The following is a 288,358-nucleotide window of genomic DNA, read 5'->3' on the forward strand; positions in this document are numbered from 1 at the left end:
CACAGTTGACTGTTTAGGCTACTGGTTAGTGACATCAATACTGTAACACATTTGCAAACACACAGGTTGGACAACTACATCAGCTTGTTCTTGTATGGTTTTCTTCTTAAATCGTTGGAAGGCTTCATTCACAAGTCAGGCTTGTTGAAGGCTTTACAACCCACAGTATCTTGCAGGGTTGGGGCAATTCCATTTCAATTCAATCAACTCCGGAAGTAAACAAACGCCAATTCCACATTTTTCTCAGTAAGAAGCATTTAGGGAAATTGGAATTTTAGTTTACTGAATTGTAATGGAATTGAGCCCTTATCTTGATGCTAAGGTCACATTTGAATGAACAAATATTAGTAATACCAGTGCAGTCTCCAATGGAATGTACTTGAAGTTTGGCACACTCCTATAGTTTAGCCCTTGAAGTTGTAGAGGTGAAGGTTGATGTGTATGGTGAAGAAATTAAACACAATGGAAATACTGTATTTGTTAGACCCCTGTGCTAAGACAACACTTGTCTTATATTCCTTTTAGAAGTTAAAGTGATACTACAGAGGTTTGTATAATTTCAGAAAGTAGTTTTGAAAGTAGTGCTCACTATCGAAAACAGGTCCCCCAAAATTTTCACAATGACATTTTCACATCCTGCAATTTGTTTTCCTCTCCTGCCGTTAATATGATATTGTACGAATTCCAATTCGTACAATATGTTTGTACAAATTTGTAGGTGCTTAAGATCCCGTTCAATCTAACTTTGTGAACACAAAAACAGTACACAACACAGTTTAATATCACACCAATGAGGCCCTTCTAATAGCAGAGGAAAACCACCTTCATTTTAGCACAGATTGTGTGCCGTCACATCCAAACTGGGTCTCGTTAAACTGGATTTATTTTGTGGAGGTCTGGTTTCCTGTTTTCGATAGAAAACCACATCTAATTTCAGCCAGTTGAAAGGAAAATAGACTGTCACAGCTTCTTAGAAAAGAGGCCATTGTCCACAATGCCAACCAACACAACAAAGGCAAGCGCATCAATTGGTGGTCAAGTGCAGGGAGAGACATCTTCAAACCGAGAACGATGCACCGTCTATTTAACAACACTGTCAGACTCACTGGTACAAAAATACAATTACACCAATGAAGCATATTTTTGTCTTTCACAGAACACAGACTTCTCAACCCTACAATCTCGTCAGGCCTAGCGTTCCCTGCAGGGTTTGTGTCAATTCAACATTAATGAATTTAATTTGAATAGGCCACACCCCAAAATAACCAGGATTTTAATTGAAGGAAGCAGAATATAATTCAAAGCAATTCAAAATAAATACCATTTTCATAGAATTGAATTCTACTTTCTTTAATGCAAATTAAATTCAAATGCTGCTTCCTGTCAGGTGTGGCCAATTCAAATTCAAGAACTGAATTGGAATTAAAGAGCAACCCCAACCCTGGAAACTTGTTTCGTTTAACAAAGAGGGACCTCCTCAGCATTGCATTGACTGATTTGGCTTGGTGTAGTGAAGTGGTGTATTTAGGAGTTCTTACTGAGTGAGGGGGATGGAGCCACGTGGCTCTTAGCTGCTATGCTAGGACTAGGACAGACCGTACGCCGTGGAAGTGGTTGATCCTACAGCTTGACAATATTGAGTATTAAAAGCCGCCTGGTTTGTTCCAGGACACTTAAATCCCAGTGTCCTTGTGGAGATGCCATGTTCTCTCTCTTTTTTATTACAGAGACACAGTTAGTCAGAATTGACACTACGACAATGGTGGCCTGTGGTGGAATGGAATTTGCCAGGTGGGCAAACGATCACAGCTGTGTCCATGTGAGGGTTGTATTATGGGCCTTCTAGGGATGCCAAGGGAAGAGGGTGACATTCAGATGTGTAATATGCAGTTGAAGTCGGAAGTTTACATACACGTATGTTGGAGTCATTAAAACTCGTTTTTCAACCACTCCACAAATTTCTTGTTAACAAACTCTAGTTTTGGCAAGTCGGTTAGGACATTTACTTTGTACATGACACAAGTAATTTTCCCAACAATTGTTTACAGACAGATTATTTCACTTATAATTCACTGTATCACAATACCAGTGGGTAAGAAGTTTACATGCACTACGTTGACTGTGCCTTTTAAACAGCTTGGAAAATTCCAGAAAATTATGTCATGGCTTTAGAAGCTTCTGATAGGCTAGTTGACATGATTTGAGTCAATTGGAGGTGTACTTGTGGGTGTATTTCATGGCCTACCTTCAAACTCAGTGCCTCTTTGCTTGACATGGGAAAATCAAAAGAAATCAACAAGACCTCAGATTTTTTGGGGGGGACCTCCACAAGTCTGGTTCATCCTTGGGAGCAATTTCCAAATGCCTGAATGTACCACATTCATCTGTACAAACAATAGTACGCAAGTATAAACAGCATGGGACCACGCAGCCGTCATACCGGTCAGGAAGGACACGCGTTGTGTCTCCTAGAGATTAACGTACTTGGTGTGAAAAGTGCGAATCAATCCCAGAACAACAGAAAAGGACCTTGTGAAGATGCTGGAGGAAACAGGTACAAAAGTATCTATATCCACAGTAAAACGAGTCCAATATCGACATAACCTGAAAGGTTGCTCAGCAAGGAAGAAGCCACTGCTCCAAAAACTGCCATAAAAAGCCCGACTACGGGGGTGGCAGCATCATATTATGGGGGTGCTTTGCTGCAGGAGGGACTGGTGCACTTCACAAAATAGATGGTATCATGAGGCAGGAAAATGATGTGGATATATTGAAGCAACATCTTAAGACATCAGTCAGGACGTTAAAGCTTGGTCGCAAATGGGTCTTCCAAATGGACAACGACCCCAAGCATACTTCCAAAGTTGTGGCAAAATGGCTTAAGGACAACAAAGTCAAGGTATTGGACTGGCCATCACAAAGCCCTGACCTCAATTCTATAGAAAATTTGTGGGCAGAACTGAAAAAGGGTGTGTGAGCAAGGAGGCCTACAAACCTGACTCAGTTACACCAGGTAAATGGGCCAAAATTCACCCAATTTATTGTGAAGCTTGTGGAAGGCTACCTGAGACATTTGACCCAAGTTACACTCAAATTTGGTAGCATTGCCTTTAAATTGTTTATGTACATTTCTGACCCACTGGGAATGTGATGAAAGAAATAAAAGCAGAAATAAATCATTCTGACATTTCACATTCTTAAAATAAAGTGGTGATCCTAACTGACCTAAGACAGGTTATTTTTACTAGAATTAAATGTCAGGAATTGTGAAAAACTGAGTTAAAATGTATTTGGCTAAGTTGTATGTAAACTTCCGACTTCAACTGTACAACAATAAGTAACACAGATTTGTTTTAGGCTGTTGAACAAGACCCCCCAAAAATGTCAGCATTTTGTTGGGAATAATAATGTAAATCGATCATTTTAAAGGGAGATTACATAACTAAGTAATCAAGAATTTCAAATAATGAGGCATGTATTTGTAAGTAAAGGTTGACATGATTTTCTTGCGAACCTCTAAATATCCTGTTATGAATTTTAGATGTATTTTTTTTCACATTACTCAGTCTGCCCACCACATACTGTATATTCCTGAGCTTTCTCCATGAAACTAAAGAAGCCATGACATTTGCAAAATTCAAGCAGAGCACAATAACACTCCACAAGTTTATATTATGTGTAAAAATACTTTCCCATCCGAGCTGTGTTGTGTGTGTCTTCTCACTTGAGATGTTGCTGTTTAGTCGAAAATGGTTCCACTGGGCAGAGTTTCCTATGTATGTTTTTATGCAACACCAGTACTGAAGAAGTCCGATATAGCCCATGACGAACAATACAATACACACCTTAGCCAGGTTTCTCAAATTTTAGCTACATGACTAATCAAATACCAAACCGTAAACATTGAACACTTGATCCTTCAACAGTTAAAGCTGGAATCCGCATTAGGTATAACAGTGCCACTGTTGGCCCCAGAGCATGTGTCATTGTTTTGTTGATGAAACGGAGGAGAGGAGCATCCAGCATCATAGTAAAAACAATTGTAGTAGGCATACATACTCTGTTGTTCTATCGTGCATGCAATGATGTCGGGGGGGTGTATTCGTTGTTTGAAGTAACTTCTTTGTTATTGTAATATTGCAAACGGACTTGGCAGTATTACCAAGTACAGATTCCAACTTTAAAGTAAATAAGACCCAGATTTTCACTAGCCTAGTCCCAGGTGTTTGTGTGGTCTTGCTAACTCCTATGGCCATGACAACGACCATAGGAGTTAGTAAGACGGCACAAACAGATCTGGGACCATGCTAGCTTTTCCTCACCTGGCCTGATACTCTTAACTCATAAATAACGCTCCACATTCAAGGCATATTTGACAGATTAATCTATTCAGCTTCATACAGTGGCTTGCTAAAGTATTCACCCCCCATGGCATTTTTCCTATTTTGTTGCCTTACAACCTGGAATTAAAATGGATTTTGGGGGGGGGTTGTATCATTTGATTTACACAACATGCCTACCACTTTGAAGATGCAAAATATGTTTTGTGAAACAAACAAGAAATAAGACAAAACTGAAAACTTGAGCGTGCATAACTGTTCACCCCCCCAAAGTCAATACTTTGTAGAGCCACCTTTTGTAGCAATTACAGCTGCAAGTCTCTTGGGGTATGTCTCTTTAAGCTTGGCATATCTAGCCACTGAGATTTTTGCCCATTCTTCAAGGCAAAACTGCTCCAGCTAGTTCAAGTTGGATGGGTTCCGCTGGTGTACAGCAATCTTTAAGTCATACCACAGTTTCTCAATTGGATTGAGGTCTGGGCTTTGACTAGGCCATTCCAAGACATCTAAATGTGTCCCCTTAAACCACTCAAGTGTTGCTTTAGCAATATGCTTAGGGTCATTGTCCTGCTGGAAGGTGAACCTCCGTCCCAGTCTCAAATCTCTGGAAGACTGAAACAGGTTTCCCTCAAGAATTTCCCTGTATTTAGCGCCATCCATCATTCCTTCAATTCTGACCAGTTTCCCAGTCCCTGTCGATGAAAAACATCCCCACAGCATGATGCTGCCACCACCATGCTTCACTGTGGGGATAGGGTTCTCGGGGTGATGAGAGGTGTTGGGTTTGCGCCAGACATAGCGTTTTCCTTGATGGCCAAAAAGCTACATTTTTGTCTCATCTGACCAGAGTACCTTCTTCCATATGTTTAGAGTCTCCCACATGCCTTTTCGTGAACACCAAACGTGTTGGCTTATTTTTTTCTTTAAGCAATGGCTTTTTTCTGGCCACTCTTCCGTAAAGCCCAGCTCTGTGGAGTGTACAGCTTAAAGTGGTCCTATGGACAGATACTCCAATCTCCGCTGTGGAGCTTCGCAGCTCCTTCAAGGTTCTCTCTTTGTTGCCTCTCTGATTAATACCCTCCTTGCCTGGTCCATGAGTTTTGGTGGGTGGCCCTCTCTTGGCAGGTTTGTTGTGGTGCCATATTCTTTCCATTTTTTAATAATGGATTTAATGGTGCTCCGTGGGATGTTCAAAGTTTCTGATATTTTTTTATAACCCAACCCTGATCTGTACTTCTCCACAACTTTGTCCCTGACCTGTTTGGAGAGCTCCTTGGTCTTCATGGTGGCGCTTGCTTGGTGGTGCCCCTTGCTTAGTGGTATTGCAGACAATGGGGCCTTTCAAAACAGGTGTATATATACTGAGATCATGTGAGAGATCATGTGGCACTTAGTTAAATAAAGTCCACCTGTGTGCAATGTAATTATGTGACTTCTGACAGTAATTGATTACACCAGATCTTATTTAGGGGCTTCATAGCAAAGGGGGTGAATACATATGCACGCACGACATTTCCGGGGGGGGTTATAATTTTTTGAAACAAGTTATTTTTTGGACTAATTTGTGTATGTCCATTACATGAAATCCAAATAAAAATCTATTTCAATTACAGGTTGTAATGCAACAAAACAGGAAAAACACCAAGGGGGATGAATACTTTTGCAAGGCACTGTATATCATTATACCCCCACGCTTTGTTCTGTAAACATTTCTAATCTCACTTAAAATGGCATTCAAAAATAAAATACAACAAAAACATGAACACAGGTAGTGTTTTGAGCTACACGGCTGGCCTGTGGCCCCACCTATGAAGTAAAGGGTCAATGGTCGGCAGGACATGTAGGCAGGACTAGTAGCCTCATGCCCCCTGCAACTCCACCCCTCAGAGTAATGGGTCAATGGTCATGTGGATCTGGTCTCTGTTCCGCCTGCTTCCATTGGAGGAGTGGAGGTAGAGCTCCTCCCTCTGACACAGGACTTGACGCGTCAGGATCTTGCGGAAGGTGTTCCTGAAGTCCTGGATGCGGTAGGCGTAGATAATGGGATTGACAGCGGAGTTGGCGTGCGACAGCATGATGGCTATGTACATGACTGGGGCCGGCTTGTACAGGTCCTTGTAGAACAGAGTCAGGCAGTTGAGGATGTGCACGGGCAGCCAGCATAGGGCGAACAGCCCCACGATGATGGACAGAGACTTGGCGGCACGGATCTCACGCTGAAGCAGCCCGTGATGGTGGCTGCCCCTATTGCTGCTCACCGAGCACTTGAGCTCAATTTGGTGCATCTGCTTGCGGGCCACAGTGAAGATCTTCACATAGATGCCCAGCATGATAAGCAGAGGAGGCAGGACGCAGCCAAAGAAGTTGAAGTAGACCATGTAGTGCATGTCCACCACAGTCTCAAACTGGCAGGCGAGCTTGATGCTGCTCAGATCGTCCACCAGAGGGGCGATAGTGGTACTGGTTTCCCCCACAGAGCTGCCATTTGTCAGGCTGCTGGAGACATTCTGACGGCAGGAAGTAACCTTCAGGTTCCAACCCAGGAACGGGATGAGGCCGATGACAAAGGACAGGATCCATAAAATAGCAATGATTCTTCTGGCCCTCGTGCCTGTCACCAGCTCCTTGTACCTGGATATGGGGACATGCAGAGACCAAAAAGACAGTGTTAACATCTGTGGGGGTTATACATGGGTCTTATTTTCTGTTCCCTAATAGTTGTGACCGAGTGCCCTTAAAGGCCACAGTGGCCTTCTATCAAGCATTCTGGCACTAATGCTGCACATTCATTCATGAATAAAATAACATAAGGAGTAACAGAAAGACAATAGAGAACAAAAACATGCGGTCCTAAAAGTTCTTCCAACTGAACATTATATTAGGTAGGGCCTGTGACAGGAATAATCTATCATTTCCATGATATTTCCTAAAGCAGGATACCAACAGATAACGAGATGTCATTCCAGCAGACTTCTATCGATCGAGGTCTGGGTGAGAATGCCATTGGGCTCCATGTGTTGGAAGACATATGGAAAACATATTGATATCAGCATCACACTGCTGTATGTGTCTCACAGTGTAGACTATCTACATCCTGTCTGCTTTACACAGACACCAGGTATCCTGCTGTACATGTAGCCTCTCTTTGCCTTGTCATGTGCTCTGTTCCAGTATCTATAGCATACAACTTATGAAGCAATGTGTTGTATTGAGCATGCATTCAAAGTGGTATGCTAGTATGGATATTGGAATGTTATGTAATCCATGGTTGAATCAATGTAAGGGTCTGGATAATTTGTTTGTGACACTCTCAGAGCAAACAAGCTGTCTCTGCTGCAGTGAACTGAATATTGCAGAGAGAATAAGAATTTGGCAATTTGAGCAAGTAAGATGTTGCATTTCACTGAGCACATTTGCACATTAACTTAAGAGACAGGGATGTGATAGGAAAAATCCCAGAGTCCAACTCATCTCCTCTCTAAGCATGATGTCTGCAGGACCTAGCCCAGTCACACTGAGGTTAGCCTTAATAGCTAGCATATGAAGAAGGATGAGATACAAATAGAACAACAGTACATCTATACAGTGTTGAACACATAGACAAATAAGGGGTGCTTATATTTGTCCTGTTTCACACGTGTGTAACCTGTGTGGTATGACTGAATGACTGTCAAATGGAAACGGCTACTGCCTCCAGCTAGGTATATTTAGAACCACTGTTTTGCATTGAGCCACAGATTTCTCAGGCTAAATCATGAGACAATACAGCAGATATACAGCAGCTAAAAGGATAATCATGAGACAATACAGCAGATATACAGTAGATAAAAGGATAATCATGAGACAATACAGCAGATATACAGCAGCTAAAAGGATAATCATGAACTTATTGTCAGTGCTCATGTGATTTCACTTGCTTTGATTATAGCATGTAATAATGGCATGTACTGTATAAGCATGTCAATTATATTTCCACATGATATTTCCTATAGTACAACAAATATCAACTACTATTAAAATAGACAGACTAAGAATTTAGTACAATGGGGAAAATAACTTTTTGGTTTTATTCAAGAAGAGGAAGTGGTCATTGTCTGCTGGAAAAGTTTTTTCCCTCCTCGTCATGAAACAGATGCTTTTTCACGTGGTCAATTTGCCAGTAAAATGACTGTCAGCCATGTGCCATTTCACGGAAGTTTAGTTTCACAGGTAGCAGCAGCTCAGTTGACTGATAACCCTGTAGCCCCTCAGACGTCAAAGCCTCAAAACAGACTGGGAGTTTTGGGATGCAGCAGTAAATTATTAAATCATGGGTCCTACCTCTGTCCCTATTTCTCAATTTCCCATCCCTCTGTCCCTCACTGAAGGATGATGTGGCCCCAGTGACATCAATAATCTACAGACAGCCATGGCCATGCTTAGGGACCTGAAGTGATGGGCCCTAAGGCTATAGGGTGGACCCACACATCACACTTCCTCTCTTTTCTTACCATCCATCCATCTCTGTCTCTCTCCTCTTATGTCCCTCAGTCCGCAGCCATGCTTAAGTTCTTGGAGGGATGGGCCCTAAGGCTATTCATGGGTTGCATGTTTCGTCACAATATTGTTTTGAACATTTGTTTTAGACTGATGCCCAACTGAGCATTCTACTCAATGCTTCGTCAATGAGCACTGATGAACATTTCATCAAAAGTGAATTACAGTGGCTTGGAAATACAATTCCATTCAAATGGAGGCAAATAATTAGTAGTAAAACCTTTTGATGTCACCAGATTGCCTTTAGATGCAGTATAACAATAGCTAGTTAGCTAAAATTGAGGGGAGGACACCGGATTTTAGCTGCTAACATTAGCATTCCTCGCTATTTTTTATGAATTTTGCTAGCTAATGACAACATTGCCATCTGTCTAAAGTACATTTGACGACATGATAATGAAGGAAAAGTTGTTTCCTACTAAACAATTGACTACTTTAGCAATGTAATCGTATTTCCTGCCACTATAATGTAATTTAGACTAAACAGTCATTAGCCTTCGTCCAGAATGATTGGGCTTATCACGATTTTAGGCCACCACTATTGGAGAGAGGCTTGAGAACGTACATAACAATGACATGACGCGACCCGAGTGATGGAGGTGGGTGGGTCCACAGCACGCATCTCTCCATCTTTCTTCTCTAACCATCCATCTCTCTGTCTCTCTCCTCCTCTTAGTCCTATAACCTTTCAGCTAAGAGAGGTATGAGTTCGAGGCAGGGACTATTATCTGGGGGGTAGACAGCCCTCTCTCAGTCGCTCTCACACGCTCTCTCTAGTGCTCCCTCTCACACACAGTCTCTCTGCTTCTCTCCCCTACTTTCTCTGTCCCTCTCTCTTTCTCCCACTCTCCCTCTGTCCCCCTCTCTCTGTCTCTGATGGGTTTGGTGGCATTCCTCTGCAAGGGCCAGTGAATTGTCGGCTGAGCGGATTAGTTCTGGCATGACGACAGCATGCTGGCATCGTCTCTCTCGGTCTCCCTTTCTTCTGTTCCTTTCTCCCCACACCTCTCTTTTCTAACCCCACTGTTCATGTGGTTCCGCCTGGGGCACATTGCAGCCCACAAACTTCTGCCAGACTAGTACAGTGTCAACAATCACTTCACAGCACATCCGCTTAAAAAAAAAAGTATAACCTCAAAGGGAAGAGGTGTTTCTCTTTGCTCCACTGGCAACCCCATCAAATTTTGCCTACACTTAAGATTTGCATGCAAAATACACAAATATCCTGCCCTCACATGGCATATGGCACCAGCACTAATTAGAGATCCACCCAAGAGATGTGCGATATCTCTACGTGAGATAGGCCTATTATCTGTCGTTACAGGCCAAACTAGTACAGATTCATAACAGGAGTTAGAGGCTTGGATTCATGGCGATGAAGTGCCACATGTTGTGAGCACAGCCCATCTCACTCTAGGCTGTATCACAACCAGCCATGATTGGGAGTCCCACAGGGCGGCACACAATTGGCCCAGCGTCTCCGGGTTTGGCCGGGGTAGGCCGTCATTGTAAATAAGAATTTGTTCTTAACTGACTTGCCTAGTTAAATAAAAGGTTAAATAAAATAAAAAAAGTTAAATAAAGAATAAATAAGAATTTGTTCTTAACTGACTTGCCTAGTTAAATAAAAGGTTAAATAATATATATATATTTTTTTAAATAGATGAGAGTAGGCCTGACAGCAATACTCTCACATAACCCCGGATCTATGCTAATATGAGTGAGGTCACTCAGTATGGGTACGCCTTCGTTGAGCGTAGTCACAAGGATCTCCTATCACACAACGTCTGTGGTAGACAGACAGGAGCAACAGCCAATAGGGGGGACCCCCACTCCTTTATAAAGCACTGTTGCTCCATCTCGCCTCACTTTCCATTCTTCCTTATGAGGTTGTAATACTCCTAAATATTCTCCTCAGCATGAATTTGGACTAATGCTTTCTTGCTAAACTGTTCACAGGCAAAAGGTAAGGATTCGTTACAGAGCTTAGGAATTAGGTTTCTCGTCAAGCTGATTGAGAACTTTTGCCGAAAGGAACATTTACTTCTCAGTCTCTGGCCAGTTAGCTGCACACAGCTAGCTCTGCCCCAACAGCCCACCTAACTACAATTTTGTGCTGCTTATTCCCACCGAGGAGGAAGAAAGGATAGAGATGAGAGTCGAAGCTAGCTCACGAAGAACGCACATTCTCTTCAGCTAGCAGTGTGCTAGTGTGAGCCAGACTACTAAACCTCCGGCGAACGCTAGCTTGCTATGCCAGGACTAGCTAGCTACACAGATGAGCATTGGCGAACACACGACTAGATATAGCTCCATCTCTCTCTACCTACATGGTAGCATCCCTAATTTATTTAACGTATTTTTTTATTTCACCTTTATTTAACCAGGTAGGCCAGTTGAGAACAAGTTCTCATTTACAACTGCGACCTGGCCAAGATAAGGCAAAGCAGTGCGACACAAACAACAACAGAGTTACACATGGAGTAAACAAACGTACAGTCAACACAATAGAAAATAATCTATATACAGTGTGTGCAAATGAGGTAAGATTAGAGAGGTAAGGCAATAAATAGTAATTACAATTACAATTTAGCAATTAAGTGATAGATGTGCAAAAGATGAATGTGCAAGTAGAGATACTGGGGTGCAAAGAAGCAACAAACAAAAAAATAACAATATGGGGATGAGGTAGTTGGATGGGCTATTTACAGGTGCAATGATCTGTAAGCTGCTCTGACAGCTGATGCTTAAAGTTAGTGAGGGAGATATGAGTCTCCAGCTTCAGTGATTTTGCAATTCGTTCCAGTCATTGGCAGCAGAGAACTGGAAGGAAAGGCGGCCAAAGGAGGAATTGGCTTTAGGGGTGACCAGTGAAATATACCTGCTGGAGCGCGTGCTACGGGTGGGTGCTGCTATGGTGACTAGTGAGCTGAGATAAGGCGGGGCTTTACCTAGCAAAGACTTATAGATGAACTGGAGCCAGTGGGTTTTGCGACGAATATGAAGCAAGGGCCAGCCAACAGATCGCAGTGGTGGGTAGTACAGTGCCTTGCGAAAGTATTCGGCCCCCTTGAACTTTTTGACCTTTTGCCACATTTCAGGCTTCAAACATAAAGATATAAAACTGTAATTTTTTGTGAAGAATCAACAACAAGTGGGACACAATTATGAAGTGGAACGAAATTTATTGGATATTTCAAACTTTTTTAACAAATAAAAAAACTGAAAAATTGGGCGTGCAAAATTATTCAGCCCCTTTACTTTCAGTGCAGCAAACTCTCTCCAGAAGTTCAGTGAGGATCTCTGAATGATCCAATGTTGACCTAAATGACTAATGATGATAAATAGAATCCACTTGTGTGTAATCAAGTCTCCGTATAAATGCACCTGCTCTGTGATAGTCTCAGAGGTCCGTTTAAAGCGCAGAGAGCATCATGAAGAACAAGGAACACACCAGGCAGGTCCGAGATACTGTTGTGGAGAAGTTTAAAGCCGGATTTGGATACAAAAAGATTTCCCAAGCTTTAAACATCCCAAGGAGCACTGTGCAAGCGATAATATTGAAATGGAAGGAGTATCAGACCACTGCAAATCTACGAAGACCCGGCCGTCCCTCTAAACTTTCAGCTCATACAAGGAGAAGACTGATCAGAGATGCAGCCAAGAGGCCCATGATCACTCTGGATGAACTGCAGAGATCTACAGCTGAGGTGGGAGACTCTGTCCATAGGACAACAATCAGTCGTGTACTGCACAAATCTGGCCTTTATGGAAGAGTGGCAAGAAGAAAGCCATTTCTTAAAGATATCCATAAAAAGTGTTGTTTAAAGTTTGCCACTAGCCACCTGGGAGACACACCAAACATGTGGAAGAAGGTGCTCTGGTCAGATGAAACCAAAATCGAACTTTTTGGCAACAATGCAAAACGTTATGTTTGGCGTAAAAGCAACACAGCTCATCACCCTGAACACACCATCCCCACTGTCAAACATGGTGGTGGCAGCATCATGGTTTGGGCCTGCTTTTCTTCAGCAGGGCCTGGGAAGATGGTTAAAATTGATGGGAAGATGGATGGAGCCAAATACAGGACCATTCTGGAAGAAAACCTGATGGAGTCTGCAAAAGACCTGAGACTGGGACGGAGATTTGTCTTCCAACAAGACAATGATCCAAAACATAAAGCAAAATCTACAATGGAATGGTTCACAAATAAACATATCCAGGTGTTAGAATGGCCAAGTCAAAGTCCAGACCTGAATCCAATCGAGAATCTGTGGAAAGAACTGAAAACTGCTGTTCACAAACGCTCTCCATCCAACCTCACTGAGCTCGAGCTGTTTTGCAAGGAGGAATGGGCAAAAATGTCAGTCTCTCGATGTGCAAAACTGATAGAGACATACCCCAAGCGACTTACAGCTGTAATCGCAGCAAAAGGTGGCGCTACAAAGTATTAACTTAAGGGGGCTGAATAATTTTGCACGCCCAATTTCAGTTTTTTATTTGTTAAAAAAAGTTTGAAATATCCAATAAATTTCGTTCCACTTCATGATTGTGTCCCACTTGTTGTTGATTCTTCACAAAAAAATTACAGTTTTATATCTTTATGTTTGAAGCCTGAAATGTGGCAAAAGGTCGAAAAGTTCAAGGGGGCCGAATACTTTCGCAAGGCACTGTATATGGGGCTTTGGTGACAAAACGGAAGGCAATGTGATAGACTGCACACAATTTGCTGAGTAAAGTGTTGGAGGCTATTTTGTAAATGACATCGCCTAAGTCAAAGATCTGTAGGATAGTCAGTTTTACGAGGGTATGTTTGGCAGCATGAGTGAAGGATGCTTTGTTGCGAAATAGGAAGCCGATTCTAGATTTCATTTACAGAGCTTAATAGCACCTTCGCTGGCCGGTCTTGCCTATAGGTACTGCGGTCGTGGGAGATGATCTAGCCTGTAGAGCAATGCACCGCGTGGTGCTCTACAGTTACTGTGTGCCACCTACAACCAGACTTTTAGCCCCAGGCTTGTAGCTCACTCCAACAGAGTTATGGCTACCTCTTCCCAGTGTGCTTGCAATAGCTAGACTGCTAACCTACGAGGTGAAAGCTAGCTAGCTACCGACAGGACTACGAGCAACACAGCTATGCGTCGGCAGCACACGCATAGGCCAGGTTTTTCCATACCAGGGCTATGGCTAAGCAATGAGGCTATTAACCTACGGGGTGAACGCTAGTTACCAAATGCCAGGACTAGCTCCACGGCAGTGAATCCTCATGGGTTCACCTGTGAACAGTTTAGCTGGAAAGCATTAGACCAGGTCGGTGCTGAGGAGAGTAATTACGAATATAACGACCTTCTAAGGAAGAACGAAAAGTGAGGCAAGCGGGAGCGACGGCGCCTTATAAAGGAGTGAGGGTCCCCCCTATTGGCTGTTGCTTCTGTCTGTCTACCACAGACATTGTGTGATATGAGTTCCTTGTGACCACGCCCAACGAAGGTGTACCCATACTGAGTGACTGAACGATTATTTGAAATGGAACTGGTCTGGGGAATGGAATTATCATCGAACCTTTAATGCAACCTAGAGCCATAGAGTCAATGTATTGCTTGGATGCAAACTTTGAATAATGCTGGTGTGGGAGGCTACACTTTTGGGTTTTGTACAAACAAAATGAATTTGAATTTCCTTCAGTAGTGTTGCAGAAGTGTGATAGTAAACCACTCCTCACCATCTTTATCTTATTCACGCTCATTGTTGCTGTATTTACATCACATCTGTTGTGTGTGTAGTAAGGAAAACCTGTTGCCACATCTACTTCCTCTCATGCCATTAAACAACTGGAAAAGCCAAATGACAAACTTTATTGAAACAGCCTCACAGTGTTTGGGGCTCAATAGTGGCAAGTCATTATGATGTAAGTCCACACACTTAGTTGCAATGCCATCCTTTAAAAAAAAAAAAAAGCCTCTGAAAACATTTTAGTCTCAGTAGCAGCATAGAGGAACCCAGCTTTTCAAGGACGCAACACTGGTTCTTTCGAAGCATAGAGAAAGACGTGGGGCCTGAGAACAGAACTGAAGAGAGACAGCTAGGTGAAGAGGCCTGGCAGGTTTGTTAGCTGGGAACATAGTAGCCAGAGGTTATGCCATTGGATCTTTTCCTCTAGACTGGTGTGTGTGACAAATACAGAAATAGCTTGAGAAACATGAAAAGAAAATAAAGGCCCTAAAATGTTTGAGTATGTGCGCATGTGTGTAGTCAGTGGGTGCCGAACAGAGCGCCATCTCGCAGGGTTTGAAGTATCTCGTCTGCCCTTTCACATCCACCAGAGTCAGCTGTGAAAACAGTCTGATCTAAGGGAACTACAGTCCCACAAGACTAAGTCCCTGCCGACCGAACACACACAAACACTAAAGAAATGTCTAGAGAACAGTAAATTGAGCTGACTGCACACTCTTCTCATTACCACGCCACGTGTGTGTGATGTGGGTCTGGGTCTTGGTTAAAGGGGCAAACCGTAAAATAGAAAATCATGTTTCAATCTGGCTTGCTTTCTGAAAGGAATGTTCTTGTTGACTATAATGCATTTGCTGGCATAGATGGGTTAGCTGACAACGTCACGAAAACGATGGGCGCTTCAAAGGGGCAGAAGGTTGTGTGTTATGGTATGTAGTGAATCGTAAGTGGCTCGTTTGATATTTTTATTGATACCAGGTCTTGTTTTGACTGATGTTACGTCTATGCTAATATGGCTAACATTCGCTAGCTAGCTAACCAACAAATGTAACGGTGTATTTGAGAGACAAGTGCTCATTCAATAGACATCGGAGACGAAAATATAGTTGACATATTATCAACAATCTAAGCCAACCCCGTCTGTTTTGCATGCATCAGTTTTGTTGCTAAACAACTAACCCGTCTATTGTACAAAAAAAAAAAGTAAGAAATGTATGCATTCACTACTGTAAGTCGCTCTGGATAAATGACTAAAATACTAAATGACTAAAATGTAAATGTATTGAGCAGCAACATTTATGTATGTGATATATTCTTTTAATAACATCCCCCTGAAGAATAGTCCATCTGATTTCTCACCCATCCTGGGAAGAACATATTGGGAAGGGGATGGTAAAGAATGCTGTTGCTTTCCTGATTAAGTTAATTCTTGGAAAACCACTGTAAATGGAAAAGCAACCGTTTGCCTTGTCATTTCACACACACACACACACACACACACACACACACACAGCACTGAAATCTGATGTGGTAGCAAGTAAGAGGGCTTCTTACATAATGTGATAAGAAGTCCTGTGAGCAGGAAAAACTCCTGGCCTTAGTTACAGTGGGGTCAGAAATTATTGCCACCCTTGTTAAAGATGATCAAAAATGAATGTCTAAAATAAATAATTCAAATACTGAGCTATATTGTATGCAAAACAAATGGGAAATTACATTATTTTATACTAATACAATTGCTCAGAGAAAGAGATTGTTAAAAACAATTCTCAAAAAAGGTAGGAGTCCAAATTATTGACACCCTTGTTTTCAATACCTTTCAATACCTCAATTTGCGAGGATAACAAGCACTGAGCTTTCCCCAAAAATGTTTGGGAGGGAACTTAGACCATTCCTCCATGCAGAATCCTTCCAGATCCTTGATATGCTTTGTCTATCAATTCAAACCACAGGTTTTCAATGGGTTTCAAGTCCGGAAACTGAGATGGCCATTGCAAATGTTGATTTTTGTGGCCAATTAACTATTTATTTGTGAATGTGTGCGCGCTTGTGATTATTGTCTTGCTGGAAGATCCCCTTGCGGCTGAGTTTCAGCCTCCTGAATCCTGGCAGAGGCAACCAGGTTTTTGGCTAAAATATCCTTGTACTGGGTAAAGTTCATGATTCCGTTTGACCTCAACAAGAACCCCAGGACCAGTGGAAGAAAAATAGCCCGTAACATCAAAGATCCACCACCATATTTTGCAGTAGGTATGGGATTATTTTCTGCTCATTCATTCTCATTTTGATGCCAAACCCACTACTGGTGTGCGTGGCCAAAGAGCACTATTTTCATGTCATCTGACCAAAGCACCAGTTCCAATCCAAGTGCCAATGCTTTTTAGCAAACTCCAGGAGTTTACATTTGTTGGGTGACATGAAAATAAAGCTCTTAGGCCATGCTGAGACTTGTCTGTAAGTGGATCTTCCAGCAAGACAATAACCCCAAGCACACATCAAATCCACAAAGAAATGGTTTAGCCACAAAAATCAACATTTTGCAATGGCCATCTCAGTCTCTGGACTTGAAACCCATTGAAAACCTGTGGTTTGAACTGAAGAATGTAGTTCATAAGCACAGACGAAGGATTTCAAGAATCTGGAAGAATTCTGTATGGAGGAATTGTCTAAGATCCCTCCCAATGTGTTCTCCAACTCATAAAACATTTTAGAAAAAGGCTCAGTGCTGTTATCTTTGCAAGGTGAGGTATTGAAAGGTAATGAAAACAGGGATGTCAATCATTTTTACCCCTACTTTTTGAGAAAAAAATATTTCTTGTTAAACAAAATACTTCTGTGCAATTGTATTAGTATAAAATAATATAATTTCAAAATGTTTTTAGCATACAATATAGCTTAGTAATTGAATTATTTATTTTATACAGTAATTTTTGCTCATCTTAATCAAGGGTGTCAATAATTTCAGACCGCAATGTCTACTGAAAGGCGGTGTAACCTTTTATACTGCAATAAAAAATGTAAAAAAAACAGCTCTGCTACCACCACTGTGCTCCTCTGCCATCTCCAGCTCTATATCAAAGATGACACAAAGGCCAGCAGTCTAGGTATCGATCAAGTGGGCCCATTGTCTCAGAGTCTGAGGGAGAGAGGTGTGATGATCTATTATAGCGCCTTTTAAAGTGTACCAGGGGTGGTGCCTCACAATCTACATCAATATACCATGGGAAAATGATCTACCTTGCAAAATGTATCTACTCTAAAGCTGCTTTTCCAATGATCTACTGCTGCTTCTCCAATCTCTTCAGACACCCATGTCCTTTGAAAAACAAGCCAGAGGCCAGTGCCCCCCAAACCATAACCCTATGAAACCTATGTTATCTACACAATCAAGATTTACAGTCATGAGTGAGACCTCAAGAATGCTTTGGTTCAGCTGTGTGTTGTAGCCTGTATGCGTAAATGACTAGTCTCAAGCTACTTCGACTGCAGGTTTTTGAAGTTGACTTGTCTTTGGAATTCTCAGGGTAGAGCAAGGAGGTGCATTCTGGGCTCCATTTTCGGCCGGCGCCAAGGAGGATAGTTTGCAATTTTGTCATGTAAAAACTGCCGCACTGGCATTTTCCAGCCCTAACGCCAGGTTTGGCAGTTTACCTGTCTTACATCAGCTCACTTGCGCAGAGGTGTGGCAATATTTGAGGCGTTTCCTTAAAAACAAGAGCAAATGTGACAATTTTATGCGGCGCTAATGGGAAGTTAAGATACCGTTAAGACCTTTTTGTATAACACAGTTGATGATGGCATGGATTTTGAGAGCTGAAGCGCAGCCTATCCAGCCATGACGCACAGTGCCCATGGAAGGAAGATGTGCCTTTTGTGCTGGTTTATCTCGTATTTTGAAACAAAACAAAGTGATTGGTTTCCCCCCCAATTCGTTTAATTTGATTAAAACCAATCATTGTCCACCCTCCCCTTAATCAAGGCTGGTTTAGCAGCATTGCATATGTGTCTTTTTATTCTGGCCATTTGCTAAAAGTACACAGAACAGCGCAAACTGGCGCTAACCAGAATAGAAAGGAGTGGGAGGCCCCTGGTGCACAACTGAGTAAGAGGACAAGTACATTAGAGTGTCTAGTTTGAGAAACAGACGCCTCACAAGTCCTCAACTGAGAGATTCATTAAATAGTACCCGCAAAACACCAGTCTCAACGTCAACAGTGAAGAGGCGACTCCGGGATGCTGGCCTTCTAGGCAGAGTTCCTCTGTCCAGTGTCTGTGTTCTTTTGCCCATCTTAATCTTTTCTTTTTATTGGCCAGTCTGAGATATGGCTTTTTCTTTGCAACTGCCTAGAAAGCCAGCATCCCGGAGTCACCTCTTCACTGTTGACGTTGAGACTGGTGTTTTGCGGGTACTATTTAATGAAGCTGCCAGTTGAGGACTTGTGAGGTGTCTGTTTCTCAAACTAGACACTCTAATGTACTTGTCCTCTTGCTCAGTTGTTCACCGGGGCCTCCCACTCCTCTTTCTATTCTGCTTAGAGACAGTTCGCGCTGTTCTGTGAAGGGAGTAGTACACAGCGTTGTACAAGATCTTCAGTTTCTTGGCAATTTCTTGCATGGAGTAGCCTTCATTTCTCAGAACAAGAATAGACTGACAAGTTTCAGAAGAAAGTCTTTGTTTCTGGACATTTTGAGCCTGTAATCGAACAAATGCTGATGCTCCAGAAACTCAACTAGTCTAAAGGCCAGTTTTATTGCTTCTTTAAATCAGCACAACAGTTTTCAGCTGAGCTAACATAATTGCAAAAGGGTTTTCTAATGATCAATTAGCCTTTTAAAATGATAAACTTGATTAGCTAACACAATGTGCCATTGGAACACAGGAGTGACGGTTGCTGATAATGGGCTGTAAGCCTATGTAGATATTCCATTAAAAAAAATGTTTTTAAATCAGCTGTTTCCAGCTGCGCCTGGCACCTACTACCACACCCAGTTCAAAGGCACTTAAATATTGTGTCTTGCACATTGACCCTCTGAATGTTACACATACACAATCCATGGCTCAATTATCTCAAGGCTTAAAAATCCTTCTTTAACCTGTCTCCTCCCCTTCATCTACACTGATTGAAGTGGATTTAACAGGTGACATCAATAAGGGATCATCAAATCTAGGTGAAAGCTATCTCATGGAAAGAGCAGGTGTTCCTAATGTTTTGTTCTTTTTTAAGATATGTTATGTGTACAAGAAAAATACAGTAGACAACAAATTCTCAATAAAATGCACAAGATATCAGTGGTGTAAAGTACTTAAGTAAAAATACTTTAAAGTACTGATTAAGTATTTTTTTGTGTATCTGTACTTTTTTTACTTCACCACATTCCTAAATAAAATAATGTACTTTTTACTCCATACATTTTCAATGACACTTAAAAGTACTTGTTACATTTTGAATGCTTTGCATGACAGGAAAATGGTGCAATTGACACACAAGAATACATCCCTGGTCCTCCCTACTGCCTCTGATCTGGCGGACTCACTAAACACAAATGCTTAATTTGTGTGTTGTAGTGTGCCCCAGGCTATCCTTATAAGCTATTTTAAATGATTTATACTTTTACTACTTATGTATATTTCAAACCAAATACTTTTAGACTTTTACTCAAGTAGTATTTTACTGGGTGACTTTTACTTGAGTCATTTTCTATTAAATGATGTTTACTTTTACTCAAGTATGACAATTGGGTACTTTTTCCACCACTTTAAGATTCATATATATCCCATAAGATAAATATATATCCCAAAACACAAAGGTTTTTGTGAATTTGTTGTCTACTGTATTATTCTTGTTCTTTTTTAACGCCATTTTAATCGTGTACATGATAGGCTACTGCAACACATTTTCCCCGTCAGTAAAGTATTCCTAGTTGACCTGTCTTGAAAAACATGTCTATTTGTCTGGGCTTTTCCTTAATTACTTGTAAGTATACGCTATTAATTTTAAATCACAAAACACAGACGCTCAATGTCTGTCTAGCAATGAAAATCCCAAATAAAAAGGTACTCACCTGAGGGGTATAGTGATGGCCAAATATCTATCAATTGCAACTGCAAGGAGGCTGAAAATTGAGCTTTGAGTCAGTACCAAAACAAAACAGGCAAGAAAAAGACACCCATAGAAGTCCAAAAGGATACCGATGCTTATGGTTATGGCAAAGGGGATGGCAAGGCAACCCACCAAAATATCTGCCACAGCCAAAGACACCAAAAAGTAGTTAGTTGCTGTTTTCAGAGTGGTGTTGATGGCGACAGACCAGCAAACCAATACATTGCCAGATATGGACAAAATTGCTATTAATATCTCAAATACTATGTAGTACGAATTCATCTCCGCAAATATTTCAGAACATTAGGTCGGTCTTCGAAAATAAGTGTCATGAGGGACACTGTTCTAGTGGGTCCAAAAGAGAAATAAAGTATTTTTGCAATAATCCAAGAACATTCCAAAAGTATGGTTTGCGTAAACAGCCATCTGTAAAAAGGAAAAAGAACATAGGATACTTTACTTTTCTCCAAAGCAAACCCTGTAATTACAATTGTTTGAAATGTGAATTATTTGCGACTTCGTATCGGTTATCATGAATCTAACAAAAATGCGATAGTATGCTACTACAATCACTCTAACCAAGCCACATGTTATCAAATATACATTCAAAACATAACTTATATCTGCAAATAATTTCTTAAATAGCTTTGTTGCTTACCCCTCTTGAAACAGTGCATTATTTGCTAGTCCTTTACTTGTGCGCCCGGTCCCTTCAAACCAAGCATCTGTTGCGCGGCGGTTGTGAACAGTAGTATTGTGTAGATTCTCTACGTCACATGGTTTTTCAAGTAACGAAAGAAATGTCATTACACAAAGTAGGCTAGCCACGCCTCAAATTCAGCGATTTCTACAGATGCTGTAAACAACAGCTCCACTTTAATGAAGCTCAGACAAGAGTTATCACTTTTTAAAGCGTATACACACCTATTAAAGTTGGTGTAAACAATGAACCAGCATGCTTTCAGGTTGATGTAGTCGTTTTTTCGTTTTTTATTGTGCTGGCAATAACCCACACAAGACATCTACATCTTTTCATTTCAAGGCCATGCCTCCACCGATGTCTAAAATGTGTGAATTGATTCATACACGAACTCCCACCCAGTTGTTCTCCCTCAGCAGCCTGGTCTCATAGACTAGACGTAAAATAGTAAACGTAGGCCCGGGACACTGATATTAGAATGATTATGTTACATTTGAAAGAAGGTTATTAAGGCAATGAAAGGAGGGTGGTTGGTCGGGGTGGATTGTTAGGCGTGTAACGCAAACGTCTAGTAACCCAAAGGTTGAGTGTTCAAATCTCATCACAGACAATTTTAGCTAATTAGCAACTTTTCAACTCTAACCCTTCCCCTAACCTTAACCCTTTAACCTAACTTCTAACCTTAACCCTAACCCCTAGCCTAGTTCATGTTAGCCAGTTAGCAATGAAGATATGTTCAGTCTAGGATCATTTCCTTCTTTTACACTGAACAAAAATATAAATGTAAAATGCAACAATTTCAAAGATTTTACAATTCATATAAGGAAATAAAATAATTAGGCCTTAATCTATGGATTTCACATGACTGGGAATACAGATATGCATCTGTTGGTCACAGATGCCTTAAAAAAAGGTAGGGGCATGGATCTGAAAACCAGTCATCTGTTGTGACCACCATTTGCATCATGCAGAACTTCACAACTCCTTCACATTGTGTTGATCAGGCTGTTGATTGTGGCCTGTGGATTGTTGTCCCACTCTTCTTCAATGGTTGTGTGAAATTGATGGATATTGGCGGGAATTGGAACACGCTGTCGTACACGCCCAGAGCATCCCAAACATGCTCAATGGGTGACATGTCTGGTGAGTATGAAGGCCATGGAAGAACTGGGACATTTTCAACTTCCAGGAATTGTGTAGAGATCCTTGTGACATGGGGCCGTGCATTATCATGCTGAAATATGAGGTGATGGCGGCGGATGAACAGCACGACAATGGGCCTCAAGATCTCGTCACGGTATCGCAGTGCATTCAAATTGCCATCAATAAAATGCAATTGTGTTTATTGTCCTTAACTTATGCCTGCCCATATCATAGCCCCATCGCCACCATGGGGTACTCTGTTCACAACGTTGACATCAGCAAACCACTCACCCACACGACGCCATACACTCTGTCTGCTATTTGCCCGTTACAGTTAAAACCGTGATTCATCTGTGAAGAGCACACTTCTCCAGCGTGCCAATGGCCATCAAAGGTGAGCACTGAAGTCGTTTACGACGCCGAACTGCAGTAAGGTCAAGACCCTGGTGAGGACGATGAGCACGCAGATGAGCTTCCCTGAGACAGTTTCTGACAGTTTGTGCAGCAATTCTTCAGTTGTGCAAAACCACAGTTTCATCAGCTGTCTGGGTGGCTGTTCTTAGATAATCCCACAGGTGAAGAAGCCGGATGTGGAGGTCCTGGGCTGGCGTGGTTACACTTGGTCTGTGGTTGTGAGGCCGGTTGGACATTTTGACAAATCCTCTAAAACGATGTTGGAGGCGGCTTATGGCAGAGAAATGAACATTCAATTCTCTGGCAACAGCTCTGGTGAACATTTCTGCAGTCAGCATGCCAATTGCACACTCCCTCAAAACTTGAGGCATCTGTGGCATTATATTGTGTGACAAAACTGGCCTTATTGTCCTCAGCACAAGGTGCACCTGTGTAATGATCATGCCGTTTAATCAGCTTCTTGATATGCCACACCTGTCAGGTGGATGTATTATCTAGGCAAAGGAGAAATTATTACTAACAGGGATGTAAATACATTTGTGCACAACATTTTTGTGCATATGGATAATTTCTGGGATCTTTTATTTCAGCTCATGAAACATGGGACCAACACTTTACATGTTGCGTTTATATTTTTGTTCAGTGTAAGTGTTATTCATAAAGGATTGTATGCAGGATATGGAAAATGCACTCACCTGTTTGTAAGGCACGCACCAGCCTGTCTGCACTATGAAGTAACTTTAGAAATCTATTAGGATATAACAATGGCCCTGACGGCATTGTGTTTGACCAAATACAATGCTATTTGTCTGTAAACAAGTTAACAAAAGACTTTCAGCATGCTTATAGAGAAGGGCACTCACCATGTACTGCACTGACTCAAATAACTGATGATTGGTTTCAAAGAAATTGATAACAAGAAGATTGTGGGAGTTATACTGTTAGATTTCAGTGCAGCCGTATTATTGACCATAAACTGTTGTTGAAAAAAACGTATGTGTTATGGCTTTTCAACCTCTGCCATATCGTGGATTCAGACCTATCTATCTCATAGAACTATAAGGGTTTTCTTTAATGGAAGCGTCTCTAATGTCAAACATGTAAAGTGTGGTGTACCGCAGGGCATCTCTCTCAAAGCTAATTAAGTCTCTGAAACCCTTAACAAAGAGTTGCAGTCTGTTTTGGAATGGGTGGCCAGTAATAAACTGTTCCTGAACATCTATAACACTAAGAGCATTGTATTTGGTACAAATCATTCCTTAAGTTCTAGACCTCAGCTGAATTTGGTAATGAATGGTGTGGCTGACAAGTTGAGGAGACTAAATTACTTGGCGTTACCATAGATTGTAAACTGTCATGGTCAAAACATATAGATTCAATGGTTGTAAAGATGTGGAGAGGTCTGTCTTTAACACCACACTCCACAAAGCAAGTCTTGCAGGCTCTAGTTTTATCTTATCTTGATTATTGTCCAGTCGTGCGGTCCGGTGTTGCAAGGAAAGACCAAGTTAAGCTGCAACTGGCCCAGAACAGATAATCACGTCTTGCTCTTCATTGTAATCAGAGGGTTGATATAAATACTATACATGCCATTCTCTCTTGGCTAAGAGTTGAGGAGAGACTGACTGCATCACTTCTTCTTTTTATAAGAAACATTCATGTGTTGAAAATCCCAAATGGTTTGTATAGTCAACTTACACACAGCTCTGACACATACACTTACCCCACCAAACATGCAACCAGGGGTCTTTTCACAGTCCCCAAATCCAGAACAAATTCAAGAAAGCTTACATTATTATATAGAGCAATTATTGCATGGAACTCCGTTCCATCTCATATTGCTCAAATAAACATAAAACCTGGTTTAAAAAAACAGGTGAAGCAACACCTCATGGCATAACGCCTCTCCCCTATTTGACTTAGATAGTTTGTGTGTATGCATTGATATGTAGGCTACGTGTGCCTTTAAAAAAAATGTATGTAGTTTTGTCCTTGAGCTGTTCTTGTCTATTAATGTTCTGTATTATGTCATGTTTCATGTTTTGTGTGGACCCCAGGAAGATTAGCTGCTGATTTTGCAACAGCTAATGGGGATCCTAATAAAATACCAAAATACCAATACCAAACCATTTAAATCATCATTATACTGCCATCTAAATCAGTGGTAATTAAACTTTTCCAGTGGGAACACCATTTTTTTTTCTACAGAATTCATTGGAGCCCATCCCCAAATCTAATGACACCCTTAAAATTGGTAAATTAAAATTTGTACATCAACAAATTTCCTTCAATTCATTACATTTTAATCTCAAAACTAACAGAACCAATACATACATTTACTCAACAACAAAAAAAATTCTCTCCAAATTTCTCAAAAAAGTTTATATATTTATATATATTGTCCCATACAATAATCTGTACCCCCATACAATAATCTGTAGGCTAAGTCACTCTCTGGTCTGAATTTTCTTGTAGGGGAGACAGAATCAGGAGTGCACTGCACTCTAAACAGAAGGTAGTTAGTCGATCCAAGCAATCCACAGATGGTGTTTAGCTAAAAGGAAGCCTTTACAACATCTATTTCACCAGTCACTTGTATTTCAAATACTTTGGTTTGTTGCTGAAAGTTGGATGTCGAGGAAACCTAGGGGTTCTATTCAATCATCGCGGAAGTTCAGCTTTACAGCGTGATTGTAATTTAAAGGCAATGTTCCCGCTTTAGCGGAGCCTGCATTCATGGTAAACGCTGCATATGTCGGCTCAATTGGAAATTACGCTTACATTTCTAGCGCATAATCTGTAAAACTTCAGCGTTACAGATTGAATACAGCCCTAGTTAGCTGTTGACTGATGTAGGTAGCAGCTAGGTAGCTAGCTAACAAGAAAACAAATCAGGAATAGGGACAAAGCAATGGACAGAAACAACTCATGTTTGTGAAATAATCAATCTGCATTTATTGCTGTTATAATAAAGAGCCATAGTAGTTCCATAATGCTTTTCCAAATCCTGAATCCATCCAAACTATTTGCCTTGGTTAAATTGCCGCCTGGGTAAAATAAAGCAAGTCTGCTAGCCAGTAGGTGGGATGTAGAGTTGGTAGCTCATTTGAATATCCAAGTGCAGCTTGGATATAACAGCTTTTTAACATCCTTAATTATACTTTTTGGGAACGAAATCTATTTAATTCACATTGGAATTAATTCTAGGTTATACTTCATAGAAACCTGCAACACTGGACAGCTACTTTAATGATTGAAAATGTGAATGTGGAGAAGATCAAGACACAGGACACCTGTTACATGTTATAAACAAGGCTTTAGATGACAAGCGATCTCATCTAACACACATGCAGGCACATACACACACACACACACACACACACACACACACATAATAGAGAGTGTGAGAATGACCAGTGATGATTGACAAAATACTTTATTTAACAATATCCATCTGTCACTTCCACCTCTGAGCAAATCTCAGAAATCTCTCTCTCTGTAATAGAAAACGCTCACATACAGTTGAAGTCGGAGGTTTACATACACCTTAGCCAAATACATTTAAACTTAGTTTTTCACAATTCCTGACATTTAATCCTAGTAAACATTCCCTGTCTTAGGTCAGTTAGGATCACCACTTTATTTTAAGAATGTGAAATGTCAGAATAATAGTAAAGAGAATGATTTATTTCAGCTTTTATTTATTTTATCACATTCCCAGTGGGTCGTCAGTTTACATACACTAAATTAGTATTTGGTAGCATTGCCTTTAAATTGTTTAACTTGGGTCAAATGTTTCGGGTAGCCTTCCACAAGCTTCCCACAATAAGTTGGGTGAATTTTGGCCCATTCCTCCTGACAGAGCTGGTGTAACTGAGTCAGGTTTGTAGGACTCCTTGCTCGCACACGCTTTTCAGTTCTGCCCACAAATTGTCTATAGGATCGAGGTCAGGGCTTTGTGATGGCCACTCCAATACCTTGACTTTGTTGTCCTTAAGCCATTTTGCCACAACTTTGGAAGTATGCTTGGGGTCATTGTCCATTTGGAAGACCCATTTGCAACCAAGCTTTAACTTCATGACTGGTGTCTTGAGTTGTTGCTTCAATATATCCACATAATTTTCCTGACTCATTATGCCATCTATTTTGTGAAGTGCACCAGTCCCTCCTGCACCAAAGCACCCCCACAACATGATGCTGCCACCCCTGTGCTTCATGGTTGGGATGGTGTTCTTCGGCTTGCAAGCCTCACCCTTTTTCCTCCAAACATAACGATGGTCATTATGGCCAAACAGTTCTACTTTTGTTTCATCAGACCAGAGGACATTTCTCCAAAAAGTACGATCTTTGGGCCCCATGTGCAGTTGCAAACCGTAGTCTGGATTTTTTATGGCGGTTTTGGAGCAGTGGCTTCTTTCTTGCTGAGCAGCCTTTCAGGTTATGTCAATATAGGACTTGTTTTACTGTGGATATAGATACTTTTGTACCGGTTTCCTCCAGCATCTTCACAAGGTCCTTTGCTGTTGTTCTGGGATTGATTTGCACTTTTCGCACCAAAGTACGTTCATCTCTAGGAGACAGAATGCATCTCCTTCCTGAGCGGTATGACGGCTGCATGGTCCAATGGTGTTTATACATGCATACTATTGTTTGTACAGATGAACGTGGTACCTTCAGGCGTTTGGCAATTGCTCCCAAGGATGAACCAGACTTGTGGTAGTCTACCATTTTTTTCTGAGGTCTTGGCTGATTTCTTTTGATTTTCTCATGATGTCAAGCAAAGAGGCACTAAGTTTGAAGGTAGGCCTTGAAATACATCCACAGGTACACCTCCAATTGACTCAAATTATGTCAATTAGCCTATAAGAAGCTTCTAAAGCCATGACATCATTTTCTGGAATTTTCCAAGCTGTTCAAAGCCACAGTCAACTTAGTGTATGTAAAATTCTGACCCACTGGAATTGTGATACAGTGATACAGTGATACAATTATAAGTTAAATAATCTGTCTGTAAACAATTGTTGGAAAAATTACTTGTGTCATGCACAAAGTAGATGTCCTAACCGACTTGCCAAAACTATAGTTTGTTAACAAGAAATTTGTGGAGTGGTTGAAAAACAAGTTTACATGACTCCAACATAAGTGTATGTGAACATCTGACTTCAACCGTACATTTCCTGCATCATTCTCACATTTCTGAGCACATATATAAATAAATACTGTACTGCAGTACTTCCTTTATCAGAAGCGAACTATGACGGAAGCTAAACGTTCAGGGTTGTTGGTTCATTACGGATTGTCTCTCATGGTACATTTGGATGACATCTTCGTAATTGTCCTAGTTTCAACACCTTTTGCAGTGATGTTCCCTCGACCATCCCCAGTATGATAGCTACAGCTGAAAGAGGCTTGCTGGAGACAAAATCATATTGCTGTGCAAAACCCCAAAACAACAGTTGCTAAAGGACACCATATAATGGTTTAATTGAGTCAGTCAGTCAGGCCCACAGTGCTTAAACAGCGAAGACATTCCTTATTAATAATAACACATTTTCATTAAATAGTGTGACTGTAAAATATTATTCAGAGCTACATGTAGTGTTGTCAATTCATTGTAGTGCCAATAGATGGCAACTTGGGTCTGTCTCGTAAACAAAAACAAAGGCAATGGTTTCTTTTGGACAAACGGAAAGCAGTCAATTTGATTTGATAGGCTTCTCATGTAAAACCAAACTCTTCCTTTAAAGGGATATTTCACCAAATTACAATATGATGTATTCGTTTCTTTACGCTGTAAGCCAGTGGTATTCAAATTCGGGGTCGCAAGTCCTAGAGGCGTCGCGGGGGATGTATTTATTGGTTCAAAACATTTGATGAGCGAGATGAAAATGTAATGAATTGAAGGTTATTTGTTGATGTAAAAATATACATTTTCAGATTTTACGGTTGTGTTGTTAGATTTGGGGAGGGGTGGGTCAGCAGAAATTCTAGTTGTTTGAAAACCCCCCAAAGGATTGAAAATCCATAACATTTTTGTTGTGATGGTTTCATTCAATGTTTCATTCAATGTGTTTTATTTTATTTTAGTTAGTTTTACGGAGTCAAAGATAATAGTTTCAGTATAGTTTTAGTTTTTCAAACGGGTTGTTCATTATTTTATTTCAGTTTACTCAATCATTTATAATGATTTGTTTTTGTTTTAATTTCTGTTTTAATTTACCACAATAACCTTAGTAAGTAGTCTATGGAGACGGTATGACAGGAATCCATGCTTTGGTTTAGTTTCCCTGTTTCCAAATGATAATGTTTTAGCATGTGTGGCACAAATCCCATTCAAGTCATGGTATTAGCATTTTTTCGCCAATCATGTTTAAATCATCTATAAGTGACTTTGTTGAGCTCATAATCCCTTTTTAGATACTTTCGGATAATTTGGACATGTGCGAACAATGCTAATATCGGTACCATGACTTGAATGGGATTTGTGCCACAAATGCTGAAACATAAGCATTTGGAAACAGTATCAAGAAAACTAAACCAATGCATGGATTGCTGTCATACCTTGTCCATAGACTGCTTACAGGATAAGGAAACCAATATGTAATTTTGTAATTTGGGTGAACTATCCCTTTAAAGTATAATTTCTAAATAATCATTGGACTTCAACATAAACAATAAAACATAATTGCATCATGTCTTTCCATGTAAGGGCTAACAACAAGGTTTTATACTTCTTATTTGCAGTCACAGATCTCAGCATTCTAACACAAAGTGCCGATTGTACCATTATGTACGTAGGAGTTAGAAAGACAGTAACTCCAAGCAAGTTCAAAGTTTTAGTGTTGAGGAGCATGTGTGGGTCAGTTGAGGGTGTTCAGTCAGTGTGTTTGAGGAATAAGGGTTCTAGGGTTCCATGTTGAGAGAAGGGGACATGGACTGTACAGAAAGTGCTGTGGTGCATCCTTTCTTCCTCCTCCTCCGCCCCCTGTTCTCTGGTCAAGTCTCAAAGTACTTGTAGATCTGAGAAACGTACTGCATGACACTCTGCCAGTCCGGTCTGTCCGTGTGCATCAACTCATCAATGTCCTGAAAGGACACACAGACATATAGACAGAAAAAAATAGTTCACTCAACTGTTTGATGTAGGAGCATAATACAACATTTCACACATGGATGCTATACACTGAGTGAACAAAACTTTTGGAACACCTTCCTACTGTAATATTGAGTTGCACCCCCTTTTACCCTCAGAACAGCCTCAATTCGTAGGGGCATGGACTCTACAAGGTGTTGAAAGCGTTCCACAGGGATGCCGGCCCATGTTGACTCCAATGCTTCCCAAAGTTGTGTCAAATTGGCTGGATGTCCTTTGGGTAGTGGACCATTCTTGATACACACAGGAAACTGTTGAGCAACCCAGCAGCATTGCAGTTCTTGACCTACTCAAACCAGTTTCCCTGGCACCTATTACCATACCCCATTCAAAGGCACCTAAATCTTTTGTCTTGCCTATTCACCCTCTGAATGGCACACATACACAATCCTTGTCTCTATTGTCTCAAGGCTTAAAAATCCTTCTTTAAACTGTCTCCTCCCCTTCATCTACACTGACTGAAGAGGATTTAACAAGTGACATCAATAAGGGATCATAGTTTTCACCTGGATTCAGTCTATGTCATGGAAAGAGCAGGTGTTCTTAATGTTTTGTACACTCAGCGTATATAAACATGAACAAATTCTACATACATTATATAATATACAAGATAGATTTTCATCATTATCGATTATACAGATCAATTCAAACTCAGTCTGGACAGAAAAAGTAATGTGTGTGTGTGTGTGTGTTTTTGTGTGCGTGCATGCCTGCGTGTGTTTGTGTTGGTACACAGATTTGGATCTCAATCCTTGGCCACTGATCGTGGCTCAGACACAAATCAGGTTCGAGATAATAATGGTGATAATGGTTTCTCTCACCATTATTATCTCGAACCTGATTAGAGACACAGACAGGCCAGCATTTACAGGGTTAGGATACCTGTCTTGTCCGGTGACACTGCCGTCAGAGCAGCCCTAGCCAGGGTTGGGTCAGCTTTACATAACAGCCTTAGATTTAGTAGTGTTTAGTAGTGAGTCACCACCACTATACTGTTTACTGTCAAATGTCTGATGTAAACAATCAGTCTGCTGGGATGAAACTGTATGTTTGATTTCCAAGGCAATGGCATAGACCTGGGGAACCCATAAACAATCACTATATCTGTCTCTAACATGGTGATGTGTTTTTCTCACTCCACCTCATGAAGCTTGAGGGATGATTATTCTAAGACTGGGTTGGTTGGCAAATGTCTTGGCTCAGACATCCAGTGGGGTTGGACTTCGTAATGTCATGGCAATCCTGACGTTCCATTGTAACCTCAACTATGACTTCCCCTGCACTAATAGCAGAGTGAAGTGAACCCTAGTTTCACATTAAGCACTTAAGCCTGACTTAATTCCTTATTTAGGTCCCTCGGGTCTGTGAGTGCTTTGGATTTGAACTTTCCTTGAGATTTGTGTATTTGGAAAGTTCTCTCTCAGGGAGCAATTTTAACATTTGCATGGGTTTAAGAAAGACGCAAGGACCCAACTGGGATCCTGACTGTAACAAACTTGGGTTCAAATACTATCTGAAATCTTTCAAATACTTTGAGTGTTTGCCTTAGCTTGTCTAGAGGGCCAGCTGGGGAGGGTTTGCACTTTTTAAACTATTCTATTTGGTCCATAGTGTCAGGCATGCTCAATCAAGCCCGTGTAAAGTATTTGCAGTGATTTCAAAAAGCATTTGAACCCAGGTCTATGATCCTGACTATCCCAAGCACCCAGCTACCATTGCGTGCCTTGCTCTTCGCATGCAATGAGGGCAAAACGCCACTAAAGAATGTAGGACATGGAAAATACCATTGTCAATCATGTTAAGTTAATGTCCAGAGAGCCAACATACACTGTCATAAAGCACACATAGTGTACCAATGCCTACAAAAGGGTTCCAAAAGGGTTCTTCGGTTGTCCCCATAGGATAACCTTTTTTCGGTTCCAAGTAGAACCCTTTTTGGTTCTAGGTATAACCCTTTTGGGATCCATGTAGAAACCTCTGTGAAAAGTGTTCAACATGGAACCCAAAGGGATTCTACCTGGAACCCAAAGGGTTCTTCAAAGGGTTCTCCTATGGGGACAGCCAAAGAACCCTTTTAGGTTCTAGATAGCTCCTTTTTTTTATAAGAGTGTAATCCTGCTACGTCCACACAGATATGCCCTCCACTGTCCTCTCAACACCCACACATTCACTATACAAAACTGGGCAGGTTTAAAATAATCTCTCATTCCTTATCACGCCTTAGCCTATCCATTATTGGCATGACAATGAACATGACAGGGGAGCTGGCAAAGGCACAGAATGAGCTAGGTTTACAAGAAATAACAGTAAAAATATTCATTTTAAAGCAGCAATCAGCAGTAGAAATAATAACAAAGCGTACTCCCTGCCCGTTTCTGTAAAAAGCTGAGGGATGGGGCTGAAGAAATATAAACACTCTCAAATTCATAGACAGATCTATGGATGCAAGGACTGACCATCCATGATATCAAAATTATAGTTTTAACCATCTTTTGAGGCTATATAGTGTTTGTTTACATTTAATTTAACACTGGAGTAAAACAACCCTATATTTTGTATTCTGATGAGGCGTGACAGTTGAACTAAGTTCATGAGGCATTTATAAGTTATATTCTTCAAGAATCAATGGGAACATATCATTCATTTATAAGTCCAAAAGTTTATGCAACAACTGCTATTTGCACCTTTTAAAATAACTATTACTTATGGTGATACATACCCATCCATACCCACTCGTTGTATAATCAGTAGAATTCACAACATGCACGTGATACTTTATAAGCAAGCCTTACTTGACATAAAGTATTGCTGATATCAGAAGGAATGCTGACAGAATGTAGGAAATAAATGGAGCCTATTCCCCATTTAATGGAACTGAAGGGAGGAGGGAACACAGTAAGGCTAGCTACGTAGACAGTTACCATCACTGCTGCTTTCTTATCAGGCTCTGAGACCTTACTGTTACTATTTCAAAATGGCTGCTGGTTTGGAGTCAGACCAAATCAAAACTGTGATCTATGATTTTCCTGACACGTATGCACATGCACACACTCAAGCATGCACGCTTGCACAGAAACACAGACACACACTGCTAAATGAAGCTGTTTGCTCTACACCAGGGATCATCAACTAAATTTAGCCGCGGGCTGATTTTTTTCTTGAGCAGATGGTCTTGGGTTGGAACATAATTTAAAATAATTGGCAGACTACAAGCCCAAACAGATATAATATTTGACTAACATGTAATAATTTGTATACAATCACGTGTCTCTCTATTATGCGTGGGAATACTTGTCAACAGATTTCCAAAATTAAAATCACTTTGAGCTGATTTCCTGGTGTTTTTACAGTCTTTTATGTCCAACAACAACAACAAAAAAATATTATAATTTGCTCAGAAAACTTTGGGGGCCTACGGACCGCCAGTTGGGGAACCCTGCTCCACACAGTGGCCGTGTCCGAATACCCATACTTGTGTCCTAAATAGTAAGCCATTTGAATATGTGGAAAAATAAATGTTTAATAGTATGCAACATTTTGAAAATTGAGTATACTTTAAATGTCTAGATGTCATAGTAATCACTTAGATATGGGGATGTGCTACTGAAATCAACGAATACTGGGAAACAGCGTAATCGCTCATTACACCTTCTCAGTACGCAAAAAAGGAATGTGTTATAGTAGGCCTATGTGAACTTTTGAAAATCGAGTATGGTTTAAATGCCAGGATGTTATACTTTCCGGTCTTCATCTAGCAGAATTTGATGCACACTTTTCCACAATGCATTGGAAGAGGTGGGCTGCGAGTGATAGGCCCTAGTTCTGTTCAAGTAGCCAAACCATTAATTAGGGAAGATGCCAAATAGCGAAACTATGTCGTTTTTGTTCTCCTTAAAATGATCACGAGTAGGCTATTGCATCTTTAACTACAACTGAAGACAGACTTATTTTGTATTTTTTAAGTGGATTTCTGTTTTGTCATTGAAAAGTGTTTCTTGTTCTCTTGTCCTTTGCCAGTACTAAACCATATTTTGATTTGTGAATGTGTCTTTTGATTTCTGAATGTGTCAGCACCGGGGACTCAGGATGTGGCTGAGTTATTGATGTCAAGTTAATCAGGCCTTTTAATTTAAATATATTGATTGTAGGCTAGGTAGGCTATCTATTTCATTATTTAATGTATGGATCAAGCCTTAGCAGTCACTCTGATCTTGTTCCCAATGATCAGTGCTTTAGTTTACTATGTTGCTGTCCAACGGTTCTGAATTTGCGATGCATCCGCCTGTCCATGTTGTTTTGTGCATTAGCCTTTTGATTTGAACATTTAAAAAGTTTTGGTGTGTGCATTAGGCTATTTAATTGAATTTATATATGTTTCAACACTTTGGTTTCACTAATAAATATGTTGAAATGGAACCAAATGTTTCTGTCTTTAGTCCTTTTTAAATAGGATAGATGGGCTATATGGGCTATGGTTTAGGTTGAATGTGATATTCTGCCTATAACCAGCCTGAGTAGGCCTATAACTCCATTCCTATTCTATACAGAGTTTAGAGAAATTAATCGAATTGGAAATGAGCTACAGAATTATCAGGATGGTTAATGTGATGCATGTCCGTTGAATTTGGAAAACTCTACCAGCACTTGGCCCCGCCCGCCCACCTACACAGCCAGTCAGGAGATTCTACTGAACTACTGAATTTCGGCCATGCCATGCTGCAAATTTATTATCTAAACGGTATGTGCTAAATAGTATGTTACGATGAGTAGCCTATGTATGTAGTACGCTAGTATGGGTATTCGGACACAGCCACTATATTGACTTCTTAAACGGTGTTGCACTGAAGCAAATCCAATGGCAGATGACAATGCCAAGTTAAAAAACAAGTCTATATGGTTTCACATCATAAAACATATAAATCTGACATCTGAATAAATGTAAAGTAGTCAATCTACGGACAGTCCTACGCCTTCTATTGATTGATCAAAGACAGATTTATAAAAGACGCAGCACGTCTGTTCAGGTTTTCTACATCACTGGTTTGTGTGTGTGTGCCTCTGTGTCTGCCTGCGTAGGCCTGTGTTGACAGTGGTAAATGCCTCGAAAAGTTCTGTCTGCAGGGGGGGTTTGTGCGTGTCATGATAACAGTCCGCTCCAGAGGGAGAGAGCGAGGACTGCTGGAGTCAATGATGGGTTTGAGGGGCTCTGAATACGGGTCTCTGGAACAAGTTGGACCTGCCGTGGTAAGGTGGGGTGTGTGTGAGGGGAGGTGGGGATCCTAAGACGAGCAAGGATCCTGACGCCCATATGTGCACGAACAGGCCAATAACATGCTCCGATTTGTTTGTTCATTAAATATTGTTTGTTCATGCTCCAAATTTGTTTGTTCATGAGAGAGGATCCCTGCCACCCATGTATGCAGATGTCAATCAAGGACGAATGGCACCAGTGGCATGACACCTATTTCATCTGCATCTAAAACATTTATATACATTTGTTTTATGTAATATGGATGAAAAATAGTAATAGTAAAACAAAACATTGCAGATTTTATAGACACAGTGTGGGAACAGATGCTTGATGCATTTCAACCAACTCTATCAGAAATATCAAATCAGTGTTAATTTGTTGCTTGCACAGGATACAACAGGTGTAAACAGTACTTACTTACAAGCTCTTCCTCAACAATGCAGTGTTCAATATCAAAGATAAGAAATAGAAGATCCTGAATAGGATCCTTAAAAGAGCACGGAAACAATACTAGGTCAGATAAATACAAATAAAAACACACAAGTAATAAAACGCACAAGAATGTACACTATTTACAAGGTCAGTACCAGTACCAGATGTGCAGGGATACAGTGGTAGTTGAGGTTGATACTGTACAGTACCAGATGTGCAGGGATACAGCGGTAGTTGAGGTTGATACTGTACAGTACCAGATGTGCAGGGATACAGCGGTAGTTGAGGTTGATACTGTACAGTACCAGATGTGCAGGGATACAGCGGTAGTTGAGGTTGATACTGTACAGTACCAGATGTGCAGGGATACAGCGGTAGTTGAGGTTGATACTGTACAGTACCAGATGTGCAGGGATACTGTGGTAGTTGAGGTTGATACTGTACAGTACCAGATGTGCAGGGATACAGTGGTAGTTGAGGTTGATACTGTACAGTACCAGATGTGCAGGGATACAGTGGTAGTTGAGGTTGATACTGTACAGTACCAGATGTGCAGAGATACAGTGGTAGTTGAGGTTGATACTGTACAGTACTAGATGTGCAGGGATACAGTGGTAGTTGAGGTTGATACTGTACAGTACCAGCCAAAAGTTTGGACACATACTCATTCAAGGGTTTTTCTTTTTTTAAACAATTTTCTACATTCTAGAATAATAGTGAACACATCAAAACTATGAAATAACACACAACCAAAAAAGTGTTAAACAAATCAAAATATATTTTATATTTGAGATTGATCTTGGCATTGTGCCAAGAGTGCACAAAGCTGTCATCAAGGCAAAGGGTGGCTACTTTGAAAAATGTCAAAAACACTTTTTTGCTTCCTACATGATTCCATGTGTTATTTCACAGTTTTGATGTCTTCACTATTATTCTACAATGTAGAAAATAGTAAAAAATAAAGAAAAACCCTGGAATGAGTAGGTGTGTCCAAACTTTTGACTGATGTAGGCAGGGGTAAAAGTGACAGGCAGCAGGATAAAAACATAATAGTAGTAGCAGTGTAAAAAGGTACGTGTGTGTGTGCATGTGTGATGGTGTGTGTGTGTGTAGTAGGGTTTAATATTTTCCAGAAAATCGACACATTTTCCTTCCCGAGAAAATTGCAACCATGACAGTAATATCCCGATATTCCTGTTCAAACCAGAAATTCTATTTATAAGCATATAATACCAGCGAAAAAAATCTGACATGATTATATCACTTTAAATGGAGAAATATGGACAGGAATCTAACAATGTCTTATTTTACAGTCGTGGCCAAAAGTTTTGAGAATGACACAAATATTAATTTTCACAAAGTCTGCTGCCTCAGTGTCTTTAGATATTTTTGTCAGATGTTACTATGGAATACTGAAGTATAATTACAAGCATTTCATAAGTGTCAAAAGCTTTTATTGACAATTACATTAAGTTTATGCAAAGAGTCAATATTTGCAGTGCTGACCCTTCTTTTTCAAGACCTCTGCAATCCGCCCTGGCATGCTGTCAATTAACATCTGGGCCACATCCTGACTGATGGCAGCCCATTCTTGCATAATCAATGCTTGGAGTTTGTCAGAATTTGTGGGTTTTTGTTTGTCTACCCGCCTCTTGAGGATTGACCACAAGTTCTCAATGGGATTAAGGTCTGTGGAGTTTCCTGGCCATGGACCCAAAATATCAATGTTTTCTTCCCCGAGCCACTTAGTTATCACTTTTGCCTTATAGCAAGGTGCTCCATCATGCTGGAAAAGGCATTGTTCGTCACCAAATTGTTCCTGGATGGTTGGGAGAAGTTGCTCTCGAAGGATGTGTTGGTACCATTCTTTATTCATGGCTGTGTTCTTAGGCAATATTGTGAGTGAGCCCACTCCCTTGGCTGAGAAGCAACCCCAAACATGAATGGTCTCAGGATGCTTTATTGTTGGCATGACACAGGACTGATGGTAGCGCTCACCTTGTCTTCTCCGGACAAGCTTTTTTCCGGATTCCCCAAACAATCGGAAAGGGGATTCATCAGAGAAAATGACTTTACCCCAGTCCTCAGCAGCCCAATCCCTGTACCTTTTGCAGAATATCAGTCCGTCCCTGATGTTTTTCCTGGAGAGAAGTGGCTTCTTTGCTGCCCTTCTTGACACCAGGCCATCCTCCAAAAGTCTTCGCCTCACTGTGCGTGCAGATGCACTCACACCTGCCTGCTGCCATTCCTGAGCAAGCTCTGTACTGGTGGTGCCCCGATCCCGCAGCTGAATCAACTTTAGGATACAGTCCTGGCGCTTGCTGGACTTTCTTGGGCGCCCTGAAGCCTTCTTCACAACAATTGAACCACTCTCCTTGAAGTTCTTGATGATCCGACAAATGGTTGATTTAGGTGCAATCTTACTGGCAGCAATATTCTTGCCTGTGAAGCCCTTTTTGTGCAAAGCAATGATGACGGCACGTGTTTCCCTACAGGTAACCATGGTTGACAGAGGAAGAACAATGATTCCAAGCACCACCCTCCTTTTGAAGCTTCCAGTCTGTTATTTGAACTCAATCAGCATGACAGAGTGATCTCCAGCCTTGTCCTCGTCAACACTCACACCTGTGTTAACGAGAGAATCACTGACATGATGTCAGCTGGTCCTTTTGTGGCAGGGCTGAAATGCAGTGGAAATGTTTTTGGGGGGGATTAGGTTCATTTGCATGGCAAAGAGAGACTTTGCAATTAATCTGATCACTCTTCATAACATTCTGGAGTATACGCAAATTGCCATCATACAAACTGAGGCAGCAGACTTTGAAAATTAATGTTTGTGTCATTCTCAACTTTTGGCCACGACTGTACATATGACTTGACATGGAACAAGAGCACACACATCTTGGCCTGCACCTCTCCAACTTGGAAAAGAGGAAATATATCATTTAAAGCAGTCCGGTAAATGTTGTCTGCGGATAACACCAGGTTTCCAGTAATTATTTTCAATAACTTACCCTACAAGAGGGACTTTGCAATTAATTGCAATTCTTCTGATCACTCTTCATAACATTCTGGAGTATATGCAAATTGCCATCATACAAACTGAGGCAGCAGACTTTGTGAAAATGTATATTTGTGTCATTCTCAAAACCTTTGGCCACGACTGTATTTGTCACAAAATAATCAACTCAAAGTTCTGTCAAAGTCACCACGCTATTTCGTTGATGTAAATTAGTTAAAATGTAGGCCTAAAATATTATGTGATTATTGGACTACAGTCTAGTGAAAATTACATTTGTTTTAGCTTATCTTTGACTGAGCTTGTTGGTCCTTTTCTCTCCCCTTGCACCTAGCTATCAGGGGAATTTTGGAAGGTTTTGGCTGTTAATACTTTATGATAACCAACTTATTGTGGTGATTTTGTCACAGGGAACATATCCGATTCTCCACTTAACAACCAGACAAGCAAATAGGCCTAGTAGCGGTGACTCAGCACCAGTAGCAGAGATAGTGCCCGGTACAACACATCCCTGCGAATCTAGTGAAGCCGGTGCACTTGCTTTTGTTATTGTAACATCATGGAACAAAATGTCTATTTCCTCGAGCGTGTTTGTGGACACAATGTACCAGACATTTTGTTAACAGTGAGTAGTCCTAGCTGCATTTTATATGTTGATCGTCTGCCATTGGCACAAAGCTAGATTGGAGATTTCGTGAATGTTAGATGGAGATTACCTTCAGTAAACTGCGTTGAGAGGTCGCGTGTAGGCTACATACACTATATATACAAAAGTATGTGGACACCCCTTCAAATTAGTGGATTTCAGCCACACCCGTTGCTGACAGGTGTATAAAATCGAGCACACAGCCATGCAATCTCCATGGACAAACATTGGCAGTAGAATGGCCTTACTGAAGAGCTCAGTGACTTTCAAAGTACCACCGTCATACGATGCCACCTTTCCAACAACTCAGTTCGTCAAATTTATGCCCTGCTAGAGCTGCCCCTGTCAACTGTAAGTGCTGTTATTGTGAAGTGGAAACGTCTAGGAGCAACAATGGCTCAGCTGCAAAGTGGTAGGCCACACAAGCTCACAGAGTGCTGAAGTGCGTGGCGTGTAAAAATCACCTGTCCTCGATTGCAACACTCACTACTGAGTTCCAAACTGCCTCTGGAAGCAAAGTCAGCACAATAACTGTTCATCAAGAGTTTCATGAAATGGGTTTCCATGGCTGAGCAGCCGCACTCAAGCCTAAGATCACCATGCGCAATGCCAGAGCAGGTACAGTTAATGCCGATAGTCTGTGGGTGAGGGTGGGCAGCCATTGGTTAGCTGTTCAACAGACTTATTGCTTAGGGATAGAAGCTGTCTTGGAGCCTGAGAACAGTCCATGGCTGGGATGGTTGAAGTCTTTGGCAATTTTCTGGGCCTTCCACAGACACGCCTGGTATAAATGTCCTGGATGGCTGGTAGCTTTGGCTCAATGATGTACATGGGCCGTCCGCACCACCCTCTGTAGAGCCTTGCGGTGAAGGGTGGTACAGTTGCCATACCAGGCAGTGATGCAGCTAGTCAAGATGCTCACGATGGTGCAGCTGTAAAACCTCTTGAGGATCTGAGGGCCCATGACAAATCTCTTCAGTCTCCTGAGGGAGAAGAGGCGCCGTTACAACCATGTTATCTGGACACCGAGGAACTTGTAGCTCTTGACCCTCTCCACTTCAGCACTATTGATGTATCACCTATTGATGCTCCCCCCACTGTTTCCTTCTTGGTCTTGCTAACACTGAGGGAGAGATTGTTGTCCAGGCACCACACTGCCAAGTCTCATCGCTGTCAGTGATCAGGCCTACCACCGTCGTCAGAAAATTTGATGATGGTGTTGGAGTCTTGCGTGGCCACACAGTTGTGGGAGAACAGGGAGTACACGAGGGGGCTAAACACACACCCCCGTGTTGAAGGTCAGCTTGGCGAAGATGTTGTTGCTTACCCTCACCACCTGGGGTCTGCCCATCAGGAAGTCCAGGATCCAGTTGCAGAGGGAGGAGTTCAGTCCCGAGCTTGCTGACGAGCTTGGAGGGCACTACGGTATTGAACGCTGATTACTCTATCACTTGATAAAATTCAATCATCTAATCAAATGTTGCTTCTGTAGATGACCAAATCAAAGCATGCTATTCATTCTGTAGTTAATCAAATCAGGTAATTTGTTTAGTAATAAACCAGATCAAAGCGTCTATGCTTCTTTGGTGCATTGTCTGGTCTCTGGTTGTTCAGTTCAACTCACCAGGGAGGGTTTGATGCCAATGCTCTCTGCAGCACTCTGTAGTTAATCAAATTAGGTCATTTGTTTAGCAATAAACCAGATCAAAGCGTCTTTGCTTCTTTGGTGCATTGTCTGGTCTCTGGTTGTTCAGTTCAACTCACCAGGGAGGGTTTGATGCCGATGCTCTCTGCAGCCTGAAACGCCAGGGACAGATTCCGGCCCTGTAGGAAAAACATACAGGGTTGATCATTACAAGGTCTTCCTCCTCTTATTCCTACTCTTCCTCATTCATTACACACTACAGAGTGTCCCTCCTCCTCCTATACCTCCTCTTCCTTACTCATAACACACTGCAGGGCCCTCTTCCTCCTCTCCTCCCGCCTTCTCTTCTTCCCCCTCCTATTCCCCCTCTTCTTCCATACTTATTACCACACAGAGCGCTACAAACAGCAACAAACATCTCCACAAATAAACCCTTTTAAACACCCAGGCCATATTCCCTCTGGGACCAGGCCAAAACGTCTGCCTGAGGTGGAGGGAGAGGGAGAGGACAGTCAAAGAGTCACTGACCTGCCGAACTGCTAAAACAGAGGGTGACCTACAACGAGGTGAGTTCCAAGCTACGCAAGCTAAATCTGTGCAAGCTAGATGAGGCTTCATCCACCCGGCAAAACTCATCTTGACCTTCCAGAACACAACACACATGTTTTCCACTGTCAAGACTTCTTTAAGAATCACATCAAACCCAACACAAAAGGGTCCAAGTCGACAGATGGAACCCCATCATGACTGGCTCAATATTCAGGTATGTTATCCATGCATGATCACTCAGCCTAGCCAATGGCTATGATTCTGCCCTCAGAATAAGACAATGACAAGGACCCAGCCCCCCCCCCCCCACTCCCCAATTGGGTACAAGGAACATTAATACTAATTTTGCTGAGCATTGGATTTTGTTATTATATTGCCTATGGTCCAGGACATTAAAACAGTGATCACACCACACCAATTACTGGACAATGGACAATATACTGAGGTGTCCCATATGGGCTACTACACAATTGCTTTTGTTGTTTCTTCCTGTTGATTGCTGTCCCCCTCCATTTACACTCTTGCATTTATCTCCAAGGGAGGACTTGACCTACTGGCCATGATGTATTATTGTCTAGAGTATCTAGAACAGATGTGTCAATCAAATGTTGCTCTGGAGGGCCGCACAGAAAATGTGTTATATTTCCTTGCCAACAGAATTTGCAAAACATTGTCCTCTATTCATCGTTTTAGGAATTTTCGATACTCCCTGACTGTCTAGCTTTAATTTCGGTTATTGTTAGCAAGCTGGACACAGTCAAGAAACCATTATGATTTCTACACTGTTTCGATTTGGTTTTAGTCATTTAAAAGTATATTGAGTTTGTTTTACTACACACAAAAAAAGAAGACAAAAAATGTAATAACAATAATAATAAATACATGTTTTACTCAGACCACCTGCGGGCCGGACTGGATGCCCTTGCGGGGTGTCCAATCTGATTTGGAATATATGATTTAGAATATAGACTTCACTTCTTGTACATACTCTCTTATCTCTTTATTTGTACATAATATAGAGCACTTAAATGCTTATGAATGCCATTGTCGACATGTAGGACAAATCTAATGAGACCAGTCCTCAACTGGCAATTTCATTAAACAGTACCTGCAAAACACCAGTCTCAACGTCAACAGTGAAGAGGCGACTCCAGGATGCTGGCCTTTAAGGCAGAATTGCAAAGAAAAAGCCATATCTCAGAGTGGCCAATAAAAACAAAAGATTAAGATGGGCAAAATAACAGACACTGGACAGAGGAACTATGCCTAGAAGGCCAGCATCCCGGAGTCGCCTCGTCACTGTTGACGTTGAGACTGGTGTTTTGCGGGTACTATTTAATGAAGCTGCCAGTTGAGGACTTGTGAGGCGTCTGTTTCTCAAACTAGACACTCTAATGTACTTGTCCTCTTGCTCAGTTGTGCACCAGGGCAACCCACTCCTCTTTCTATTCTGGTTAGAGACAGTTTGCGCTGTTCTGTGAAGGGAGTAGTACACAGCATTGTACGAGATCTTCAGTTTCTTTGCAATTTCTTGCATGGAATAGCCTTCATTTCTCAGAACAAGAATAGACTGACGAGTTTCAGAATAAAGTTATTTGTTTCTGGTCATTTTGAGCCTGTAATCGAACCCACAAATGCTGATGCTCCAGATACTCAACTAGTCTAAAGGCCAGTTTTATTGCTTCTTTAATCAGGACAACAGTTTTCAGCTGTGCTAACATAATTGCAAAAGGGTTTTCTAATAATCAATTAGCCTTTTAAAATGATAAACTTGAATTAGCTACCACAAAGTGCCATTGGAACACAGGAGTGATGGTTGTTGATAATGGGCCTCTGTACAGCTATGTAGATATTCCATAAAAGAATCATCCATTTCCAGATACAATAGTCATTTACAACATTAACAATGTCTACACGGTATTTCTGATCAATTTGATGTTATTTTAATGGACAAAAAATGTGCATTTCTTTCAAAAACAAGGACATTTCTAAGTGACCCCAAACTTTTGAATGGTAGTGTATATACAGTACCAGTCAAAAGTTTGGACACACCTACTCATTCAAGGGTTTTTCTTTATTTTTACTAGAAGACATCAAAACTATGAAATAACACATATGGAGTCATGTAAGAAGCAAAAAAGTGTTTTGACATTCTTCAAAGTAGCCACCCTTTGACCTTTGCCTTGATGACAGCTTTGCATTCTCTCAACCAGCTTCATGAGGTAGTCACCTGGAATGCATTTCAATTAACAGGTGTGCCTTGTTAAAAGTTAATTTGTGGAATGCACTTCCTTCTTAATGCGTTTAAACCAATCAGTTGTGTTGTGACAAGGTAGGGGTGGTATACTGAAGATATCTCTATTTGGTAAAAGACCAAGTCCATACTATGGCAAGATCAGCTCAAATAAGCAAAGAGAAACCACAGTCCATCATTACTTTAAGACATGAAGGCCAGTCAATATGGAAGATTTCAAGAACTTTGAAAGTTTCTTCACAGTCGCGAAAACAATCAACTGCTATGATGAAACTGGCTCTCATGAGGACCGCCAAAGGAAAGGAAGAACCAGAGCTACCTCTGCTGCAGAGGATAAGTTCATTAGAGTTACCAGCCTCAGAAATTGTAGCCCAAATAAATGCTTCACAGAGTTCAAATAACAGACACATCTCAACATCAACTGTTCAGGGAAGATTGCGTGAATCAGGCCTTCATGGTCAAATCACTGCAAAGAAACCACTACCAAAGGACACCAATACAAAGAAGAGACTTGTTTGGGCCAAGAAACACGAGCAATGGACTTTAGACCAGTGGAAATCTGTCCGTTGGTCTGATGAGTTCAAATTTGAGATTTTTTGTTCCAACCTCTGTGTCTTTGTGAGACGCAGAGTAGGTGAACGGATGATCTCTGCATGTGTGGTTCCCACCATGGAGGAGGAGGTGTGATGGTGCTTTGCTGGTGACACTGTCAGTGATTTATTTAGAATTCAAGGCACACTTAACCAGAATGGCTACCTCAGCATTCTGCAGCGATACCCCATCCCATCTGGTTTGTGCTCAGTGGAACTATAATTTGTTTTTCAACAGGACAATGACCCAACACACCTCCAGGCTGTGTAAGGGCTATTTGACCAAGAACGAGAGTGATGGAGTGCTGCATCAGATGACCTGGCCTCCACAATCACATGACCTCAACCAAATTGAGATGGTTTGGGATGAGTTGGACCGCAGAGTGAAGGAAAAGCAGCCAACAAGTGCTCAGCATATGTGGGAACTCCTTCAAGACTGTTGGAAAATGATTCCAGGTGAAGATGGCTGAGAGAATGCCAAGAGTGTGAAAAGCTGTCATCAAGGTAAAGGGTGGGTACTTTGATGAATCTAAAATCTAAAATATATTTTGATTTGATTAACTCTTTTTTGCTTACTACATGATTCCATATGTGTTATTTCATAGTTTTGATGTCTTCAATATTATTCTACAATGTAGAAAATAGTAAATTGAAGGAAATAACACCAATTTCCCTGAAATCTGCTGATCACTTCATCTGATTATGCACAGACAATATTTTACTATATCTAGACAATGTATTTCAATCACTCCCAAACGCATTGACGTTTCTAGATTAATTCAGCTTCATCTCAAGTTATAAAATGTATCTAACCAAATCAGCCCTACTGCCTCTCAAGACTTATGGAATCCCAATTGTTGGCCATTTTAAATATTTGTGAGTAGATATATTTCCTTCCTTAGATAAAACCATTGGCAGAAACTTTAACAGAATGCTCGAATCAACTCAATCTGATCTCAGTAGATGGACTAACATCCCAGTTCCTATAACTGGCAGAATATCTATTGCCGAAATTAATATATTGCCTCGGCTGAATTTCCGTAGTTCAATACGCCCCATGTGTCCCCATTGTGGCTTTTGGGATAAAATGCATTGTGCTGTTTCAAAATGTATATTTCAGTTAAGCGATCCGGGATAAAATTAACGAACTTACAAAGAGGGAAAGACGTAAGAGGACTATCCGTACCAAACTTTAAATTGTATTTCCAGGCACTAGCATTTTGCCCCATCTTAAATTGGTTTAGACATGATTCTTCTGGCTGAGTATAGTGAAAAATATGGTGTCTCCTTTTGCTCTGGAAGAGGTGGTCTTCACTGATATAACCCTTAAACAATTACTCACACAATTTATATTGAAAAACGATGTAACTGGGAATCAAAATGGCATGCCCATACTCCAATATTTAACAATAATGCCTCGTGATCTTTAGCATCCCCCCAATGGTACAAATGTGGAATCTGTATCCTTGCCAATATCATGGAAGTAATGGTTTGAGAACATTCCAAGATTTGAAAGACATTACCAGGCAACTCCTTTTTTCTATATTTACAACTTAGGTCAGCTACCCAACTACCGAACCATCCAATGATGGGATTTCTAAATACATTATCTAGGCTCCCAAAAGTACTGACCTCAATCTTCTTTTGGAAAACTCATATTCTGAGCTAGCCATTCAAAAAGTACGGTCCACAGATCTACAGTGCCTTCAGAAAGTATTCATACCCTTTGACATATTCCACATTTTGTTATGTTACAGCTTGAATTCAAAATGGATTAAATAAATATTTATTCTCTCACCCATCTACATTCAATACCCCATAATGACAAAGTGAAAACATGTTTTTATAATTTTTTGCTAATCTATTGAAAATGAAATACAGAAATATCCAATTTCAATAAGTATTCACATTCAAGAGTCAATACTTTGTAGAAGCACCTTTGGCTGCGATTACAGCTGTAAGTCTTTATGGGTAAGACTCTAAGTTTCCACACTTGGATTGTGAAAAAGTTGGCCATTATTATTTTCAAAATTCTTAATGCGCTGTCAAATTGGTTGTTAATCATTGCTAGGTCTTTTAGGTCTTACCGTAGATTTCCGAGCAGCTTTAAGTCAAAACTGTAACTCGGCCACTCAGGAACATTTACTGTCTTCTTGGTAAGCAACTTCAGTGTAGATTTGGCCTTGTGTTTTAGGTTATTCTCCTGCTGAAAGGTGAATTAATCTCCCAGTGTCTGGTGGAAAGCAGACTGAACCAGGTTTTCCTCTAGGATTTTACCTGTGCTTAGCTCTATTCCATTTATTTTTTATCCTGAAAAACTCTCCAGTCCTTAATGACTAAAAGCATACCCATAACATGATGCAGCCACCACTATGCTTGAAAATATGGAGCTTGGTACTCAGTAATGTGTTGTATTGGATTTTCCCCAAACATAACACTTTTGTATTCAGGACAAAAAATGAACTGCTTTGCCACTTTTTTTGCAGTATTACTTTAGTGCCTTGTTGCAAACAGGATGCATGTTTTGTAATATTTTTATTCTGTACAGGCTTCCTTCTTTTCACCCTGTCAATTAGGTTTCTATTGTGGAGTAACTACAATGTTTTTGCTCCATCCTCAGTTTTCTCTTATCACTGCCATTAAACTCTGTAACATGGCCTCATGTTGATATCCCTGAGCGGTTTCCTTCCTATTCGGCAACTAAGTTAGGAAGGACGCCTGTATCTTTGTAGTGACTGGGTGTATTGATAGACCATCAAAAGTGTAATTAATAACTTCACCATGCTCCAAGGGATATTCAATGTCTGCTATATTTATTTTTACCCATCTAGCAATAGGTGCCCTTCTTTGTGAGGCATTGGAAAACCTCCCTGGATCTGCTTGAAATTCACTGCTCGACTGAAGCTTGCCATAACAAAGGGTTGAATACTTATTTACTCAAGATATTTCAGCTTTTCATTTTTAATTGATTTGTAAAAATGTAAAAAAACATAATTCCACTTTGACATTAAGGGGTGTTGTGTGTAGGCCAGTGACCAATACATCTCAATTTAATCAAATTTAAATTCAGGCTGTAACACAATAAAATGTGGAAAAAGTCAAGGGCTGTTTCGGGAAAGTATTCGGGAATGTATTCAGACCCCTTGACTTTCTCCACATTTTTTTACGTTACAGCCTTATTCTAAAATTGATTAAATAGTTTTTTCCCCCTCATGAATCTAAACCCAATACCCCCATAATGTCAAAACAAAAACTGGTTTTTAGAAATGTTTGCAAATGTATAACCCCCCCGGAATATCACATTTACATAAGTATTCAGACCCTTTACTCAGTAGATTGTTGAAGCACCTTTGTCAGCGATTACAGCCTCGAGTCTTCCTGGGTATGATGCTACAAGCTTGGCACAACTGTATTTGGGGAGTTTCTCCCATTCTTCTCTGCAGATTCTCTCAAGCTCTGTCAGGTTGGAGGGGGAGCGTCGCTGCTCAACTATTTTCAGGTCTCTCCAGAGATGTTCGATCGAACTCAAGTCCGGGCTCTGGCTGGGCCACTCAAGGACATTCAGAGACTTGTCCCGAAGCCACTTCTGCGTTGTCTTGGCTGTGTGCTTAGGGTCGTTGTCCTGTTGGAAGGTGAACCTTCGCTCCAGTCAGAGGTCTTGAGCGCTCTGGAGCAGGTTTTTATTAAGGAACTCACTGTACTTTGCTCCGTTCATCTTTCCCTCGATCCTGACTAGTCTCCCAGTTCATGCCGCTGAAAAACATCCCCACAGCATGATGCTTCCACCCCCATGCTTCACCATAGGGATGGTGCCATGTTTCCTCCAGACGTGAAGCTTGGCATTCAGGCCAAAGGGTTCAATCTTGGTTTCATCGGACCAGAGAATATTGTTTCTCATTGTCTAAGAGTCCTTTAGATGGACTGTCATGTGCCTTTTACTGTGGAGTGGCTTCTGTCTGGCCACTCTACCACAAAGGCCTGATTGGTGAAGTGCTGCAGAGATGGTTGTCCTTCTGGAAGGTTCTCCCATCTACACAGAGGAAATCTAGAGCTCTGTCAGAGTGTCCTTCGGGTTCTTGGTCACCTCCCTGACCAAGGCCCTTCTCCCCCAATTGCTTAGTTTGGCTGGGCGGCCATCTCTAGGAAGAGTCTTGGTGATTCCAAACTTCTTCCATTTCAGAACGATGGAGGCCACTGTGTTCTTGGGGACCTTCAATGCTGCAGACATTTTTTGGTACCCTTCCCCAGATCTGTGCCTTGACACAATCCTGTCTCGGAGCTCTATGGACAATTCCTTCGACCTCATGGCTTGGTCTTTGCTCTGACATGCACTGTCAACTGTGGGACCTTATATAGACATATGTATGCCTTTCCAAATCATGTCCGATCAATTCAATTTACGACAGGTGGACTCCAATCAAGTTGTAGAAACATCTCAAGGATGATCAATGGAACCAGGATGCACCTGAGCTCAATTTTGAATCTCATAGCAAAGGGTCTGAATTCTTATGTAAATAAGGCTATCTGTTTTTTATTTATAATACATTTGCAAAAATTTCAATAAAATCTGTTTTCACTTTGTCATTATGGGGTCGTCGGGAGGGGGGCGGGAGAGTGGAGCGTGGACGGGTGGGGTTGGGGAAATGGGGTTGGGGTGGAGGGTCAATTATTTGTCTCTCCTTTTTCCTTTGCAAACTACATTGATTGAACTGACCTCTTGGAGACCTAGAACCACTCTGACCAAAGTGGTTGTCTTTGGCTGGGACTGGGAGACATGCACATTCAAGACTATTATTATTTCTATACTATTTTTGAACAGATAGCCTCTGTTGTTTGCTTTGGACAGGACCATGATGTCAGCTGCACGGCGTGAAAATTATTTATTAATAAAGGATGAGAGCTGAGATTGGGAAACCAAAGAGGCTGAACCTCATGGTGTTGGAGTCTAACAGTAAATAATGTTTGATAAATAACCTTATTTTGAGCCATGACAGAGAGCTTGGATAAATGGAATCAATGATAAAAGATCCAAAGAACATTCTAGGAAAGGAGCACTCTAACTTTTGCTTTCAAAAGGAGCCTGTAAGTCTAAAAACTAGGGAGTCACTCAACAAAACACATTAAAGCCAACACACAGCCCTCACTAAATAATTCACTGGGGATGGGTTAGCTTTGTGTCTGTCATCGGGAAGGCACAGAAAGGTTTTACCATAGTAATCAGCCTGGCTAATTTGTCACGTATAGCATGCAGCATCGGATGTGTGTTTGTGTGTGTGTGCCGAAGTATCGTCCTCTTTTGTTTATAGTGAGCTGGTCAAATAAACACAGGGGTGCTGAACCCAACACATGGCACGAAGCGGAGCCTGTTTGCAGTGTTTTTGTGCCCTTCTCTCTCCTCTCTCCTCTCTATATGCCACCTGCATATACATACAGCAGGACTGTCTGTCAACACTAATACATAGCCGCTTCTCTTTAACACCAAGTAATAGAGGGTGGCTTTAAAGGTACATGCTTGTCATACAAAAGCCCTTAGGGCTGGATTCATTCCGGACCCCAGAAGATGTATGCAGTGTTTACCGTGAATGCAGCCTTCGCGAACGCAGAAACATTGCATTTAAAATTAAATTGTGCTATAGCGCAGATCTTCCACTGTGCGGATTGAATGTAGGTCTTAGTCTAAGGCAGGTATTCCCAAACTGGGGTACGCAATGCCATCGGGGGTACGCCAAATAAAAATGTGATTCACATTTTTTTTCTCACATTTTCAAACAGTCCATTTATATTTTCCAACAGGGCTATACATTTGGGTGAGGTTTTCTCGCCTGAGTAGCCTCGTTTCACAGCCAAAAATATAATCTAGTGGTCAGCGAAATAACAACACAATGTCAAATATAGGTAGGCTAGTCAAATAATTAACATCCAATCACATTAACCGTTACTCTCTTGTGGAGAGTGGAGGACTTAATTCTTCCTGTTGCCGCGGATATGGCTGGGACAATGCTGGGGAAAAAACTATACAGACAATCCCTTCATCAAACAACACTGTTTCACGACGCATCAATGACATGGCAGGAGATGTTTTGAAACAATTACTGCTTCGCAGATAAGCCAGTGAATTCTATGCATTACAGCTGGATGAGTCAACAGACGTGTCGGGCCTGGCACAGCTCCTGGTATATGTCCGTAATGTTTATGGGGTTGTCAATTAAGGAAGACATCCTCTTCTGCAAACCACTGGAAACCAGGACAATAGGAGAGGATATTTGGACAGCTTTGTGACATCAAATGGACTTTGGTGGTCAAGATGTGTTGGTATCTGTACTGATGGCGCAAAAGCCATGACAGGGAGACATAGTGGAGTGGTAACACACGTGCAAGCAGTTGCTCCCGACGCCACTTGGGTACACTGCAGCATCCACCGAGAGGCTCTTGCTGTCAAGGGAATGCCTGACAGCTTGAAAGACGTTTTGGACACTACAGTGAAAATGGTTAACTTTGATAAAGCAAGGCCCCTGAACTCTCGTTTATTTTCTCCGCTATGCAATGATATGGGCAGCGACCATGTTACGCTTTTACAACATACAGAAGTGCGCTAGTTATCAAGGGGCAAAGTATTGACAAGTTTTCATTACTTACCATATTTTTCGCTTGTCTGACTGCTTGCATGATAACGAGTTTCTCACACGACTGGCCTATCTGGGTGATGTTTTTTCTTGCCTGAATGATCTGAATCTAGGATTACAGGGACTCTCTGCAACTACAGTATATTCAATGTGCAGAACAAAATTGAGGCTATGATTAAGAAGTTGGAGCTCTTCTCTGTCTGCATTAGGACAACACACAGGTCTTTCCATCATAGATTTTTTGTGTGCAAATGAACTCAAGCTTACGAACAGTGTTAAATGTGATATAGCGAAGCACCTGAGTGAGCCGGGTGCGGAATTACGCAGGTACTTTCCCAAAATGGACGACAAACAACTGGATTCGTTATTCCTTTCATGCCCTGCCTCCAGTCCACTTACCGATATCTGAACAAGAGAGCCCCATCGAAATTGCAACAAGCGGTTCTGTGAAAATGTAATTTAATCAGAAGCCACTGACAGATTTCTGGATAGGGCTGCGCTCAGAGTATCCTGCCTTGGCAAATCACTGCTGTTAAGACACTGGTGCCCTTTGCAAACACGTACCTATGTGAGAGTGGATTCTAGGATTCTTTCACTAGCATGAAAACGAAATACAGGCACAGACTGTGTGTGGAAAATACAACCCAACATTGCAGAGTTATGTGCATCCTTTCAAGCACACCCTTCTCATTAACCTGTGGTGAGTTATTCACAATTTTCTATGAACAAATTCGTTTTTTTATGCAAGATGGTTAAATAAAGAGCAAAATTATTGATTATTATTATATTATTATTTGTGCCCTGGTCCTATAAGAGCTCTTTGTCACTTGTGACAAAAACTCACACTCATTCTTATGTTTAATAAATGTATCGTATAGTGTGTGTGTGTGTGTGTGTGTGGCAGGCTCACAATGATGGCAAAAAACAACATTTGAGAGTGCGCTGACCCTGGTGCTAGAGGGGGTACGCAGCTGGAGGTTGAATGTTCAAAGGGGTATGGGATTCTAAAAGGTTTGGGAACCACTGCTCTAAGGGATTAAAATGTGTCTCTATCAATGGTGCTTTGGAGGATCTCCCAAATGTAAAGGAACATGCTCCACCACATTTAGTTGGTTTTACATGCTGTAATGCTTATGCACCCCTTTAGTAAAATGGTCACCACAGTAAAATGCTATTTAACACGCAAAACAGGTTGTGTGCCCCTGCATACCTTTAGTAAATCTCAGCCTATGTTTCTCATACAATAGACTTTAGTGTAAGGTATTAAAGTGTTGCGCAATGAATGATGCTTTGGAGGTACTCTAAAAGGTTCTTGAAGAAGAAATTAATTGAGAAAGTAGAAGGTCACATCAGTGTGGGTGTCCATGTTCATGAGCTCTTAATTGGAATTATAAATGAATGAGTGTGTGTGTGTTCGTGCAGTTGTCTGCATGTATGCATGCATGTATGTGTGTGAAATGGGTACCTTGTCTTGACTGATGAGTTCCTGGTAAGGGATGTGTGCGGGCAGGTAGGTGTGGAGGAGAGCACAGAATGCCAGGCCATCACTCCAGCTGCTGCTGAAGTTTGTCACATCAATGTTCTACAAGAGATAGATGGAGAGAGAAAGAGAGAGAGAGAGAGCGATTGAGAAAGAGAGATATATATATATATATATATATATAGAGAGAGAGAGAGAGAGAGAGAGGAAGATGTCATTCTTCTTCTAGTACCAGCAGTGGATGTGTCAATAATAAAGTCTAACAACAATAACAAGCTTAAATGAAGCATTTATTTACATACAGTACATTATGCATAAAGGAGAGAATGGAAACAACCTGGTCAACCTTCATTGTACCCTATTATAAACTGGCAATTATCTTTAGGTTGCATTTAGTTCTTGCTCATTCAGCCGGAAAGGAGGGAAAGTAACAATCTACATCCTGAGAACATGGTTAAGACATGCGGAAGCACATAAAAACACCCACTCAAGCACATTAACATATGAAGCAACACACAAATGAAAACGAATGGTGTAGTTTCATCTCCATACTTAGTCCATAGTTGATCAATAAGCTAGCTCATGTGCGATTGGAGAGCTACTTGTATTGCTGTGTGTTAAGTTTGATAGAATTTATTGGATAATTAAAATCAGTAGGCCGCTCCAGCCAGAGACAATATTACATAGATAAAAGATGATTGAGTATAAAAACACAATCAAGCCCGGAGGCTTATTTCCATTGTGGTCCTCATTTTGCAGCAAGATGACAGGTGGGCAAGATCGACACTTCACATGCACTCAATGCAATTAAATACAACAACAACAATAGCAATTTACAACAATCCATTTACAACAATTTATAACAATATCTACAGCACAGAGATGCCCATTTACGAGGCACCTCATGAGGAAATACCCCTCATCAAACTGTCATGTTATTTGTCAAATGTTTTGTAAGAGGGTCTTGTCTTATTCCTATAAACTCTTCATCCATATTCCAGTGTGTTTTACAACTTAAACTGTAACGAATGCTTCCAACTCACACTCTCAAACACGTCGATCCCCTGAACGCAGCTCACTTTCCAGCCCACTTTCCAGCTCACTTTCCAGCTCACACTCTCAAACAAATAGATCCCCTGAACGCAGCTCACTCTCCAGATCCAAATCACCTGAATTCTGATCACCTGTTCACACACCTGTATGTCATTACACACAATATTTAGTTCAGTTCTTTGCACCCCATCATTGTGCATTGTGAGGTATTGTTTGTTTTGATACACTTTTCTATTCGGAGCTCTGGTTTTCCCCGTATTAGTCTTCCTGTGTACCGTAGTTTTGGCCATCCTCACTAACGACGCCTTTTTGCCTATTACCTGCCTGTACTTTTGCCTAGCAGATTTCCTGTCTTCAACCTTGTGTCTGATCTCTCGGACTACGTCATTAGCCTTCTCCCTGCCTGTACTGTTGCCTTTTTGGACCCCCTGTATATGACCTTTTGCCTGCCCCTGGACCCAGCTACCTGCCTCCTCCTGTGGTCCTTTACAAATAAACACCTGCTGCACCCTGCGCTTGAAACCAGCACTGTCTCCCATCGTGTTCATTACAGAAACATCCAGCGCAGCATGTCCAGGGGTTTGTGTGTGTGTCTCTCTCCACACACAGCACCTCATCCATCATGTCCAACATACAATAAGAAAAGACAGAGGTCTAAGGAAAGACAAGGGCTTTCTTCAGCTTTCATCCCTAATCACTAGGCATAGATGTCAATTCAATGTCTATTCTGTTTTGGTTCAACATCATTTCATTGAAATTAAGTGGAAACAACGTTGATTCAACCAGTGTGTGCCAAGTGGGTATCCACTCTCCCAGTCACACTGTAAAAAAAAGTTGATTCAACATACAATTGTAAGGCAACCAGCTGCAATAGGATTGTGACTTTGCTCAACATTTGACAAATAGCTGAACGAACATACAATTCAACTTGATGTTCACCTTTTTTGCACATTTCCCAGTGTAAAACCCAAAATCTTTATGATAATACATTACATATATCATAAGGCTTTTCTTTGAGGGACTAATTACACCCTAACGCAGTGGTCTAAAACTCCTGCAAGTCATATTATACTGGCTTGCAAAGTGATGTGTAATTCCTATTGGAATCCAGCCAAAGTGAGGATATCCAACAATTTGAACTTTTAATCAACTACAACTTGCATTCACAATGACTACCAATGTAGGGAAGATAGTTTATTGAGACTACCTAAATTATATAAACTGAAACAGACATCTCAGTAATGGGTGCAAAAAATCCAACTACTAACAGATTGGATTAGTTTAGAATTTGTATTTATTTATGTTTGTGTAGCATAAGATGAAACAACCAATTAATGTACATGCAAAAACACAGGTATTGAAAAAAACAATTCTGAAAATCAACCTGCAATAGAGCATGCTGGGAAATATAATGTTGGCGTGGTTTTGAGCAAACATACGCTTGTAATTTTACTCAACATCCTGTTCAAATTCAGCTCACTTTGAGCAGAGTTTGTTAATTCAATTTACAATTGTAAGGTAACGGCAGGGTAGCCTAGTGGTTAGTGTTGGACTAGTAACCAAAAGGTTATAAGATCAAATCCCTGAGCTGACAAGGTAAAAAAATATATGTTGTTCTGCCCCTGAACAAGGCAGTTAACCCCTGTGCGGCCTCTGTCCCGTATGCGGGATGGACATCCAGCGAAAAATCATATCGCCATTAGCATAACAAAATGTAATAAAAAAATAATTAAAAAAAATCAAATTATATCGTTTTATAGATACACCTCTCCTGAATCGAACCACGTTGTCCGATTTCAAAAAGGCTTTACAGCAAAAGCAAAACATTAGATTATGCTAGAGGAGTATATCGTAAAAGTAGCCACATAGCCATTTTCCGACCAACCACATGCATCACAAATAACCAAAAAACAGCTAAATGCAGCACTAACCTTTGACAATCTTCATCAGATGATACACCTAGGACATCATGTTACACAATACATGCATTCTTTTGTTCGATAAAGTTCATATTTATATATAAAAACAGCATTTTACATCGGTGCGTAATGTTGACTAACTATTTTCCCTCAAATGCATCCGATGAAACAGAGCTACAATTTACTAAATTACTATTCGAAAACATTTTTAAAATGTAATATTGTCATTCTAAGATTTATAGATGAATATCTCTTGAAAGCACCTGTAATGCCAGATTTAAAATTAACTTTACTGGGTAATCATACTTTGCGATGAAAGGGGATGCGATACTCATGAAAAATAGGCTAACGTTACAGGTCAGCGCCATCTTGGAACAATCGCATATCACATCTAGTCTTGTATACTATTGTCAATAATCCCTTACCTTTGGTTGTCTTCATCAGAAAGCACTTCCAGGAATCCCAGGTCCACAACAAATGTATTTTCGTTCGAAAAAAAGACTCCTTTATGTTCCAAGAGCTTGTTCTTGTTAGCGCGTCTGAAGGCTGCTCCAAAACTTCCGTCGGCCACGGGACAGCCATTTCGAGAAAATGCATTTTTTCCCATTTAGGTTCGTTCAAACATGTCAAACGTTGTATAACATAAATCTTCAGGGCGTTTTTCAACAAGAGAGCCAATAAGATTCGAGGGGGACGATTGCATTGTGTTTCAAAACGTTTCGAAAGGGGAGGGTAACCAGGGGCGTCGGCGTCATAATGGTGATGGCCCTCTCCGTGTGACCACGTTCCACAGCGTCTCATTCATTCAGTTTTAACAGTAGGAGACTCAAACCACTTTGTAAAGACTGGGGACATCTAGTGGAAGCAATAGGAAGTGCTCAATGAACCATAGCTCACGGTGTGATTAATAGGCAACGTGATGAAGTTGAGTTCGCAATTCAGAATTCCACTTCCTGTTTCGATCTGTCTCGGGGTTTTGACTGCCATATGAGTTCTGTTATACTCACAGACACCATTCAAACAGTTTTAGAAACTTTAGGGTGTTTTCTATCCACAAGTATTAATTATATGCATATCCTAGCTTCTGAGTTTGAGTAGGAGGCCGTTTAAAATGGGCACGAATTTAAAAAAAAAATCGCTTTAGCGCCCCCTATCCTAGGGGAACGCCAAGAGGTTAACCCAGTGTTCCTAGGCCATCATTGAAAATAAGAATTTGTTTTTAACTGACTTGCCTAGTTAAATAAAGGTAAAATAAAAAACACAGACTGGAATATGTTCTGGGATTCTTCTGATGGCATTGAGGAGTACACCATATCATTCACTGGCTTCATCAATAAGTGCATTGATGATGTTGTCTCCACAGTGACTGCTAGTACATACCCCAAACAGAAGCTATGGATTACAAGCAACATCTGCACTGAGCTAAAGGGTAGAGCTGCTGCTTTCAAGGAGTGTGACTCTAACCCAGAAGCTTATAAGAAATTACACTATGCCCTCTGACGAACCATCAAACAGGCAAAGTGTCAATACAGGCCTAAGATCGAATCGTACGGATGTGGCAGGGCTTGCAAACTATTACAGACTACAAAGGGAAGCACAGCTGAGAGCTGCTCAGTGACACGACCAGACAAGCTAAATTACTTATATGCTCGCTTCGAGGCAAGTAACACTGAAACATGCACGAGAGCATCAGCTGTTCCGAACAACTGTGTGATCAAGCTCTCCACAGCTGATGTGAGTAAGACCTTTAAACAGGTCAACTTTCACAAGGCCGCAGGGCCAGACGGATTACCAGGACATGTACTCCGAGCATGCGCTGACCAACTGGCAAGTGTCTTTACTGACATGTTCAACCTCTCCCTGTCTGAGTCTGTAATACCAACAAGCAGACCCCATAGTTCCTGTGCCCAAGAACACTAAGGTAACCTGCCTAATTAACTACCGACCCGTGGCACTCATGTCAGTAGCCATGAAGTGCTTTGAAAGGATGGTCATGGCTAAAAATCAACACCATTGTCCTAGAAACCCTAGACGCACTCCAAATTGCATACCGCCCCAACAAATCCACAGATGATGCAATCTCTATTGCACTCCACACTGCACTTTCACACCTGGACAATAGGAACACCTATGTGAGAATGCTGTTCATTGACTACAACTCAGGATCCTGGACTTCCTGACGGGCCGCACCCAGGTGGTAAGGGTAGGTAACAACACCTCCGCCTCGCGGATCCTCAACACGGGGGCCCCTCAGGGGTGTGTGCTCTGTCCCCTCCTGTTCTCCCGGTTCACTCATGACTACAGGGCCAGGTACGACTATAACACCATCATTAAGTTTGAAGATGACACAACAGTGTTAGGCCTGATCACCGACAACGACGAGACAGCCTATAGGGAGGAAGTCAGAGACCTGACCGTGTGGTGCAAGGACAATAACCTCTCCCTCAATGTGATCAAGACAAAGGAGATGATTGTGGATTACAGGAAAAGGAGGACCCGAGAACGCCCCCATTCTCATTGACGGTGTTGTAGAGGAGCAGGTTGAGATCTTCAAGTTCCTTGGGGTCCACATCACCAACAAACTAACATGGTCCAAGCACACCAAAACAGTCGTGAAGAGGGCACAACAAAACGTATTCCCCCTCAGGAGACTGAAAAGATTTGGCATGGGTCCTCAGATCCTCAAAAAAGTTCTACAGCTGCACCATTGAGAGCATCCTGACGGGTTGCATCACTACTTGGTATGGCAACTGCTCTGTCTCCGACCGCAAGGCACTACAGAGGGTAGTGCCTTGGCCAAGCTTCCTGCCATCCAGGACCTCTATACCAGTTGGTGTCAGAGGAAGGCCCTAAAAATTGTCAAAGACTCCAGCCAGCCTAGTCATAGACTGTTCTCTCTGCTACCGCACGGCAAGAGGTACTGGAGTGCCAAGTCTAGGTCCAAGAGGCTTCTAAACAGCTTCTACCCCCAAGCCATAAGACTCCTGAACATCTAATCAAATGGCTACCAAGTCTATTTGCATTGCCCCCCCCCCCCTCCCCCCTTTACGCTGCTGCTACCCTCTGTTATTATCTATGCATAGTCACTTTAATAACTCTACCTACATGTAAATATTACCTCAATTACCTGGACTAACTTGTGCCCCCGCACATTGACCGGTACCCCCTGTATATAGCCTCGCAATAGTTTTTTTTACTTCTGCTCTTTAATTATTTGTTACTTTTATTCCTATTTTTTCTTTTTTTTTTTTTTTCTTAAAACTGCATTGTTGGTTAAGGGCTTGTAAGTAAGCATTTCATTGTAAGGTCCTGTTGTATTCGGCGCATGTGACAAATACAATTTGATTTTGGTTAACATTTGGGCATATACACTACCGGTCAAAAGTTTTAGGACACCTACTCATTCAAGCGTTTTTCTTTATTTTTACTATTTTCTACACTGTAGAATAATAGTGAAGACATCAAAACTATGAAATAACACACGTGTAAAACAAATCTAAATATATTTTATATTTGAGATTCTTCAAATAGCCAGCCTTTGTCTTGATGACAGCTTTGCACACTCTTAGCATTCTATCAATCAGTTCATGAGGTAGTCACCTGGAATGCATTTCAATTAACAGGTGTGCCTTATTAAAAGTTAATTTGTGGAATTTCTTTCCTTCTTAATGCGTCTGAGCCAATCAGTTGTGTTGTGACAATGTAGGGGGGTATACTGAAGATAGCCCTATTTGGTAAAACACCAAGTCCATATTATGGCAAGAACAGCTCAAATAAGCAAAGAGAAATGACAGTCCATCATTTCTTTTAGACATGAAGGTCAGTCAATAGGGAACATTTCAAGAACTTTGAAAGTGCAGTCGCAAAAACCATCAAGCATTATGATGAAACTGGCTCTCATGAGGACCGCCACTGGAATAGAAGACCCCGAGTTACATCTGCTGCAGAGGATAAGTTCATTAGTTACCAGCCTCAGAAATTGCAGCCCAAACACATGCTTCACAGAGTTCAAGTAACAGACACATCTCAATATCAACTGTTCATGGTCGAATTGCTGCTAAGAAAACACTACTAAAGGACATCAATAAGAAGAAGAGACTTGCTTGGACCAAGAAACACGATTCCAATTTTGAGATTTTTGGTTCCAACTGCTGTGTCTTTGTGAGACGCTGTGTGGGTGAACGGAATGTCTCTGCATGTGTATTTCCCACTGTAAAGCATGGAGAAGGTGTTATGGTGTGGAGGTGCTTTGCTCGTGACACTGTCAGTGATTTATTTAGAATTTAAGGCACACTTAACCAGCATGGCTACCACAGCATTCTGCAGCGATATGCCATCCCATCTGGTTTGGGCTTAGTGGGACTATCATTTACTTTTCAACAGGACAATGACTCAACACACCTTCAGAATGTGTAAGGGCTATTTCACCAAGAAAGAGAGTGATGGAGTGCTGCATCAGATGACTTGGGCTCCACAATCCCCCGAACTCAACCAAATTAAGAAGGTTTGGGATGAGTCGGACCACAGAGTGAAGGGAAAGCAGCCAACAAGTGCTCAGCATATGTGGGAACTCCTTCAAGACTGTTGGAAAAGCATTTCAGGTGAAGCTGGTTGAGAGAATGCCAAGAGTGCGCAAAGCTGTCATCAAGGCAAATGGTGGCTGTTTGAAGCATCTCAAATATAAAATATATGTTATATTATATTTATATATAGATTCCATATGTGTTATTTCATAGTTTTGATGTCTTCACTATTATTCTACAATGTAGAAATTAGTAAAAATAAAGAAAAACCCTTGAATGAGTAGGCGTTCTAAAACTTTTGACCGGTAGTGTAGCTGAACCAACATACAGTGTTGCCTTCAAACGGCAAACACGAATTTGTAATTCGACTCAACAAGTTTTTATACATTCAACTCCCTGTGAGTAAAGTTTGTTGAGTGAACAAACGTTCATAGACTAGCAGAATGGCTTGTCCTTCTGAAGTCCACCCAACTCACAGAATAATGCTGATTAAGCAATTGGTTAAGTTGACTTTTTTTTTACAGTGCAGATCCTTGTTGGATTGAGAGTCCTTTTTTGTGTCCCCTTCTTCCCTTCCATGTGCTGCCAGATCCAGATGGAATGTTGGGAACAGGACACCCAGCCAGAGAGCTGTCTCCCCTGGGTGCAATCCCTGTAGTTCCCCTGACCCTGTCACTTAGTTGTCCTGCTGTCTGTCCCCGATGGGCTTCCTGTTACAGGGCTTCTGGGAGGATAGGGGAGGCTCAAATGCTGCACTGCATTCCTAAGGTTACAGAACGGTCACTTTGGCTGCATACCAAATTGTACCCTATTCCGTCTGTATACTGCACTGCCAAAAGTCTGGATTTAAAAGTAGTGCTCTAAATAGGGAATAGGGTGCTGTTTGGGATGTAGACTTTATTATTCTGCAGTTCTCAATAACAGGTGCTGCTGTTGGGTCCAATTTACAAGGAAGGAACCTTACAATCTATTCCTTGAATAACTAGAGACTGATTCCATTCAGTACAAATGCACCAAACTAAAAGCATGTAGATTAGAACAAGACATCCCATCACTGTAATATCACTCATTGCCTGTCTATTATTGTCTCCCACCCAGGCAGACCTGCACAGTCATGTAGGCTGGCGTTCCTTCCATACATCCCTCTACTCTCCTCTCTCCTGTCCTGCCAGTCTGTGGACTGGAGCAGCAGAAGCTCTGAACCCATTCTACTGTATGGGGATGAGAGAGCCAGACACACTGATATACACATACACACACACACACAGGGTCTGTCTGACTCAGACAATGACTCATGGGTTGGGCAGGGAGGTAGAGGAACGATGAGGGGTCCATAGTCTGTTTGTGTTTGTCTTGTTCTGAGGAGCACAGAGTTATATCCTGGTCTGGTCTGGCCATGTTTGGGTGGGGGGGTGGGGCAGGGGCAGAATAAAGGGGGATGGGGGATTGAGAGAGGGGGCACCATGAATGTTAAAACAACAGCAGACCCGATCATTACTCGGGGACCAGGCTCAGAAAAGCAAACACAGCATCAAGCGACAGGAAATGTCTCGCTCTACACAAAAGACTGAGCTGCCCAGTTACTAGAACCAAAAGGAGAGAGAAATCAAATGAAAGTATATTGGGGGAGAGAGAGAGAAGAGGGGGAGAGATAGAGACAGATAAGGGGCGTGAGGGAGATTGAGAAGGAGAGAAAGGGTGAGAGAGGAGAGGGGGAGAGAGAGGTGGAAGTGGGCAAGCTAGATATGGATAGAGTGGGGGAGAGATGAATCGAGAGAGCGAGTATACATTTGCTTTGCCGGTAAACCAGCTGTACCTCTTTCCTGCAGTCAAATGACCAAATCGTCCTCTAGTGGCCTCCTGGGTGGAATGTTATTCATATTTTTCATAATTTCACAATTAATAAACATTATTTTTAAAAACTCCCACCCTTAAATCCGGTGTTTCTATGTCAAACGGTTTTGTTATATTTCAGTCTTCTGTCATGTCATGTATATAAAGTGTAATATTGGAATGTAAACTCAAAATTGAATATATTTCAACTCTATATTTTACTCTATATTTTAAGCCCATAATCATGTGTGTGAGGTGTATTGCTGACCCCATTTAGTCAACTGGTCGATTGTTTGATCGATAGGCTGTTGGTCGACAGAGATTTCTTTAGTCGAGCAGTAGCAAAAAAACATTTGCATCTGTCTGAGTGGACTGATCCATTGTGGAGGCCGTGGGGATGGCACAGTCCATCAGTCTAAGACGTGCTACTGAAATTGAATATGTAAGATCAATGATGCAACACAAATAAAAATTATATTATTTAATAACAAATGCGCTTTCTCCCACGTTGGGAGAAAGCGCATTTGGTTCTGAATCGCATCAGTGTGCTGTTGAATTGGCGCCTTTTCCTAGACCATGTTGCTATGTGCATAATAGAAAAGTTAACCAGCATATTGGTGTTGAGAACAATGCGGTGGAGGCAGCAGTGGAGTTAGGAGAAGATAAAACAGCCCTTGCCTTAATGGTCTAAGAAAAGTGAGGAGAGAGGAAACCCCAACTTAATTATGTCTATAATCAATAGCCTAACTGTTAAAGGTGCCTGGCTTTATAAATCATCCATATATATCTCCAGAAAAGACAGATCCTGCTTCTGTTGCCTGTTTGAGTATTTGTTTAATAGTCTTCTGATTCCGTGAGCACCAAGCCACACGCAACCACATGTCGGGTAAACCATTTTTAAACTGTTTTTAATCTTTGCTATGCTGTAGTAAAGACTTTAAACTTTCTTTCCATTAGACCAGCCTCTCTGGTATTAATTATAATTTATTTAGTGTTGTTTAAACTGTTCCAAACTGTCTGGAAATGTGTATTTCTAACAATAATAATAACCCTCCTCTCCCTTGATCCCCTTCTTATTGTTATTATTACTATTATCATGATCATCATTATAATAATAAGTAATGTCATTATCATTAGTAGGCTAAGTATAGCAGCCTTGTATAACCACCATCGAGCTGTAGGCCGAAGAGAGCATCCTGTTTAGTCTTAATACTGTAACTTACTTAGGCCTATATTTCAGTTCTTATATAGGCTACTGTACCAATCATTCATTTATTCATTCATGTCATCACACAACATACGAGTCATTCATGATTTTAAATGCAATCAAGCAGTTTAGTTTTTAATGAAAATAACAAAGCGACCATTGAATAATTAGCGTAAACAATAAATAGGCCTAAACTGTTCCATTTCCCGAAATTGCATTCACAAATGAATGTGACTGTTTTTAGTCTTTGCTGAAATAAAGGCATTAAAAAAAAAACGTAAAAAAAACATTACAACAGACTCTCTGGTACACTGTGTTGTTTACATTGTTCCAAATGCTCATAAAAATGATATTGTAATCTACAGTAACAGCACCTGTTTGGCACACATAATATGCATGCAGCGCTAGCTCCTTACCTTCTTTTTCTTAATCCCCAGTATTTTCCACAACTAGTCAAATTTATTCCACACATCTGACTTCCCCTTTACCTCCTGAGCAACCAGTAAACATTCCCCCATTTTTAGTTTATTTGTCACGTCCTCTGCATTCATTTTGCTGAGTTTGTTATAACCAATTTATTGATGTGATTATGAATATGATAATTTTTTAATTACTTAATCTTTCTTTAACTAGGCAAGTCAATTAAGAACAAATTCTTATTTACAATGACGGCCGGGCCAATTGTGCGCCGTCCTATTGGACTCCAAATCATGTGATTCAGCCTGGATTCGAACCAGGGACTGTAGTACTGTAGCCTCTTGTACTGAGATGCAGTGCCGTAGACCGCTGTGCCACTCGGGAGCTATTGGTCAGGCCCTATTGGTCACGTGCATGCGATGCATACATGTGTCACGTAAAGAGAGCAAGGGTTGAGGGAATATGGAATGTTTTCCCTAAATAAATTGGGGATTTTGGTAGCATAACTTTTCAGTCAGACTCCCTCTAGTCATTTGTGAGTCTTAATTATTTCATCAAACAGTTCGGTTAAAGCATCAGACAAGCTCAGTGCATATAATTGATTTGATTAAAACACATAGGATGTGTCTATATATGGAAAAATACATGTTTTACAATTTTGACCAATCGATTGGTCGAAAGAAGATTTGTTTAAGACAAATGTTTAAGACTACCAATAAACACTCTGTGTGACCCTGATTTAGCCCACTGCAGTAAGAGATTATGTAGATAACATACAGTATGATTGCATTAGGAAGCCCAGCCTGTCAGCCAGTCAGTAAGCCAGCCAGCAAGTCTGCCAGCCAGTCAGCCATACAATATCACCATCAGCTACGACAACAAAGAAGTTCCAATACTATAAATAAAGCTCTCTACATACTGCAGCACAAACCAACAGTCATCTCTCACTTTTTTATTTTGTTTCTCACATCTACCACACTGGCCCAACACATTGTCATTGCAGTTACAATAAAACCTTACAGTCAATATGCATTCGCGAGCCAATGACAACTAGCTTAGTGTAAAGACTGGTCTTTGCATTAAGTTAGAGCTAATGCTATTTAGCTTGGCTTGCGAAACTACCTGTAACTTGCTTCATACTGGACGCAAGACATAACAATGGCATCCAGGAATTCATCTGGCTCTGGGGAAGTAGATAAACAGCCTGGCTGACGCAACTCATGTGACTCAAAGCGAAAGAGAGCTGTGACACACTGGTCTGGACAGGAAGCCGTTGTAAATGCAGAATTTGTTCCAAGTTGTGCTTATTTCTGGCTGAGCTTAGATTGGTTCTCTCAAACGGTTGTATTTTATTTCCTGGGTGGTTGAGACGTCACGTTGTATTTGAAAATACAACAGTTGTATTGGAAGGGGGGTTTGAGGGAGAAAGACACCAGAACCAATCAGTAAAAAAGCACATTCCCTTTGTTATTGACACATCATGCCGACAACATCAAAATAGCCTTTACAAACGATCAAGTCAGGAGGACTTCAAGTTAGGTTTTAGCCAGGTTAGTAGATAAAAGGCTTCATTTGCAAAATCCCGAACTATCCCTTTAAGCCCTGAGCCCCTCTCCCGGGTGAACAAAGAAAAGGGAAGCTGCCGTAATAGGCCATGCAATTAATCATGACAGCCTGACCAATGAAAGCCTGAAAGAAAAGCACGCACACACACACACACACACACACACACACACACACACACACACACACACACACACACACACACACACACACACACACACACACACACACACACACACAGGAGCGGCAGGTTAAGTCAAATATATATTTCTAGCGCTGACTTTTCTGAAAGCTACTTTATTGAGAAAAAATTTACTTACTATGACTGTGATATGTGGTTGTCCCACCTAGTGTATGCACTAACTGTAAGTTGCTCTGGATAAGAGCGTCTGCTAAATTACTAAAATGTAAATGTAATATGAGTGTGAGGCAGCTAAGCAGCCCGTCCATATATAATAATGGACTGTGTTCTCTATCTCTATCTCTATCTCTCTCTCTCTCTCTCTCTCTCTCTCTCTCTCTCTCAGGTGTTAGGAAGAGTGGCAGAAGTCAAATAGGATATAGGGATACCAAGGCCTTTGTGTCAGCTTGAATTGTGTTGAGTAAGTATTTATCTCCCATATACATGGTACTGAGGCAGGGAGAGTCATGATGCATTTTAACCAATGTATCTGCTGCCTCCCCCTAAGGCCCACCCCAGCAGTATCATGACACAGTTCGAATGTCCCAATTCTTCTCTCTAGATATACCCCCACCCCCCTATTCATTAGCTCTTTCCTTCTTCCTCACACCGCTGGGGGTCCTAGCTCGCCCCCTCTCTACCGCCAGGGGAGGTTGTGTTTGTTTCTCAGAGAGGGCCGGATGACAGAGGAAGGCCAATCTCCTCAGTTAGTCCCAGCTGAGGCTACGTTCTGTTGAGCCCAGACTGAGACTCCCTGCTAAGCCTGTCTGTTCGCCTTCTCCTCATTGTTCCCATCCTGAACAATGATCAAGGCTTATGTTTTGGTTAATTGAATAAGTCGCCGTCCGGGCTGCTGACCCAAATAACAACATCAAAGACCACCATGATAAAAATACAGTGGGAAACCAGCGCAGGTGGAATCAGAACAAAACCTTTTGTTTTTAAAGACTCTGTATTGATTGTGATTGAAGTGATTAACTGTCTGTGACGGGCAGTGGATTTAAGTACAACTGAGATACTGTAATCATCATTCAAACAGATCATTTGTCATGATGATAATGTCTTCTGCATGGCCTTTGGTCGAGGCATGTACAGTGAGGGAAAAAAGTATTTGATCCCCTGCTGATTTTGTACGCTTGCCCACTGACAAAGAAATGATCAGTCTTTAATTTTAATGGTAGGAGTACTTGAACAGTGAGAGACAGAATAACAACAAAAAAATCCAGAAAAACGCATGTCAAAAATGTCATAAATTGATTTGCATTTTAATGAGGGAAATAAGTATTTGACCCCCTCTCAATCAGAAAGATTTATGGCTCCCAGGTGTCTTTTATACAGGTAACGAGCTGAGATTAGGAGCACACTCTTAAAGGGAGTGCTCCTAAACTCAGTTTGTTACCTGTATAAAAGATACCTGTCCACAGAAGCAATCAATCAATCAGATTCCAAACTCTCCACCATGGCCAAGACCAAAGAGCTCTCCAAGGATGTCAGGGACAAGATTGTAGACCTACACAAGGCTGGAATGGGCTACAAGACCATCGCCAAGCAGCTTGGTGAGAAGGTGACAACAGTTGGTGCGATTATTCGCAAATGGAAGAAACACCAAAGAACTGTCAATCTCCCTCGGCCTGGGGCTCCATGCAAGATCTCACCTCGTGGAGTTGCAATAATCATGAGAACGGTGAGGAATACGCCCAGAACTACACGGGAGGATCTTGCCAATGATCTCAAGGCAGCTGAGAACATAGTCAGCAAGAAAACAATTGGTAACACACTACGCCGTGAAGAACTGCAATCCTGCAGCACCCGCAAGGTCCCCCTGCTCAAGAAAGCACATATACATGCCCGTCTGAAATTTGCCAATGAACATCTGAATGATTCAGAGGACAACTGGGTGAAAGTGTTGTGTTCAGATGAGACCAAAATGGAGCTCTTTGGCATCAACTCAACTCGCCGTGTTTGGAGGAGGAGGAATGCTGCCTATGACCCCAAGAACACCATCCCCACCGTCAAACATGGAGGTGGAAACATTATGCTTTGGTGGTGTTTTCTGCTAAGGGGACAGGACAACTTCACCGCATCAAAGGGACGATGGACGGGGCCATGTACCGTCAAATCTTGGGTGAGAACCTCCTTCCCTCAGCCAGGGCATTGAAAATGGGTCGTGGATGAGTATTCCAGCATGACAATGACCCAAAACACACGGCCAAGGCAACAAAGGAGTGGCTCAAGAAGAAGCACATTAAGGTCCTGGAGTGGCCTAGCCAGTTTCCAGACCTTAATCCCATAGAAAATCTGTGGAGGGAGCTGAAGGTTCAAGTTGCCAAACGTCAGCCTCGAAACCTTAATGACTTGGAGAAGATCTGCAAAGAGCAGTTGGACAAAATCCCTCCTGAGATGTGTGCAAACCTGGTGGCCAACTACAAGAATCATCTGACCTCTGTGATTGCCAACAAGGGTTTTGCCACCAAGTACTAAGTAATGTTTTGCAGAGGGGTCAAATACTTATTTCCCTCATTAAAATGCAAATAATTGTATAACATTTTTGACATGCGTTTTCTGGATTTTTTTGTTGTTATTCTGTCTCTCACTGTTCAAATAAACCTACCATTAAAATTATAGACTGATCATTTCTTTGTCAGTGGGAAAATGTACAAAATCAGCAGGGGATCAAATACTTTTTTCCCTCACTGTACATATGGTCAGCTCTGTTTGAAGTGTGTGTGTGTGTGTGTGGAGGTGCCTGTGTTTGTGTGTGAAATCTACAAACAGTGAATGTTGATTTCCTGTGAGAGCTCTCTCTCTCTCCTGTCATCCACTCTGAGAGCGGCTAGCTAGCTCCCACAGGTCCCAGTCAATCAGAACATCATTAAGGTCTTCCCTGTAGCTCAGTTGGTAGAGCATGGTGTTTGCAATGCCAGGGTTGTGGGTTTGATTCCCATGGGGGGCCAGCACAGGAAAAAAATAAAAAATGTATGAAATGTATGCATTCACTACTGTAAGTTGCTCTGGATAAGAGTGTCTGCTAAAATGTAAAAATGTCTTTGCTGATTGATTGTCTCTTTTGAGAAGCTGACATTTGAGGTGTTGTGAGAGCAGTCCCACCAAGCACGCGCCTCCCCTCCAGATGTTGACACACACCACTGGAGAACATCCTTCAGGTCCCTGTGTGTGTGTGTGTGTGTGTGTGTGTGTGTGTGTGTGTGTGTGTGTGTGTGTGTGTGTGTGTGTGTGTGTGTGTGTGTGTGTGTGTGTGTGTATCTACTAATCTTGGTCACATTACCGTGGTGTTGTGTTTACCCCTTCTTCCCTTCTACCCGGAGGGTATTGATCTCTTCCTCACCATGGCAACAGCACGGCCACCTCCAGCACTCACGTCACTGTGTGTGTTGTTTACCACGTTTAATGGTATCTCGTTGACCTTGTTAGTCGTTAGAGTATGGCCAGTGGCACGAGCCGTATTGGCAGGTTGACACACACACACGCAGACACACACACCGCCTGAGTGGGCACATACATAGAGGCCCATGGCCATCATCACTGCTCCATATAAAGGGAGAGGGCTCAGGTGGGATGTACGAGTATGTCCACACGTACACAGTGGCTTCACACTGTATCTTGTTTTCAACATCAAAAACTGCAAAAACCTGCCATCCTCTTTTAGTTTGATGTGACAGGAGGATGGTGTTCAAAATCAAACACATAATAGCCAAGTTAGCCCTTCATCGTGCTCAATAATGACCCTAGATTTATTATGCTAGTATTAACGTGATATAATAGCTACTAAATCAAATGAAAATCCTAGCATATAAAAAAAACAAGATGTTTTATTGTCACATACACTGGATAGGTGTTTAAAGGGTCAGCCATAGTAGTACGGCACCGCTGGAGCAAATTCGGGTTAAGTGCCTTGCTCATGGGTACATCGACAGATTTTTCACCTTGTCGGCTAGGGTATTTGAACCAGCGACCTTTCATTAACTGGCCCAACGCTCTAACAGCTAGGCTAACAGCCGTCTAAATCCATCCCAGTAATTATTATTGACCACAGGAAAAGTATTGTAATTAGGCTTTGCATCCCCAATAGGAATATAGCTTCAAAATATGCATCCCAAATGGCACTCTATTCCCTATATAGTGTACTATGGCTCTGGTCCAAAGTAGTGCACTATAAGGAAAAGGGTGCCATTTGGGACACAATGTGTCTTTAGTGGTTTTCATTTTAAACGGGATATAGCCCCCTCTTGATTACAGTAGTGCCTGTTTTTCCATCTTAATTTAACTTAGAGTCTTGTTTGACCACAGGCCTTGTAACAATATGTCTGTGGTATAATAACAACTGACCTCCAGCCAGGGGGAGGGGCTGTCTGAGAGAGAGGCCATTCTGGCTCCACACAGACAGATGAGAAAATATCCGAGGCCAGTTTCCTGACACCTACTTCAGCTGAGCCGTGCAACAGAGAGAACACACACAGACACGCACACCAGACACACGTACACACACCGCACACAGAAGAGTCAATATTCCTACAGGGCTGGTAAAATACTTCAAAGTGACAGTTAATTATGTCCCCATTACATGACCTCTTCAACCCGACAACATGATTTGGAGCTTTAAGAGTCCTGTTAGTAGGGAAATATCACCTCACGACCCACCTTACTAAATGGAGCAAAATAGGTATCCCACAGAACAATACACTAAAATCTGTTGAAACTGAAAGGTATAACCCCCACTAACCTTTATCAAACCAGAATGATGGTTAGGTAGAAAAGGGAAAGGGATCTCAACTGCCCAAACTCCCGTTCTGTGTAACGCTATCAACACTATGGCCTCAGCCTGGCTAGCCAACAGCCTTAAGAAGAGATGTTTGACGGTGACAGGCTGTCTGTCTCCACACATTAGCAGGTCATTAGTGGGCCTCTGTCGGGAACAGGGCATGACGGTGAACATAGTTGGTTGTCTGCTCTGACCTTTGCTGGCCTGATATTAAGCTCAATTTATGGCCCATATTGTGCTCTGGCAGTAACCTTTTCCTTTCCCAGGCAGCCGTGTGGTCAGAGAAGGCCTGTGGCCATATCTGTTCCTATTACTGGGATGTGCCATGAGATGGAATGTAATTTTAGAACTCAAAACTGATGCCCATGGCATCAAATACAGATTAATTAATTAATTCAATAATTAATAAATTATTTAGACATGGACGGCTGTTGTCCTGACACAAAAACACATGGATGTTTCTGCACTATTATGCAACACTCACAATCTGAGGAGGAATTCAAACACATGGATGCTCACATGGAAATTACGCATCATCATATACTGTAACAGTCACCTCAGAGCCTATTCATTCCATGTACTGAAATACATTTTCATCCAGCTATTAGCCAAAGCCTCTTATTGCATTCCAGAAACCAGAGAATGATTATTCTCCTCAGCAGAACCACTGAGTGTAAAAGTAGACCATAGAATACCAGTAGGTGCCAATGACTGAAACGAGAGGTAGCCGAGCGGTTAAGACCGTTGGGCCAGTAACCGAAAGGTTCGAATCCCTGAGTCGACTAGGTGAAAAGCTGTCGATGTGCCATTGAGCAAGTCATGTAAACCTAATTGCTCTGGATAAGAGCGTTGACCAAAATGAATACCCCACAGCTATATACCATTCAGTTTGTGTATGAAAGAAACAATCAGATAAGCAGTCTCCATCAAGATGGAGACCATGTCCATCTCCCAGTTAAAGGAGTGCATAGCTGCAAATACAGCCATTCTTCAGTAGAGTCCATTCAGTTGGTGTGCTAGAGAAATAAACGTATCTACTGTAACTATCAAGGTTGGCTGTTTTCATCGCAGTGGATTTGCAGTGTCTTAGGAACATCAGCAGTGAGTCAGAATTATGAACGAGGTACCATGGCAACAGAGGACAGGGTGGAGGGATGACTCATTTCACCACCCAACATGCCTAAAAACAGGAACTCTATTGATCTAACAACTCATTCAATGATTTAAAGCTTGTCTATTTTTAGTCACCTTTAACCTTGTCTTAATTAGGGATAGGCCCCTTTTTCTCCTCCTCCTGTCTGAATGACGTGCCCAAAGTAAACTGCCTACAGCTCAGGCCCTGAAGCCAGGATATGTATATAATTGGTACCATTGGAAAGAAAACACTTTGAAATTTGTAGAAATGTTCAAATAATGTAGGAGAATATAACACAATAGATATGGTAGGAGAAAACCAACCAGAATTTCTTTTTTTTGAGAGACCGTCCTCTTAGAAATGCAAGAGAAAGGTCATATTGAAAATTAGCTCCCTGGATGCAATTCCTATGGCTTCCACAGGGTGTCAGCAGTCTATGTTCAAGGTTTCAGGCATGTGACTTCAAAAACGAATAAGAAATATTAGTTTTAGAAGGACACAGTCTTGGAAATTCCTGTTTGTGCGCGCCATGAAGACATTACATTTCAGTCGCAGCCTTGGTGTTACTGTAAGCTAGCTAGCACACCCCATACTGCGATGGAATTTACCTAAGAAGGAGAACAGTGCAGAGACCAGGCAGACCCCGACCCTCCTTTCTTAGCCTTTGTTTACCAGTGTTAGTGGCATTAGCTGGCCCTCACACATGATGTACAATCAGTAATCCCAGTAATCCCACTGTGTTTAATGGACTCCTTAAACAGGCTATTAGTTGAGGGCTAAACCAGGTGAACGTGGGCCTAGAAAGGGAACACGCACACATAATAACATGCATGCAGACACAAATGCACTCACTCATGCACGCTCACTTATGTGTTTGCTCAGACACCCCCCCCCACACACACACATCCACACGTTCCACTGTATTCTTTGTACTGGATCCCTTTGCATTGAGGATGATTTGCGGACATTAATGATATCATTTTATGTCCACACAGTGAGGACAGGTGAGGTGAGGGTTTGTCTGTGTGTAAACACAGCAGACTATTATGTAAAAACAGCCTAAAACCGCAATATGCTCTATAAGCCAACATGTTCCAATGAGAAGCACAGTTTATAGTATAAAGCCTTGGGTAACACTTTATAAATAAGTGCACATGTAAATAAGTCACTAATTTGTTGTTTATAAGTGTGTATATTACTAGCTATAAGGCCTTTATTTGGTCTTGTTAGCTATATATAAGGTTTTTATTTGGTCTTATTAGTTATATATTAGGCCTTTATTACTTGTGTTTTTATTCTAACATTATAAGTCATGTGTTATTGGCCAATCTTTAATAACCTCATTGTTAGTCATAATAAAGACATATTTAATAAATGTAATAATTTATTTGTATTTAATAAAGAGCAAGTAAAACAAGAAAGAGATTCTTCGTAATCTGTCTCAATGTGCGACTAATAAGGACATAGTATCTTAAGATGGGTTTTCCTATACTAAAGTGTTCCCACCAAATCTTGGATTTTTAGGAACATTCACTGCACAGTATGGCCTGCATGACATATGCCTGATATCTAGCGAGAGAGAGAGATAGCAAAAGAGAAAAAGAGGGAGAAAGGAGAGAGAGAGAGGCAGAGAGAGAGGAGAGAGAGTGAGAGGGTCAGAGAGACGGGGAGAGAGAAAGCGAGAGAAAGAAAGAGGAATTTGATAGGGTTATGTATTGAGACAGGTCTCTGACCCAGGGCCCTTACCGGATAGCCTTCTGTTTTCTTCTGGCACCACTTCAGTAGAGCGTTCCTCTTAGATCCCCCATACTCCCGCGCCAGCGCAGCCAAGGGGTCCTTTCTTTCCACACTGACACCGCAGAAAGACACCGCAGCCATGGACAGAGAGGGAAACAAAAATTATGGCATCTGACCTGTATGTTGGGACATGTATGTCTCCATCAACCTCACATACAGTAATGACGCATGCATGCCCTCACGCAGGCACACACACACACACACACACACACACACACACACACACACACACACACACACACACACACACACACACACACACACACACACACACACACACACACACACACACACACACACACACACACACACACACACGTCCTGTCGCTGATGTGATCTCCTGGGCTGTCATAATGAAAGCTAGTAGTCTTTTTGGCCATGGGAACATAAAGAGTCCTTGGTTGCACTGAGCTACATGATCCCGTTTAAACACTAAAAGATGTTGTTTATTTCATCATCTTACGACATACTAGAGCTTGGGGAATCGGAAATTGTCATAACAAATGTTGCTTTTTAAAAGCCAGTGTATGAATTCACTGGTGACATACAGTTGCGAAAACAATACTAAATATAAACACATTTGAGGAGCAACAAATGTTCACATACTGTTGTTTGTGTCTGTGACAATGTAGAGATCTAGACAATCTAGTGTTTGTGTGTTGCGTGTGTGTTGATAGTTTAATAGTAGGACATTGGGTCACCCTCGATATCACATGAATTATGCATGTTTGTCATTAGCTCTAGATAAACAATGAAAAACTATGTGACCGTAAACATATGCGATGCATCTCCTGCATTGAAGTGATTTTTTTTGAGAGATTTTGATTTGATTTGAATTTAGTCCTCATTTGGACTAATCTTCCAAGATTCCATAAACATTCAAATACAATTTATAATACAATCCCATTTTCACATATAACACACTGTTATAAACAACAAACATAATACACTGACATATTGACCAGATACATACTCTAACAGTCTGAACAGATAGATTGGTTCCTATCTACCATAGTCCTGCACAACCTTCCAATTTATTATATTTAAATGGTTCTAAAGTATTGTTTGATGGCTGGGTTGAGAAAACAGAAAGAGGTCTGAAGGGAGACTTATTATGCTTAATAAAGCTTGAGTTCGGTAGTCACAACAAATGTAATCTGTTGTTTATTTAACATTTCTCTCTGACTCATCTCTTCCAAGTTTACTTCTACTGTGTCTAGCACACCAGAACAGAAGACTCTTGGGACTCCCAGTATCAAACCATAGGGTTCAGTCAATTTGTACGTCCCAAATGGCACCATATTCCCTATATAGTGCACTATTTTTTTTTACCAAAGCCCTATGGGCTCTGGTTAAAAGTAGTGCACAATATAGGGAATAGGGTGCCATTTAGGACGTAACAATCAGTACAAACTGGGGTAATTCGGTGATAGATACAGTATGATCAACACTCTGCCAGTTTGTCACTGTTCTAATAGTGAATCGAAGGTGTGAAAAACTGCATCACTGAGTATAACTAACACCAAGTGCATGACTGTTAAGATCTCTCAGTATGAATATGTATGAAAATTTGTGGATGTGTATCTGCATGTGTCATCTACTCAGTGTTTCCTATGGAAAAATGTGTAGCAGTGGTGGGGGGGAGGTTTGGGGGGGGCTTTTCAAAAGGATATTCTACTCCAAAATGAATTAAAATAAAATTACGCTGATAAGACCTCAAATGTACTTTCCACCTCCAGAAATGAGCCCAATAACATTATTTGGGGCTCCCGAGTGGCGCAACGATCTAAGGCACTGCATCTCAGTGCTAGAAGCGTCACTACAGACCCTGGTTCGATTCCAGGCTGTATCACAACCGGTTGTGATTGGGACTACCCTAGGGCCACGCACAATTGGCCCAGTGTCATCCGGTTAGGGTTTGGCCATTATTGTAAATAAGAATTTGTTCTTAACTGACTTGCCTAGTTAAATAAAAATATATATAATTTTTTTACATTGGACCATGCATATAGCCAATCAAATGTGATATTTTAACTAGTTAGGCTCCTATTGATTCATTTTATGTACCAAAAAACTTGCAGAAACTGAACATAATGTGATTTCCTGCAAGACACCCCCCCGACTGTACCTCTCACAGAAACCACTTTATGTCACCAGACTAGGTAAATAGATAAGCTATTCTACTATGGGGCGTCCGATTTTTCTATTCATTACTCGTTTTGTTTGCAGAGGATAAGTAAATGTGGACTGTTATAGCATCTTCGAAGTGCGCCGCGGCAGAAATATTTTTTCATGTTCCTTATTTTTGGGGCGTGGAGGCACCAATTTTCCCGTGGCGCGGCGCCACAGCAAAATGACTGCAACGGAAACACCGCATCTAGTGCAGGTGTTCCCAACATTTTATTCCCCAGGGCCCCCTTTTTCACATTTGTATGTCACACTTGATTTTGTTTAATTTAAGGGACCTAGGAAAATGTGTTGTTTTGAAGCTCATTTCCTGCCATTCTACGTAGTTTAACAAGACTCATGACATATTTTAGATAGGCTGTTTAATGATAATAATAATAATTATTATGGATAAGGAATACAAAGTCAAGACCGGATTTCCCCAAATGTTATTCCACTACCAAATATGTTTTAATATTAGAATGTATATGAACACTCAATCTTTTACAGAAAGTGAATAGATCAATTGATAGCGACAGTCACACATTGTATAACATTACTTCCCAAGCAAAGGAAAAAATGTAATATTCCTTGACTTGGTCATAGCTCAGCTTCTGAATGTCATAGAGACAAACCAAAGATCTCCACATGTGCAATCACGTCTACCTCAGGCAGTTTACCTCTTGTTTCTAGCCTAAAGCATCACAGGGTTATGTGTCGTTATTGATCGGTTTATACAAAGGCGATAAAAATAAAATAAAAAATACAAATAATAATAGTTTGTTTACCCCCCAGGAAACGTTGGGAACCCCTGATCTACTGTATGTGTATGAACCGGTGATGATGTGTGATGTTACAAGTGATACGTGTGTATGTTTCTGTGATCGCTGTAGTCGTGTGGTCTCTTTCTCTAAATCTGCAGTGAGGAGGGCCCACCTGAGCTTGCTGTTGTTCTTGTTGTAGCTCATGGAGTGGCTGCGGCTGCTGAAGGTTGCTGGGGATTTGATGACTGACTCCAGGGAAGGACTCTTCCTCATAAGGCTGCTGGGCTTCAGCTCATCCCCAGAGCCCCCATACTTATCTGGTAAACAGAGGAATCAGGAACCAGGGATGGGGGAGGTAGAGGGGGAAGGAGGATGTGCAAAGGATGTGACTGTTGTGACTGTTTGTAGTTAGTCAAATGTGCTGATGAAGGAAGATGCCAGAATGCGTTGGTTTCAATGATAAAGAAGCGTTTTTGATCTAATTGGTGTTTTACAAAGTTGTGTGTGTGTCTAGATACTTTGATACTTGCTCTATCTACAGAGTGTCACGTACCTGAATGAGAAAAATCTCCATGGTTAATCCTTTTCTCCAGTGTCTTTGAGAGCGGTTTGATAGACGAATGCCTCTACAGAAACAAAAACAAAAACTAATTTTAATATCATGTCCTATTCATGTCCTACACATGATGATAAACAAAAAGTGACAACCAAACTCCTAACACTTGACATTATTTGTAATGGTTATAATGTATTTAAAAGGCTTTACAAAAGCTTTATACATTTAAGTCGGTAATAAACAGATACAAAAATATAGATATATAACTAGGTAAGTCAGTGAAGAACAAATTCTTATTTTACAATGACGGCCTATCCCAGCCAAACCCTAACCAGGACGACACTGGCCCAATTGTGCGCCGCCCTATGAGACTCCCAATCACGGCCGGTTGTGATACCGCCTGGAATCGAACCAGGGTCTGTATTGACACCTCTAGCACTGAGATGCAGTGCCTTAGACCACTGCGCCACTCAGGAGCACTATAACAGATTGGTTGATATTTTAGTCCAGGGGTCCACAATTTGTGGGTTGGAACATAGTTATGAATAATTTGTTCACTGCAAATTGACAGAAAGAATCACAAACAGATATAGTATTTGACAAAAACAGAATCATTTCAAACCTTGATTACATTGGGATACGATCACATATGTTTCTCTATTTCCATTATAATTATTATTATTATATTATAATTTTCAATTTTTTTCTCTATTTAGAGGCGGCAGGTAGCTTAGCAGTTAGAGCATTGTGCCAATATCCGAAAGGTTGCTGTTTCGAATACCCGAGCCGACTATGTGAAAATCTATTGATGTGCCCTTGAGCAAGGCACTTAACCCTAATTTGCTCCAGGGGTGCCGCACTACTATGGCTGACCCTGTAAAACAACACATTTCACTGTACCTATCCGGTGTATGTGACAATTTCCCTAATTAAAATCACTTTGAGCTGATTTCATGGTGATTTTACAGTCTTTTATGTCCCCCCCTACTGGGTAACCCTGTTGTAGTCCATATTGAAGAGGGCCTGTACTGTACCTGGATGGGGGAGACAGCAACTGCGGGTGCTGTGCGGACAGGGATCCCACTCAAAGGGCTTCTAGGTGAGGAGTGCATCTGTACCGTGTGTCCAGGACCAGGTCCATCTGCAAGGCCCAACACATGAGTGTGCATTAGCCACGGGTAGCTATGTAAGTGGAAATTGAAAGTGATTCATTGTATACCGTATTCCATGGTGATGTTCCATGGAGTCCTATCAATGTATCTGCTTACCCTGTTAAGCAATTAGACCTCTAAGGTTAGGCTGTTTAAGCTATGATGTAAGAGGCAAGGGTTCCTTCTCTATCACTGCTTCTAAACCAGGAAAGATTCCCCTCAGCAGCCATCACCTCGGCCTGACATCCTGCGTAATTTACGGGCCACATTTTTCATTCATAAACTCAGCAAAAAAAGAAACGGCCCTTTTTCAGGACCCTGCCTTTCAAAGACAATTCGTAAAAATACAAATAACTTCACAGATCTTCATTGTAAAGGGTTTAAACACTGTTTCCCATGCTTGTTCAATGAACCATAAACAATTAATGAACATGCACCTGTGGAACAGTCGTTAGCACAGTAGGCAATTAAGGTCACAGTTATGAAAACTTAGGACACTAAAGAGGCCTTTCTACTGAAAAACACCAAAAGAAAGATGCCCAGGGTCCCTGCTCATCTGCGTGAACGTTCCTTAGGCATGCTGCAAGGAGGCATGAGGACTGCAGATGTGGCCAGGGCAATAAATTGCAATGTCTGTACTGTGAGACGCCTAAGACAGCGCTACAGGGAGACAGGACGGACAGCTGATCGTCCTCGCAATGGCAGACCATGTGTAACAACACCTGCACAGGATCGGTACATCTGAACATCACACCTGCGGGACAGGTACAGGATGCAAACAACAACTGCCCGAGTTACACCAGGAATGCACAATCCTTCCATCAGTGCTCAGACTGTCCGCAATAGGCTGAGAGAGGCTGGACTGAGGGCTTGTAGGCCTGTTGTAAGGCAGGTCCTCACCAGACATCACTGGCAACAACGTCGCCTATGGGCGCAAACCCACCGTCGCTGGACCAGACAGGACTGGCAAAAAGTGCTCTTCACTGACGAGTCACGGTTTTGTCTCACCAGGGGTGATGGTCGGATTCGCATTTATCGTCGAAGGAATGAGCGTTACACCGAGGCCTGTACTCTGGAGCGGGATCAATTTGGAGGGTCCGTCATGGTCTGGTGTGTCACAGCATCTTCGGACTAAGCTTGTTGTTATTGCAGGCAATCTCAATACTGTGCGTTACAGGGAAGACATCCTCCTCTCTCATGTGGTACTCTTCCTGCAGGCTCATTCTGACATGACCCTCCAGTATGACAATGCCACCAGCCATACTGCTCGTTCTGTGTGTGATTTCCTGCAAGACAGGAATGTCAGTGTTCTGCCACAGCCAGCGAAGTGCCCGGATCTCAATCCCATTGAGCACGTCTGGGACCTGTTGGATCGGGGGGTGAGGGCTAGGGCCATTCCCCCCAGAAATGTCCGGGAACTTGCAGGTGCCTTGGTGGAAGAGTGGGGTAACATCTCACAGCAAGAACTGGCAAATCTGGTGCAGTCCTTGAGGAGGAGATGCACTGCAGTACTTAACGCAGCAGGTGGCCACACCAGATACTGACTGTTACTTTTGATTTTGACCCCCCCCCTTTGTTCAGGGACACATTACTCCATTTCTGTTAGTCACATGTCTGTGGTTATGTCTCAGTTGTTGAATCTTGTTATGTTCATACAAATATTTACACATGTTAATTTTGCTGAAAATAAACGCAGTTGACAGTGAAAGGATGTTTCTTTTTTTGCTGAGTTTATCTCCTTGATGATACAAGAGACAGCAGATCGCTTCAAAACAAACATCTTTCTCAGGAATATCTGTGGCCAGTCTATAGAGTAATCACACCTCCTATTCCTTTCCCTTCAAATCAAATAAAATTGTATTGGTCACGTACACAGTTTAGTAGATGTTATAGCGGGTGCAGCTAAATGTTTGTGTTATTAGCACCTAACAGTGCAGTAAAATGTCGAACAAGTACACAAATAATAAAAAACGAAAACAAGAAATCAAGGAATGTCAAAACGAATTCAATGAACAACCCAAATAACACTGTATCAGTAATTCAAATGCAATCTATGCGTATACTGTATACATCTAAAATATATACAAAAAATGATATGTACAGCAGTAGATATATTAGAGTGAGCTACACAATCAATACAGTCACATGGACAGCAGAGCATACCATAGGTGACCATACATGCCTCTGCTGTATAGACATGATAGATCTATCTCAAGCAGACAGACAGGCTGCCAGCTGTTCTCCTATTGTGCAGACAAGTCTGGTATGATATACTGTAAAGAGGCCTGTGCTTGACTGAACTTGCCTGGCGCATTGGAACCAATGGAATAGTCCAATCACCCCACCCCCTACCTGGCACCCCAGGAAGGTGCAGTCAAATACTCAAATAACTTTGAAAGAAAACAAATAATATTTTAACCCAGGTCTGCCGGGCTTGTGTGGAGGAGTGAGAAGGAGGGTTGCTCTGTGCTTACTCTGTACAGCTGTGTCAAAGGACTTGATGAGGGATTTGACGGTGGCTCCGGGCTCCGAGGGGGAGGAGGCAGCGTTGCCGTTGGGGTTGATGGGCGAGGAGGTGGACTGGGTCTGGGTGGTCTGGGTCATGGAGATGCCACACCAGTGAGGACTACCATCTGCATCTGAGAAACTCTCAGAGTCATCACGCAACGACCTGAGAAAGACAAAGGGGAAGAGATGCTCATACTATACATTATGGCATTACACATAGCAGGTTGAAGTGCTTTTACAGTAAGAGGCTATATATACCTTACCAGGGATTTTTATCAGAACATTATTTTACTAAGTAGGTGTTATCAGAACAATGGTTGAGTATTTATTTACTCAATCAATGTTCTAAAGAAAGGTAATGATTGAAGATGATGTTTGCCCATCACATTGACTGTTCCATGCAATATTTGCTCAATTGATCAGAAGCATATTTTGTACGAGTATGTACAGTACATGTTTCAGATGATGGAAAAGTCAGTAGCTGGTTCTAATTTTAGATGACAACACTCAAAAGTACAAATAAAAAAAGGTACAAAGTTTACTCCATCCTTATCTTATGGACATTGGACAGCCTGAGTGAGTGAGTAAGTGATAGAGTATTGTCACAGACGGATGGATGGGGAAGGGGTGAGAATAGAACTGAAGTAAGGAATCTGGTGAGGAGGAAGCAGAACTCCCAAAGAGAGTGAACTCAAACAAACACACGCAGAAAAAGTCAGGACTAGAGTCATTTCATTTATTGACTTTCCAAAGATGAAATTAAAAAAAGTTTAAACAGATGGACAAACACCTTACATTGACTATTTCTCTAAATAAACAGCATTGTATATTTGATCTGTTTCAACAAGATTTCCCCTAAAAGTTAAATTAAACAGTTGCACATTCACTTGTTGAACTGTTGAGCAGTTTACAGACAGAAAAAAGGTATAATCACCACACAGTTACCACCATATATGTCTTATGATAAGGTGGTATTTTTTGGCAATATCGACAGTACTCAAAGTTAAACATTACTAGCACGTCTACTATGGCTTTTGTATGACTGCATCCACTGAATAGTCCTGTTACTCGGTAATAATAGTCATTCTAACCTGAGGTTTACAGGATGGCAGTTGGTCATTATACATTTCTAATGGGTGTCACAACACCAGCATCACTTCAGTGATCCAACGTTTACCCTGTAGCAGTACTCAGAAACTAGAGGCTTTTTATTTGACCTGATGGGGTTTGTTTTTTTAGGCTGGATCATGTTGTTGTATTGTATTGTTGTATGTTTTAATTCTGTAATGTATTGATTGCGGCTGCCTTCTTGGCCAGGTCTCCCTTGAAAAAGAGACTCTGGGTCTCAATGGGCTTTTCCTGGTTAAATAAAGGTTAAATAAATTATAATGACTTCAAAATGAGTGATAAAGTATTCAAAATATATTTTGTTGATATAGCCTGCTGAAGTTTAGAGTGAAATATAATGGTTAAGAGGTACTGTACAGGACATTTTGACATTGTGAGTTTTAGGCACGGCTGTAAGTCTGAGGCAGTAAGGACTGAATTGGGCAGTGATCAGCAGTTGATTACCGTTATGGCTTAAATGCACGGCGGCCTTCCTGTGTGGACATTATTAGTGATGATGTGATAATTATCAGTGATAATGTAATAATATACTGTCTGTGATTCAGTGTTGTTGTCTGGAGGCAGAACTCAAACTGGTGAGCTGAACTTAAACAGTAGCCAGCTGATTACACACACAACCTAGGACCACTGACCAGTGCAGGTTCGTGATACTTTAATGTTCTTGATATTCAGTTAAATATCGCCATCTAGTGGTCAATTATCACAACATATTATCAGATTCACATTATGAACACGAGAGCACATGACACATTTTTTGTAGCCATGAATAATCTCACACACTTAAAGTAAACTGATTGTTGGTTATTACCATCATTTAAAAAATATATATCATCCTTGCTTTTTTAAGTAATAGATATTCCAAACTGTCAGTTAGAAGAAACGGATCATAATAATAACCACAGATGCAGAACTGACAGGAAACTTGAACAAAATGAGTATTAGAACAGTAATCTACCAAAAGACCAATAAAACCACCTCTGAACAACAAAAATAACTTGAAAAGTTTGTCTGTTTGGCTTTTCAAAGTTGTACTTGGCCCATAATGTAGTAATGAAACCTAACTTACAACATGAATCTGACTCATAGTAACAGCTGGCAGTTTCCAGTGGATAAGCAGACTGTTTTGGTTTCAGTCAACCCTCAGAGAACTGAACAAAAAATGTGTCTCATTCTCATAATATTTAGCAACACATTGAGTAAGTGAATATTCACCACTGAGGCAATTTAAGTGTCCAAAAGGCACAAAAGCAAATCGGAATCAGTAACAGAAACTCCTCCTGCCATATCAGATAATCTCTTGACCGATAGAAAGGAGAGCTTCCCAAAAACAAATACCACTGAAAACATTGCAAACAATAGAGATAAAAATGTGTACAGAATTTTTGAAAGATCTCATGGAGAAAGATGCGTTCATTTGGAAGTTTAACAGTAAACTACAGTTTGACTCTGTCAGTCTGTCTGGGGCAAATATTGCATCTGTACTGGTCAATCAACCTTGCTAATAAACCCATCAGAATGACATACCAGATGATGGAAAAGTTTGAATGGTAATACCGATCAAAGCAACTGTGTACAATAATACTGTCAGTCTGTCTTCAGAGAGTCCTGATGTTATGTGGGTGGACTTTTTTACCGCCCCTCTACTGCAGTCTTGGTATCAAAACTGGCTCCAGCCCCGAGTCTGAAAAACAAGACCGAAACACAGAGACAACATGAATTGTAATAAATAGGAAATATACCCTCTTAAAAAGCTATGCACTTGCATTGGACATTTATACTGTATGTAGCACAACCGGAGTGGTGTCTTTTTCTAAAGACACTACAGTTAAGGCTCTGTCCTTTGTCTGTTCTTCTCTCTCTCACCATGCGTCTCTTAACTGGCTAATGAAATCAACATCTGATCTGAGTTCCTTCTACATGTCTGAGATCAGTATACAATGCTATACAGACCAAGTGTTGTTTATTTGATCAAGCAGAGATAGCATGAGTACAAATAAATAATTCCATGTCAGACTACAAGACAATTCTCCAGAGGAACCAAGAGGCTAGGTAAAGGATTGATTCAACAGAACAGCAGGTGGCGCAAAGTACCATAATAAAACTTTAGTATCAGGGTTTTTTTTACAGTGGAAATTAAGCAAAGCAAACCCCAGCCCACCCAAATGAAAGGACATAGACTACTAATAGTTTGTGCAGCTGTCAGTCAGCGAACCAGACAGCCAATCAGTGAGAAGCAGCGGAAGCAGTGCAGGAAGGAATGTCAGAAGCTATAGATCAGCAGTAGCATTCCCTCTAAAGGCAGCATTCATTGAGCTCGCAGTGCAGTGGACTCACCTGGGCTTTCTATAAGGAGCCATGTCTGAGAGAGGGACATCCTTGAGAGAACAAACGATCTCAGGGAGGAGGGAAGCTTCTGGTCTGGTACGTCGCAGGTACGTACGGGGAAAGTAAAGTACTGCATTCTTCTTTACGTTATAATTTACACTTTTACATGTTTTATGTCAGGCAAGCTATATTAGAAACTAACTGATGAGCTCTGTATGTATAGTATTAACAATACTGGCCTAATTTGCCTCTCATCATACTGTCACTGCCACTGTCACTGCACAGGAGACACAAGACCAATGGGCTGAGCTTTCATCAACACACCGACCAATCACGTCCCTGGCACAACAGGCCATGTTGTACAGCAGGGGTGGGCAATCATTTAGTCTTGAGGGCAACATCGGGATAATAAAATTCAAAAGCATTTTTTGGGCCAAAGAAAGGGTCGTCATTTGAAAACGTATAGGTCCATTATAATTTCAACATACTTTCTATATAGTTTAGACATTCAACAGTTGCCCCAAATTATATTTGTTTTACTCAAACCTACCCCGGGCCAGATTGAATGGGCTCGCGGGCCGGATCTGGCCTGCGGGCTATATGTCGCCCACCCGTGGTGTACAGGTAGCCACATGAAACACAACAGAGGATTTATGCTATGGCTCCTAAAGTGTCTGTCTCAATTTATATTTTGACGAGAACTGACTCAAAAAGTTTAGTGCTGCTGTCAATGCTATCTCGACAGCAGCCTTTCTAGGTAGAGCTTAGACCACTATATTAGTGCTACACTATTCAGATAGCACAGCTTGTCTCAGTGAAGTGTTAGGGTCCACTGCTAGCCCAGTGTGTTACAGTTGGTGGTGGTGAATGGTAGACAGACTGGTAGAGCAGTCAGAATATTGCAGCAGGAACCAGACGGACAGACAGAGATACTGCAGGAGGGGACTGCCTGCCAATCCTATTTTAGCAAAGATTGGCAGGCAATCCCAGGATTTGAGGCTTGAAAATCCAAGGATTTGGTTATTAAGATATTATTATTGGACTCATATCCTTATTGGTAGCTAGCATCATCTTGTTTCAATGCAAACCCCAAAATGTTGAGCATCATAAGGTACCGTGACGACAAATCAGAATTTTTGGGGAAGCCTCTTAAAAGGGAACCGATTAATGGTGTATGGAAATTCAAAATGTTCCTTCCAGCTCTGCTCCCTGTAGCCTCCCATACGGCATCCTATATGATACTGACTACTATATTGAACACTCGCACAATCAGTGGGATATGGCAAGCCCAAGAGTAGCAGCAGCTCCAGGACAGAGTAGATAGGGCCCAGTGCTGAGAGGGAGCGAGAGGGGAAAGGCTAGGGAAAGGGATAAGAGGTTGGATGTTGGATAGAGGCGCGAGGGATGAGTATAGGAGGTATACTTTAGGTCTTTTCAAATCTGGCCCCTTAAGGCCAATTACACTTCTGGGTTTCATTCTTCCCTTCTAATCAGGGACGGATTTAGACCTAGGACATGAGATGAGTAAATGCAAATATCAGGTAGAAACAAAAACCAGAAGTGTTTTTCGGCCCTCGAGGACCATAATTGAATTGCCCTGCTGTAGGTACTAAACCCTCCCAGCCATACGGTACGTACTTGACTCCCTTCTGCTGCTCCAGGTCTGATGAGAGCTTGGCGCTGCGCCCCTGCTCCTCCTGTAACCTCCTCCTCAGAGAGCGGATCTCCTGCTGGGCCTCTACCTTGATGTCGTTGGCCACCACCACGGCTGTCTGGAGGTCTGCCTGGAACCGCCGCCACTCCTCCGTCTCATCCTGAACACACACACACACACAGTATACCATAAGCATTATGATTGTCTTTACATCATAGCGGTTACAAACCTTGACCATCTTAACCACCAGCAAAGCACCCGAAAGTATAAAACCACTAACAGTCAGATCACTCCTACCTTCATCTGTTTACTCAAGATCTTCAGCTGCCTCTCCACTTCCGACTTCTGCTCCTCCAGCTTCTTGAGTTGGTCTATAAAGAAAGACAAATATGCCATTACTTTGAAAACATCAAGCACAGAATACATCCGTGAGAGGCGCATATCACAACTGGAGGAACTGCAGCCATATCTTAGTCTGATTAATGTGTACAGTACATCTAACACTGCCTCTTATATTAGTGGTACTACATGGCTACTACACTGAGTATACAAAACATTAAGAACACCTGCTCTTTCCATGACATAGACTGACCAGGTGGATCCAGGTGAAAGCTCTGATCCCTTATTGATGACACGTGTTAAATCCACTTCAATCAGTGTAGATGAAGGGGAGGAGACAGGATTTTCAAGCCTGGAGACAATTGAGACATGGATTGTGTATGTATACAATTCAGTGGGTGAATGGACAAGACAAAAGATTTGAACGGGGTATGGTAGTAGATGCCAGGCAAACCGGTTTGAGTGTGTCAAGAACTGCAACGCTGCTGGGTTTTTCACGCTCAACAGTTTCCCGTGTGTATCAAGAATGGTCCACCACCCAATGGACATCCAGCTAACTTGACACAACTGTGGGAAGAATGGAGTCAACAATGGCCAGAATCCCTGTGGAACGCTTTCGACACCTTATAGAGTCCATACCCAGATGAATTGAGGCTGTTCTGAGGGAAAAAGGGGGTGCAACTTAATATTAGGAAGGTGTTCCTAAAGTTTTGTACACTCATTGCATATATCCATTCAAATTGTGTTTCTCATTATTTGCTTATTATGAGCCTGGTATCAGTTAAATCTGCATTGCTATATCCATAACTCATATTTAATCAACATGTCGCTAGTCTCACCGTGGATATATGCAATGAGTGTACAACATCTCCACTTCGCTGACCCTCAACACTGGGGCCTGCAAGGGTGTGTGCTCAGCCCTCTCCTGTACTCCCTGTTCACCCACGACTGCGTGGCCATGTACGCCTCCAACTCAATCATCAAGTTTGCAGACGACACAACAGTGGTGGGCCTGATCACCAACAACGACGAGACGGCCTACAGGGAGGAGGTGAGGTCACTCGGAGTGTGGTGTCAGGAAAACAACCTCTCACTCAACGTCAACAAAACAAAGGAGATGATCGTGTACTTCAGGAAACAGCAGAGGGAGCACCCCCCTATCCACATCGACGGAACAGTAGTGGAGAAGGTGGAACGTTTTAAGTTCCTGGGCGTACACATCACAGACAAACTGAAATGGTCCACCCACACAGACAGTGTGGTGAAGAAGGCGCAACGGCGCCTCTTCAACCTCAGGAGGCTGAAGAAATTTGGCTCGTCACCCAAAACCCTGACAAACTTTTACAGATGGACAATCGAGAGCATCCTGTCGGGCTGTATCACAGCCTGGTACGGCAACTGCACCGCCCACAACCGCAAGGCTCTCCAGAGGGTTATCAGACTGCTAAACAGCAATCACTAACTCAGAGAGGTTGCTGCCTACATTGAGATCCAATCACTGGACACTTTAATAAACGGATCACTAGTCACTTTAAACAATGCCACTTTAAATAATTCCACTTTAATAATGTTTACATATCTTACATTACTCATATCACATGTATATACTGTATTTTATACCATCTACTGCACCTTGCCTATGCAGCTCGGCCATCGCTCATCCATATCTTTAGAAGGAACAGTTGAAGTCGGAAGTTTACATACACTTATGTTGGAGTCATTAAAACTTGTTTTTCAATCACTCCACAAATTTCTTGTTACAAACTATAGTTTTGGCAAGTCGGTTAGGACATCTACTTTGTGCATGACACAAGTAATTTTTCCAACAATTGTTAACAGACAGATTATTTAACTTATAATTCACTGTATCACAATTCCAGTGGGTCAGAAGTTTACATACACTAAGTTGACTGTGCCTTTGAACAGCTTGGAAAATTCCAGAAAAGATTCTGATAGGCTAATTGACATCATTTGAGTTAATGGGAGGTGTACCTGTGGATGTATTTCAAGGCCTACCTTTGAACTCAGTGCGTCTTTGCTTGACATCATGGGAAAATCAGTGGAAATCAGCCAAGACCTCAGAAAAAAAATGGTAGACCTCCACAAGTCTGGTTCATCCTTGAGAGCAATTTCCAAACGCCTGAAGGTACCACGTTCATCTGTATAAACAATAGTGCACAAGTATAAATACCATGGGACCACGCAGCCGTCATACCGCTCAGAAAGGAGGCGCGTTCGGTCTCCTAGAGATGAACGTACTTTGGTGTGAAAAGTGCAAATCAATCCCAGAACAACAGCAAAGGACCTTGTGAAGATGCTGGAGGAAACAGGTACAAAAGTATCTATATCCACAGTAAAACGAGTCCTATATCGACATAACCTGAAAGGCCACTCAGCAAGGAAGAAGCCACTGCTCCAAAACCGCCATAAAAAAGCCAGACTACGGTTTACAACTGCACATGGGGACAAAGATTGTACTTTTTGGAGAAATGTCCTCTGGTCTCATGAAACAAAAATAGAACTGTTTGGCCATAATGATCATTGTTATGTTTGGAGGAAAAAGGGGGATGCTTGCAAGACGAAGAACACCATCCCAACCATGAAGCACGGTGCTTTGTTGTGGGGGTGCTTGCTGCAGGAGGGACTGGTGCACTTCACAAAATAGATGGCATCATGAGGCAGGAAAATGATGTGGATATATTGAAGCAACATCTCAAGACATCAGTCAGGAAGTTAAAGCTTGGTCGCAAATGGGTCTTCCAAATGGACAATGACCCCAAGCTTCCAAAGTTGTATCAAAATGGCTTAAGGACAACAAAGTCAAGGTATTGGAGTGGCCATCACAAAGCCCTGACCTCGATGCTATAGAAAATGTGTGGGCAGAACTGAAAAAGCTTGTGCGAGCAAGGAGGCCTGCAAACCTGACTCAGTTACACCAGCTTTGTCAGGAGGAATGGGCCAAGATTCACTCAACTTATTGTGGGAAGCTTGTGGAAGGCTACCAAAAATGTTTGACCCAAGTTAAACAATTTAAAGGCAATGCTACCATATACTAATTGAGTGTATGTAAACTTCTGACCGACTGGGAATGTGATGAAAGAAATAAATCATTTTCTCTACTATTATTCTGACATTTCACATTCTTAAAATAAAGTGGTGATCCTAACTGACCCAAGACAGGGAATTATTACTCGGATTAAATGTCAGGAATTGTATTTAAACTGTATTTAAAAGGTGTATGTAAACTTCTGACTTCAAATGTACATATTCTCATTCACCCCTTTAGATTTGTGTGTATTATGTAGTTGTTGAGGAATTGTTAGATTACTTGTTAGATATTACTGCACTGACGGAACGAGAAGCAAAAGCATTTCGCTACACTCGCATTAACATCTTCTAACCATGTGTATGTGACCAATAAAATTTGATTTGATTTAACCAAATAAAATAACTCAAACAATGCATACTGACCACTACACATATTTAGTTCTAACATTGTTTTTTTTACTAAACTGCACAAACAGGTCTGTAGGACAGAGACAGATGTGCTCGTAATAAAACCGGGATAGAACTGCCTGGGTCTGTCTGTCTGTCTGCTGTGCTGAGGATCCTGGTAGGGAGACAATCTGCATGTTATCTCAGCATTAAGGGCTCAGTGGGAGAGAGCCTCTAATAGACCTAACCAGCTAGCCAGAAGCCAGCTAGCCAGCCTGTAAGGTCACAGTTGAATCAGTGGAAAGCCCTGCCAGGCCAATACTCAAGATATCTGTATCTGTCAATGTAGTGGAGCTCAGCAGTAGATCTGGTGCTTTAGACAACAGCTCCAATTTGTCAGCCACAGCTGAGAGACCTTCCTGCTCCCCTCAAACAGAGCCACACTGGTGATGTAATCTGAATAAGCCCATTCCTGGACAAAACAATTATTTTGAGCACATGCTTATTTAGTCCAGGTTTTGGCTTAATCTGGGTCCAGGAAAACGGCCCTATGTGTTTAGGAGTGCTGTGCTTCTGTAACAAGTAAAAACCCCTGAGGTTAGGTTGAGGACAGTTGATGACATTTGTACTCTCCAGGTCCAGGATGGAGGTGGTAGAGTAGTAGCAGACTGGTGATATATACACTAACTAGGGAACGTACTCTCTAGGTCCAGGATGGTCTGGTTGGTGTGGAGGTGGACGGCTCTCTGCTGCTCCACCTGGTCCTCCAGCTCAAAGATGGTCTCCTTCAGGTCCTTGATTTGGCCGTCGGCCTGCTGCCCCCCCTTCTCCAGGGCACTGACCTGGCCACTCAGCGTTTCCTCAAGCCTTAAGGCTCGCTCTGCCACCTGCTTGCACTCAGCCTCAGCCTGGGACATAGTAAGAGATGATCTGATTGGTTAGTCACATGGCGAGACATAGTAAGAGATGACCTGATTGGATATCACACATAGAGCCATTTAAGAGATGACCTGATTGGTTAGTCCAAACATTCATCAACAGGCCTCTTTCTACAGGTGTCCTGTTGGCTGCCACCATACGATGGCCCTGTGTCTGTAGTGACAGTGTACCCACTTTTTCAATGTCCGTTCATGTACCTGTTACCTCAATATTAAAGATGAAAGGAGAATACAAAAGGCCTTTACATAAAGCAGGTGTGAATGCAGAGGTTCGACAGAATAAGGCCTATTGTACTTCATTTATCATTCCATGTCCTCAGAAGTTTTGTGATTTTATTAGACAGTTAATTCATAAATCTTCACCTAATCACTAGATAATTAAGGGTTACTTAACTATTAACACATCTAAACCACCAGACATCCTCAAGTCTGGGCATGTGTGCTTATCACTTAGCATAACTGACAGTGACACATCCCTTATTGTAACCACAGCCTTAGATCTGTATGACGCTCTGACTGTAACTGCTAATACTCTATTGTAGTCTGACGTAATAAAAGACAAAAAGCTGTTAAAAGCTGTTGGACGTCAGCCCTGCCAGTGTCCACAGAGACTCATTGGCACAAGAGTTTAGTAGGAACTCCTCTAAAGCCAATCTGATAGCATAGCCTACACTACAGTGTAACTGGCTGCTGGGAAAAAAGGTGATGATGAATCATTGATTTGACAGTTTAGTGTCTCGAGCCCTTGTCTCCTGCTGCAGGTAATACACTTCCGGATACACTATTGACAGTAACCTCAATCACCCATGCATTCCCTACTACAGATGTAGCATCTTCAATTGATCATCCTGTTGCAGGAGAACTTGCAATGCAGGAAATGTTTAACTTCTAGTGTATTTGAGGCTTAAAAAGGCATATGAAATTTGTCATTTCCACTTTTCAATTTCAGACTTAAAAAAATTCATCAACCCCTAGAAAAATGGCAGTTGATTATAATCCACATAATAATTCACATTTCCTGTTGCTGTAGGATTATTCCTACTGTGGCAAACTGGCTCAAATGATCTAACATGGCATTGCAATGGAAAGCAGCCGTTTTACGGGCTCTTGACCAACCCTACCATTTTGTGTGTTTTTTTGTACATAATGTTTCCGCCATCGTTTCCAATGACCGAAAAGAGCTTCTTGACATGAGAACAGTGCTCACTAACCTCAATTTGGATGAAGATTTCTACTTCAATGAGTCAGAGGCGCAGGACATAATGCTCACTCTGGACCAGGCCCTAGTCCCCGAGACTCGAAAAAGAAAAAGGCGGCGCAAGAGAGGCCGACGTGAGGGTACCCTGATGAAACTACGTTGGCGAGTACATAAACCGCCTCTACCCTTAATTCAATTGGCGACCGTACAAACACTGGAGAACCAACTGGACGAGCTCTGTTCGAGACTATCCTACTGTATCAACGGGACCTGAATAACTGTAATATACTGTGTTTCTCGGAGTCGTGGCTGAACAAGGACATGGCTAATATACAGTTCCTTCAGAAAGAACTCACAACCCTTGACTTATTTCTAATTTTGTTGCATTACAAAGTGGGATTAAAATGGATTTAAATGTCATTTTTTGTCAACGATCTATACAAAATACAATATTTTTTAATTCATGGAAAATAAAACACTAATATATCTTCATTAGATAAGTGTTACAACACCCTGAGTCAATACATGATAGAATCAGCTTTGGTAGCGATTACAGCTGTGAATCTTTCTGGGTAAGTCTCTAAGGGCTTTGCAAACCTGGATTGTACATACAATATTCGCACATTATCCTTAAAAAAATTATTCAAGCTCTGGTAAGTTGGTTGTTGATCATTGGTAGACAGCCATTTTCAAGTCTTTCCATACATTTTCAAGCTGATTTAAGTCAAAACTGTAACTTGGCTACTCAGGAACATTCAAGGTTGTCTTGGTAAGCAACTCCAGTGTATATTTGGCCTTGTGTTTTAGGCAATTGTCCTGCTGAAAGGTGAATTTGTCTCCCAGTGTCTGTTGAGAGGAGGTCAAAGACCTGGCAGTGTGGTGCCAGGACAACAACCTTTCCCTCAACGTCAGCAAGACAAAGGAGCTGATCATGGACTACAGGAAACGGAGGGCCGAGGGGGCTGTACTGGAGCGGGTGTCCACTGTTCCTTGGTGTCCACATCACTAAGGATCTATCATGGTCCACACACCAACACAGTTGTGAAGAGGGCAAGACAACACCTCTTCCCCCTCAGATTTAAAAGATTTGGCATGGGTCCTCAGATCCTCAGAAAGTTCTACAGCTGCACCATTGAGAGCATCTTGACGCGCTGCATCACCGCGTTGGTATGGCAACTGCTTGGCATCCAATCACAAGGCGCTACAGAGTGTAGTGCGTACAGCTCAGTACATCACTGGGGCCGAGCTTCCTGCCATTCAGGACCTCTATACCAGGCGGTGTCAGAGGAAGGCCCTAAAAATTGTCAAAGACACCAGCCACCCAAATCATAGACTGTTTTCTCTACTACCGCACGGCAAGCAGTACCAACACACCAAGTCTGGAACCAACAGGACTCTGAACAGCTTCTACCCCTAAGCCATAAGACTGCTAAATAGTTACAGTGGGGCAAAAAAGTATTTAGTCAGCCACCAATTGTGCAAGTTCTCCCACTTAAAAAGATGAGAGACGCCTGTAATTTTCATCATAGGTACACGTCAACTATGACAGACAAAATGAGAAAAAAAGCCAGAAAATCACATTGTAGGATTTTTTATGAATTTATTTGCAAATTATAGTGGAAAATAAGTATTTGGTCACCTACAAACAAGCAAGATTTCTGGCTCTCACAGACCTGTAACTTCTTCTTTAAGAGGATACTCTGTCCTCCACTCGTTACCTGTATTAATGGCACCTGTTTTAACTTGTTATCAGTATAAAGGACACCTGTCCACAACCTCAAACAGTTACACTCCAAACTCCACTATGGCCAAGACCAAAGAGCTGTCAAAGGACACCAGAAACAAAATTGTAGACCTGCACCAGGCTGGGAAGACTGAATCTGCAATAGGTAAGCAGCTTGGTTTGAAGAAATCAAATGTGGGAGCAATTATTAGGAAATGGAAGACACACAAGACCACTGATAATCTCCCTCGATCTGGGGCTCCACGCAAGATCTCACCCCGTGGGGTCAAAATGACTACAAGAACGGTGAGCAAAAATCCCAGAACCACACGGGGGGACCTAGTGAATGACCTGCAGAGAGCTGGGACCAAAGTAACAAAGCCTACCATCAGTAACACACTACGCCGCCAGGGACTCAAATCCTGCAGTGCCAGACGTGTCCCCCTGCTTAATAGAACTTTTTGATAAAAATTAAACTCGTCGTGTTTGGAGGACAAAGAATGCTGAGTTGCATCCAAAGAACACCATACCTACTGTGAAGCATGGGGGTGGAAACATCATGCTTTGGGGCTGTTTTTCTGCAAAGGGACCAGGACAACTGATCCGTGTAAAGGAAAGAATGAATGGGGCCATGTATCGTGAGATTTTGAGTGAAAACCTCCTTCCATCAGCAAGGGCATTGAAGATGAAATGTGGCTGGGTCTTTCAGCATGACAATAATCCCAAACACACCGCCCGGGCAACGAAGGAGTGGCTTCGTAAGAAGCATTTCAAGGTCCTGGAGTGGCCTAGCCAGTCTCCAGATCTCAACCACATAGAAAATCTTTGGAGGGTGTTGAAAGTCCGTGTTGACAGCCCCAAAACATCACTGCTCTAGAGGAGATCTGCATGGAGGAATGGGCCAAAATACCAGCAACAGTGTGTGAAAACCTTGTGAAGACTTACAGAAAACGTTTGACCTGTGTCATTGCCAAAAAAGGGTATATAACAAAGTATTGAGATAAACTTTTGTTATTGATCAAATACTTATTTTCCACCATAATTTGCTAATAGCTCAGTTGGTAGAGCATGGTGTTTGCAACGCCAGGGTTGTGGGTTCGATTCCCACGGGGGGCCAGCACAGAAAAAAAATGTATGAAATGTATGCATTCACTACTGTAAGTCGCTCTGGATAAGAGCGTCTGCTAAATGACTAAAATGTAAATGTAATAAATTCATTAAAAATCCTACAATGTGATTTTCAGGATTTTTTTTTCAAATTTTGTCTGTCATAGTTGAAGTTTACCTATGATGGAAATTACAGGCCTCTCTCATCTTTTTAAGTGGGAGAACTTGCACAATTGGTGGCTGACTAAATACTTTTTTGCCCCACTGTAGTTAAATAGTTATCCAAATAGCTACCCAGACTATCTGCATTGACCTTTTTTGCACTAACTTTTTTGACTCTTCACACGCTGCTACTACTGTTTATTACCTGTCACATATTCTTAGTTACAGTGCATTCGGAAAGTATTTCGACCCCTTGACTTTTTGGTACGTTACAGCCTTATTTTAAAATGGATTTTTTTAATCCTCCACAATCTACACACAATACCTCATAATGACAAAGCGAAAACAGGTTTTAAGAAATGTTTGCTAATTTATATATTTTTTTACCTCTCTTGGGTAGGGGGCAGTATTTTGACGTCCGGATGAAAAGCGTGCCCAGAGTAAACAGCCTGCTACTCAGGCCCAAAAGCTGGAATATGCATATAATTAGTAGATTTGTATAGAAAACATTCTGAAGTTTCTAAAACTGTTTGAATGATGTCTGTGAGTATAACAGAACTCATATGGCAGGCAAAAACCTGAGAAAAATCCAACCAGGAAGTGTGGAAATCTGAGGTTTGTAGTTTTTCAATTGATTGCCTATCCAATATACAGTGTCTATGGGGTCATATTGCACTTCCTAAGGCTTCCACTAGATGTCAACAGTCTTTAGAACGTTGTTTCAGGCTTCTACTGTGAATGGGAAAAGAATAAGAGCTGATTGAGTCGGGCGTGTCTGCCAGTCGGCCATTATTTTAGTTACGCGCGCAGGCATGAGCACGCGCTCAGTTCTCTTTCCTTTATGAAGACAAAGGAATTGTCCGGTTGGAATATTTTTGAAGATTTATGATAAAAACACCCCAAAGATTGATTCTACACATCGTTTGACATGTTTCTACAAACTGTAATATAACCTTATTGACTTTTCGTCTGGACTTTAGTGCGCGCGCCTTCTGCATTTGGAATAGTGATCCTAACGCGTGAACAAAATGGAGGTATTTGGATATAAAGATGAACTTTATCGAACAAAACAAACATTTATTGTGGAACTGGGATTCTGGGAGTGCATTCCGATGAAGATCAAAGGTAAGTGAATATTTATAATGCTATTTCTGACTTCTGTTGACTCCACAACATGGCGTGTATCTGTATGGCTTGTTTTGGTTTCTGAGTGCTGTACTCAGATTATTGCAAAGTGTGCTTTCGCCGAAATGCTTTTTTGAAATCTGACACAGCGGTTGCATTAAGGAGAAGTTTATCTATAATTCTGTGCATAACACTTGTATCTTTTATCAAAGTTTATGATGAGTATTTCTGTAAATTGATGTGCTCATTCACCGGGTGTTTTGGAGGCAAAACATTTCTGAACATTACACGCCAATGTAAAATGGGGTTTTTGGATATAAATATGAACTTTATCGAGCAAAACATACATGTATTGTGTAACATGAAGTCCTATGAGTGCCATCTGATGAAGATCATCAAAGGTTAGTGATTAATTTTAACTGTATTTCTGTTTTTTGTGATGCCTCTCCTTGCTTGGAAAATGGCTGTGTGGTTTTTCTTGTCTAGGTGCTGTCCTAACATAATCTAATGCTATTCTTTCACCGTAAAGCCTTTTTGAAATCGGACACTGTGGTTGGATTAACGAGAAGATTATCTTTAAAATGGTGTATAATACTTATATGTGTGAGAAATTTGAATTATGAGATGTTTGTTGTTTTGAATTTGGCGCTCTGCTATTTCACTGGCTGTTGGCGAGTGGGGGATGCTACCGTCCCACATACCCCAGAGAGGTTAAACAAAATACCTTATTTACATAAGTATTCAGACCCTTTGCTATGAGACTCGAAATTGAGCTCATGTGCATCCTGTTCCCATTGATCATCCTTGAGATGTTCCTACAATTTGATTGGAGTCCACCTGTGGCAAATTCAATTGATTGGACATGATTTGGAAAGGCACACACCTGTCTATATAAGGACCCACTGTTGACTGTGCATGTTAGAGCAAAAACCAAGACATGAGTTTGAAGGAGAAAGGATTGTGTCGAGGCCCAGATCTGGGGAAGGATACCAAAAAAGTTCTGCAGCATTAAAGGTCCCCAAGAACACAGTGGTCTCCATCAATCTTAAATGGAAGAAGTTTGGAACCACCAAGACTCTTCCTAGAGCTGGCCACATGGCCAAACTGAGCAATCGGGGGAGAAGGGCCTTGGTCAGGGAGAACCCGATGGTCACTCTGACAGAACTCTAGAGTTCCTCTGTGGAGATGGGAGAACCTTCCAGAAGGATAACCATCTCTGCAGCACTCCACCAATCAGGAATTTATGGTAGAGTGGTCAGAAGGAAGCCACTACTCAGTAAAAGGCACATGACAGCCCGCCTGGAGTTTGCCAAAAGGCACCTAAAGGACTCTCAGACAATGAGAAACAAGATTATCTGGTCTGATGAAACCAAGTTTGAACTCTTTAGCCTGAATGCCAAGCGTCACGTCTGGAGAAAACCTGACAACATCCCTACGGTAAAGCATGGTGGTGGCAGCATCATGCTGTGGGGATGTTTTACAGCGGCAGGGACTAGGAGACTAGTCAGGATCGAGGGAAATATGAACGGAGCAAAGTACAGAGAGATCCGTAACAAAAACCTGCTCCAGAGTGCTCAGGACCTCAGACTGGGGTGAATGTTCACAACCCAAAGCACGCAGCCAAGACAACGCAGGAATGGCTTCGGGACAAGTCTCTGAATGTCCTTTAGTGGCCCAGCCTGAGCCCGGACTTGAACTCGATCAAACATCTCTGGATAGACCTTAAAATAGTTGTGCAGCAACGCTCCCCATACAACCTGACAGAGCTTGAGAGGACTTGCAGAGAAGAATGGGAGAAACTCCACAAATACAGGTGTGCAACGCTTATAGCGCCATACCCAAGAAGAAGACTGTAATCGATACCAAAGGTGCTTCAACAAAGTATTGAGTAAAGGGTCTGACTATTTATGTAAATGTGATATTTCAGTTGCAAAAATGTGTAAAAACCTGTAAAAACTATTTAATCAATATTAGAATACAGCTGTAACGTAACAAAATGTGGAAAAAGTCAAGGGGTCTGAATACTTCCCGAATGCACTGGATATTTACATATATACCTCAATGTCCTCGTACCACTGCATATCGACATGGTACTGGTACCCATATAGCCAAGTTACTGTTACTCATTGTGTATTTATTATTACTTGTATTATTATGTTTTACTTTTCTATACTTTTTCTATTTTCTTTCTCTCTGCATTGTTGGGAAGGGCCTTAAGTAAGCATTTCAATGTTAGTCTACACCTGTTGTTTACGAACCATGTGATTAATAAAATTCGATTTGATTTGGAATTAAGATCCTACATCTGTACAGCTCCATCATAGGCTACAATACATGCTGGGTTACTGGGACACATACTGTGAAAGCCCCCAGGCATGATGTATTGTATTAAAAAAATATATTGATGACACAATGCATTCTCCACAGCACGTCTTCTTACAGTATGTAGAGCATGACGTTAGTGACTGAAGTCATTATTTACCGGCCTCGCCCTCACACCCATTTGTCAGGAGCCATAAGCCTGAGTCATATGTCATTCGACTTGACCTGTAAGGGTTCAGATAGGATTTATTTTATTTCAAATAGTTTTAATGTTTGATTCAACGTGTGCCAGATGGGCAGCGTTTCAACATTTGGGACTATTCCATTGGTTCCATTGCAACAGGCAGGCTCAAAGAAACGGGGCAAAAGTATTTGAAAGAAAACAAATACTATATGAACCCAGGTCTGCCCTGACTGGACCACCCCAGTGTAGAGTTAATTAGTTATGACATCAGTCAGAGGCAGCTGACTAGGACACACCCCGTGTTCACATCAACAACCACAGAAGGGACCCTAAACCCACACAGCCCAGGCTGCTGACGTGTGGTGTTGTGGAGGAAAACCACTGCTCACTCAAGCTCTCTGATCCTATAAGCAGATGAAAACAATTTCATAAAACATGAGTTCATACATTGGAAAGTGGTGAGGGAATGTGCTGAACTATAGCCACAAAGCCTGTCTTCATTAGCAATACAATATGTATCCTAATTCAAACCATCATGACAGATGAGGTATTGTGTAGGAAGCTTGTGTCCACTACAAGACCATGGTACTTGCCTACGGAGCAGCAAGAGGAACTGCCCCTCCTTACCTTCAGGCTATGCTCAAACCCTACTCCCCAACCCGAGCACTTCGTTCAGCATCCTCTGGTCTCTTGGCACTCCCATCCCTACGGGAGGGCAGCTCCCGCTCAGCCCAGTCAAAGCTCTGTTCTGGCACCCCATTGGTGGAACCAGCTTCCCCCTGAAGCTAGGACAAGAAAGTCCCTGCCCATCTTCCGAAAACATCTGAAACCCTACCTAAAGAGCATCTTAAATAACCCCACAGAACCCCGCCTCGCACCCATTCCTCACCCCGACTGCTCGAGGATGAGATGCAAATTGGTATTCTACCCACCTTGGTGAGTAATACAGTTTCTACTCTATTCTATTCTATATGGCTTGGTGTCCCACCCACCTTGGACAGCAGTCCCTGTGCGTGTTCAGTGTCAGTCTGGGCCTGTAGCAGCTCCTGCCGTAGCTCTGTTACCTCCCCCTCCAGTCTGTCTCTCTCAGAATGGGCCGCCTTCAGCAGCCTCTGCAGCTCTGTGCTGTCCCCAGCACTCTGCATGGCCTTCAGCTCCCCAACCTTCTGTCTCTCTAGGTCCACCAGGGCTTTGAGCCGTCCGTTCTCCACCCTCAGGGCATCCATTGCAGCCCTGTGTTCCTCAGCCGCCCGTGCCATCTCACCCCCGGCCTCCATCTCCTTCTCCAGCCGGCCCTGGAGGTCATCCCTCTCCTCCCTGAGGGACCTCACCTGCCCCTGGGTTTCCTGGTGCTCCTCTTCCAGGGTCCTCAGGCTCCCCGTCAGCTGCTGCTGGATGTCCACCAGCTTCTCCCTCTCAAAGTGCGAGCTATCCACCAGGTCAGTGTAGCGCTGCTCCAGCTCAGCCGCCCGGGACTCGTCCCCGCTCTGGACCTGGGCCACCTCCTGCAGCTTCCCGGCCAGGGCCTCATTCTTCTGGGCCAGCAACTCTACCCTCTCCCTCTGCTGCTGCAGCGACGTCTGTAGGAGGCCCTTCTCCTCGGCCAGGCGCTCATTCTCAGCCGTCAGCTCCTGGACCACCTGCTGTTGGTCGGCCAGCTCCTGTAGTGTTGCCTGGAGCTCCTCTGCCGTGCTGTGCTGACTTTCCTCCATCTTCTGGATCAGCTCCGTCAGGCTCTCCACTGAGGGGTCGCGACCCGGACCCTTCCCCACCCCTACACCACTGCTGCTCACTGAGTCAGACTGCGACGGGATCTTCTCAAACTCTGAGGAGTCCGGCGAGGGCGAGCCCTTGGTGATGTCACTCCCGGAGGAAACTGAGGTTTTGAGCGGGCTGGGTGTGGGTGACTTGGCTGGGGGACTAGTGTTGTTGTCTGAGGGGAGGCCGTTGACGGAGGGCTTGGAGGGGCTGGTGGTGGTGGTAGTGTTGTTGGACATAGGAGAGGCAGGAGAAGTTTCCAGGGAGAAAAGCTTCTCCTTCAGGGCCTGGTTCTCCTCCCTCAGAGCCGCCAGCTCCCTCTGGAACTTCCCGTTCTTCTCCCTCAGCTCCCCCACCAGGGCCTGGGCATCTGTGGCCTGCTGGGATAGACCTTGGCCCTGATCGGGGGCACCCTCAGGTGGGGTGGAGGGAGTGTTGTGAGGCGAGGGGGATGAAGACAACGAGGCTTTACCCCGGCAGCGCTGCAGCTCTATCCTCAGCTTGCTGATCTCAAACTCCTTGGCCTTGGCTTCGGCCAGAAGCTCCTTCACCTGGCACTCCAGGAAGCCTCTCTCCGAGCTCTCGGCGTCCCTCGGCTTTGTGGTGGTGGAGCCACGCTGGTGCTTGGCTGCCAGGGTGGCCAGGCTGGAGGTGCTGGCGCTGGGGACCATCTTCTTGGTCGTGGAGGTCCGCAGCTGGTCCCTCAGCGACACACGGTCCCTGGTCATGGTGGGGGGATTCTCCCTGGGGGCAGGGATACCAGACTTCCTGGATCCTGATTGGACGCCTGAAAAAGATGATCAAAACACACATTCAAAGTCTGCTGCTTTCTTTTTGAAAGGCCACTAGTAAAGTGGTAATGCTTTTGACTAATGCCTGTAATGTCCTTACCATTCAATAGAAACAATTTCCCACTCAGATTGAAGCTCTATTGTGATGCAATGATAATATGGTGTTGCAATTGTCATCATCAGGGGTCAATCATTCAACAGTATTCATAGATCCATTTATTTGTTTTGATGACTGAATGGCTGGCTGGTTGGCACTGTGTCTGTGTTACTGTGGCCATTGAAGGCTTCCGCCTTATAGCATTCCAGTGGGTCCACAGGCCCCGGATGGCTTTCCAGACCTCTCTCTCTCTCTCTCTCTCTCAAATACGAATAGCTTTTACTGATTCATCCCCCGCATGAGCAGGGCGCCATCTGAAAGGCTTTTATTGTTTGTTTTAAAATGATCAGCAAACAGCAACACAGACACAGGGGGTTCTTGTTACCAGGGATGACCAGGAGTGGTCCGGGGCACATGGAACGTTCCAGCACAAAGCAGCCCAGTCAGTGGACAGACACAAAAAGAGCGCTGTGTTGATGACACACTAGACTGACTGCCATCAACCCCAGAGGGCACAGACTACTGCACAGCCTGGGCAAGAAGAGATAGACCAGGCTTCTGTATAACCACATAAACAACACACACATCCACACTCGCACACACACACACACACACACACACAAAACATTCAAGATACACTGGCACGTTGGCTCACATCCACACCTACAAACAAACACACACTCACAAACAAATAGTCTGGGTTCATTTGGAATGGAAATCCTACACCCCTCTGGGCTCTTAAAGCACTTCTCCATTGATGGGCACTTTGCAGGGACTATCACCTCTTTGTACGGGCTGGCTGTGCCTGCCAAGCCTGCCAAGCCTGCCAAGCCTCAGACAATCTCAGGGGCACAGCGCGGTTTAGCATTCTTAAAGTGGGGTTCTGTGGATGAAAAGGAGAGTGTTGCTGAGGCCGGGACCACAGAGAAAGGAGTCAGAGACCTAACTTACTTTATCAGCACTCAACTATGCTTCTATATAAAGCAAGGAGCTCGGAACTCGGTGTGCTTTCTTTTTACAATAATACAATCATAAATTGCTAAGCTTGCAAAAATAAAAATGACACATTTCTATATATATATAGCAAGGACGCTGGACACTTTCTTTTCATAATAAAATAAAATCACAATAAAACGACAAATAGTTCCAGTAAAACATTAAATATCAAAGCTATAAAAAATAACAGGGCAGATTGGCTGGCACACAGAGTGACTGTAGACAGACATTGTGGTTTGCCTTCAGTCAAAAAATAAGAACCTAACTACTCCACTTGAGTGAGAGCAAGCAAAAGCCAGTCATTTAAATGCCCATTAATCAACTTTGCATTGGTTCTCCATCAGTCAGGTCAAGTGAACTCTAGTGAATTTCCCAGTGGACTAGCCTTTGCTCTGCCAAGATCCCAGGCTGCCATTAAAAATCTATAATCACTTACTTCTCTGTGCATTTTACAGTGGATGCATTCACTACAGACAGAATGAGGCCATACACGCCTAAATTATGTATTATCACATGGAAGATTTTAACATTTTAACAGCTACTTGTTTATGAATAAAGACTGTGATGAAATCAGTTGTGCTAGGTTAAAAAACGACTACATCATAATACATTACAGATTTACATATTAAGATGTTTGGGGATGCATGTACTGTATGTGTATAAACAGAAACTGACAGACAGACTGACACACACACACACACACACACACACACACACACACACACACACACACACACACACACACACACACACACACACACACACACACACACACACACACACACACAGTTCACAACTCCCTTACATCTCTGCACTGTGGCAAAGACAGCATATAGGCCAGACCTATAGGTCATGTGCCAATTGCTCTTATTCTTATTATATAACATATAAGGGAAGAGTAACAGAAGGAAAGTGAAAGAGAGGGAGAGATGAATAAAAGGAGAGTGAATGAGAGAGAGGCAGATGTGTTTAAGCTCAGTCCGTTTCCATTAAGATGACTAATGTTTGGGGTTGAAGTGGGACTCTGGGACATCTCCCATTCACAGCCCCCACATACAGTAACGTTCTCCTTCTACTTCCCAGTCCAACTGAATAAAACCCATATGGACTGTATAAACTCACTTTCCTCGTTGGAGGACTCACCTCCCTTTTACCATGACTTCACTACAGCTTGTCCCTGCGCACATAGCCATGACATAAATCTGTGTGCAAAACAAGCCAACTAATACGTGAACATTTACAATACATTAAAATATAATACAGAGAAAGGAAGGCTGGTTGGAACACAGCCATTCTGACCATTTCTGAAAGTTGAAAACAATAGCACATTTTTGTGGACCTGTAAACAGATTGTTGGAATTCAATAATGTTTTGCATTTACTTTTTCCAGAACCTAAATATGCTGCACTGACAGCGTATTCTAAAACATTGAATATATATATTTTTTACTGCAGTAGAGCTTACAGTGGTAGCCTACACACTTCAATGCAAAAGATCAACTGCCTGTTTAGCTGTTAAATCCTATTGTATGTCATAAACCACGCTCCCTGTCGAATGGATAGGCTAGGTTAGAGCAAAGACTTCTAATTATAATAGCCTATCTAATAGGCCCAATTAAATGAGAGATGCGCCTGGTCATTTGTTGTATGGATAGTGAGGTGAAATAGAGAGTAACTGTTGCTTCGTGAGGTTCTCTACATGAAAATACATGACCTAAGTGATTGATAGTTGGTAATCAACAGTCATAAAAGTATGCCTTATTTATTTTGAAGACCTACAAAATAGTGATTCTGTCAGACAGCAGACGCAGCAGCTCTATGGAGACGAGATGATGACTTGGAATGAAATAATAAAGTCATCAAATAAAACAAATGTAATATAGACTATACAACAACTGAGATATTTTAGTAAAGTAAAGTGAATAAATTATGGTTAATAAGTGAGCTGTAATGGGCAGTCACTACCATCATGGGACTTTTATTGATTGTTTTATTCTGTGTTGTTACAGAATTCAACCACATAATGCGTAGTGCATTTAACGTTTGCATTTTTTTCTGAAACCGAAATCGGAAACCGTGATTATAAAAAAAAAAAGTAAAGCCTACAAACGTCAATGGAAAAGGTCAAACGTTTGTTCTATCGTTAAACTGTGCATCAGATTGGATCACAATGAGCAAAATACTTCAAATAGCTGGATCTATTTACTAATGTGAAGTAGGCCCAATAAATGAGTGAAGGGATGAATGGTAGCCTATCCAAACTTGTTGTAGGCCTATAGGCTATTTCAAGAGTTGCCTATGAAACCATCACAGTCAGAAAAGGTGAGGAGTTTTTATATACCTATTTCAAATTATCTTAGAATGCAAAGATAAAATAAAGAGATTTTTGATCTCTTCTTACTAACGGCAAATTATTAAATCTTGTTATTATATTTAACTACCTGTTTTATATGTCATCATATATCATATATATTTATATGTCATCATATATTCCTCATTTGCACAAGGCTACTACTAGGCTTCTTTTGCCTTCTTGCAATGCAATACTTCAACCACTAGAAACTGTGCGTACGCATGGGCTACAGTGTGCGGGAGGACAAGCACATTCTCATGTGAAATTCAGTTTTAATAAATTCAAAATTTCGCGTGAAAACTGGCTCACACATATTTTGGGGCATATTTTGTGCATTCGCAACGTTTACAAATGAGGCCCCAGACCTGGGTTCAAATAGTTTTTGAAATAGTGCTTGATGGAGCTTGCCTGGCACATTAGAGCCAATGGAATAGTTCCAAATGTGCAAACCCAATCCATCTGGCAGACAGGCTTAATTGAACGCTCAAAGTATTTGAAAGAAAACAAATACGAGTTTATTTCTCATTCCACATCTCATATAAAGAGGCCAAACAATGGAACCCTCTCTCTCTCTTACTCTCTCTCACTCTCTCTCTCACCCTTTCTCTCACTCAGTGTTACTGTAGCCAAACCTTCCCTGTCCAAAAGGAGGGTTCGGTCTCACATAGAGCCAGGCATGGGCAGTGATAGATAGTGGCACAGTTGGCCATGCAGCCTCAAGGCCAAGACAGAGCAGCTGCTCAATGGGAATCATCTCATCTTATCCTCATCAAACAGTCCGCCAGTCTCAGAGGAGAGCAGAGGCATGCTTTATCCAGGAGAGGTGCCAGATGCTAGCTGGGCTATAAAAGGGGGGTGATAGGAAGAAGAACATTGAAGAAAAGCCTCAGTGCCTCAATTTATCTATGCTGAGATCAACATGGTTGATACAGTGCAGAAGATAGACCTATTTGACTTTTCTCTTCCAACACAACATATAAAACCATGTCTTAAAACTGTTGACTGATACATTTCTGTAACCTTATAGAACCTTACAGGGTGTGTAACTTCTAAACCTCTTACCTAAGCCTACTTTCAGGGTATTCATAAATCACATAAAGTTATCCTCATGATCCATCATATGTTTCACAATTTAAAAGAAGGTAAAAGGAAAGCACAAACAAGACAAGCTGTGAATTAATAGCCAACTATTTAAAATCCTCAGTTGGGACAAACACTTCCTGACTCCAAAGTTATCTGGGCCTGACTTGCCAAGCCTTTGACAGACAATGACAACTCCTTATTTTTAGTGGTTACTGAAACGGTGAGAGGGAGAGAAAGTGGGGGAGAAAAAGAGAGATGAGAGAGAAAGGCTGAGAGTAAGAGAGAGAGCGAAAAAAAATCTATGGAGAGATAGCGAGTGACTCGTTTCAAGAAACTACGCGTATGTCGCATGTCACTAGTTCACAGGAGCAGCATTTGAACGTAAACATGTATTTTTTTTTAAATCAATATATCGTTTTTTTGTTTGTAGAAATGCCTTCTGGAACATGTGAACCTTCATATGCATTAATAACAAACTTGTATTCCATCCATAAATATGAATAAAATTGTTAAATTACAAGCCTAGTTGGTGTAGCCATGGAAAAAGTCAAGAACCTTCCCACTGGCCATGATTGGCTGAGATAATGCATGGGCTGGACATGCTGGGAGATGAGTTTGGATTGGTCTGGCAAGTAGCATGCTTCTGTCTATAACGTGAGCTGTTCAGTATGTGTTGACAGTCCTTTCTACCGCGCCATTTTTGAAAGATAACGTTAGCCGTCTAGAACTACAAAAGTTTTGCAACTTTTGTCAACAACATTGATGCCCTAAATTTAGCTGGTGCAATCAACAGATCAGTAGGAAAAAGTGATGGGCTACTTTCTGCACACACCACGGTCAGTATGAACCGGAGTGACTTGACACAAAGCTGGCCAAACAAGATGTAGCTACAAGCAAAATGGGAGTTAAATGGCTCCAGTCTGCCGTGAAGCGTTCATCCTTGTAAACGGGTAAGAGTCTAGCTACATTTTCCAGATATAAGTTTCTAAATTTTGTCAGAAAGTTGTTTTCATCGCAAGTTAAAGTGTACTGTTTGTTAGCTAGCAAACGTTAGCTTGCTGGATCGCTAGTTAACGTCATGTGTATGATCTGTGTTACAATATTATTCGAATCAGAAAACCATTTGCATTGCTAGTTATAGCCTAATGCTAACTAGCTAATATTGAACCTAGTTTGTTAGGTTTAACTACCTGCAGATTCATACTACAGCTATGACAATGTCTGTATTGGTAGTAGTATGAGTTGGGGTTATGCCGGTTCATTGTTTAGCTAGCTAGCTACATGTCTAAACAGAAGTTTCTACTTTGGCTGGTTTACTACATGACCCATCAAATTAGCAGGTGTATCTGGGGGTGATTAAGGTGATCTACTGTGTTTCATGAACATGTGTACATGTCTAGACGATAGTGACCCATCCACTTAGCTAGATGTGGTGAGGGGTGGTTATAGCATTTCCTTCACATGACCCATCAATTTAGACAAGTGTGTCAGGTAAGCGTCATCTAAAAATATAAAATATTTAGAAAATATTTTTATCTGGACACTTTCTGTTTTTGATATTGCTACTATGCAAGTACTATCACTCTACCGTTTACATCTTCTGTATCCTCTGCATGTGACAAGTAAACATAGATTTGATTTGATAAAGTGTGTGTTTACCACATGACCTCACATGTGAATTCTTAGAGATGGGTGGGGCTAAGGCTTAAGAGGGTGTGAACGATACTGAAGGGGTGTAGACAAAGAAGAGCTCTCCAGTAGGTGTACCAAAACATTCAAGGGCCATTTTCTCAGAAGTGGGTTTACAAGTTTATCAACTTTCCCATTGTTCCTCAACTGCAGTGTACGATATACCATTTTCTAGCTCTGAGTCTCTACTTTTATCCAATGTAAAAAATACAATTTCAAATGTTGCTACATAAGACCGACTTGAGGCGGTCGGTCACATATATACAAAAGTATGTGGACACCCAGAGTACTGTGCGTAAAAAATTGTCTGTCCTGAGTTGCAACAATTACTAATGAGTTCCAAATTGCCTCTGGAAGCAACGTCAGCAGAATAACTGTTTGTCTGGAAATTCATGAAATGGGTTTCCATGGCCGAGCTGCCATACACAAGCCTAAGATCACCATGCGCAATGCCAAGCATCGGCTGGAGTGGTGTAAAACTCGCCGCCATTGGTCTCTGGAGCAGTGGAAACCCGTTATCTGGAGTGATGAATCACGCTTCACCATCTGGCAGTCCGACAGATGAAACTGGAGGTTTGGAGGATGCCAGGAGAACGTTACCTGCCCCAATGTATAATGCCAACTGTAAAGTTTGGTGGAGAAGGAATAATGGTCTGGGACTGTTTTTCATGGTTCGGGCTGGGAACCTTAGTTCCAATGAAGGGAAATCTTAACACTACACCATACATTGACATTCTAAACAATTCTGTGCTTCCAACTTTGTGGCAAGAGTTTGGGGAAGGCCCTTTCCTGTTTCAGTATCGGAAGGCCACAAAAAGCGAGGTCCACACAGAAACGGATTGTCGAGATCGGTGTGCAATAACTTGACTGGCCTGCACAGAGCCCTGACCTCAACTCCATCAAACACCTTTGGGATGAATTGGATGCCGACTGCGAGCCAGGCCTAATCGCCCAACATCAGTGCCCAACCTCACTAATGCTCTTGTGGCTGAATGTTAGCAAATCCCTGCAGCAATGTTCCAACATCTAGTGGAAAGCCTTCCCAGAAGAGTGGAGGCTGTTATAACAGCAAAGGGGGACCAACTCCATATTAATGCCCATGATTTTGGAATGAAACGTTCAACGAGCAGATGTCCACATACTTTTGGTCATGTGTAAATCCTCCAACACCTCTGGAGACTGGCTCTCATTGATAGCAAAGTGTAAATAATGTGAAACACTAGCTTTGGAGAGAAAGAGAAATACTGCTGCCAAGTAGAATGGTCTTTCTGTCATGTTGAGGAACAAGAGAAAGGCTACTACACAACATTTTGTGACAGAGTTTTCTTTTTTGTGCTCATTTGGTAAGAAACTAATATTCACAATAGTGAATCATGGACTAATCATTGCAGGATAGGGGGTTTTGGAGGAGAAGCCACAGTAACAGGATTTAGATTGCAGGCAGCCAAATGAAGCCGGCAGTGAAAGCCAAGGCTTGACCAAAGTCATTAACCCAAACTCCAACTTTTAACTTAAAACATTCATGTTTCTACACAGAATACCGCTGACATGCCAGAAAACACACGTCCACACAGAGAGAACCATTGTTAGTAACCCCACTTCTGATCTCGAGTCCTGTTGAAATGGCTTCCTGAAATTATCGGAAATTATTGCTTTGTTTACATTAAGTAATTGTTTAATTAATTAATAACACACAGTGTGAGTACCTCATCACAATAATGCACTCTGGTCCATATCTATCTTTTTAATGAAGATGAGGTTTTAAATTACAGATCGGCAGGGGACGTGTGCCTCAGTGGCTTCTGGACACCATCGTTACCAGCCAGCCAAGCCAAGCCAGCAGCCAAGAGGTAACAGGCTGCATTGTGAGGGGAAGGAAAGGCAGCCCCCAGCCCAGCTGTCTTTAATTTCATTTACACGGGGGGACAGGAGAGGGAGTGACGATGACAGATAAGTGGCCGGGGCCAGTCAGGCCGGTCAAGTGTCAGAACCGTTGGCATCTGCAATGACACAGTGGTACCGTCAGTCAGTGGCTGACTGCTATCACGAAGGAATGAATGACCTTTGAAAGGGAAAGAATCTCCCTCAGTCTCATTTCCACACCACACACACACACACACACACACACACACACACACACACACACACACACACACACACACACACACACACACACACACACACCCCCCTAGCCCGCCCCCTCTGGAGTTCCAGGAAGTGTAGTCTAATGTTTTCCAGTCAGGTGGACGTGGGGGGTACAGAGCAGTCAGATGAAAAATAATATCCGTCTCTCTCTGTCTGGGGTTTCCTGTTGACCAGGCAGCAACTGGACAGGACGTAGCCTGGTGGTCCCAGATCTGTTTGTGCTGTCTTGGCAACTCAACACAGGAGTTGGCAAGATGGCACAAACAGATCTGTGACCAGACTAGACAGGACGGGATGGGGAGTGATTGGGTAAACTGGAGCTTATCTCTCAGGCCCTGGGCTCACACAGGCATTCCACTCTTCTTGCTGGTGCGGAAGACAAGACTCACAGTGGGGTTTCCATATGCGTCACTGTGATACAGGAAATGGTCAGCCAGGATGGTCAGTCAGTCAGGGACAGGGGAGGCAAACGTTAATGTTAGCTGTCACAGTCCAAGGGACACATCATCCTCCAGACCTTGATTCAAATAGTATTTGTGTTCTTTTAAAGACTAACGGTTCCTTTGGTTCCATCATCAGACAAACCTCAGACAACAATTAAAATCATCATCCTAACTCTTCTAGCAGAAATAGATACCGCCAACTATGAGTTAGCCAAGAAACACAGACTCTAGCATTGTTTTTCAACTTTACTTGCAATACTATAGTAAGTACAGATATTCTACTAACGTTCCTGAAACTCGGACAGACGGTCTAAATTCACCCTGGCCAAAACTTAATCTCTTGGCCTGTGTCTCAGGTCTCAAAGACTTAACTGGACAGATATTCCACAATAGTTCCTCCATATGAGTTGATGAAAGCTCTAGCCTAAATGCCCTTACACTGGGCTTTTTTCTGGCCAAAACATAATCTCTTGGCCCCAAGGTCCCAGGTCCCAAAGACTTTGGGTTAGATTCAGGACATGACATCATAATGTGGAGGAGGAGAGTGCATAGTATGATTAGAGAGCGGATCTGCAGATCACATCTGATTTAAAGCCCAGAATGTTCTAGAATGTCACCAGATACATTTTATGGGCCTACTATAGCAGATAGCAGAAGGGGATATAGTAGAGGCAGGCACTCAATGAATGCAGGATTTCAATAAACCCCCTATTTCCCATAGTCTACAACAGTATACCACTTAAGAGGCACGTCAATGAATAGGAATCTGATTTGTGCACTGTTTGAAGGATGGTGTAATTGCATTTGCCGGTGATCGGAAGTGGTGTAAATCAGGTAAATGGTCTAGTTTCACAGACAGTTACCAGGACCATGGAGGATAAGCAGCAGCTGTAACAGACATCACTTTGTGAGTGTCAGCTTAAGGGCTGGTTTAGAAGTAGTGTACAAAAGTCCTGGGTTTAGACCAGAAGGTCCTCGCCTGGCTTTGCATGGGCTCTCCAGACTATTGAGCTTAGGAAATTATTGCATTGGGGATTTGACTGGATATATTATCTGCACTTGGGAAAAGTCCAGTATCTGCAGATCCACAGATACTCAAACCCAACAAACGCTTCCCTTGTTCTTTGTGATTCTATCTTTATATCTTTATTCCTGCAGATCATACATGCTGCCATCACGTCTATGGGATTATTACCATAGTACCATAACCTCCCCAGTCCCCACCATAGATTGGAAGCCATAATTATATCCAGGGGGCTCAGATAACATGCTCTCCAATTGTCTGCTTCAGCATGATTGCACATCTCGATCCAAGAATTTGCTTTAAAACCAAACAACTGTGAACAGAAGGCGCAAATGTAAAATTGAGGCCGCATTGATGGTCATTGGAACTATAGATATCCATCCTATAGTAGTTGCATAATATGTGGAGTACATACAGTTTAAGCTATAATACAAAGTCCATGCCGTATGTCATGCACAATCAACGTGGCACACTGTATCAACAACATGTTTGAGTTGAGTAAAGGGAAGGAATTAGAGGCTTTTTAAAGAGTTTAAGGGTTGCTTTAAAATTCTGTTGACCAATCAGAAAATATTAATGTGAACTAACTTGGAGAAAGAATGGAGGTAAAGAGTTAGTTTGGCATGTCTGGCTGTGAAGGATAAGTAGTAGGGTCGGTGTGGAGAGACAGAGAGTGGATGGAATCTGTCACCACATTGGCTGCGGTGATATTTTCCCTGCTGGGGCTGGCCAATAATCCTGCATATAAATAAATAAAGAGGGAGAGGGAGAGGGAGAGGGAGGGAGAGAGAGAGAGAGAGGGAGAGGGAGAGGGAGAGAGAGAGAGAGAGAGAGAGAGAGAGAGAGCAGAATGGATGGGCTTTGGCTGGGCTAAATAGAGACTGTAAATCACTCAGTGGAGCGAAAGAAGTAGAGTTACCGTATGTATGGGATCAAAAAGCTGACTCACTTATAGAGGGTTATATTTTGACTTGTGATGGTTCGGAAATATACTGTACACACACCATATAGAAAACCCACTACTTGATTACACAGAGATGGGGAATTGCTGGTCTTGCTGTGCCGGAACCAAAACAATTTGAAACACCAAGAGCAGAAAGGCAGCAGGGAAGGAGTAGAGGAGTAGAGCCCAGGGCTAGTATTCACAACAACCTCTACTGTAAGCAGAAGTAAAATACCCCATACTCATGTATCCCTGTGTCCAAGTCATTATGGGTAGTGAGTGACTCTAATGTCAGCAAGTGGCATATCATTCATCAAATACTGCTGAGAAGTGGACTCTCTTTTTTTAATAACAGCAACACCTGCAAGTCTGCACTATACAGTGCCTTCAGAAAGTATTCATACCCCTTCTTATTGCACTTTGTGTTGTGTTACAGCCTGAATTCAAAATTGATTACTTTTTTTTCTCTTCTCACCCATCTACACACAATACTCCATAAGTGGAAACATGTTTTTAGAAATGTTTGTACATTTATTTAAAATGAAATACAGAAATATCTCATTTACATAAGGATTCTCACCCCTGAGTCAACACTTTGTACAAGCACCTTTGGCAACAATTACAGATGGGAGTCTTTTTGGGTAAGTCTCTAAGAGTTTTGCACACTTGAATTGTACAATATTTGCCCATTATTCTTTAAAAATGATTCAAGCTCTGTCAAGTTGATTGTCGATCGTTGCTAGTCAGCCATTTTCAAGTCTTGCCATAGACTTTCAAGACGATTTTAAGCCAAAAGTGTACAGGAACATTCAATGTCGCCTTGGTAAGCAACTCCAGTGTAGATTTGGCCTTGTATTTTAAGTTGTGGTCCTGCTGAAAGGTGAATTCGTCCCCCAGAATCTGTTGGAAAGCAGACTGAACCAGGTTTTCCCTCTAGGATTTTGCCTGTGCTTATAGCTGTATTCCATGTATTTATATTAAAGAAAACTCCCTAGTCCTTGCCGATCACAAGCATACCAATAACGTGATGCAGCCACCACCGTGCTTGAAAATATGAAGAGTGATACTCAGTGATGTGTGCTGTTGGATTTGCCCTAAACATAACGCTTTGTTTTCAGGACCGAAAGTTAATTTCTTTGTCACATTTTTTGCTGTATTACTTTTGCAGTAGTGCCTTGTTGCAAACTGGATGCATGTTTGGAAATATTTTAATTTCTGTATAGGCTTCCTTCTTTTCATGGTGAAATCACTGTGCAGTTTTCTTCCTCTCTGGCAACTGAGTTAGGAAGGAAGCCTGTATCTTTGTAGTGACTGGGTCAATTTATATACCATCCAAAGCCCAATTTAATAACTTCACCATGCTCAAAGGGATATTCAGCATTTCCTTTTTTTATCTACCCATCGGTGCCCTTCTATGCGAGGCACTGAAAAACCTCCCTGGTCTATGTGGTTGAATCAGCGCTTGAAATGCACTACTCAATTGATGGACCTTACAAATAATTGTATGTGTGGGGTACAGGGATGGGGTAGTCATTCAAAAATCACATTAACCACTATTATTGAACACAGAATGAGCCCATGCAACTTATTATGCAATTTGTTAAGTACATTTTTACTCCTGAACTTATTTAGACTTGCCATAACAAAGGGGTTGAATATTCAAGACGTTTCAGCTTATATAATTTTTTTCGTTTCTAAAATGTTCTACAAACAAAATTCCACGTTTACATTATGGGGTGGTATGTGTGGATCATTGACACAAAATCTAAATGTAATCAATTTTAAATACAGGCTGTAACACAACAAAATCTGGAAAAAGTAAAGAAGTGTTGTAGCGATGTGCGCTGAGAGTCGGGAAGCAAGTTCAGGGAGTGAGTGATTTAATCAATAAACAAAACATAATACAAAACAAGAAACACGATGAACGCACAGACATGAAAAAGAAACAATGACAACTGGGGAAGAAACCAAAGGGAGTGACATATATAGGGAAGATAATCAAGGAGGTGATGGAGTCCAGGTGAGTGTCATTATGCGCGTAACCATGGTGATAGGTGTGCACCATAACGAGCAGCCAGGTGACCTAGAGGCCGGAGAGGGAGCACACGTGTGAATACTTTCTGAAGGGACTGTAGCTGTTGAAATGCCATGGAAATAGCACTTTGAGCCAAAATGCATGATGTGCTTTGCTTTGGGGAGTTGGCAAGCCACAATAGACAAATGTATTACATTTATATTCAATTCTGAAGGAAGGATGTTCCTTTTGAGGGTATAAACTGAACTAATGTGCATGCTAATTATATAGCCACAGCATCCCCTTTACTGAGGAACTCTGCTTTGAGGTACATTCTCTACAAATGGCATCAATTTGATACAGACATCAGTGCATGAGCACATCGCATGAGATTGGAAGATTTTGTTATTTTCTCCAGAAAGGGTAAAGGGGGACAGCGACAGCTAAAACGTCTATCTGCTAAAACAAAGGGATTGACATCAGATGACCATTTTTAGAAATGAAACACTTGATTAGCCAAGATACAGCCAGAGGACAACTCGTCATGGGTTTGTTCGGGTTCAACATCAATCGACAAATCAAAACATCTCAACCTTTCAATTTGATGCTCAAGCTGGTCATGTTAATCTTGGTATTTCACACGCTTGCAGGCTCTGAAAACTTGGTTTAGAATTATTTTTATATTTTTTTATCATTCAGAATATTCGAGTACAACATCCAACACATCAGCCTTACTTGATTTCTATTTTCTAATTTAAACGTTTCTCCATGACTTTTACATTTCTCTCATCATCCAAATACACATCCTACATGATTTAGAAAACGATTAAGTATTTGAGATTATTTTTCCTGGAACAATCCCTGTAAAGGATGAAATGTAATATATGTGTGGGTTTAGGATTAATCTGAAATTGGGAGAGAGATTTCCACAAGCAGGATTTAGAAGGTATTATTGAAAAAAAGACACCTCCGTTCCCCACCCTTTTCCATAGTAACCAAAAGGCAAACAAATGATATTTTCTGGTAATAGTAAGGATATCGCCATATGCCACAAACAGGCAGTGTCTGAAATGAAATGTTTACCACGAGACAAACAACTTAATCAAGTAGGAGACATTTCTGTGTGCTTACTGTGAAAAGTAAAACTGATAGTGATGGTGTGACCAGGCTGGTCTGCTGACGGCTGCTTGGCTCAGCTGAGGAGAACATCACAAACAAATTAATCTCGGAACCCACAACCCAGGACCAAATATTGCATGCGCTGGCCAGCTACTCATGAAAACAGTCCCGGGAGACTACAAACAAATATGGTCTGTGGCTGGAGATGACAGAGCAGACAGCCATGGAGAGAACAAACAGGAAAGGATTGGATTATCCTTCACAGTCTAGCTGAAGGAAATCCATAACTAGACATTGAGAGATACTGTACACACAAACTTCTGAGGAGATGTTTGAAATGCCTCACACACAAAAACTGTTGTAAAGACTGGGATGCTGCTTACATGGCAAATCCAACTAAATCTGTCTTTGAGGGTCAATGAGGGTGGGCTACATGCAGACAGTTCTGACCATGCTTCTAAAAATGATTCACAGATAGCCATTCTGCAGTTAGTGCTTTAATGTCTGTGTAGTGTGTACTGGGTATGGGCCCATGTTTCACCACACACAAACAGGACATTTAAACAGGACACACCTTGCTTTGCAAACACAGAACAGCCCTTTGTTTACAGTACAGTACTGGCTCCTAACTGCTGTGGTGGAAACAATGGCGGTCAGTGCCGTTTAAGCTGAGGGAGGACACATTTTTCTTTTTCATGATCATGGCCTTATTTCTATTACAGCATATTGGATGAATCTCATTCATATTCCATTCACCCCGTTCAATGTAACAGCGATAGGTTTAGGCTACTACATTATACAAAATGTTTCCCTATACCCATCATAAGGTTTCTACAACCAAGCCTATGAATTAAAGTTTACAATGTAGGTGCACACAGGTCGAGAGACACATTTGAGGTCACAGACGGTGACACATGGAAAGACAGTGACATTTAATACCGCCTTACACACTCTTGCCTGCATATAGCTGATATAGGGTGTAATCATTAGTCCAGCAGTTGCAAACAAGAGTTTCTATTGGACAAATTCAGGTATGTTTATCCCCGTTTTATTCCATTTGCTTCCGTTTAAGAAACGTTTTTCAACAGAATCGGCGGAATGAATACACCCCTGATCACACGTAAACACAGTTAACTTTCATATCAGCCACTTCGTATTCCTTGTCGCATCTATGCGCTCTCCTCCTCTCACCTCTTCCCTTCGCTTGTTGACTTCAATGCACAACACATCAGCTGTATGTGACCAGGCGAAAAAACCTTTCCAAGCCAAACCGCTTCACACAGCCTACATCGTTGTCACCATATTAGGTAAAGTAACATAGCTAATAGAACTAACGCGTTAGTAAACCCGCTACAATCATGCAGTAACGTTACAATGTACAGTCAGTAAGCAGTTACACCGGCGGGCCCCTGTGGCAAGAAATTAGTAATACAAAAAGCTTACTTGACTTGGAAGAGTTCCAGTTGTGTTGGGAAGTCATAGCCAGCTAGCTAACATAGCATCCCTCTGTTTGAACAGGGTGTTTCAGTAGGCTAAACTAGCTAGCTGCATTTTCTAGCTAAGTAAGTGAAACTGACAATCTCTAGTTCTCTCTTGCTTCTCCTTCATTTTGGAAGAAATTAATTCATTAAAAACTGTTCAACTAATGTCTTTCTCTCTGAGTCAACTACTCACCACGTTATACACTGCAGTGCTAGCTGTAGCTTATGCTTTCAGTACTAGATAATTCTCTGATCCTTGATTGGGTGGACAACATGTAAGTTCATGCTGAAAGAGCTCTGATAGGCTGGAGGACGTCCTCCGGAATTTGTCATAATTACTGTGTAAGTCTATGGAAGGGGGTGAGAACCATGAGCCTCCTAGGATTTGTATTGAAGCTAGCTGTCCTCCGGCTACGCCATGTTGCTACCCTACAGGGTGCTGTTGAGGCTACTGTAGACCTTTTTTGCAAAATAGTGTGTTTTAATCAATTATTTGGTGACGTGATTATATTTAGTATAGTTTTATCTAAAAAGGCTAACTTTTTAAATGTTTTACAATTGTCATTGTTTATGAAATTCACTGAGGAGGATGGTCTTCCCCTTCCTCCTCTGAAGAGCCTCCACTGGGTGGGAACCAGGAACGCCTCATTAGTGCTACTTCCAGACCTGGGTTGAAATATTATTTTAAATCTTTATTTCTGTTTTATAGTTTTATATTTTTTGTAACTATTTGTGCCAGATGGGTGGGGTTTGCAGCCTAGCGGTTAAGAGTGTTGGGCCAGTAACCGAAAGGTCGCTGGTTCGAATCCTCGAGCCAACAAGGTAGAAAAAAACTGCCGTTCTGCCCTTGATCAAGGCAGTTAACCATCAACAACAACTGCTCCCCGGTCGCCGATGATGTCGATTAAAGCAAACCCCGCACACCTCTGATTCAGAGAGGTTGGGTTAAATGAGGAAGAAACATTCCGGTTGATTGCATTCAGTTGTGCAACTGACTAAGTATCCCTTTTCCCTTTTTATTGGTCCATTAAACCAGAGGGTCAATCAAACACATATCAAATACTTAAATTATTTTTAATAGTATTTTAACCTGGTTCTAGCTACAGCAACTCACTGAGACTCCTCTTCTTGGTCTGTTTCCTGAATCCTGATGTTGGTCTGTCTCCAATAAGAATCTCTATGCAACAAAATAGAGCTGATGCTGCAGAATCCTTGTCTTTCTTTGCACATTCTTTGGTGTGTTTTGCTAATGCTCATCGTGTCATGGTCTGACTCTGCCCAGCTAAGTCTTGAAGAGTATTTGCCAGGTGCAACGGATCTAGACAATATCACTACGATTTCAGCAGCAGAGTGATATCGATGTGAAGAGGAACGTCCTGTTTCTCACAGACAGTTATCGATGTCAACATGACAGAGCGTCTTATCTATGTACGAGAGGCTTATCTTGAACGTTCTGAAGAAGAAATGCTGGAAATGAAACCACTGGGAGATGTGTTGGGATCTCAGTGTGGATCACCCTGACTCTTTTGTTCTGCGCTGGACTGATTACACATCTACCAAAGTTGCTATGGTTACTACAAGCCAGCATTATACGGTTGGGTTCGACACGATAGTGTGAAAAGGGCAGGCCTATAATAGTCTGGGTGAGTCAGACAGTACAGGCAGTACAATAGGCTAAATGTCATAATAAAATGCATCCCTTGCAGTGACATGAGGAATGTGAGAGACAATGGCTTGATTGCCTTGCATGTATGAAAGCAGCCAGCTGTCAGGGAGGTGTGGTGTGTGAAATTTGCTGATGTCCTCGCCTGAGAACTCACCAGCACGTTGCCGCCCATCTGCAGGTAATCGCTTTGCATAAACTGAACTCTACGTTACACTCGTTCTCTCCCTCTCTCAGCAGAAACTCTCTCTGTTTCCTGCCTCAACTGGCACAGGTGCACAGACACAGGGATGTGTACATGCCTCGCATACCACCCCACCAACACACACGCATGCTTAAACACACACCGTAATATGACTGAAGATCATACGACGGTAAATGTGATAAGACTACTAATGTGAACGTGTCAGGTCAGGAACAGACATTTATCAGAACAATGAAAAATGTACTTTCTCTGTAGACACACTGCAAGTCTGAGAAACAAAAGCCTGTGTTATCACAGTCTGATTAGCATGGTTATGTAGTGTTGTTTTGGTTGAGGAATCTTTCCTGTGGGCCTCTCCAGCACCGTGTGTAGTAGACTATCCTATCGCTCTCCTTCACTGACACTTCTGATGCTCAAGAGTGAGCAAAGTCTACAAACAGTCATGTTGTTCCAGTGACCACTGTTATTACTGCAGTGGTATCACATAAAAACACCCTAGTACTATCAACCGCTTCTCTGCTTTCTCAACATTTTGGCAGCTTTTCCTGCACGACCACTACCTCCAAACATCCCGGCTATGCTGCATGGGCGAGGATCCCACAGGACCGTGAAAGCTCACTTTCCTTTTTTGAGCATGAGAAATGCTCCAACCCTCCCTGTATCTCTGTCTCGCCCTCCCTCTCTCTTTCTCTCTCCCCTCTCTCTCTCTGACTCCCCCTCTCACCTCACTGGACAAACATCTTGCCAGTCGCCACGGGCCGTGTTTTTTATTCTGCTTCCAGACAGCTCTGGACTGCATGGAATCGGATCTGAAAATAGGCCCACTGTTCTGTTCAGACATAATATTTAACTGATAAGGTCATCATCACAGTATCTGCTGAGTGTGGGCACTGGGCCACTCTTCCAGTGTGTAATAGAGCGCTGGACAACTGACTCGCCCAGTCAGAAGAAGGGTGGTGGTTATATAATTTTAGAAAAGGTTATTTTTATCTTCTAATAAGGAAAGTATTTTGTGCAGCATACAGACAAGATAATCAACTATAAACATGCAACAACAAGACAGTGAATCACACTGGTAGTGGTTTAGAAACAAACAGCAGTATCGCTACTATCGCAGACTGTACTGGCCAGATGACTTAAAACCATCTCATCTTTCAACTCAGAGATAAGACAGTGTTAATCACAGACAGTGTTAATCAGAGCTCCGTCCTTTTCTGATGTCTGCTTCCGTACCTTACACATAACAGCTGTGTGATTCTACTCCACCAGATACTATCTGAGACACCACAGCTGGCCAGACAGAGGCTCTCACAGTCTACCTGCCAAATTGAGGCTAAAACATCAATCAATTAAATGTATTTATAATGTCCTTTTTACACCAAAGTCACAAAATGATTTTACATTACATTTTACAAAATGATTTTACATTAACCAGGCCTAGAATAGACTCACAAGGAGCAAACATCATTATTGCTAGGCCTTTATTTGGGAGCAATCGTGTTAATGTGGACTGCATTATCCTAGGTGTCAGTAAACACCAGTATAGGAAGCAGCCCTGATGAGAAATGGATTAAAATCCTCTGTGTCCTTGATCAAATCCCTCTCTCATGGATCGATTTATCCTCTCCTCTGCAGACTTCTAAACATCAGGAGATTAGGCTACAGTACATGAGGAAAAATCTGCCCATTTCATGATCAATTGTCATTAACTATATGGAGGCTTGTTTGATTGGATGGGGCAGTGGAGGTATGACAATAATAATAGCATGATTGATTAACATTATAGTAGAGCTCATCAAATTATAATACAGGGCTTTATGGGATCGAACAGACTGTGTGTGTGTGTGTGTGTGTGTGTGTGTGTGTGTGTGTGTGTGTGTGTACCGAATGTACTCAAAATACTTGACAGATGTTTAGCTTCATATGAACTGGAACACATGCTCGTACACACAAACACACAGTGTCAGACAGACAGCAGGAAGTGACAGCATAGCTGGATCACGCCACGGGGATGATGGGTTTATTTCCAGCTGTTCTAGAGGACAAGTCACCCTGAGAAGGTGACATTAGGACACCTCACCTCACTGTGAGTGTGTGTTCAGTACAGACGAGTCATGTCTGAAGTGTTCTTCGCCCCAAATGTGGCCAATTTAGATCTACAGTAATAACAATATGTTATGAAATGTTATGAAAAGTTCAAATAAATCATTATGCCTTGGCTAGAAGCTAAATCCCCCCAAAAACTATGTAAACACCTAAGCCCTGAACTAAATGCTCTCCCTCTTTTGAGTGACCTATTCGCGAGCAGTCGAGTAGAGACATTTGTGTGACAGGAACCAAGAGTCTAATCTCTCCTGCTGGCATGCAGCAGCTCCCTACTGAAGCCTTCTGAATCAGAGCCTGCCGTGCTATCTCACACCACACACACTACCGCTCCGAAATGACACGACTTAACACTCACTAGCTGATAACCGCTACTCTGTGTAGTGTGGGCTGTGGCCTCACTGGCTGCCTGGCTTTTCTCTATTGCCTGTTTGGCTACAGCGACACAGAGACTTCACTAGCTACCCACACTAGAACACTGAACAGGCATCTTTGGCTGGGGTGGAAAGAGATCTGGCTACATACGGAGGTGCTCCCACACACACTCCTACAAACAGACACAAAGATGAATGGCACACACACACCTCTGTATCAGTTAGTTTACACTAGAAGCCACTGAGCCCACAGACGGGAGCTGATAATGCAGATATGCTGTTCGTGGATAGGACAGAGGTAGGAAACAACCTGAAAGGGCCATTTGTTGATGAGAGAGAAAATAGAGATGAGAGATACCAGTGGTTTCTCTGACTAATGTGAAGTTAAAGGCTGCTGAATGAAGTTAAAAGAGACTTTGCTATGGAAATGTGTTAAGCAGTCTATCCTTAGGAGAGAGAGAGAGAGAGAGAGAGAGAGAGAGAGAGAGAGAGAGAGAGAGAGAGAGAGAGAGAGAGAGAGAGAGAGAGAGAGTGAGTGTACATGGGACAGCGATATCATCTCCTCTGGCTGATTCCCTGCCTCTGACAGAGAGGAAGCTGCTGGAAGATAAAACACACTCAGCACTTTTCATGTCCAGACACCGTGAACCACTCACACATACACAAGACATGCACACACACACACACATGCAAACAAACATGCTACTAGTCAATTAATATCCTTCTTTGAAGCATTTGAGCAATAAGAGAAGAAGGGCCGAGTAAACCTACAGTACAAACCATCAAGTACACTCACGTACGAAGCTTCAGACAACGCTCAGGGCAACTGGCACTAAGTCTAGGTACAGCTCCATATGTCTGACAATGAATCTTTTAAATGGGATTTACTGACACGGAGTGAGATCATATTCATAACTAGGTTATTTGGCAACGTATGGCTTTGTTTACCTCCCACATCAACAGAGCACAGAGTCAGAGAGACAGGGTGGCGGGGGAGAGACTAGATAGACTGATGAAGTGAATGAGTATTGCTGTTGGAGTGGTGAGTAAACAGTGCTAAGCTGGCATACGATACAGTACGGTAAGGTAGCAGACCTGACTCGAACTCCTCCAGTCTTCCCGCCTGGTTCCCCATGCTGGTCCGGTCGGCAGCTCTCCCCACCGGGACGGACTAATCCAAGAACCCCGGCAGCTGGGGAGGCCGGCTCTGCTCAGAGAAGCTCTCTATCTAACAGTATGTAGCAACGTCTAAGTCCAATACACCGGTAGAGATACAAAAACATACAGGAGACAAAAATAATATTCCCTCCTTCCTTCCTTTCTCTCTCTTGCTCTTCTCTCCAGCTCTTCCTGAGGCAGAGTGAGTGGAGGCAGGCTGTCCCGCTGCTTGAGTGTGTGTACGTGTATGTGTGTATGTGTCATTCAGACTGGTGACATTGCAGTGACACACTGGCTGGCAGGCAGAGCCGTGTGGGCTTCATTAGCCCAGTGACGGCTGGAATCAGCACAGAGGGGGAGTGGCTTCCACGGCTACACACACGCACACAGACCGGCCCTCCTCCTCCTTCTCTGCTCCTCCTCCTCCTTCCCTCAGTCTCACAGACTCTTGCAGAGCTGTTCTACACTCTCACAATAGAGCAGAAATGACTGCTGCTTTTAACACAGTGGATTTTGCCTCCACAAAGTAAATCTCATTGTACAGTATGATGAAAGAGAGAGACTGATGGAGGAGGAAGAGAGGAAGGAAAGAAGGGGAGGAAAAGGATGATTTGTCTTGTTGGCAGAGGCTGACATCAGAGCTCTCTCTTCTCTTCCCTTCCCTTCCCTTTCATGTGAACTCTCCTGACTTCATCTGTCCAACAGAGAGCAGGATCCCGAACTAACTGGAGCTCTGGCAAACCAGGGGTTGGAACCGGTTTAGGGAACAGAATTGAACATTTGAGGAAAAGTTCCGTAACAGAACCGTAATTTTAAAAGCATGGGAACTGGTTAATACGGGACATCCATATGCATTCAGATCCAACCTGGCACAGCCAGCGCCATCAATAAACGAGGGATGTTGGCCAAATGAGCCACATTTACATATCCTTAAACAGCCTATAACAAATTTATTGTGTTTCCATGTGTAGCATATGCAAAACTTTATCGGCAATTTATTTAAAAAAATGTACTTTCCTAAAACAATAATTCACCTTACGGTTCAGTTGTCAGAGATTAGAGCTCTAAATGCATCAGTCGCCTCTTCACTGTTGACGTTGAGACTGGTGTTTTGCGGGTACTATTTAATGAAGCTGCCAGTTGAGGCATCTGTTTCTCAAACTAGACACTCTAATGTACTTGTCCTTTTGCTCAGTTGTGCACCGTGGCCTCCCATTCCTCTTTCTATTCTGGTTAGAACCAGTTTGTGCTGTTCTGTGAAGGGAGTAGTACACAGCGTTGAAAGAGATCTTCAGTTTCTTGGCAATTTCTCGCATAGAATAGCCTTCATTTCTCAGAACAAGATTAGACTGATGAGTTTCAGAAGAAAGTTATTTGTTTCTGGCCATTTTGAGCCTGAAATCTAATCCACAAATGCTGATGCTCCAGATACTCAAGTAGTCTAAAGAAGGCCAGTTTTATTGCTTGTTTAATCAGGACAACAGTTGTGCTAACATAATTGCAAACGGGTTTTCTAATGATCAATTAGCCTTTTAAAATGATAAACTTGGATTAGCTAACACAACGTGCCATTGGAACACAGGAGTTGCTGATAATGGTCCTCTGTACGTCTATGTAGATATTCCATTAAAAAGAATCTGCCGTTTCCAGCTACAATAGTCATTTACAACATTAACAATGTCTACACTGTATTTCTGATCAATTTGATGTTATTTTAATGGACAAAAAAAATAGCTTTTCTTTCAAAAACAAGGACATTTCTAAATGACCCCAAACTTTTGAACGGTAGTGTATACGAAGGAAGAGAAGCATGCTACGACACTGACATGCAACTCTTTATGGGCTCCCGAGCGGTTCGAATCGTGGTTCGAATCCAGGCTGTATCACAACCGGCCGTGATTGGGAGTCCCACAGGGCGGCGCACAATTGGAACAGCGTCGTCTGGGTTTGGCCGGTGTAGGCCGTCATTGTAAATAAGAATTTGTTCCTAACTGACTTGCCTAGATAAATAAAGGTTAAGTTTAATATCAAAAGTAAGAAGCCATTGTTCATAGGGAAAATATAAGCAGGCTATTATATTAAGGCAAACACAGCATTACAGTTGGAACCTAATTAGCATATTTAAAGAACTGGTTTCGATTTTATAAATAGGCCTACAATATTAACAATTGGCATGGGAAACATGTTTATTTCTTTACTTACCTACACACACACACACACCTTTTTTTTTTGCACTATTGGTTAGAGCCTGTAAGTAAGCATTTCACTGTAAGGTCTACACCTGTTGTATTCGGCGCACGTGACAAATAAACTTTGATTTGATTTACATTGCCAAAGCAAGTGAAATAGATAAACAAAAGACACATTTTAAATGTTATATTATGGCTATGTACAGTGTTATAATGATGTGCAAATAGTTATAGTACAAAAGGGAAAACAAATAAACATAAATATGGGTTGCATTTACAATAATGTTTGTTCTTCTCTCTCTCGCTCTCTCCTCAGCAGCAGGCGTACGTGCACGCAAGGAGTGTGAGAATGGTTCTGAAGTGTGAATTCGGGGTGTAGGCTATGATAGAAAGCCTTTCCTGGACGATTTTACTTATCATCTTTTCATTTTTTTTATCGCCCAAAAGCCAGCAATTAGCCCTTCCGGCTAATGGAAACCCTGGTGTGTGCGTGTGTAGGCGAACTGCCTCTCCCCCTCGAAAGCATGGTCTAGTAATCTACTAACATTACAAGCGTGATTCAGAGAAGACCTTTTCTGTACTAGTTAAGGAGACTATAGTTATCACGTTTCACATTGGATTTATTAACTACAAAAAGGTAAGACATGTTTTTATTTTAATTCTGGTGCTGCTCTGCAAAAAAAAGGAATGATCGAACTGGTTTAGAACTTTATTTTGCTGGTCAGAACGACTGGAAAATAATTTAGGTTCTAACCCTTCTGGCAAACTCTAAACACACATATACATGCACACACAGACATCCTCACACACACATATGCATGCACCCTCTCTCTCTTTCTCTCACACAAACATGCACGTGCACACACACACTAGCAGTGTCTTGATAGCAGGACTCTGCATTACTGGGGGGCGCCATTCTCCCTGCAGGAGGGGTGTGTCTGAAAACGGAGGGAGGGATGTGTGAGAGGGAGGGGCAGTGGGTTCATTCTCATTCACAATGTATGTGTCTGAAATATTAATGATGGTAAAAGCCACAGTAGGAGAAATGAAGTTGGGAGTGAACTGATGTGTCATCTTCGGTTGGATTGGTCCCTTATTGAGTGATCTGGCTTGAAGGGAACCTCTCTCTATCTTTCCATCTTTAAGTGTGTCTCCCACTCTGTCACTATGTGTGTGTGTTCCTTTCTCTCTTTCCTTTACAAGTCTCTGATATCTGCTGCAACATTTGAAAAATCAAATTATGGGCATAGACTTTTTAAACTCAGAGATGCTGCTGTGTTGCCTCTTCCTTCCCCTGTGTTTTCCATGACATGGATGCATGTTGTATGTACTTCAGTAAACAGACCAACAGCAGGTGTGTTTGTGTACAAACCTTATGTCAGATGAGAAATATCTAAATATTTTGCCTAAATAGACTGTTTGCATGTTAATCCTTCTCTTTAAAGCGCCACCTGAATATATTGAGTGGGTGTGGAGTCGTGATTTCTCACGACCAGCATCATTACCACTGCTCTGAGTGTGTGTGTGTCTGTCATGGTAGAATGCTTATAGAGAGGACTGAGGAGTCCCAGTGGTATTGAAGCACATTTGATTAATTCATATGACAGTGATGAGAAGGGGATAGAGAGAGTGACTGTGCCCCAGTCTGAGGTGGGCTCCATGGGGCAACAAAGACATACAATGCCCCCTCAGGGCCACATTATCCAGGCCTCTCCACAGGCCTCCAGGGTCCCAGAGTGTGTGTGAAATGACACCCTATTTACTATATAATGCACAACTTTTTTTTTTTTACCAGGGCCCTGATCCAAAATAGTGCACTATATAAGGAATAGGGAACCATTTCAGACGCAGCTCCAGTCTGGTGTCTGGGCACGTCCACAGACAACCATCTGCTCTGCAACCCTCTCCTCCGCTCGTCCTCTTCCTCCTTCTCTCCATCCTTCACTGCGACAGTCAGTCAGGCCGAGGGATAACTCACATCATTCATCACACACTCGGGGAAGCCTCGCTCGCTCGGCATGAGGACAGACCAGAACCCCTTATTAGGTTTCTCAAATCAGTCACAACGACTTGTGGTAATGTCTAAATGATGAGGTTTCTGGGCTGATGAATGAAGTACATAATATTATAATATCATAATACTTCTGGAGAGGCAACACAGATGGCGAGAAACCTGTGGGTGCCTGTTCCCCATCCGTCACTGACAGAGGCGGCAGTATTCATCTGGCTGAGAGACAGACTGGGCTTAACTACACCATGAAGGGAGAAATATGACATGCCTGATAGGCCTTCGCCTCATAGATACAGCAAAACACAACAGAACTTGAAACTATAACAACAGCACTCATTAATCTATTACTGAGACAAAGATATGTTGTTGAGTGGGTGCCCAATTATAACAGCTAGCTAACTATGCTAGCTAGTCAGTATGTGGTCGATGTTTACAGCAAGTGAAACATCTCTCAGTGGGTTCTTAATGAAATGGAAGTGGACAGTGTGCAGTAAACGAGGTAGCAGGTGTGAAGGCCTCATAACCTTAGTTGGTTCTGATGATTCATACTGACCTCCTAATGACCGGTACCCAGTGTGTTTCAGACAGGCCCAGAGGGCCTTCAGCCTGAGGGTCTGGGCTGAATCACTCATCGCAATGGGATTTTCTTTGCCCTTTAGTTGGTCAGTATGAACACTGTCAAGCCACCAATTACAGCTGTGGACTTGTATTCTTGCTATTAATACAGCAGAGATATTTGTTTCGGCTTAACTGATATTGATCCACAGAGGCAATTTCAAACATCTAGTGTCTCTTTAAGCCAAGACACTGGAAAAGGCTATAGAATGATTGAGTACAACTGTCCCTTTGAACAGTGACACACCACAAGACCTTAAAAGTTCAAACTGCCTACAGTCCTCTGCATCCATTCAATGTGAGCACAGCATCTAAATCAGAACAGGTCTGCGGTAAAGGAAGGACCCATCAATGAAGTAGCTACTAGTACACATCACTTCACCCCATCAGGGCTGATGATAAAGGTGTTATTTATAGAGTAAAAACTGCTTTTCTTTATCTCCTCCTCTCCTTCTGGTGCTCCACTAGGGACTCTCTACTCTCACAGTGGAGGAAGGCCTAATTTAAATATTGATGAAGTGCTTAAATAAGTCATCTGGATGTGGCCCCTTGTCTGTCTCTCTCTCTCAACAATTCTGCCACTTAATAACCAGTTATTGTGCTGTTAGTATATATGCACTACTGTAAGATATGATACACGTTGATGTTTTAGCATTTTAAGTCATACTGCATTTAAGCTTTTCATTTCCCTGGTCTACAGTATACTACAATTCCCAGGGTGCATTTCATCTCCCATGGCGCAATGCTCCGCCATAAGCCTCTCTGAGGTATAATAACGTTAGCCTGCAGTTAACTTAGTTGACTAGCAAGTTAACATGAAGCTTACGTCATGAGTTCATTTCGCATTACTTTGGGTTGTAATCATACGTTTATGCAAGTAAACGACAGCTGTGATGGAAACAGGAAGTTTTGGTTCACGCTATGATATGATGTGTGTGGTCCTCCCACTACAACTCAGGAAACCATTCAGTTTATAAGGCTACGGATAAATACATTATGAACTTCACAGGGTGGTGAAACTGCATGGTGATCTTGATGCTCCTTTCCTACAAATAAAAATATTATCCATAATAATCTCATCATGTAGACTAGCCTACCCATTTGCAATCGGTTGAGCGCACATGCCAAGACCATATAACGCAACAGTTTGTGACAAAACTATTGGTAGAGTTGAAAATGCATGAATATATGCATGAGAATCTGTCACCAATTGGATGGAAACCTAGCTATTGTCACCAATCAAATGCATTACACTAAACATAAAAAACTAAAGATAAATAACTGTGTATGATGCTGGTTAGTTAGCATGCTATCTAGCGCAACTACTATATCTGAAATAATAGTATTTGCAACAACAGCAAACTTGTTAGCGACTGTCTTAAAAAACAGTCCAAACAACGTGTAACGCTAGGCCTGTAAGAACAACATTCATTATGACATTTACAGGCAAATCACTACGGAATCCTAGTTTATCATGATTGAAGCCTGCAATATCTTTGATGGTAACATAGCAATGCTAGCTGCATCTGAAATAAAGTCTTCAAAAATCCAAATACAGCCTATGTAACTTCCCAAGGAACCATCCATCCAACAACACCGTAGGCCTATTGGAACTAATAAAAAGTATGACGTTTACAAGTAATTCACTACAAAAATATAAGCTATTTGGAAAGCACGCAATGGCTGCCTGAGCTGCAACCGCAACTTGGAAAAGTGATGGTGGGAGCAGTGTTGCCAACCAATTTTCAGGGTAAGTTGCTAGAGGCAGGTTAATTTGTTGCTAAATGACGTTGTGATGTCATTGCGTGATAACGTAAAACTGCGTCGTTACGTAGAATACACAACAACGTTACTCAAATTGACTGGCCATCTCTGCAGAAAATATGATTTGACATTTGTTCAGGTACAGACTCCCACTCTTTTATGTACTTCTGTCTGTACAATTGTGATTGAGACATGTTGATTGATGTTGTAAGTTCTGTTCAAGATCAAACATTCGTGACCAGTTGCTAAAAAGTTGCTAAATCTAGCAACAAAATTGCTAAATTGGCATCACTGGGTGGGAGTGGTTTTGTCAAACTGAATCATGGGAGTTTGAGCCTTGAACAACAAAAATATTGGAGCAAGCTGACTATAAACATCATTCTATAGGTTTTTGTGCGTCCATTCAAAATATTTACAGATGATATTAGACGAAGACAACCTGAGCAACAGAAAACTATATAGAAAACAGGCTATATAGATAGCAAAAAACGACTGTTCATAATTCATCTTATTGGTAATCTCAGGGATCATCACTTTGCTCAGGGATCACTTTGCTCATCACTAAACAGTCAATAGACATGAAATCATAAAATTACCCTAAAACTGTGTAGGACACTACTAAATACTTCATAATAACAACACACATGTTAAAAGTGGCGGATTTGCCCTTTAAATGCTGTGGTATTTGAAACAGGCTCTGGCTGGGTCTCAGGAGCAGACAGAGGGACACCAGAAAGAGGAGTCACAGTCTCTAGGGGACACTGTCTTGATGATCGCAACAAAAGGACATACACTAACTCAATTAGCAGAGACATCAAGTACATTTTTTAATTGCCTCAAGGACATGATGGAAATTCTACTTATCACTACCTCACAAGAATGTAGCCTAACATTCTGCCTTAGCTAGTCAGGTGATAGTAATGTATGTTAGGTGTTGTGACACAAACTAACAAATCAAGGTGTTGAAACAGTGTGTGTAGTTTGGACAGGTATGTGTTGATGCATTCCCTACTTTTAAACTGAGGCATTTGAAAAATTATGCTGCTACATGCTCAAACACAAACTAGATATTAGTGCAAGTGAAACATTTTGAATAAAATGTTCAATATGTTATTTGGAAGAAACACCCAAACCAACATCAAACATCACGAATTAAAGCAGATTTTGAATTGTGTAATGTCCGACCAGTCTGAACAATGCTAGGGTAATGAAATCCATCCATCAAAGCCCTGTTAGTCCAGATTGCCTATCATCACTGTGACAAGCCCTTTCAAATCAAATCAAATTGTATTTGTCACATGCACCGAATACAACAGGTGTAGACCTTACCATGAAATGCCTACTTACAAGCCATTAACCAACAATGCAGTTCAAGAAATAGAGTTAAGAAAATATTTACTAAATAAACTAAAGTAAAAAATAAACTAAAAAGTAACACAATGAAATAATGAAGCCATATTGACAGTTACACACATAATCCAGCAATAAAAACAGGCTTTGGTACAAAATACTTACCACAGAGCAATGTGGTGAGAGGATCAAGTACACCGAGTAAATAATAAGTAGACATAAATCAATAGAGCTGAACCATCTTTAATCATGACTGACAGCATGGTACAAATCGTACAAATCTCAAAAGCTACAGCACATTTCACTACACTCTGAAGTAAAGCATTGCCCCGGCTATCCGCATCAATACATCAAGATAAGCAACAGACATTTCACTCAGAATATATCTCACAACACAAAGACGTTTAAATATCATTTAAAGACCTCGGACCACAAGCCCAACCTTTTTTCAAACATGCCTGATATCTCATCTCAGACCTTTCAAAAACCATCATTATGTCTTAACCATTATATAGGTCTCAACAGTCAACCCAGTATGTATGCGTTGTTGACTAGACTAACACACTTCCATTACATGATAATGCCGAATGGGATTTTACACTGGCTGATCAGCAGCAGCTCTACAGACCTGTCTGGTCTGTCCACTGACAGTCAGGTTCATCTATTTCAACAGGGGACAGGGGGATACCTAGTCAGTTGTACAACTGAATGCCTTCAACTGGTTAGTTCTTATTGTTTTATTTCACTGCAGAGCCCCCAGTCCTCCACTCCCGACCGTCGCTGGAGACTCTGGACTGCCTTAGATAGCTCTTTTGTCCCACCCCCCACACAAGCGGAGACCTCATCTGACTTAACTGGTGCCTCCAGAGATACAACCTCTCTCATCGTCATTCAATGCCTAGGTTTATCTCCACTGTACTCACATTCTACCATACCCTTGTCTGTGTGTTATGCTCTGAATCTATTCTACCACGCCCAGAAATCGGCTCCTTTTATTCTCTGTTCCCAACGCACAAGACGACCAGTTCTTATAGCCTTTAGCCGTACCCTTATCCTACTCCTCCTCTGGTCCTCTGGTGATGTAGAGGTTAACCCAGGCCCTGTAGCCCCCAGTACACCTATTCTCCAAGCGCTCTAATTTGTTGACTTCTGTAACCGTAAAAGCCTTGGTTTATGTATGTTAACATCAGAAGCCTCCTCTCTAAGTTTGTTTTATTCACTGCTTTAGCATACTCCGCCAACCCTGATATCCTAGCTGTCTATGAATCCTGGCTTAGGAACATTTTCAGTCAAGATAGAACTGCCAAAGGGGGCGGAGTTGCAATCTACTGCAGAGAGAGCCTGCAGAGTTCTGTCATACTATCCAGGTCTGTGCCTAAACAGCTCGAGCTTCGTCTTTTAAAAATCCACCTTTCCAGAAATAAGTCTCTCACTGTTTCCGCTTGTTATAGACCCCCTTCAGCCCCCAGCTGTGCCCTGGACACCATATGTGAATTGATTGCCCCCCATCTATCTTCAGAGTTCGTACTGTTAGGTGACTTAAACTGGAATATGCTTAACACCCCGGCCATCCTACAATCTAAACTAGATGCCCTCAATCTCACACAAATTATCAAGGAACCTACCAAGTACAACCCTAAATCCGTAAACATGGACACCCTCAAAGATATCATCCTGACCAACTTGCCCTCTAAATACACCTCTGCTGTCTTCAACCAGGATCTCAACGATCACTGTCTCATTGCCTGCGTCCGTAATGGGTTCGCGGTCAAACGACCACCCCTCATCACTGTCAAACGCTTCCTAAAACACTTCAGCGAGCAGGCCTTTCTAATTGACCTGGCCCAGGTATCCTGGAAGGATATTGACCTCATCCCGTCAGTAGAGGATGCCTGGTTGTTCTTTAAACGTGCATTCCTCACCCTCTTAAATAAGCATGCCACATTCAAAAGATGTAGAACTAAGAACAGATATAACCCTTGGTTCACTCCAGACTTGACTGCCCTTGACCAGCACAAAAACATCCTGAGGCGTACTGCATTAGCATGGAATAGTCCCCGCGATATGCAACTTTTCAGGGAAGTCAGGAACCAATATACACAGTCACTTATGAAAGCAAAAGGCTAGCTTTTTCAAACAGAAATTTGCATCCTGTAGCACTAATTCCAAAAAGTTTTGGGACACTGTAAAGTTCATGGAGAATAAGAGCACCTCATCCCAGCTGCCCACTGCACTGAGGCTAGGAAATACTGTCACCACCGATAAATCTACGATAATCGAGAATTTCAGTAAGCATTTTTCTACGGCTGGCCATGCTTTCAACCTGGCTACCCCTACCCCAGCCAACAGCTCTAAACCCCCCATAGCAACTTGCCCAAGCGGACCGTAGATGGTCACCAGAGGCTCTGGACTGCCGACCGTCGCTGGAGGCTCTGGACTGCCGATCGTCGCTGGAGGCTCTGGACTGCCGATCGTCGCTGGAGACTCCGGGCTGCAGACCGTCGCTGGAGACTCCGGGCTGCCGACCGTCACTGGAGACTCCGGACCGGGGACCGTCGCTGCAGGCTCCGGACCGGGGACCGTCGCTGCAGGCTCCGGACCGGGGACCGTCGCTGCAGGCTCCGGACCGGGGACCGTCGCTGCAGGCTCCGGACCGGGGACCGTCGCTGCAGGCTTCGGACCGGGGACCGTCCCTGGAGGCTTCGTACGTGGAGCCGGAACAGGTCTGACCAGGCTGGAGAGATGCACTGGAAACCGGTTGCGCGGAGCTGGCACAGGACATACTGGGCCGTGGAGGTGCACTGGAGGTCTGAAGCATATTGCTGGCACAACCCGTCCTGGCTGGATGCTCACTTTAGCCCGGCAAGTGCGGGGCGCTGGCACAGGACGAACTGGGCTGTGAAGGCGCACTGGCAACACAGTGCGTAGAGCTGGCGCAGGATATACTGGGCCGTGGAGGCACACTGGAGGTCTGGAGCATAGGGCTGGCACAACCCGTCCTGGCTGGATGCTCACTTTAGCCCGGCAAGTGCAGGGTGTCGGCACAGGACGAACTGGGCTGTGAAGGTGCACTGGCGACACAGTACGTAGAGCTGGCACAGGATATACTGGGCCGTGGAGGCGCACTGGAGGTCTGGAGCGTAGGGCTGGCACAACCCGTCCTGGCTGGATGCTCACTTTAGCCCGGCAAGTGCGGGGCGCTGGCACAGGACGAACTGGGCTGTGAAGGCGCACTGGCGACACAGTGCATAGAGCTGGCGCAGGATATCCTGGAACGAGGAGGCGTACTGGAGACCAGGAGCGCTGAGCCGGCACAATCCGTCCTGGCTGAATGCCCACTCTAGCACGGCAAATGCGGGGTGCAGGCACAGAGCGCACCGGGCTATGAATGTGCACTGGAGATACAGTGCGCATCACCGCATAACACGGTGCCCGACAGGTCACATGCTCCCCACGGTAAGCACGGGGAGTTGGCTCAGGTCTCAACCCTGACTCTGCCAATTTCCTCGTGTGCCCCCCCCACCCACAAATTGTTTTTTGTTGAGCTGCCTCTCGGGCTTCCGTTGTTGCTGTGCTAATTCCTCGTAGCGTCGCCGTTCCTCCTTTGCTGCCTCTATCTCCTCGCTTGGACGGCGATACTCCCCAATCTGCGTCCAGTGCCCTTTGCCGTCCAGGATTTCCTCCCATGTCCAACTATCCTGGCCACGCTGCCTGGTTCGTTTTAGGTGGGAGGTTCTGTAACGCACGTCGTTAGAGGGAGAAGTGGACCAAGGCGCAGCGTGGTAAGTGTTCATGATCATTTATTTCACAACACACTCAAACAAAATAACAAAAGGCGAAAAAACTAAAGCGCACAGTTCTGTCAGGCACAGAATGCTAAACAGAAAATAACCTCCCACAAACACAGGTGGAAAACAGGCTGCCTAAGTATGATTCCCAATCAGAGACAACGATAGACAGCTACCTCTGATTGGGAACCACACTTGGCCCAAAAACAAAGAAACAGAAAACATATACTTCCCCACCCGAGTCACACCGTGACCTAACCAAACATAGAGAATAATAGAGAATAATAAGGATCTCTACGGTCAAGGCGTGACACCCATGGTGTTTATACTTGTACTATATTTTGTGTAGATGAAGTGGTACTTTCAGGCGTTGCTGAAGGTACCACGTTGCTCCCAAGGATGAACCAGACTTGTGGAGGTTTACAATTGTTTTTCTGAGGTCTTGGCAGATTCCTTTTGATTTTCCCATGATGTCAAGCAAAGAGGCACTGAGTTTGAAGGTAGGCCTTGAAATACATCCACAGGTACACCTCCAATTGACTCAAATTATGTCAATTAGCCTATCAGAAGCTTCTAAAGCCATGACATCATTTTCCAAGCTATTTAAAGGCACAGTCAACTTAGTGTATGTAAACTTCTGACCCACTGATATTGTGATACAGTGAAATAATCTGTCTGTAAACAATCGTTGGAAAAATTACTTGTGTCATGCACAAAGTAGATGTCCTAACTGACTTGCCAAAACTATAGTTTGTTAACAAGAAATTTGTGGAGTGGTTGAAAAATGAGTTTTAATGACTCCAACCTAAGTATATGTAAACTTCAGACTTGAACTGTATGTTTGGCAGCATGAGTGAAGGAGGCTTTGTTGTGAAATAGGAAGCCAATTCTAGATTTAATTTTCAATTGGTTATGCTTAATGTGAGTCTGGAAGGAGAGTTTACAGTCTAACCAGACACGAAGGTATTTGTAGTTGTCCACATATTCTAAGTCCAAAGTAGTGATGGTAGTCAGATGGGCGGGTGCAGGCAGCAATCGGTTGAAGAGCATGCATTTAGTTTTACTAGCATTTAAGAGCAGTTGGAGGCCAGAGAAGGAGTGTTGTATGGCATTGAAGCACGTTTGGAGGTTTGTTAACACAGTGTCCAAAGAAGGGCCAGATGTATACAGAATGGTGTCGTCTGCATAGAGGTGGATCAGAGAATCACCAGCAGCAAGAGCGACATCATTGATGTATACAGAGAAAAGAGTCGGCCCGAGAATTGAACCCTGTGGCACCCCCATAGAGGCTGCCAGAGGTCCGGACTACAGGCCCTCCGATTTGACACACTGAACTCTGTCTGAAAAGTAGTTGGTGAACCAGGCGAGGCATTCATTTGAGAAACCAAGGCTGTTGAGTCTGCCGATAAGAATGCTGTGATTGACAGAGTCGAAAGCCTTGGCCAGGTCGATGAATACAGCTGCACAGTACTGTCTTTTATCGATGGCAGTGACCAGATAACTGGTCACCATAGCAACACCCACCCGTAGCACGCGCTCCAGCAGATATATTTCACTGGTCATCCCCAAAGCCAACACTTCCTTTGGCTGCCTTTCCTTCCAGTTCTCTGCTGCCAATGACTGGAACGAATTGCAAAAATCACTGAAGCTGGAGTCTTATATCTCCCACACTAACTTTAAGCATCCGCTGTCAGAGCAGCTTACCGATCACTGCACCTGTACACAGCCAATCTGTAAATAGCCCACCCAACTACCTCATCCCCAAATTGTTATATATATTTTTTGCTCTATTGCACCCCAATATCTCTACTTGCACATCATCATCTGCACATCTATCACTCCAGTGTTAATGCTAAATTGTAATTATTTCGCCACTATGGCCTATTTATTGCCTTATCTCCCTAATCTTACTACATCTGCACACACTGTTCATAGAGTTTTCTATTGTGTTATTGACTGTACGTTTGTTTATCCCATGTGTAACTCTATGTTGTTGTTTTTGTCACACTGCTGTGCTTTATCTTGGCCAGGTCGCAGTTGTAAATGAGAACTTGTTCTCAACTGGCCTACCTGGTTAAATTGAGGTGAAAAAATACATAAATGAAACCTGAAATGTGTCTCCCGCATTTAACCCAACCCCTCTGAATCAATCGGGTGCCGGGGGCTGCCTTAATCGACATCCACAGAGTCCAGGGAACAGTGGGTTCCCCGGGCGCAGAACGACAGATTTTTACCTTGTCAACTTGGGGATTCAATCCAGCAACCTTTTGGTTGGGGCGCAGAACGACAGATTTTTACCTTGTCAACTTGGGGATTCAATCCAGCAACCTTTTGGTTCTTGGCCCACCCCTCTAACATCTAGGCTACCTGCACTCACTTGTGTGGAGGAGACAGATAGAATGATTCAAACATGAAATCCCTGTGGAGAAATATCCATCTGTCTCTTATGATTTTGATTGAATATAAAGGCCAACTTAGCTTATTTTGACTTCAACATCTTCGGCTGAGGGAATAAATTGGCACAGCTTGCAATCACTTAACACAAGGGGTGGCAAGTACCCTAGTGGTTAGAGCATTGGACTAGTAACCGAAAGGTTGCAAGATCGAATCCCTGAGCTGACAAGGTACAAATCTGTCGTTCTGCCCCTGAACAAGGCAGTTAACCCACTGTTCCTAGGCTGTCATTGAAAATAAGAAATTGTTCTTAACTGACTTGCCTAGTTAAATAAAGGTTAAAAAAACAAGGCTAAGTGGACTCTGTGCCCTCCTCCTTAAGATGCAGAGTGCTTTACAATCAAATGTTTTTTTGTTTTTTTTACAAAATCCGGTCCCATAACATGGCTGAAGAGTAAGGAATTATTTAGGAAGTTGCCTGATGAAATCATTATGCAGGCACAAAGTATAATAATCTCATTTGTATCCTGCAGTGTGAAAATCTTGAAAAACAAACTTCTTTCATTAAAGCCCCTTGATACATTTAAAGCTAATCTGGGTTTAATTGTGTGAGAGCTTGAGAAAGTTATTCTGCGCCACACTTGGTGCCTGGTTTCACAGTCTCACTCAGCTCCCAGGAGCCCTTTGTCAAACTAAAAATCAATTTGTTAAGCCTCTAATCAACAGCCCTAAAGAGATGTGAATTAGCAATCTACCCAAAACACAACCCCCAAACACTGTGTGGATGTGCCTTGAATAAACAAACACTGCTAGTCTGCTACCACAGAGGGATTTTACAAGGGATACTCCATGAACAATATGGTTACTATACACAAATCTACAGAACCAGTCAAAAGTTTGGACACACCTACTCATTCAAAAGGTTTTTCTTAATTTTTGTACTATTTTATACATTGTAGAATAATAGTGAAGACATCAACACTTTGAAATAATACATACAGTATGGAATCATGTAATAACCAAAAAAGTGTTAAACAAATCAAAATATATTTTATGTGAGATTCTTCAAAGTAGCCACCATTTACCTTGATGACAGCTTTGCACACTCTTGATATTCTCTCAACCAGCTTCATGAGGTAGCCACCTGGAATGCATTTCAATTAACAGGGGTGCCTTATTAAAAGTTAATTTGTGGAATTTCTTTCCTTCTTAATGCGTTTGGGCCAATCAGTTTTGTGATGACAAGGTAGGGGTGGTATACAGACGATGGTAAAAGACCAAGCCCTATTTGGTAAAAGACCAAGTCGATATTATGGCAAGAACAGCTCAAATAAGCAAAGAGAAACAACAGTCCATCATTACATTGAGACATGAAGGTCAGTCAATCCGGAAAATTTCAAGAACTTTTAACCTGTTAGGGCTAGGGGGCAGTATTGACACGGCTGGATAAAAAACGTACCCGATTTAATCTGGTTACTACTCCTGCCCAGTAACTAGAATATGCATATAATTATTGGCTTTGGATAGAAAACACCCTAAAGTTTCTAAAACTGTTTGAATGGTGTCTGTGAGTATAACAGAACTCATACTCTGACAATTTCTTCCCCTTCTTGATTATCTCTATCCATTACAAAGGATCTCTGCTGTTACGTGACACTTCCTACGGCTCCCATGGGCTCTCAGAAGGCGTCAAAAAGCTGAATCGTGGCTTTGCAGGCTCTGGCTGAAAAAAAGTAGCACGTTTGGGTAGTGGCTGGTTACAGTACTGTGAGACTCAGGCGCGTGCCCGCGTCGCCCGAATGCTTTGTTTTCTTTCCTCTGTTTACCTAAACGCAGATTCCCGGTCGGAATATTATCGCTTTTTTACGAGAAAAATGGCATAAAAATGGATTTTAAACAGCGGTTGACATGCTTCGAAGTACGGTAATGGAATATTTAGAATTTTTTTGTCACGAATTGCGCCATGCTCGTGACCCTTATTTACACTTCGGATAGTGTCTTGAACGCACGAACAAAACGCCGCTATTTGGATATAACGATGGATTATTTTGGACCAAACCAACATTTGTTATTGAAGTAGCAGTCCTGGGAGTGCATTCTGACGAAGAACATCAAAGGTAATCAAACTTTTGTAATAGTAAATCGGAGTTTGGTCAGGGCTAAACTTGGTCGGTGTCTAAATGGCTAGCGTGATGGCTGGGCTATCTACTCAGAATATTGCAAAATGTGCTTTCACCGAAAAGCTATTTTAAAATCGGACACCTCGATTGCACAAAGGAGTTCTGTATCTATAATTCTTAAAATAATTGTTATGTTTTTTGTGAACGTTTATCGTGAGTAATTTAGTAAATTCACCGGAGGTTTGCGGGGGGTATGCTAGTTCTGAACGTCACATGCTAATGTAAAAAGCTGGTTTTTGATATAAATATGAACTTGATTGAACAAAACATGCATGTATTGTATAACATAATGTCCTAGGTGTGTCATCTGATGAAGATCATCAAAGGTTAGTGCTGCATTTAGCTGTGGTTTTGTTTTTTGTGACATTATATGCTAGCTTGAAAAATGGGTGTCTGATTATTTATGGCTGGGTACTCTGCTGACATAATCTAATGTTTTGCTTTCGCTGTAAAGCCTTTTTGAAATCGGACAGTGTGGTTAGATTAACGAGAGTCTTGTCTTTAAAATGCTGTAAAATAGTCATATGTTTGAAAAATTGAAGTTTTCGGATTTTAGAGGAATTTGTATTTCGCGCCACGCCCATCATTGGATATTGGAGCAGGTGTTCCGCTAGCGGAACGTCTAGATGTAAGAGGTTAACCAGCATGGCTACCACAGCATTCTGCAGCGATATGCCATCCCATCTGGTTTGTGCTTAGTGGAATTATCATTTGTTTTTCCACAGGACAATGACCTCCACAATCACCCGACCTCAACCCAATTGAGATGGTTTAGGAAGAGTTGGACCGCAGAGTGAAGGAAACAAGTGCTCAGCATATGTGGGAACTCTTCAAGACTGTTGGAAAATCATTCCAGGTGAAGCTGGTTAAGGGAATGCCAAGAATGTGCAAAGCGGTCATCAAGGCAAAGGTGGCTACTTTGAAGAATCTAAAATATATTTTCATTTATTTAACACATTTTTGGTTACTACATGATTCCATATGTGTTATTTCATAGATTTGATGTCTTCACTATTATTCTACAATGTAGAAAATAGTAAAACTTTTGACTCGTACTGTATGTCCGTCCAATACCTAATTGTAGGCCTAATATTTGTCTTTGGCTGACATGTCAATTTAAAGATAACCAGAGGTTTGTTGGATAAAGCTATTCCTCACAAACATATGACCGTTTGTGCTGTTTGTGACATAATTCTGTTAACAAACTTTGCATCTGCACTGTTATTCAAGTAAATGTGTTTTTGCAAAAATCTACAGTGGGAATTATTGTGCATAGAGTTGTATGGTTTGTTTGACTTGGCAATCATTGGTTATTGTTTGACACACATTTTAAAGTGAAAAATCTCAGCAAAAAGTGAAGAGTCTCAGTATCATTCTGTTAACATGGAATTACTCCAGGTATTTGGAAAGCCATTACAATACTTTTAACACAGGATGTAATATATCACAGACATTGAGGCGAGTGTAGCCTGATGAAATTCATCATTATCTCTGTCTCAAACCTGTATGTACAACGCATTCGGAAAGTATTCAGACTCCTTGACTAGTTCCACATTTTGTTACATGACAGCCTTATTCTAAAATGGATGAGATTGATGAGGGAGGGAAAAACAATCTACACCCAGTACCCCATAACGACAAAGCAAAAACTAGGTTTTATAAATGTTTGCAAATGTATATTAAAAAAACTAAAACAGAAATATCACATTTACATAAGTATTCAGACCCTTTACTCAGTACTTTGTTGAAGCACATTTGGCAGTGATTACAGCGTTGTCTTCTTGGGTATAACGCTACAAGCTTGGCACACCTGTATTTGGGGAGTTTCTCCCATTCTCCTCTGCAGATCCTCTCAAGCTCTGTCAGGTTGAATGGGGAGCCTCGATGCACAGTTATTCTCAGGTATCTCTACAGATATTCGTGTTCAAGTCCGGGCTCTGGCTGGGACACTCGAGGACATTCAGCGACTTGTCCCGAAGCCACTCCTGCATTCTCTTGGCTGTGTGCTTAGGGTCATTGTCCTGTTGGAAGGTGAACCTTTGCCCCAGTCTGAGGTCCTGAGCGCTCTGGAGCAGGTTTTCATCAAGAATATCTCTGTACTTTGCTACGTTCATCTTTCCCTCGATCCTGACTAGTATCCCAGTCCCTGCCGCTGAAAAACATCACCACAGCATGATGCTGCCACCACCGTGCTTCACCGTAGGGATGGTGGCAGGTTTCCTCCAGACGTGAGGCTTGGCATTCAGGCCAAATAGTTCAATCTTGGTTTCATCAGACCAGAGAATGTTGTTTCTCATGGTCTGAGAGTCCTTTAGGTGCCTTTTGGCAAACTCCAAGCGGGCTGTCATGTGCCTTTTACTGAGTGGCTTCCGTCTGGCCACTCTACCATAAATGCCTGATTGGTGGAGTGCTGCAGAGATGGTTGTCTTTCTGGAAGGTTCTCTTCCACAGAGGAACTCTGGAGCTCTGTCAGAGTGACCATCAGGTTCTTGGTCACCTCCCTGACCAAGGCCCTTCTCCCCCGACTGCTCAGTTTGGCCCGATGGACAGTTCTAGGAAGAGTCTTGGTGGTTCCAAACTTCTTCTGTTTATGAATGATGGAGGCCACTGTGTTCTTGGGGACCTTCAATGCTGCAGACATTTTTTGGTACCCTTCCCCAGATCTGTGGCTCGAAACAACCCTGTCTCGGAGCTCCACGGACAATTCCTTCGACCTCATGGCTTGGTTTTTGCTCTGACATGCAATGTCAACTGTGGGACCTTATAATGACAGGTGAGTGCCTTTCCAAATCATGTCCAATCAATTGAATTTACCACAGGTGGACTCCAATAAAGTTGTAGAAACATCTCAAGGATGATCAACGGAAACAGGATGCAACTGAGCTCAATTTCGACTGTCATAGCAAAGGGTCTGAATACATTTCTAAAAACCTGTTTTCGCTTTGTCATTATGAGGTGTTGTGTGTAGATTGATGAGGAAAATGTGTTATTTAATCCATTTTAGAATATGGCTGTAACGTAACAAAATTTAGAAAAAAGTGAAGGGGTCTGAATACTTCCATCGTGTATTGTACACACAGTAGGAACAGCAAGAGCACAGGCAAGCTGCAGTCAGCCATTCAGTCAGTCAAAGCCAGTTAAAGTAGGTCTAGTGTGATCAGATCCTGCTCCACCCTACTTTGTGGTATTCACACACAATGCTGCCAAACACATGAAATTGCACAGCGTTCTTCCACAATAGAGCTCACCAGCTTGTAGTCCAAATCCGGAAATTAGTTACCTCTGGTTCGTTCAGTCATTCCAATAGGGTAAATTAATTGGGAAAGCATGGTGTTTTGGGATAAACGCCGAAAATAAGGTCTGAGGTTAACACAGCCTTAGGAGATCATTTCATTCTAGGAGACATTATCAGTCAGTTAACATGATCTTTATGAATTATGAGGCCTTTATGTGCTTGTGCTTGTTTTGATGACATAAATTCTTAAAAATTCACAAAACGTGATGTTAGCTGATGGAAGATTATCTCATAGAACAAAACATGTAAAATCTCCTAAACCTGTGTTTAACACATAACTTATTGTCGGATTTATCCAAACACCCTCCAAAAACCCCATTAATTTCCCCATAGGCTTTGGCCAACAAGCCATGGCTGTGACGTGGTGGGGTTGGACCCAGGTGCAGAGAAGAGACCAGACGAGGAATCTGTGACTCAGGATCATGAATGGTCCTATATAGCGTGGAGTGATCTTCCGCAAATCCACCCTTAAGGGAAGATCACGGGTGGACAGCCACACCCGTTGACCCGGTCGGAGGAGCCGAAGAGGCCTTCGGTGCCGGTTTGCCTGGTGTTGGTGTCAGGCAGACGAGGGGAGCAAGGAGGATCGCGCTCTGATCCATGTGCAGAGACCTCATCGAATGAATGCCTCGGCTGATGGCACCCCGCTTCGCCCTCTTGTTCAGGAAACAGGGGGGGGGGACACACACACACACTCAAATGGCGACAGTCCAATGGACGAGTTCGGCAGTGTGTTGTGAGCATACTCAGCCCAGATGAGGCACTTGCTACAGTTGCTGGCCTGGTTGGAGACGAAACAGCGGAGGAACTTCTCCAGCTCCTGGTTGGCCTGCTCCGTTTGCTCATTCGACTGTGGGTGGAACCCCGAGGAGGGACTTACCAACACCCCCAAAAGGGAGAAGGCTTTACAATACCGTGCGACGAACTGGGGCCCACGATCTGAGACCATGTCCAGGGGAAGTCCGTGTAGTCGAAAGACATGGGTAATCATGAGATTAGCGGTCTCCTTTGCTGAGGGAAACTTAGGTAAGGCAATGAAATGGGCTGCCTTGGAAAACCGATTGACGGCCACCAGGATCGAGGTAAGCCCTTGGGATGGGGGTAAGCCTGTGATAAAGTCTACGGACAGGTGGGACCAGGGCTGGCTGGAGATTGGCAGAGGTTGGAGAAACCCAACCGGTCGCTGTTGTGAGGACTTGCTCTGGGCCCAGGTGGAGCAGGCCGTAACGAAGGATCTCACATCCTCAATCCTGTTGGGTAACCAGAATTTCCACCTCAGGAACTCCACTGTCCGATTAACCCCAGACCCCTAATTTAGAGGAGTGTCCCCATTGTAGTACTTGGGAACGGGCTGATCACGGAACATAAAATCTGTTAGTGCTTGTCAGACCGTGGTCTCAATACTCCTTATTACAGGGGCCACAATGCGGAAGCTGGGGATGATGAGCTCGTAGTCCCTCTCCTTGTTAGAGACATCGTGTTGGCGGGACAAGGCGTCTGCTTTCTGATTCTTGGATCCCGGGCGATAGGCTAGTGTGAAGTTGAACCTGTTAAAGAACAGAGCCCACCTAACCTGGTGAGCGTTTAACCTCTTGGCTTCTTGAATGGAGAACAAGTTCTTATGGTCCGTCCAAATCACGAAAGGATGAGGTGCCCCCTCCAACCAGTGTCTCCACCCCTTAAGGGTCCACTTAACTGCCAAGAGCCCCCGGTTGCCTACATCGTAGTTGTGTTCCGCTGGCGAGAACCGCTTGGAGAGAAAGGCACATGGGTGCAGTTTCTTGTCCCCCTTGTTCCGCTGTGAAAGGACCACCCCTGCCCCGGTGTCTGAGGCATCCACCTCTACCACAAAGGGACGGGTAGGATCAGGATGGACGAGGATGGGTCCGGAGGTGAAACATCCCTTGAGCTTCCCGAATGCCCTGTTGGCTTTGGGGTCCAGCAAAAACGTTTCAGGGACTGGCGGTTTAGGGCCGTGAGAGGCGCTGCCACCGCACCAAAGTTGCGTATATAAAAAGCCTGTAAAAATTGGCAAACCCGAGGAACCGCTGGACATGTTTGAGTGAGGTGGGACGGGGCCAGTCGATGACTGCTCTCACCTTTATGGGGTCCATTTGGATGCCGGCGGTAAAGATAATGTGGCCCGGGAAAGAAACTTGGGATACATGGAACTCACATGGAAGGGTTAGTCCTTATGCTCGGTTCAGTCAAAACCCAGACAGCATGTTATTCACATGCTTAGAAAATCATTACAAGAGCCTTAATTGTGTAATGCATTAAATACTTATGTGACATGGAACATATAATGCAATTCAAATTTCAGTGTAAAACAGACTATAAAGTATAGTTGAATCTAATATAAATTTATGGCAAATCCAAATGACTTTAAACAGTGAACAAGTCAAAATATTTAGAAAATATAGCCTATAATGAATGACAGCTGTAATTGAGACATCTATCTTGATGATTGATGTGTACAGTATGTGTCCAGTGTGTGAAAGTGTGATACAGTTACAGTATTATGCTGTCACAATGACAGAGCCCTGGGTTAATTTGCTATGGTTGTTATTGAGGTTCCAACACAGTCAACTCAGTCAAACATGTTCTGGGTGTTCTTTTGTTCCATGTCCTCATGCTCACCCATGTTGGAACCCCTGACTGACTGTCCCTAACACTAAACATCTGAGTGTGTAACTCACTAACAACAACCCAACACATTCACGCTTGCTGCACTAATGCACACACACACAAAGACACATACTTTACGTGTGTGCACACGCATCACACAAACACACACACACACACACACACACACACACACACACACACACACACACACACACACACACACACACACACACACACACACACACAAATCTCTCTAAGGAGAACAATGATGATCATTCTTTCCTTTTCAATAAGCTCCGACCTATCCTATTGGAAAATAAGTCCTCATATTTTCCGTATCATGGCAGAACAAATGGCCACAGTTCAGAGAACTATTCAGAGGTCGTTAGAGGGGCAGACAACGATAATGTCCACTCACTGTGTCAGGTTTGGACCCAGAATCAATAGGAGACTACTCAGACAACCACCTGCATCCCAACAGGCCAGCTAGACACTGAACAGATATGAAAATAAAGAGGGGATTTCAGGGAAAGTTCTTTATAGCTTGTGTTGTAGAACTTGAGCCTTTTTAGCAAATCAGAGTGATGCTCTATGGCCCTCTAGTGGCCATCAGGGGAAGTTGTACCCTATATCTCTCTGGTTGTACATCACAGAGCAAAATGAGATCAGCAACAGGGACTACAACAAGGAGTGAAATGTGATTCTGAACTGATTATTGGAAAAACACCATTATCCTCTCTGATACGTAAATGCAGTGTGTGTGATTATTTCACACAGACAGATGACTCAGCATACAAAAAGTCAACAACAATATTTGATAGAATAACATTGATTGATATTTGGCCATTCAGTTACTTTTTGTAGGAAGGACCCAGAGTTTACATTTTATTTTCAGGTGGAATATTGTTTCATATGGATAACAAAGAAAGAGGAATTAAAAGGGACGTGTGATTGTGTGAGTGTGTTTCAAGTTTCATGTTTTATTAGTCATATTTACAGGATACACATGGTATACACCGTCCAACGAAATGCTTATTGCAGGTTCCTTCTCGACAATGCAATAACAATAAGAAATAAGAAAATATAATAATACAAACATAAAGTAAATGGCTCAGTAGAATAGAATAAACCTTTTAGCATAAGAATAACACACAATTTAGAGTCCAATATTTACACGTGTTTTGGGGAAGGGGGGATTGGAGGGTAGTGTTTAAATTGTGCAGTGTAATAATAAGAGTCTGATTGCAGCAGTTGTGATGTGTGTGTGTGTAGCATGCATGTACATATACAGTGCATTTCAGAAAGTATTCAAACCCCTTGACTTTTTCCACATTTTGTTAAGTTATAGCCTTATTCTAAAATGTATTAAATACAAATTTTCCCTCATCAATCTACACACAATACCACCTAACTACAAAGTGAAAACAGGTTTGTAGACATTTTTGCAAATTTAATACAAATAAAAAACAGAAACACCTTATTTACATAAGTATTCATACCCTTTTCTATGAAACTCAAAATTGAGCTCAGGTGCATCTTGTTTCCATTGATCATCCTTGAGATGTTTCTACAACTTTATTGGAGTCCACCTGTGGTAGATTCAATTGATTGGACATGATTTGGAAAGGCACACACCTGTCTATATAAGGTCCCACAATTGACATTGCATGTCAGAGCAAAAACCAAGCCATGAGGTTGAAGGAATTGTCCGTAGAGCTCTGAGACAGAATAGTGTCGAGGCACAGATCTGGGAAAGGGCACCAAAAAATGTCTGCAGTATTGAAGAACACAGTGGCCTCCAACATTCTTAAATGGAAGAAGTTTGGAACCACCAAGCCTCTTCCCGGCCAAAGTGAGCAATCAGGGGAGAAGGGCCTTGGTCAGGGAGGTGACCAAGAACCCGATGGTCACTCTGACAGCTCCAGAGTTCTTCTGTGGAGATGGGAGAACCTTCCAGAAGGACCACCATCTCTGCAGCACTCCACCAATCAGGCTTTTATGGTAGAGTGGCCAGAGGGACGCCACTCCTCAGTAAATGGCACATGACAGCCCGCTTGGAGTTTGCCAAAAGGCACCTAAAGACTCTCAGACCATGAAAAACAACATTCTCTGGTCTGATGAAACCAAGATTAAACTCTTTGGCCTGAATGCCAAGCGACACCTTTGGAGGAAACCTGGCACCATCCCTACGGTAAAGCATGGTGGTGGCAGCATCATGCTGTGGTGATGTTTTTCAGCGGCAGGGACTGGGAGACTAGTCAGGATCGGAAAAGATGAACGCCGCAAAGTACAGAGATCCTTGATGAAAACGTGGTCCAGGGCGCTCAGAACCAGACTGGGGCGAAGGTTCACCTTCCAACAGGACAACGACCCAAAGCACACAGCCAAGATAACGCAGGAGTGGCTTCGGGACAAGTCTCTGAACGTCCTTGAGTGGCCCAGCCAGAGCCCGGACTTCAACCCGATCGAACATCTCTGGAGACACCTGAAAATAGCTGTGCAGCAACGCTCCCCTTCCAACCTGACAGAGCTTGAGAGGATCTGCAGAGAAGAATGGGAGAAACTCCCCAAATACAGGTGTGCCAAGCTTGTACTGTCATACACAAGAAGACTCGAGGCTGTAATCGCTGCCAATGGTGCTTCAACAAGGGAGGCTTCAACAAAGAAGGCTCTGAATACTTATGTAAATGTCATATTTCAGCATTGAATTTTTAATACATTTGCAAAAATGTAAAAAAAACTGTTTTAGCTTTGTCATTATCGGGTATTGTGTTTTGATTGATGAAGAAAAAAATATGTAATACATTTTAGAATAAGGCTGTAATGTAACAAAATATGGAAAAAGTCAAGGGGTCTGAATACTTTCCGAATGCACTCTATGTGTGTGTGTGGGTGGTGGGGTGGAGGTTGGTTCTTCTATCCATGTGGGGACCTAAAATCCCCAAAAGTCCCCTCAAGGATAGTAAAACAAGAAAAATCCTCCCTTGTGGGGACTTTTCCCCAGGACAAAAGCTATTTTAAGCTTAGGTGATTCGGTTTAGGATTAGGGTTAGAATTAGGGTTAGGGTAATGGGTTAGTCGTTAGGTTTAAGTTTAAGTTTAGGAGTTAGGTTTAGGGTTTGGGTTTGGGTTAAGGTTAGGGAAAATAAGATTTTGAATGGAAATAAATGTTATGTCCCCAAGAGGATAGAAGAACAAAACGTGTGGGTGTGTGTGCACTGAACTATGGGTACCCTACCTGAGAGGCTGCGAGGTCTTCCTTCGGCCAGGTCAGAGATGGCCCCTGCAGTGACAGTCTTCTTCATGCGTGAGCCTGTGGCTGCTGCCCCCAGGGCAGGCTTAGCCAGTGTGTCATCACTACTGGCCCTCTTCAGCTAGAACAATACACACATACATACACACTCAGTCAGGATTTAGGAAACCACAGATTACCTTACCAATTGGAAAACATCCTCAATCTACTAGTATTAAATTGAAAAGCACTCTCTGGCAAATAATCATGTTGTCAGTGCAGCCCTTTTTGGTTCCAGGTAGAACCCTTTTGGGTTCAATGTAAAACCCTCTGTGGAAAGGGGACAGCTGAAGAACCCTTTTAGGTTCTAGATAGCACTTTTTTTCCTAAGAGTGTGTATGCTTTGTGACACCCCGCCGAGGTCAGTGTCTGTAGGTGATGCAGAGGTAGGCTAATTCAAACATTTATTTCAGTCATCCAAATGGAGAGAGATGCTCTTAGAAAAATGTAAGGGGTGGTATCTTCCCCTATCTCCCTCCCACCTGTCCCACTCCCAACCTCCCAACATTCATCAAGGAGATGTTGGGTGTTCAGTGGGGCCCCTGTCATCTACTGTGTCTGGCACCACTCACCCTGCTAAGGCGCAGGTCTGTGGCCAGGGTGTTGGAGGATCTGGAGGTTTTGATGCCTGTAGCTGTGGTGGAGGTGGTGGTAGAGGGGGCGAGGGAGGCTTGCTTGGCCCTCTCCTGGAGCCCTGGCTTGGGCAGCACTGCCTTGGCCATGCCCCCTTTCAGCATGACTCTGTCTGCTATACCTGCTGCCTACGATGGACAGGAGAGAGAGAGATAACAGGGTGTAAATATTATTATGAATACATGGGTATGACACAAATGCTTCAGTCATTGTGACCTCTGCTGGTTGAAATTATGAAGTAGAACTGAATCACGATTAGCCTATATATTCAATACGGGTTTACATTATTTAGCTTATTTCAATAAAAATAAGTGAAACATGGCCCGCAGTATTAGATAAAGTATTCCAGATTCACAGCAAAATAGGCTACCCTTTGGGTGGCCTTCTGTACAGGAAAAGATGACTAAATCTTGTCAAGCAGATAATGGGTACATTTGGTACAGTTGTAAAGTGAAAGGGAGACGACTGTAGGCCTATATGTCTGAGAGAAGGGAGAGTATAGAGTGTGTGAAGGGGTGGTTAGCGGATATGGTGCTGCCACTGATGGCATTTCAGCCTGTGCCAAGACATACAAGACATAAGCCAACAGTAGTCTGAGCAGAGTGAGAGGACAGCTGAGGTAGTGAGACTGTCAACTCCCGCTAGTCAGGACACATCCTGTTACAGAGCTGAGAAAACACAGCCTCCAGTCCAATCAGATCTCCTCCACACCACTGGGACTGGAAACCAAATATAACACAACACACTCAGACCACACTACTGAGGTGGTTTGAAGACACTTAACTAGGGGAAGATGAAGATTGTAATTTAACCGGCAGTGGCTTGGCATCAATAACCAATGCACATGTCTGTTAGATAAATATTCTGAATAGCCTACACATAATGAAAGATGATGTAGGCTAGTCTGTGTCCAGCAGACAGGTGGTGCTCTTAGCTTGGAGAGCCACTGACTGCTTTCTCCACTCTTTACTGTAATGAGCTTTACTACAGCTCCCTGTGGAACTCATTCATTTATTTGAAGCAAGGTGGGGAGGTGAGGTCTGAGGGAAGGGTATCCAAATCATTACTGACTGACACACACACACACACACACACACACACACACACACACACACACACACACACACACACACACACACACACACACACACACACACACACACACACACACACACACACACACATATACACACACACACACACAAAGAAACACAGAGTGAGAGTGACTCATTTCTACCAGCATGTCACCTGTGCAACTAGAGGCGAAAAAACTCTAACTCAACTTTACTACACACACAGAAATGCATACAATGCTCTCCCTCACCCTCCATTTGGCAAATCTGACCATAACTCTATCCTCCTGATTTTTGCTTACAAGCAAAAACACAAACAGGAAGTACCAGTGTCGCGACGAATACGGAAGTGGTCCGATGAAGCGGATGTTAAGGTACAGGACTGTTTCGCTAGCACAGGCTGGAATATGTTCTGGGATTCATCTGATGGCATTAAGGAAATTATCATATCAGTCATCGGCTTCAATAATAAATGAATGGACGATGCAGTCTCCACAGTGAACCTACATCCCTACCAGATGCCATGGATTACAGGCAACATCCACACTGAGCTAAAGGCTAGAGCTGCCACTTTCAGGGAGCGGGACACTAATACAGACGCTTATAAGAAGTCCCGCTACGACCTCCGACGAGCCTTCAAACAGGCAAAGAGTTAATACAGGACTAAGATCGAATCCTACTATGCCTGCTCTGAGTTCGTCGGATGTGGAAGGGTATTTCAAAACTATCACAGATTACAAAGGGAAACCCAACCGCGAGCTGCCCAGTGACGCGAGTCTACTAGATGAGCTAAATGCCTTCTATGCTCGCTTCAAGGCAAGCAACACTGAACCATGCATGAGAGCACCAGCTGTTCCCAGATGCTTTCTGTAGCTGATGTGAGTAAAACCTTAGATCAGGTTAACATTAACAAGGCCGCAGGGCCAGGCAGATTACCAGGACGCGTACTCAGAGCATGCGCTGACCAGCTGGCAAGTGTCTTCAATAACATCTTCAACCTCTCTCTGACCCAGTCTGCTATACATACAGTTGAAGTTGAGAGTTTACATACACCTTAGCCAAATACATTTAAACTCAGTTTTTCACAATTCCTGACATTTAATCCTAGTAAAAAGTCCCTGTCTTAGGTCAGTTAGGATCACCACTTTATTTTAAGAATGTGAAATGTCAGAATAATAGTAGAGAGAATGATTTATTTCAGCTTTTATTTCTTTCATCACATTCCCAGTGGGCCAGAAGTTTACATACACTCAATTAGTATTTGGTAGCATTGACTTTAAATTGTTTAACTTGGGTCAAACATTTTGGGTAGCCTTCCACAAGCTTCCCACAATAAGTTGGGTGAATTTTGGCCCATTCCTCCTGACAAAGCTGGTGTAACTGAGACAGGTTTGTAGGCCTCCTTGCTCGCACATGCTTTTTCAGTTCTGCCCACAAATTGTCTATAGGATTGAGGTCAGGGCTTTCTGATGGCCACTCCAATACCTTAACTTTGTTGTCCTTAAGCCATTTTGCCACAACTTTGGAAGTATGCTTGGGGTCATTGTCCATTTGGAAGACACATTTGCGACCAAGCTTTAACTTCCTGACTGATGTGTTGAGATGTTGCTTCAATATGTCCACATAATTTTCCTGTCTCATGATGCCATCTATTTTGTGAAGTGCACCAATCCCTCCTGCAGCAAAGCACCCCCACAACATGATACTGCCACCCCCGTGCTTCACGGTTGGGATGGTGTTCTTCGGCTTGCAAGCATCCCCCTTTTTCCTCCAAACATAACGATGGTCATTATGGCCAAACAGTTCTATTTTTGTTTCATTAGACCAGAGGACATTTCTCCAAAAAGTACGATCTTTGTCCCCATGTGCAGTTGCAAACCGTAGTCTGGCTTTCTTATGGCGGTTTTGGAGCAGTGGCTTCTTCCTTGCTGAGCGGCCTTTCAGGTTTTGTTGATATAGGACTCGTTTTACTGTGGATATTGATACTTTTGTACCTGTTTCCTCCAGCATCTTGACAAGGTCCTTTGCTGTTGTTCTGGGATTTATTTGCACTTTTCGCACCAAAGTATGTTCATCTCTAGGAGACAGAACGTACTATTATTTGAACAGACTGCTTGTACAGATGAATGTGGTAGGCGTTTGGAAATTGCTCCCAAGGATGAACCAGTCTTGGCTGATTTATTTTTATTTTCCCATGATGTCAAGCAAAGACACACTGAGTTTGAAGGTAGGCCTTGAAATACATCCACAGGTACACCTCCAATTGACTCAAATGATGCCAATTAGCATATCAAAAGATTCTAAAGCCATGACATCATTTTCTGGAATTTTCCAAGCTGTTTAAAGGCATAGTCAACTTAGTGTATGTAAACTTCTGACCCACTGGAATTGTGATACAGTGAATTATAAGTGAAATAATCTCTGTAAACAATTGTTGGAAAAATTACTTGTGTCATGCACAAAGTAGATGTCCTAACTGACTTGCCAAAACTATAGTTTGTTAACAAGACATTTGTGGAGTGGTTGAAAAACGAGTTTTAATGACTCCAACCTAAGTGTATGTAAACTTCCGACTTCAACTGTACAGATACAGTGCCTTCAGAAAATATACCCCATCATACCCCTTGACATATTCCACATTTTGTTGTATTACAGCCTGAATTCCCCCCCAAAATTGATCACACATCTACACGCAATACCCCATAATGACAAAGTAAAAACAGGTTCTTAGAAATGTTTGCAAATGTATTGAAAATTAAATACAGACATCTAATTTACATAAGTATTCACACCCCTTTGCTATGACACTGCAAATTGAGCTCAGGTGTATCCAATTTCCATTGATCATCCTTGAGATGTTGCTACAAATTGATTGGTGTCCACCTGTGGCCTATTTAATTGATTGGACATGATTTAGTAATAAACACACCTGTCTATATAAGGTCCCACAGTTGACAGTGCATGTCAGACAGAAGCTACACCATGAAGTCCAAGTAACTGTCTGTAGATCTCAGAGAGAATTGTGATGAGGCATATCTGGGAAAGGGTATAAAACCATTTCTAGAGTGTTGAACGTTTCCAAGAGCAGTGTTCTCCATCATTGGTAAATTGAAAAAATATGGAACTACACAGACTCTGCGTAACTGACCAAACTGAGCAACCGGGCAAGAAGGACCTTAGTCAGGGAGGTGACCAAGAACCCAATGACCATTCTGACACAACTACAGAGTTTCTTGGCTGAGATAGGAGAACCTGCCAGAAGAACAACAGTCTTCACCAATCTGGGTTTATGGTAGAGTGACCAGACGGAAGCCACTCCAGAGAAAAAGGCACATGACAGCACGTCTGGAGTTTGCAAAAAGGTACATGAAAGACTACAACCATAAGGCAAAATATTCTGTGGTCTGAATGCAAAGCACTATGTCTGAAGAAAACCAGGCACAGCTCATCACCTGTCTAACACCATCCCTACCGTGAAGCATGGTGGTGGCAGCATCATCCTATGGGCATGCTTTTGAGTGACAGGGACTGGGAGACTGGTAAGAATAGAGGAAACAATGAATCGAGCTAAATACAGGCAAATCCTTGAGATCCTGCTTCAGAGTGCAAACAACAGACTGGGGAAAAGATGTACGTTCCATCAGGACAATGACCCCAAGCATACAGCCAAAGTAATGCTGGGATGGCTTCAGAACAAGAATGTGAAAGTCCTTGAGTGGCTCAGGCAAATCGCAGACACGACAGATTAGAAAGGGAAACCCAACCGCGAGCTGCAGATTGCTGTTCACCACCGCCCCCCACCTTACTTAAAGCCTTTTATTTTGGGGTGTTGCTATAGGCCACCAAGTCAGTATCTAAATAATGTGTGTGAAATGTTTGATAGTGCATGTGATGCAAACAGAGAGGTCTACCTTCTTGGGGACCTGAATATTGGCAGCTTTTCATGAAGCTGTCCTCTCAAGAGGAAGCTTCTTTCTGTAACCAGTGCCTGTAATCTGGTTCAGGTTATTAATCAACCTACCGAGGTGTTTACAAACACTACAGGAACAAGATAATCTACATGTATCAATCACTTTTTTACTAATACTGTAGACCTTTGTTCTAAAGCTGTATCTGTACCCATTGGATGCAGTGATCACAATATAGTGGCTATATCCAGGAAAGCCAAAGTTCCAACAGCTGGGCCTAAAATAGTGTATAAGAGATCATACAAAATACTTTGCTGTGACTCTTATGTGGATGATGTTAAAAATATTTGTTGGTCTGATGTGATTAATGAGGAGCATCCAGATGCTGCACTTGATGAATTTTTGAAATTGCTTTTTCCAATTACTGATAAACATGAACCTGTTAAGAAACTGACTGTTAGAACTGTTAAGGCTCCATGGATTGATGAGCAATTGAAAAACTGTATGGTTGAAAGAGATGGGGCAAAAGGAGTGGCTAATAAGTCTGGCTGCACATCTGACTGGTTGACTTACTGCAAATTGAGAAATTATGTTACTAAACTCAACAAAAAAATTGAAGAAACCGTATTATGAAGCCAAGATCAATTATATAAATAATGATGGGAAAAAAACTCCATCTTTCATATTTTATTTTAATGATTACTTAATTGGCACAGTGGGCAAACTTAGGAAGGAAATGCCAACAATGAACAGTGAGCCACTGTATTCAAACATAAAAAAACTAATAATGAAAGAAAACCATTGCAAGTTTGAATTTTGTAAAGTTAGTGTAGGAGGTGTGGAAAAATGTATAATGACAAACCTCCTGGCATTGACAACTTGGATGGAAAGCTACTGAGGATGGTAGCTGACTCTATAGCCACTCCTATCTGTCATATCTTTAATCTGAGCCTAGAGGAACGTCTTTGTCCTCAGGCCTGGAGAGAAGCCAAAGTAGTGTATGTAAACTTCCGACTTCAACTGTACACGTTTCAAGCAGACCACCATAGTCCCTGTGCCCAAGAAAGCCAAGGTAACCTATAGTCTGGCTTTTAACCTAAATGGGTCTTACCTGTTTAAATAAAGATTCAAGAAAAATAATAAATAAAGTCTAAATAACTTTTGCCCCGTAGCACTCACATCTGTAGCCATGAAATGCTTTGAAAGGCTGGTCATGGCTCACATCAACACCATCATCTCAGACAAACTGGACACATTTCAATTCGCATACCGCCCCAACAGATCCACAGATGACACAATCTCTACTGCACTCCACACTGTCCTCTCCCACCAGGACAAGAGGAACATCTATGTGAGAACGCTGTTCATTGACTACAGCTCAGCGTTCAACACCATAGTGCCCTCCAAGCTCATCACTAAGCTAAGGACCCTGGGACTGAACACCTCCCTCTGCAACTGGATCCTGGACTTCCTGATGTGCCGCCCCCAGGTGGTGAGGGTAGACACATCCACCACACTGACTCTCAACATGGGGGCCCCTCAGGGCTGTGTGCTTAGTCCCCCCCTGTACTCCTTGTTCAACCAAAACTGCGAGGCCACTCACGACTCCAACACCATCATTAAGTTTGCTGATGACACCACGAGGGTATGCCTGATCACCGACGATGATGCGACAGTGTGGTCTAACCACTAGGCTAGACAATGCCCGCCATGTGATCGGGTCCTTCTCACAGGCATCGCAGCTCCGAAGTAGGCTATAAGTGAAAACAGACACATCGGGGAAGCAACAGCAGGTAGCCTAGTGGTTAGAGTGTTGGACTAGTAACCGAAAGGTCGCAAGATTGAATCCCGAGCTGATAAGGTAAAAATCTGCCGTTCTGCTCCTGAGCAAGGCAGTTAACACACTGTTCCTAGGCCGTCATTGAAAATAAGAATTTGTTCTTAACTGACTTGCCTAGTTAAATAAAGAAAAAAGAAAAACAAGGTGCATATTGAAGATGTTAGAACTGTCCACATTTACTTTTCATCAGCCAACAAGATGAGTAACATTAGCCTATGTCAATCTATTATCCCTTTAGTAGAAAAGTTGACTTATTCTATTGGTCAGCTTGTCGTTCTGTGCAAGAATGACAGAGATGAAAATATAATTTAAAAAGTTTAAAACAGGGAAGATCTAAAGACGCAACAACAAACATGGGTTGTTAAATTGCAAAAAAAATGTATATATAAAACATGCAGCAACACTCCCTATCCAACCTGACAGAGCTTGAGAGGATCTGCAGAGAAGAATGGGAGAAACTCCCCAAATACAGGTGTGCCAAGCTTGTAGTGTCATACCCAAGAAGACTCAAGGCTGTAATCGCTGCCAAAGGTGCTTCAACAAAGTACTGAGTAAAGGGTCTGAATACTTATGTAAATGTGATATTTAAGTTTTTTATTTTTAATCCATTTGCAACAATTTAAAAAAAAAACAGTTTTTGCTTTGTCATTATGGGGTATTGTGTGTAGTTTGATGAGGGGAAAAAACGGTTTTAATCCATTTTAAAATAAGGCTGTAAGGTAACAAAATATGAAAAAAAGTCAAGGGTCTGAATACTTTACAAATGCACTACATTTGTAATTAAAAGTCTCATTGAAGTTTGGCTACATTTTCAGGTGCCTCCCTCATGTCAGCATCGGTCTGGACATGACAGATAGTCGCCAATACTCATAGTCGCCAATACTCATAGGCTATCACCTACTCTTTGACATGTAGGCTAATTATTTACGTACAATTATGTTTTTCTTAGTAAAACAACTTTAAAGTACTACTTAAGTCGTTTTATGAGTATCTGTACTTTACTAGTTATATTTTGGACAACTTTGACTTTACTACATTCCTTAAGAAAATAATGTACTTTTTACTTCATACATTTTCACAGACACCCAAAAGTACTAGTTATATTTTGAATGCTTAGCAGGACAGGAAAATGGTCCAATTCACACACTTATCAAGAGAACATCCTTTATCATCCATACTGCCTCTGATCTGGCAGACCCACTAAACACAAATTCTTCGTTTGTAAATTATGTTTTTTTTTTCTGGTGCCGTCTGATTTGCTTAATATAAGGAATTTGAAATTATTTATACTTTTACTTTTGATACTTAAGTCTATTTTAGCAATTAAATGTACTTTTGATATTAAGTATATGTAAAACCAAATACTTTTAGACTTTTACTCAAGTAGTATTTTACTGTGTGACTTTCACTTTTGCAATTTTCTATTAAGGCATCTTTACTTTTACTCAAGTATGACAATTGGGTACTTTTTCCACCACTGTGTACATACATCAATGTGTCTGGTGTCCTACATCAATAAAAGGGGTCAGCTGAGGGCTTAGGGCAGACATCTCTTTCTCTCCCTCCCTCTATCTACTCCCATTCACTTACTCTCTCTTTCTCCCTCTCTTTTACTCCCACTCTAGCTTACTCTTTATCTATCCCCCTACTCTCTTACTCCCACTCTCTCTGTATCGCTCTCATCACTGTTGCAGTGATCAAAATGATTATAATGCTTGAAGCATAGCTTCCGCATTTACCCTAGTTACTGTAGCATACAGCATAGACCTAAAGTTAACATTTCTATTGCAGGAAGGCCTATTTAGAATCATATTGAGTCGTTCTCAGAAGTACTTCAACTCTACAATGAACTAAAAAGCTAATCTAAGCAAAGGGCACTTCTGCATTATAATAAGTTGCATTAAAATCTAGACATAATTCTTTGAGATCCAAACAGTGCATCCTAAGAGATAGCAGGCCAGAAAGGGCAAAACGAAGGGAAAGTGAGATGTCACCACATTCGGCAGATCAGTCAGGGAACAATGCAGGGTGGATGTGTTCTTCAAACATTAACATCACAGTTAGTCTACCTCCAGCCCTAACACTGCAAGGCATTTAGCACATTTAACGTGACATGGTACAAGCAGCTTGCCTCTTATTTTTTGACCAGGCTTTCACACAACCTCCTGGGGTGTATATTGAAAGGCAGCATGAGCAGGAATAAAACCAAGCTGGCTTCCTAGAAAAACCATCTACCCAGATCTGGGTTCAAGTGGTATTTTAAATCTTTAAAATAGTTTGAGATGCCAGCCAGGTGGGCAGAGTTTTGCCCTTTTGGAAATGTTCCATTAGTTCCATTGCGCCGGGCAAATTCAATAAAGTATTTTATAGATTTCAAATACTATTTGAATCCATTGAACCCAGGTCTGCTGATCTATAGAAGGTGGTTGTCTCCTTAGGAAAGATACCAAATTCACTTTTTTTAAATATATATTTGTTTTATATTGAACTGTAAATAGAGAACCTGCAGGTCCTTACAGTCTTATCTGATTGGTTCTTCTATCCATGTGGTTACCTAAAATCCCCAAAAGTCCCCACAAGGCTAGTAAAACAATTCTCCCTCGTGGGGACATTTCTCACATCCCCATGAGGACAAAGGCTATTTTAAGCTTAGGGGTTAGGTTTAGGGTTAGGGTTACAATTAGGGCTATACTTACGGTACGGGTAAGGGGTTAGCCTCTCTGGGACATGTGGGCTAGCGTCCCACCCGCGTTACACACTATTCAACAGCCAGTGAAATAGCAGGGCGGCAAATTCAAAACAACAAAAATCTCATAATTAAAATTTCTCAAACATACAACTATTATATCCCATTTTAACCCTTCCGTTGTCCTCCCATTCTGCCTACTCCCCGTGTCCCGGGCGGGTCACCCTGTCCCGTCTCGGCTAAAGGCCCAGAGAGCACAAGTGTGACAGTAGGCGTGCGAACAGCCTTTGCAGATGTATTTCTTACACCTGCAGCACGCCGTGTGTGTCTTGGCGTCCTTCTTGGGCGGGCAGAGCTGACACCTCTTCCTCTTACTCGCCACTAGCGGGGCGGCGGCCGGGCCAGCGGCGTGCTCCCGGGCTGGCGGAGGAGCCGCGTCGTGGTCGGCACTCTGCAGGACTTTGACAAGCGCGGACGCGGCTTCGGTGCGGGGGAGACGCTGCCTTCTTTGTATCAAGGGCTTGACAAGCACCTTTCCCACTGCTCCAGGAACACCCTCCTCTTGTTCCGCTTCCGAGGCATCCAGTCGGGCTTGATCTCTCGCCATATGACAAAGGCGTTGTAGGAGGACACGTCGAGGATGTTGTGGAAGATGAACAGGGGCCAGCGGGCAGTCATCCGTCTGCAGCTGTAGGTGCCGACCACCTTGTCTAGGTTGTCCACGCCGCACTTGTTGCGGTTGTAGTCTAGGATGAGGGCCGGCTTCCGGTCACGGCGATCGCTAACGTCGGCCTCCGTGTGCAGCGTGCTCAGGAGTAGCACGTACTTATTTCTCTTTGCCAGGTAGGCCACCAGAGTGGCGGTGGGCGTGAAGGCGAACCTGGAGGACGAGACCTGTCTGCCCTTTGACTGGAGCAGCGCGGGAGGGAGCTCGGGCTTGTTCTTTCGCACCGTGCCGACCATGGTGAGGTTCCTCTCGAGGAGCCGCTGGCCGAGTTCGTAGGAGGTGAAGAAATTGTCGCAGGTGACGTTGTGACCACCGGGCAACCCCTGTGTGAGATCGAGGACGACGCGCGCGCCCTGGTTCTTCTCGGGGGCTCCGCCGGCCGCCTTACCGGTGTAGACTTGCATCTTCCAAGCGTAGCTGGACTTGGCGTCGCAGGCCACCCACGACTTGATGCCGTATTTGGCCAGCTTGCTGGGGATGTACTGTCGGAAAGGACAGCGCCCTTTTGGGAGAGGGAGAGGAAGGAGATTAGCGGCGGCGGCGGCGATGACGCTGCTACTGATGCTGCTGCTGACGCTGACGCTACCTCTCTATACTACCGCTGGCTCATCAAGCGTCACGTTCGGGGTCGTATTCCTCGCCGTCTTCGTCTTCCGAAACGTCCCCCTCTTCGGAATCGCAAAAGTCTTCTTCGTCTTCTCGGTCGAGGAGGCTATCTGTTCCAGGACCTGAGCCGCGCTGAAACCGGGACCGTGGCGAGGCGTCGGCCTTGCGCTCAGCGGGGTCGTATTCCTCGCCGTTGTCCTCATCGTCGTCCTCGTTGTCCTCATCTTTTTCTTTTTCTTCTTCTTCTTCCTGACAATATTAGTAGCCTCTCTACGGCCGGCCGACTGCACGCTGACGCGCCGCGCCCGGCCCGGGGGGTCACTATAACCCGTCCAACGGCTGGGGGGGGGTTACAACATACGCATTGCTAACACATGGGGGTCTCTCTGACCCGGCCTGGACGCGTGGGGGAACGGCTCCTAACACATGGCCGAGCTGGGGGCTCGCTCTGACCCGGCCTGGACAACTGCAGAGGGGGTTATAACATACGCATTGCTAACACATGGCCGAGCCAGGGGGTCTCTCTGACCCGGTCTGGACGCGCGGGGGGGGGACGGCTCCTAACACATGGCCGACACATTGCTAACACATGGCCGACCCGGGGGGTCGCTCTGACCCGGCCTGGACAACTGCAGAGGGGGTTATAACATACGCATTGCTAACACATGGCCGAGCCAGGGGGTCTCTCTGACCCGGACTGGACGTGGGGGAACAGCTCCTAACATATGGCCGAGCCAGCGGGTCGCTCTGACCCGGCCTGGACAACGGGAGGGCTAACACATGGCCGGGCCCGGGTCTCTCTGACCCGGCCTAGACGCGGGGGAACGGCTCCTAACACATGGCCGAGCCAGCGGGTCGCTCTGACCCGGCCGAGACAACGGGAGGGTTATAGATAATCTTCTCGTTAATCCAACCACATTGTCCGATTTCAAAAAAGGCTTTACGGCGAAAGCATAACATTAGATTATGTTAGGACAGGGCCTAAACAAGAAAAACCACACAGCCATTTTCCAAGCAAGGAGAGGTGTCACAAAAAACAGAAATACAGCTAAAATGAATCACTAACCTTTGATGATCTTCATCAGATGACACTCCCAGGACTCAATGTTACACACTACATGTATGTTTTGTTCGATAAAGTTCATATTTATATCCATAAACCCCATTTTACATTGGCGCGTGATGTTCAGAAAATGTATTCCCTCCAAAACCTCCGGTGAATGAGCACATCAATTTACAAAAATACTCATCATAAACGTTGATAAAATTTACAACAGTTATTGAAAGAGTTATAGATACACTTCTCCTTAATGCAACCGCTGTGTCAGATTTTAAAGTAGCTTTATGGCGAAAGCACATTTTTCAATATTCTGAGTACAGAGCTCAGCCATCAAAGCAAGCTATACAGTTACCCGCCAAGTTCTGGAGTCAACTAAACTCAGAATTAGTATTATAAATCTTCACTTACCTTTGCTGATCTTCGTCGGAATGCACTCCCGGGACTCCCACTTCCACAAGAAATGTTTGTTTTGTTCGATAAACTCCAAATTTATGTCCAAATACCTCCGTTTTGTTCGCGCGTTCAGATCACTAATCCAAAGGCATAACACGCGAGCGCAAAACCAGAGACGAAAAGTCAAATAGTTCCATTACCATTCGTAGAAACATGTCAAACGATGTTTACAATCAATCCTTAGGGTCTTTTTAACAAAAATCTTCCATAATATTCCAACCGGACAATAGCATATTCATTACAGAGGAAAAAGAAGGAAGGGCACGCCTGCGTGCCGTAAACAACTCATTGGTCCCAGGCTTGAGTCAGCTCCTATTCTCTACCCAGTAACAGTAGAAGCATAAAACAAGGTTTTAAAGACTGTTGACATCTAGTGGAAGACTTAGGAAATGCAAAATGACCCCACAGACACTGTAGTTTGAATAGGGATTAGATAGAAAAACTACAAGCCACTTCCTGGTTGGATTTTTTCTCAGGTTTTTGCCTACCATATGAGTTCTGTTATACTCACAGACATCATTCAAACAGTTTTAGAAACTTCAGAGTGTTTTCTATCCAAATCTACTAATAATATCCATATCCTACCTTCTGGGCCCGAGTAGCAGGCAGTTTAATTTGGGCACGTTATTCATCTGAATTTCTGAATACTGCCCCCTGTCACCAAGAAGTTAACCTAAACCTAACCCACTAAGGTTTTAGGTTAGTTTTAGGGGTTCGAATGGAAATATATTTTAGGTCTCCACGAGGATAGAAGAACAAAACGTGTGTGCTGTGTGTGTGTGTGTGGCCCATCATATAATGTTGCTAGGGCCCACTGTCTTCTCCTCATGCCTGTGTGAATATCATCCATCCACACTTGCCTTTTCACAGACAGGTCTGGTACTGTACCTCAGCTAGATAGGCAAATGCATGTGACAATAGTTAGGCATATGTAAATCATATCAAAACATGTAAAGCCAAGTTGAGGAAGTGAGAAAAAATTTAGGAAAAGCTAAGAGCAGCTTTAAATTTGAAAATGTAGTGAAATTGAGAAATAACAGAAATTGAGGAAGCAAACACTGAGGTAATGTCTGTTAAATAATCATGAGTCAAAAGCAGTTAAGAGAAAGACTTATTAGCTAAGATTTTGAAATCAGCTTACTACTTCACTGTTTGTAAAACACTGACCCTGTCTCTGCAGTACGCTGAGACAGAGCCTGGGCCTATATAGGCAAAGTCTGCATCCTGACAAAGACACAAGGGCCACATTTGTTTTCACCTTCATAGTAGTGCATGACTCAAGGTTAGGGCTGTGGCAGTCACGAAATTTCGTCAGCCGGTGATTGTCAAGCAAATAACTGTCGGTCTCACAGTAACTGACCGTTAATTAAAATAAACACATTTAGCATCTCCTGGCTTCCACACATAGCCTACAAGCCACTGATACAGACCTTTGGAACATTTACATTTTTAAAGTCTAATAAATCCATATAATATAGCCTACACCTTCACAATAAATCCATTATTTATTTTATACAGGTCTAATAAAGCATGATATGAAGAAAATGTACTCCATTTCAGAAGAACAGAATAGCAAACTCTGGTCCTGATCTGGCTATGCCAAATGGCTGGGAGTTACACTAGTTCATTTTGCAGACAAGATTTGCTTAGAATTCCATGGCATTATCTTATAGTATGAAAAATACAGGTGAACAAAGCTGAAAAAAATATAAATATTATCTCAAGTGATTTGAGGGAATGCGCACAGGCTATTCTGTGTTGAGCGGTTAACAAAGAAATAGGTACTCCTATATGCTTAATTTAGAGTTATTAATGTAACTTTAGTTGTTCTACAAACGTTGGGCTATATGTTTTCATTTATAATACATTGTAAGGCTGCATGATGAGACTAATGATGATTTGAAAAAAGTAGCTTGAAAGGCATGAGCTCCGCTTAGTTTTTTGCACAGCCTGTACAGACTCCAATAGTCTTTCATTCACAATTTGACAAGCACTTGATAATGCCTCAAATTTTACAGTGGCATCCCTTTTGTGGCCGTAATGCACCCTAAAAAATCCATGTCTTTTGCGGCCAGTGGCCGTTGTGCCCTTGGACCGGAGTGCTGCATTGTGCTCTTCTCCCTGAGAACTGCATGCTCCTAAGCACCTCTCACTCACATGGCTCTCCATCACGTGATTGGGTCTTTCTCACAGGCTACAAGTGAAGACAGACACATCGGGGACACAACTGTGCGCGTCCTTATCCAATTCCGATGTGCATATTGAAGCTTATGTATGCCAATTAGGCTCTAAACCCCTTGTAAAACGAATGAATGTGCTTAATTTTAAGAAGTTATTTGGCTACTTTAGTTGTGATACAAACCTTATCAAAACATATAGGCCTACGGGCTAGGCTACATGAGGTGTGCGACTATGATTCGAAATGCCTGACAGCTTCAAAGACGTTTTGGACACTACAGTGAAAATGGTTAACTTTGTTAAAGCAAGGCCCCTGAACTCTCATGTATTTACTGTATTATGCAATGATATGGGCAGTGACCTTGTAACGCTTTTACAACATACAGAAGTGCGCTGGTTATCAAGAGGCAAAGTATTGTCAAGTTTTTTTTAATTGAGAGACGAGCTTAAAGTTTTCTTTACTGACCATAACTTTCACTTGTCTGACCACTTGCATGATGATGACTTTCTCACACAACTGGCCTATCTGGGTGATGTTTTTTCTCGCCTGAATGATCTGAATCTAGGATTACAGGGACTCTCCGCAACTATATTCAATGTGCGGGACAAAATTGAGGCTATGATTAAGAAGTTGGAGCTCTTCTCTGTCTGCATTAACAAGGACAACACACAGGTCTTTCCATCATTGTATGAATTTTTGTGTGCAAATGAACTGAAGCTTAAAGACAATGTCAAATAGTTTTATATGTAAGATGGTTAAATAAATGGATTATTATACTATTATTTCTGCCCTGGTCCTATAAGAGCTCTTTGTCACTTCCCACGAGCCGGGTTGTGATAAAACTCACACCCATTCTTATGTTTAATAAATGTATCGTATAGTGTGTGTGTGTGGCAGGCTTACAATGATGGCAAAAAACAACATTTGAGAGTGTGCTGTCCCTGGTGCTAGAGGGGGTACACAGCTGGAGGTTGAATGTTTGAAGGGGTACGGCACTATAAAACGTTTGGGAACCACTGGCATAGCCTATAGAAATGTTGCACAACATGAGCTCATGGGCTCTCATGAAGGGTTTGATTAGATTTTTGACACATTTGCATTGATGTCAGAGTGATTAGAGGAACAATAGAGTGCTGAGTCCCAACGAGGCAGTTAGCAAGTTTGGTAGGCTACTAATGACCATCAGCAGCATCAGAGCTTGGAGAAGCCTAATTACCGTGACCGCCGGTGTGACGGTAATACGGTCACTGCAACAGCCCTACTCAAGGTTTAGTTTTTATACTGTCAGGACACAGTTATGTAAAGATAACCTTTAATGTTCCTCAGCAGTGAGAGGAGGACAATTACTAGACTGAGTGTGTCCTCCATCAAAATGATCTAATTATGACAAACCCAATGTCTTAGAAAGAGAGAGAGAGCGAGAGAGAAAGACATCAGAATATGAAAGCTGACTTTATTTATTAAATTGAAGTCTTCTTGATGACAGCAGGTTTCACTAATTTCACTTCAAACATTTTCACAAAAACATGATATTTCTCAGGAAATATGAGTCATGTGGCAAAATCGGTTTGTGGGATGGTTAGGCTAAATAATGGAAATTTGTCAGCAGCATATCCGCAAATTAAAAAGTAAATTATGATTTTCTACTTACCAAAGCCACTGCCCTAACTGTTGGGTTGTTATTTTCACTAATTACATTGACTTTGACAGCAAGGGGATGCAAAGACTTTCTCAAAAAGAGATGATTACACATAGAGAGATCTTATGGGGTTTTCTTAGAGAGCTAACAACAATCCAAAGGTTGCTGAGTCTAGATAAGGAAAGCTTGTACCAACTAACATTTCTTATCTGTTTGGGATTGAGATGTGAGTGAAACACTTTTGAGACATCCTATTATCCATTTGAGCCCTAAAGGAGAGACAACAAACAATTTGGAGAACATAGCTACGCTATCCCTTTGACAACAAACATCCCATGAACCACAACAACCAAGTAGGCTACTATTGATATCATAGTCATAAGCAAATTACCCTATGAAACCAGTCCACAGAAAGTTGAAATTCAAACGTTTTCCAGTCTATAATCCCACACAGTGGGAGACCTCCCTCCATTGAACTGTGTATCTTGATCTCATAGGGAAGGTACAACAAAGCAGGTGCTGTGGGTGGGCTACCAGTCCAGTCTCTCTACCCAGCCCAGGCTCAGTGTTTCTGTTTGGGGGAGCAGATGTGGATATAGGGCACAGGAGCATGCTCCCATCCTCAGAAGGTTAATGGAGCTTGGTAGCACTGACAGACATCTCCACTCTCCCTCTTTCTGCATATAAACTATAGTAATAGCTGCTGTCACTGACAGAAGACTTCCCCCAACCCTGATGAGGCAATTCTCAGTCTACTTCCTGAGAGGAGATGCCCATCACAGACCCACGCATTAAGTGACGTCTCTGTGCTTATTCCTTCAATATTAAAACTGACACAGTCCTTTAATGAATGGATTACAGATGGTTACACACGATTACTTATGCTCCATATATTGGCTATATAGGAATCACACCATGGAGATGACAGATGCTACAACAAGCAGTGGTGCACAGAATACTGTAGATCTAGGCCTACCTAAACAAGCACAAAAAAAACTATTTTACTTGAGTATAATACACCAAATACACCTCGTAATACCCTTAAAATATATCTCTCTCTCATTGCTAGCTGAACATACTGTAATGCTAGCAGAACATACTGTAGCTAACATGAATAAGGAGGAGCCTGATTCATTTCCTCAGCATCATCCACCACAGTAAGCAGTGGGTGGGCGGCTCCTGAGTTCTGGCTGGCCCCAGCTTGGCAGTGGGTTGGAGAAAGGATGTTGGGTTGAATATCACACTGCTTCATCACATCCTCTGATGTGTGACCCACTCTGCATGGCTCAGCCAAGGGCAGGCTTCAGCCTCAGTCAGCCTTTAAATAACCAAGACTCTAAAGAGATGAACTGCTGGTGAACTATGACCAACACTAGCATTATATAGCACGTTGTTACTTCAGAGAAAAAACGACTGGTAAATTTAGCCCATAATGTTACTAAAAAAGGTCTGTGGATATCTGTTAAGATCAGCCATAAAAAACATCTTTCATTTTCAATTGTCCAACTAACGTCCTCAAATGCCTTAAAAGTTTCCTGTTTCAACCTGACTACCTTTAACTAACTTCTGAAAGGTCACAGACTGAGACTGAGCTCTAAAAAACATAAACAGACATATCAAAAGGGGGAGAAAGAGAGAGGGAGGGAGACAGAGGGATAGAGTGTCATAGAGAGTGTACTCACAGAAAGAAAACAGCACTGGTCTTGATGACACCTTCACAGAAACTGCCCTGCACTGTAACTCCTCCTATACACATTGACTGACTCCTACCGGAGTTGAGCTGGACAGACTACTCACACAGCGTCTAGAGCCACTGAGAAAGAGCAGCAGGGCCAAGAGCAGTCCAGCTGCTACTGCCTCCACACACACAGATCAAGACACGGAAGCAGCCTGTCTGCCCCTGTGCTGCTGGCTGTACCTCTCTCTCGCGCTCTCTCTGACACACACACACACACACACACACACACACACACACACACACACACACACACACACACACACACACACACACACACACACACACACACACACACACACACACACACAGACAGAGAGAGAGAGAGAGTCTAGCCACGAGGAAGTCTCCCTCCCCACTCAGACTATTTTTCCAAGCTGAGGTACAGGCGGTGGGAGAGGTGGAGACAGTTGTTTTGAGAAGTTATATTTATTTCAATCCTGTTATTTGTCTCCCTTCCCTCAGGACACTGTGGTCATTTGATTTAGGCTACCTTAGGCTTAGCTCATGTGTATGACAGATTGTAGAGGACACAATCACCCCATTGTATGGTAAATAACTTTAGAGACCTGTGTCTGTGTTGCTCATCCTTAGTAGGAAGATATGTGATTCTTTTATTCATGTCTTTGAATATACTAGTATTTTAGAAATCAAAAGCACCAGATGCCTTTTGGTGGACGACGTGCACATTTCTCACTTCCAAATGTCCTGGCTGTGCTGACAAAGCTCGTCTTTGTCTCAGAAGAAAATATTTCTAGCTTCAGTAGAGAGAAGAGGGAGGGCCGAGGATTAAGCATTTGTGGTAAGCATTTTACACATTTTCCAACTGTTCAAATTTGGATCGTCAACTTACGACATGACAAGTCCATAGAAAATGTGGGTAGTAATAAGCTGGAGAATATTACTGCTCTCTGGGTTGTGATGGAAAACACTTCAGTCAGTTTGTGGTGAGCGGTAAAATAGGGAACTCTGGCTGGCTGACCACACCCCTGTACTGCACTGTACAAGGCCTATACCACACAAAATATGTTTCCAAGGCCGCCTAACGACTGAGAAATGTTTCAGAGAGCAGAGCGGTTTACAGGCCCCACATCCTGTTTGACACCCCACACAGAAACATATTCAGATTTAGAGCCTGATTAACCCCAGACCACTCCGCCTGCCTTCAGCCTCAATTTAATTCTTACATAAAACAGAAAAACACACAATTTCAGATTTTCAGCCAGTAGACAACTGGCTCACAAGCAATGTTCCCTTCAATGTTGTGAAAATTCTGTGCAACTTCCGGTGCGCGTTTACTGTGAACACTGAGGCTGTAACTGCTTTAAGTTATAGTTTTAACTGTGGTCAAGTAGGCTACTGTGGTTATTTGATCATAATGTAGTCCTACCAGAGTGGCCTACCATCAGAAACTATGGAGAAAAACACATCCCATAACATTTTAACATGGAAATAGCTATTCTATCATTCAGCCAACAGTAGCAGCCAAAATGTGGTGTTCAATGTTAGCCTGCATTCCATGAAACGTTTGAAAAAAAATATGCAGGGGTTTAAATTACCTTGTTTATCCACTTGTCCCACTTTACAAAATCAAATTCATTATTATTCCCATACCATTATTACAGAGAATCAGAACATTTATACTACGCTACGCCTATTGGCTACTTAGCTTATTCAAGACAGTCTAAAAATACAACAGTGCCCCTTTTAGATATTAAAAAAGTTATTTTCCTGACTCGCTTTTCAAAGATGGCTATAAATGCACACATTCTGTGCTCTTGTTGGAAGCAACCACCTCCCCATTGCCGACTACAAATGATTTATAACTGGGCTAATAACTCATTAATTAGCAAAGGATATAAACAAATGTGCACACATGGCTAAATGCAGCTTTCTCTTTGATATTTTTTTTAAAAGCGCATCTACTCACGACCACCGCTCATGCTGTTAACACAGTCCAGTTTAAACCGAATGGCATAGATCCATTATGGAAATTCGCATATAGGCCGACTGCAGCTCTGATTGGTTATGCTGCAACGGTCTGTGTAGAGTACGGGCTGAGTCTGCATGTCAATGCAAAACAATCCCGCTCTGATGTGTTCTGCCTACAAGAAAATCTCTTGCATAGTTTGTTTTGTTTCGGTACGTTGCATTGAAAGTGGCTAATATTGCGTTGACTCGATCACAATTCCCACAGTAAAGGAACTTTGATAATGTTAACTAAGGAGGAAAACTCTAGAAAGTTCAGTGAAGTTCAATCTCGTGCTACTCTGCGCGGGCTGATATTTCTTATACATGGCAGTCACAGGGAGCTGCGAGCCCGCGCACACACGCAGCTTAGTGCTCACATGTCACAATGATCATCATCTATGTACTGGGTAGCCACTATGGATTTAGTGTTAATTTACAGTCATTAGTGAGGCCACGAGTCTCTGACAATAACAATGACCATAGGGAAAGATGCATCACATGCTATATCATTATTATAATAGCCTAAGTGACTGTGACTGTAACCATGACACTGACTTAAAGCTACATTATGCAGAAATCACTCCACCATTTCCTGGTTGCAAAAATTCTAATAGTTTGCCTAATTTCAGTTTGTGACAAAACAAGCATGTATAGTGTAGAGAATCATTGTACCATCTAAACTGCTGTGAAATATATTTTCCAGAACCAAAAATATTGTATTTTGAGCTGTTTGAAGCTTGTGTATAAAACTGAAAGTAAAAGATTGTTACACCCTGATATGTTTCCCCTGTCTTTGTGCTTGTCTCCACCGCCCTCCAGGTGTCACCCATCTGCCCCATTAACCCCTGTGTATTTATTCCTGTGTTCTCTGTTTGTCTGTTGCCAGTTCGTCTTGTCTTGTCAAGCCTACCAGCATTTGTCCGTACTCCTGTTTTCTCTCTAGTCCCTGTTTTCTAGTTTTCACGGTTTTGACCATTCTGCATGCCCTGTCCCTGAGCCTGCCTGCTGTTCTGTACCTTTCGGACTCTGCTCTAGATTACTGACCTCTGCCTGCCCTTGACCTGTCGTTTGCCTGACCCCTATTTTTGTAATAAACTTTTGTTACTTCAAACTGTCTGCATCTGGGTCTTATCCTGAGGTCTGATAGTACGAACTGGTCATGACTGACCCAGCAGACTCGGACCAGCTCCGCAACAACATCTCCTCCCAAGGAGCCACCATTGGGAGACATGAGGAGTTACTTCGAGGTCTTCTGGACGGATTCCAGACCCTGGCAGAACGCTATGACTGTGCCTTGAATACATTGCTGGAGAAATTCCGCGGATTATCTGTGAGGCAGCCAGCCATGACAGTAGCCTGCCAGCCCCCCAGTAACACCACTGTCAGCAGTGCGTCTCTCCAGGCCACCCCCACTTACCTCCTCCGGAACGTTTCACTGGAGGGTCAGGAACCTGTTGGGCGTTTCTCTCCCAGTGTTCCCACATCTTCGAGTTTCAGCCCTCTTCCTTCCCCTCTGACCGCTCGAAGATAGTGTATCTCATAACGTTAACGTGTCCAGGAGGGCTCTCGCCTGGGCTACGGCGGTGTGGGAACAACAATCTGCCGTGTGTTTCAGCCTGGAGGACTTCGTGGCTGAGGTGAAAAAGGTTTTCGACTCTACGTTGTAGAGCAAGGTTGCACGGAAGTTACCCCACCTTGCCTCAGAGGAGCTGCGGAAGTCCCCGGCGTCTACGTCCCGAGAGGATCCAAGCTTACCTGAGTTCCCCCCCAGAGAGTCTCCGAGGTCTGCCGACTCGCCTTTTTCGGGGCCGATCCAACTTGGCAGAGCTAGGCTGTCTCCAGCCGAACGCTTACACAGACTTAACACCCAGAGATGTCTGTATTGCGAAACTGCTGGTCATTATGTATCTCCCTGTCCCTTAATTCATGCGTGAGTTCCAAATATCTCTAACGGTCGCCCCAGCGTGAGTTTTTTTATGCACGTGATGTTAGAACGTTCTCTCCATTCCAGAATGTGATTGTTACTTAACAGTACATTTAATCCGCGCTGCCCTCAAACCAAAGCACGCAGACTGTTTTTATTTATAGTCTGTTTTCAACTTGTCAATTTTAAATAATTTTCTAATAATTTTTTTATTTTCTAATAACAGTTTGAATTGAGGTGTGTTCCGCCTCATTCATTCACATAAAAGTAGTCATTTTTACTTTTGCCGACCAATACATTTTTTAGACATTTCTGACCCGAACAAAATTCCCCAAAACACTTCTCAATTCTTTGTGCAGTTCAAGTCTGCAGACATTTGCTCATCTGCCGTACTGCATACACGTGTCCATATTTTCCGTCTGTTGCCTGCATCGCAATCAAAGTTGTTTTCGTTACCAATAATAACTTCAGAAATGTGTGTGTTTCTATCAAAATAAGTGCCTTATTACGTTATAATAGTTTGTGTGTCGTGTTATGTAGTTTCTACTGTAGCATAATGTTTTTGTGTATATTCCTCATAACCGCAGACACGCGATGTAACTTTACTCATTTCATAACATTTATGGTGTTATACTCAATGCTTAGGTAGCTAGCTACATTCTTCTATTAGCTCTGGAAAACAATGCTAATTGCATCAGGGAAGTATTAGCATCGGTTGTATTTTGAAGCGACCCTGGCCTTATGACTCCCAAATGGCACTACGTCTCAGTGCTAGAGGCGTCACTACAGACACCATCTTCAAATCCAGACTGCATTTCTATCAAAGTAAGTGTCTTATTACGTTATAATAGTTTGTGTCGTGTTATACCGTTTCTACTGTAGCTCACTGTGTGTATGGAGCATAATATATTTGTGTATATTCCTTATAACCGTGGACATGCTACATGTTACTCATGTTACTCACCTTTTATGGTGTTATATTCAATCGTGCTTATGTAGCTAGTTACTGTCACGGTTGTCGTAGGGTAAAGTGGACCAAAACGCAGCAGGAATATGTGCACTCATCTTCTTTTTATTGAGGACAAAGAAGGTAAACCAAAACAAACACGTACACAAAAAAACACACAATGACGAATAACAGGCCGGTATGGCAACAAAGCTATACCCAGCACAATCTCCCACAAAATACTAATACAAACACATACCTATTTATAGGACCCTCAATCAGAGGCAACTAGAAAACACCTGCCTCCAATTGAGAGTCCAACCCCCAATAAACTAAACATAGAAATACAAATGACTAGACTAAACATAGAAATACATAAACATAGAACAGTGCCCAAAACCCCGGAATAATAAATCAAACACCCTCCTATAAACACAACCAGCCCGAACCACATAAAACAAATACCCCCTGCCACGTACTGACCAAACTACAATAACAAATAACCCCTTCTACTGGTCAGGACGTGACAGTTACATTCTTCTATTAGCTCTGTAAAACAATGCTAAATGCGTCAGAAGTATTGGCATGTTGTATTTTGAAGCTACCCTGGAAAAATAGAAAAATATCTTGGTCGTTTCCTGAGTGCATTCCACAAAGCTGTTTATCATGTCAGCCTTATCCACTGCCCCCATTTTGAGGTTATAGTCAAGCACGCAGTCTGGTTTGATGTTTCTCTGTCTGATTTGTTTCTCTCCTGTCAGGTGGTCCACCTTCCCTATGGCCGACATGGTTGCTGTATGGACAGTGGAGAGGACATGGACGTCTCGTTTGTCATGGCACTTTACTGCCAGCTGTTAACATTTCTTATTTTGTATAACGGGTCATTTAAGATGGCAGTAGCGTTGTTGATGAAATGCAGTCATAGCAGCAGAACTAGAAAGCAGTCTTGGGAAAAGAGGGTGGCAAAGAAGGGAGTTGCAAACATAGGATCTCTGCCTCAGTATTCTCTTAGTGAGTTCTTCTTTACTATCCCCATGAGAAGGACTGTCACCAGGAATGTATACATTTCACTAATTGTAATTGCCCCCCCCCCCACACACACACCTTGCTCTCTCTTCTCCTGTAGCTCCAAAACATAGCGATTGGTCTCTACTATGTCTCCCACCAACTCCTCTGTCAGAAACAACTTGAAGCACTCTGCCTCAGATGGAAATGGCAAGGGGCGTTGCACTCCAGACTGGGACTCATCAACACAAACAGCAGGGCCAGGAGGGGTGAAATGGCTGGCAGCCTTCCAGCTACCACAGAACTCCTGTACTTCATCCACTATCGGTCTGCCTCCACCACCACCAGCATCTTGAATGGGAACTGGGACTTTGTCAGTGGACAAGGGGTCCTCTGTCACTGTCAGAATCTGATTCCTGACTTTCAGACTCAGACTCATTGTCAGAATTTTTTTTAATCTCCAGAATTTCTGCATTTCTGAGTTGTCTGCTTTTGAAAGACATTGCTAATGCTACAGCTTAGCTCATTAGCTACATACATAAATAACAACACTGAATGGCTCAGAGTGGGAGTGAGAGTGTAACGGTCGTCGTAATGGATGGACCAAGGCGCAGCGGGTTGAGTGCTCATATTTAACTTTTAATGTGAACACTTAATAAACAAAACAAGAAAACGATAAACGGACGACAAACAGTCTTGCAGGCAACACACAGCTATGCAAAGAACAACCTCCCACAAATCCCATGACAAACACATTCCTATTTATAGGACCTTCAATCAGAGGCAACGATAGACAGCTGCCTCCAATTGAAGGCCCCAATCCCAATTACCTAAACATAGAAATCGAAATGACCAGACAGAACATAGAAATACACTAACATAGAACAATGACAAAAACCCCGGAATACATAAACCAAACACCCCTCTACATACACACACACCCCGAACCACATAAAACAAATACCCCCTGCCACGTCCTGACCAAGCTATAATAACAAATAACCCCTTTACTGGTCAGGACGTGACAGAGAGGTTACCGTGATTGACTGCCTACACGCGCCATTTGTATCAATAAAGCACTATCAGAAAATGTTTTGTGTGGTATTATTGATATATTTACTATTTCAATTACCGGTGATAAATCATGCGTTCCGATTTTTGCCTAAATTGTAATGGGCACATAGTATGTGTGTAAAATAATGTTTTGAAGGTTGTACTGATTATGATGAGCTAAGCTAATTCCAGCTATGTGAATTAGAGGTCGACCGATTATGATTTTTCAACGCCGATGCCGATACCGATTATTGGATGACCAAAAGGGCTGATACCGATTAATCGGCCGTTTTTTTTTAAATATTTTTTTTATTTGTAATAATGACAATTACAACAATACTGAATGAACACTTATTTAAACTTAATATAATACATCAATAAAATCAATTTAGCCTCAAATAAATAATGAAACATGTTCAATTTGGTTTACAGTGGGGGAAAAAAGTATTTGATCCCCTGCTGATTTTGTACGTTTGCCCACTGACAAAGAAATGATCAGTCTATAATTTTAATGGGAGGTTTATTTGAACAGTGAGAGACAGAATAACAAAAAAATATCCAGAAAAACGCATGTCAGAAATGTAATAAATTGATTTGCATTTTAATGAGGGAAATAAGTATTTGACCCCTCTCAATCAGAAAGATTTCTGGCTCCCAGAAAACACATTTACGCTTTTGGCAAGTGGCCGATCAGAGGACAATGGGCTTAGGCACGTGCCCGAGTCGACCCCGTGCTTTATTTTCTTTCGTCTGTTTACCTAAATGCAGATTCCCGGTCGGAATATTATCGCTTTTTTACGAGAAAAATGCCATAAAAATTGATTTTAAAGAGCGGTTGACATGCTTCGAAGTACGGTAATGGAATATTTAGAATTTTTTTGTCACGAAATGCGCCATGCTCGTCACCCTTCTTTACCCTTTCGGATAGTGTCTTGAACGCACGAACAAAACGCCGCTGTTTGGATATAACTATGGATTATTTCGGACCAAACCAACATTTGTTATTGAAGTAGAAGTCCTGGGAGTGCATTCTGACGAAGAACACCAAAGGTAATAACATTTTTCTTATAGTAAATCTGACTTTGGTGAGTGCTAAACTTGCTGGGTGTCTAAATAGCTAGCCCTGTGATGCATAGAGGAGTTCTGTATGTATAATTCTTAAAATAATTGTTATGCTTTTTGTGAACGTTTATCGTGAGTAATTTAGTACATTTTTAGTAAATTCACCGGAAGTTTGCTAGTTCTGAACGTCACATGCTAATGTAAAAAGATGGTTTTTGATATAAATATGAACTTGATTGAACAAAACATGCATGTATTGTATAAACATAATGTCCTAGGTGTGTCATCTGATGAAGATCATCAAAGGTTAGTGCTGCATTTAGCTGTCTTCTGGGTTTTTGTGACATTATATGCTAGCTTGAAAAATGGGTGTCTGATTATTTCTGGCTGGGTACTCTGCTGACATAATCTAATGTTTTGCTTTCGTTGTAAAGCCTTTTTGAAATCGGACAGTGTGGTTAGATTAACCTCTATGGGCTAGGTGGGACGCAAGCGTCCCACCCGTGGTGCACTCCATCAACAGCAGGTGCATTTCAAGAGCGGCAAATTTGAATCCAAATAAATGTCAAAATTCAAATTTTTCAAACATACAACTATTTTACACCCTTTGAAAGATAAACATCTCCTTAATCTAACCACGTTTTACGATTTCAAAAAGGTTTTACGGCGAAAGCATAAATTTAGAGTATGTTAGGACAGTACATTTACAAGAGTTGTGTGTAATGTTTTGGCAATTCAAAGACAGGGTCACCAAAACCATAAAACCAGCTAAAATGATGCACTAACCTTTTACAATCTCCATCAGATGACACTCCTAGGACATTATGTTAGACAATGCATGCATTTTTAGTTCTATCAAGTTCATATTTATATCCAAAAACAGCGTTTTACTATGGCATTGATGTTGAGGAAATCGTTTCCCTCCAATAACCGGCAGTCAAGTCAGCACCACAAATTAAATAATTAAAATTAGAAAACATTGGTAAAATATTATATTGTCATTTAAAGAATTATAGATTTACATCTCTTGAACGCAATCAACTTGCCAGATTTAACCTGTTAGGGCTAGGGGGCAGTATTGACACGGCTGGATAAAAAAACATACCCGATTTAATCTGGTTACCACTCCTACCCAGTAACTAGAATATGCATATACTTATTACATATGGATAGAAAACACCCTAAATTTTCTAAAACTGTTTGAATGGTGTCTGTGAGTATAACAGAACTCATTTGGCAGGCAAAACCCTGAGACATTTTCTGACAGGAAGTGGATACCTGATGTGTTGTATTACCTTTAAACCTATCCCATTGAAAAACACAGGGGCTGAGGAATATTTTGGCACTTCCTATTGCTTCCACTAGATGTCACCAGCCTTTACAAAGTGTTTTGAGTCTTCTGGAGGGAGATCTGACCGAACAAGAGCCATGGAACGATGATGGCCCATTAGACACCTGGCGCGCGAGTTCATGTTGGGTACCCTCGTTCCAATACGTTATAAAAGAGTATGCATTCGTCCACCTTGAATATTATTCATGTTCTGGTTAAAAAGGCCCTAATGATTTATGCTATACAACGTTTGACATGTTTGAACGAACGTAAATATATTTTTTTCCCCTCGTTCATGACGAAGTCCGGCTGGCTTAGATCATGTGCTAACAAGACGGAGATTTTTGGACATAAATGATGAGCTTTTTTGAACAAAACTACATTCGTTATGGACCTGTGATACCTGGAAGTGACATCTGATGAAGAGAATCAAAGGTAATGGATTATTTACATAGTATTTTCGATTTTAGATCTCCCCAACATGACGTCTAGTCTGTATCGCAACGCGTATTTTTCTGGGCGCAGTGCTCAGATTATTGCAAAGTGTGATTTCCCAGTAAGGTTATTTTTAAATCTGGCAAGTTGATTGCGTTCAAGAGATGTAAATCTATAATTCTTTAAATGACAATATAATATTTTACCAATGTTTTCTAATTTTAATTATTTAATTAGTGGTGCTGACTTGACTGCGGGTTATTGGAGGGAAACGATTTCCTCAACATCAATGCCATAGTAAAACGCTGTTTTTGGATATAAATATGAACTTGATAGAACTAAAAATGCATGCATTGTCTAACATAATGTCCTAGGAGTGTCATCTGATGGAGATTGTAAAAGGTTAGTGCATCATTTTAGCTGGTTTTATGGTTTTGGTGACCCTGTCTTTGAATTGACAAAACATTACACACAACTCTTGTAAATGTACTGTCCTAACATACTCTAAATTTATGCTTTCGCCGTAAAACCTTTTTGAAATCGTAAAACGTGGTTAGATTAAGGAGATGTTTATCTTTCAATGGGTGTAAAATAGTTGTATGTTTGAAAAATTTGAATTTTGACATTTATTTGGATTCAAATTTGCCGCTCTTGAAATGCACCTGCTGTTGATGGAGTGCACCACGGGTGGCACGCTAGCGTCCCACCTAGCCCATAGAGGTTAAAAATAACCTTACTGGGAAATCACACTTTGCAATAATCTGAGCACTGCGCCCAGAAAAATACGCGTTGCGATACAGACTAGACGTCATGTTGGGGAGATCTAAAATCGAAAATACTATGTAAATAATCCATTACCTTTGATTCTCTTCATCAGATGTCACTTCCAGGTATCACAGGTCCATAACGAATGTAGTTTTGTTCAAAAAAGCTCATCATTTATGTCCAAAAATCTCCGTCTTGTTAGCACATGATCTAAGCCAGCCGGACTTCTCGTCATGAACGAGGGGAAAAAATATATTTACGTTCGTTCAAACATGTCAAACGTTGTATAGCATAAATCATTAGGGCCTTTTTTAACCAGAACATGAATAATATTCAAGGTGGACGAAAGCATTCTCTTTTATAACGTATTGGAACGAGGGTACCCAACATGAACTCGCGCGCCAGGTGTCTAATGGGCCATCATCGTTCCATGGCTCTTGTTCGGTCAGATCTCCCTCCAGAAGACTCAAAACACTTTGTAAAGGCTGGTGACATCTAGTGGAAGCAATAGGAAGTGCCAAAATATTCCTCAGCCCCTGTGTTTTTCAATGGCATAGGTTTAAAGGTAATACAACACATCAGGTATCCACTTCCTGTCAGAAAATGTCTCAGGGTTTTGCCTGCCAAATGAGTTCTGTTATACTCACAGACGACACCATTCAAACAGTTTTATAAACTTTAGAGTGTTTTCTATCCATATATAATAAGTATATGCATATTCTAGTTACTGGGTAGGATTAGTAACCAGATTAAATCGGGTACATTTTTTTATCCAGCCGTGCAAATACTGCCCCCTAGCCCTAACAGGTTAACGAGAGTCTTGTCTTTAAAATGGTGTAAAATAGTAATATGTTTGAGAAATTGAAGTAATAGCATTTCTAAGGTATTTGAATAACGCGCCACAGGATTCCACTGGCTGTTACGTAGGTGGGACGATTTCGTCCCGCCGGCCCTAGAGAAGTTAAGTCGGACGCACTTTCACGCCGCGATTGCCCCGCTTCTACACCCATGAACCCCGAGACCATTCCTTCTACCTCGTGCCTGGCGGCTACCCTCATCTGGGGAATAAAGAACCAGGTACGTGAGGCGGGCCCAGCTAACCGGATGTTTGTCCCAGATGCTGCCCGCTCTGCCGTCCTGGAATGGGCTCATTCCTCCGGGCTTGCCTTCCACCCTGGCTCCCGTCGGACCCTGGCCTTTGTGCGACAACGCTTTTGGTGGCCCACCATGGTTCCGGACGTCTCCACGTTCGTCACCACCTGCACCATCTGTGCTCAGAACAAGACTCCTCGGCAACTCCGGCTGGCTTCCATCAACCTCTTCCTGTCCCTAACCGTCCCTGGTCACATATATCCCTGGACTTTGTCACTGGTCTCCCTCCGTCTGATGGCAACACCCCTATCCTCACGGTGGTGGACAGGTTTTCCAAAGCCGCCCATTTCATTCCCCTCCCCAAGCTACCTTTTGCCAAGGAGACGGCCCAGCTCATGGTGCAGAATGTCTTCCGGATCCATGGACTTCCGGTGGACATGGTTTCCGACAGTGGTCCTCAGTTCTCGTTCCGGTTCTGGAAGGCATTCAGCACACTCATTGGGTCATCGGCCAGCCTGTCCTCTGGGTTTCATCCCCAATCCAACGGCCAGTCGGAGTATGCCAATCTGGACCTAGAGACAACTCTTCGGTGCCTCATCTCGGCCAACCCCACCACCTGGAGCCAGCAACTTATGTGGGTGGAGTACACCCGGAACACCCTTCCCTGCTCGGCCACTGGGTTCTCGCCCTTCGAGTGCACCATGGGTTATCAGCCCCCGCTCTTCCAGGAGCAAGAGGAAGAGGTCAACATACCCACTGCCCAGATGTTCGTCCACCGCTGTTGGCGTACCTGGAAGAGAGCTCGAACCGCTCTTCCCAAGAGGACCTCCAGGTATCGTCAACAGGAGGACCGCCACCGGACCACGGCTCCCCGCTATCGTCTTGGGCAGAGTCCTGCAAACTTCCCCCTGTTTTATTGTCCCTTTCCCCATCTCTAAGATTCTTAGCCCCTCTGCTGTTTGTCTTCTGTTGCCCCGTACCCTCCGTATACATCCCACTTTCCATGTGTCTAGGATTAAACCTGTCTCACAGCCCTTTGTTTCCTGTTTCCAGCGGAAGTCTGAGTGAGAAGAGAACCAGGCCAAACAGATTAATTATATCATAAATCCAGCGCTGCGTGTGTGTGGTAGGTTTGTTCTGAAGAGCCACCTGTCAATGTGGGATATGTGAGAGTGTTGGCTGTAGCCTCTAGAGTGTCCACTCGATATCTCACTCAGAGAGAAACACGAGAGGAGATGAGAGGAAATGAGAAGAGAGGAGAGTCAGCCAGAGTGGGCTTCATAGCACTGCCATCTTCACCTCTCTCTTTCCCTGCCTTTCTCTCTGTCTAGCTCTCTCTCTCTGTCTCTCTCTGTTTCTCTCTCCCACTGTTTCCCTCTCTTACTGACACATATTCCCCACACCTCACAAGGAGAACTAACTAGCCAATCATCTTGGAAGAGAGAGGAATATTCTCTCCTCGTAAACTCCTTGAGTGTTCTCTTCTCTCAACGGAAAAACAGCTTGATGGTGACATCATGGAGTGTGAGGAATAGGCTGGCTATGTTGCCTTTTCCCTTTCTTGCCACAGTTAATTGATGCAGAGGCTATTTGTGCATCGGAAAGATTGCCCTACTGTCAAACCCTGATCTTTTTCACCTGTCCTTGTACTTGTCTCCAACCCCTCCAGGTGTCGCCTATCTTCCCCACTTATCCTCTGGGTATTTATACCTGTGTTTTCTGTCTGTCTGTGATAGTTTGTCTTGTTTGTCAAGCTTACCAGCGGTTTCCTGTCAGCTCCTGTCTTTTCCCAGCATCTCTTTTTCCATCCTCCTGGTTTTTGACCCTTGCCTGTCCTGACCCTGAGCCTGCCTGCCGTCCTGTACCTTTGCTCCACCTCTGGATTACTGAACTCGGCATGTCCCTGACCCTGCGGTCCTGTATTTTTGCTCCTACTCTGGATTATCGACCCCTGCCTGCCTTGACCTGTCGTTTGCCTGCCCCTGTTGTTACAATAAACATTGTTACTTCACACAGTCTGCACTTGGGTCTTACCTTGATACCTGATACCTACCAACTAGGGCACTTCAGTCAACACACAAAGCAAAAGACCGAAAAACAATGCATGAATGGATCAAAGGTAGAAAAATAGAATAATATTTATTCAAAAGAGGGATTCTCTATTGTCATCATGACTCATTCTTACAAAATGTGTTTTCAAGGCCAAACAATAACAGCCTCCTATTGATGCTGAGAAGCTGTATCTGCACCCAGTTCCCAGCTCTTCTGTCCCACTCTCTACTCCATTCTCCAGTTGTGGCCATGGGCCCAGGAGGCTAGCCCGGTGTCTGGTCCCAGATCTGTTTGAGCTGTCATGCCAATTCCTGTGATTGTTTGCAAGACAGCATAAACAGATCTGGGATCAGGCTACCAAGTGGCTGCCTGGCTCCCACATAGGAAAAAAAAAACAACAGCTACGGAGGCGCTGTATGGAACCAGTTCAGAGTCTGGAGGCAGGGCAGTGCTCCCGGTCCCACATAAATGTGTCTTTAAAACGTAACCTACATTAGCACCTCCTCATTGGCGATCTCCTCTCTTTAACCCCGGTCAACAGCCCTGCGCCCCCCACAGCAACTTTCCCAAGCTTCCCCCATTTCTCCTTCACTCAAATCCAGATAGCTGATGTACTGAAAGAACTGAAAATCTGGACCCCTACAAATCAGCCGGGCTAGACAATCTGGACCCTCTCTTTCTAAAATTATCCGCCCAAATTGCTGCAACCCCTATTAACTAGGCTGCTCAAGCTCTCTTTCGTATGGTCTGAGATCCCCAAAGATTGGAAAGCTGCCGCGGTCATCCCCTCCTGAAAGGGGGAGACACTCTAGACCCAAACTGCCACAGACCTATATCTATCCTACACTGCCTTTCTAAGGTCTTCGAAAGCCATGTTAACAAACAGCTCACCGACCATTTCGACTCCCACCGTACCTTCTCCGCTATGCAATCTGGTTTCCGAGCTGGTCATGGGTGCACCTCAGCCATGCTCAAGGTCCTAAACAATATCATAACCGCCATCGATAAGAGACAATACTGTGCAGCTGTATTCATCAACCTGGCCAAGGCTTTCAACTCTGTCAATCACCACATTCTTATCGGCAGACTCAACGGCCTTGGTTTCTCAAATGACTGCCTCGCCTGGTTCACCAACTTCTTCTCAGACAGAGTTCAGTGTGCCAAATCGGAGGGCCTGTTGTCCGGACCTCTGGCAGTCTCTATGAGGGTGCCACAGGGTTCAATCCTCGGGCTGACTCTTTTCTCTGTATACATCAATGATGTCGCTCTTGCTGCTGGTGATTCTCTGATCCACCTCTATGCAGACGACACCATTCTGTATACTGCTGGCCCTTCTTTGGACACTGTATTAACTAACCTCCAGACGAGCTTCAATGCCATACAACTCTCCTTCCGTGGCGTCCAACTGCTCTTAAATCCAAGTAAAACTAAATGCATGCTGCCCACACCTGCCCGTCCGTCAGCATCACTACTCTGGACGGTTCTGACTTAGAATATGTGGACAACTACAAATACCTAGGTGTCTGGTTAGACTGTAAACTCTCCTTCCAGACTCACATTAAGCATCTCCAATCCAAAATTAAATCTCGAATTGGCTTCCTATTTCGCAACAAAGCATCCTTCACTCATGCTGCCAAACATACCCTCATAAAACTGACTATCCTATCAATCCTTGACTTCGGCGATGTAATTTACAAAATAGCCTCCAACACTCTACTCAGCAAATTGGATGCAGTCTATCACTGTGCCATCCGTTTTGTCACCAAAGCCCCATATACTACCCACCACTGCGACCTGTATGCTCTCGTTGGCTGGCCCTCGCTTCATATTCGCCGCCAAACTCACTGGCTCCAGGTCATCTATAAGTCTTTGCAAGGTAAAGCCCCGCCTTAGCTCAGCTCACTGGTCACCATAGCAGCACCCACCCATAGTACGCGCTCCAGCAGGTATATTTCACTGGTCACCCCCAACACCAATTCGTCCTTCGGCTGCCTTTCCTTCCAGTTCTCTGCTGCCAATGACTGGAACAAACTGCAAAAATCACTGAAGCTGGATACTCATATCTCCCTCACTAGCTTTAAGCACCAGCTGTCAGAGCAGCTCACAGATCACTGCACCTATACATAGCTCATCTGTAAAAGCCCATCCAACTACCGCCAACTATATACACTGCTCAAAAAAATAAAGGGAACACTTAAACAACACAATGTAACTCCAAGTCAATCACACTTCTGTGAAATCAAACTGTCCACTTAGGAAGCAACACTGATTGACAATAAATTTCACATGCTGTTGTGCAAATGGAATAGACAACAGGTGGAAATTATAGGCAATTAGCAAGACACCCCCAATAAAGGAGTGGTTCTGCAGGTGGGGACCACAGACCACTTCTCAGTTCCTATGCTTCCTGGCTGATGTTTTGGTCACTTTTGAATGCTGGCGGTGCTTTCACTCTAGTGGTAGCATGAGATGGAGTCTACAACCCACACAAGTGGCTCAGGTAGTGCAGCTCATCCAGGATGGCACATCAGTGTGAGCTGTGGCAAGAAGGTTTGCTGTGTCTGTCAGCGTAGTGTCCAGAGCATGGAGGCGCTACCAGGAGACAGGCCAGTACATCAGGAGACGTGGAGGAGGTCGTAGGAGGGAAACAACCCAGCAGCAGGACCGCTACCTCCGCCTTTGTGCAAGGAGGAGCACTGCCAGAGCCCTGCAAAATGACCTCCAGCAGGCCACAAATGCGCATGTGTCTGCTCAAACGGTCAGAAACAGACTCCATGAGGGTGGTATGAGGGCCCGACGTCCACAGGTGGGGGTTGTGCTTACAGCCCAACACCGTGCAGGACGTTTGGCATTTGCCAGAGAACACCCAGATTGGCAAATTCGCCACTGGCGCCCTGTGCTCTTCACAGATGAAAGCAGGTTCACACTGAGCACACGTGACAGACGTGACAGAGTCTGGAGACGCCGTGGAGAACGTTCTGCTGCCTGCAACATCCTCCAGCATGACCGGTTTGGCAGTGGGTTAGTCATGGTGTGGGGTGGCATTTCTTTGGGGGGCCGCACAGCCCTCCATGTGCTCGCCAGAGGTAGCCTGACTGCCATTAGGTACCGAGATGAGATCCTCAGACCCCTTGTGAGACCATATGCTGGTGCGGTTGGCCCTGGGTTCCTCCTAATGCAAGACAATGCTAGACCTCATGTGGCTGTAGTGTGTCAGCAGTTCCTGCAAGAGGAAGGCATTGATGCTATGGACTGGCCCGCCCGTTCCCCAGACCTGAATCCAATTGAGCACATCTGGGACATCATGTCTCGCTCCATCCACCAATGCCACGTTGCACCACAGACTGTCCAGGAGTTGGCGGATGCTTTAGTCCAGGTCTGGGAGGAGATCCCTCATGAGACCATCCGCCACCTCATCAGGAGCATGCCCAGGCGTTGTAGGGAGGTCATACAGGCACGTGGAGGCCACACACACTACTGAGCCTCATTTTGACTTGTTTTAAGGACATTACATCAAAGTTGGATCAGCCTGTAGTGTGGTTTTCCACTTTAATTTTGAGTGTGACTCCAAATCCAGACCTCCATAGGTTGATAAATTGGATTTCCATTGATTATTTTTGTGTGATTTTGTTGTCAGCACATTCAACTATGTAAAGAAAAAAGTATTTAATAAGATTATTTATTTCATTCAGATCTAGGATGTGTTGTTTAAGTGTTCCCTTTATTTTTTTGAGCAGTATATATACAACGTGTGCAAATGAGGTAGGATAAGGGAGGTAAGGCAATAAATAGGCCATAGTGGCGAAATAATTACAAAATAGCAATTAAACACTGGAGTGATAGATGTGCAGAAGACGAGTGTGCAAGTAGAGATATATATATATATTTTTTTTTATTTATTATTATTTTTAATTCTATTGTATTATTGACTGTATGTTTGTTTATCCCATGTGTAACTTTGTGTTGTTGTTTGTGTCGCACTGATATGCTTTATCTTGGCCAGGTCGCAGTTGTAAATGAGAACTTGTTCTCAACTAGCCTACCTGGTTAAATAAAGGTGGAATAAAAATAATTACATCTACAGCTGCTTCCGCTGTAGCTACTAGCTACCACTGACTGACTGACTGACCACTGTCTCTGCTTTCTCGGCTGCTCATGTTACATTATATTACCACAAACAGGTCTCTGCAGCCTAGTCTCAGTATACAGATCAGGGAAAGTGCATGTTTTTAGACAAATAATACATTTGACAAAAATATCATTGCATTCACAAGTTGGAATTGTCTTCATCATGCTTCCCTAAGCTAAGAACATTTGTGTAGATATTGTTTTGGAGTCTGTGAAATCTTGCATGGTATATCATCTAAGGAACATCTGTGTGTGAACTACAACTATCACAGTCAGCCACATGATGGATCTGGTGAATGTGATGTAACAGCATTTCACCAGTTTATCATTTCTAAGAAACTACATGATATTAAATACCCTCCATTTGAATTCTGCATGTTTCAGAATTTTAAATTGAATGTTTTCAGCAACCTTCGCCACAGTGCGTATTTGTGTGTGTTTGTGTGTGTCCACGTCAGCAGCTCCAGAGCATCTGTACAGCACCTGGGACTGGGGAAACTGATGTGTGTGCTAAGTCATAGCCTCAACCTCAAAATAACCTAAAGTAAATAAAGAAGTGTGCAGAAATGAGCCCATCCCTGATTCTGTGAGATTCCGCTCCATGGGTTCCCCTCTAGGCCCTGGCTACAGAGACAGATGAAATGCGTGAACCAAGTTTATTGTTAAAATGGCATTTAACGTTAAAATTACGGATGGACATCCTTCGTCACCATCGATCGTCAACGTTACCGTACATAAGCTGAAACTAACTATTGGCTTTTCTGTGCGAAATCTCAAGTGAGGAACTGTGGCCATTAAGCTAGGACGGTAGACCTTAACTTGACTCTGTATTAGGACACCTAGTCATAAATCATTGTCTATGGTTTGTGTTGCTGACTATTTTGCAGTTACGCAAACAAAGGTAACAGAATGATCGGAATCAATATGTAGCCTACTACTGCAATGCATTTTTACACCAACTCATCTAGGCCTATTTCTAAAACAGATAGACGTGAAGTTGGCTAATAAAGGGTTGAATTGCCTTGAGTCCTCCAAGTCATATTTAGAAGTCAGAGCAGAACATGCCCAAGGGAGTCGTGATGTAGACTCCGTTGAATGTTGATGAAGGCACATGCACACAGAAAGAGAACATCAAATGGCCTATCTGCATTCTCTATTCCATAATAATCATGAAGCACCACTCTGCAGTATAGTAGAATAAGATTGTTTTAAAAAATGTGTATTAAACCTTTATTTAACTAAGCAAGTCAGTTAAGAACAAATTCATATTTACAATGATTACCTACAGGGGAACAGTGGGTTAACTGACTTGTTCAGGGGCAGAATGACAGATTTTTACCTTGTCAGCTCAGGGAATTGATCCAGCAACCTTTCGGTTACTGGCCCAACGCTCTAACCACTAGGCTACCTGCCGCCCCAAAAATGGTGATATCTAAAACCTTAAAGTGTTCTTTGGCTGTCCCCATAGGAGAACCCTTTGAATAACCCTTTTTGGTTGCAGGTTGAACCCTTTCGATTCCAGGTAGAACCCTTTTGGGTTCCATGTAGAATACTTTCTACAGAGGGTTCTACATGTTGTTCACTTGCGGTATATAAGATGGAAGGGAGTTCCATGCACTCAACGCTCTGTATAATACTGTATGTTTCCTTGAATTTGTTCTGGACCTAGGGACTGTGAAAAGACCCCTGGTGGCATAACTGTGTGTATCAGTGCTGTGTGTAAGTTGACTATGCAAACAATTTGGAATTTCCAACACATTGTTTCCTATAAAAAAACAAGAAGTGACACAGTCAGCATTAACTAAATTCTTAGCCAAGAGACTGGCATGCATAATATTAATATTAACCCTCTGAGCAAGAAGTGCGGCTCTGTTCTGGGCCAGCTGCAGCTTAACTAGGTCTTTCTTTGCAGAACTTGACCATATGACTAGACAATAATCAAGATATGATAAAACTAGAGCCTGCAGGACTTGCTTTGTGCAGTGTGGTGTCAAAAAAGCAGAGCATCTCTTTATTACAGATAGAACTCTCCCCATCTTTACAACCGTTGAATCTATTTGTTTTGACCATGACAGTTTACAATCTAAGGTAAAACCAAGAAATTCAGTCTCCTCAACTTGTTCAACAGCCACACCATTCATTACAAGATTCAGCTGAGGTCTAGAATTTAGAGAATGATTTGTACCAAATACAATGCTCTTAGTTTTAGAGATGTTCAGGACCTGTTTATTACTGGCCACTCATTCCAAAACAGACAAACTCTTTGTTAAGGGTTTCAGTGACTTCATTAGCTGTGGTTGCTGATGTGAATATGGTTGAATCATCAGCATACATGGACACACATGGTGTTGTTTAATGTCAGTGGTAGGTCATTTGTAAAAATAGAAAAGAGTAGAGGGCCTAGAGAGCTGCACTGCTGTACACCGCACTTTACATGTTTGACATTAGAGAAGCTTCCATTAAAGAAAACCATCTGAGTTCTATTAGATCAGGTATTCCAAAACCGGGGTACGCGCAATGCCGTCAGGGGGTACGCCAAATAAAAATGTGATTCATATTTGTTTTTTAACAGTACCTTTACATTTTCCAACGGGGCTATACATTTGGGTGAGTTTTTTCTCTCGCCTGAGTAGCCTCGTTTCACTGCCAAAAATAAAATTAAACCATCTAGTGTTCAGCGAAATAACAACAATGTCAAATACAGGTAGGCTGGTCAAATAATTAACATCCAATCACATTAACTGTTACTCTCTCGCGGAAACCTTTCTAAACCGACATTTAGAAACGACACATGACAATGAGCAAGAATAAAGATGACTTTCGAGTAGTAAGACGTATAAAAGCAACAGATAGCATTAATAAGAAGGGGCTAGAAGTGTCTTATATGGTGAGCTAACAAGTGGCTAGGACAGTCAAGCCCCATACTATTGTGGAGGACTTAATTCTTCCTGCTGGGGATATGGCTGGGACAATGCTGTGGGAAAAGGCAAAAAAGGATACATACAATGCCTTCATCAAATAACAATGTTTCATGACGTATCAGTGACATGGCAGAGGATGTTTTGAAACAATTACTGCTTCGCATACAAGCCAGTGAATTCTATGCGTTACAGCTGGATGAGTCAACAGACTTGGCGGGCCTGGCACAGCTCCTGGTATATGTCCGTAACGTTTATGGGGGGTCAATTAAGGAAGACATCCTCTTCTGCAAACCACTGGAAACCAGGACATGAGAGGATATTTTTAAAGTACTGGACAGCTTTGTGACATCAAATGGACTTCGGTGATCAAGATGTGTTGGTATCTGTACTGATGGCGCAAAATCCATGACAGGGGGACATAGTGGAGTGGTAACGTGCGTGCAAGTAGTTGCTCCCGACGCCACTTGGGTACACTGCAGCATCCAGAGAGGCTCTTGCTGCCAAGGGAATGCCTGACAGCTTGAAAGACGTTTTGGACACTACAGTGAAAATGGTTCTTTGTTAAAGTAAGGCCCCTGAACTGTCATGTATTTTCTGCATTATGCAATGATATGGGCAGCGACCATGTAACATACAGAAGTGCGCTGGTTATCAAGGGGCAAAGTATTGACATGGTTTTTTTAAATTGAGAGACGAGCTTAAAGTTTTCTTTACTGACCATAATTTTCACTTGTCTGACCGCTTGCATGATGACGAGTTTCTAACACAACTGGCCTATCTGGGTGATGTTTTTTCTCGCCTGAATGATCTGAATCTAGGATTACAGGGACTCTCCGCAACTATATTCAATGTGCGGGACAAATTGAGGCTATGCTTAAGTAGGAGCTCTTTTCTGTCGGCATTAACAAGGACAACACACAGGTCTTTCCATCATTGTATGAATTTTTGTGTGCAAATGAACTCAAGCTTACGAACAGTGTTAAATGTGATATAGCGAAGCACCTGAGTGAGAGTGAGCCGGGTGCGGAATTACGCAGGTACTTTCCCAAAATGGACGACAAACAACTGGATTCGTTATTTCTTCCAGTCCACTTACCGATATCTGAACAAGAGAGCCCCATCAAAATTGCAACAAGCGGTTCTGTGAAAATGTAATTTAATCAGAAGCCACCGCCAGATTTCTGGATAGGGCTGTGCTCAGAGTATCCTGCCTTGGCAAATCACTGCTGTTAAGACACTGATGCCCTTTGCAACCACGTACCTATGTGAGAGTGGATTCTCGGCCCTGACCAGCATGAATACTAAATACAGGCACAGACTGTGTGTGGAAAATTATTTAAGACTGAGACTCTCTCCAATACAACCCAACATTTACAGTTATGTGCATCCTTTCAAGCATAGTCTTCTCATTAACCTGTGGTAAGTTATTCACCAGTTTTGATGAACAAATAAAGTTTCATATGTAAGATGGTTAAATAAAGAGCAACATTCTTATTATTATTATATTATTATTTGTGCCCTGGTCCTATAAGAGCTCTTTGTCACTTCCCATGAGCCGGGTTGTGACAAAAACTCATTCTTATGTTTAATAAATGTATTGAATAGTGTGTGTGTGTGTATGTGTGTGGCAGGCTTACAATGATGGCAAAAAACAACATTTGAGAGTGCGCTGACCCTGGTGCTAGAGGGGGTACGCAGCTGGAGGTTGAATGTTTGAAGGGGTACAAGTTTGGGAACCACTGTATTAGATAGATAGCTCTGAATCCACAATATGGCAGAGGTTGAAAAGCTATAACACATACGTTTTCTCAACAACAGGTTATGGTCAATAATATCTAAGGATGCACTGAAATCTAACAGTATAACTCCCACAATCTTCTTATTATCAATTTCTTTCAAGAAATCATCAGTTATTTGAGTCAGTGCAGTACATAGTGAGTGCCCTTCTCTATAAGCATGCTGAAAGTCTGTTAACTTGTTTACAGAGAAATAGCATTGTAGTTGGTCAAACACCATTTTTTCAAACAGTTTGCTAAGAGCTGGCAGCAAGCTGATAGGTCTACTGTTAGAACCAGTAAAGGCCTCTTTACCACTCTTAGGTAGCGGAATTACTTTGGCTTCCCTCCAGGCCTGAGGACAAAGACTTTCCTCTAGGCTCAGATTAAAGCTACGACAGATCGGAGTGGCTATAGAGTCAGCTACCATCCTCAATAGCTTTATATCTAGTTGTCAATGCCAGGAGATTTGTCAATATTGATCGATAACAATAATTGTTTCACCTCTCCCACACTAACTTTACAAAATTTAAACTTACAATGCTTTTCTTTTATTATTTGTTTTTTTATGCATGAGTATGATGGCTCACTGTTCTTTGTTGGCATTTCCTGCCTAAATTTACCCACAAGTAATCATTACAATAATTGGCAACATCAAATGGTTTTGTGATGAATAAGCCATCTGATTTGATGAAAGTGTCACAACCCGATCTGTCCTTGTGATTGTTTTCACCCCCTCCAGGTGTCGCTTATTTTCCCTGGTGTATTTATCCCTGTGTTTCCTGTCTCTCTGTGACAGTTCATCTTGTATGTCTTTCAAGTCAACCAGCGTGTTTTCCCGTACTCCTGCTTCTATTCTCTTTTGCTAGTCCTCCCGGTTTTGACCTTTGCCTGTTTTCTGGACTCTGTACCCGCCTGCCTGACCATTCTGCCTGCCCTGACCTCGAGCCTGCCTGACACTCTGTACCTCCTGGACTCTGAACTGGTTTTGACCTTTTGCCTGTCCATAACCATTCTCTTGCCTACCCCTTTTGGATTGATTAATAAATATCAAAGACTCAAACCATCTGCCTCCCGTGTCTGCATCTGTGTCTCGCCTTGTGCCCTTAAAGAAAGATGGAGGTGAATGTCTTTCTGCCCATAATTTTATTTTGAATACTCAAGTTTTAAATCATTGACCTTGGCTTCATAATACAGTTTATTCTGCATTTTGTTGAGTTCAGTAACCTAATTTCTCAATTTGCAGTAACTTAGCCTGTCAGATGTGCAGCCAGACTTATTAGCCACTCCTTTTGTCCCATCTCTATCAACCACAGTTCTTCAATTGCTCATTAATCCATGGAGCCTTAACAGTTCTAACAGTCAGTTTCTTAACAGGTTCCTGTTTATCAGTAATTGGAAAAAGCAATTTCATAAATTCATCAAGTGCAGCGTCTGGATGCTCCTCATTAATCACATCAGACCAACAAATATTTTGAACATCATCCACATAAGAGTCACAGCAAAGTATTTTGTATGATCTCTTATACACTATTTTAGGCCCATCTGTTGGAACTTTGGCTTTCCTGGATATAGCCACTATATTGTGATCACTGCATCCAATGGGTACAGATACAGCTTTAGAACAAAGGTCTACAGTATTAGTAAAAAAGTGATTGAGACATGTGGATGATCTTGTTCCTGTAGTGTTTGTAAACACCCTGGTAGGTTGATTAATAACCTGAACCAGATTACAGGCACTGGTTACAGTAAGAAGCTTCCTCTTGAGAGGACAGCTTGATGAAAAGCCGCCAATATTCAGGTCCCCAAGAAGGTATACCTCTCTGTTTGCATCACATGCACTATCAAGCATTTCACACACATTATTTAGATACTGACTGTTAGCAATTGGTGGCATAAAGCAACACCCCTAAAGAAAAGGCTTTAGATGTACCAGGTAAACCTGCAATCACAACACTTTAATAACACTTGACATAAGATCTTCTCTAAGCATTACAGGGATATGGCTCTGAATATATACAGCAATACCTTCCCCATAAGCATTCTTGTCTCTTATATATTATTCCTACTGCTGTATCAAATTAATTATCTAAGTGAGTCTCAGAAATGGCTAATATATCAATTTGATCTGATAGCAAGTAATTGATTTCATTAACCTTATTTAAAATGCTAAACATATGAATATGGGCTATTTTCAGCCCTTTCCTGGGTAGCGTATAAGAATAGACAAACATAGGAAGATAAAAAAATATACTTTCAGCAGACCATTAATCAGTTGGTGTGTGTGTGTGTGTGTGTGCTGCGGGGTTGAAGCTACAAACCCATAGGCTTGGCTCTCTCATCCCTTCCAGGCTTTAGGGAGGGTGGACAATGAGTCTGTCATTGAGGATGTAAGCAATGTCCCCACACGCTCTGGCAGCTTTCATGGCTGGGATAAGATCTTTCCTCTTCTAGCGCACAGCTTCAGGAAAGTCCTCGTTGAGGACGATGTAGTTATTGGGTCTTTCCTGAACAGCTACCTTGTCCTTCAACCTCAGGGACTTGACCACTATCGGCCTGGGCCTGACACCTGAGCTGATGGGGGGGGGGATCTTGGAGGGCTGGTGGCCTGGCGGTTGGGAGCTTGGGCCGGAGCTGATGGATCGCTGGTTCGAGTCCCCGTTTTTGACCTTGTGGGAGATCTGTCGACGTGCCCTTGAGCAGGGCGTTGACCCTGGTTGCTTCTGTGTGTTGCTCTGGATGGGAGGCTGTTAGATGACTAATGTGATGTAGTTGTTGAGCGGCTTCACTGCAAGTATATTGTATGTTTTAAATATTCAATACATGTTTTTTTATTTTTTTTATAAAAAAATAAACCTGCAGGGATCTAGACAGCCACAAGGCCGGGACAATCTGCGAACCCAGCCACAATGGTTAACCGGCTGTGTAGGCTGTGTTCAAGCCCTCAAGAAAACCCCACTAGCTTGATAGCCTGCTAGCTACCAGCTAGACTAGCTGCTACGCCAAGCAGTTCCTCAGACCTGGCCTTATTGGCAGGATCACTGGACAGATAGTAGCGGTCCCAGCAACTGACGCCAACCACGTTGCGGCATCCCAACTCAAAAGGTAGCGAGCTAGTAACCAAACTTTTTCAATAGACTTTCAAAACAACAAACTTTCCAATACAACAAACCAAGCTCCCACTCGTTCGGCGTTCAACAGGAGGTTATGTGTTGTGACCTGATGAGAGTAAAGCAGAGACGGGAGAGAAAATGCTGAGTTTACAGCAACTTCCTGAGTCAGATGTGGCTCTGTCTCAATCGATGTGAGATAGCCTTTACAGTACATCACTATGGAGCGAATATCTAATGTAGTTCTTCTGACACCTGAGAAAGCAAAACTTGACAATATGTATGTATTATAAGGCTATCTATTGTACACACACACACACACACACACACACACACACACACACACACACACACACACACACACACACACACACACACACACACACACACACACACACACACACACACACACACACACTTCACCACCATCCAGAAGCTGGGCTAGGCTTTCATGTATATTTAATGTTTTATCATATTTTTCTCGGAGTCAGAGCTAGGCTCCCCAAGGGCCAAACTTCCTGTACTGCCAGTGTCAAAGCTCTCTCACAGTAAACACAGTAGGTCAAAGCCACATCTCAGCAACCTCAACCTCAGCTGCCGGCCTTGCTCCAAAGAGTGGGTGGTCGATTCCATATAGAAACCCATCCATAGAACTTAGACACAACTTAAACACAGCTCTGGAACTGCTGGAAGCGACTTGTTACTGTGTAGGCCTAATACTACAGTGGCATACTGTAGGTCTACCAGAAGCTAGGATACCTGTTACTGCAATAGCACAGTGACATACCAGTAGTGCTATTGTCCACATCTCCACAAATACCGTCTGATGCCTTGAAAGGTGTCACCTAGGCCTATGTTAGCTACACAGAGCTTTGTCATTTTACATGAGAGCCATTTGATGTTCATTTCATTGTGGGTGTTTAAATACCAGCCACATCAGACTATAATAGCCTGACCGCCTCGCAGCTGTTGAGAACAAACATCACATGATGCCACTGAATTCCACACACAGACGTCACAGAGATCCAGCTACCCCTGTTTACCTTGAATGGCTGCCTAAATACGACTGGACCAATATCATATCAGATCATGTTTTCACTGCTGACGCAAAAGCTAATTTTAAGCATCAAATTTACTATGAATGAATAAAAACAATTGGCTGATTTAGTATGTACTGGACATTGGATACAAAATAGCTAGACTTGATAGCCATGTGCAAAGACCCTAGCAATGCATATGTTTCTAACTGAATGGCTTGGCCCAGATGACTGATTTTTAGTAGCATTCCACACAGTTAGTGAGGCTGACTACAGACCTGTCCAAGTATGCAGTCTGTTTCCTGCACATACCAGCATCTAAAAACAGACCTGCAGAAAATTGTCTGGGGCCTTATTTATCAAAGATGCGCGCGCACAAAAAAATACTCTAAATCTTGCGTGCGGCAGTTTTCCCACAAAGGTTGTATTTATCAAATTTGATAATATATTTTTTTATTATATATATATATAATAAATAAAATAAAATAAATATATATACACTTTACACCATTTCCTCCCCAATTTCGTGATATTCAATTGGTAGTTATGACATTGTCTAATCGCTGCAACAACCCAACATGCCAGGACATGCGTTCTCTGAAACATGACCCGCCAAGCCGCACTGCTTCTTAACACACTGCTCGTTTAATCCGGAAGTCAGCCATACCAATGTGTCGAAGGAAACAACATTCGAATGATGACCGAAGTCAGCTTGCAGGTGCCTAGCCCGCCACAAGGAGTCATTAAAGGGCGATGAGTCAAGGAAAGCCCCGCTGGCCAAACCCTCCCCTAACCTGGACAGTGCTGAGCCAATTGTGCACTGCCCTTTGGGGCTCCCGGTCACGGAGCCCCTCCGTGTGACACAACCTGGGATCGAACCAGCAGCATGTAGCCTAAAATGTTACTTTTAATTTCATTATGTAGGCCTAAATCATAATCATATTGCAGGACATCTCTTCTTTTCTGATATGACTGGTTTATTCCCGCTACACAACAAATGTTAGGCTACCATTTATCCATCACTCATTCAATAGCCAAGCATGCTCCAAAGTAAATAGCCTATTTAAAATATGTATGGGTAAGCTACAGTATTGCTATGCGATAAGAGCGCGGCATCATAGCCTATTAAATCTCAGAACCTATACCAAGCAGAAACACAATAATGTATTGATACAAACTTTCATTTATTCAGGGGAGCCCAATTGTGACCAGGGTCTCATTTACAATGGTGCCCTGAGTACAAACAATCAAGAAAATGAACATTCCAAATAAAAAAAACTACAAGGTACCATTACTACAATTTCAACAAATAAACCATTACAATCATTCAAAACAACTGTAATCATCAATGAATTCATTCAACACCTAAACTGCCCTAGCAACACCAGGGAATCAAGATTAGACACAGGTTATTCCAACAATGGGGGGGCACTAAAACTAAAGAAGGATTTACCTAAATTGAACGAAGTTAGGTAAATTGGAAGTTTGTGAAGTAGAGCTTTGTAAACAAAAAGGGAGTAATGAGGTGATCTATGGGACTTTTATTTTATTTATTTTCATTTAACTAGGCAAGTCAGTTAAGAACAAATTCTTATTTACAATGACAGCCTACCAAAAGGCAAAAGGCCTCCTGTGGGTACGGGGGCTGGGATTAAAAATAAAAAATTAATAAAATATAAATATAGGACAAAACACACATCACGACAAGAGAGACACCACAACACTACATAAAGAGAGACCTAAGACAACAACATAACAAGGCAGCAACACATGACAACACAGCATGGTAGCAACACAACATAACAACAACATGGTAGCAACACAACATGGTACAAACATTATTAGGGACAGTCAACAGCACAAAGGGCAAGAAGGTAGAGACAACAATACATCACACAAAGCAGCCACAACTGTCAGTAAGTGTGCATGATAGAGTCTTTGAATAAAAAGATTGAGATAAAACTGTCCAGTTTGAGTGTTTGTTTCAGCTCGTTCCAGTCGCTAGCTGCAGCGAACTGAAAAGACAAGCGACCCAAGGATGTGTGTGATTTGGGGACCTTTAACAGAATATGAATGGCAGAACGGGTGTTGTATGTGGAGGATGAGGGCTGCAGTAGGTATCTCAGATAGGGGGGATTGAGGCCTAAGAGGGTTTTATAAATAAGCATCAACCAGTGGGTCTTGCGACGGGTATACAGAGATGACCAGTTCACAGAGTAGTATAAGTGAGGAGCATTGGTGGCAAATCTGATGGAATGGTAAAGAACATCTAGCCGCTCGAGAGCAGGACTTCAATGACGACCAGCCAACCATTTGATATAGGATGCAGTGATGAGTATTACAACTGTCACCTGTAATAAAGCAAATGGCGCAATGGTAGACAGCATCCAAATGTTTAATAGTGGCTGTTGCAATCTGTAGGGCCCTATAAAATCCATTTGAGTTTTGAACCTGATTCCGTTTTTTCCAAAATTAAGTTCTCTGTTTTAGTTTTTCCAGGTTTCCGTTTCCCACTGTTTTTATTATTATTATTTTTTTAATAGAAAACAAATCAATTGGATGTTCTAAGTCCACATCAATGCTTGAACCACATCAGAAGACCACTTTTGAGGTCTGGGATTTTTTTTTATGACATTTTTGGGGTTTAGGTACCCTTTAATTCCAGTACACACCTAGCAAGAGGCTGTTGTTTAGCAGTGTTTTTGTAGAGCACGTGATGGTTGAGTTTGCAAACAAATACCCACTGGATTTATGCAAATATTCATGATATCATTCTGCCAGATATCATTCTGCCATTGGCTACTTTATAGTTAACATTTAATTGAGAAGGTTTTTGGGAAAGCTTTTCCATCTACCAGAAGATTTTTCATTAGCATCTTGTTACTTCTTCAGAAAGTTGCAGGAAATATGAATCACTGATGCATTCAGTAATAAGGAATCAAGTGAATCACCCCCTATGGATTTTTTTTACATCACTGAGCACGGTTACATGCACACAACAATACGATTATTGTTGATAGTCAGATTAAATAATAGTTTAAGAGATTCCATGCTTTACAAGAAGAACAATTTCCCTAATAATCCTGTTTACATGGACACATTTGAAGTGACTTAAGGACTCCCCTAGTGGAATGAGATGCATTTTCAGAGACTATCCTTTCAAACAGGTGGCCAGCTGAAGCAAAATTGTTATTAAAATGTTGTCTAGTAGGGAAAGGGAAATCCCATACCTAGTATCCCCCATACCTAGTCAGTTGTAGAACTGAATGCATTCAACTGAAATGTGTCTTCCGTATGGGACCAGAGGCTGTCAAAACCTGCTGGGGCAACGAGGAGGTGGAGTTTTGTTTCAAAGATTTGATCGCTTTCCAGCCTGCCTGGGAAGCAGGTAAAGGTGGAGAGGCCGCCCCAATAATTGTTTTGGGGGGGGGGGGGCACACGGGTAGTTTGGCTGGGCAAGGATTAAGCCCCAAGTTGAGCAACCTTTGATTGGACAGGTCCCGTGCTTCGGGTTATTGCGTACTGTGGAGAGGCCAAGTGTTTTTAGGCCGGTGTGCGCAGTGCCAGCGCCCCGCATTTGCCAGGGGGAATTGGGCACCCAGCCAGTACGGGCGGTGCCAGGCCTGCGCTCGAGACCGCCAGTGCACCTCTACGGTCCAGTGCATCAGCCCAGTCCAGTACGTCCTGTTCCCGCTCCTCGCGCTATTCTGACATTTCACATTCTTAAAATAAAGTGGTGATCCTAAAAGACCTAAGACTGGGAATTTTTACTAGGATTAAATGTCAGGAATTGTGAAAAACTGAGTTTAAATGTATTTGGCTAAGGTGTATGTAAACTTCCGACCTCATCTGTATATGTGTGTGACAGATTGATCAATCCCAGTAATTTGTTGCACACGCAAATCCTTGAATCTCCACGTATGCCAGATTTTGGTGAGAAGTGTACGCATGGTTGATAAATTAGTACCCTGGAGAGGAGAGTCAGACCTGCACCTTCTCACTTTGTCAATTTATCCATCCTCTCAAAGAGATTGTTGGATATTGTCTTACTGAATAGAAAAATACATTTCCTCTGACTGTTTGCAATGCTGTGTACATAGACTAAAATGGCATTGTTCGCTGGGTATGTACACCAAAAGAGGTAGAATTATTCAGTTAAGAAATATGTTTGTTATTTTCACATGAACACTGTCAATCCAAATGACTATCAGTAACTACACATTAACTAATGTGGACAGCATGGCGAACACTAATTAGATAACAAATGGAGACTGCCCTTAACCCTTACCTTTGTTTGTTTCCTGCAGTAAGATACCGCACAAGGACCTCTCAGCGAGACTCTAATCTAGCATGAGAGGTGCAACTGTTTCCCGCCAGTCTCACTGCTAAACCAGCACCTGTCCCAACTCCCCTCTGCCCAGCTGCCCTTATCGTTGCAATTAGAGGCTCCCGGGCCTCCAGTGCAGCAAAGGATGTGCCAGATCAACGGTATGCAGACCAGGCCTAACCTCGTGGGCACAGATAACTCAGAGATTGTTGCTTTCAGATAGCACTGCCTCATGTGTGTGTGTCTTGTGTGAGGGGAGAAGGGATGACAATAGCAATTTCATTAAGCTCCTCATGAAAGGTGAAAGTGGCACTAATTAAGATCCTAGGGATTCTATTTAGTACAGGCAGAGTGGTGTAGGCCTAATAGGACTTTAGTGGTTAATTGTGGATAAATGGCAATCAGTTGAAACAAGAGCCAAAACAAACAAAACAGAATCTGCCAATGCAAACAAAACTGCCACATCATTTAGCTATTATAACAGAATACATAAAGTAAGTCACATTTGTGTCGCTGTGTAAGTCTCTAAGCATCCTGGTCTGTTAAATAGCTAGGGCGGCTGATATTTAGTCTGATCCCAGACCTGTTTGTGCTGTTTTTGCAGGACCGGGCTCGGTCCAGGAGCCTCCCTCACATCACATCCCAAAACGCATGGTGGGGAATACACAATGATGTACAGTGCATTCGGAAAGTTCTTAGACCTGTAACCGGTGTAGAGAGGAGTAGGCAGGAGGCATTCACAGGTTTAGAACGGCTGAGTTTATTTCAGCACCATAGATCAAAGCAGGACGAAACCCAAATGCTGTTGTGCTCAAAATGTATCTTCATAAACAAAAAGGCACAGGGCGAAAACAAAGTGCAAAATATAAAGTACTCAGGAAATAGTAGGAGATTCCTCTCAGGAAAACAAGTAACATTTGCAATGACTGACAAAGATAAATGGCAGAAGGAGTATATATACAGTGATAGAGTGGGGATTGGAACCAGGTGTGTGTAATGATGACGAGACAAGTCCAGGGTTGATGAGTGAAGGGCGTTTGCCAGTAGTAGGTTTGGCAGCAGCTAGAAGGCCGGCAACGCCGAACGCCTGAGGTGGATAAGAAGGGGGGCCCAAGAGAAGTCTGGTGTGACAAGACCGCTTGACTTTGTCCACATTTTGTTAATCACACATAATACCCTATAATGAGCAAAAACAGGTTTAGACATTTTTGCAAATTTATAAAAAACTAAAACTGAAATATCACATTTACATAAGTATTCAGACCCTTTACTAAGAACCTTTGGCAGCAAATACAACCTTGAGTCTTCTTGGGTTTTACACTGGGCAAACCTGTCTTTGTGGAGTTTCTCTCTCATTCTTCTCTGCAGATCCTCTCAAGCTCTGTCAGGTTGGAAGGAGAGCGTCGCTGCACAGCTATTTTCAGGCCTCTCCAGAGACGTTCAATCAGGTTCAAGTCCGGGCTCTGGCTGGGCCACTCAAGGACATTCAGAGACTTGTCCCGAAGCCACTCCTGTATTGTCTTGGCTATGTGCTTAGGGTCGTTGTCCTGTTGGAAGGTGAACCTTCGCCCAAGTCGGAGGTCCTCTGGAGCAGGTTTTCATCAAGGACCTCTCAGTACTTTGCTCCGTTCATCTTTCCCTCGATCCTGACTAGTCTCCCAGTCCCTGCCGCTGAAAAACATCCCCACAGCATGATGCTGCCACCACCATGCTTCATCGTAGGGATGGTGCTAGGTTTCCTCCAGACGTGACGCTTGGCATTCAGGCCAAAGAGTTCAATCTTGGTTTCATCAGAACAGAGAATCTTGTTCCTCATGGTCTGAGAGTCCTTTAGGTGCCTTTTGGCAAACTCCAAGTGTGCTGTCATGTGCCTTTTACTGAGGAGTGGCTTCCGTCTGGCCACTCTACCATAAAGGCCTGATTGGTGGAGTGCTGCAGAGATGGTTGTCCTTCTGGAAGGTTCTCCCATCTCCACAGAGGAACTCGGGTTCTTGGTCACCTCCCTGACCAAGGCCCTTCTCCCACGATTGCTCAGTTTGGCCTGGCGGCAAGCTCTAGGAAGAGTCTTGGTGGTTCCAAACTTCTTCCATTTAAGAATGATGGAGGCCACTGTGTTCTTGAGGACCTTCAATGCTGCATAACATTTTTGGTACCCTTCCCCAGATCTTTGCCTCGACACAATCCTGTCTCGGAGCTCTACGGACAATTCCTTCGACCTCATGGCTTGGTTTATGCTTTGACATGCACGGTCAACTGTGGAACCTTATATATACAGGTGTGTGCCTCTCCAAATCATGTCCAATCAATTGAATTTAAGTTGAGAAACGTCTCAAGGATGATGAATGGAAACAGGATGCACCTGAGCTCAATTTCGAGTCTCATAGCAAAGGGTCTGAATACTGATGTAAATACGTTATTTCTGTTTTTTATTTTTAATACATTTGCCAAAATTTCTAAAAACCTGTTTTCTCTTTGGCATTATGGGGTATTGTGTGTAGATTGATGAGGAAAATGTTTTATTTAATCCATTTTAGAATAATGCTGTAACGTAACAAAATGTGGAAAAAGGGAAGTGGTCGGAATACTACCCAAATGCACCGTATATAAACCCTGGATTACTAATGCTATGTATTGGCCATTGAGAGGCTTCGAAGCCACTGGTCGGCCATATTGGCTCTTCCCAGTATGAGCAGTCCTCCATACGAATTAATGGAATTCTACAGTATTTCAATTAAAATGTTTCTAGGACAAAAATTACATGTATTTAAGTATTTTGTTGTTGTAGTGGGAACAGTTACATTAGTCATATCTATAAATTATGGGAAATGCTTTTATAAATAAAAATATTTGCATGTATAGCTCACACAATATAATTGTAAAGTATCCATTAAGTAGGGTGTCCACCCACTCTGCCCAGAGTGGATAAAAAACATGCTTTGGTGATGAAATTTCTCTTCCTTATGTTATAAAATCCATTTTACCAAGACAAATATGATTTTTCATTTTCTGAATCGTTCAGTTGGGTCTTTAACATATCATTAACATTATATCCAAAACAATCCGATTTCGTAAGCTGATACATCCAATAATAAGCACCGAGCTCTATTGACAGAGCGGTTCTGCTTTCTCACTGTGACTTTTGAGGATTTTACATGTTGTGGTGGTCATATGCAAAGTTGTTTCCAAGGGTTGCAAAAAGCCAAATTTGAAAATAAAAAGCTTGCGGTACACTCAGTGCTCTGTTGACATTTCACAAATTCGCTTGTTTTAGTGAGAAATCTTCTGAAAATAACAGGAATTTCGCATTAATATTAAAAGTGTATACTAAAATATGAAAATATATTATCTTGAAAAAATTAAATGTCTTAAAATCGATATACATCTTACCTCTAAACTGTTTTATGTCCTCCGGATTCAAGAACAAAGATGATGAGTTCAACGGAAAGCCTGTCAGTTAGCCTTCATTCTCGCCCAACATCCAGCCATTGCTATTTTCCTGATTTTTGTACACTTTTTTCCTCTGGCCTCCATTGATTTAGTCACCCTAATTTTGGCCATCCTAATAGGTAAAAAATTTAAATAACTTTTGAACGGATTATGACAGACATGCGGTTTGGACCATTGGTTTTCTTAGAGGACTAATTATTATTATTCATTATTTTACCCATTGATCAAAAGATGTGTTTTTGATTGGACAACCTACATTAATAAGGTCTCTGTAATAGAATAAATGTGGCAAAAACGAATGTAGAATATAATTTACAATGGTGAGGGACTGCCAAGATGGAGGCACAGTGGCGCCAACACAGCGCCCCCATATTAGTCATCTAGTGTATAAATGATTGGGCACTAGGTCTCCCTGCACTTTGCCATTCTTCAATCAGCAGTGTAAGTATGCACTTAATCGAAGAAATCATGAGCTGCAGTCTCTGACAGAGTCTGCTGTGTATGGCCTGAATTTTCAGTGCTGCATCGTGTATGCAGTATGAATGTATTCTGTCCGTGTGTACTGAGAGCTCTATGCAGTGAGTGCATCCCCATGTATGGGGATTATAGCACTGCAGTGTTTGCCCCTCGCCCTGCCTGACTGCCTGCATGGATGCTTGCCTGCTGCAAATGGGGAAGGTGACACCAATGGATCTCCCCCTCATCCATCTCCCTACTTTATATAATTCACACACATACGTGTAGCCTACACATTGCACATGCACACACACCGATAAAGCTGTGAAAAAAATATATAGTCTTCAGTCACATACCAAAAAGTAGGCTAGGTAAATCGAGGTCAGCGATACTAGAGCGTGTTCTTGAATCATGCATTTTGACTTTGTGGAACAGCAGCTAGCCTGTACAGCAGAGACCTTGACATCCCATTTCAAATGAGGCCACATGGTGTTCTGTGACACACACACACACACACACACACACACACACACACCCTGGAAAAGTCACCCTTAGCTTTGGACCGTAACAGAGGAATGAGGACGCAGGTGGACAGCCAGGACACTCCAGTCAATACCCCCCCCCCCCCCCCCCACTCCACCCCGCCCTGCTCACCAGAGACCTACTGGAGGCTATTTATAGCGGCTTCAGTCCCCCAGTGAGTGAATCGTTGGTAACGAGCTCAGCAGTGGAGCGCAGGCGCAGCACAGCCACTGGGGACCAGTATGGTGATGTGACTGGGAAACAGATTCACTGCTCTCTCTCTCTCCTCACAGGACACCCTGTGAGGACACACAAACTAGGGCTCTCTCAGCAGCACACAGAGTACAGGAGTAGACTGGGAGACCAGGTGAGCTGCATTCTCCCTCGCCTCCATCAAATTCAATGCCAATAATCATTGAAGCCCAGAGAGAGATGGAGTAAAACACTAAGAGGACTTATAAGCACTTGTCTGTATAAGATGGGGCCCTTTTTTCTCCTGAGAATGAAATGCAAGATACAACCATATGCAAAATAAAACCAGAATGCAAAATTAAACGACAACTAGGCTACTGCTCTCTTGTTAGTGTACTTAGGCTACTGCACTGTTGTGTGTGGTTCCATGTAAGGCCTTAGAAAAAAGGGTTCCAAAAGGCTTCTGCGGATGTTCCAGGTAGATCTCTTTTGGGTTCCATGGAAAGGGTTCTACACAGAACCCCAAAGGGTTCTACCTGGGATCTGCCTGGTCCTTCTGTTGACATAGGACATACAGCCTCTCTGCTGAGTTAGATGTCAGTGTGTTCTGAACGCAGCCCAGCCATCAGCCAAAGACAGATCTCTTCTAGCTATTTCTATTTCTTGGAAGGTTGGCCATGAAAAACAAGGGGTGTAATTACATACAAATAGCCCTTGCATAACTTTAAGAGGAGGAATGATTTACTCATAGTTATTTTCTCCCTTATATTGCTTTTGTACCATCAAAGGAAGAATTAGGGGAGTGTAGAACTGAAAGATGTCATTTGTTTTCCATTATATAGGCCTATCCCCTTCCAGTATAAACGTATGTGTGTGAATGACAAATGACATGATGGCCCACTGCTTGCTTGTTTACCTCTTAAAAACATTTAATGTAATCAAATCAAATAGCGGTCTAGTTGTTAGGCTAGGCTAACTTTCCCATAAATATATCTTTGTCATTAATGAAATCAAATTCAATTGTGTACAACTGGTGTAGAGCTACCGTGAAATGCTTGCTTACAAGCCCTTCCCAACGATGCAGAATAGAAACACAAGATGATTCAAATAAAATACATGAGAATGGAACTACATTATGACACACACAGTAAACCAATACCAAAATTGCAGCCGTTTATGAGTTTAGGCCTAAGCATCGTTTTGAGACAGTCATTTGACTGAGCCTGAATGCTTTGACTGTGTAGTTTATAAGCAGATAAAAGTAATAGTGCTGCAGCCGACTGTTGTAGAGCCAGTGCAGCACACAGTAGCTCAGTTATAACGACGTCTACCATAATGAACCACTTACTGATTTAGTAAATAAATAAACAGCAAACTTTCACAGATAACTAGTCTAAACACAACAGAGCCTTAGCTACTGGCTGCTACACGTATACTGTAGCCCTAATTAGGAACAAATGGCAGCCGTACGGTAACCATGTGGAGGGTTTTCTAAAGCATCAGTCGAGTCGACAATCGAAGTTGTTGAGCACTGTAATTACACATTTGTAAACTTTGTTAACTTAAAATCGCAACAGAAAAAATGTAGGCCTAATTACTCCCATGTATATGACATAATTGATTGGATGATGATGATTTCTTAAGCAATTTATAAGAATTTGGGCATTAGGCTATAGGCTACATTGGACACCATAATTGTTTACTACAGGATAATCAAACTCTGGGCTTCATAATCTTACTCACTCACTGTGAAAGTGTGATGTGATCTATTTAAAAAAAAATATATATATATATATATATATTGCTGGAAGAGTTGCTAATTGATGAGCACTATGTGTACTCAATTATTTATTTGTCACTCATTGTTGCTGCATAGTCACTAAGTACGCTTGGAAGAGCTAGCTTATTGAAGTAAGCAGGAGGGTGTTTTTCTACGTAACCAAGTGTACTGGTGGTACTGGTGGAGGCAGCAGCAGACACAGAAAACAACATCCTGTTGAACTTCAAACAGACACACAAATGAGAAGAGGCACCGGAGTCCACAATGTTAACAGTGCACATGCATCCACCTCCACCCATTCCGCAAACATTCATGACAGATGTCTTCGCCTGACTCAGCTTTACCATCACAGAAGACTGTCTTACTGCAGCATTCGCTAACTGTAAGATGTGTGACAATGAACATGTCGACGCGAGTTGACCATACATTTTTTAAACACCGGGTAATATAAAATAACCATCAGCTGAAGGACAGTGCCTGTCACGAGACAAACACCTTGTCGTTGATCAACATCAAAACGGCGATTGCTGTGAAGTGTACTAACTACTGTACTGCTATCCAACCTGTCTTCATAACGACTCTCACAGCCTCACCAAACTTGAGCAACGTAAATTAATAAATAGTAAAAAAGGTGAATATTATTAGTGCTGATTGAAAACATATATATTTTCGGAAAAATAATATAAATATTTTCCCCTCACCTGTTCTTTTCAACTCTGCCGCTGGTGCGCTCGTTGGTGCTACTGATGTGATGATGTCGATGGTGAGGCTCGCGTCGCGCGTGGATGTGCCTGCAGTAGGAGCGCGCGAGTTTGGTGCAGTATCTACATTTACAAAGACTTCTGGGTAATGTCGTATTTCAACAGTGTGTTCATTTGAGAACTATCTTCTCCGTATGATAACGTTTGTATTAAATCGACACCCTCCTCATTTATTTCCTGCAGAGATAAAAATTAAAGCCTAAACGTACAGATATTTTCAAGTCAAATGAGAAGTGTTGTGACAATATTGATCTAAGACTTTAAGATGATATGGTTATATTCAAGATAGCATTCATGAAGACAGTCCATTACTTGGAAACGCATTGATCTGACTGTCGAATCTGCTAATATATAGGAAGACTCATTTGCACTTCACTTGCACGCTAACGCAAGTAAAAGAAAAAGTGCAATTCTTATATATTGACAAACATTTTCTCAAATAATAAATATAGAATGTCTATGTTATTGGTCCGGGACCGTTATTCCATGAACTTCATTGTTTTTTCATGCGGAATAAATATAATTGACCTCAAGCTGTCATGCATTTGGCGAATCTACCGTTTATAATAACCTCTTGAATTTACCAGCCGCACACACTGATCATGGCGGCGACCGTAGGTAGTGGAAATGCCCCTGTGTCGGACACTCAACCCTCAACCTCGGCCGATAGGAGCTATGAAGGTTCAACATTTCAGTACAGCATGGTCCTGGAGCACCTCATCGGGGAGAAGAGGCCAATTAAGGATCTGAATCCGACCGTTATGGGGGGTCTTCCCAATCCCATGAAAACCGACGACCAGAAGATGATCGAACAGGGAATGGAGAGCTGTGCCTTCAAGGCCGTGTTGGCCTGTGTTGGAGGTTAGCCAGTCTTTCACTATTGTCGACGATATTAAAAATGTGTCATGCATTTGCATGAGTTACTGTACAGTTCACAGTTGCAACTAGCCTCTAGCTTTGTCCATCCATGGACGACCTCATGGTGACAGCTGATTGCAGTTACAGTACAGTAGGTACACTAGCTTCTCTCTGCATGCAGGAGGCCGACAATTTATAATGCACATAGTTGTTCCAAATGATTGATCTTTTAACGTGTTGGTAGTTTACTGATGAGATAGATCCACTCATCCTCCCTTGCTGTCTATAATATTGCTCATTCTCACTATAAGGTATAGTAGTAACAGTACTATTTCCATAGTTGCTGTAGCTAACACAATCTTGTGACACTTTTCTCTAAAGGGTTTGTTCTTGGGGGAGCGTTTGGTGTGTTCACGGCTGGTATAGACACCAACGTGGGATTTGACCCCAAAGACCCCATGAGAACACCCACGGCCAGAGAGGTTCTCAAAGACATGGGCCAGAGGGGAATGTCCTACGCCAAAAACTTTGCTGTTATTGGGGCAATGTTCTCCTGCACAGAGTGCATCATTGAATCGGTAGGATGATTCTGATCCTTTTTTTCTGCTGAAATGCATCAGAAAATAGTCATAATATGCTAACTAAGAGAGTAGCAAATTGAAAGTAGTCTGTTGATTGTCAGTGGACCGAAGGAAGTAAAGATATATTGAAACTCAGCCCTAGGTCCATCTTTATTCTGGCAGCGTGTAAATGCATCACAAGCACGAGACAGCCTGTTAAGTTTGGACAACTTGCGGGACCTTAATGTTGTCATCAACAAATCATATGTAAGCACGAACCACAAAGTTATGTTCAACAAATCATGAGATTTGTTGAACATGGTTAAATAAAATACAAAACTTTGATCTTCTAGGCTAATGGGTGTTGATGAAATGAATACCATGAACATGTAATTGTGGTTCTGGAAATACCAATGAGAATGTGAAAAATCTGGACCCTATCCGAAATGGATCTGTCTTTCCCACCCAACATGCATAAATAAATAAAGTGAGACCCGCTCCGAGTGGACCTGAGGACAGTCAAACCTGTTCCGAGTGGACCTGAGGACAGTCAGACCTGTTCCGAGTGGACCTGAGGACAGTCAGACCTGTTCCGAGTGGACCTGAGGACAGTCAGACCTGTTCCGAAAGGATCGTGCTGGTTCGGATCCGAGAGACCCATTCAGATCTGAGAGTAGGAAGAGAAAGAAACTGCCAGAGCATCAATAAAGGGCCATCAATAAACAAACAAAATTAGCCAAATGAGCCACAGTTGCATGTCCTTAACTGCCTATAACAAATAGCAAAAAAAAACTATTTGTGTTTTGATGCGTAGCATATTCAAAACTTCAGTCTATTTTATTGGTTTTTACTTTCCTAAAACAAGTCTAACTCACAGTTCAGCTGTCGGAGATTTGAGCACTAAATGCATCAGGGCATTGCATGCATATAGGCCTATGTATGATATTCATGTGTATATATATTTTTTAATTTATATATGGGGGACAAGCTTAGGCCTAGAGACAGAGAGGTGCCATGTTATCGACATGCATAGGCCTACTTGTCAGATAGGTTGATATGTGTATTTTCTGTAATTCAAGGTTCATCTGTAAAAGAGACCTTGGTCTTAGTATGACTCGCTGATAAAATAGGCTACTACTGCTATACAGATATAGGCATATAGGAGGCTAATTTGTTTATTTTCAATCAGAATATTTTGAATAAAGTATTATATCGTTAGATTAAAGGAGTAACTATGGTAGGCTTAAACTTTCTTCCTCAAGTTCAACTGTCGGAGTCAGTTGTAGTGCTGGTGCGCACTACACATTCATATCATATGCCTGCAGTAGCCTAGCTAAGCCTAATAAGAACCATACCAAACCTTCACAAAAGTTGCTTAACATTTATTAGGGTAATATCAAAAGTAACTCTAGTCATTGTTTATAGGGAAAATACTAACAAGTTATTATATTGCGGCATTAAATCAACCTTTGCATCTTGCCCTTTTTTCTTTCCTTTTCATGGTTTGAGTGCGAGTAGCATAGTAGACCTACCAGTCATTCTATTATATTGCGCTAAACACATTACAGACAGAACTTTAATTTGGCCAACGAAAATGGCTCAACAGAATGAAACCTTAACATTACCAACAACAGCCTACCTTAGGCCTACTTAACGAATGACAGCAATAGGCTAATGCGATTTATTTTACAACAGGCCTACTTTTAACCTTAAAGTAAATATGGAGCTCAACATTTAAAACAACTTAATTTAGCCAATGAGAATGTCTCATCAAAATGAAATACTTTTTGCATAGGCTAAAGAACTGGTTTAGATTATTAAATCATTTATAATGACTAAATAATTGATAATAAATACATGCAAGGCTGCCGGAACCAGTTTCAGCTGGACATAAGCAATACAGTTTATTGAATTGCAATTGGCTGACAAAGATAACAAGCTTGTGCAGTTCTCATCACACAAACATTAAATTAAGAAGACGGACCCAATCGGTAAATAGGTTTTAATTGCACATTCCTGAGACCTGTAGCAATTATATCAGAACTGACCCAGATCCGAGACACAAGTCAGAATTTGATCTCGGAATTTCGGGTCTGTTGAAACCGTGAAGACATCTACTGGAAATACTGTATTGTGTATTTGTCAGTCTCATACTGCCCCCTTGTGGTGTATTTTACATTACAGCACAGGGGAAAGTCAGACTGGAAGAACGCTGTCTACAGTGGTTGTGTTACTGGGGGAGCAATAGGATTTCGAGGTGAGTTATCTACTTCATTTGTCAGTTCAAATGTCTCATGCATTAATATCATTTTGTTGAAAGGTAATTGTTTCAAGCACTGACTGTCTCCCTTCTATCTTATAGCTGGGGCGAAGGCTGGCGTGCTGGGATGTGGAGGTTTCGCTGCCTTCTCTGCTGCCATTGAGTACTATCTTCGATGAAAACCACCTTCTATACCTTTGAACTCTTGTTGAGGGATCACTGTCCCTCTGGACCAGAAACAGACTTTATACCTCGTGGAGAGAAAAAACATCCCTGATAACACTGCTCTGCAGATGGAGCATTTTATCATGAGGATTATCTACACTTGGACAATTCCACGTTTGACCTTTTGTTGACTGTATCCTGTGCACTGTATTTACAGTGTCATACAGGGTGGGCCAGTCCAGGCTTATGTGGCCCACTTGTTATGCTGGCTTTGCCTTTATCTAAAAAGTTAAGTCATTGAGATGAACCTCTAATCAGTGTCAGTCCATATTTTTTGGTTGTAGTCGAGAGCTGGCTATTCTCTCGTTTAGTTTTTGTGGGTAAAATAAAGCCTGGTGAAATTAAGTCCGAGTCCATCAAAAAGTTTGAATCCAAGTCAATGGCCGCATTTGAGTGGTAAGGACAAAAGTCGAAGGTGCATAAGCAACAGCCGAAAGTCGGATACTGTGGTTTGCTACAGCAGCGCTCAGTTCAACATGGCAATGTTGTCATTGTTTATAAAAGGTTTTCATTGTTATGTAGAAATAAACATGTCTCCAACACACATAACACACAATATGGAATCATGTGTGTACATTATTAAATCACATTTATTTGTATATTACTGTACCCATGAATTGGTTTGTCATGTCTTTGCATGGGTCAAACAAAAACACCCTAATGATTGGTTGACAATAGAGCCCCACAATGCCTGTAATGGCTTCAGAATGAAGTTGAAGAGCAACTGTAGAGACTTGAAGTCAACATTTCATGATTTTTGTAAAGTTCATGCAGTTGTATTGTAGCCACAAGTCACTTTTTTGCCCCAGAATGCAGCAGTGGTGTAAAGTACTTAAGTTGTTTTTTTGGGGTCTGTACTTTACATCTTTGACTACTCTTACTTTACTACATTCCTAAAGAAAATTATGTACTTTTTACTCCATACATTTTCCTTGACACCCAAAAGTACTTGTTACATTTTGAATGCTTAGGACCGGAAAATAGTGTAATTCACACACTTATCAAGACAACATCCCTGGTCATCCCTACTGTTTGATCTGGCAGACTCACTAAACACTTTCCTCATTTGTAAATGATGTCGGTGTTGGAGCGTGCCCCTGGCTATCCGTAAATTTAAAAAACTAGATATGGTTGGTTTAATAAGGAATTTTCAATTATTTATACTTTTCCTTTTGAGACTTATATTTTGGCAAATACATGTAGATTTAAAACCAAATACTTTTACTCAAGTGGGATTTTACTGGGCGACTAACTTTTACTTGAGTAATTTTCTATTACAGTACCTTTACTCAAGTATGAAAATTGGGTACTTTTTCCACCACTGGAACACAGCACACTTTGAAAGACTGTGGTCAACTACTTGACCAAAGTGATCCTCTCGGACCTTCAATGTTTTACATTCTGACTCAAACAGCCTTACTATAAAAGCAACGTGGTGACACTGATCAATGTTTTATGTACATTTTTACAGAATCCATCCAATTTATAGTTAACTGAAATGTAAGTCACCAAGCAGCAAAGTAGCCATTCATTCTCAGTCACCAGTGTAAATTGATTAGAGTAATTGAGAAATGCATTACCAGACTGGAACTGCCCACCCAGATAAAAATAATTGATTGGATTTATATAGCACTTTTCTACCAACTGAGGTACTCAAAACGCTTTACATAGTAAGGGGAAACTCACCTCATGTAGCACCCACCTGGCGCATGGCGACCATTTTTGTGCCAGAATGCTCACCACACATCAGCTATGAGGTGGAGAGGTGAGGAGTGATATGCCATTTAAAAATGATGGGGATGGACTCCCGAGTGGCACGGCGGTCTATGGCACTGTATCGCAGTGCTTAAGGCATCAATACAGACCTGGGTTCGATCCCAGGCGGTGTCACAACCGGCCGTGACCGGGAGTCCAATAGGGTAGCGCAAAATTGGCCCAGCGTCGTCCAGTCATCAGTTTAACAGCGTTTCCTCCGGCACATTGGTACAGCTGGCTTCTGGGTTAAGCAGGCGGGTGTTAAGAAGCGAGGTTTGACGGGTTATGTTTCGGAGGACACATGACTCGACCTTTGCCTCTCCCGAGCCCGTTGGGGAGCTGCAGCGATGAGACAATTTGGGAGAAAAAGGGGGTAAAATACACAAAGAAATGAGGGGGAGGATTAGGTGGCCATGATGGAATGGGGCCAGGTTGGACATTTTGGCATGACACCGGGGTTAACACCTAAGTTCTACAGATGTTTTAAATTCATTCATTGTGGTGAATAATATAAACCAAGTCAAATGAACTGAGTTTGGTGTGTCCGAGACAGATATCAATTAACACACAAACCACTGCTAATAGTTACCGCTTTGAATTCATTTTTCAATTCGTATGACTTGTTTGGTAACTGCATGCTCAAAAGATTCAGAATACTTTATTTTCTGCACTGCAATCTTGAGTCTGCACAGCACTGGTAAAATTCCAATACATGAATGTCACTTTTCAACTATCCCAAAGTCCAGTATGCTGCACCAAACCAAATAAAAATATATACAAAGTTTTAAAATATGAATTAGTTGCAATAAAACTGCATGACAAAATGACAAAACAACATCGTTTTGGTAGACTTTTATTAATTTTACTAAAAAAGAAAAAAGTTCACATCGACATTTACCCTTGTTAATACAGTATACTCAAAGTAAAATACAACATTTGATTTTCTTTTAATCTCATATTAAAAATATCAAATAGGACTCATCTAACAGTGCTTATTTTAAGATATGTCACAGGCTAGATAGCAGAAAGGTTGGATTTGTACAGCATTGATGGGAGGAGATTGCCGGTGCCGCAAACTAGCAGTGACAACCTACCTTCGTTACCCAGCCTGATTTGATTGACAAGTTGAACATGCAATAAGGGCATTAAACTACACAATAATCCTATAGATTAACTGGTGTCATTGGACACTAGGAACAGGCTTGCAATGGATTGACAAGAAAAAAGCAAATGTTCCAAAAATGTGTGTGATTTTCTTCCCATAACCCTCATCTCACAGATTGATGTTTCTTTCTTTAAAGAGGTTTAGAATCAACCGTCAGATTTTACACTTTGTGTTCCTGTAATCGTTTCAGTACAGCTCAGCCAACCTTGGCTGTGAATGAGAAACTTAAAAAAAAACATCACTACTTCAAAAAACTTCAAACAACGGACTCCTTTGAGCGATTCTCTAGTTGCACTGGGCCCAGTTTCCCAAAAGCATCTTAAGGCTATGGTTCTAACAATGACTTTAGCCTTAAGATACTTTTGGGAAACCAGCTCCTGGACTGTACAGGCACACTTAATATATATATATTTATAATAAATAGGGTGAATTTGGCCAAAACTCACACAGAGGGAGGGCTGTGCTCTCTAGTCTTTACACATGGAGAAAAAAATTTGACAGTGGCCATTCACTGACATGGCTTTACTGGCGGCTTGGAAACGCAAACAGTCCTCAGCTCTTTGCTTTAACACACACACACACACACACACACACACACACACACACACACACACACACACACACACACACACACACACCGCTTCTACATAAACACACAGCCCTCCTCCGTCACATGCACAAAGCCAGAGAGAAACAAAGGACTTATTGAACAAATAATATTTATAAAATATGTAAATGCCATTTTCTTGGAATGCCTATGAAAGAAAGAAAAGAAAAGAGAAGAAGAAGGTGGAGTAAATAACAGACCAGCTTCAGGATCATTGAGCTGGTTTCTGGAGGACCCAACAGACCAAACAACCAACAGTGACCCAGTAACATACCAGACCGACCTCTAACCCCTCACTGATAGATAGAGAGGTCCCATATTGGTGGCTGTCCGATGGGGTATTGTGGGTCAAAGTTTAGAGGTGAGAAGTATGCTGTTCCCTCCACCCCTGCTCTTCACCAGATGGATGTACTGTAATGTAGGGGCCGCTGCTCTATCTCCGCTGATACTAGAAGACGTGAATATGGGATCCAGAGGAAGCACCGTGACTCCTCTTCTCTTGTCTTCCTCCACGTCTGACTCCATCTCTCAGAGTAGGCTGGGGGGGCTGTCCAGTTTTAAAAGGGAGCTGGGTGGTATGGGGGTGGGGGATTTGCTGTTGAGTCTTTCGCTCCGGACCCCCAAGAGATTAAACGTCAGTGGAAAAGTAGAGTGTGTTCCGCTTCAGCTCAGCGAAGGAGATGGGAGGATGCTGCAGGTAGTACAGCAACACCTGGACCTGAGATGGGGAGCGAGAAAGAGAGAGATTGAGCCAAAATTGTTGTTTCATTTAAATAAATAAATGTTGTTTCATTTAAATACCAATTATCATAGTTATAACCAAAAAAGGACTAGGATATGGAGCTTAGAGAGGCCATGTGACCTACACATTCTGTAGGTGACTCAGTAAGCATCTTTCCATGATAACTAATTATCTGTATGAGTATCTATCTACTATGGAGATTTAATAAGCCACTGCACAAACAACTGTCTCCCAGTCTTTACAGTAATGATGAAATATGGCATTCTACTGTTAGTGTTGTGGCTTTTATGGTGATTTACAGTAGTCATTGTTTATATACGGCCTAGAATAAGTCATTTGTGAACAGGAAGTGGTTTCTCTCTCAGAGCTCCAGGAGGGGCTTCCCAAATAGTCTAAATCCAGCTGGGAAACCAGACCAGACTGACACGGTTCGAACACACACATCCCCCTCAGCTAACTCTTACATACTCACAAGCAAACGCACATGCACACACAAACAGATATACGCACCCAAGTCACACTGACCTGTGCCATGACGTCATGTGACCAGATGTCAGTGGCCAGGGTGATGTGTCCCTTGGTGACCTCGGACTCAGAGGGTCTGAGCAGGGTGGGGCCAAACACTGTGCCCAGGTTGTGGAGGGACATCTTGTTGATGGGCTCATTGTCAGCAACTCTGGAACAGACAGATAGACCAGTCAGACTACAGTGACCACAGGGACAGATCAGTATTAGTTATTTTTCGAGTCATGCGACATGTTTTCTGATCTGGCCTTGTTACTATGATAACCCATGTTCTGAAGCAATCACTGTCAGTACAGCACAGTGTGTTCTGTGTGTGTTTCTTCTACAAGGACCATGTCTGAACTAAGTTACCATCTGCTGTAACTTATAGAAATGTTCTCCATAGCAACAGCAGAGCCATTCATATCACACTTGAAATTCAGCAGAGCTTCCAGCAGGTGTCCTCAGCGTGTCTACGAGAGTAGTGTGTGTACGTTTTTGTTGACTGACTGCAGTGTACTGCTGGGTGAGAGCTGTACTGGGATTAGACCATAATAAGGTCTCCATGGTGCAGAAGAGTGAAATCTGACCCAGCGCTAGGCCTGTGAACTGACCTCAGGCCTGCCAATAGGTAGAAATCTGATTTCTCTCTATGGACCTTCCTGCCTGCCAACTTCTGAGATCTCACTACCCTTTACACTGTCGCAGCTTTACACACTAAACACCTTCCCTGGTGATACACCTGGCTCCCAGCGTTCTTTTCAAACGTGTCAATCTTACAGCAAGGATTAACTGAACACTAAGTTCTGTAAGGGGGCGTGAGAGTGAAGTAATGTGTAACTGAAATTGACACGGCTGCACTACACATTTAAACTTAGTCTTAGTTCCCTCTAGTTCACATTGTAGAGCTAGATGACAATAATATACTCTCAGACAAATGTTGTCTGACCCGCGTTAGGAAACTATGACAAACACATAAACCTGATCTTTTAAACGTCTGGTGGTGAAAACTAACTTTACTCAGAGTATGAATAAGTCCCCACGCAGGCCATTACTACTATGGCTGAGGACAGACAGCTGGTTCTAGATCAGATGTGAGTGATAGGAGGAGACCCATAAGTGTTTCCTAAGTGTTCCTGCCCATGCCAGTGGTTACTAGTCTGTGGTTGGGCTGGGCCCTGCTCTAACATGGCCTTCTAATTGAAGGCAGTTTTAACAGGCACCACCATGATGTCATCCAATGTAGTTCTACACTGCCTTTAGAGACTAAGTAGCACATGGTCGGCCATCTAAAAACATCACAGCTATTTTCAAAGACAAAATAGTAGTAGAGAAGTCATATTAGCAGTGAAGTCATTTTTCATTGACTTTAATGTGTTTCCTTCAACTGGACCATAGGTCTAGCTCCTTACCTTCACCACAACAGGTCTGGCGTAAAATGCCCAGTGCAGACTGATGCTGATTCCTCTCCAGGGCTAGATGTGTGTGTGTGTGTGTGTGTGTGTGTGTGTGTGTGTGTGTGTGTGTGTGTGTGTGTGTGTGTGTGTGTGTGTGTGTACCTCTTGAGATGCTCCAGCAGGCTGAGGAAGGTGATGAGGTTAGGGTCCGGCAGAGAGCGCAGCAGATGCATCATGCAGTTCTCCTTGGCTGCAGGGTCCGACAGAGCTGTGGAGAAGAGGAGGCGGATACAGGAAGAAGATACATGGGGAGTATACAGGAGGAGGAGGAGAGGGAAAAGAGAAGAAAATAAGTTAAGAATTACTCTAAGGTGCAAAAATTAACAATCCTTTCAATGTTGTCTTGTAAATGTATAATTTTCTGTGAATATAAAATGGAATAACCCCTCTCTCTGTTACTACTGAGAAGCATAATATTGTATTGATATGGTATTGCATTGAGATGTATAAATGTATGTGGTCTGTTAGAGGTCGTACCTATGCCCTCCATGAAGGCTGGGTACAGGCGGTCAGTGAGCAGGGGCTCTGGCAGCTCACGGAAGTACAGCTTCAGCGTCCCCGCGATGGCATTGATGTCCATGTCACTCAACATCACCAGGATGTCTTTGCTATCTTTGAAGGGGAGATAAATAGATAGATATAGATATAGATATGTATGTATATAGAGAGGGGGGATAAAACATAGATAAGGGAAGTGTATCATCCCAACCAAACAACTAGTTCATTACCAGACTGATCATTCTGGCTCCAGAGATGACATAACAAGCAACCACACTCTAAAACCCAAACAACCGGAGATCTCAGCTCAGTGAGACATGAACACAGCAGAGAGACGCTGAGGAGGTTAGCATTTGGTTTGGTCTAGGGGCTGTGACTGAGGATGTGTCCCAAATGGCACCCTATGCCCTACATAGTGGGCCCTGGTCAAAAGTAGAGCACTATATAGGGAATAGGGTGGCATATGGGACACAACCTGGATCTGGGACTCCCAGGGAGGACAACACACAGCTGACAGCTGCGGCTCCTCAGACCTCTGTTCTTCCTGTCCTTTCCCACAACTCTCTCTGTTTATAGCCAGGCTGAAGCCCCTCTGCCATGGGCCTGGTAGTCTGACCCCGGCCCACAGTACAATAGAGTGGAAGGACAGGACAGCTCACAGAGGGAGGCGTGTGTTGATAATGTAGGGTCTGGAGTTATTCCTGATAACGTGACCTGACCAGGAAAAACTCATGGACCTGGTTATAGTTTATATATAGGGCCAAGAGTTATCCCTGGTCAGATCCCATGACCAGGAAAAAAATGCTGGCTCTGTTGATGAAGACTGAGGTGTGCTTTGAAGTAGTCTCAGTATGAGCGTTTCTTACTGGTGTCAAATGCTGCTTTGAGGGCCTGGATGTCGGTGGCCACCCCTGAGATCCTGTAGATTCCCACCTCGTCGATCCCCCTCTTCTCCACCTCCTCAATGCACTGGCGGACTATGTAAGGCACCTTGGAGCGCTCGCGCCTGTTGGGGAACACAGCCACAATATTCATCAGGACTGATATTGCAGTACTATGACTGTAATTAGATTACGGTCAACAATGTGATGCTGATGCTAGAAGTGTAATAAACTGAGCAGAAAGATTTATCATGTAGTTGCAGGTATGTTTGAATACAAAATATCAACATGGCTTACTTTGTCACCACACTGATTTTGACCCCGAACACCCCACTCTGTTTTTTGGAGGGCGTTCTCTTCAGACTCAAGTCCCGACTCGTAAACTTCATGGAGAACTCCACTTTGATCTGTGGGAGACAACGCATACAAAGCGTCAAACAAGCTGCATATTTATTGGTTCATTTGACAGGGACCACGAACAGCAAACATTGCACCAGCTTTTAGCTTCATAGCTGATCTGCAGTCCCTAGTTTAAAATACACAGCTTCCAAGTGCTTTCTTCTGACCATTACACAACATTCAGGAGTGTAAGTGGATCCAGCGGTGTTAAGATGTTTAAACTTTACGGCTGTTTAAAAACACTGCGTTCCGGAGCAATCAGAGAGTTGGCCAAGCTGGTAAAGATAACGCTGCATGGCCCTGGTCAACTGTAACGACAAGCTTCGTTACAATATCCACACACTAATCCCTAACAACAGTCATCTTCTATTAACAGTGTTGAGATGTGTAAATGACTGAAACTATCAGCAATGGAATTAGGAATTGGCTGGTTTTCCAGACACAGTGTGAGCCGAGTCCTACACTAAAAAGCATGTTCTGTGGAGATTCAACATTGAAAGAGCTTCTTAGTCCAAGAACAGACTTCATCTCAGTCCTGGAAACTGGTCCCAAATGTTCCTAAAATGTCACTTACCCCGTTCATCTCTATGACGTCCATGTGCCAGTTCTTAGACTGCACCGTCTGGGGGTCCAGCTGAAATACACAGAGAAAGAGAGCAGAGTTATGTTTGAGTTTCCTTCGTTATAGTTTCTACACAAGCCACATCACTGCATGGCCTCATAGGAGACAGAGAAGGTATGACAAGAGCAGTGAGTGTTCAAATACACGTCGTATTAAGGACACAATCACATGGACCCTCACAGAACACACTCTGTATATCATATATACGACTGCACCCTAGTAGAGACACTAAAGCCTCCTTTCTGGTGCCTGTGTTCTATTACTGCTAACGTCCTCTGTCACTACAACCCTGTACCTAGCCAGCTCTCTCTGAGTACTCAGCGTTCCCTGCACTGGAACAAAAAGTATGTTTATTAGGAAACAAACACTGTTACGCTCCCATAGTCACCAAGACATCAATGTTACATTCTCGCCTATGTTTTGTGTTCTACTTGTCACTACAACCCCAGTTCCTCACTAGGTCTCAGTGATCTGGACCTCTGCCTACCTAGAGCTCACTGCACTGGAGGACGTGGTATGTTTATTAGGACACAAACACTTATGTTCTCTCCCTCTCTAACACCTCCTCCAGATGTCTCCCTCCCGTCATGCTTTGGTGAGGCTCTGAGGAGCTCCTTTAAAGTCCAGCCAAGAGAACAACAAGGCCACGTTACAGTTTGTTTTCCGACCCGAGACGAGCCTCTCCTCTCAGCATGGGCCAGAGGAGGAGCAGGGCTATTTTCTGACTGCTGCTGTTTGTGGAGGAAAAATATCCAGTTTTCCATTTGCCTCCTTGATGAAAATTCACAGACAGGCCTGTCTATATTTAAATTACAAAACATCCCTGGGAACTTTATTTTTTCTCGTCATTTAATTTCCAGGACGCTGACATCTGATAAAGTTAAATGGGCTTTACCCTCTGTGTGGATGGAGCAGTGGTGCACGCTGGGTAATGTGTGCGTTTAGACTGAGAGGAGCCTCTGTAGTCTAGCCAGCCTGAGGGCTGTGTGTGGGTCTGTCCCTACCTAACGACATGGATTATCTCTGCATTAAAACAAATTACTGTATATATGAATTGACAAAGCCAATGATTACGTGACACCATTCATCCCTATGTGAATACGAATAGCGCATTGAAGCCAAATAAAGTCTGTTAAGATGTCGTCTCATGGAGACATAACATCAGCAGTATGAGCTATTCCAGGAAGTGATGTTGCAGGCTAGCTCAGTGCTGCCTCCTATCATTGAGTAACTCAAGTTAAAGGCTGACCGGGGTATTGCAGGTTGCCATTAGCAGCGGAACTATCCCTATAACTTATTCTGTGTACGATTTTTAAATAATCGGTTCAAGGACATTATATGTATGTATTAGAAGCTATTATTGGTACCATGATTGTCTTTGGTATTTTTTCTTTATTTATATGATTATAATGGGGAATCCTGTTTCCTGCTAACAATGCCTGCAGTACTGTGGTTAGCATTTGAACATTAGTGGCTTCAATGAGAGGGGGCAGTCAATAAACTTGGATTAGCTAACACAACGTGCCGTTAGAACACAGGAGTGATGGTTGCTGATGATGGGCTTCTGTACGCCTATGTAGATATTCCATTATTTTATTTTTTAAATCAGCCGTTTCCAGCTACAATAGTAATTTACAACATTAACAATGTCTACACTGTATTTCTGATCAATTTTATGTCATTTTAAATGGACAATTTTTTTTTGTTGCTTTTCTTTCAAAAACAAGGACATTTCTAAGTGACCCCAAACTTTTGAACGATAGTGTAAATGGGGAAAAAGCACAAGCCCTGGCCCGGTCTCCCTTTCCCAACGGACACTCTGCCCTGTCTCCACCCTCAAGCATTTCAGCAGAGGTAAAGAGAACCTGGCCCACAACCAGATGACAGTTCAACTTACAAGAACTAACAGGAACAAGATGAAACTGAGCACTAGCATAGCAATACAATGGTAGTGAACAGAAAGGGCATCCGCAGTGCTTCCATTGTGTGTTAGCCTATTGTGATGACCTGATTTATTTTGCGAAAGGGGGCTTTTTTGTGTGCTGTATTTTCATCTCAATCAATGTGATTCATGTTCACATTAGTGAAATTAGGTCAATTTGATACGTATGTGACCCCAAACCTTTGAACGGTACTGTGCGTTTGGTTGTCTCTGGGGGTAAGCAGCAGCCATGGCTGATGTCTGGTTCACACTCTTCACTGTGCTCAGTACACAGACTGAGCTTGCCTTTTTCTCATGGTGCCCTGGGAGAATAGAGCTCTGACATGATCTATGATGAGAAGTGTGTGTGTGTGTTCGATATACACACACACACACACACACACACACACACACACACACACACACACACACACACACACACACACACACACACACACACACCAGAGCCACTCTGCCTAGCACTTCTACAGCGAGGAGCGAATGCCTTTTATAGGCTGATTCAGCAGTTCCCTGTGTATCACAATTACACTTATGCCATTACTACCTTCCTAGATTATGTGCTTGTCGGTCTTAAAAGCCCCATAATCGTTTATTGCTGAGCGAGCGCAAGGCCAGCACACTTATCTTATCGTAACTTTACAGTAGGGTAGAACTTCGTATTTAGGGAGTGTAATTAATTACCTAATAAAAAGCTTCTTTTGTATCAGTTATTAAGACATCTATCACCATTAGGGGCAATTTTCCAAGCAGGGTTGGGCTTTAAAGAAGGTTGCCCTAATCATGGCTATGGGGTCCTGACTACACCAGCACCAGGAGTCTTTCTGGGCAGCAGCCCAAACAGACTGATGAGGCCTCCTGTACCCATGTAGCCTCCCAAAACAGGCCCTAAGAACAACATACAGTGTATCTCTCGCTCTCGACATTATTACAAATGAATCGAGTCAAATTGGCTTACAAAGACCCTTTAATGCAGCCGAGTCGTGCGCAGTCAACACACCCACTGACCCCTCAACCACTCCACCCGTTCACGTCTAATGCTATGCTGCTTTATTAAGAATTCCAGGAAGAACTTCTGCCCCTATTTATTCATTTTCCTTGCCTGGGAAGTGAGCTGCTTCAAGGGGAGACAGACCACATTGATAAGGTTTTATTTATAGTACAAACTTCAACTGAATCAGTACGGTTCTACACTATACATTCTCAACCTATCACAGAGGATGGATGGATGGGAGCAAGTTAAGTTGTATGAAATGTTCCTTTGAAGTTTAGACATGGAAATAATGATCTCCCCAGTGTGACTTGGGGTTGTGTCCAGCTGGTGGGTAAAACAAAGGGAGATGATGAAAAAAAGTTGTCTTGAGTGACAGTCCAGGAAACCAATCAGAGGGAACAATATATGAGGTGAAGCATGCACAAAAAGAAAAGGGGGCGGGTCCTCAAAGTCTTCAAAATCCCAAGAGATGAATCACAGTGCCAAAACCTCTCTCGCCAGAGAACCCCTGAAACAGATTGGTAGCGTGTGTTTGTAGATGAAAGAAAGACTAGAAGAAAGACAAGGAGGGCTGGTGGAAGGATAGAGGATATCGAAAACATCCTAAACCAAACGATGGTTCCAATTAGGACCTCATCACTCCTCCAGAGCTCAAAGCCTCCATTGTGCTGCCTAAAACACTGTGACTGACTGAGGAGAGGATCATAACACATGATGATAGTGTAGAAATGCATATCCACACTGAATACACTGTACAATCATCTATCTTTCATGTGGCACAGAATATACTGCATGATTAAAATAGAAGAGGTAAAACTATGAATTCTATTAGTGCTTAAAATGTAAAATACAGGCCTTTGAGAGAAAAGCGAGTGAGCCAGAGAGAGCGATGACAGAAAAAGCATGAGGGTGAGTATGTGCATGAATGAGCAGCGATGTGATGTGTTCCGTTTAGCCATCATGATGCTCAGTTTGGTGGGAACGCATTGTTCTCTGAGCAGCCCCTAGGCTCTGAGGGCTGACTCTCTTAGAGTGTCTGTGTGTGCAATGCTACACTACATGACCAAAAGTATGTGGACAACTGCTCGTCGAACATCTCATTCCAAAATCATGGGCATTAATATGGAGTTAGTCTCCCCTTTGCTGCTCTAACAGCCTCCACTCTTCTGGGAAGGCTTTCCACTAGATGTTGGTACATTGGTGCAGGGACTTGCTTCCATTCAGCCACAAGAGCATTAGTGAGGTCGGGCACTGATGTTGGGCGATTAGGCCTGTCTCGCAGTCGGTGTTCCAATTCATCCCAAAGGTCTTCGATGTGGTTGAGGTCAGGGCTCTGTGCAGGCCAATCAAGTTCTTCCACACTGATCTCGACAAACCATTTCTGTATGGACCTCGCTTTGTGCACGGGGGCATTGTCATGCTGAACAGGAAAGGGCCTTCCCAAACTGTTGATACAAAGTTGGAAGCACAGAATCGCCTTGAATGTCATTGTATGCTGTAGAGTTAAGATTTCCCTTCACTGGAACTAAGGGGCCTATTCTCAACCATGAAAATCAGCCCCAGACCATTATTCCTCCTCCACCAAACTTTACAGTTGGCACTATGCATTCAGGCAGGTAATGTTCACCTGACATCCAGCTAACCCAGATTCGTCAGATCCTTCAGACTGCCAGATGGTGAAGCATGATTCATCACTCCAGAGAACGTGTTTCCACTGCTCCAGAGTCCAATGGCGGTGAGCTTTACACCATTCCAGCCGACACTTGCCATTGCTCATGGTGATCTTAGGCTTGTGTGCGGCTGCTCAGCCATGGAAACCCATTTCATGAAGCTCCCGACTAACAGTTCTTGTGCTGACGTTGCTTCCAGAGGCAGTTTGGAACTCAGTAGTGAGTGTTGCAACCGAGGAGAGATGTTCAGCACTCTGCGGTCCCATTCTGTGAGCTTGTGTGGTTTAACAGTGCGCGGCTGAGCCGTTGTTGCTCCTAGACATTTCCACTTTACAATAACAGCACTTACAGTTGACCGGGGCAGCTCTAGCAGGGCAGAAATTTGACAAACTGATTTAATGGAAAGGTAGCATCCTATAACGGTGTCACGTTGAAAGACACAGAGCTCTTCAGTAAGGCCATTCTACTGCCAATACCAGGGCCTCTACACAAGCACCCACGCACACAGTGTTACTATGGCAACCGAGAGGGGGAAATAATTGATGATGGAAAGAGAGTGGATGAGAAGAGAAGTCAGGAGGAGAGCCAACTCAGGTTACTGTGAGGTCACCACTTTTATCTGCAGTGTGCTTCTTCATACGGTATAGAATAGGTCAGTGAATACTGGCTGCCACGTGTTCAGATTTAAGGCGCATCCACCGAGTCATCAAACATTCCCATATGCAGGGAAACACAACAAACTATACACACACATACTGTACTTGGCCTTCTACTCATCCCACTGCTGTTGACTATTGGGGACAGAGCACAGACCAGGCAGGATTGAAGTAGGTAGACAAACATATGCCAAGGTCCCTCTGGAGAGGTTTCTATTCTAGACATTCGTGGAGTGGTTCAAAAATGAGTTTTAATGACTCCAACCTACGTGTATGTAAACTTCCGACTTCAACTGTATACATACAGTGCCTTCAGAAAATATTCATACCCCTTAACTTATTCCACATTTTGTTTTATTACAGCCTGAATTCCCCCAAAAATGTATCACACATCTACACACAATGCCCCATAATGACAAAGTAAAAACATGTTCTTAGAAATGTTTGCAAATGTATTGAAAATTAAATACAGAAATCTCATTTACATAAGTATTCACACCCCTTTGCTATGACACTCCAAATTGAGCTCAGGTGCATCCAATTTCCATTGATCATCCTTGAGATGTTGCTACAAATTGATTGGTGTCCACCTGTGGCCTATTTAATTGATTGGACATGATTTAGTAATAAACACACCTGTCTATATAAGGTTCCACAGTTGACAGTGCATATCAAACAGAAACTATACCATGAAGTCCAAGGAACTGTCTGTAGATCTCAAAGAGAATTGTGATGAGGCATATCTGGGAAAGGGTATAAAACCATTTCTAGAGTGTTGAACGTTTCCAAGAGCAGTGTTCTCCATCATTGGTAAATTGAAAAAATATGGAACTACACAGACTCTGCGTAACTGACCAAACTGAGCAACCGGGCAAGAAGGACCTTAGTCAGGGAGGTGACCAAGAACCCAATGACCATTCTGACACAACTACAGAGTTTCTTGACTGAGATGGGAGAACCTGGCAGAAGAACAACAGTCTAAACCAATCTGGGTTTATGGTAGAGTGACCAGACGGAAGCCACTCCAGAGAAAAAGGCACATGACAGCACGTCTGGAGTTTGCAAAAAGGTACATGAAAGACTACAACCATAAGGCAAAAGATTCTGTGGTCTGAATGCAAAGCACTATGTCTGAAGAAAACCAGGCACAGCTCATCACCTGTCTAACACCATCCCTACCGTGAAGCATGGTGGTGGCAGCATCATCCTATGGGCATGCTTTTGAGTGACAGGGACTGGGAGACTGGAAAGAATAGAGGAAACAATGAATCGAGCTAAATACAGGCAAATCCTTGAGATCCTGCTTCAGAGTGCAAACAACAGACTGGGGAAAAGATGTACGTTCCATCAGGACAATGACCCCAAGCATACAGCCAAAGTCATGCTGGGATGGCTTCAGAACAAGAATGTGGAAGTCCTTGAGTGGCTCAGGCAAATCGCAGACATGAATCCCATTGAAAATCTATACAAAAACTTGCAGATTGCTGTTCACAACCATACTTAAAGCCTTTTATTTTGGGGTGTTGCTATTGGCCACCAAGTCAGTATCTAAATAATGTGTGTGAAATGCTTGATAGTGCATGTGATGCAAACAGAGAGGTCTACTGTCTTGGGGACCTGAATATTGGCGGCTTTTCATCAAGCTGTCCTCTCAAGAGGAAGTTTCTTTCTGTAACCAGTGCCTGTAATCTGGTTCAGGTTATTAATCAACCTACCAAGGTGTTTACAAACACTACAGGAACAAGATCATCCACATGTATCAATCACTTTTTTACTAATACTGTAGACCTTTGTTCTAAAGCTATATCTGTACCCATTGGATGCAGTGATCACAATATAGTGGCTTTATCCAGGAAAGCCAAAGTTCCAACAGCTGGGCCTAAAATAGTGTATAAGAGATCATACAAAATACTTTGCTGTGACTCTTATGTGGATGATGTTAAAAAATATTTGTTGGTCTGATGTGATTAATGAGGAGCATCCAGACGCTGCACTTGATGAATTTATGAAATTGCTTTTTCCAATTACTGATAAACATGAACCTGTTAAGGCTCCATGGATTGATGAGCAATTGAAAAACTGTATGGTTGAAAGAGATGGGGCAAAAGGAGTGGCTAATAAGTCTGGCTGCACATCTGACTGGTTGACTTACTGCAAATTGAGAAATTATGTGACTAAACTCAACAAAAAAATAAAAGAAACCGTATTATGAAGCCAAGATCAATGATATAAAGAATGATGGGGAAAAAACTCCATCTTTCATATTTTATTTTAATGATTACTTAATTGGCAAAGTGGGCAAACTTAGGAAGGAAATGCCAACAATGAACAGTGAGCCACTGTATTCAAACATAAAAACAAATAATGAAAGAAAACCATAGCAAGTTTGAATTTTGTAAAGTTAGTGTAGAAGGTGTGGAAAAATGTATAATGACAAACCTCCTGGCATTGACAACTTAGATGGAAAGCTACTGAGGATGGTAGCTGACTCTATAGCCACTCCTATCTGTCGTAGCTTTAATCTGAGCCTAGAGGAAAGTCTTTGTCCTCAGGCCTGGAGAGAAGCCAAAGTAATTCCGCTACCCAAGAGTGGTAAAGTGGCCTTTACTGGTTCTAACAGCAGACCTATCAGCTTGCTGCCAGCTCCTAGCAAACCGTTGGATTTTGTTATTTTACCAAATACAACGCTATTTCTCTGTAAACAAATTAACAACAGACTTTAAGCATGCTTATAGAGAAGGGCATTCAACATGTACTGCACTGAAACAAATTACTGAGGATTGGTTGAAAGAAATTGATAAGATGATTGTGGAAGCTGTACTGTTAAATTTCAACGCGGCTATTATTGACCATATCCTGTTTTAAAAAAACGTGTGTTATGGCTCTGCCATATCGTGGATTCAGAGCTATCTATGCATGCATGCATAGATAGCATACATCGACATCAGCATACATCAGCATACATCGACACATGCTTTGTTTAATGCCGGTGGCAGGTCATCTGTAAAAATAGAAAAGAGTAGAGGGCCTAGAGAGCTGCCCTGCGGTACACCACACATGCATGCATGCATGCATGCATGCATACATACATGCATGCATGCATGCATACATACATGCATACATACATACATACATACATACATACATGCATACATACATACATACATACATACATACATACAGTGGAACTTTAAAGCACTGGTATGTTTCACATGACAATGTTGCAAACTGACAATGACATCAGGGAAGAAACGTGTGCACTCTGATTATACAGACACTCTCCATAATCTTTAATTAATCCATTGTTGGATTAATTGGGAATGTTAATGTATTTTGCCAGCGATATTTAAAGCAGACCTTAATTATGATTAAGTATGAAATTGTCATATGCTGAATTCATTAATTTCTCTTAATATTTTATTTTGTACTTTGCTACATTCCTTGTACCTTTCACTTTCTGTTCACTGGGACACTACAATTTAAATATTCAGTGACTGACTGTTCTGTTTTAAATTGCTGCTTATTGCTAATGTTCACATCCAGTTTAATTAGAGACTAGCTAGCTCAACTGCATGGGCCGTGGGTTTCATTTGATTAAAAACACCAACCTAGGGATAGTTTTTTTTTTTGTCCTGTAAAAACAAGACCCTTATAATTTTTTCTGCTAACATATTATATTATCAGCTTGATGATTTTAAACAAAAACAAAGCAATATGAGATGATGATATTCTGAGTCACAAATTTGCTGTAGATTAACATAAGTGTAAATACACATAATATAGTAATTATGCAAATCCCTCTACTTAGTAATAATATGATGCTTTGGTAAACAGCTGCTGATGTCATGATTGACATGTGAGAAGGCCTCCGTGACTCGGTTGCCATGAGCTTCCTGGCCAGACTTCCTGGTTTGAGCCAACCAGCATGCTTATCAGCAGGCAGAGAGTTGTGATTGGCCATAGACCAGCCCAAGCAACCTTCTAAAGGCAGTGTGTCTCAGTCATACAGTATAAGATCCAGCTTCATAAACAACATGCAGCATAAAGGCATCTGCTTAAAGACAAGGCTTATGCAACAGCATGTTCCTGCCTGCAGCAAGCGTGACTAACAACACTGATGAATTATTTACATGTACATTTAGTACAGGAGAGCGCGTGACCTGTCCTTTAGTCACCAGCAGGGACACTAATGTTCTCAGTTCTGTTCTGTACACTACAGAGAGTGGTCCCATGCAGGGCAGCCTCACAGTAGCCTGCAGAGTGGAGGACAGAGAGAGGAGGATGTTCTTATGATTGGCGGTTGCAACGTCTCTGTTTTATCTTCTGTTAACTCATAGAAGGATGATTCTCATGAAACCAGTTTTAAAATGTCATTAGCAAATTGAGGTACAAAACCATGATGCATTTGCTAAAATCTATTATAATTCTGAGAACTAAGATGTCTAGTTTATGGGAAAGTGCATACAAAATACATAGAAGACTTGTGCCTGAATTACCGAAATGCATCCATATTACATGTAGGTAATTTTATACATTACATCATAATAATAATTGTACAGATCCTAATCTCAGTGATTCAAGAGAATATATATTTTTGTTCACAGTTTCGTGAGAATGACCCAAAAGTGCTTTTTCAATTGCATTATCAAACACATGTTCAATACCTTGATGACTTTCTACTTGGTCTTGGATGGAAAGTGTTTATTAGTCTGCAGCATTTAGCAACACCATTGATAGTGTTTGAGAGGATATTTTGTTTCACTTTCCTTCCTCTAGTCTAGCTGAATGCTAATAGTCTGTGTTGGTAGACACTCGTTAACCAAAACGACCCACCGCTCTTATGAATCCAGACCACTGAGGGACTTGTAATGAACCATACCAAACGGAGTGGTTTAACACTCCTAGACCAGGTATTCCCAAACCCCCAGGGGTACGCGCAAATGCCTTCGGGGGTACGCCAAATATTTTTTTTTTTTACTTCACATTTTCAAACAGTTCATTTATATTTAGGGTGAGGTTCTTTTCAAGCCTCAGTAGCCTCGAAAATTGTTAACTTTGTTAAAGTAAGGCCCCAGAACTCTCGTGTATTTTCTGCACTATGCAATGATATGGGCAGTGACCATGTAATGCTTTTACAACATACAGAAGTGCGCTAGTTATCAAGGGGCAAAGTATTGACCCGTTTTGTTGAATTGAGAGACGAGCTTAAAGTTTTCTTTACTGACCATCATTTTCACTTGTCTGACCACTTGCATGATGACGAGTTTCTCACACGACTGGACTATCTGGGTGATGTTTTTTCTCACCTGAATGAGCTGAATCTAGGATTACGATTACAGGGACTCTCTGCAACTACACTACCGTTCAAAAGTTTGGGGTCACTTAGAAATGTCCTTGTTTTTCAAAGAAAAGCACATTTTCTGTCCATTAAAATAAAATAAAATTGATCAGAAATACAGTGTAGACATTGTTAATGTTGTAAATAACTATTGTAGCTGGAAATGGCAGATTTTTTATGGAAAATCTACATAGGCGTACAGAGGCCCATTATCAGCAACCATCGCTCCTGTGTTCCAATGGCACGTTGTGTTAGCTAATCCAAGTTTATAATTTTAAAAGGCTAAATGATCATTAGAAAATCCTTTCGTAATTACGTTAGCACTGTTGAAAACTGTTATTCTGATTAAAGAAGCAATAAAACTGGCCTTCTTTAGACTGGTTGAGTATCTGGAGCGTCAGCATTTGTGGGTTCAATTACAGGCTCAAAATGGCCAGAAACAAAGACCTTTCTTCTGAAACTCATCAGTCTATTCTTGTTTTGAGAAATGAAGGCTATTCTATGCGAGAAATTGCCAAGTGTGGCAGGCTTACAAAAACAACATTTGAGAGTGCGCTGACCCTGGTGCTAGAGGGGGTACGCAGCTGGAGGTTGAATGTTTGAAGGGGTACGGGACTATAAAAAGTTTGGGAACCACTGTCCTAGACTATTTGGATGATTCATGTAGGCCCCATGGAGGGAGAGACGGAGACAAAAAATACCCACCTGGGGCAGCAGGTTTGACCCAGCCCAGCAGGGAGAGGGTCATCTTGGGTAGCAGCCTGAGGATGCTCCCCTGCCCCCTCCACCCCTCATGGAGCGCATTAGCCAGCCTGAGGGTGTCTGGTGGGGGACAGTGAAGGGCTGGACCCCCTTTAGTGACAGTCAGATTTATATGCCCTATAAAACACTCCATTCAGGTACTGGCTGGCATTTTAAGGCCCTTTAAAGAGGCATCGGTGTATGAAACAGTAATATGTCATCTACACTAATCAGCATACTCAAATGGAATACCATCATTTTCTGTGTGGAGAAATATGATTAGGGATTGGGATGGGCGTAATTGTTATACTTCATACTCCAAACCAGCAGGAAACTGCTGTTGTTCCCATTTTTCCTGCTTTTGCTCGTCATGATTCCTAAGGATACTGTAACTGACGCCCACCAAGGGGTAAAAGAAAACATTATAAACTGGGTGGTTCGAGCCTTGAATGCTGATTGGCTGACAGCCGTGGTATATCAGACCATATACCATGGCTATGACTAAACATTTATTTTTACTGCTCTAATTATGTTGGTAACAAGTTTATAATAGCAATAAGGCACCTCGGGGGTTTGTGATATATGGCCAATATACCATGGCTAAGGGCTGTATCCAGGCACTCCATGCTGCATCGTGCTTAAGATCAGCCCTTAGCCGTGGTATATTGGCCATATATCACACCTCCTCGGGCCTTGTTGCTTAAATAACTGGCCAAATGGAAATCAGTATGGAACAGGACATAGCCTCAAAACACAATTAACAGAAAACATAATGAACACGGTATTTAAGAAGGGGCATAAAATCAGATTCAGCCTCGAATAAACCTTTTCTCTGCCAGCCTTAGGTCTACTGGAGTCCCTCCCTCTTCTTCCTCTGCATAGTCTTAATTAGAGCTGTAAAATAAATGATCCTGTGTGCTCAGCCAGTACTCAGAACCCACCTCCTCCCAGTTTAAAACTCACTAACACACGTTAAACAACAAATACACACACCCTTCGTCTTCCTCCATCTAAATCTCACTAATACATGCTAGCAGCTCCCTGCAGTCTGCTCAACACGCCGCCGCGCCCTGCATTCTGCTCAACACGCCGTCGCGCCCTGCAACCTGCTCAACACGCCGCCGCGCCCTGCAGTCTGCTCAACACGCCGTCGCGCCCTGCAACCTGCTCAACACGCCGCCGCGCCCTGCAGTCTGCTCAACACGCCGTCGCGCCCTGCAGTCTGCTCAACACGCCGCCGCGCCCTGCAGTCTGCTCAACACGCCGTCGCGCCCTGCAACCTGCTCAACACGCCGTCGCGCCCTGCAACCTGCTCAACACGCCGTCGCGCCCTGCAGTATGTTCAACACGCCGTCGGGCCCTGCAGTCTGCTCAACACGCCGTCGCGCCCTGCAACCTGCTCAACACGCCGTCACGCCCTGCAGTCTGTTCAACACGCCGTCGGGCCCTGCAGTCTGTTCAACACGCCGTCGGGCCCTGCAGTCTGCTCAACACGCCGTCGGGCCCTGCAGTCTGCTCAACACGCCGTCGGGCCCTGCAGTCTGCTCAACACGCCGTCGGGCCCTGCAGTCTGCTCAACACGCCGTCGGGCCCTGCAGTCTGCTCAACACGCCGTCGGGCCCTGCAGTCTGCTCAACACGCCGTCGGGCCCTGCAGTCTGCTCAACACGCCGTCGGGCCCTGCAGTCTGCTCAACACGCCCGTCGGGCCCTGCAGTCTGCTCAACACGCCCGTCGGGCCCTGCAGTCTGCTCAACACGCCCGTCGGGCCCTGCAGTCTGCTCAACACGCCGTCGGGCCCTGCAGTCTGCTCAACACGCCGTCGGGCCCTGCAGTCTGCTCAACACGCCGTCGGGCCCTGCAGTCTGCTCAACACGCCGTCGCGCCCTGCAACCTGCTCAACACGCCGCCGCGCCCTGCAGTCTGCTCAACACGCCGTCGCGCCCTGCAACCTGCTCAACACGCCGCCGCGCCCTGCAGTCTGCTCAACACACTCTCTCTCTTTCCTTCCTCTCCTTCTTAGCACCTCTTAACAGCATGAGCGTGGTAGAGTGGTAATAGTAGGGATTCTATAGCCGCTCCGGTTCAAAGCCTGATTCTCTGTGTTGCTGTAGGGGAAATATGGAGGGGAATAACTCACACTTTATGACCCCAGTCGGGTGAGGATCGGGCTGGGACTGAGAGGTCATTCATAGACCTGACGTTTACTCAGACCCAACCATCAAAGACTCATTCAACATGAATGAATGAGACCTCATAGCTGCATCCACGAGGGTGAAAGCATGCTCCTATGGGAGGATGTCTGTGTTAGATAGAGAGAAAAAAGAAAGTGCATGATCAAGTGTGTGAAAATATGTGCAAGCGTGAGAGTATGCATGTGTGAGTGAAGGTGTGTATTATACTGTGATTATGAGCGAGGTACAGATGTGTAAACACAGGCTCAATGTGGCTCTGTGTGTGTAAACTGAGTATCAGTGTATTTTGAAAACCAAGAGTGTGCAGCACTTAGCTGAACAAACCAATTTATGTCATTTCAATCTAAGAAGCAAAACAACCCAGATAGCCTACTCCCCCTCCCTTCCTCCCCTCCTCTCTCTCAGATTCACATATCAGGCCTGCAGTGCAGGACTCAGAAGGACTCAGCCAGGAGGGGTGTGTGGACAAGTCTTGGATCAGCTGAGATCAGCTGATATCGATGGGGTAAAGCTGAAGGGATTTCTGCCTGTAATCCAAGCCTGATCCTGGTTCAGGCTGCAGTGTCAGGAGAGACTAGCAGAGGAGATATACCTGTCGCTGTCAGCTCCAGCCATCAGAAGCAGGGAAAGCTTTTTATTGACCTGTCTAAAGCAGACCTGTTCAAATACTAAGAATGGTCAGGGTTTTGCCTGTGAAGCTCAATCTATTTTAAATGATTTCAAATGATACATGAAATGGTTTCAAATGGTATTTGAACCCAGGTGTGGTCTAAAGTGCTGCTGCAGACAGAGTTCACTCCAGCCCTGATCCTTTGTTCTAGTTTTGCACTACGATTTTGTCCTCCTTTATCATGCACATCAATTACTGCTGTTGCTCTAAGTGCTACTAGTGCAGAAATATACAGACCTAGTTTCCTTGGTCTAACACTGTGTATTGCTGCATATATGTTCACAGACATACACCTAGAAACTCCCACCCTATTAAGCAGTAGAGTGGGTAATGGTTACCATCACATTGATATAAAAACAGGCATAGACCAACTGCCTCTGTAAAAGACCTGTAGCACCGGGGATAAAAACAGTATCTCCTAAAGAATAACCTTCTTCCTCCCACGCATGAGTCATGGCCTAGAACCTGAAGAAAAGGCATATTTACAACAGCAGCTGTGTGTGTGCGCATGTGTGTGTGTGTGTGTGTATATGTATATATGTGTAAGTGTGTATTCCCCAGACAGAGGAGTCAGTCCAACTTGAAAGAGTAGTAAGCTGGACCATGCTTCTCCTCAGCCTGGCGCTGTGGTGACAGTAATTGCCATGTCTAATCAGGGAGGAATGTGTCAGTAATGCATCTCTTGCTGGGTTCCCAGGTGCCCTAATGAGTCTCACCCCGGGTTCCCAGGTGCCCTAATGAGTCTCACCCCGGGCTCCCAGGTGCCCTAATGAGTCTCACCCCGGGCTCCCAGGTGCCCTAATGAGTCTCACCCCGGGCTCCCAGGTGCCCTAATGAGTCTCACCCCGGGTTCCCAGGTGCCCTAATGAGTCTCACCCCGGGCTTCCAGGTGCCCTAATGAGTCTCACCCCGGGCTCCCAGGTGCCCTAATGAGTCTCACCCCGGGCTCCCAGGTGCCCTAATGAGTCTCACCCCGGGCTCCCAGGTGCCCTAATGAGTCTCACCCCGGGCTCCCAGGTGCCCTAATGAGTCTCACCCCGGGTTCCCAGGTGCCCTAATGAGTCTCACCCCGGGCTCCCAGGTGCCCTAATGAGTCTCACCCCGGGCTCCCAGGTGCCCTAATGAGTCTCACCCCGGGCTCCCAGGTGCCCTAATGAGTCTCACCCCGGGCTCCCAGGTGCCCTAATGAGTCTCACCCCGGGCTCCCAGGTGCCCTAATGAGTCTCACCCCGGGCTCCCAGGTGCCCTAATGAGTCTCACCCCGGGCTCCCAGGTGCCCTAATGAGTCTCACCCCGGGCTCCCAGGTGCCCTAATGAGTCTCACCCCGGGTTCCCAGGTGCCCTAATGAGTCTCACCCCGGGTTCCCAGGTGCCCTAATGAGTCTCACCCCGGGTTCCCAGGTGCCCTAATGAGTCTCACCCCGGGTTCCCAGGTGCCCTAATGAGTCTCACCCCGGGTTCCCAGGTGCCCTAATGAGTCTCACCCCGGGTTCCCAGGTGCCCTAATGAGTCTCACCCCGGGTTCCCAGGTGCCCTAATGAGTCTCACCCCGGGTTCCCAGGTGCCCTAATGAGTCTCACCCGGGTTCCCAGGTGCCCTGCTGAGAGGATCGTTAGTCATATCCAACCTCTACCAATACAACACACTCTGGGTATAGTAAGCTGATCCTAGAACTGTGCCTATCACCAACATCCTCACCTCAACCATTAGGGGGGAAATGCAGAACTGGCTTAGATCAGTGTCTAAGGGTAAAACTTCTCAGAACAGAACAGCAGAGGGAGCAGTCTCAGACTCTCAGCTACACCAAAACACCCCTGATAACATTAACAGATCTGTTATCACACATAGAGAGGTATATCATCATGCCCCTTCACTGGCTTTGCACTGAGGGGGCAAAAAGAGCAGAGTGGTAGACGTGGAATGAGGATGAGAAAGTGATGGGAGGGGTGTAGTGTGTAAATTCACTGTGGCATCTCACACACACGCAGTACTCTGGGCAATAACACCATAGCTCCGCACCAACAGTAAATTATCCCTTGTACCTAAATCATTCATTTAATGCATTTCCCTACCAGTCTCATCTAATAGCATCAGCACAAAGCAGAGAGGCAGTGCTTTAGCTGAAGCTACAGTACGAGTTAGGTGTACACTTCACCACAGTGCAGTGAAGTACACAGAGAGACCTTGTCAGTCCCGTAAGACCCTAGAAAGAGATAGAAAGGGATAGAATGGGATGACAACAAACACACAGAGAGAAAGAGGGAGTAAAGAGAGCAAAAATGATAAGCAATGACAAAGAAAGAAAACCGTGACTAAGCTGACAAAAGGAGAATGAGAGAAAATAACAAAAAGGAGGACAAGAAATTAAGTAGGGACCTTTTGTCTGAGGAGCTTGCTGCGTACGCGACCCCATAGCTTGGCCCCGGTGTTGGTGTGCCTCTTGATGGCTGAGGGGGTTTGAGGCTGCTGAAGCTGCTGCTGGTTGTTCTGCTGCTGGTCCGCCACACAGCAGTGCTGCTCCAGCCGCTCACACACTGTGTTCAGGTTCACATCGGACACCAGGACCTCCGTCATCCTACCCGAGACTGTGTGCTGAGACGTCTGGCCCACAAGGGGTTAATATGAACTAACAGGGAGTCAAATCCCAAAGGTATCCACTTCCCGAGTGGTCAGATCCAGCACAGTCCAGAAAAACCTCACGTCTAAGGTTGGGGATTTTCTTTTAAATGTTGAGACGAAAAAAGGTCTCCCTCAGTTGATGTTCATTTAAGAAAATAAGGTGAAAATGTCCGTTTCAAATGTAAAATGAGGCAATAAGGAAGGCACAAGGTATGACAGGCAGCTTCAGTCCGTGAGAACAGAGAATCCTGATATGGTTTCAGTCTTCTTCTAAAGCCGGAGAATTCCACACTGGTCCCTCTCTGGGATGTCAAGATTATTCCACACTGTGCTTCTGCCAGCATCTCCACAGCTCACAATCTGATTTCCAGTAACGCAAACAGAGACACGGAGCACAGTGCGAGGGGGAGCGCGCGAGAGAGAGGAGGGAGGGTGGGAGAGAGAGAGGGGGAGCGTGGGCAGAAGGAGGGGGAGTGAATGAGCTGCTGCCGTCACCAGCCCTGTTTCTCCAGATGTGAGAACACACCTCCAACAAACTGAGAAAAAGAAAGAGATTAAGAAAGAAAGAATTACAGAGCGAGAGAACGATGACAAACCCTGTTGGTGTGCCTTTCCTCTTAGCCTTCATGCATGTCATCATTTCCCACAACTGGTAACCAATCAAGGAAGTGAGTAAAAGAGGGAAAGTAAGGAATGTGAGAGGGAGAGAGAGAAGAGGGCAATGTGACTGAGACAAGAGGTTGATTTAGACCCCATCTGAACTGGGACCACATTTCAGCTACATGTAATGGAACCTCAAAGAACAATATGACATTTTCACTGCTGATTTGAAGGGTGAAGAAAAGCTACTAAATGGTTCTCACACTGACACACCCTCTCGTAATCTGACAAGCACATATTTTTCCTCAATGCCTTCCATCCTCCACTCTCTCACCCCCCATCTCTCCCTCTTTCTCCTCCTCCCCCCTTTTCTCTTCAGCTCTCTCCCTGTGTGCATGTTGCCATGCGTTTTCTCCAGATTACGTCTCCTCCACACTCCACTGAGTCCTCCGCCCATTATGTGTGTATAAATATATATCAGTTTATGTGTGTGTTAAGAGTGGGCTTCCATCCCACTCCTCCAGCCCCTCTCCCCTGCCCCCCTGTCCATAGGGAGATGCAGGGCTAATCGACCCCCAGTGTTTCCACTACGCTAGTTAACCCCTTACCCCCACCACCCTCAGCCGTCCAGACACATATCAGGGAATCATTCATATGGGTCTTTCTATAAAGCAGGGTACCAGTGAGGATTTCCTACAATGGACAACTTGTTACAGCTGTTGATAAGTCATTGATAATAATCTGCTCTTTTTTTTCCATCATTACATTAAGATAAGATCATAGCTATATTCAATACAATTCACAAGTTGATTTAAAACCCTTTATCACGGTTGTCGTCTTGACAGATTTGTCCAAAAACGTGTGACATAAAACATTACTTTTCTGTCCTTGCATTTTTGTCAGTGTAAGTTGTTGTTATATCCTATATTAAGCATTAATTAGATAGATCAGACATTGAACCCTGTAAGAATCCTGTACAGCGATCTCAGAAATGCTGTGTAACTACGGAACGTTTTACATGGTGGAAACAGTTTTCATAGGCACACAAATCCAAAATAATAAATGTGATTGAAAAATGATATACTTCTAACTGAAAGAGTCACTTTACCTTGATACTTAAAACCTAAATCATTAATGTGGTTCTTCAATAATTATGCATAATACCTGGATGCACAGTTGGTGTTGAACTGTTTAATTACACTGATATTTTCACACATCATCATCATCATCATCATCATCTGATTGAGGGAGGGAGGAATTCTCCAAATGACAGCCAAGTGAGGAACAGCTGTTGTGATAGTGCATGCAATGCAACAACAGCCCAAGTGCGAGGAATGTCCAGAATATTTTGCTCTCTCATTCACAGTGGCGATTTTATCAGTGAATTCCTGGTGCGGCGAAAAATAATAATAAATAAATAAAAAACTCAACAATACATTAACTGCTTTATAACGGTGCCAAACGGTGCCCACAAACTGTTAGGGCCTACATAAAGGAATCCCAACAGTAGTCCCAACACCTTACCACTGCTACACCTGGCTATCAGCAGAGCCTTGTCTGGCAGCAAAACTGTTCATTCAGCCTCATTTACTGCATTTTAAAACAATATAGCTGATATGGCTGACTTGCTTAAACAAATGTGGTTTCTACTGACAATTGAGATGTACAAACTATGGCATAAGCGGACAAGCGGATAAGAGGCAATCCATAATTTTGATTAAGACAATGAGGGAGCTAGGATGGATGTGGTCAATATAAATATTTGTCTGGCACTTTAGAAATGTACAGCGACAGAATTCAAAACATGGGCCATTATTACAGTGTACTCCCTGTACACCAAGTCAGAACAGTAGGATAAATAAAGGGGGCATATAAGCAGACAATGAAAGCCCTTCCAATATTCAATGATTACATTTCTCTAAAAAGGGTTATAGGCTACATGTGCACCAACAAATCAGAACATTAGGCGAAATTAAGAGGTAAAAATAGATCAAATTATTAGGGTGAGGCACATGTACTACTAACAGCTTACTACACATAAACTTAGTATTACTTTCTTAGCTACAGTATACATATCTCCCTGGCATATTACATAATTTATGAGGCAGCATACAATACATTTTTGGACTCACTTTGTTGTGCTCTGCTCACTTGAACAGGACAACTGGGAACTCGGGGGGGGGGTGAATCATGATGAAGTCAGTAATCTTCAGGTCATAGCTCTAGAAAGAGGACAGAGTTCCCAACATACAATTCTGAGTTGGATGAACGTACAAAACGTATTTTCCCATTTGGAGCTCATTTTTTTCCATGAGTTCACAGTTGTCTTGATCTCACTGAAGTCAGATTTCCCAGTTCCGAGGTAACAGTTGTTTTGAGCGCGGCAAAAATCACGCTGGATTGACAGCATGGTCAACGTTGAATGTTTATCATTTTAAGCTTGGAAAAGAGACCCTTAAACCCAGACTTGGGACCACACAGCCACTCAACTTAACAGCAAGCTAGTGATTGCTTTGCAATGCTTGCAGTTAGCCACTGATTCCTTCCAAACCACTCATTGTTGAATTTGCGATTTACAACTTGTTGTGTAATATTTATGCCCAATGGCCGATGAGCACCGATACGTTTAATCTATAATTTCTCTTCATATGACAAGGGTTAAAAAGGATTTGCCAGTAGAAAGTATGATGTTGATATGATCAGTCCAATCAAAGCTACTGTAGATATGTGATTTTATCTGTGGCCAATGACCTTGAGCCTTCTTGGATGGGCACTTCTAATGTAATTCTATGGCAGCACGAAGGGTCTTGAACTTTCGAGCTCTACTCTTAGATTTGGTGGTGACGTAGTGTCCCCATGAGTGACAGAACACTGAGCCAATCACAGCGCAACTAGAGAACATTACCAACCCCTACGCTTCGTATTTTCCGCTGGCTGCCCCACCACCACAGAAAGAACTGAGCTAGGCTGAAACACCTGCATTTTGGAGCTGCCTTAAGAAAGCAAAAAAGAGACCATGTTTGTTTGTGGCTTTATTAACTCAATTATATTTTTTTTACATTGTTTGCCAAAATAACATGCAAAACAGGCAACCCCCCCAAAAAATTAAAAATGTAGCCAAATGTGGGGCTCAAAACAGGCTCTGAATGACGGGTCGCCACTACTCATTCTTTATGCCGTTGAAGACAGTTGTGCCTGGATCCACTTTGGATCTACTATCCCAGGCGAATTGAGGTTGATCATCTGCTGTTGTCTGCTTGATTTACAGTAGGGTTTTAGATTTAACATCGAAGGCATCAAGGTAATTAGTTTATGTTTTCATATGTTTTTGTGCCTTGGATTGGTCTCCTGTGCGCAAATGTATAGGATAGACAATGCTCTTCCTATGAATTATTATGATATTATGATAAATTACATAGCCAAGTGGGCTTATTGACAATATGATCTGGTAATAAAATACATTTTGGTTTCCATGTTACACCTGCAATTTTAAACAATTAAAGGGGCTTGAAGTAGCTTACTGAACATGGAGCTCAGAAATTCAACTACTGGAATAGGCCTATTTCCTCAATTTGGTGCTTGAAAAGACCTTGTAATTATTGCAGCCAAATTAAAAGTCTTCCTGCTCCCGTATAATTATCTGTGATTTCATTTTTCATACGTTTTGTGAGAGATGTGGCAACTTTTATTTGTTTCCCTCTGCTTCAAGTGAACGGTGTTGCGCTACTCTGTTGCGGTAAAACCACGTGTGATTATTATGTGGACGACAACATCTAATGTTGGCTTCAATTTGTCTTTCCATACAAATCCTTCCAATTAAAAAAAGGAACCTGGTTTTTGGTCACATTCTCATTATAAAACCAGCAATGGTGAGATTAATGCTACCACTATTCATGGCTTTAATATGCATGAATCCAATTGATTTAATCACGCAATGTCCACATTAATAACCACATATTTTAGAATGTAATAATAATTTGAACAGCAAGGCCCCCAAAAAAATGCATAATTAAAGTGGTACTAGCCTACTTTTCTTTTACACTTTTTGCATGCTTTAAAAAATATATATATTATACAATGATAACATTAAGGTCCTTTAACATTACAATTAAGTGCATGAAAATGTCCCTGAAAGCCATTGAATTTGACTTGCCAATGTCTGTATGAGCCCTGAGGATGTATAGTCCTAGACCCGTGTTGTATAGGGTGAGTTATGGGCCAACTTGCATATATTACCTTTTATTCCTCTAAGTACACATGTGGAAATGCTTAAAAATCTATTTTTTTGTTTCAAACCATTTTGAAATGTTGATCCCAATGTCACACATTGGCCCCATTATTTATAGAAAGACCCATATACAATATATTATATCCAGCCCTCTGGAGACTACTGCAGTGAATCAGAATCTACTCTCAGAAAGCACAACTGGGGATACACAGTCAGACATGGATGATGGATGGATGGTTATGCTGCAAGCTTTGAAAGGGAATAGTATATTGTATAATGAATGGATCGATCCAGGAAAGCCACGCTTGTCATAATTTATCTGGCTCCATATCTATTCTCCATTTATTTCTAAGAAGGAGAAAAGGATAACGACGGAAGGCTGCATTTCATAGCGTAACAGAGACAGATTGTCTCGTCTCCTCTCCACAACAGTAGCTATGTATGGTCACACAGACCCCCTATGCGCTCCATACTGAGGTAGACTGCTATCTTCAGATAGCAGTACTGAGTCATGGGAGGGGAACACAGAGGGTAGCAGGCAGATAACACACGTCATATATGAAAGGAGGAATGCATGCATTGATTGCACAAATACACACAGTAAGATGAGAATCATTCTGAAGCAAAATCAGAATAGGCTCTTCCTACAGCCATTATACCTAGAGACCCATCAGTTTGGTCAAAGCAAGACTAAATCAAAACAAATGTAAGCCAAAAGGCAGGGAGAAGATAGGCCAACTACTCGGTTCAGTACAGTACTCCATCACTGGTAATTCCATTCAAACTCATGTTCTCTCTCTCAACAACTCTTATCACAAGTTAAACAAAGCCAGTCACTGTTGTCAGCCTTCAGCCTGGACTCAATATGATGTCATACATGACCATGACAGACCATGGGGGTTATGTGAATGACATCTTGTAATGATGATAATAAAACTGTGTTCAGATAGGAGATAGTTAGCGCCCTTAACTGTGAGTATGTGCGTGTGAGTGCGCGTTAGGTCTATCTGTGCTTCGGACGGATGGGACTAACTTCGTCTCTGCCTGGCTCTTTTCAATCAGGGGGCTGACTGTAGTGGTAGGAACTCAGCCTGGCAGGGTTTTTTTTCCTTTTTTCTCCTAACTCAGGATTGTAAGCATGAAACATGAATACAGTCTGGTGCATCATTTCTTGGAAAGAATGTCTGGGAACCATATATATATATATATATATATATATATATACACACTGCTAAAAAAATAAAGGGAACACTTAAACAACACAATGTAACTGCAAGTCAATCACACTTCTGTGAAATCAAACTGTCCACTTAGGAAGCAACACTGATTGACAATACATTTCACATGCTGTTGTGCAAATGGAATAGACAACAGGTGGAAATTATAGGCAATAAGCAAGACACCCCCAATAAAGGAGTGGTTCTGCAGGTGGAGACCACAGACCACTTCTCAGTTCCTATGCTTCCTGGCTGATGTTTTGGTCACTTTTGAATGCTGGCGGTGCTTTCACTCTAGTGGTAGCATGAGACGGAGTCTACAACCCACACAAGTGGCTCAGGTAGTGCAGCTCATCCAGGATGGCACATCAATGCGAGCTGTGGCAAGAAGGTTTGCTGTGTCTGTCAGCGTAGTGTCCAGAGCATGGAGGCGCTACCAGGAGACAGGCCAGTACATCAGGAGACGTGGAGGAGGCCGTAGGAGGGCAACAACCCAGCAGCAGGACCGCTACCTCCACCTTTGTGCAAGGAGGAGCAGGAGGAGCACTGCCAGAGCCCTGCAAAATGACCTCCAGCAGGCCACAAATGTGCATGTGTCTGCTCAAACGGTCAGAAACAGACTCCATGAGGGTGGTATGAGGGCCCGACGTCCACAGGTGGGGGTTGTGCTTACAGCCCAACACCGTACAGGAAGTTTGGCATTTGCCAGAGAACACCAAGATTGGCAAATTCGCCACTGGCGCCCTGTGCTCTTCACAGATGAAAGCAGGTTCACACTGAGCACATGTGACAGACGTGACAGAGTCTGGAGACGCCGTGGAGAATGTTCTGCTGCCTGCAACATCCTCCAGCATGACCGGTTTGGCGGTGGGTCAGTCATGGTGTGGGGTGGCATTTCTTTGGGGGGCCGCACAGCCCTCCATGTGCTCGCCAGAGGTAGCCTGACTGCCATTAGGTACCGAGATGAGATCCTCAGACCCCTTGTGAGACCATATGCTGGTGCGGTTGGACCTGGGTTCCTCCTAATGCAAGATAATGCTAGACCTCATGTGGCTGGAGTGTGTCAGCAGTTCCTGCAAGAGGAAGGCATTGATGCTATGGACTGGCCCGCCCGTTCCCCAGACCTGAATCCAATTGAGGACATCATGTCTCGCTCCATCCACCAACGCCACGTTGCACCACAGACTGTCCAGGAGTTGGCGGATGCTTTAGTCCAGGTCTGGGAGGAGATCCCTCAAGAGACCATCCGCCACCTCATCAGGAGCATGCCCAGGCGTTGTAGGGAGGTCATACAGGCACGTGGAGGCCACACACACTACTGAGCCTCATTTTGACTTGTTTTAAGGACATTACATCAAAGTTGGATCAGCCTGTAGTGTGGTTTTCCACTTTAATTTTGAGTGTGACTCCAAATCCAAACCTTCATGGGTTGATAAATTGGATTTCCATTGATTATTTTTGTGTGATATTGTTGTCAGCACATTCAACTATGTAAAGAAAAAAGTATTTAATAAGATTATTTCTTTCATTCAGATCTAGGATGTGTTGTTTAAGTGTTCCCTTTATTTTTTGAGCAGTATATATATATATATATATATATATATAGTGATTAAGGGAGTCCACTTGCATTTTATGGGGCAGACAACTATGGCACAGCACGAGGCATAGAAACAACATGAACTCCTCAACGACACTGCTAGATAGTAACGCAAGATTCCACTGTATATTCAATGAAAACCAAAACAATTCACTGATATTCAAAATGTATTGGCACAGAGATAAACAACGAATGAGTTTGACCTGAATCCAACATGGTTGCAATCAACCGTGTCCTCCTGCTGTGAATGAATAGCAATGGGCCTTTAAAAAGATTTGTCAGTTCTAGCAGGAAGTCTCCACCTCAGACAACTGGAACAATCAGCTCCCATTTAATCCCAGCTATACTGGAAGACATACTGGGAGCACTAGAGTCAACTGGCTGTTAGTGTTCCACTGCTTCTCTTTCAACTGTCTCTTCTTCCCTCTGATCAGCCAGACAGCAACAAAAACAAAAGGCAACACATCAGCACCTCTTCCTCTCTTTTTTAGAGGATGTCTAGTTAGCCGTTACCCCTGCATTGTCTCAAAGGCTTCTTTTGTCTTTGTGTTTACTGTACTGTACTTCAATGGGAAGTCACCGTCTAAGAGCGATGATGAGAGATTCTATGTTCTTTAAATTCATTTAAAGTATCTGAAGAAAGCTTGGGTTCATTTCCTCTACTGTTAAGGAGTGTTTCTGTTATAAAGGCTGGGGTGTACATATACAAATAGGATGATAGAATGGCTTTCTGTGTCCATCAGATGATATAGAATAGAATGGATAGAATAGAACATGTAGGTGTTTGTTTATCTGTGTGTTTGACAGTGTTGTCTTCCACCACACAGCTTCAGTATAAGGAACATGGGGCTGAGGGGAGAGCAGATCGATTCATCAACATTGCAGCAACACTCTTTCTTGAAGATTGACAGTTCAGTTAGTCCATCACTCCAAATTACAATGACATCACACGCACAAACACACTGAATTTCACTCAACAGTACCCAAACACACATACTCCTACTTGCCAAAACCTATTCAACACCCCCCCCTTCCCCCTCCAGTATTTCCTCATGGCTTATTTATGGAGTTAATGATATGTCAACATAATGACATGTCTACATCATCTATGCTGCATGATGTAGGATATGCCGAGAGCCTGCTTTGGCATAATCACACACTTGCGAGTTTGTAGATGCACGCACACAAACACTATAATGATGTCAGGTCCTGGAATGTGTGTAAAGCTTTGCTTGGAGAGAGGGAGAGACAGTCACTTTACCCCTTACCTACCTAGTTGTACTTATTACTGCAATTACCTGGACTAACCTGTGCCCCCGCACATTGACATAGTACCGGTACCCCCTGTATATAGACTCGTTATTGTTCTTTTTATTTCTTTAAAAAAAATCTTACTTTAGTATATTTTCCTTATTATATAAAAAAAACTGCTAATATTTACTTTAAAAAAAAAATCTGCATTGTTTGTTAAGGGCTTATAAGTAAGCATTTCACGGTAAGGTCTACCTACACCTGTTGTATTCACCACATCTGACAAAGTTTGATTTGATTTGACAGAAAGTGAGAGGGGGGGAGCGAGAAATAGAGAGAAAGAAAGAGAGAAAAAAATAGGAGAGCGAAAGAGAACAAAAAAAGAATGGGAGCATACAATATGTCTGGCCATTGCCGAGAGCCTTAGTTCTGACATCATTGTCAGGCCTGTCTTAATTATACACTGAACCAAAATATAAACGCAACATGTAAAGTCTTGATCCCATGTTTCATGAGCTGAAATAAAATATCCCAGAAATGTTCTATACGCACAAAAAGCTTATTTCTCTCAGGTTTTGTGCACAAATTTGTTTACATACCTGTTAGTGAGCATTTCTCCTTTGCCAAAATAATCCATCCACCTGACAGGTGTGGCATATCAAAAAGCTGATTAAACAGCATGATCATTACACAGGTGCACCTTGTGCTGGGGACAATAAAAGGCTACTCCAAAATGTGCAGTTGTGTCACACAACAATTCCACAGATGTCTCAAGTTTTGAGGGAGCGTGCAATTGGCATGCTGACTGCAGGAATGTTCACCAGCGCTGTTGCCAGAGAATTAAATGTTCATTTCTCTACCACAAGCTGCATCTGTCGTTTGAGAGAATTTGGCAGTACATTTTTATTTATTGTATTTGATTTATTTAACCTTTATTTAACCAGGTAGGCCAGTTGAGAACAAGTTCTCATTTACAACTGCGCCCTGGCCAAGATAGAGCAAAGCAGTGCGACACAAACACAGAGGTACACATGGGATAAACAAACGTACAGTCAATAACGCAATAGAAAAATCTATTTGCAGTGTGTGCAAATGTAGTAAGATTAGGGAGGTAAGGCAATAAATAGGCCATAGTGGCGAAATAATTACAATTTAGCAATTAAACACTGGAGTGATAGACGTGCAGAAGATGAATATGCAAGTAGAGATAATGGGGTGCAAATGAGCAAAAAATAACATGGAGATGAGGTAGTTGGGTGGGCAATTTACAGATGGGCTATGTACAGGTGCAGTGATCGGTAAGCTGCGCTGACAGCTATTTCTTAAAGTTAGTGAGGGAGATAAGTCTCCAGCTTCAGTGATTTTTGCAATTCATTTCCAGTCATTGGCAGCAGAGAACTGGAAGGAAAGGCGGCCAAAGTAGGAGTTGGCTTTGGGGGTGACCAGTGAAATATACCTGCTGGAGCGTGTGCTGCTATGGTGACCAGTGAGCTGAGATAAGGCGGGGCTTTACCTAGCAAAGACTTATAAATGACCTGGAGCCAGTGGGTTTGGCGACGAATATGTAGCGAGGGCCAGCCAACGAGAGCATACAGGTCACAATGGTGGGTAGTATATGGGGCTTTGGTGACAAAATGGATGGCACTGTGATAGACTGCATCCAGTTTGCTGAGAAGAGTGTTGGGGGCTATTTTGTAAATTACATCGCCGAAGGCAGCATGAGTGAAGGAGGCTTTGATGCGAAATAGGAAACCGATTCTAGATTTAATTTTGGATTGGAGATGCTTAATGTGAGTCTGGAAGGAGAGTTTACAGTCTAACCAGACACCTAGGTATTTGTAGTTGTCCACATATTCCAAGTCAAAACCGTCCAGAGTAGTGATGCTAGACGGGCGGGCGGGGGCAGCGATCGGTTGAAAAGCATACATTTAGTTTTGCTTGCATTTAAGAGCAGTTGGAGGCCATGGAAGGAGTGTTGTATGGCATTGAAGCTCGTCTGGAGGTTTGTGAACACAGTGTCCAAAGATGGGCCAGAAGTATACAGAATGGTGTCGTCTGCGTAGAGGTGGATCAGAGAATCACCAGCAGCAAGAGCGACATCATTGATGTATACAGAGAAAAGAGTCAGCCCGAGAATTGAACCCTGTGGCACCCCCATAGAGACTGCCAGAGGTCCGGACAACAGGCCCTCCGATTTGACACACTGACCTCACACCGCACCCGCCCGCCCGACTAGCATCACTACTCTGGATGGTTCTGACTTAGAATATGTGGACAACTTCAAATACAAATACCTAGGTGTCTGGGTCAGCTACCAGACCATGTATATGGCGACATGTACAGTAGGTGACCGGTTTGCTGATGTCAACGTTGTGAACAGAGTGCCACATGGCGGCGGTGGGGTTATGGTATGGGCAGGCATAAGCTACAGACAATGAACACAACTGCATTTTATCGATGGCAATTTGAATGCACAGAAATACCATGACGAGATCCTGAGGCCCATTGTCGTGCCATTCATCTGCCGCCATTACCTTATGTTTCAGCATGATAATGCACAGCCCCATGTCGCAAGGATCTGTACACAATTCCTGGAAGCTGAAAATGTCTGCGTACTCGAGACACATCACCCCATTGAGCATGTTTGGGATGCTCTGGATCGACGTGTACGACAGCATGTTCCAGTTCCTTCCAATATCCAGAAACTTAGCACAGCCGTTGAAAAGGACTGGGACAACATTCCACAGGCCATAATCAGCAGCCTCATCAACTCTATGTGAAGGCGATGTGTTTCGATGCATGAGGCAAATGCTGGTCACACCAGATACTGATTGGTTTTTTGATCCGCTCCCCTACCTTTTTTTAAGTTATCTGTGACCAACAGATGTATATCTGTATTCCCAGTCATGTAAAATCCATAGATTAGAGCCTAATATTTTTTTTATATTGACTGATTTCCTCTCATGAACTGTAACTCAGTAAAATCTTTGTTACATGTTGCGTTTATTTCTTTGTTCAGTATAGATAACAAGGGTGGCACAGTTAGCCTCACAGCCCTCTATAAAGACTTCTCCGTTATCGAGCGGCTACATAAGAGAGATAGGACTGAGTTGCGTCCTGGGCTGAGCCTACCTGCGATTCTTCACTGTGCACTTGACTTTCAAAACTTTATTTCCAAACGTGTGTTAAGTAGCCTTAAACAACCCTGGGCTGTTTTGTGAATTAGCATTCATTGATTAATTCCATTGGCAAGTACAGCTTGGATTCCAATATGAAGAATCTCGTTCTAGAGTAGAAACCAAACATGGGGGCTTTGAACTGACACCCACCGGTAACATGAACCGACACACTTTTACAGCTGGATGGTGTTTCCTCCAACATATTGGTGCGGCTGGCTTCCAGATTAAGCGAACAGTGTGTCAAGAAGCAGTGCAGCTTGGCAGGGTCGTGCTTCGGAGGACGCATGGCTTTCGATAGACGCCTCTCCCGAGTCCATAGAGTTGCAGCGATGAGACAAGACTAACTACCAATTGGATACCACGAAATTGGGGAGAAAAAGGGGTAAAAATAAAAAATGTAAATACAATTCCAGGTCAAACCATCCTAGAGAATAATACTGTAGTTAGTGCATCCATCACAGGAGAGGCATTCCCTTTAACCAGATTATGAAATACATGTGATAAATGAAAACACAGGATCACAACTCATGATGAAATCTAATGAAAGTGGAGATGCTTTGGGGTTATTAAGATCCCTCGTAAAAAAATGACTAACTACAGTGGATTCATATATGGGTCATTGTGAGGTGTGTGGTGTCGGGTGTGTGTGGTGTGTGGTGTACTGTGTCCGTGGAAGGGGTGGGACTATGGGCAGTGGTGGAGGCCTATGATTGGTGGTTGTGACAGCCTGGTAATACAGATAGCTATAAGCCATATCCTTGGCGGATAATTCAATCAGCTTTAATACTCCAATACCATGGCCGCCCGCCTCTATAAATATCGCTCCTAAATTACCCCCCTCCGTCATTTTCCCTCCTTCCTATCTTGCCTCGTTCTTTTACTAAAACTGTACACGGGGGGGGGGGTAATAGATACCGCTGTGCTGCTCAGAATCACAATGGAATGATAGCTGGGGGTTGCAGGGAGGGGCGAGGGTAAGGTGTGTGTGTGTGTGTGTGTGTGTGTGTGTGTGTGTGTGTGTGTGTGTGTGTGTGTGTGTGTTGCCCATACATGCAGGCTCAGTATGTGTGTGTCTGCGTTCATGATGTGCGTGACCATGTGTCAGGTCTTTCATGTGAAGGGGAGCCCAGGGTGAGAAACTGACAGCCCAGAGGGGGGTCTTCCCTGGCTGAGCCCTCCTGCTTTCATGTGAGTGGACCGGGGGCAGAACTCCGATTAAACACTATCATCACTACAGACTCTTAGAACAAAAGGAGACAGGGGGCCATCATTAGCATAGAGCACTCACTGTCTCTGAGAGCGGATGGATGAGAAGCAGAGATGTGAGGGAAGAGAGGGATGGAAAGGTTGGATGGGGCGAGGCGGGGGGCATAGGGAAGGGTGTCAGGGGGGGGTTGCGTCCTGTGTCTGTTCACAACCCTGACTGATCAACCCACTGGGGGGGAGCTCACCTTCAACCACGCCGTTGCCATGGAGACGATAGTTGCACTAGTGCACGTACAGGGCTCTCTTAGATCAATACGGTGCTGCTGCAGCGAAACGCCACATGGACCAGTGGTGGGGTGACGGAATCGTACTGATGCAAGACCCGAGCTAGAGGCGGTAACGAGGAGTGGTAGCTAACGATCTCTGTGCCTGTCTCGCTGACAAACCTCCTGCTGCATATACAGAACGACTGTAGCATAGCTAGTTCTCCCTTACCCAGGAGAGATGGCTGAACAGCATAATGAACATGGAAGATCATCTTTAATTCATAGGAAGTGCTGGTGATGGTTATGGTGCCTGGCTGTTCTCTAGTTTAAGAGCTCTCCAGGAAAGGCAGTGTTACTGGGGGATGCTGTGGACTCTCGGTGTGCTGGCTACTGTGGGGGAGTGTTCAGTCATGCTCAGTTAAAGTGGAGCAGGTAGGCTAGCCATTTTGTGGGGTTTATTGGTAGAAGTCAGGCGGCAGGTAGCCTAGCAGTAAAGAGCGTTGGGCCAGTAACCGAAAGGTTGCTGGTTCGAATACCAGAGACGAATTGGTAAAAAATCTGCCAATGTGCACTTGAGCAAGGAACTTAACCCTAATTCCTCCTGTAAGTCGCTATGGATAAGAGCGTCTGCTAAATTACTAAAATGGAAATGAAAAAATGTGTAGCACTACATAATGTATACGTACATACATACAAATGGTGTTCCCCCGGATCTCAGTGGTTTGTTACCCACAGACCAGGCAGGGGACATGGATGGGAACAACTCACTGACACAGAAGGAAGGAACCCTGAGAGAAACTACTCTAGATTTGTGATCTAGATTTAATGTGTGGTCGTCATGGGTTAGTGGAGCATAAGGTTACCAGGTAGAACTGGCCAAAACTATATGATAATTTCATCATCTCCAACTAAAATGTCAATCACAAGAAAATAAATGAACCCAAGTGAATTTTGCCAAGCTTTTAAAAAGATACCGATAGCCTTTATGGTGAATACATTCCTGCTGCTGTCCCTTGTGTTTGAAACATTGAGTCTGTGGTAGTAAAAAAGATATGAAGCAGTCAGGACCTGTGCCCTTTGACCTACTCCTGAAATGAGATGGAGATCTGAGTGGAGTTCCACCTGTTTAAATAATTCAGTCAGTCAGTCAGTCAGTCAGTCAGTCAGTCAGTCAGTCAGTCAGTCGGGAAAATAGATGTGTGTGTTAGGCCTCAGCTGCAGCCATAACCACAACAGACAGCTGGAGAGGTGATGGTGTGAGAGGAGGAGGGAGGGAAGGAAAATGTCTCCAAAAAAAGAATGAGGTTCTGCTAAAAATTCAAGAGAAGAGAGCAAGGTCACAAAAAGGTCTCTATATAAAACTCTAGTTCAAAGGTCAAAGAGAAGCTAAAAACCTCATCATCGTCATCATTGGCAATGCCCACCATTAAACAAATCATGAAAAGGTCAGTCCCGCTTCACAATGTGAAAAAGCCATCAGTTCCAGGCTGTGTGAAACAAACATCCATTTCCAGGTGAGACTAACAGAGGAAAATCAATAGCCACTCCTAAAACAGCCCTCCTGATGTAGCCATACATCCAGCCAACCTCTACTTTAACATTCCACGAACCCAGGAGGAAAAAGCAATCCTCCTTAGGCAGATTTGTAGCTCCACACTGAGCCTGACACTATAACCCAGCCTGAACCATTATGGCATCCATCTGATGCTGAGCAGCAGTCCTGGTGGCCTTGGTCCTGTGGTGCTGTCTATCTTGGCCTGGCCTCTCTGAGCTGTTCTTCCAATATAAACACAGATCGGGTTACTAGTGTTGGGAGAAGGCAGATATTGGCAGCAGGCTGTATGATAATCATGTTGCTGAAACAGCATGTTGTTCACTCCATGAAGACAGTTGAATACTGCAGAGGAACTGCAGAGGACGTAGGAACAAATTATTCAAAATAGTCATGCAAGACTACATTAAATCTCCTCCAGTCAACAAACCACTTTCAAGTCCATTAATAAGCTAAATTCCCACTTGTGATTGTGAGTATGAAAATGGGATGTCTTCTCCTTTCCCTCTCCTTCCTCCTATACACAGTGAGGAGTGTTGTCAGTGAGCCCTGGCCTTTCTCCAGCCCCACCATTATCTCTCCTCCCAGTCTTATGGTCAGAAGCCAGCAGCAGTTCTATCTACTCTACATCTATACTCCATTCAAGGATGCCCACTCTCCGCTCTGTAGGGCATTCTCGCTTTCTTGCCACACTCCTCAAAAACCTCAAAATCTATTACGCAACACACTACATCCTTCAATGTTCTCTGTGTCTCCGAAATAGACATTAGTACAGTGGAAGCGCCCCCACACCCACTCAGCTCTTTCAAGTAGCAAATACCCACTCTAGTCATGTGAACTGGATAACGTTGTTCCTGCCAGGTGCTTAGTTTAAGAGTATATTCAGATGAATTCAGCACGACAAGTTTGTTACGCAAGAGACAGGGTGCTTCAAGCAGGGAAATGTAGAGCATAGTGAGTGTCTGAAAGACGCACAAGGGAGAGAAAAGTTTGCAATGCTTTTTGGATAATAATTATAAAAAGATTGAATCAAATGTTATTGGTCACATGCGTCAAATACAACAGGTGTGGACTTTACTTACGAGCCTGTTCCCAACAACGTTAAAAATACAAATATTTGCTAAATAGAAAAGAAGATAGTAACACAAAAACAATAACGAGGCTACTGAATAAACAAGGATTACCAGTACCGAGTCAACGTGCAGGGGTACGAGGTTGTTGAGGTAATTGAGGGGATATACAGTACGTACAAGTGGGTAGATAATTTAAAAATATATATTTTCACAGTTTAAAACCTGTAGTGCAGGTGTTCATTGGTTGTGGCACTTTAGAGCTTTAGAACTGTTTGTCAGTGTGTGGGGCAGCCATGCTCGTCATAGAGACCAGTCAGGTGTTTCTCCACTACAGCCTTGGTCGTACCATTCAGTTCATAGTCAGTGCCATAGAGTCCTGGAAACATGCTGGTTAAGACACCCAGTACCCTTTGACTTCCATGTCAGGAAAGAGGTGGCGCAAGAACGTCAGTTACAGGAGTTACCTCACCAACCCTCATCTCTCAGAGGGCTGACAGGTGAAACACAGTAGTTACCTCACCAAACCTCATCTCTCAGAGGGCTGACAGGTGAAACACAGTAGTTATCTCACCAAACCTCATCTCTCAGAGGGCTGACAGGTGAAACACAGTAGTTACCTCACCATACCTCATCTCTCAGAGGACTGACAGGTGAAACACAGTAGTTATCTCACCAAACCTCATCTCTCAGAGGGCTGGACAGGTGAAACACAGTAGTTATCTCACCAAACCTCATCTCTCAGAGGGCTGACAGGTGAAACACAGTAGTTATCTCACCAAACCTCATCTCTCAGAGGGCTGACAGGTGAAACACAGTAGTTACCTCACCATACCTCATCTCTCAGAGGGCTGACAGGTGAAACACAGTAGTTATCTCACCAAACCTCATCTCTCAGAGGACTGACAGGTGAAACACAGTAGTTACCTCACCATACCTAATCTCTCAGAGGACTGACAGGTGAAACACAGTAGTTATCTCACCAAACCTCATCTCTCAGAGGGCTGGACAGGTGAAACACAGTAGTTATCTCACCAAACCTCATCTCTCAGAGGGCTGACAGGTGAAACACAGTAGTTATCTCACCAAACCTCATCTCTCAGAGGGCTGACAGGTGAAACACAGTAGTTACCTCACCATACCTCATCTCTCAGAGGGCTGACAGGTGAAACACAGTAGTTATCTCACCAAACCTCATCTCTCAGAGGGCTGACAGGTGAAACACAGTAGTTACCTCACCATACCTCATCTCTCAGAGGGCTGACAGGTGAAACACAGTAGTTATCTCACCAAACCTCATCTCTCAGAGGACTGACAGGTGAAACACAGTAGTTACCTCAACATACCTCATCTCTCAGAGGACTGACAGGTGAAACACAGTAGTTACCTCAACATACCTAATCTCTCAGAGGTCTGACAGGTGAAACACAGGGGGTCCTGGAGGGGTTTTAGGAATATTTCACCCCAAGATGAAAACAATTACATCAGGCAGTCAGGTTAATGGCTGGCGGCCGAGGGGCCCAATTGGGAGGCCCCGCTCAAGAACCCAAGAACCCAAGAGTTATTGCTTCCCATTACTCCCAGCAGTGCGGTTGTGAAAGGGGCCAAACAATATGATTTAGCCCTCATTACCCATCATGGTGTTTATAACATCTCAATCTGTTACAGCAACACATTTCTCATGGGAAAGGAATGCTTAGCTTTAGTACTGTAGACAAATGATTAGACTGGGGTATTGGCCAAATGAATGGCTGTGTGGTAACTGGAAACAGGAATATCAGTTATCAACTTTATAATCCGAGGGGTGGTGTTGAATTGTGCACAATACAATTCTAGAGTAATGCTGAAGTCATTGTGAACTCTGACTTGCGAGATTAACAATCTGCAAATGTATATTCAAAAACAAGGGAGAGGGTCACTGCATTCACTGGAAACAACATAAAGAAAATAAAAGAAACTGCAGCATAGCAAAGCTGAGACAGCTGGCAGTGACGGTTTCACTGCTCAGGTCGTTTCCTCCGAAGGTATGAGCAAGCAGTCATTTTCCTGAGTGAGAGCTCAAAAAACAAACTTCCTCTAGCTCTACAAGACCAGAGACTCAATGGCTACGGCGAAGTCACAGTCAGACGGCAGGGGCGGCGAGGCACCGGTTAGACGCCGCCAATGGAGAGTGAACTGCACTTCCTGCCTCTGGAGGACCTGCTCATCTCCCCCCATTGACCTCCTCCCTCTGGTCAAGCCATGTGGTTCCTTCTTGACTGTCACTTCATCTGTTGGAGGCTTGAAACACTCAAAATATTCAACTCTTGCTGAAAATCATAGTTCATACCTACTATCATATAGATGTATTATTTAATTCTTGTTTGTTTTGCATATTCATTTTTGTAATGAAAAGCGCTATAGAAGTAGAATAAATAATCATGAATATAGCTGGCTGACCACGGCCACAGATGAGGGCTTCAGTGATTAGTGTGGTAAGACCTTCACATGTGCAGAGTCTGGACAGGAAACGGACAATCTGCCCCCTGATCTTGTGGAGGGGAAAGCATCAAGTTGGATCAAAAGACTGGGAGTAACCATTGTCCTGCTGTATGAACACAGTCAAAAACGACGGGGGGGTGTGTGTGTACTGTATGTGTGCACTGTGTACTCATGTTATTGAACGTGTGTGTGAGCTTGAAAGAACATACTATTCAAAAGTCTTCGTTTTGGTGAAATGGATAAGCTTGCACCGGGCTGGTGGAGGCCAGTCATTTGCTTAGCTGATATTCATAAACAAACCTTTCTGTCATCACACCTGGCATATACTATATAGTTAACTCTGGTTAACATAAGCAAGGAAGCTGAGAGTTTACACAGCCCAGATACGATTTAAGGGTAGACTAGCTTGTAATGCAGACCATGGTACTAACAAGGTTCTAACAAACGGCATCACTGTACATAGAACTGTGTTTTGACAGCCTGCAGAGCATGTATTATGTATAGAGAGGCCTGGCATGTTGTCAGCTCTCTGCCTGCCCAGCCAGCACTCTGCTCTGCCTCTCTGCCCTTTACCTCATCAGACCAGTGGAGGGGAATGAACACCAAAGGGTCAGCAGAGACATGAGTCTGAAGGGGAGAGACCCACAACCGTCCGCACGGTAGGAACATGGCACGGCAAGCACACAACAGGCAGTTCTTAAATACTGTATGCTTACGGACTGTTTAACTCCATACCAGGTCTTAAGTGCTGATATACTGAGCATCGATGTGGTAGTGTACAGGTAATGTATGTAAACGTGAAAGATTATGAAATAGTAAAAATATATTTGGGATTTGCTTTTAAAGGTTAAAAGGAAGAGGGATTAAGTTCTCACTTCAATATTGGTTTCCATAGCAGAGAGCATTTTCTGTTCTCTTACAGATTTGACCATTTGATCCCCTTCAATAAACTCAGCTGTCACTTTTGGGTGGATCGGATGCAGGATGCTGCTTCAGTTCAGAGTTGATCTGGATCCTGATCCACTGGGCTCATCCATTAAATCACTACTATGATTCACATAAACACTTTTACACATTGCTTGGACAATTTAATCCCATTTTAAAACACTCCTCTTCCAAAACAACCCCGATCCATTAGATCGGTAGATTGGTATCTCCTGTTTACTGCTCAGGTCAGAGGTCAGGGGTTAGAGGTCATGGATCGAGCCCGTACAGGCCCCAGCATCAGTTATTTGAAGAGCTGGACCCAATTTAAATTCCTTTCAACCCCAGGAGGATTTCTCCCATTATTATCTAGGTTTGCTTGACAAGACAAGATGTTCAGGAGGCCTGCTCTGCCGCTCACCCATACGAGACGTGTGTGTGTGTGTGTCTGTGTAGCACGAGTGAGAGAGCGTGAGCACGAGTGTGAAACCGCAATGCTGTGAACTGTGTCCTGTGAGTAAGGCTGTTCTTGTCCTGAGTCTGTACGGCTGGGGGCTGTCTGACTCCTACAGAAACAATGTTCTAACCATTACAATTGAATTGTAGTGTCCTGCATAGCTATCCTAGTGGAGGATGGCCTTGATGGCCTGCTGTGGGACGGCCTTGACCAAAACAAACACACATTACAACGCAGTGACACAAGGCATGGTCATACGTCACACGGGCTAGAGCAGAGAGGGGAAAGAGAGAAGAGCAAGTGAAAGAGGGAGAGAGAGGGGGAAGAGGGGAAGAGAGAGAGAGGAAGAGAGTGAGAGACAGAAAAGAGAGGTGGAATCCTGAGATGTTTGGTGGTATTATTACATTTCAACAAGCACCCTTGGAGTTTGGTGATGCAAACAAACATTCAAACAGACAGCTCTGGGTAAGAGATGAGAGTACACGTAAGAGACCACTGACAGTCAAAATAACCATAAAAAACAAACATTATTTCTCACGTAAACTATCAAAACTCAGCCACAGTTTGACATCATTTCAGTAACTGCATAAGAGAAGAAGTTGAAAAGGCCATATTTTGGTGGATAATGAAGTGTTTGGCTGACAAAGTGGCAAGAGAAGGAAGAGCTTGATAACCAAATGACATTTAAAGGTGAATTAAAATCTATCACTGACATTTTCATTCTGGCTCTCCCTCTTGGCCTTTCGTTGATGAAAGTGAGAACGCTCACAACAGGAAGAAATCTGTCTAGATAATGACAAAGAGCACTTCCATTTCATGAATGAGAGATGTAACCTTTCCATTCCTCTCAGTGTGTGTGTCTGTGTCACCGTGTGTGTAAAGTCAACAGAACAGCTCAGAAGAATGAACATTTCATTCTCAACACATACAAACTTGTTTGTTTGTGCAGGAGATGAGAAGGGCTCAGGATGATAACCAACAGACTGCAGAGCTCCTGTCATCTGAATGATGGAGAGATGACACTCTAGGGTGAGCAATAGGAGAGGAGACCTGAAGACCACTTGAGACCATTTCAGTACACAAACGGATAGTTTCCACACGCACGCCATAGATGACCCGTGTGTCACGGAGGTGTTTTCCATCATGCAGAGTTCCCTGGTCTCCCTTAGCGCCAGCATCAGTTTATATAGGAATCAGACCAATCACTGTGGGATTGAGACAGGCAGAGGAGAATTACCAGGGAAAGGACAGCAAGCTCAAGGGCCACCCAAATACACACATGGACACACGCACACAGTGCTCCTTTCAGAGACAGGAAGGGCAAGGCCCCTGAGTCCTGGTGTGGTGTCCTGGTGAACGTGACTATATAGACGTAGTCTACACAGAAACACAGTCAGGGAGCTGTGGCAAAGTCCACGCCTGTTGACTCTACACTATATCTCTACATCCACTACAGTGACTCATTCAGACATCGAATCAACTCAATCACCGATGCAAGTCACTGATGCCGTCAGACACAATATTGGGTGGGTATTTTATTGTGAAGTTCAAATCCTGATTATGATGACAAAGAAGATGCTTTGTTTCAATGCGTGGATTAAATACTGCTTCTATTTCTGTGGGAGATCCCAAGTCAGCAAACATTCACTCAACATTCTGTTTGACCCAGTTCTGTTCTGTTCTGTTCCTAGGAAGTCATGTTGTCCTTGGAACACGGAACCTTAAAGAGCAAATGCCCCTAAAAAAACTACTATACACACACACGCACACACACACACTTGAAGTCGGAAGTTTACATACACCTTAGCCAAATACATTTAAACACAGTTCACAATTCCTGACATTTAATCCTAGTAAAAATGCCCTGTCTTAGGTCATTTAGGATCACCACTTTATTTTAAGAATGTGAAATGTCAGAACAATAGTGGAGAGAATGTTTTATTTCAGCTTTTATTTCTTTCATCACATTCCCAGTGGGTCAGAAGTTTACATACACTCAATTAGTATTTGGTAGCATTGCCTTTCAATTGTTTAACTTGGGTCAAACGTTTCAGGTAGCCTTCCACAAGCTTCCCACAATAAGTTGGGTGAATTTTGGCCCATTCCTTCTGACAGAGCTGGTGTAACTGAGTCAGGTTTGTAGGACTCCTTGCTCGCACACGCTTTTCAGTTCTGCCCACAAATTGTCTACAGATACACCTCCAATTGACTCAAATGATGTCTATCAGAAGCTTCTAAAGCCATGACATCATTTTCTGGAATTTTCCAAGCTGTTTAAAAGCACAGTCAACTTAGTGTATGTAAACTTCTGACCCACTGGAATTGTGATACAGTAAATTATAAGTGAAATAATCTTTCTGAAACAATTGTTGGAAAAATGACTTGTGTCATGCTCAATGTAGATGTCCTAAATGACTTGCCAAAACTATAGTTTGTTAACAAGACATTTGTGGAGTGGTTGAAAACGAGTTGTAATATATATATATACAGTTGAAGTCGGAAGTTTACATTGGAGTCATTAAAACTTTTTTTCAACCACTGAAGATCTGAAAAACGCTGTGTACTACTCCCTTCACAGAACAGAGCAAACTGGCTCTAACTAGAATAGAAAGAGGAGTGGGAGGCCCAAGTGCACAACTGAGCAAGAGGACAAGTACATTAGAGTGTCTAGTTTGAGAAACAGACGCCTCACAAGTCCTCAACTGGCAGCATCATTAAATAGTACCCGCAAAACACCAGTTTCAACGTCAACAGTGAAGAGGCGACTCCGGGATGCTGGTCTTCTAAGCAGAGTTGCGGGAAAAAAAGCCATATCTCAGACTGGCCAATAAAAAGAAAAGATTAAGATGGGCAAACGAACAGACACTGGACAGAAGGACTCTGCCTAGAAGGCCAGCATCCCGGAGTTTATTTTGTTCTAAGAGAATGTCAGTTGGATATGCTCTCTGCAACGTTTTGTATATCTTCTCTATCATGAACATCCTTTACTGACTCAAATATTTATTCTACTGTCAAAATTGACTACAAACTGTAAATAGGATAATTTTGGTCACAAAGTTGATCTCTTCCCCCAAAAATTTTTGTACCTGAGTCTGTCACAACGTAAATGAAGGTTGGATTTATTTCAATCCTGCCCAAATGCCCACAGCTGGCAGCACACAAGTAATCATCAATTCGGAGTGCAGCTGCCCTTGGTATATGTGGTTTGACTTCGGATATCCTTATGTGGCTGGTTAGGGACCATATGTAAATTATACAATTTACATGGGACAAAAACCTGAAACCAACGATAAATTGTATTAATTCATATACAAATATTGAAAGCAGTTAATGAGAAAACTAGAAGGTGTGCAACATGAAAACATTGCCACATTTACATTGTGTAAACTAGTCCTGGAGATAGGCTATCCAAAGTCAAACCAACTTCGCCACAATCGCACACCAGCCGGCTGAAGCTAATTGGCAAATTAAATTTGTCTAACTCTTTCCACTGCGAACACACACACAAAACACCCACATCAAACCACACCCCGAAACCAACTCACATTTGAATTCAGTCATGGCCGCTAACATTTCTTAATGAACCAAATCTAAAACGAGGCCAAATCAGGAAGTTCAGCCGCCCTTTCAGACAACCTTTCAAGTTCATAGAACCTTTAGACAGTCTTCCAAGTTCTTAGAGTCTATTCAGCGACAAGCTAAGCTAACAAGACTGCCTGTCTCCACACTAAGCCACTGGGATTCTATGACTGAGTGTTTATGTTTGCATCATTACCCAGGAAGCCAAGCTCACATCGCAGTGTGTAGGATGTGTGAGGTGGGTGTGAGGAGGGCAGTGCTAGGCTATAGGCCGAGCCTGGTAAGTGTCTGAGAGGTGTACCTCAGGCAGTAGTGTTCATCTTCTCCCAGCCCTGGTCTTTCTGTACACAGTGGGTGCTGCTGAAGATAACTTGGCATTGAGGAGTGTGTGGATTGGTTGGCAGAGGGGTTGGCAGAGGGGCAGTGCCCACATTCGGCTCACACATCCTTTCACGTCTGTCTGGTTTGGCAACAGTCAAATGTCAATCCAATGTATTTTCTAAACACCTTTTTACATCAGCAGTTGTCATAAAGTGCTATACAGAAACCCAGTGTTAAAACCCTAAAGAGCAAGCAATGCGGAAGCAAAGTGGCAAGGAAAAGTGTGCTTAATCAGCAGGAAACATCTGGAGCTGTGTGAAAACCATGCTGTGTCTTACTAACATCGACACAAGGGCATTCGCACACATGGCACGGTTTACAGTGAAAGGTGAGTGATCTATCCCGGTTGAGGGAAGGGCTGGCTGTACATGTGAGCAACCTCGGGTAATAACTCATTTTCAAAATACCCAGAGCAGAGCAAAACCCTATTGTCCCCCAATCTTCTAATGCCGAGAGCGTATTGACGTTACTCCTAGAACAGAATAAACCTCCATAGAGAGATCCAGTTCTCTGGGTATAATGAGGTGTACCACCACAGCAGAGAGCATTGCTCAACCTCCCTGCATATGGAACACATCTCCTCCTCCCCAAAATCACAACATCAAAACGAAGTGGCACTTACACAAACTCTCCAGCTCTCTAACTACATCAGGGAACTGGAGGGGGGGGGGATCCCCCTCTATCCCTCTTTCCCTCCCTCCCTCTCTAAGCAGGCCCAGTGTGCGAAGGACGGACCGTGGGCCTGCTGGTTCAGACGTCAGTAATAGTGAATATCCATCCCACAGCACCAGAGGGTCAGCCCTCCATCCCCCTTACACAAACACATTTCAAAGCCTACAGGGCCTGGCTGCACTAGGACACTGCGTATTTCTGCTGGGGCCCATTGCTAAAATATGGGCGAGGAGGCTGCCAACAACAGCATGGGGTAAGAGAGAGATAGAGCGAAAGAAAAGGAGGGAGGGAGAGCCAGGGAGGGTGAAAGTGGTTCAGGAGGTGCTTGCAGGACAAAGGTGGAAAAAATTGCAATTGCATTGGGGGAGATTTGGCCCTGCTGCTCGTGAAATCTGATTAACAGAATATAGGATGGTTGGCAGAGAGAGGCCTGGGGGATGCCTGTGTACTCGACTATCCCTCAGTCTGCCAAGAGATAGAGAGAGGGGGAGATAGAGAGAGGGGTGTGCAATGAGAGGCAGAGGGAGAGTGAGAGAGAAGAAGGGGGGGAGGAGGTGCAACGAGAGAACACTTCTAAGGGGATGAGATGAGGGTAGTAAAAACAAGAAAAGTGAGTTTGCTATCCTTCTACCATCCATTTGGTTTCTGTCCCCCTAGGACACCTCTCCCCACAGTAACAGTGAACCATGATCTCCCCTGGGGAAGAGGGCCATGGTGGTTAACACTCCATCATTTACAGGAACAATAGTAAATACTTCTCTCTCTGGTTACCACATTCCAGGCCAGGGGAGCTGAGCTAACAACTGCCACACAGTGTTTTCCCTGTCACTCTTGACTAAGGAGAAAGAGAGGGAGGCGAAGGGGGCTTTTGTGTTGCCCTGGTTCATACACGCAACACGTGAATTTACGAAGTCAACCTGGTCGTTTGAAATCGTAATCAATCAGCAATACAGTACATTAGCAGGCAGAGCAGAGCCATGCATTAAATAACTTCAGGGATATGGGGGTGAAGTAGTTTTTCTAATATCATCTGCTATCAATAAATCCAAAGAGCGAGAGAGAAGAGAAAGGAGAATGCTCTGGCCTCTGAAAGAAAGAACCATCTCAGGAATTCACTGTCCCTGGAACCCGTGTGTGTTTCCTGGGAATAGCAGCAGATGTTCTGAAAGAGCTGCAAAACCTGGACCCGTAAAAATCAGCTGGGCTAGACAATCTGGACCCTCTCTTTCTAAAATTATCCGCGGCCATTGTTGCAACCCCTATTACCAGTCTGTTCAACCTCTCTTTCGTATCGTCCGAGATCCCTAAAGATTGGAAAGCTGCCGTAGTCATCCCCCTCTTCAAGGGGGTAACACTCTAGACCAAAACTGTTATAGACCTATATCCACCCTGCCCTGCCTTTCTGAAGTCTTCGAAAGCCAAGTTAACAAACAGATCACTGACCATTTCGAATCCCACCGTACCTTCTCCGCTGTGCAATCCAGTTTCCGAGCTGGTCATGGGTGCACCTCAGAAAAGCTCAAGGTCCTAAACGATATCATAACCGCCATCGATAAAAGACAATACTGTGCAGCTGTCTTCATCGACTTGGCCAAGGCTTTCGACTCTGTCAATCACCACATTCTTATCGGCAGACTCAACAGCCTTGGTTTCTCAAATGACTGCCTCGCCTCGTTCACCAACTACTTCTCATATAGAGTTCAGTGTGTCAAATCAGAGGGCCTGTTGTCTGGACCTCTGGCAGTCTATGGGGGTGCCACAGGGTTCAATTCTCGAGCCGACTCTTTTCTCTGTATAGATCAACGATGACGCTCTTGCTGTGGGTGATTCCCTGATCCACCTCTACGCAGACGACACCATTCTGTATACATCTGGCCCTTCTTTGGACCTGTGTTAACAAACCTCCAAACGAGCTTCAATGACATACAACACTCCTTCCGTGGCCTCCAACTGCTCTTAAACAGTAGTAAAACTAAATGCATGCTTTTCAACCGATCGCTGCCCGCACCCGCCTGCCCGACTAGCATCACTACTCTGGACGGTTCTGACTTAGAATATGTGGACAACTACAAATACCTAGGTGTCTGGCTAGACTGTAAACTCTCCTTCCAGACTCATATTAAAACATCTCCAATCCAAAATTAAATCTAGAATCAGCTTCCTATTTCACAACAAAGCCTCCTTCACTCACGCTGCCAAACATACCCTCGTAAAACTGACTATCCTACCGATCCTCGACTTCGGCGATGTCATTTTCAAAATAGCCTCCAACACTCTACTCAGTAAACTGGATGCAGTCTATCACAGTGCCATCCATTTTGTCACCAAAGCCCCATATACCACCCACCACTGCGACCTGTATGCTCTCGTCGGCTGGCCCTCGCTACATATTCGTCGCCAGACCCACTGGCTCCAGGTCATCTATAAGTCTTTGCTAGGTAAAGCCCCGCCTTATCTCAGCTCACTGGTCACCATAACAACACCCACCATAGCACGCGCTCCAGCAGGTATATCTCATTGGTCATCCCCAAAGCCAACAACTCCTTTGGCCGCCTTTCCTTCCAGTTCTCAGCTACCAATGACTGGAATGAATTGCAAATATCGCTGAAGTTGGAGACTTATATCTCCCTCACTAAATTTGAGCATCAGCTATCTGAGCAGCTTACCGATCGCTGCAACTGTATACAGCCCATCTGTAAATAGCCCATCCAATCTACCTACCTCATCCCCATATTGTTTTTATTTACTTTTTTTTGTTGTTGCTCTTTTGCACACCAGTATTTCTACTTGCACATCAATCACTCCAGTGTTAATTTGCTAAATTGTAATTACTTCGCTACTATGGCCTATTTATTGCCTTACCTCCTCATGCCATTTGCACACACTGTATATAGACTTTTTCTATTGTGTTATTTACTGTACATTTGTTTATTCCATATGTAACTCTGTTGTTGTTTGTGTCGCACTGCTTTGCTTTATCTTGTCCAGGTCGCAGTTGTAAATGAGAACTTGTTCTCAACTGGCCTACCTGGTTAAATAAAGGTGAAATAAATAAAAATGTAAATATTAAAATAATGGAAGGAGAAGTGGTCCCTTTTCCCTCACTAAGGATGAGTAGAAAATTATTTCTGTCAGAGAGAAAAACCATAACCCAACAGCCGCTTATTGTCATTTCTTTATAAAATGTAGTTCATTTAATTAAATTAGTAGGAAATTATTATTTAATTTCGAGCAAGCTTTGATGTCTTGCATTTTGGTCTTGTGTGAGGTAGTCAATGGATAAGAATGATGAACAGAAAGTGATGAAATTGGTAGATGTGACAGACACAGCAGGGTGTAAGAGGGGAGTGCTAATGTACTGTCGGGATTGCGGGTAAAGAGAGAGGGGTTAATAGAATAGTCCCCTAATAGCACACAACCGGAGGTGCGCACACACACACACACACACACACACACACACACACACACACACACACACACACACACACACACACTCTCCCCTCAACTTCACCTTGGCCTTCACTGCTGGCTCAGGCTTCAGATTCCATTATAGGTGTGTGTAGGTCTCTGAAAGAGATGGTTGTTATTTGATGGGGATTGGAGTGGGAGTAGGGGGCACACACTCTGGGAGTAAGGGGGAGATGCCTCTGATTCTCCATGGAGTGTGTGTTCGCTGTTTATGAGTTATGACTGACACTGCTCATTGCACTGCCAATGACAATTCTTCTACTGCTTTGTTCTCTGTGCCGTTGATTCCCTCCCTCCACTCTCTTGCCTATTTCTTCCCCAATACATGGTATATTTCACAGCTGCAGATAATTCAGGGTGGTCTCTCGTCTCTCAGAGATAAGCATTACAAAAATCACAATTCTAATAGGAAACTTCTGGAAGCCTCAGAAGTCCTTGTCCTCATTGATCTCTACTGTGCTGTAGGAAAACAAAAGTCTCAGGGTACTCTAGTTCTGAAGACAATACAGCTCTTTCACTCCAAGGCTTGTTCATTACAGTGTATGTCAGTGGTTCCAAAGCGTTTTTGCATTGGGATCCACCATCCATCCAAAGCCTCTCACATTCTCGTGAGCCACAGAATAGTGAAAACCATGTTTATTACCACTAGTTAAAGCCAGGTTTCAGCTGCAATCCAAGAAGGAACAACAGCATTATGTTACATCCCAGATCTTTTGTAACAATTACAGTCAATGTGAGTGGACCACAAAGTTAAACAGAACAGTATTATATTGTATATCTATGGACTGGGTTTCATCATAGCATCTCTCTGGGGGGGGGGATCCTGTTCCCTGGCTGGGTTCTTCTCTTTTGTTCTCCTCTTAATTCACAACCTGTAATTGGCCACCATCTGGGTCTCAGTTGTCCACTCTCTCTCTCCCTCCTCCCTCTCTCCCCCCCTCCCTCCCTCCCTCTCTCCCTCCCTCCCTCCCTCTCCCCCTCCCTCCCTCCCCTCCCCCTCCCTCCCTCCCTCCCCCTCCCCCCCTCCCTCCCTCCCTCTCCAAACGGCTGGGTTACATATGCATGTCCAGGGGAGCGTTTACATCTACTGTTAATCACTTGAACTAATTATGTAACTTTAATAACATCCAATTACCCACACTGCCTAGTCCATCACCAGAGCAGTACAGTGTGTCTGATAGGTTTAGACACCACAGCCGACTCCCGCCATACATCTCTCTATCTGGCTGATAATACACAGTCCTGTCAGAGTAATTGTATGCCATTGCACAATATGTCTATCATAGCAAGAGGCAGTTAAAGGGATAGTTTACAAATTACTAAATTACATTGGTTTCCTTACCCTGTAAGCAGTCTAATGAATTTATTTCAATTGACTGATTTCCTTATATTAACTGTAACTCAGCAAAATCTTTGAAAATGTTGTATGGTATGTTTATATTTTTGTTCAGTATACATTATATTTATGACTTGTCCATAACAAGGTATGACAAAAATCCATGCTTTGATTTAGTTTCCCTGGCACCGTTTCCACATGCTTACGTTTTAGCATTTGTGCCACAAATCCCATTCAGTCATGTGACCGACATTTGCATTTTTCGTGCATCATGTCCAAATCTTACGAAAGTATCTATACTGAACAAAAATATACAACGCAACATGAAACATTTTCAAAGATTTTGCTGAGTTACAGTTCATATGAGGAAATCAGTCAATTGAAATTAATTAATTACGCCCTAATCTATGGATTTCAAATGACTGGGCAGGGGCACAGCCATGGGTGGTCCTAGGAGGGCATAGGCCCACCCACTTGGGAACCAGGACATGACAATCAGAATGAGTTTTTCCCCACAAAAAGGCTTTATTACAGATGGAAATTATTCTCAGCACCACCGCCCCCCCCAGGGGTCATTTTGTAATTTAGCTGAACTGTCCTTTTAACTTACAGTACATACAGGACCACACTGACACACTACACATCCCACTATAGAGGACTAAAACCCACTCTGGTCTTTTTCCATAGATATAGAATATGGCCAAATGCGGACGTAATACGTTTAAAAATCCACGTTGTCTTCTGTCCCCAGCCACCACATCAGAGACATAGAATCAGGCAGCAGTATAAATATAATGGCTGATCCAGTCAGGCCCTCTGGGTTGTCTTCAGAATTACTTTTATGCAAACTATATGTGGCAGGTCATTCGTTCATTTATTCCCATCTCAAACAAAAGAAAGGGATTCTTCTGTCTTACATGATCTGATTCTTCCTTTACAAAACCTAGTTAATTGTTGTGGTATAACAAAGGCTGTCAAAGTGAGTTGTGGGGAAAGTTGAGGGAAAAGGGTTCTTTGAGGGTTCTTTGTTAGGAAATGGAGGAGGAAGAAAACTAACCTGTCAAATGAAAGAGATGAGGGAGACATGAGGAAGAGCCCTAATTGCCCTCCATCAATAAAGGGCACCAGATGCTAGCTACATGAGGAACACATTGAGACTATATGAATGATGATCCCCATTACCCATCATGCCAGAGACACTGTACCATTATGCTGAGGGGGCAAATTATTGAGAGTAAAATGGTTAACCTTTTAAAGGCTGGAATAAGATTCCATTCCACTGAGCATTCCTTAGTGAGCCAAAATACAGTCCTTTGGGTGTTGTTGGTCATTGAATAGTTCCAACTGTATGTAATAAAACCTTTCCTTTCTCAAATCATGGAAACATACGGTACACACACACTCTCTCCCTCACACTCACCACACAGGGGGTAATAAACAGAAGGGCATATGGCAGACTGGAGTCATTTATATCATTTACATGGATGGTGTGTTTGACCCCCATTAGTGTGTGTGTGTGTGTGTGTGTGTGTGTGTGTTTTTGCTCACGCAGTCTCAGGACACACACCCTCGTAGCCCATCACTCACAGACACTGCTGTGTGTGTGTGTGTATGTATGTGTATGGGCCCGGTGTGGGGGTGTGTATCGGGGCGGACATGACAGATTACACCATGACTGGAGCCAGAGCATGATGGATGAGCAGGCCTATTAGATACATTCATTCATATTACGTTCACACACACAGGAACACACGTTCTGCATGGGTGCAAACAAAGAAACAGATGAATATTAACTCCACATGTTGTTTCGAAGTCATCAGGCTCTGGCATCCTGGCACTTGATGTTTACATTTTAGAGCCTCACGTCTGCTTGGATCTATAGACCGCGAACCAGATCTATAGACCGCGAACCAGATCTATAGACCGCGAACCAGATCTATAGACCGCGAACCAGATCTATAGACCGCGAACCAGATCTATAGACCGCGAACCAGATCTATAGACCGCGAACCAGATCTATAGACCGCGAACCAGATAGTGTTTTTTTGTGCTAAAGAAACTTTTACATTTTTGTCTTTTAGTAGATGCTCTTATCCAGAGCTTACAGGACCAATTAGGGTTAAGTGTCTTGGTCAAGGGCGCAGACAGATTTTTTCCCCTACTGTAGTCGGCTTGGGGATTCGAATTGGCGACCTTTCAGTTACTGGCTCAACGCTCTTAACCACTAGGCTACCTACCGCCTGACTTCTACCAATAAACCCCTCAAAATGTGACCAACATATCTACTTTAATGGGGTGTTTATGTTTTACCTCGAGTCTGAGGAGAGGGCTCTGGCTCTGTTAGAGAGTACTGTAGGAGATTGCATTACCGCAGAGCAGAGCGGCTGTAAACAATGTTCTGTTACTGTAATGTGCTGTTCTGCTGTGCCCTGATGGTAAGGGCTGCCAGGAACAAAGAGCTGTGTGCCTCCCTCCACCACACACACACACACACACACACACTTCTTCTCCAACTCCTGAACTCTGTCTCCCATTATCTCTGGGAAACGGTCCAAGTAGCTCAGCTTACAGATTATACAGGTACAATAAGAGGGAGAAGAGAGAGAGGTCTGTGACATGGACACTCACCCTGCTATAGGAAAGAATCAAAAGGACCCCCGCTACAGACCAGTGCGAGGTATAGAGGAGTGGAGGAACGAGGGGTAGAGGAGAGAAGGAGAGGGGAAGGATAGAGGAGAAGGGCTCACGTGGGGGTAGGTTGGGTCAGAGGGGTTGAGGGAGAGAAGGAGGAGTTGAGAGATGAGGAGGAGAGTGGTTCCTGGGTGGGTGTAGGTTGGGTCAGAGGAGTTAAGGTGATGTTGTCCCCTAGCCATGGGAGAAGGATTATAGAGATGAGATTAGGAACCACACTGAGACATCAACAGTTGACGCTATAAATATAATGAAATCTATACATTTCTATTGTAGTCATCCTATTTCTATGGACTGACCGGGCTAAACCATGCAACTCAACTATCAACTACCAGAATCCACCACGGAGGGACACACACTGTGGATACTTGCCAAGTGCAGTCCATTTCAGTACAGTGGAATTCAGAGTGTGGTCTCACTCCTGGGAGCTCTTATGAGGTTAAACTAATTGAGGATAACAGGCAGTGGGATAAAGCTTCTGGAGAGATGTGTTGCCTAACAGAAGGAGAAGATCATGGGGAGGCAGGTAGCCTAGTGGTTAGAGCGTTGGACTAGTTACCGAAAGGTTGCAAGATCGAATCCCCGAGCTGACAAGGTAAAAATCTGTCGTTCTGCCTCTGAACAAGGCAGTTAACACACTGTCCCTAGGCCGTCATTGAAAATAAGAATTTGTTCTTAACTGACTTGCCTAGTTAAATAAAGGTAAAATAAAAAAAATCTAATCAGTCTATCAATATCAGAGTCATACCATCAGTATCTCCTCAATCTTCTCCAGTCCGTCTCCTTTGTGCAGGAGACAACCCATTCAGACGGACAGCTGTGTGAGCAGTGGGTGTATGAAAGACAACACTCTCTCCTCCAGATAAGAGAAATAAAAGGCCGGGCTTGAGGGGCTTGAGCCCAGGAAGAGAGGGAGTGTGTGTATTTAGCTGCTTAGACAGAAAGAAACACTGGTCGAGGCTGTCATCTCAAGCCTTGTGTAACCAGTCCCTTTTAGACAGAACACACTCTTAGTAATCACGGGCACCTAAGGGTCACAAAAGAGCAATTTCTGAAATGCAAAAAGGCTGAATGGAAAGTCAGTCAGTTAGTCACGCCGAGCTCTTGCTTCAACACCAAGGCATTTGAGGACAGCCAACGTCCTCCCTGCAACTTTGTCTGGGGCTGAAATGACCCCATATATATATATCTCCTATGTGGGCCTTAGTCAAAAGTAGTGCCCTACAATAGGCTGCCATTTCAGACACATCCCTCATTCAAAAAGGACCAGTGAGATGACAGACAGACAGGTGGGAAATAGCTTCTAACATGTTGCTATTTAATGGAGGATTAGGGCTTTGACCCCTAGAGGTCAGGGGTCATCTCCTTGGGGGTCAGAGCTGTGTATGTGGAAATTAATTGCTGCCTGCCGGCTGGGACTCAGTCAGGCAGAGACAGATCAGAGCAGCACTGCAGGGGTGTGTGTGTGTGTGTGTGTGTGTGTGTGTGTGAGAGAGAGAGAGTGGCTTACCCTCAGGGACGCACACACGCATGCACACACCAGTTTGACCTCACTATGCACCACGGGGTCCCCTGTATCCATGGAAATAAGGCTGATATATCAGAACTTATGGCAGTCTGGGTGGGACGGGCACTGCAGTATTCTTCAGTGGCATTTATATCTAATAGTTTCAAGGTATACTAATACTGTATCATACTGCACATTTCAAATACATACCGATATAGCACTAGCCTAACTGTGCAAAAACAGAGAATGGAACTCAGCCTATAAAGACATCAAAGGATAGTCTTGCATATATCATCCTCTTAACTTGTTACCTTCACACAAACAAAATGTCCTCTGACGGATACTGTCGATGTTGAAATCTCATTACAGGACATTGCTTACTGTACAGTATCTCAACTTTCTCATCAGTGAAGAAAATTAACAGTAGCAGGAAATTTAAAGAGCAATGTTGCTGCATGATATGTCCATTTAAGGGCTTTTTGTATTCTGGAGTCTTGTTAAATAAATCAGTTAGGTCTCCAGAGAGGAAAGCAAAACATTTTGGCTCTTTTCAGAGTTGCTTGACGAGAAACGAAAACAGAAGAGCTCAAAGAAAACGTCTCAGCTACAAGGTACTGCATGCACAGGGAAGGACTTCATCCATTTAAGTGTTTGCATGTAAACTACAGTCAAGTCCCTCAAACATCTTTAGTACCAGTCAAAAGTTTGGACACACTGACCCATTCAATGGCTTTTATTTATTTTAACTATTTTCTAAATTGTAGAATATTAGCGAAGACATAATTCTGAAATAACACATATAGAATCATGTAGTAACCAAAAAAAGAATTAAACAAATCAAAATCTATTTTAGATTTTTCAAAGTAGCCACCCTTTGTCTTGATGACAGCTTTGCACACTCTTGGCATTCTCTCAACCAGCTTCATGAGGAATGCTTTTCCAACAGGAGTTTCCACATATGCTCAGCACTTGTTGGCTGCTTTTCCTTCACTCTGCGGTCCAACTCATCTCAATTGGGTTTAGGTGATTGTGGAGGCCAGGTCATCTGATGCAGCACTCAATCACTCTCCTTCTTGGTCAAATAGCCCTTAAACAGCCTGGAGGTGTGTTTTTGGTCATTGACCCGTTGAAAAACAAACCAGATGGGACGGCATATCGCTGCAGAATGCTGTGGTAGCCATGCTGGTTAAGTGTGCCTTGAATTATAAATACACCACAGTGTCACCAGCAAAGCACCCCCACACCATCACACCTCCTCCTCCATGCTTCACGGTGGGAAGCATGGAGAGAGATCATTTGTTCACCTACTCTGCGTTTCACAAAGACACGCCGGTTGGAACCAAAAATGGCAAATTTGGACTCATCAGACCAAAGGACAGATTTCCACTGTCTAATGTCCATTTCTCGTGTTTCTTTGCCCAAGCAAGTCTCTTCTTCTTATTGGTGTCCTTTAGTTGTGGTTTCTTTGCAGCAATTCGACCACGAAAGCCTGATTCACGCAGTCTCCTCTCAACAGTTGATGTTGAGATGTGTCTGTTACTTGAACTCTGAAGCACTTATTTCGGCTGTAAACTGAGGTGCAGTTAAGTCGAATGAACTTATCCTCAGAGTTAACCCTGGGTCTTCCTTTCCTGTGGCGGTCCTCATGAGAGCCAATTTCATCATAGTGCTTGATGGTTTTTGCAACTTCAAAGTTCTTGAAATTTCCCGGATTGACTGACCTTCATGTCTAAAAGTAATGTCCGACTGTCATTTCTCTGTCCTTATTTGAGCTGTTCTTGCCATAATATGGACTTGGTCTTTTACCAAATAGGGCTATCTTCTGTATACCACCCCTACCTTGTCATGACACAACTGATTGGCTCAAACGCAATAAGGAGGAAAGAAATTCCACAAATTAACTTTTAACAAGGCACACCTGTTCATTGAAATGCATTTCAGGTGACTACCTCATGAAGCTGGTTGAGAGAATGCCAAGAGTGTGCAAAGCTGTCATCATGGCAAAGGGTGGCTACTTTGAAGAATCAAAAATATATTTTTTGTTGAACACTTTTTTGGTTACCACATGATTCCATATGTGCTATTTCATAGTTTTGATGTCTTCACTATTATTCTACAATGTAGACCCTTGAATGAGTAGGTGTGTCCAAACTTTTGTCAAGTACTGCATGTCCCTTTACTTCAATGTCCCCTATACTCCATTTTAGCTCCTCACAGTGTTTTCTGAACATCTTTCGGTCCTTGCTATAGAGACTCCCTCTCCCATTCTACAGTGTCCCTATCCCTTAACCAGCACTATTACACATAGCAGCAGTCACATTCATATCAGGGACATGGTCTCCCACGCTCAGCCGATAGCACTGATGCAAGCAAAGGAAATACTGAGAAGTTCCCTCTTTTGAGAGTTTCCTTTTCAGCTCAAGCCTCTCTTACAGTGATAATTGGCTGCCTCTCTCACTGCAGAGTGAAACTCTCCTCTCCCCCAGCAACTCATATCACCAATCATAATCTCTCAGCCTGGGACTGAACATGCCATTCTCTTCTCTCACTCCTTTTTCCAACAGCAAGCAGTGAACAACATGTGGTGAATAATATATTTATTTATTTGTTCATTTTTTGACAACGTGGCTGTTGTTGGCTGGGTGGCAGTGTGTTTTCCCAGAAGACATTAGTGTGCCTCTCTGCCAGGCTGTTGTACCCCTATGAGTGAGTAGTGGGTACAGTACATCTTAGCCATGGGCATGAAGTTGGTATGAGGCAGGTCTGCAGCTCAGTGCCTCAGTACCCACACACACACTTACCCTACACATCCTCCAAAGTCTAGTGTTCCACTCCTAATCATTTCAATCAGAGGTAACAGGCTCACTCATCCACTACTCCTCTGCATCTGTGCAGGAAAACGAGAAACCTCATTAACCCATTACAAGGATTACAGTGGAATTACAGTGGAATATAATAGGTTTCAAAAAGGTGCCTGGCCAAAGATCAGGAGGTGCTTTAATTAACCTTTAATTAGGCTTTTTTCTCAATTTGACTAATCCTCATTTATAGATCAGACCAGGAAATTAAAATGGATAGAAATAGAACAAATCAAGCCCTTGATGAACTGAATCAAGTATGTTTGTCCAGGGCTACAATATAAATGTGTACTGTTGGGGTTACTGGAGGCCTGGAGTTGGGAAACACTGGACTAGTGTAAACTGCATGTTCCCAGAAAGCGTTACAACCAATCATACTTGATAATACTTCAGAGACCCTTCGAGCAGTGGTTCTCAAACCTCTCCTCTGGGACCCCCAGCCGTTCCATGTATTTGATCTATTCAAGAGCTAGCACACCTGACTCAACTTGTCAACTAATCATCAGCCCTCGAATAGGTGAATAAGATGAGTTAGTTCAGGGCTACAACAAAATTGTGAAATGTCTGGGGGTCCCCGAGGAGCGGTTTGAGAACGACTGCCTTAGAGGCTGTCAGGGGAGGAAGAGGGGTGTACCACATGCTGGGACAAAATGGATGACACATATGGGCTATGATGATGTCACCATAACTCAAGTACCTGACATCTCAGAATGCATAGCATAGCGAGAGAACGTGGACATTCCTCCGTTACTAGGCAGATTTAGTACGCACAGAGGACCATTCACTTAGACAGGCCAGACATGCTCTCTGGTTCACTAGAGGCAAATAAAACCTGCTCAATCCAAACAGCAACCATTTAAACAGCTCTATAAAAACTAACTCTCTCCAAATTGGACTGCCAATGAGAGGGCAGCGTGGAGTGAGATTCTTCGCTATACTTGAAGAGGAAGAGAAGCATTGACACGTCAGTCAAGGACAGAAAACAGACACACTTCAAAGAACTAAAGAGATGCTGGAGTGTAAGATAAGAAATGTAAGAAGATTATGAACAATCTAGGCTAAGGGTTTGTTATTTATATAATACACATCTAATATACCGTCTAAGTATATTCTCCACACAACACTAGTTGAATCGTTTGGAGAAGAACGCTTTAGCTGTGACTTGTCTTAAAAGGAATCATTTTTCACTCAGTATTTCTAGTTTGCCCCACTTTCCAGACTCTTCCGTTTGAGAGAGCTCGGTATTCCCATGACGACCAGGCAGTGAGCTTGTTTCTACCTGAAAAAGCTGTTCTGTAACAACCACCAACAACACCAGTGAATAGTTGACACTGATTTCTGTGTGGGAGTAGTGAAAAAAATAAACTCAGAAAAACCAGGTTAAGGAACTAAAGAGTCAAACTTGCTCCAAGCTCACCTCTAGCTACACAACGATTGCACCACTAGAGAAATAAGCAACAATACAGTACTGTGCATTCTTTAGTAATACTCTTTAATAATCCTCAAAGTTGACCCAGATTTAGGAGGAAAATCAAAGATGGCGGACGCTGGGATAACTTAAAGAGGCCTGAAGAGGAGAATAACTATCATTAAGATGACAGTGGAAAGTCATAACTACACTACGCAGCTACAGACAAAATGAAAAGAGTCCTGCCCTACTTGACCTGATGCAAGAACAAGGGGTCTCTGGGAAATCTACAAATAGTGGTCTCTAATTCTCCCTTGTCAGAGTCATGGTGGTACAGCGGTTGTGGGAAGAGACTACTGAGACTAGTCTTAATAACTAACCACAGATAGCAATGCACAACCTTCCCAAACATGTTACAGTCACAGGACATTCTGAGAGCGAGGGATTTTTTTAAGAGTGTATTTTCCCACAAGGAAGGGGAAAACCTCCCACGTACTCAGTCTCTAATACTCTCTCTCTCATTCTCTCTCTGTCCCTCTTTCTCAGACAGTTAAACCAACCGACCCACGTCAAAGTAGTCCACCACAACAAAACCCAACTATTGCACACAAGAGACCAGACAACAATAAGGGTGAGTCACACGTTGGGGAAAAGTCTGAGCTGAATGCATTGCTCCATGGCTTATGGTACTGTATGTTTCTGTGAGGGTCCATAATAGCAAACAAGTCCATACATGCTTATTGAATAATTATACAGTGAGTTTGAATTCATGACATGAGGGTTGTCCCTCTCTCCTTACCTGCACCTGGCCCTTGCCCATGATGATGTCCACGATCTCATTGTCATCCTTGTTGAGCTTGGTCTTGTCGTAGCATTTCTCGTAGCACAGGATCCGCAGGCACTGAGAACCTTCCAGCTCGATCTCAAATTCCTATTGGACAACAGACAGGAAGGACATGAGAATAGGGTTCAATTTCCTATTGGTCCAAATAACAGACCGAATTATGGAGTATTGGATATTGAGTTCAACGTCCTGTTGACAGCATGACTGACTGAAATACGATCTGAACATTGGAGCTCTGACGAGTGTTGGTCTCTCACCTCGTTCCACTGTGGTTCAGTGGTGTCTCTGAAGACGCGGGTCTTGGCCTTGCTGACAAAGTAGCCGTAGGAGTCCACCTCCAGGGTACAGTACAGATCTGAACAAGACACAGGAGTCAGAAATCACAATTAGTGAATCTAAAATAATCAGCATTTATAACACAATAATAGCAACACTGACAGTAAATGGATAGACATTTTAATATGATCGTACAACAAATGTGTAGACCTAAATCATGTCTGTATCAATGGTCACTGACAATTAGTTTCTCAAGCCCTTAACACCTAATGGTGGAGGCCTGTATTACCTCTCAAGCCCTTACCACCTAATGATGGAGGCCTGTATTACTGATAGAATGAATAAAGGCACACACACACACACACACACACACACACAAGTCCTCAGGGCCAGGTATTCCCCTCAGCTCAGCAGAGCATCAGCTAGGCTAATGTACTCATGTTTATGCTAATGCACTAGTCTCCATAGGCCATTTATCCAGATATCCATTACAATGTCTCCCCTGCACTGGTCTAAGAGACCAAGCCAGAGGCCTCTCTCTCCAGCCCCGCTAGTCCCTGGGGTCTCGACTGCTCTCTGACAGCATGATGGATGGTTACCCACCCTGACCCCTGGGAGGCACACAGTCACATCACCCACGCACAGAACTAGAGACAGTGTTTACACTGTAGTACATAGTCATACATGGCGTAGCAATATGAAAACAATAGCATGACCCATGTCTGTCTGGGTTTAGCTCATAGACATATCCAGATCTGGATTAGGTTAGGCAGACTTGTGGACTCGAGTCACAAATTTGATGACTTGACGCTCGACTTTGACTTGAGACTTATGACGTGAAATTATCTGGCCAGGTTTTGTAATGTTTTGCCACTCATTTTGTGGCACAGAGACTACGTGGATTAATCTACACGCAGACAAAGACAGTAGCCGCAGAATTGCCCTTGCAAAAAAAACTGCAACAGATTGGCTAGTGAAACGCACACTCGGCACTCTGATTGGACCAGCAAACTGTCAATCAACACAGGTCGGGTGAGCTAGCGAACAGAATGCTGATTTGCTGTACAGCTATAAAATGCGCAAAATGTCAAAATTTAGGGAGAGAGGATTGCCATAATATATAAATATGCAGCTCCAAAAAGTGTTTGGTGATCAAGAATATTAACCGTTTACTTTGCAAGCTCACCGGAAATGGGGCAACAATTACCAGCATAGGCCTACTGGTCTTTTGGTATGTAACAATTGCTTGATATTTATAATTTACTTATGAAGCCTGCATTTGGAATTTGTTGTTAAAATCAAATACTACAGTGTTGAAGAAGCACCATAGGCACTGCTCTTCACTTGCACTCTCCAAACTCCCACCAGCGGAGAGTTTTTTGTTGTTGTTTTTTTTCATATTGTTTAAATGTTTTGCTGTTGCTTTCACATGTTTAAATTCATAGGCGATATGAGGTATTTTTAATGTAACCTTTATTTAACTAGGCAAGTCAGTTAAGAACAAATTCTTATTCACAATGACGGCCTACCCCGGACAAACCCTCCCCTAACCCGGACGACCCTGGGCCAATTGTGCACCGCCCTATTGGACTCCAGATCATAGCCGGTTGTGACACAACCTGGGAACGAACCAGGGTCTGTAGTGATGCCTCTAGCACTGCAATGCAGTGCCTTAGAGCGCGGCGCCACTCGGGAGGTAAATCTATATTCCATCTAATAATGCAATAACTGCTAGCGATGAATCATTCCATTACCTTACTGTTAATTGCAACACGTAGACATTTCGGTTTCATATTTGATAGGCCTACTACGATACATTTTCCTTTCATAGCCAACCATTTTTTACCCTGCTATGAGTGGGCGTGATGTTTATAGCGCACATGAACATTCAAAATACTCATGAGGAAAAAGTTCTGTTTATTTAATTAAATGTAAAGCTATGTCGGAGATCCGTGTGTCTGTGTCCTATATTGCTGTCATTTCTGTTGTGCGTAATATATGCGTGCCCACCTCAGTGTGCATAGAAATAGGCTACGTGGCCTTGGAGTCGTTGAATAAGATAAAATGATTGTTCCATGTATGCATGGTTGAAATATCATTACGTCTGATTAAGATCAATCAATGTAACGATAGATGTGGAAATAGCCTTTTATGTTGTAGAACCAGTTTAGTGGTTGTAATTGCCAATTGGGTAATTATATTATGTAGGCCTACCAGTTTGAGCTCGTTTTATAGATTCCATTTGGTTTCTCAAGGGGAAGCTGTACAGTCTTACCCGCTACCAGTGTCCGTTCAGATAGGACAGGTTAAGCCTGATACAGAGGCTGTTTCTTTTGGGCTATTGCCCATGTATATTTGGTTAATCAACTTGTATATTTTGTATGATATGGAGCTTTCACCATTGTATCACCAAGACCCGTAAATAAATCTACACTGAGCACGTCAACTTGCCTTGCCTTCTGCTGATTTCATGCTACAAGGTCCATATTTTACAATTCCATAGGCTAATAAAAACATGTTGTAGACAAAATAATGAAAAGGTCTGTCTGGTAGCCTCGATAAATAGACAAAGATTTGTAGCTGATCAAGTAGTTGCAAGTCTAGATTTTGTTTTTACTTGACTTGCTCTTAGAATGCACAACTTGGAATTGACTTGAGACTCGGAACCTCTGGACTTGAGACTCGGAACCTCTGGACTTGAGACTTGCTTGTGACTCGAATAATAGTGACTTGGTCCCACCTCTGGGGTTAATGCATCATACCAACCAAGCAGAAGGATCCAGACTGGAGAGAGGGGGGGGGGTGTAACTGCTCATTTCGGGGGTGTTTTCAAAATTGAGTCACGCTTTAGTAATTAGACACATCCGCTACCGACAACCAATGGCTGAGGAGGAACACAAACTAACTACTGTCTGTGTCAGTTAAATTCAAAGGCTGAGTCCCGAATGGAACCGTATTCCCTACATAGAGCACTACATTTGACCAGAGCTCTATGGGCCCTGGTCAAAAGTAGGGAATAGGGTGTAATTTGGTACGCACTCAAAGTATGGGAAATTCAAGACTACTGGGAAAAAAATAGTACTGTACATAATTGGACATAGGCCTAGTGTGCTTCTGCACTGAAGTGAGTTCACAGAGAGTTAGACAGGGTAGTTTATCACTGCTAATGCTCACAGAAATAGCATTTGGCTTCGTTAAGAGAAAAAACATATCGGAAGCACAACTCCCTGCTGTGTCAGATTTACACCTCTGTCCCAAGCAACTTTCTGAAAGTTATGACTGTTCAGACTTAGTGTAAACCCAACACCACTAAGGGAAACATTCATACTTCATACTCCTGGGCTACTTTTATCTCAAAGTTTATTTTCCCTTCAAATCTGAACTAGGTTTATAGGCCTGGACCTGAAATCCTACAACTAAAAACAGGGCCAGAAGGAACATATGTAGCCTTTTTTAATGTGTGCTAGTAGTGTTGCCAAAGGAGCCTTCAGAAATGTGACATGAGGAAAATGAGAGCTGGCGACTGGTGGTGATTGGTTGAATAAGCCCTGAGGGCTGTCATTTTATTGGGAGGCCTCTTCCTGCCCTCATGAATCTGGTTGTCAGTGAGGAGTCTTACCAGCCAAACACACACACACACACACACACACACACACACACACACACACACACACACACACACACACACACACACACACACACACACACACACACACACACACACACACACACACACACACACACACACACACAGGTTAATGGATACCATCCTGATTCTGTCCAGACGACCTGGAAGTTGACCCCTTCTCTTTGTTTGTGTGTGTGTGACCTCTTCCTAATCCTAGCCTGCAGATGTATGTTCATTGGTAGGTGAAACAGTGGTCAGCAAAACCTGAGACTAAAACAGTCATTCTGAAGACTTAAAGCAATCAGTACATCTAAACTGGGTCTGAAAGAACAACACGACCTAGAGACAGGGAGGAGGGTTTGTCTGCTTTATGGTGTGTGTGTGTGTGTGGTGTGTGTGTGTGTGTGTGTGTCTCCCTGCCCGCCTCTCTGTCTGTTTTTCAACCCCTGTATGCCTCCCAAACACAGCTCCTGACTAACATGATGAATCTACCGCTTTATTTAGAACATATTGGAAAAAAAGCGGAATTCCAAGGAAGGAACATTATGAAGAAGGAAATTGTCTTATCAAATTATTTTTAATTGGATACGGGGTGATAACACTAACCGTTGCATGAGTAAAGGATGCAGGGAGGGCCGGATTACATTATGCATAGAGAGGAAGAGATGAGAAAATCTCTCCCCTACATAAAGTTCAAAACATGATATAAACTGAGCGTACAAAACATTAGGAACACCTTCCTAATATTGAATTGCACCGACCTTTGCCCTCAGAACAGCCTCAATTCGTCAGGGCATGGACTCTACAGGGTGTCGAAAGCGTTCCCATGTTGACTCCAATGCTTAAACACCTCTATTCTAGGTCAATGTTTTCCCCTTATTTTTTGTTATTGTATTTTGGGGGGGACCAGTAGACTCTTAGCTACTTCCTCTGACCCACTTTTGAAACGTTGCCCTGAGCTGAAATGTATCTCTGCTTCCTATTGAAGGAAACTACGGGTGGCAATGTTGATAAGATCGTTTTAATAGGACATGTTTGTACATAATGCCGTTTCTAAAAACACCCCTGGAGAGGTGGTGTATATCCACTAACTCCAGTGTCCAATAGGAAGGACTGGAGGCACCGTATGTTGTAGTGTTACGAGATACATAGAATAGTACTGTATACAAGTACACATGCAAATACACACACACACACACACACACATACATACATACATACAGAATCACCAACACACAGGCACACACTTTTATGCAAGGGAGCAAGTGGTTGACATACACACAATACGCTCGAAAGATGGAATCAGAGCAACACAGAATTGAAGGGCAGAGACGAGACCGGGGAAGCCGCCAATAATACTAAACACATTAAATAGCAGATACACATACGGTCCACTCTACAGTCTCCGTAATGTCCCTTCTCAAAGGAATTCCCCAAACAAACTAAGACATCGCTATCAGACTTGTGTTCCAAACAGCATCCTATTCCCTATATACACGAAGTGGAACAGCTTCACCAATCCTTCTTTAACCTGTCTCCTCCCCAGGTGACATCAATAAGGGATCAGTCATGGGAAGAGCAGGTGTTCCGAATGTTTTGCACACTCACTGTAGTGTACTACTTTTGACAAGTAGTGCTCTACATAGGGAGCCATTTGGGATGCACACATAATTGTGTACTTTATAATGGGACGGAGGCAGATGACGTCTCCCTGATTAACAGTGGTCTGGAGGGGGGTGGCCAGCATGCCTGGTGGTGAGATATATTAGGGGAAATGTCATCAAAACTCCACAAGACCCAGGATAGATGAAACATCTACCAACTCGCTCTGAGATTCAGAGGTGACTTGGTCTCAAGTATGTAGGTGGCGTAACTGCATCATTATGCCAGCTACCATCCACTACATACACATAGGAGACGCTATGTACCCATGGAGGGGTGTTTAAACTAAAACAGGAACTCTTAGGTTCCATCAGTACAATGCCATAGTAACCATACTCCCCCAGAATATCAGAGGGGCATGCCAATGGTACGGTCCATGAGAAAATGGAGGGAAAAGTACAACCAAACCACTTCAACATGCTTCTTCTTTATTTTTAAACAATTCTGCCCGCTCTGCTCCGGTGAGGATCAAACAGGCTTTCAGTGGAAACAGCTTTCCATTTTTTCCCCCAATCCATTACACAATAAAATCTCTCTCTGAAGCTTTCAGAAAGTATACTACAGTACAGGCTGCCATGGTATCAGAGGCATATTTGCTTGGGTCTTTTCTTTCTGCTGTGGTGATATCTGAACCGGTGCTTCTTGTGTAACAAGGTAACAGGCAGTGGAGAGTGTTGAGTGGAGCGGCAGCTGTCTGGTACAGACATATCTGAGCCACTCTGGGGCTCTCTGACATCATATCCCCCTGATAACACATACAGGCAGTCATGGCTAGGGCCATCCCATGCACGCACCAGGCAGGGGGAGGCCACGGCTGAGAGACAGAGGGGGGAAAGAGAAAGCGAGATAGGGATGGAGAGAAGAGACTTCTCCTGGCCTTCACTGTCTGTTTGTGTGTCTTGAGAGCATGGGCTGTGGCTGTGTAGGGACTACACTGTTCCCGTTAGCTCTCTTTATGGAGTAGTTGTGTCCCTGACGGCCCCTAGCATCAAAGGAGCCACAGGAATGTGACTGTGGTCCAGAGCTGTTCCTCAGGGACTGGCCTTGCAGCTTTCTTTCTCTTTTTCTCTTTCTCTCGTTCTCTCTCTCCACCTCAATCTCTTCCTCCATCTCTCCCGTCCCCACATTTCCTCCTTTCTCTCTCTCCCCACCGCTCCCTCTCTCAATCGCTCTTCCCTCTTTCTCTCTCCCACTTTCTCTCATGCTCTCCATATCCCTCTCTCTCTTTTACCAGGAGAACCCCGGCCACAAGTCAGTAATAGCACGAGGTAGCAGTTGCACCGAACCACAGATTTTGGATCAGATAGCCCATTACCCTTATCCACGAGGGGGGGGGGAAATAATACCTGACCCTGTTTCAGTGGTAACTTCTACCTCTGTGCTGGGGGTCTATGTTGTGGCCTTGTAAAAGGCTTTTCTGTGGAGAAGAGAACCAGTGTGCAGGGACAGACATGGTAACCATGAACCCTTTCTCCCTGTAACCTCTGTCCTCTTTGTTGGTTGTGGCACAAGCTGTAAATGATATGCTGAGTCAGAAGATGAACATCCTGGTGTCGGACACACATACAATAGCTGAAAGATGCTGACGGACACGTGTGTGCATCCAGACACACACACACACACGCTGAACACAGTGCAGTACAAGCCCAGTATGACAGAGAGAGACTTACTGGCTGACTCTTTGAAGCCTTTGGCAGAGTGGACGATCACATGGAGGAATCCATACAGGCCTGGGGTTTCTTCATCTGGAACACACAACGCAACGCAGTTAGTCACTGTCTGTCACACCCATTATCAGTGACCTGGATGTGACCTTGGACAATACATTCTCATAACCTCGAGGGTGCATCCCAAACGGTACCCTATTCCCTTTATAGTGCACTACTTTTCACCAGGGTCCGTAGGGGACCTCATAGCCGAGGGTACATCTCATTCGCAATGAACAGTGTAGTAGTATATATTTTAGTGACAATGGTCGTGTGTGTGTTCGTGTGCTTGTGTGAGGTATTCTTTCAGGTAGACTAACTGAAGCCCCATGTGGGAGCAGGAAGCAAAGAGGATGAAGAGGACTGGGTCCACACACACACACACACACACACACACACAAACACACACACACACACACACACGCACACACACTAGATGGAGGGGCTCAGGTTTAATCAAACATTCATTCATCTTAGTGTTGTGACCTCTACACCAAGGCATCCCATGAGCTGTCCCAAAACTCCCTAATTTCTCTGTGACATTAGCAGGAAAACAGGAGGAATCATTTTGCCCCATAGTGTATGTATCTAAGCCTTAGACTTAAATATTCACAAGCATGTGCTTGGGTGGCCCTTGAAAACACACACCAGCCTACACACACACAATCCAACACTCACACACACCTATGCTTCCCCTCTCCCTCTCCCTCTCTTGTCCCCTGGCCTCCGCATGATTATGTTGCAGAGGCATGTGAGGCCTGTGCGTTTCCTGGTAAATAAACAGGGGGTTGAAACTGGAGATGGCCTGTTTGGAGCTCCCTGCAGGCCCATCGGGTCATGCGCTGGACCACTACGGAGATGAGAGACTAACAACTGAGTCCTGGAAAAACAATATGTCACGTGTATGTATGGTGCTATGGACTGTATATGTCCAGTCACAGACAGGTCATTCCACCAAGAGAGAGGGAGAAGCCAAGAGAAGATCTACTCCAGACTCTAACCTTTAGTTTCCCCCCCTCCACTGCTTATTATCAGAGATGCTATTCTGTCTGGATCTTAACCACAACAAAAATACTCAAAGAAGATGGTAGTCATGACATGTCAATGTGTATTCCTATAACCCCTAATGGTTAAGGTTAGGATCAGAGTAGCTAGTTTCTTCTACCTGGTCACTATAATGGCCTGTGTCAGACAGAGCGATGGTAACTAGGGGATCACATACCTCCTCCAGCTGGTTTTATTTGAGCCCCTCTGCTACTCCATTTAATAATGTGATAGCATGGTGTGTGTGTTGTGGGTGTTGAATGTATGTCAAATGCCAATGAACTGACCTGGAGCCTTTGTTTTGCCATACTGTGCTATAAAGTGACTACCGATGAGAAAGATTGTAAACTTGTGCTTTGCTTAACCACGTTTCAGATCCCCTCTAAACTGGAGAGAAAACAAAAGTGTTTGATGTGAGTATAAAGCGAGTTGCTTTGACAAGCGCACTGTAAACAAATCAGGAAGTCTGTGCCAGCCAGGAGCAGTACTTCAGGTCACCACAAGGGGAGCACTGCACCATCAAAATACACAGTGTACAAAACATTAGGAACATGCTCTTTCCATGACAGATTGACCAGGTGAATCCAGGTGAAAGCTATGATCCCTTATTGATGTCACCTGTTAAATCCACTTCAATCAGTGTAGATAAAGGGGAGGAGGCAGGTTAAAGAAGGATTTTTAAGCCTTGAGACAATTGAGACATGGATTGTGTATGTGTGCCGTTCAGAGGGAGAATAGGCAAGACAAAATATTTAAGTGCCTTTGAACGTGCAACAGTTTCCCATGTGTATCAAGAATGCTCCGCCACCCAAAGGACATCCAGCCAACTTGACACAATTGTGGGAAGCATTGGAGTCAGCATCCCTGTGGGACACTTTCGACTGTTCTGAGGGCAAAAGGGATACAACTCAATATTAGAAAGGTGTTCCTAATGTTTTGTACACTCAGTGTATATCACTGTCTGTAATCATGGGTTTACAATGCTGTGGCCAGACTCAAATCATCATAATGTGACTTGTAAATATTGTGGCCAATTTAGATTTATACTACAGTACATGATATCCAACTTACTAAACCAAGTCTAGCAGAAACCTAGCAAGATGACAATGTATCATTCAGAGTAAGCAAAAGTACAGGAGGAGAAACACCCTTGCCTTGCAAGAAAACATGTTTGTCTTTTGATGAAGATATATCAAATCCCACCATGACTGTGGGATTTGTGCGGCATAGTGGGGTCCCATGTGGCTCAGTTGGTAGAGCAAGGCGCTTCCAACGGCGGGGTTGGAAGCGGGGGACCAGTACGAAGCGGGGGGACCAGTACGAAAAAGTACCCAAAAATTGTCCTCTTACTACTGTGTCGCTCTGGATAAGAGTGTCTGCTTAATGACGTACATGTAAAAATGTACTGTTTATGAAGACTTCATGAATGCGTTCTTGTTTGTTTAATGTGTGAGTGCAGCGGTATAACAGTGTTGTGTATGAGTGTGTGTCTCCCTGCAATTTCCTGTCCCAGTGCATCCTGGGAGCTCAAAGTGGGCCTCCCAGCTGGCTTTAATGTCACCCCAATCCAAACATCCCATCTGAACCCTGCTGCAACACACACATGCCATGACACAGGTTATCACTACATGAGAAACACTATGTAACCTAGATTCCTTACCAAACCATTTCTATTTTTGTGCTGAGAAAATAGGAGATATGTTTGTGGGTTTTAACTCAAAACAGAGGGGAAAGGAAGGAGAGGTGAATGTGTGTGTACTACCGTCTTTATTACTGGTGACAGGGATGTTGTGGACGGTTCGGAGTTTGAAGCAGGAGCTGGTGAGGACCTGCAGCTCTACAGAGCTCAACTGACACGTCTGCAGATCTGAAGACACAGAAACACACCGTTAATAAGCCTGAACATAGAGCCAGGCCATAGGTTCTTTAATGTGCATTTGCAATGAAGGCATTGAATCCATGGCATAGTTGTTAAAAAAAAAAGCGATATCAGCCTGTCTGCTCACTCTCCTGTACCTTTCCTCTGTAGTTTCTGGATGCTCTCTCTCCACTCTGACCTCTCATAGTCTGAAGACAGGAGGAACAGGTAGCTCTGAGGACAAAACAGGGGGAAATCACATTTTATAGGACAACAGCTCCCTCCTGTGGTGGGAAAGTAAATCATAATAAAAATACATGTATTGGGTTAATTCAGCGCTTTACATAGCAAGGGGAAACTCACCTATTCCACCACCAATGTGTAGCACCCACCTGGGAGATGTATGGCAACCATTTTTGTGCCAGAACGCCCACCACACATCAGCTTGCATGGTGGAGCGGTGAGGAGTGATATTCGGAAAGTATTCAGACCTCTGGACTTTTTCCACATTTTGTTACGTTACAGCCTTATTCTAAAATTGATTAAAATTGTTTTGTTTTTCAATCAACACACAATACCCCATAATGACGAAGCAAAAACAGTTTAGACATTTTTGCTAATTAATTATAAATAAAAAACTTTAATATTTCATTAACATAAGTATTCAGACCCTTTACTTTCTTGAAGCACCTTTGGCAGTGGTTACAGCCTCGAGTCCTCAAGGATATGATGCTACAAGCTTGGCACACCTGTATTTGGGGAGTTTCTCCCATTCTTCTCTGCAGATCCTCTCTGTCAGGTTGGATGGGGAGCGTCGCTGCACAGCTATTTTCAGGTCTCTCTAGAGATGTTCGATCGGGTTCAAGTCCGGGCTCTGGCTGGGACACAAGGACATTGAGACTTTTCCCGAAGCCACTCCTGCGTTGTCTTGGCTGTGTGCTTAGGGTCGTTGTCCTGTTGGAAAGGTGAACCTTCGCCCCAGTCTGAGGTCCTGAGCAGGTTTTCATCAAGGATCTCTCTGTACTTTGCTCTGTTCATTTTTCCCTCGAACCTGACTAGTCTTCCAGTCCCTGCCACTGAAAAACATCCCCACATCATGATGCTACCATCACCATGCTTCACCGTAGGGATGGTGCCAGGTTTCCTCCAGACGTGACGCTTGGCATTCAGGCCAAAGAGTTCAATCTTAGTTTCATCAGACCAGAGAATCTTGTTTTTCATGGTCTGAGAGTCCTTTAGCTGCTTTTGGCAAACTTTAAGCGGGCTGTTATGTGCCTTTTACTGAGGAGTGGCTTCCGTCTGGCCACTCTACCATAAAGGGCTGATTGGTGGAGTGCTGCAGAGATGGTTGTCCTTCTGGAAGGTTCTCCCATCTACACAGAGGAACTCTGGAGCTCCATTAGAGTGACCATCGGGTTCTTGGTCACCTCCCTGACCAAGGCCCTTCTCCCACGATTGCTCAGTTTGGCCGGGCGGACAGCTTTACGAAGAGTCTTGGTGGTTCCAAACTTCTTCCATTTAAGAATGATGGAGGCCACAGTGTTCTTGGGGACCTTCAATGCTGCAGAAATGTTTTGGTACCCTTTCCCAGATCTGTGCCTTGACACAATCCTGTCTCGGAGATCTACGGACAATTCCTTAGACCTCGTGGCTTGGTTTTTGCTCTGACATGCACTGCCAACTGTGGGACCTTATATAGACAGGTGTGTGCCTTTCCAAATCATGTCCAATTAATTGAATTTACCACAGGTGGACTCCAAACAAGTTGTAGAAACATCAAGGATGATCAATGGAAACAGGATGCAAATTAGCTCAATTTCGATTCTCACTGCAAAGGGTCTGAATACTTATGTAAATAAGATATGTTTAAAATTTTTTATACATTGGCAAAAATTTCTACAAATCTGTTTTCGCTTTGTCATTATGGGGTATTGTGTTTAGATTGATGAGAAAAAAAACGATTTTATGCATTTTAGAATAAGGCTGTAACGTAACAAAATGAGGAAAAAGTCAAGGGGTCTGAAAACTTCCCGAATGCACTGTATGCCAATTAGGAATGAGGGGGATGATTAGGTGGCCATGATGGAATGGGGCCAGGTTGGGAATTTAACCAGGACACTGGAGTTAACACCCCTACTCATACGATAAGTGTCATTGGATTTTTAACCTCTCTAGGGTAGGGGGCAGTATTTTCACATCCGGATAAAAAACGTTCCCGATTTAATCTGGTTATTACTCCTGCCCAGAAACTAGAATATGCATATACTTGTTTGATTTGGATAGAAAACACCCTAAAGTTTCTAAAACTGTTTGAATGGTGTCTGTGAGTATAACAGAACTCATATGGCAGGCAAAAACCTGAGAAGATTCTGTACACGAAGTGCCCTCTCTGACCATTTCTTGGCCTTCTACACTCTCTTTATTGAAAACAAAGGATCTCTGCTGTAACGTGACACTTTCTGAGGCTCCCACAGGCTCCCAGAAGGTGACAGAACGTTGAATGATGACTTTGCAGCCCATGGCTGAAAAACAGTAGCGCATTTGGTAAGTGGTCGATCTGAGAACAATGAGACGGGGGCGCGCGTGCACGTGAAGAGTCCATTTTAGATTTTGAGTCTTTGAACGAAAACACGTTTTCCCGGTCGGAATATTATCGCTTTTTTACGAGAAAAATCGCATAAAAATTGATTTTAAACAGCGTTGGACATGCTTCGAAGTACGGTAATGGAATATTTAGAATTTTTTTGTCACGATACGCTTCCTTCCGCGCGTCACCCTTCGTCACCCTTCCGATAGTGTCTTGAACGCAAGAACAAAACAGAGGATATTTGAACATAACTATGGATTATTTTGAACCAAAACAACATTTGTGGATGAAGTAGAAGTCCTGGGAGTGCATTCTGACGAAGAACAGCAAAGGTAATCCAATTTTTCTTATAGTAAATCTGAGTGCCAAACTTGGTGGGTGTCAAAATAGCTAGCCCGTGATGGCGAGCTATCTACTCAGAATATTGCAAAATGTGCTTTTGCCGAAAAGCTATTTTAAAATCGGACACCGTGATTGCATAAAGGAGTTCTGGATCTATAATTCTTAAAATAATTATGTTTTTTGTGAACGTTTATCGTGAGTAATTTAGTAAATTCACCGGAAGTTTGCGGTGGGTATGCTAGTTCTGAACGTCACATGCTAATGTAAAAAGTTGGTTTTTGATATAAATATGAACTTGATTGAACAAAACATGCATGTATTGTATAACATAATGTCCTAGGAGTGTCATCTGATGAAGATCATCAAAGGTTAGTGCTGCATTTAGCTGTGGTTTTGGGTTTTGTGACATTATATGCTAGCTTGAAAAATGGGTGTGTGATTATTTCTGGCTGGGTACTCTGCTGACATAATCTAATGTTTTGCTTTCGTTGTAAAGCCTTTTTGAAATCGGACAGTGTGGTTAGATTAACGAGAGTCTTGTCTTTAAAATGGTGTAAAATAGTCATATGTTTGAGAAATTGAAGTATTTCTAAGGTATTTGAATATCGCGCCACGGGATTCCACTGGCTGTTGAGTAGGTGGGACGATTTCGTCCCACATACCCTAGAAAGGTTAACAACCACAGAGTCAGGACACCCGTTGAACGTCTCTACCGAAAGACAGCACCCTGCGCAGGGCAATTTCTCCTTCACTTCCCTGGGGTATTGGGATCTCCTTAGACCAGAGTGAAGAGCGCCCCCTACTGGCCCCCCAACACTACTTTCAGCAGCATTTGGTCTCCCATTCAAAAACTGACCAGGAACGACCCTGCTTAGTTTCAGAGGCAAGCCAGCAGTGGGAGGCAGGGTGCTATCAGTATCAGTACATCAACATTGCAGTCATGGAGATAGTTGCTAACCACAGATCAGATTACCCAACCCCCAGTCTTCATCCTAACCATTGGAGGAAGACAATAGATCTGATCCCGGGCCAGTGATTACGCAGTAGCAGCTTACCTTGCCATGTTTGTTGTGTATGCGGAAAGGGATGGTAGGAGAGTGTAACAGCAGCCAGGACTCCTGCTCGTTCATCTTCTTCCTCAGACGCTCCACATTACGACTCTGGCCCTTTAGCGCTTTCTACACACACAGAAAAAAACAGGGCACACAGTATGTTAACATACAGTTTGTTATACAGCAGGGCTATTCAACTGGCGGCCTGCGAGCCAGATCCGGCCCATTTATTAATTTAGACTGGCCCTTTGATCAATTCTGAACACTAATAAAAGATATGCAACAAAAATACCAACCAAAATCTGACGTTCAGTGCCACAATGATAAGCACTAATGTGGTTGTCTATTGTGTGGTTGTCTAGCAGTTTTCTAGCGCCTATGTGGCATGTTTATTGTTTTTTGTTCATATGAATTTGGCTCTGGCGTTTGAACGGTTTAAGCTACAAAATATTATGACCCCATTCCTGAAAGCAACAACTCTCAGGAATACTATGTGCCTTCTGTTTTTCCTCTCCAAAACTATGAAATAAAACATTTGGAATAATGTAGTAACCCAAAAAGTATTAAACAAATCAAAATATATTTGATATTTCATATTCTTCAAAGTAGCCAGCCTTTGCCTTGATGACAAATGTGCACACTTAGCATTCTCTTAACCTGTTGGGGGTAGGGGGCAGTATTTACACGGCCGGATAAAAAACGTACCCGATTTAATCTGGTTATTACTACTGCCCAGAAACTAGAATATGCATATAATTATTGGCTTTGGATAGAAAACACCCTAAAGTTTCTAAAACTGTTTGAATGGTGTCTGTGAGTATAACAGAACTCATATGGCAGGCAAAAACCTTGAGAAGATTCCTTACAGGAACTGCCCTCTCTGACCATTTATTGGCCTTCTACAATCTCTTTATTGAAGACTGAGGATCTTTGCTGTAACGTGACACTTCCTACGGCTCCCATAGGCTCTCAGAAGGCGGGAAAAAGCTGAATGATGTAATTCCAGCCACTGGCTGAAAAACATTAGTGCTTTTGGCAAGTGCTCTATCAGAGGACAATGTGCTGAGGCGCGAGTGTACGAGTCGACCCCATGTTTTTATTTTCTTTCGTCTTTGAACCTAAACACAGATTCCCGGTCGGAATATTATCGCTTTTTTTACGAGAAAAATGGCATAAAAATTGATTTTAAACAGCGGTTGACATGCTTCGAAGTACGGTAATGGAATATTTAGAATTTCTTTGTCACGAAATGCGTCGTGCGCGTCACCCTTCTTTACCATTCGGATAGTGTCTTGAACGCACGAACAAAACAGAGGATATTTGAACATAACTATGGATTATTTTGAACCAAACCAACATTTGTTATTGAAGTAGAAGTCCTGGGAGTGCATTCTGACGAAGACAGCAAAGGTAATAACATTTTTCTTATAGTAAATCTGATTTTGGTGAGTGCTAAACTTGCTGGGTGTCTAAATAGCTAGCCCTGTGATGCCGGGCTATCTACTGAGAATATTGCAAAATGTGCTTTCACCGAAAAGCTATTTTAAAATCGGACATAGCGAGTGCATAGAGGAGTTCTGTATCTATAATTCTTAAAATAATTGTTATGTTTTTTGTGAACGTTTATCGTGAGTAATTTAGTAAATTCAGAACGTCACATGCTAATGTAAAAAGCTGGTTTTTGATATAAATATGAACTTGATTGAACAAAACATGCATGTTAGTGCTACATTTAGCTGTGGTTTGGGTTTATGTGACATTATATGCTAGCTTGAAAAATGGGTGTCTGATTATTTCTGGCTGGGTACTCTGCTGACATAATCTAATGTTTTGCTTTCGTTGTAAAGCCTTTTTGAAATCGGACAGTGTGTTTAGATTAACGAGTCTTGTCTTTAAAATGGTGTAAAATAGTCATATGTTTGAGAAATTGAAGTAATAGCATTTCTAAGGTATTTGAATAACGCGCCACGGGATTCAACTGGCTGTTGAGTAGGTGGGATGATTTCGTCCCGCCGACCCTAGAGAGGTTAACCAGCTTCATGAGGTAGTCACCTGGAATGCATTTCAATTAACAGGTGTGCGTTTGAACAATCAGTTGTGTTGTGACAAGGTAGTGTTGCTATACAGATATTTATTTGGTAAAAGACCAAGTCCATATTATGGCAAGTACAGCTCAAATAAGCAAAGAGAAATGACAGACCATCATTACTTTAAGACATGAAGGTCAATCAATGCGTAACATTTCAAGAACATTCAAAGTTTATTCAAGTGCAGTCGCAAAAACCATCAAGCGCTATGATGAAACTGGCTCTCATGAGGACCACCACAGGAAAGGAAGACCCAGAGTTACCTCTGCTGCAGAGGATAAGTTCATTAGAGTTACCAGCCTCAGAAATCGGCAATTAACTGCACCTCAGATTGCAGCCCAAATAAATGCTTCACAGAGTTCAAGTAAGACACATCAACATCAACTGTTCAGAGGAGACTGCGTGAATCAGGCCTTCATGGTTGAATTGCTACAAAGAAACCACTGCTAAAGGACACCAATAAGAACAAGAGACTTGCTTGGGCCAAGAAACACGAGCAATGGACATTAGACAGTGGAACTCTCTCCTTTGGTCTGATGGGTCCAAATGTGCGATTTTTGGTTCCAATCGCCGTGTCCTTGTGAAACGCAGAGTAGGAGAACAAATGATCTCCGCATG

General features: G+C 42.9%; 4 protein-coding genes across 15 annotated transcripts in view; 1 reads left to right on the forward strand and 3 right to left on the reverse strand.

Annotated features, from left to right (window-relative positions):
• Nucleotides 1-5,903: 5,903 nt before the first annotated feature.
• Nucleotides 5,904-21,779, reverse strand: LOC106567979 (adenosine receptor A2b). Its single transcript, XM_014137918.2, has 3 exons — nucleotides 21,366-21,779; nucleotides 20,670-21,133; nucleotides 5,904-6,971 (listed from the first exon to the last, which is right to left on the reverse strand). Exons 2-3 carry the CDS (start codon nucleotides 20,987-20,989, stop codon nucleotides 6,224-6,226), a joined length of 1,068 nt encoding a protein of 355 aa, XP_013993393.1. The 5' UTR covers nucleotides 20,990-21,133; nucleotides 21,366-21,779; the 3' UTR covers nucleotides 5,904-6,223.
• Nucleotides 21,780-27,979: 6,200 nt separating this feature from the next.
• LOC106567978 (cytospin-B-like) lies at nucleotides 27,980-203,464 on the reverse strand. Of its 4 annotated transcripts, none has more exons than XM_014137916.2 (15): nucleotides 165,230-165,428; nucleotides 147,316-147,504; nucleotides 146,690-146,825; nucleotides 98,792-100,344; nucleotides 89,741-89,948; nucleotides 85,564-85,637; nucleotides 85,251-85,426; nucleotides 80,126-80,322; nucleotides 77,535-77,641; nucleotides 76,498-76,570; nucleotides 76,117-76,261; nucleotides 72,964-73,066; nucleotides 52,592-52,708; nucleotides 41,230-41,289; nucleotides 27,981-30,050 (listed from the first exon to the last, which is right to left on the reverse strand). In XM_014137916.2, the coding sequence occupies exons 2-15, from the start codon at nucleotides 147,478-147,480 to the stop codon at nucleotides 29,961-29,963; spliced, it is 3,204 nt and encodes a 1,067-aa protein (XP_013993391.1). In that variant the 5' UTR covers nucleotides 147,481-147,504; nucleotides 165,230-165,428; the 3' UTR covers nucleotides 27,981-29,960. The 4 variants fall into 4 exon arrangements, with proteins under 4 accessions (XP_013993392.1, XP_013993391.1, XP_013993390.1 ...); XM_014137915.2 differs by lacking the exon at nucleotides 165,230-165,428 and adding an exon at nucleotides 203,314-203,464 and having other exon boundaries at nucleotides 27,982-30,050; XM_014137917.2 differs by lacking the exons at nucleotides 146,690-146,825; nucleotides 147,316-147,504; nucleotides 165,230-165,428 and adding an exon at nucleotides 121,175-121,554 and having other exon boundaries at nucleotides 27,980-30,050.
• Nucleotides 203,465-203,932: 468 nt separating this feature from the next.
• On the forward strand, nucleotides 203,933-207,885 carry timm22 (translocase of inner mitochondrial membrane 22 homolog (yeast)). The gene is made up of 4 exons (XM_014137914.2): nucleotides 203,933-204,234; nucleotides 204,613-204,809; nucleotides 206,976-207,048; nucleotides 207,154-207,885. The coding sequence occupies exons 1-4, from the start codon at nucleotides 203,976-203,978 to the stop codon at nucleotides 207,228-207,230; spliced, it is 606 nt and encodes a 201-aa protein (XP_013993389.1). The 5' UTR covers nucleotides 203,933-203,975; the 3' UTR covers nucleotides 207,231-207,885.
• A 1,986-nt stretch (nucleotides 207,886-209,871) lies between these two features.
• Nucleotides 209,872-288,358, reverse strand: part of abr (ABR activator of RhoGEF and GTPase) — a 222,555-nt gene continuing 144,068 nt past the window's right edge. For 4 of the 9 annotated variants that reach the window (XM_014137906.2, XM_014137910.2, XM_014137911.2 and 1 more), the window contains 13 exons: nucleotides 285,657-285,779; nucleotides 281,831-281,906; nucleotides 281,577-281,681; nucleotides 278,735-278,809; nucleotides 271,756-271,853; nucleotides 271,454-271,585; nucleotides 215,859-215,918; nucleotides 215,183-215,292; nucleotides 214,871-215,010; nucleotides 213,984-214,118; nucleotides 213,609-213,714; nucleotides 212,071-212,221; nucleotides 209,872-211,521 (listed from right to left, as the gene is read on the reverse strand). In XM_014137906.2, coding sequence (XP_013993381.1) covers nucleotides 211,432-211,521; nucleotides 212,071-212,221; nucleotides 213,609-213,714; nucleotides 213,984-214,118; nucleotides 214,871-215,010; nucleotides 215,183-215,292; nucleotides 215,859-215,918; nucleotides 271,454-271,585; nucleotides 271,756-271,853; nucleotides 278,735-278,809; nucleotides 281,577-281,681; nucleotides 281,831-281,906; nucleotides 285,657-285,779 — 1,401 coding nt within the window. In that variant the 3' untranslated portion in view covers nucleotides 209,872-211,431. Of the gene's footprint in view, nucleotides 211,522-212,055; nucleotides 212,222-213,608; nucleotides 213,715-213,983; nucleotides 214,119-214,870; nucleotides 215,011-215,182; nucleotides 215,293-215,858; nucleotides 215,919-232,483; nucleotides 233,119-271,453; nucleotides 271,586-271,755; nucleotides 271,854-278,734; nucleotides 278,810-281,576; nucleotides 281,682-281,830; nucleotides 281,907-285,656; nucleotides 285,780-288,358 lie in introns of those variants that run through there. The other 5 variants (XM_014137905.2, XM_014137908.2, XM_014137907.2 and 2 more) reach the window with 2 other exon arrangements.

The sequence above is a fragment of the Salmo salar genome, chromosome ssa13 (genome assembly GCF_905237065.1).
Source record: "Salmo salar chromosome ssa13, Ssal_v3.1, whole genome shotgun sequence".
Lineage (NCBI taxonomy): Eukaryota > Metazoa > Chordata > Actinopteri > Salmoniformes > Salmonidae > Salmo > Salmo salar.

Coding starts and splice junctions, on each gene's coding strand:
- timm22 (XM_014137914.2), top strand. CDS start 203,976: ATGGCGGCGACCGTAGGTAGTGGAAATGCCCCTGTGTCGGACACTCAA. Junction 204,235..204,612: donor CGTGTTGGCCTGTGTTGGAG/GTTAGCCAGTCT, acceptor TTTTCTCTAAAG/GGTTTGTTCTTGGGGGAGCG. Junction 207,049..207,153: donor GGGAGCAATAGGATTTCGAG/GTGAGTTATCTA, acceptor TCTATCTTATAG/CTGGGGCGAAGGCTGGCGTG.
- LOC106567979 (XM_014137918.2), bottom strand. CDS start 20,989: ATGAATTCGTACTACATAGTATTTGAGATATTAATAGCAATTTTGTCC. Junction 6,972..20,669: donor GCCATCACTATACCCCTCAG/GTGAGTACCTTT, acceptor CCCCATATCCAG/GTACAAGGAGCTGGTGACAG.
- LOC106567978 (XM_014137916.2), bottom strand. CDS start 147,480: ATGCTGAAAGGGGGCATGGCCAAGGCAGTGCTGCCCAAGCCAGGGCTC. Junction 89,949..98,791: donor CACAGGGACTGCTGTCCAAG/GTGGGTGGGACA, acceptor ACTATGTCCCAG/GCTGAGGCTGAGTGCAAGCA. Junction 41,290..52,591: donor AACTCATCAGTCAAGACAAG/GTACCCATTTCA, acceptor TTTTTCCTACAG/GGCCGGAATCTGTCCCTGGC.